The sequence below is a fragment of the Abrus precatorius genome, unplaced genomic scaffold (assembly GCF_003935025.1).
Source record: "Abrus precatorius isolate BTA unplaced genomic scaffold, Abrus_2018 Scaffold6, whole genome shotgun sequence".
Classification (NCBI taxonomy): domain Eukaryota; kingdom Viridiplantae; phylum Streptophyta; class Magnoliopsida; order Fabales; family Fabaceae; genus Abrus; species Abrus precatorius.
This window is the reverse complement of record NW_020874406.1, coordinates 14,511,096-14,792,689: the sequence shown is the minus strand read 5'-3', so window position 1 is coordinate 14,792,689 and position 281,594 is coordinate 14,511,096. Positions and strand designations below refer to the sequence as shown.

The following is a 281,594-nucleotide window of genomic DNA, read 5'->3' as shown; positions in this document are numbered from 1 at the left end:
GAGGAAGATTGGTGAAATCCATACCATAGAAGAGCATTGGAAAGCTTGGCAAACCAGCAACGTGGAGCTTGGCGCAAACTGTAGAGTGATTTGCGAAGCTTGCACACCATGCCTTGGTCTTGTACGAGGAACCCAGGTGGTAGCTTCATGTACACTTCTTCTGCAAGGTCAGCATGCAAGAATACGTTATGTATGTCCATTTGATGAAGGTCCCATTCCTTAGCAGCAGCAACTGCCAACACAGTGAGTGCGGATGGTAACCATTTTAACAACAGGTGCAAAGGTTTCAGTGAAATCCATCCCCTCAACTTGATGGTTTCCGAGCACAATCAAACGAGCCTTGAAGCATTCAATGTTGTCGTTGGAGTTATATTTTATTCGATAGACCCACTTGCAACCGAGGGCCTTCTTTCCAGGAGGTAGAGTGGTGACATCCCATGTTTTATTATTTTGCAGAGCTTTTATTTCATCCGCCATGGCTGTTTGCCAGTGAGAATCTCGGACAACATGTTTAAAATGCAATGGTTCTTGCTCTGTTTTTAGGGCTGCAAGGAAAGCTCGATGTTGTGGAGAGAAATTATCATAGGCAACATAGTTAGCTAATGCGTAGGACATACCTGAGGATTGCAGTGGAGAAGAGGGGTGCGATGGGCTTTTCTCTTTGATTGCATTAGTTACATATTCTCGGAGGCGCACAGAGGGCTGTTTCAGTCGGTGTCCTCTGCCTAAAGGAGTCTCTGGTTGTTCATTATTGGTTTTGGAGATGGAACTATCATCAAGACTAGCTGGAGATGAGAGAGTTTCTGTATCTGGATGGGTCATCAAGGCATCACCTTCATGCAAGGTTATCTTGCCTTGGGTTGGTGAAGGTCCCCCATGTCGAGTGATGTGAGAGGGTCATAAGACACGCACCTAGGCAAAGTATTAGTGATTGGATCATCTTCAAAGAAAGCCTCTTCAGTAGTATGTGTGATAGATGAGACAGAGCTCGATAAAATGGGTGAAGAGATAAAGGAAAATTCACTTTCCATGAACCTAACATCACGGGAGACAAAAAAACCGTCCTTTTCAAAATCATATAGTTTCCATCCTTTCTTTCCAAAAAGGTACCCTACAAAAAATACATTTTCTACTTCTACTCTCAAATTTGTCTCCTTTTGTGAGCTGATTTTGTGCATAACAAAGGGACTCAAAAACCCTTAGGTGATCATAATCAGGTGTCGTTCCATACACCATTTCATATGGTGTTTTGCCTTGAAGAATAACTGATGGTATTAAATTGATCAGATGTCCAGCAGTTAGGATGCATTCCCCCCTAAATCAGATTGGCAAACTTCCTTGAAATCGCAGTGTTTTTGCTACATTAAGGATGTGTTTGTGTTTTCTTTCTACCCTTCCATTTTGTTGAGGTGTCCCAACACATGATGTTTGGTGTATTATACCATGCTTCATGAAGTAGGACGCCATACATAGGAATTTTGCTCCATTGTCACTGCGCACCTTTTTAATAGTTGTGGCAAATTGTCGTTCAACAAGAGCAAAGAAATTAATGAGATTTTGGGAAACTTCTTTCTTTTTATGCAACAAATATATCCACACTGACCGAGAAATATCATCCACTATTGTTAAAAAATATGAAGTTCCACAAGAGGAGGGAGTTCTATAAGGTCCCCACAAATCACATTGTATTAAATAAAATACAAATGTTGCATGATTATTGCTCAAAAGAAATGTTTCTCTTATTTGTTTTGACCTCTCACAATTTATTCTCAGCTTTACAATTATTTCGTATACCAAGCAACATTTGAATTACTTTGTAGGAAGGGTGTCCCATTCGTTTATGCCATAGATCAAGTTGATTTTCCACACTAATTTGACATGTTGTTGATGACCGAGTCCTTCAAAAATAATAAAGCTCATCTTTTCGCTCACCCGCTCTAATCAGCGTCCTCGAAGTGAGGTCCTGCACTGTACAAAGTTTATTAGTAAACAATACCATGCAATTTTCATCATCAGTCAATTGTGATACTGAAATGATATTGCACTGTAATTTCAGAACATATAACACATTATGTAGTTTGAGACCCCCTTCAAGTAGTGTCGTTCCTTCTTTATCAGCAAAGACTTGTTCCCCATTTGGTAGTCCCACTGTACAACCTTTCATACTATGTTGATTCCTCAAATTTTTTGAATTTCCTGTCATGTGATTAGTGGCTCCACTATCAATAATTCATATACCACAATATCCATTACCTATCATTTTTTCTGCTTCATTTCCCTTGTTTCCATTGATCATATGAATTAAGGTTTTCCACTGTTCATCACTGAGCCCTGTGAACGCACTATGTTGTTCTTCTCTTTTATCATTGCATGCTTCAGTTGTGATGCATACCGTATTTGCACGTGATGTTTCAGGTTTCCCATGGCTATGTTGTTTCTGAGTGTTTCTACCACTGATCTTTTCATTCCGAGGTCAATCACCCCACCATTCCGAGTATTCTACAAGTTGAAAACATCCCTTAACGTCATAACCAATCCTACCACAGTGGGAACACACGAGTTACTTTGCCTCAACTCTGCCCTTGTTAAGAGTGGGCAATGGATCGGTGGCTAAGATATTTGATCGTACAGTCCCGCACGCTATTTCATTCAGTCCCATAAGGAATTGATGAACTTTTTCTTCTTCTCTCCTCTTTTCCAACTTTATTCCAATCCCGCATTTGCATCCCTTGCAAGTACATGTCAGAATTTGCTCGTAGTTCGCCAGTTCATCCCACAGGATCTTCAGCTTTCCATAGTATGTGACCATGGTGGTTCCTTGTTGCTTGCACTCTGCCAACTCAGCCTTTAATTGCTGAATTCGTGGTCCATTTACTATGAAAAATCGCTCCTTGATATCGTCCCAGAGATCCTTTGCGTTCTCTACATACGTAATAGTGGATCGCAAGGTTGGCTCAACGGTATTCATAATCCAAGAGACAAGTATGGATTTCACCGTCCACCAATCTTCAATTTCTCCCGCTCCTTCATCTGGTTTTGCAAGAGTCTCATGCAAGAGTCTCATCGAGGAACCCCCATTTTCGTCGAGCCAGCAATGAGATCTTCAAAGCGCGTGCCCATTCTTCGTAGTTTTCACCATGCAGTTGCACTTGCGTGATTATGCTTCTAGGGTTATCATTTGCACCTAAATCATAGGGTGACAGACTCTTCTTGGTACCATTCGTCTGTGGTATCTCATTTCCATCTGCCATCGTTTGCAGTAAATTTTTTTCTCAATCTCAATGTTTTTTAGAGCCAGGAATTACCCGCTCTGATACCATAAAGAAATAGTGTGTATATGCTTGTTTTTCCCAGTTTGCCCTGTTATTTGATAACCATTGCATATATATACATCCATCGACCTGTCTAAAAATAGCAACTACCTAATATAAGGCAATATACAATTACAGCAGCAACTACCTAATATAAACAATTACAACAAATCTGTCCTAACAATTTGCTATTCGTGATGACAGCAAAATTTTATCCTAACAGATCAATCAGATCAATGAGGATGATATGATTGGATATGCATCCTATAGGTAAGTGATTTGCTCAATCTAACAATTTGTTATTCGTGATGATAGCAATAATGTCCTAACAGGTCAATCGGATCAATGAGGATGATATGATTGGATATGCATCCTATAGGTGAGTGATTTGCTCAATAATTGTAACAATGTCTTCACAATTTTTTCTCATGTTCACATATAAAAAAACTCATAGCAGATGTCTTTCATTGTTCTTGCCTTTTCTATTCTTCTTATATTAAGATAAATACTGTTTTTTTCAAATAACATATTTATTAAAATAAATAAATCAAATACGCATCATATATTTAATTAAATTCTCCATATATATAGCCAAAACAACATTCATTTGAAAACCTTTTAATAATCAAACAATAAAAATATATGTGTGCTCAAAATTTTTCACTAATATATTAAAAGATTAACTTTAGTTTTGTAGAGAAAAAAAGAGACTAATAGAGTGAGTGAACTAAAGGTGTTTGAGAGAAAAAAATTATTAGAGTGAATGAAGGAAGTGAAATGGCATAATCAAGCAATTTCACTACACCATGTGTACTCAAATTTGATGAAGACTGTGATTACTAGAATTTAATTACAGAGAATCTACTTCAACTAAAGGAGTATTAAAGTGTTATTAAATATGAAGACAGCAAGTTGAGCATGACATATGTTATAGACATAGGAGAGGAAGAAACAAGTTTCAAAAAGGAAGTAGAAGCTATGTAAAGGGACAAGGAAGAGCCAAAACATTTGTAAACAAAAAGGCTATTATATGCTATCAATGTGAAAAACTAAGATACTACTAGTTTTAATATTCAAGTCTAGAAAAGGAAGAAAGCTATGCTGTGTTTAATAAGGAAGAGGAGATGTTCCTAATAACACATGCTGAAGTTCAAGGTACTAAGGACAAAAGGATATGATTCCTCAATTCCGATTGTTCAAATCACATAATAGGAAATAAAAGATGAATCGTTGAACTAGACAAAAGTTTTTAACATACTATAAGAATGGAAAATAACTCAATAATATTTGTACTAGGAAAAAGGAAGTGTCAGGTTTGAAGTGGAAGGAATAACTCAAACTGTGAGTGATGTTTACTTTGTATCAGATCTAACCAACAATTTGTTAAGCATAGGTCAACTCCAAGAAAAATGTTCGGTCATCATGATAAAAAAAGATACATGTAAAATTTATCATCGTTAGAAAGGAAAAATTGTAGACAACAAGATGACTTTGAACAGGATGTTTGTGATTCATGCTACATTGAAACCACTTTCAAGGAGATGCTTAAAGGTTGAGGAGGAGAACTTGGAGGACTTATAGCATAGAAGGTATGTGCATGTAAATCATAAGTTCATTGTAGTCATTCAGAAGAAATAGATGGTAAAAATGTTATCAAAATTCAAAGAAGTTGTTTGGATTTGCGAAGTGTGTAATATTGGTAAGTAACATCAAGACAAAATACCAAAGAAATGTCACTGGAAAGCATTAGAAAAACTTGAATTGGTGCATGGCTACCTATGTGGTCTAGTCTCTTCAATCTCTCAATGATAAAAGATATTTGTCAGTGTTTGTAGATGACTACTCTCGCAAAACTTGGATTTATCTTTTAGTAGAAAAAAGTGAAACATTAAAATATTCAAATGCTTCAAGAATTTGGTTAAGAAACAAGCTCAAAAAGCAATATGATATTTATGAACATATAGGGAAAAAGAATTGACCTCAAACAAGTTCAATCAGCTTTGTATAAAGAATGGCATCAAAAGGTAATAAACGACTGTTTTTACACCATAACAAAATAGGGTAACAAAATGAAGAAATTGAACGATTATAAATATGGTGCACTGCTTACTCACTCAAAAATTCTGCACTTGCTAACTAAAATTGATAGATCAGTTAATTAAAATACACTAACTGCTGCCCGGATGTCATACCTCAGCCTGTGCTTAAACTGGGCGCATAAATTGTCATCTCCGTCTTCATGCCGAAGGTGGAGCCAGTATTTCATTAACTCATGAAATTTTGCAGCGTATTCTCTCACAGACATATTTCTTTGTTTTAGTTCAAGGAATTCTCTGACTTTTTGTTTCTCTAGATCTCTGGAAAAATAATTTTCTAGGAAGCTTGCCTTGAATGCTTCTCAAGAAATATACCAATCTTCATGTGGCAGAGTCTGACTGGCAAACCACCTTGTGCTCCTCATGACAGCCCATAGCATTAAAAATATTCTCAATGTCGGCTATCTATCTTTGGGCTACCTCTGGGTCAAACTTCCCTTCAAACCTTGAAAGGTTGTATTTGGTGAATGAGGAAAGCCTTTGATATTCTGCTGGTTCAACACCATAGTCTCTAAGACTTGAGTCATGCGTGCCAGGAGCTCCTTTGTTGCACCAACAGGTCTACCTCTACCAGCTATATCTCTAATCTCGAAAGGAACCAAATAACTTATCAGCCTATCATTCATATATACACGAATACACTTAGCTTAAACTAATCACATAATTTACATTCAGCAAATCATACTAACAAACATGCACTTCACTTCTTAGTAAAACAAGGCTCTATGAGTGCACAACACAAGCGAACTAGTCCCATACACCAGTCTGGTTTGGATGAACTGCTTTGATACCAATTTATAACACCTTACTTTTCTTTATATTAAATATATTAAGCTTATCAAGTATTATAAAGAACAACCAAACTTTCCCTTATAACAATTAGTTTCAATTTGTAAAGATAAAACCTTTCGCAACAGTCAATTCATGTATAAGACCAATTAAAGAAAATGAACTCTATAAAATATACTGTAAGTCAATATTTACATATTGAAAGATTCTAGTTACAACTTAATATATTGCATTTACATATCATTATCCAAAATACATCAAAATTTATAATAGTTCATACTCATTTCCGCATACTGAAGACATGAAACTATTTATTTATATCATGCAAACCCTCAATTTTTGCCAAATTTTCAGCGTTTAACTTATTATCCTCTCCAAGATAGACATCACTAGAATCCGTCACGGTTTCTATACTAGAAAATCTCTCAAATGTGTAGCTATTAGGCCTTCCTAGCAAATCATGATCATGGTAAGAAAATACATTATTCATGATCCGAGGAGGCTTTCCATTCCCTGGTATAAATAAAAACTAAGAGATTGATGAATTTGACCACTAGCTGGGAAATCAAAAGGAACTGCATAATTATAGACTACTTCTAAAATATATTCCTGATTGTCCCCAAAATACACTTTAAAATTCAAATGTATTACACGTCTATATTTGCTAAAAACATAATTTAGCCTACTACTAGCATAAACATCCACTACACTAATCCGCATGGGACGTGTCGTCATCTTTACTGCCTGTAAAGTTGTGTAAGGGTGAGTGTCTATTCTATTTTTCAATTACAACATAGATATATCAAAACATTTATCATAGTTATATAATTAAATATTAGTTTATACTACATTACCACACATCGGTCATTCTCATACCAACATATATGTTCACACAATCTCACCACACTTTTATCGTTCCCATTTTTAAACACACACTTTCAGTGCACTGTGATCACAGTCATTCAATGCCTCCAGGAGTTCTTAAGGTCTTACTCAATTATGTAAATAGTTGTTGGTTAACTCATGCAATACAGATACAACGTATGCAATCACGAACCCTTTAGCAAAGGCATAATGAGGAGTTTAGTTGGGAAACGAGTGTGAGGCCATGTAGCGCATTCACACTCAACAATAATATATGCATAATCGCGAATGTCGCTCACTATTCTGCATTTTCCTGAGATTTTCATATCGTCTCCAAACTCTATACCCTCAGTATATCTCTATAACTATTTATACTAATCTATTCATAAAATCATGTTTAATAGCACTTCCAAACTAATTCCATATTGCCCATCGTTTACTCATAATCTCAATAACCACATTATTTAATAAATCATCAATGACTCATTCATCATATTCAAATATTTCTCAATAATAAAGTCATATCACATTCAGTACATTTATCAACTTTCATCAAAACTTGTTTAATCATAATATCATGCTTTCTTATCATATATTTCATATTTATATAGTATAATTAGTCAACCAAAACATCAAACATATTCATACAAACAATCTTTCTTCATTATTACTTTTTACTCAAGCATATATCATTAAAGATACTATATAAACATACTCTCTGAAACTCAACACATAACCTATAACATATAATGATAAAATGGAGCTCCCTTTACCTTATAATGAATATTTAAACATAGATTGGTGATTAAAAATGTCCTAAACTGGCATTTTTACCTAGATAACACAAATTTATTTCTTAAGAACACGATTCAAAGAAAACAAAAGGTAAAAACGCAATTAAACTTAGGAAAACTTTCTTAGGATCACTTAGAACAAACTTATAACCTTTGATTTGGAGAATAATCGATATTTAGAGAGGTTTTATCTAAGAATATGTAGAGAGTATTTAGAGAAAACGAAGTCTGGATGTGAGAGAAAGTGAAGAAATGAAGTTTTCATGCATGAAAATCTTTAAATATTTTCAAAGTCGCGATATTATCGCTACAGCGAGACATCTTCTTGTTACAGCGAAAATATCATACAAAATTACATCTGTTTTATGCATTTTTGCTACAGCAATGGATCCTTGTTACAGCGAGACCCCTCTCGCTACAGCGGGACTTCTCATTGCAGGTGAGACAATCTTATCCACTTCTTTCACTACAGCGAGAAGTTCTTGCTACAGTGAGAAAGCTCTAGAATGTCCCAATTTCATTCCCTTATTCTCGCTATAGCAAGACTTATCTCGCTACAGCGACACACTCTCGCTACAACGAGAACCTTGCAATTCTAACACTTCAAAACTCTCCTAGCATCCCCTCACATGCATATTCATCATAACAATACAATTTTAATTAATATGAAAATAGGGATGTTACAACCCACGTCCATATACCTGAACTGAAGAGAACTAAACTAGATGATAGAAGTCACAAATGTATCTTACTTGAAGTTAGTGACGAATCCAAAGTTTACCATTTGTATGATCTAGTGTTGAATAAAATAACAACCAATAGGGATTTAATATTTGAAGGAGAAAAATGAAATTGGAACCTGAACTCAACAGAAACAAAATAAAATACTCATGATTGGGGTGATGATGGAACTAATATGGAGGATTCTGACGAAGAATTAGATGTAGAAACAAAAGTGAATAATGTTGGAAACTTTGAGCATACACTAGAGCCTAAGGAACAACTTAAAGGAGAAAGAAAAGCACCTAGTTGACTGTAGGACTACGAAAGTGTTGAGGGCCTCTTTGAAGAAGAACAAGAGGCAAATATGGTTTTGTTTATGTCAAATGATGACTACTCAAATTATAATGAAGCTACGAATGATGGAAAAAGGATAGAAACAATGAAACTTGAGATATATGCTATCAAGAAAAACAAGACATGTGAGTTAGTGACTATCAAAATATGCCAAGAAAATTAGAGTGAAATGGATTTACAAAACCAAATTGAATGAAAGAAGGCAAGGTTGACAAATACAGGGTTTGACTTATTACAAAAAAGTATACACAAACTAAAAGGACAGATCACAATGAAGTGTACACTTAAGTAACTCGATGAGACACAGTTGAGATCTTGTTAGCTGCAGCAGCACAATAAGGATGGAATGTGTACTAGCTAGATGTGAAAAGTGTCTTCTTATATGAAGAATTGAAGGAAAAAGTATATATAGACCAACCTAAGTGCTTCATCAAATAAGAAAAAAAAAAGACAACGTAATAGGCTGAACAAAGCCTTGTACGAGTTAAAGTAGACATTAAGAATATGGTTTAGCATAATTGAGAGTTATTTTTAGAGAGAAAGATTTACAAAGAGAAGTCATGACTATACTATATTCATCAAGAGAAGAAAAGATTAATCATGGTAAGTCTGTATGTTGATGACTTGATTTATATTGGGAATGATAAAGAATTGTGTACAAGGTTTAAGAAGTTAATGAAGGAAGAATTTGAGATGATAGACCTTGGCAAAATAGGGTTCTTCCTTGGAGTTGAAATAAGTCAGAGTGCAAATGGAATCCACTTATACCAAAAGAAATATGCAAAAGAAGTTCTAGAAAGATTCAATATGTGGAACTTTAGTGTCAAAAAATCCAATAGTGCCTAGAATTGTGTTATCAAGAGATGGTGGAGAAGATGTTGATACAACCTTGTACAAGCACTTGGTAGGCAATCTAATATACCTAACAGCTACACGTTGAGAGATGATATATGTTGTGTGTTTGATTTCACATTACATGGCTAATCCAAAGGAAAAACACATGCAGGTTACTAAAAGAACATTGAAGTATTTAAAAGGTACACTAGATTTTAGTTTGTTTTATAAAAAAAACACATTACTTGATATTTTTTTAAAATTACTTTAGTTGTTAAGAAATTTGAGCCCAACTTACTTTTAAAAATTAGTTATTAAAAGAGAGACTACCTTAACCTTTATAAAGAGTATTCTAACTTTAGTCTTACCTAATGTGGGACATCTTAACATGATATCAGTTTGAATGTTAGGCAACCTACAAATATCTAGTCTTGTTGTATCACTTGTGTAAATGTTCACTCCTTCAAATTTCACATACTAGATATCTAATCCTAAACGTGACATATGTGTTAGGATATCTCATATTGGCTCCTTATAAGGGTTAGGATTGTCATATTCCTAAAAGCTAGCTTTTGAAAGTAATTTAGGCTCAAATATCTTAACATTATCAAATAAATTCAAATGTCGAAAAAATTGAAAACATACATGTAAATGATCTTTAAGTTTCGTTATGATATTTAAAGGAAGTAAAATTAGCATAACAAGCGTTTTCATTTTCCAATATTTTTGTAAGATTATTTTACTAAATTACTTTTAGTTTTTCATTTAATTTATCATTTTTTAATAATATATATGATACAATTTTAAATATTTTAAATGAAACTCACTACTAACAAATTTATCTTACTTGAGTGTAACACAAGGGAACCATAACAATTCCCTTCAATGGAGCTTCTCAAGCTCTAACTCCACCAACGTATTCGTGCATGTACACATTCGTGAATTTGTTTAGAAGTTGATTCAAAAGCAAACCAACACAGTTGGTGATCATACGAGAAAATTTCGGCAGAAACTGGACGACGATTTGGTTGATTATGAGAGTCCTTTTAACCTAATGTATTCAGTATGTTGCCGAGGTTTTTCCACGTCCCCGAATACTACTAGTACTCGTACACGAGGGAGAGAGAGAAACTTAGGACGATTTGCTTAGAGATTTTTTTTAATAACAAAAATATGCTTTATTTTTATTTTTCAATCAATTGCATGAGGTTCGGTGGAAATAAAAAGTTGCTTTTTACTGTTTATTGTGCAAATCTTTAAAAACGAAGTATAAAATATAACAATTTAATATATAAAAATGCAGTTACGTGTATATAATTAATGAGTCTAATTCTTTGGCAAGTATTATATCAAATTAGTCCTAAATTATGAGCATACATTAATATAATTTTTAAAATTACAAAAAATATCATTTTAATTTCTAAAATTGTAAAAAAATATTTTAAAGTTACATAAAGAAAAAGCAAAATGAACAAATTTTGATAGTTGTAAAAATCAAAATAACATTTTACTTGTAACTTTAGAGTTCGATTGAATGAGATTTGTAAGTCGAGGGGTTTAGTGTAGTAGTCTATTAACTGAAATCTCCTGCACACCAATAATTTTCAGAAATTGACAGCGACTGAATTGGAGAAGACAGTTTATCGTGGAGGACATGGGTCTTGCTATTTGCCAGGCTACCAGGTGAGCACCAATTATCAATCCCAACCTCTTATTTTTCTGCATTTATTTTCTCTTCAAGCACAGCAAGAAATGAAGGAAAGAGAGATGGTGGTCAAAGCCGTGAATGAAATTTAGAAAAGGAATATGCTTCTCGGATTACGGGAACATAACTCATATATCTAATGAACACTAGCGGATAAGCTCAAATAACCAAAAGCTATCATCACTGGCAGTGTTTCAATTATGATTTAAAAATCCTAATCAACAGAAAAATAAATAGATAAATAGATAGATAGATTTAGACCTTGAGACTCCTAAATCGGCCCCAATAGTGCGTGTTAGATTTTAGAATTTGACCTCTAGTCACTACTTTGAACAATCATCATGCAAATACCCTGCTTCTGCATTGTTAAACCTAAAGCACATCATCACTGCTGAGTTTGGCCAGCCCATAATTGATGATGGTACATCGGCATATTATGAATGGGCTGGCTAGCATTATTGTAGAGTCCTGGACCCTTACTAAAAGGACCATTCTCATTGTCCTCAGAGGACTCAGTTGAAGGCCCTTGCGAAGTAGGACTGGTTGGAGTCAAAGGAGCACCAAACGTTAACATTTGGGTCGATGGCGTTGAAGAAGGTCCAGATTTCAGGTTACTTGAGCTTGACTTTTTGCCATCAGCAATAAAGCTACCCACAATCACCTGTTGATTATTTTTAATGAGTCACAAATGTAATCCGTCAGAGTTTGATCAACCCTACATGCAAAAATAGAATCTCCAATACCCAAGAACTTATTTATACACAATGCGCTCTTATAGAACATTTATTATCTATAAGTGCAGAAGGAAAATTCCAATATAGGTCCTTTGTTTTCAATTTGAAATAAATTTTTTACCATTTGAGAACAATACCTGCACTGGGCATGCTGCAGTAAGCGTTCCAGCAACTCCACCACCCAATACTCGTCCATCTGACCCTGCTAGAGACACACTCAGGCCATCCAGTTTGTTACGACCACTATTATTTTCAGATAGTACTATAGAACCTGAAAGTGATATAATCTCAAATTGACCCTGTAATGGAAAAGACACAACATGTGAAGAGAATTAAACCTAAACACCTAAACTTATTATATTTAATTATATAATTAATCAATAGAGTAAAAATAATGACATTCTGACAACTAAATTATGCAACATCAAACATATGCAGAACCAAAGATGCACCTAAACTTGGTTCCTTTTCAGAAAAAGGAAATATTATTACAGACTTTCAAACCCTGTTATTAAATAACTATACCCTTGGCAATTACGAGAGTGCACCAAGGTAGAAAGTACCCTGGAGTAAAAGCAAAGATGAGAAAATGTTGGTTACACACACAGCAGCTCTAACACGAGTAAATCATAAAGTCTGAAAATTGTTTTTGGAAAACAATTAACCAAGACATCAACATAATTAGTGCAAAAAAATCAGTTCTTCTCCTGTGCTGCAAAGTAGATTTTGGATTGATGAAGGTCAACAACATCTACCAGGATAATGAATGACTAAGGAAGGACTATCTAAATATAATGGTAATTCACACAATCACAAGTTCAGGACTGAAAACCTTTTTCCTGAAACATACTTATCCCATCTTCACCATTACCTAATTGTTCCAACTGATACCATGGCCAAATACATTGCATTTTAGATTAAAAAATAAAAACCAATATTTAACAGCACCGAACTCATGTTCAAAGGTTTATAGCTGTTTTCCATGACTATCACCTCCAGTAACCAGATAACCAATCATCGATCTTTTTCAGAACCATGTCAAATACCCTTATCTCTTCTATGTGTGCACACATTTATTTTTCAGATAACCAATCATGTTTGTGTGAAAATTTATTTTGGGTCATAAACTGCATAGCTATATATTTCCCATTTTTTTACACCAAAAGGATTATATTATTTAAGAAGATGCAAACAGAAGAAAGCATAATTCATTTGTAGAGCAAATGGCTCATTTGGTTCCAACAAATCCAATGGTAGCCTACCACCAACTAAAAACAACACATTTCTCTATTTTTCCCTTCTATTTGAGTAAACATAACATGAAAGTAAAAAAAAATTGGTATATTCAATCACTTTTAGTTCTCGTACCAAACAAGTATTGTCAAATTGCACTGCAACTTGTTGGATTGTATTATTCAACCATTTTTTTCCTCTCCTGCAAGTTGTGTGCCATGCTGAATCACTTTTAGAGGTGGATCACTTTGGATAGTCACACCAAGGCCGAAAATCATGGGACCAGTCATGTTGCTGTGTGGTTGATACATGCTGTTTGTTGCATAATTAAATTTTTAACTAACACCTTATGAATCTTCAATTTAAATTTAATTAAATATTTCTGTGATTTAGAGGTTATTTTTCACACACATCTAAGATTACAATTCAAGGATCCTATAACCCCCCACCCCAAGCTTCTGCTTCAATACTCAATTATGACACTTTGCACTAAACTATCACTTTGCTCCTACATGTTCAAAGACAAACTAGAAGCTATCAAGCATGAAATATTCATAAAGTAAGAAGGCCAATCGCAATACTTCATAACTTGGGCGTTTCAATACCCTAAAACTTATCAGTAAAAAGAGATCCATAGTGTTGGAACCAACTGAGACTAGAAAGGGGTCAAGGTTGTAGGAGGAGACAAACTTATGTGACAAGTGAAATTGTGTGATAGGCACCTCAAAGTCTGAAAGATCTTTTCTTCACACAGAATCCCTAAAAAGCTAGGCATGCTACCAAAAGATCCAGTTCTATCCACAACAATAGAAATATAGTTTTTGAAGCAAAGTTTCCAGATCAAATTATATATAAATAAAAAGGGGTACTTGTCTAGAAGAATTTACGGTTTTTACAGCAGTTCATTCACACAGTAAAATCAGGATTGTCTAGAAGAATTTATGCAATAAACCTAACTGAGCATACAACATTCAGTCAATCTTTCTATATACCAATTTTTAAAGTAGATCTTCCTAAACAGTTCCAGTGATTGATTTGAAATTGTATGATCCCACATCTCTCCTTTGCCACACAAAATAGTGCACAACAGAATAATAATTAAAAAATCGCATTGCAAGAAATGAAATTAAAGATATAAGATAGAAATAAAAAGGAAAAAAAGAAAATAAAATCTATTTCCCACTGGCATAGGACAAAGCACATAGGCTTCTTACTTCCTAATTTCAGTAGGAACATTTTTTATCAAGCATTGGAAGATAAAAGAAGCGAATATTTTAATAATCTACTTGATAGAGAGCTTTTAGGAATATGCACATGAGCACATCAACCAAGCATATATTCCATAATATGATTTCCAACTAACAAAATTTTTCTACAGTAGATAAGCGTGATCATTGAAAGGATTGTAAAAGAATGTAAGAAGTACCTCATACGTCACAGTACCCGCAGACATTGCTGGCTGTCGAAGCGTAACATTACGGATAGCACCATTAGCAGAAAGAATGCAAACTGTCCTGGGTCCTTGTTGACAAAAGGCCATAATTTTTGCAGCAATATCCTACAAACAAATCAAGCACGCTGGTAACTGGCGACAACAACTCGTAACAACAACAGTAACCCCACCACGCCACCAAAGAAGGTGAGCACTGAGCAAGCACATACAAAATGTGAATCTAAATTAGCTTTGCAATTAATAAAGTAACAAACATTCAAACTTAAACCCCTAATTAAAAAGGAAAAAGGTGATGCAAGTAATAAATATTCACGTAATTATTAAACATATAACTTATATATGTGACTATAGAAGTAGTGAGTATGGACCATTAGTGCATACCTCGCCGGAATCAACCAAGATGACATGGGGAGTGAAACCAGTTCCGCCGGTTCCTGAGCAATAAAAAAGTCACGTCACGTGACGATGCAATCAAAACAATGACGAAAGAGAGTAAGAGAAAGGGTGAAATAGCGATACCGAGGGCGTCCATCTGCTTCTTCCCAGAGCCCGGAGGGCGTCCCCGGTTCTTCTTGGCGAGTGGTTCGGTGGAGGGGGCGGAAGAAGAAGAGGCTGCGTGGGCCGGAGTTGGGGCCAGGCCCAAGGCGATGTTGCCATCAGGCGAGTATTTTCTGGGCCGCCCTCTCTTCTTCTTCGCCGAGTCGGAGGAAAGCCCGCACGGCTTGAGGGCCTCGCACGTGGCGCTGGTACTGTTGTTGTTGTTGTTGATGATGTTGTTGTTGTTGTCGTCGTCGTTGGTGTTGTTGATGTTGTTGTTGATGTTGAGAGGCTCGGAAGGGTTGTTGCTGTTGAATGGGAATCGGGCGGTGGCGGGGGCCATCATGGAAGGGTAAGAAGTGGGTCCCACCAACATGTTTGGCAGTTGTGGCTGAGGCGGTTCCCGAGAATCCATCGCGGCCACCGGATCACCAAAATGCGGATCACGGAGCGCTAGTGTTAGCTCTTTTAGCTGCTTAATAATGTGTGAGGAAGGTGATGTGATGAACGGAGAAAAAGCGCACCCCAATATTACATTATATATGGAATCAGGGGCAGCGAGGGAACATCGATGCTTTGGGCTTATTAATTTAGGGTTTTACTTTTAGATTTTTTTTTATTCTCCCCCCTAATTTATTATTCTTCATTCCGTTCATGCTTTCAAGAGATATGGATATCGTAGTTCCCTATTTCCCGATCCCTGTCACGTTCATCGTTTCATTTCTACAATGTATCAACTTTTTTTAAATCTTTTTATTTTTAAAATTACTTTTTCATTTTTACCAGCTTTGGCTTATATTTTTATGAGCCTGTAATCAAAAGAGCTATGTGTTTCTTTTTTTCTTTTTTAACCAAATCCTTTCAGATATTAATTCCTTTAAAAGAGAATTATAGAGATTAGATACTTGTAACCAAAAAATCTAATTTGTTTTCTAAAAAAATATTATTAGTTTCTCTTTATCATGACTTTTAATATAATGTTTCTTTTATTGATTTTTTAACCAATTAAAACCATTTGAAAAGGTTTAACCTTCTGTTAATTACTTTTTTTATATTATAAACATACATATTAAGAATACGACGATATTCTTTTAATTATTAAAAGATAGTAAATAATTATAAAATATTGCTCGTAGCCATGGTAACATGAACATGCTGATGCTACCAACTTCATTGAATATGTTAAGGTGATAATTATACCTCGTTTTGTTGTTGAGTGAAAATTAAATATTAATGCAAATTCGTCTTAACCTAAAATATTGAACAATTTAGTAGCATATAAACATAATGGCGGCATCTAAAATAATCATAAACCTTTTCTTTTAAAAAAAAAAGTCCTTAGCTAATTAACATGCAACGCCACCGATCAAGTTTACAATTGTAGGGTATCGAGGTCAACAATAGCTGCCGCATGCTATTTGACCTTTAATATTGCATGATCACCATATTTGAGTGGAATTTGTGTGCATCAATCAATAAAGTAAATGGGTCACAAAAGTTATCATTATATAAATCCAGCAATTTTTTTTAAAAAAAGACGTAATAAATAACATAGTATAATAAAAAATTTATAAAAAAACATAAATATTATTATTGAATGGTGAAAATTAAGTAAGAGGCATTAGTTTTGCCGTTTCAATAATAATAATAATAATATCACTCAAGTTTTTTTAAACACGACGCAGGTAATGTTTTGAAGTCTTAAAAACAAATTTTATGTTTTGGGCTTAATTTAATGTAATTTATTATTTTTATTTTAGGCTAAAGTAATTCATTAAATTTGTAAAATAAGTAATGCTAATATTTTATTTGATATTTTTAATGTCCATCTAAAAATTTGCAATAAAAAATTTACATGTATCAAATTTTTTATAAAAAATCAAAGATTCATTGACAATAGTAAACGTTATATTTTTAATAAAAAACTATTTAGTGTTTTTTATTGTATACATATTAAAAATTATTAATTTTCAATAGATAATTAGTTAGCTCGTTTGCAATTCATATACTATTTTGCCCATTGTTGTCTCGAGCTTGCTTGACGTGTTAATTGTAGAAGAATCGATTGAAATCAATTTAGTAGTGAGACCAAGATGTGTACAACCATCGATTAACCACTCTGGAGAAGACTCCACAACCATTTCTTAAAGCTGAAAGATAACTTAACAGTGAAGTTGTGCTGTGGTAGGAGTTGGGGATGGAGGCTGAGATTTGTTAATGGCGGATGAAGGCGTCAACGTTGAGTTTGTGGAAGATGGTATTGATGTCAATGACAGTGAGAGTGTCAAATGGCAGGCTTTTTTATATAAATAATATTATTTTAAAAACTATTTTTTAAAATAAGGTTAATTAAAAAAAATTTATTTGGGGCTTATTTTTTCTGTGTTACTAGGTGTATCGAAATTTTACAAATGATACTATTTTTTAAAACAGTATCGTACTTATTAGAATGATGCTTATGATGACACATATTAAACAAAAAAATTAGTATTTTTTTTGTTTGACGATATTATTATCGATAACTAATTTTACGATGATTCTGCTATCTACTTATTAGGTGCGATATTATTTCAGACATTGACATGTGACATTTATTTAAAAAAAATTTAAAAAATGTTTAAATTTAAAATTTAAGATTATAAAATTTAAAAAATAAAATTAAAAATTATAAGAATTTAATTTTAATTGTAGTATTAATGAGTAAAAAAAAAGTTGTGATAAATTTAATTGACATATATTTTATAAAAATATAAATTAAATTTATAATTGATTGAGTTATAAAATTAAATATTTTAAAAATAAGATTACAAATTTCAAAATAAAATGAGGAATAATAAATTATAGTATTAATTTTAGTAAAATAACTAGTTAAAATAAGATTAGTTAACATAACATACATAAAAAAAATTATAATTATCTTATACATTAAAATTATAAGATATTTATTTTAATTTTAGTATTAATTATTCTAAAGATAATTTTAGTATAAATAATATTATTTTTAAAAAAATTCTTAAAATAAGATTAATTAAAAATTATTTTTGGTATAGAGTTTTTTTTTTCACATCAACAATAGGTGTATTGGAGTTCTAAGGATGATACTATTTTTTTTTAAAAAAAAAAACAATATCACATAAATGAATAATATACTAAATTAAGTAATAAAAAATAAAAAATATATAATATGCAACTTATTAAAATTGCGATTTAAAATTGTTCATATATATATAACTATATCATAATTTAACTATAAATTTTATTAAATGATTTTAAAACACTTTTTAATAATTTATATAAATGAATTTATGGAAATAAATTAAAATAATGCATGAGATTTGTAATCTATTTTTATAAATTATTTATACACATTTTAAACATTTCTTAAATATATAAAATACTAAAAATTTAAATAAAAATAACTTAATATCAGGGAAAAAAGTATAGTATTTAAAAATAATAGTTAAAAAATAAAATATTTAATTACAAATCATGTTAAATTACATTAACAACTATGATTAAAATATTTAAAATATTTTTTATTTATTAACTAGCGATATTTAAAAAAATGAAGAAAGTCAAAGAGGAGATAAAAGAAAAAATAAAAAATTGAGTGAATTAGAATATAAAATAATGACTATATTTTTAAGAATTAATAATAAGTATTATGTTGATAAAATAAAATAATAATAAATATAAAAATAACAAATTTAAACAATAAAGATAATAAAAAATGAATGAAAATTTTGTTAATTTTATTATTAGAATAAATTACATATATTATTTTAAAAACTAATATTTTCAATCATTATTTACAATATCCATTTTAAAATATATTAAAATTCTCATTTCAAATGATTAATTATATTTTTAAATGAAAATATATTTTTTGCATTTTTTTAAGGACCAAATCCTTTTTAAATAAGGTTCGTGATACTAACAAACGACAAGACACGTTGTTGGCACTCTATTTGAGGGTATCGGTACATATATATAATTTATTTTATAAATTAAAAATAATTTATTTTTTTACATTATAAAAATTTAAATAAAGGCGTCTTTTTTAGAATTTATAAAAAAATATAAATTATTTTTAACTTATAAAATAAATTTTATTTATTTTTATATTAATTTAAAGTTAAATAAATTTAAACAAAAATTTATTATTGTTATTTATTTTACATATAATTATTTTATTAGTTAAGGTTCTTTTCTTTATTTTGATCAAAGGCTAAATTAATAGACAAATAAATTAACAATGATTAATTGGGAATTTGGGATAAAGATAAATGAAATATTCTAATCGAATTAACCTGTAATTTTAAATCAAGAAATATATTATTTCATGTTATTTATATAAATAATAATAATAAAAACAATGGTTCACTAAATACACTCACGGGAGACGCACGTGCCGTCAAAGTGAATAGCTGAACGGGGTTGTGTGTTGGTATGCTGGTGTGCCAAAAACGCTGACAAGTAACGGAGTCGTCTCCTCATTTTGTAGTGCTTGTTCTTCTCTGCACTCCGTCGACGACGTTTAGTTGCTCCTCCTCCTCCGAGCCACAGATCTGCGGCGGAGCCACCTTGTCTGATTGTTCTTCTTCTTCTGGAAGCTCTTCCTCGGGAAATTAGGAAGTCGATACGCCGGATCGGAGATGCCGGTGGCTGCTTCCGCTATATACTTCTTAAACCTCCGCGGGGACGTTCTCATCAATCGCCTCTATCGAGACGATGTTGGGTAACATCTCTTCCTTTTCACTCTCTTGAGCTCATCTCTAACGTTGCCGCTTAGTGTAGATCTTCAGTGATGAAATCAAATGAAAATGGACCGTTACCGTTGTTTGCACTCTGATATGTTCTATGACCTAATTTTCATAATCCGTTGTAGTTAACGAACTCGGACTATGGAAAATTAGTTTTACTTGCTCGTCTATTACGTTTGAGGTTCGTCCTATTGGAAACAATTAGGCGCGTTGCAATCGAAGCCTGTGAGTGGTGACTTCTCGGTTTCAATTTTCAAACAATGTTTGGCCATATGCTGAACGTTCCACTCGTAATGCAGCTAGGACTAGTGATAACGAATTTTTGCTTTTGCAATGCCGTTTCTTAAAACCCTGAATCTTCTTGATTGAGCTTTTAGAAGTTCATTTATTATTTCTCGGGGGGCGATGTTGTGTCTTCTAATTCGTAGCTTTACAGGGGAAATATGGTTGATGCTTTTCGGACGCATATAATGCAAACAAAAGAACTTGGTACCTGTCCTGTGAGGCAGATTGGTGGCTGCTCTTTCTTTTACATGAGGATCAGTAATGTCTACATTGTGATTGTTGTCAGCAGCAATGCTAATGTAGCTTGCGCCTTCAAGTTTGTTGTTGAGGTATTTAACCTCTGCCTGTCACTGCCACTGCCACTTATCTGATGTCTGGCTTTGTTTGTTAAATTATGATTCAGGACGTGGGCTTTGGTTTTTTTCTATGCCATTGTTCCTCAACTCTGTGACAAAGGCTTTGTTGTCTCTGTTGCTTGTGCATGACATTTTGTCTTCCAATTCTTGATATTTGATCACAAATTAACATTTACGTGTGGTTATATAGTTGATCATAGTTGATAATATGTCCTCTTTTCAGGCTGTTGCGCTATTCAAATCATATTTTGGTGGTGCCTTTGATGAGGATGCAATTCGCAATAATTTTGTACTCATTTATGAGCTACTAGATGGTATGTAATTACATGGTGATGAATTAAATTCCTTACATGTTCAATTTTGATGTTGGTCTGTAATGCTTGCTGATGTTGAAATGAAAGTCAATTGATGGTTTTAGCTTCCTATAATTTTAAACATTGTCATTAGTTAGATGGATATTTTCTGGCTAAGTTTATTATCTGCCCAAGGTTTTACCTACACTGAAGAGGAGATGCAAGAGCATTACAGCATTACCTTGTTCATTATGAAATATTTATATGTGATTTGAATTTGCTGGAAATATAAAATACAGCATACATGAGTCTTGGCATCATTTTTGAAACTGGGATTTTAGCTGGGGAAAAAAAAATTAATGATTCTTCTAAACTAATACATTTATTCATGGTGACAAAAACCTTCAGGCTAAGTGGCTAACAAAGAGAAGGATACATTTTCTTTGTTGGAATTTTCATATTGCTTGCAAACTTTATATTGTATGGGTAATAATAGCGGGACCAAAACAGCAGTCATAATTCCATATGTTCTTCAAAATTTTATGGAAACTACCATGGTACAAATAGGTTGTAAACTAGGGCTTTGATTGTGAAATGAAACAGAAGTGGAACTGGAAGGTTTCTCTTGCTTGCATATATGAACCTGTAATAGTGTTCTTGGTTGATAAAGTATTAGGTATTTTGGATTGTGCATTTATGTATTTTGTCAACAGATTGAGAAAATATGTTTTGCTCAATAAAAATTCACGTAATAATAAAAGACCAAGTACTATTCTCATGACAGAAAATATTTATCTTTTGAATGAGTTTCTGATAAATATTTTCACACATTTGCAGAAATCATGGACTTTGGTTATCCTCAAAATCTTTCACCCGAGATCTTGAAGCTTTACATCACTCAGGAAGGAGTGCGTTCCCCATTTTCATCCAAGGTTAGTTTCTACCCATGCTGTTGTTGACACCATGAAGTAAGGACATGGAAATGTACTTGATTGGACCCGATAATGGCTCATATTGACATGAAAAAATTCAGAAAAAATGAATCTTGGAGAAATCGCTTGAAAATGAAAATATCAAATATCATTTTGTGAGGAAAGGGGGAACCCTTCACAGATAGACCTGTCCTGTTTCAAAATGTGACTTTACGAGTTAGTGGCTGTGTGTGCTAAGTGTTGTGTTTGTCTGTCCATTTATTTTTTGCTTTGATTTTGAGTTTACATTTCTTAATATGTTTTGTGTGTGGAATGTTTGGTGGAATCCTTTAATTTATCTTGTTTTGCATGCAATGGTTGGGGTGACAGCCCTCAGATAGACCTGTTCCAAATGCAACTTTACAAGTTACTGGTGCTGTTGGTTGGCGGAGGGAAGGCCTTGTGTACAAAAAGAATGAAGTGAGTTGTATACCATCCTACATCCACTCTTTATTGTCAATGTCATATTATTGCAATTGCAAGTTCACAATATTGACCCATTGGCCATTGCAGGTCTTCCTGGACATTGTGGAGAGTGTGAATCTTCTTATGTCTTCAAAAGGTGGGTCATCAACTTTGATTGCCTCCATGTTGATATTTTCTTAATTGCCTGCTAATTGTTTTATGGATTTAGGTGTTGTTCTGCGCTGTGATGTGACCGGGAAGATTCTTATGAAGTGCTTTCTTTCGGGAATGCCTGATTTGAAGCTGGGTTTGAATGACAAGATTGGCCTTGAGAAAGAGTCACAACTTAAATCTCGTCCTACTAAAAGGTAGTTTTCATTTAGACATGGTTTCCCACATTTTCCTTCAATGTTGTTGTTTGAAACTTGTGTCTATGTTTTGTTGCATTATTAAAGGAAATTATGTGTTTACTTTTGTGTGTGTGCGCTGGATATTTCATCCTCCTGTTTTATTTTCTCTACTATAATGCTAATATTGTTTTCTATTTTCAACAAAATCTATTTTGCAGTGGTAAAACTATTGAGCTTGACGATGTCACATTCCATCAATGTGTAAATTTGACAAGGTTCAACTCAGAGAAGACAGTTAGTTTTGTGCCACCTGATGGTGAATTTGAACTAATGAAGTAAGCTTTTGCCTTTTCATTATATCTGATGATATATCAAAGTTTGTATAACTTGCAGCAAACATATTACTGTAACTTTTGGTGGGACAAGGGACAGTTGGGTAGAAGGGTTTGTGATTCCTTTTCTTTGGTCTTTGAACTTCTTTTTATTAACCATTTCAAAATTACTTTCTGTTATTTTTTTACTAGGCAATTGATAATGTATTTCTTGGTAGATCTCCATCATCAAACTTTGGTCAGGAAAATGGATAATTAGCATCTCAATATTATGATTTAAGCTTCTATGAAAGAGCTTTATTCCTTCTAAGACATCCTAATAGGTCACCAAAATTTGGAAGCTAATTGTGCTTAGAGTCTTATTCCTTACAACTGCCCAATTTTCATAAACGATAAATCCAGTCCTGTTATTTCCAAGACTCTGAGTCAAGGGATTTATCTGAAATCTTTCTTATGAGCATCCATTTCTTCAGTTCATTGGTTTTTCCTTGCCTATCCTATGCATTTAACTTGTACGCTTTCACATAATATTGTCATGGAAATTATTTTTTGTTAGTGTCATTTGCAAAGATAGTTATGCTTCCTTTGTTGTTAGATTACTTTTCTTCCTTTTATAATGTTTGTGGCATCAATGTGATTCTCATCTCCTTATGCACAGCATTTGCTCATTATGAAATTCAAAGCATATTGCTTGGCTCCAAGGAGTCTATTTTACCATATTTTTTTATCACTTGGGTTTATAAAAATTACCAGTGATAGAGGATCTCGTGATATTAAGGGTGCTAGAATGGCATTGGTTTGGTCTAATATTTGCTAACATAATTTCATATCGCTAGATATCGTATCACTGAGGGTGTTAATCTTCCCTTCAAAGTGTTGCCAACTATCAAGGAACTTGGTCGAACAAGGATGGAAGTAAATGTGAAGGTTTGAAAATTTTCATGTTGAAGGTCTAGTGAAAGTTATCTATCCTTCATTTGTTTTGTTTATTTATTTTTTAACATGTTTTCCAGGTAAAAAGTGTCTTTGGTGCAAAGATGTTTGCTCTAGGGGTGGTTGTCAAAATTCCTGTGCCAAAACAAACAGCAAAAACAAGTTTCACAGTCACATCTGGCCGAGCAAAATATAATGCAGCTATTGATTGTTTGGTTTGGAAGTAAGAGCTTTACTTTATTATGATTACTATGATTACTATGTGAAATAAAAATTATTGAAAGTTGTTATCAGAAGCTAACTCAAAAAGCATCTCAAGTATATATAAAACATAGCCGAAGTCGAAACATAAATCTGCATGATTTACTTTTTAATTTTATATTTTGAAATATGTTGTTTTACATTGTTATTGTAAATTAGGATTCCTTTTTTATTTAATTATTATTAGGGTACCGTTGAATATGGTTTTCATTCACTTGCTTCAATTTTAGCCCAAGAGCCTTGTCCTATTATTTTCAAGTGATATTTTAATGAATCAGTTGTTACCCGTTTCCCTTTCATCAGAACCTGGGGGTTTAGTATTTTTACATTCAGTATGAAGCTGTTCTAACTTCCAAACATGTTCTTAATTTGCAGAATAAGAAAATTTCCTGGGCAAACCGAGCCAACCTTAAGTGCAGAAGTTGAACTTATTTCTACAATGACAGAAAAGAAATCTTGGACTAGACCGCCAATTCAGATGGAGTTTCAGGTTTGTTATCACTTCAACAAATTCTGTAAATATGGGTCGAACTTCCTGGTTGCCTGAAGAGTATTTGTGAAAGCATATTCATGAAAATGGTTCAATATGTAATTAATCCAGCTTAGTGTCTATGTTTAATGTAATATGTTGAATAGGGAAATTAGGGACTAGGAGGACCTGTATATTCATTATTGTATTAAGATATATATACCGTTGACTGTCTAGTGCCTTGACACTATTTTCAGCAATTACTTTTCCTTTCTCTCAACAAAAGTTGTTCTTTTTAACTCTTTCCTTTTTGGGTAAACTTTAGTGGATATTGGTCCTCTGCTACGGGCAAAACTTCTAAAGTAATATATCATATTCTCTCTGTTTCTTATATAGTAGCTTGATGTATTAGTCTTATATATTTCTTGATGCAGGTTCCCATGTTCACGGCATCTGGTTTACGAGTCCGTTTTCTCAAGGTAGCCATCCCGTCTTACTAGGCTTTTATTTTTTTTCTCTGAATTTCCTTATAACAAATATCAAATTTTTTCGTTTAAGGTGTGGGAGAAGAGTGGATACAACACTGTTGAGTGGGTTCGTTATATTACAAAAGCAGGATCTTACGAGATAAGGTGTTAGACATATCGGAATTGTTGGTTTCAAGCGTCACGATTAGTGGGTGGAGATTGAAGCTATATCCTAAATAATTTTAAAGCTGCAGTTCTATCTAGTTATCCAATCATAGCAGAGTTTCTTGTTAAGGTTGAGGCGTCCCTCATCATATAGTGTGCTGTCAAAATGATTATACGTGTGAAAAATCTCTTGAATTTTTTTTATTCCGGGGCCAGCTTGTTAATGGAAACTTAAATTGATTCCATCTCCCTTGTACACTTTGTATTTTATTGATAATGTTTGAGTGATGCATTTTGTAATTCTTTGTCATTGTCAAACTTCATGTTGGCGTTCATTTTATACAGAAACTATTTTTTTTTCTGGTCAACATACAGAAACTACTTGAAAAAAAAAGAAAATAAAAAAAAAATAAAAATATATATATATATATGGGAGACTACTGTTTATATGGCTACTCATTAAACAATACAGTCTTAGGTGATGGATTCGTCGCTTCGAGGGAAGAAATCCTCTTAAACAGAAAGATAAGAAAGCAAAGTTATATATAAATACTACGAATTTTTCTTCCGGATTATTTATTTTATGGTTACATTTTACAGTTGTGGGATACACATACAAGAGCTTTGTCCTCCTCCACTCCTTAATATTAATATGTACCGAAACTAAAAACTGAAAATGTTTTTACAAGCATGGTAATTCTAAAATATTTTGAAGTCATGTGGATTTAGTTATCTTTTCATCTAAGATGACGAAATGTTCAAAATAAGAAAATAAAGCTTTTATTTATCATCGATTTAATTTAAAATACTTTGTAAATATATTTAATTTAAAATTAATAACGAATAAAGTTTCACTTTCTCATTTTATGTTTTTTTTTTAATTTTAGAATAATCAAATATATAAATGTAACTGCAGAAAGGTGAATAGCCATCCTGACATTTCATGTTATATATACGACATCATAAATAACAATAAAATAACATTATAAAAATCAGAAAGTAACCATAAAATAATACCTAAAAAGTAATAATGGGAAAATATTATAATGACAAAGAAACGGTCAAAATAAAATAACTGCAAAATATACTGTTTATTTTTGTAATTTTTAATATTCAATACCTTACATTCTTATTTTGTTATTATAGTAAAATAAGAAAGTTATAATATATAATAGAAGGCTTATTTATTTATTTAATACAAATTTAAAATAAAATTCTCAAATTAAAATAACAAATTTTTTTTTTCTGTCAGAGACTTTTTTCTATCATGTCAATGATAGTTTCGTCTTTATTTTGAATGAAACTATCTTTTTTTTTATTTTTAATTAACCAGTCTCGTCTAAAAAGGAAATAAAATCATCATAACCTAACAAGTGTAGGTAATGTCCTCCAATTACAAAATAAGAAAATTCAAAAATTGCACCACCATGTCACTCAATCAAATAATTTAGTCTCACATAACAAAACATACTTATTTGTCTTTTTTTTTTCTCTTTCCATGCAATACAATCCATTTCTTTTTTTTTTTTCTCTTCTCACCACCAATCTTATTTATTATTTCATTATTCTAACTCTCGTAACTTTATGCTTTTCAGATAATACAATCCATTTTTTTTCTCTCCTTCCACTACCAATTTCATTTATTGTTTTATTATTCATGTTCTTGTAACCCTATACGTTTCATACAATGTACTTCATTTCTTTTTTTCTCTCTTTCTACCACTAACCTCATTTATTCTTTCATTATTCTCTTTCTCGTAACTCTGCACGTTCCACACAACATAATCTATTTCTTTTTCTTTTTCTTCCCCCACCAACCTCATTTAATTGGACTTATTTTATCTTTTTTTAATTTTTCTTCTCTATGTGCTTTCTTTTTTCTTAGTTTTACGAGTCTCACTCGCCATGCAAAATTAAAAAACTATGAAACTCTAAAAAAAAATTTTCCTTTGTTCCTATCTTTTTAATAAAAATTTAATTTTATCAAACTCTACAAAATCTAATTCGTAAAAAATCCTGTCTTCTTTTTGTCCCAAAAGTCATAAAATCTTTTGTTTTATGTTAAAAGTCTTTTTTTATTTTGCAAACCCAAAAAGAAGGCCTAATTTTTTTTACTAAAAATCTCTTTTTGCAATGATAAACCCTAAAAAAATCTTAACCTTAAAAAAAACCTAATTTCTCCCCTAAAATTCATCCTTTTTGAAGAACTCCAAAAAAATCTTAATTTTCCCCCCAAAACCCTTTCTCTTTTTTCTTTTAAAAACTATTCTTTTTGAAAAACCGTAATTTTTCTCTAATATCCTTTCTTTTTTTAAAAAAAATCATCCTTTTTGTGAAAATCATAAAAAACCCTAATTTCTTTTTCAAAATCCTTTCTTTTTTCCTCTTAAAAATTCTTTTTAAATATATCTTTTTCGCAAACCTTGATCTTTTTTTTTCTTCCTAAAAAGTCCCTTTTTTGTTTACCTAAAAAAAATTCTTTTGAGAAACCCTAAACTCTAATTTTTTTAAACTCTTAAAAATCATCCTTTTTCACAAATATTTTAAAAATATATAATTTCTTTGTAAATCTTACAAAAAAAAATCCCTAAATTAAGAAAGTGTTATTTACTTGTTACTTTTGTTTGTGATTGTCTTTGCTCTTTTTCATATTTGTTTGATGTGTTATTCTTTTTAATTAACGGACGTCGTATGGTGCTGATATCTTATTTATGCATAAACGACTCTGAACTCAAATTTAATTTTAAATATTATTTCTATTAAAGTTTTTTCAATGTTTTTTTTAATAAACTTTAATGGCAATTCCTTATCATCAGTTTTTTAACTGATTATAACTCTATTTCTATCGAAATAAATGAAAAAGAATAACACATTGAAGAAATAATAAAAAAAAAGGACAATCACAAATAAAAGTAATGAGAAAATAAAATTTTCTTATTTTAGGATTTATTTTTCTGTAAGATTTACAAAGAAATTATATATTTTTTTTTAAGATTTGTGAAAAAGGATGATTTTTAAGGTTTAGAGAGTTGCTAAAAGGATTTTTTTAGGTAAGCAAAAAAGGGATTTAAAAACAAGATTAAATTTTTTAGGGTTTGCGAAAAAGAGATATTTAAAAGGGTTTTTTAAGAGGAAAAAAAAAGAGAAAGGATCTTAAACAAGAAATTAGAATTTTTTATGGTTTCGCAAAAAGGATGATTTTTTTTTAAAAGAAAGGATATTAGGGAAAAATTAGGGTTTTTCAAAAAGAATAGTTTTTAAGAGAAAAAAGATAAAGGATTTTGGGGGAAAAATTAAAGTTTTTTTGGGAATTTTCAAAAAGTATGAATTTTAGGGGAGAAATTAGGTTTTTTTAGGGTCAAATTTTTGCTAGGATTTATTAATGCAAAAGGAGTTATTTGAAAATAAAATAAAATAAAATTAGGCCTTCTTTTTGAGTTTGCAAAAAGAATGACTTTTTTGCATAAATTTTTTTTTATGACTTTTGGGACAAAAAGAAGGCAGGATTTTTTATGCATTAGATTTTTAGGGTTTTGATAAAATTAATTTTTAATTAAAAAGAAAGGAACAAATGGAAAAAAGTTTTTAGAGTTTCACGAGATTAAATTTTTTTGATTTTGTATGACAGATTGAGACTCATAAAAGTAAAAAGAAAAAAAAAAGAATTTAAAAAAAATAAAATAAATCTTTATTTGTTTTATCGGTGCTCTTGTAGTGACTTAAAATTCCTTTATTTAAATTCTTTCCTTCAACCTCTAACATTACTTTCTCTTTTTTGTTTCGTCGTCCCTTAAATTCTCACTCCCTTTTTTGGTCTTTCAAATTATCTCTCTTTTATTTTCTAAACTTTCAATTTTTATATACTCTCTAAAATGTGTCATATTTCTCTCTTTTTGTTTCACTTCTTTAAAAAGTGTCATTTTCTCTAAAGACATAAGCTTCCTATTTATAAGTATTTTTCTAAAACTCTAAATCCTATTTTTTAATAAATGTATTTATTTATTTTAATAAAATTTTTTTTCCCTATAATCTCTTATTTCATATTGACCACCTATTAGATTTTTCTTAATCATTTTTTCTATTTTTCTTAAAATTTATACTAATCACTTTTTTTATTACTGTCCAAAATATCTACCTATTTAAAATTTGAATTTAAAATTTAAAATCCTAACCTCTTAAAATTTAAAATCTCATTTATTTTTTATTTTTTATTTTTATTATTTTTTAAAAACTTTATTTAGTAGAGACCAGAATAAAATTAGATATTCACAAAATATATTATTATCTTAAAACTATTATATAAATGAGAAATTTTTATTTATTATATATTATAATTAATTAATGCAATTAATAATATATGAAAATTGAATAATTATTTAATGGTATTTATTTATTTTTATTGATGTGGAGCGGTATAATATAATAATTGTAGAAAATAGAATAGAAAATGGAGGGATGCAGCGGAAGTGACAACGTTGAAAGGGGATGCTGAATGAGAGTGGATTGGTTGGTTAATGGTTTATATAAATAAGGTCCTCAAATTTCTTTGTTACTGCCTCTTTCTGAGTTTCCGTGCAACACCAGACGCGATCCTTCACCTCCTCAGTGCAGCTGCGACGTCGTTTTCTGTTTCCTTCTTTCTCTCATGGGACTTTTCAGAAGGATAGTTGGATTTCTAGGGTTTTCAAGGGACGATGTCCACGAACACGATTCTAAGGACGACGAACCCGACGGTCAACATCGTACGGCACGGTTTCGCGTCAAAGAAACCGGTCTTCCTCGTAAAGGGTTTAGTGTCCAGGCCCAGGTCGTCGTCGATCGCTCCCAGCTTGGTCCCGTTCTCACTCCTTCTACCTCTGGCGACGGCGAAGTTCAGGTCCTTCCTTTCTCTCCATTTCCCCCCTATCGATTCCATTTCCATGCCATCCACCCTCATCAATTGGCGACATTCAGTTTTTATTTTTTATTTTATTCAAAATAGTTGGGGTTTTATAACCTTTGAATCTAATTGGGGAAACCTAAGGAATCTACCTATCCTTTCATGTTAGCAATAAAATAATTGTAGCATATGTGATTATGGGATACTGGAGTAGTATTTGCTTTGGAGGTGTATTTAGGCTTCTTTTTTCTTAACATTGGTTATCGTAATTACAGAAAAATAGAAAATGGATTGTATCTTGAATTAACGCATGAAAATGATAAAGGAAAAGAAAAAACACGTGCTTACTTTTGTGCGATTGGCACATCAATGCCCTTGTGAATGGTTGGTGAACAGAGGCTAGTAACATATTTTATCCTAGTTTCACCTGAGAAAGAGCTTCTTATGAAGTATTTGAGCCAATACTTCCTGTCTTTAGTCGTTCTATATATATATATATATGTATGTAGTGAAGATGTTATCATTATTGGAATTTGGAAAATAAAATTTTATCAGGAAAATAGTAAGTAGGTAAGACATATTTTAATGTTTCAATGTCCAATATGGATAACCCTTTTTGTCCTTATATTATTACTTTCTTCTGCACTAGTAACTGAACAAGCAAGTCTTTTGTTTCTAGCTGTGCGCTTGGGGGACGCTCTGGTGAGCATTTTGTAAACACATGAATGAAATTGGTGACATTTTACGTAATTTGTGGTGACTTTAACGTGGCAGAATCAGGTTGGATTGAGAACAAGATTGTTTAAAATTTGAATTGGTAATTGTAATCTCTTAGACAGCTTGTTTTGTACCATTCCTTGTTTCAAAAATGGTTTGCTAGTCTGTTCTGTGCACAATTAGTGGGCCTTCTCTTTGTTTGATGATTAAAAATATCCGTTATAGCTTTTCTGGTGTGGATAAGGGTGGCATGATTTCCTAATGCTAGTTCTTTTTTGTACGTTTATGACCTTCAGTATTATGTTTGTACAAGTTAGGAAAATCAAATAATTTGAAGTTAAACCACAACACTCCAATAAATGACAGATGAAAGAGGCAAGGAAAACGTTGTTGTTAACTAGTTATAGCCTTATAGGGCATTCATGACCTTACAATTTTGCCTGTTACATTTTATTTTTGTCTTCATTGCTAACCTTTTGTATTTAAGTGCAGTGGATGACAATAGCCCTGTCTTGATTATGCAATTTGTATGCTTCTTTTTGCACTGTTGCCTCTAATCTGATGTATACATTTATTTTGTTAACTTAGTTAAGTTTGGGAGCTTTATGGTCAGATAAAATTTCCTTTGTCAAGTAATTTACTGTCTGCAAGTAATTGATATTCTGGGTTTATGTTTCTCTTTATCAGGGTCTGGGATGGTATACAAAGCGTCTTATGATAGACGAAGATGGAGATGTAGCAGATGAATTCCTTGATGAGGTTTCTTCAGAGATTCCAGAATCACTTGCTGTAGATCATCATAAAATGCCAGCAAGATTTAAACTGAAATGCGGTACTAGGCCAGTCAAAGTGAAACAGATTCTATCAGATGGGAAAATTCAGCAATATGTGGAACACCAGGGCAGATTGCAGCGGGTATAATTAAATCTGTTTAGGTATTGGTCTGACTATTGATTTGTGGGCCTTATCTGTTTAGTTGTGCAATCGGTGGGAACCTGCTGTCAAAACACTAATATTTTAACTGAGCTTTACTTGATGGTTCCTTTTTACTCTTTGATTGTCTTTCACTAGCCATGAATATGTCTGCGAATTGCTGCATTTGGTGAAAGTGTGTGGGAGTTAAATGTACAATTTAAGGAAGTCTGGGTTTACCCAACAAATTGTGCTACTAAATCTCATGTCTTAAGCTATATATTACAGAGGCTGTGTCAAGTTTTTAGGTCTAGTGGTCGAAAAATTTTTGGTACACAACATTGAATAAGGTGCAAGGTTTTCTGGGTGAAAGGACTATGTGTGAGGAGATCTATGAAGCTCTGAACTTCGACAAGTAGACGCACTTGAAGTGAAGTTCGTCATTAGGTATGGTAGTTTCCTGTAAGTATTGAAATGTGGGACGTGTGATTCTGCTAATGATGATAATTTGTTCTTTACTTCTAGCTTTTGTTCAAACTGTTTGTGATGTTCATTAGATTAATAAAGTGAAATATAGATTTTTAAGAAAATGGATAATCAATAATGATGGCTCGTTGTACCAGAATGTTTTTAAGATTACTGAATCATCAGTTCCTCGGCTTCAAATTGATAATCTTTTTCAAAGGCAAGATTCTCAAATCAGCTTCCACGGGAAGTTAGTCAGAATAATTCCGACATACACTATAGGAAATGGTTTGTCTACTCTACGGTGGCTGGCCTAGTTAGAACCATGGACTTGATGAGTTGAACGTTCTAGTTACTCCAGAAATTATAGGAAATTATCACTCGGTGCATAAAATGTTTGTTGGCTTGTTGAATATGAACGACGTCAATTATTGGCCCAAAAGAGTGTATAAATTTTAATATTTGTTGATTGCAAGAGTTACGAGAACATGGTAAAAAGAAGAATCGATGTCAATTAACCTTACCTGTTTGAGAAGGGGGGGGGGGGGGTTATGTTACATGTATGCTACACGAATACATCTACTTAGTGAAGAATGAGAAAAGTTCCGTCGAGAAGGCATAACATGTGGGGTTGGATAGCAATTAAATTCAATTGTAAAATTGGAACTTGAACAACCTTTGGTTATTGAGAGGTAATTATACTAATATATGGTTTGGTCCGGCTGAATAAATGAATTTCTTCTATGTTCACATTGAGCTGGTGAGATGAATTAGCGTAAGGAGAATATACATTGCGTATTGTAGTGGTATTAAAAGGTGTTGAACCAATTAGACTGATATAAAACATGAGTTTTTGAAAATCTTAGATCAAATCGGATACCTATACGTCCGTTGCGACCCAAAAGTCATGCATTGACCGCAGCTCTTAATCGGCAAGCCCAAGTTTTTAAAATTATGTAAAATTAAAATTTGAAATTCAAAGGCTATATCAATTAAAATAAAAGGCTATTAGCGAGTGCCCAGTCAACTGCTGAGATTGATCAATGGCATTGTCATATTGAGCTAAAAGTAATATTGATGTGGGCCATTGTTGCAGTGGCTAGTCCAATTCCTCGAGCTGCATACGTAAGCAAGTGCTTTGCTGATGTTGTTTATTGTGTGTAGTGCGTGTGTATAGAAAGATAGGTAGAACCGTAGAAGATTATTTTTAAGCTAGTGTGTTTATTCAATAAGTTTGGCATCGGTGAAATAATGATATGAAGGGGCCAATTTTAACTGGGAGCGTTTTGATTGAGGTATGCAATAATTTTAATCGTTTACTCCCATTAATTTCATCCTGTCACCCGTTTAACAGATTAATGGGACGGGACTTTTAGAGTTTGAAAAATGCTTTATTCCTGAATGATAAAGCTGAGCGAACTCTCATATCCAATATAATTCAGAAGATACTGCTTTGCGGCCACAGCCACTTATTGTTATATGAGACTTGCTTTTCATTCCAATATTGGTATGCAGCAAGACACGCGAAACAGTCGAGAGACAAGGACAGCCAAGTTTCTTAACCTCAAATGATGTACGCCTTATACTTACGAAAGAGTAATTTTCTATTGAACGTGACATTTTAAAATGACTGGAAAACAAATGTTGGGCGGGGTCTCAACCATATGTGTGAGCTATGACATAAACAAGGCTGTTGGAGAACACGGGATTATATAAAAAAAAGGGCCGGGATCATTATTTCACGTTGATCGATTTTTTGTACCTCAAGTTCAAGACTGAAAAGGACGTTGGTTTAGTTAATATGCCTAAAAGGGTGCTTATGTTATTCACAAAACAAGATATTAGCCCTGTGAACCTAGCTACAACATTTTACGTGGAGCAAGGCTTATCTACCTAGGATACTCTGTGGAGCTAGTCAGAATCAGCAATTAGCAACCATAGAAATATGAACAACCTCTGCTGAACCATCCTCACATCAATTTCATTTCTAAAATATCTACTTAGGATTTGAGACTGTTATCATGCTGAATTTATCAACCCATCTAGTGTATCATTTGAAAGCCTAGAGTTCGTGGCCGTACTTGGATCTTTTGCTGATTCAAAAGGCAGAAAATTTTCTAAAGAGATTGAATTCTGTGTTTGGTTCTCCTTCAAGCTTCATAAACAAAATATCAGCATGGGATACTAAACCCTACCTTTTCTGGAGATGCGAATTTTCAAAAGCACTCACAATCAATAATCTTATCATAAATAGTTATTCCAAATAGCCTTTATTTCTGATACTGCCTCTGAATTTGGAGAATTATAAACTGGTACTGATGCTGTAGGGGCAAGACCGATTCCTTTTGAGGCATACACTGCTTATTAATAAAGCATTACATGGTACACCCAATAATACCAAAATTATTTAGTTATTTCACTCAAAGGAAAAATAACTCTATACAAGTGAAGAGAATTTACTGTGCCAGCTAGGGCGATATGTGACTATTAAAACCAAGGTCGGTGTCTGTAAAGACTTTTATAGTTAGATTTAGGTGCTGAATTTCTGCTCAGTGGTGCTTGTTGAGGCCTGTATCATTAAGTAACACCAGTGTAAACCAATGTGCATATTAGAATATAGTTCAAATTTGTATGCACATATAAAAGATTTTTTCACATTCAGCCATGATATTTAGTACGAGAAAACTTCTAGGAAGTTAGCAAGGAAAGAAAGGATGCATAACAAACATGGGTGGCCAAATGAAAAGTTTGAAAGCAATCACACAACCGTTTTCATACGTTCAATCAATCATATAATTTTGTACACCTTATGAGTAATACTATATTCTTCTATAACATTTTACGAATCCTAGTATTTTATATAGAATGTATTAAATGCAAAGGTAAATTTATTTAATATTTAAAACTATAAAAAACACCAATGTTTTTTAAATGCTGCTGAAATTCACTCTTGTTCCATTCCTTATTTATTGACTAGAAAATATCGTATTTGGCTATTTGCTAAACATCGTAATAGTTTTTCTATCATATCCACCTTCCACAAGGGAAAAAGGGAAAGGTATATGCCCTGCTGACATGAACATTTGTTAGGATTGTTACACAATCAAGTTGGGACTCAAGTCAAGACTGTTAGCAAAATGAAGAGAATACGGAAAGAAGAGTTTGTACTGACCCCAACTGATGTTACAAAACTGCAAACCGCACATTTCACGGATCTTGCTCCATATTGGTACATGAGTAGCATCCTACAGTTCCCACAGTTGACATGTGCCACCTGATTTGCTGTTACCATGTTCATACATACAAAAGTAGTGACTCAAATCATATTCATAACCATTTAAACTCACTAAAGAAAACCACCTCTCTCTAAAACTTCATATATATGTATACACAACATACAACTTTTAAAGCTCATTAGGCTGTTATTGGTTCAAATTCAATACCTTCCAAAGCTAGATTGACCGTGTGACAACAAGAGCATTGCACACTTGTGGCTCCACGGATGTACATGAGAAAAGTGTGACAGCCTCCACAAACTAACTGAGCCATTTCTGTGCCTGCGCATACAAAATACTGATATTTATTTTCCTCACATTCTATTGACTGAAAAAATGGAATAGGTTGCAAGTTAAACTTCTAAGCCCATGTTTGTTTTAGAGTTGGAAAATCAATTCTCACACCTAATGAAAAACACGTTTTAATGTCAATCTATAACTAAAATTACTTTGGAGGTTCAATAGGTCAAAATTAATTTTAATTAAATCAATTCTATCCAACTTTAAAACAAATGAGAATAACCAACACATAAAGAATTAGCGAGAGAAACTGCATACCTGGTGGTGGCACTGCTGTGACTGCATTGCAAACAGCGCAACACACAGAGGTGGCTCCAACTGGATAAAGCAAAAAATTTCTACACCCAGAACAGACAAGTTGACTCTGTGCACCTGGTTGTCAAGGAAGATTTTGAAGTGAATTATTTGCGTGTATCAAATTAATGACCTTTTCCCCCCTCTTTTTTCTCCTTGACAACTTAGCAACAAAGGTTCAAACATTCATCCTGTCGTTAATATTGGTCCATTTTCAAATGGCAAGCCTGACCAGCAAAATAAATTGGACCAGACATCTCCAATCCACAGTTTCCAAACAAATAAAGGGTTTGAGAAGAATTTCACTGAGCACAACACATCTTCATATCCAATCCACCATTTGGGGAAAAGAAAAATTTCCATTCTTCAACCCCTTTAGGTGAATTGGGCATTTTCCATGTTATATCCGTGACTCTATCTAACTTGGTCTTCAAAACAGTAACTTGTTCCCTCTACTAACTATCAGTAGCAAAATTGGACATTAGATTTTTCCAAACAATGGAATAGAATTAAGAAATCAAGGTTCTGTCATTCCATCACCAAACACTGAAAAGATAACTTAAATAATGAGCAAAGAAAGAACAGAATAAGCACGAAACCATACCATTTGGTGGGGGCGTATAAAGAGGTAGGGGAGGGGGTGTCGGGTAAGGGGCAAGTGGAACTGGCATTATCTCAAAATATTATCTTTATCTACTAAACTCTACGTAGTGAATAAACTCTTTCTCCCATTTTAACAACTCCTGGAAAAGATTGAAAAGATTTAATGGGGTGAAAAAGTGATGCACATGAAACATGATGATGGTATACAAAGGCATGGAGAATGAACTATAATTTGCCATTAATACAAGTTAATATCTAGAAAGAAAGTTGGAGAGAAAAACCTATGAAGACAGCAGTAAATTTGCAAACCAGATAACGTAACAATCAAATAACAAGCTTTCTTCCCTTTAGAAAGCCTTGCATGAAGCAACAGGGAAGAAGGCAGCGAGAAAAAGAAATTTAGTTGAATAATGTATGGGGCAAACACATGCTCTTGACAACTTTTACTGATGAAGTGGAGAGAGAATCAGAGAAAAGTTATGGAGCAATAGCATGTATTAGAGGAGATTTGAAGAAAAATAATTAACTAAGAAAACATCTTATGGACCTATGGTAAGAAAAAACACACAATTGTTTTCACCTTCATTTGTTTCATCTTTTTTTAGTGAAAAGAAACTTTCATAGCTTCACTTTCTACTTTCCCTCTATATTTAGGTGATTCTGTTGGGAGCATATATGAAAAAAATGAGTATGGTTTTGAAAGAATATTAGTCATTTGAAGATTATTCACTAGTTCTTGGTCCACTTTTCATTTCCACCTTCACATTGAGGTCAACCCTGGAATGGGAGTTTAGAGTCTACTTCCCTCTCCATTTCTCTTACAAGCTTCGCCGTTGATGGAAAGGAAAAGGTTGTTGTGGGGTGGTACGTAATAAACCATTAATTATCGGTTAATTTGTAAAACTAAGGTGATGTTATTTAAATATTTTTAGTGAAGTTTATCAGTAAAAAAATTATAATTTTATTTTGATAATTTGTGGCATCGTTGGATATGACTTTATTATTAAAATAAAATTTAAATTTAATTAATAAACAACACGAAAAACATCTAGAAATCATACTTAAAATTTTATTCTAACTTCAGTTGATTAGAAAGTTAATAATCCTGAACCAACGTATTTTTCTTTGGTGATAAACATACGAGGGAGAAGCCGATGCAATCTATCCACATTTTGTTTTTTAGTTAGAGTTACCATTTTAACGATACATGATAAGATTACTTGGTCGCTCAATCTAAGATTGTGATTCTGCTAGTCAATTTGCTTTAGAGTAAATTACATTTTTTTATACTTAAATTATACTTCATTTTTTATTATTTAAAAAATTATATTATTATATGAAAGAATTAATATGTATTATAATTTATTTTAATGTGAATGCATTTTTAAGCTTTTTTTTTGTTATTCTCATTATTATCAACAGCTAACTTTAAATTTATACTATTAACTTTAAAACGTGAAATAAAATTTTTTGTGAAGTTTAAAAATTGACAAAAGAGTTTGGAGGAGAGCTTTATTACTCTTATCCGAGTTTGTTCTTGTTCTTCAAAACAATATTGGTTCAACGGGGCAGAGGAAGAGATTAAGCATGCAATCTTTGAAGATTATATATTAGTAGATAAAAGTTATCCTAGAATAATTGATAGTGAAGGAAGGGAAATTTATGAGGTTCAGAATATGGAAGAACAAAATAAAGTATAGTAATGCATATATACCAGAGGGAAAAATAAAAGTATACTATTGGCATTAAATTGACCAGAAAGCGAGAGAATAAGAAGTCGATAAGTGCATACCACTGGAAAAAGCTTCATGCGTCGTTGTGTCTGGGTCCATAGATCACCATGCATGTATTCGTGCAAGACAGCAAGAAGCAAAGGACCACAGAGCTGAACTTTTGTTGGTTTTTCTCCGATTTCTAACCCTCATCCCATATGGATATTCCTCCCATTGTTGTTGATTTCTTCTAAACTAGTCATCAATTATTCAGACCAAAACTTTGCATAACCATAAGAATGGTAATAAGTAGTGTCTAAATAGAATATAGGGCATTCATATTTACACTTGCATGATTAGATATACGTATTCTTATATACATAGAGAGGATAAAAGGTTACAATAATATCGGTGTGATAACTTCGTGATGATAATAGTAACATTTAGTGTTAAGTGTGTAGATATAATGACAACAGATATAATAATAATAATGAATAGCGATAAGATAAAAAAAAATCATGTAATTATAAATAGATATATCAATTGATATGTGTTATAATTAAATTTATCAGGTTATATATTTTAACTTACATAAGTTTATTGTTAAGTAGATTAACTCATAAATTGACTTGTATTTTTTGTTTACTTACATTTTTTTCTTACTTTAAAGTAATTAAAATATATGTAATATTATTGAAATTTGTTTTTGTTAATTAGCCGGTAAATTGAACTTATTTAACTCACATAGACCTGCAACCAGACAAGCTACATATATTTTTAGACACTTGCAAAATTGCAAGATTTTGTGGGCTAACCCCGTGCATAAAATCCATGTATCTACTTCTAAACATAGTTTAAGGTGAGTATAAAGGAGTTTTTTTTCTCCTATTTTATCCTGTTTGTTCTTAACTCAACTCTCTCACCAATAATCGTATAAATATATATATTTTTATGATTTATCAAGACTAAGTAGAGTAAATGAAGAAGTAGAGACTCACTTTGGAAATTGTAGTGACGAAGCAAAATTATCTGAGTCAATTGATTCTGATTCTTCTGAGCTCCTACCGAGCATGAGTCCTATTAGGAAAAGACCAGTATTCCCTCCCTGTATAGTTCCTGGATACGAGTAGGTACACGGTGAAGTAGCCGCCTACTTCTTAGTTTAGAAAAAATAGGAATATTCAATTTTTCGTGGACTATTGTGAAATTTCATTATGGGAACCTTCTGATCCTTACCCCATATCCATCAACCCTTGCCGAGGAGAGGAAACTAGGAACCTTGAATTTATTTTTCAAGGGGGTGCCGGGATGGTCAACACGTTCTTTGTTTAAGAGTATATGTTTAGAGAACTAGGTATAAAACTGCCCTTTGACCACTTCTAAATGAGAGTATTGAGGGTTTTAAATGTAGCGCCGACACAACTCCATCTGAACGGGTGGGCGGCTATTCAAACTTTTAGAGTACTTTGTAAATTTTATTATATAGAACCTAGTGTATGCTTATTTCTTTATTTCTTTTGTACTCGTCCATCAGACTTAGCAAGATGGATATCTTTAATAAGGCAACCAGAATTGTCACTGTTTAAGCCTTATGCTTCATCTTTTAAGGGTTTCAAGACCGGCTACTTCAAAGTAACCGTCCACCTTGTAGGTAGAATTTTTTTCTTTGATAGTGAAAACAATCCCCTCTTTCCCTTCCACTGGACCCGAGTGCCTCGCCGGTACGACTAGATTCCTGATGACCTGTTATCAGCCAAAGAGATATCGACTTTGGATTATTTGAAATCTCTTCCCCGAGAGCTTCTTGCCCAACACATACTCCTAGTGTTAAAATTTCCTCACCCTCGTCTGGACATGGATGGTATATTTCATCCTTATAATTTAGTTTTTGAATCAAGTTGTATTGATTTGACTTTTTGTTTTTATTGTAGGTTTGATGGCTCAACGCGGTGTTCACATACCAACATATCATCAAACCTTGAAGACCAAGACACCTAAAAACACACCCATTGAGGAGCACCGAAACCCTCAACTCGACCACATGCTAGAGATAACCGAGCCTCGTCCTCCTCCCCGAGACCTTGCCATTACAGAGAGCCAGCCCAAGAGGCACAGAGAAAAGGGCAAGGAGAAAGGTAAAGAAAACGAGGCCGAGAGGGAGAAAAAGAGAAAGCATTCTCATTTGAGTAGACTGAGTGGCTCAGAGGGGGCACGAAGTCAATTCCGAGGTGATATGATGGCTGGGGTTAGCAGTTCTACAAACTCTGCTATTCCCCCAGCTATCTTATCTGGCACCTTCCTCATCTCAGGAGTACATGCTGGACGAGTAGTTGCCCCCGACTTGCTTTCTGATTCAGGAAAGGAAGCAGTCAATAACCTAGACCTCGAGTCCTTATGGCGATGCTACGCAGAGCTTCAAATTCGATCCATGATGATGCTCCGAAGACTAGCTTTGGAGCCCATACTCGAGGTAAAAAGGATGCAGAACGAGGACTCCTCCTCTCAGCAAGCTTTGGCCAACAACGAAGAGATTCGGTTGAATCTTTCTGAGACCAACAAAGTTTTGGAGGCCGAGGTGATTCAGTACAAAGAACACTACCATATAGTGGAGAGTCGGCTCCAGGCTACCGAGCAAGCACTGAGGGCTAAAGAGGAAGAACTGGGGGCTTTAAGGGTAAAATCTTTGGGACTGGAGGAGGCCTTAAGGGCCAAATCTATTGAAATGGAAGAGGCACTGGCTCTTGAAAGGAGAAAGGCTGATGTTGAGATGAAGGCCTTTGCTGACAAGTGTTCGGTCCAAGTGGCTATCGAACACGAGTCGGGCTTTAACAATGCTGTTTGCCAATGCTATGGTTTCTACTAAGTGTCAGCCGACTTCCATTTCGATCTTATCAAAGATTTTTTTGGTGGCAGGTTTTTACCATACAACGACGTGGATGATGATGTGGAACCTGACACCGAAGTCCCTTCCCGAGTCGAAGTTAATAACAATGTTCTTGGTCCTGAGGCCCATGGTCTTGCCGCACCCGGTCCTGATGCCCCCAATCCTGATGCCAGAGAGGAGGGAAATTAGAAATAGGTTTTATTTTCTTTGTATTCATGGGCCGATAACGCCCAAATTTTTTAACCTTTTCAAACATGAATACGGGTTCAATTCTTTTCTTGTTATCTTCTGAGTACTTTTATATGAATAACAACCAAATCAAATAGATATAACATTTTTAATGAAATTTCCTTGACACAATGCTTCTGTTTGTCTCATTATTGGCCGAGTAGGGATATTCAGGAGGGAATTAATTCAACTTTAATTAAGTAAAAGTACTTGGGAGGGAATTGTAATAATGATTCATCCTTGGCCGAGTAGGGGTACTCGGGAGGGAATTAATTAATTCAACCTTAGGCAAGTAAAAGTACTTGAGAGGGAATTGTAATAATGATTCATCCTTGATTGAGTAGGAGTACTCGGGAGAGAATTAATTAATTCAACCTTAGCCAAGTAATAAGGACTTGGGAGGGAATTGTAATAACGATTCATCCTTGGCCGTGTAGGGTACTCGGGAGGGAATTAATTCAATTTAAATCAAGTGTTTGATAGAGAGATTTCATTGACACACAAAAACTGAATAACTAAGAAGAAGTATTTCATTGATAAGGTGCCTTGTTAAAAACCTTCCCAGGAAAACTCATTTTCACTTTCTTTTAAGAGGACAAAACCTGGGCGAGGAAAATAGTGCACCGATTACATGTTACATGTATTTAACTAAAATAATGCTTCAAATGCGTGACGTTCCAAGTTCTCGATGTAAGCTTTCCTTCCAATGTCTCTAACTTGTATGCTCCATTGTCTAATCGTGCCGCTACCCGAAAGGGTCCTTCCCAGTTGACTGCTAATTTCTCCTCTTGTCGGTCTCGGCGTGCTTCTCCAGTTACTTGCCATACTAAGTCATCTACATAAAACTATCTTGGGTTGATTTTGGAATTAAACTTTCTTGCCATCATTCTTTTGCTAGCCTCGGTCATTATTGTCACTTGGCCACGTACTTCATCTAGTAAATCCAAGTTGACGGCTAGAGATTCATCATTGGCCGATTCCTCAAAGTTTTCCCTTCGAAATAATGGTTCTCTAATCTCGATTGATACCATGGCATCAGTACCATAGGTTAGCCGAAATGGAGTCTCCTTTGTGGTGGTTTGTGGTGTACATCGATAAGTCCATAAGATCTCAGATAGTTTCTCTGCCCATTCTCCTTTGGCCGAGCCCAATCTTCTTTTTAATTCATGTAAGTTGACTTTATTGGCAGCCTCGGCCTGACCATTAGTCTGGGGATGTTCAACGGATGTGACCTTATGTTTGATGTGGAACTCTTCCAAAAATTCATTAAACCGGCGATTTGTGAACTGTAATCCATTATCTGTAATTAAGGCATGAGGAAGACCGAATCGTGTAATAGTATTTTTCCACGTGAACTTCTGAACATTATTGACCGTGATGGTGGTGAGTGGTTCGGCATCAATCCACGTGGTGAAGTAATCCACAACGACTATTAGGAATTTACACTGCCTTTTTGCCAAGGGAAAAGGGCCAAGAAGGTCCATTCTCCAAATGGCAAAGGGCCAAGGAGAACTGATGAGATGCAGGGTGTCGGCATGTTGGTGTAAATGAGGACCGTGTTGTTGACAAGAGATGCACTTCTTCACAAATGTTTGGCAATCTTGGGCGAGAGTCGGCCAAAAGTATCCAGCTCTTAGTATTTTTGCCGCCATGGTTCGTCCACCCGAATGGGTACCACAGATACCTTTATGAACCTCCCTCATGACATAGCTGGCTTGATCTTCATCAAGACATTTAAGCATCCGTGTTGAAATTCCTCTTCTATATAATTCTTTGCCGAAAAGAAGATACTTAGTTGCATGCATTCTTATTTTCTTAGCCGAAGCTGGATCCGTTGGTAAGCTGCTGCTGGCGAGGTATTGAATGATCAGGGTCATCCAATTTTGAGGCATATTTTCTATGTCCATGCACTCTTGTTTGACAATGCTAGGTTGAGGGATTTCCTGATGAATCACGCTTTGTAATTGCCCAGGTTTCCTTTGACTAGCAAGTCTAGCAAGCCTGTCGGCTTGTTCGTTCATGATCCTTGGCGTATGTTAAACATGTATCTCATCAAAATTATCCTTTATATTTTTGAATTCTTGATAGTATTGGAGCATTACCGAATCCTTCACCTGATATTCTCCATTGACCTGTTCGGCCACTATCTTTGAATCACTCTAACAAGTGATACGTTTTACTCTAATTTTTTTTTGCCAATCTGAGACCGGCTAGTAGAACTTCATACTCGGCTTGATTGTTGGAGGCTTTGAATCCAAACCGAATAGATTACTCAATAGTTACAATATTTGACCCTTTGAGTATAATTCCTGCTCCACTACCCAGTTGGTTTGATGATCCATCGACATGTAGGCTCCACATATCCAAGCTGGTATGTTTTCGGACAGTGAACTCATTGACAAAATCGGCCAGTACTTGAGCTTTAAGGGGGCGTCGATTTTCAAAATGAATATCGAATTGGGACAACTCGATCGTTCAGGCTACTAACCGACCAGCTAGCTCTGGTTTTCTTAGAATTTTAGCCATTGGGCAATCGGTTCGCACCACCACTCGATGAATTTGGAAGTAATGTCTTAACCACCGAGCTGTGTGGATTAGGGCTAACACTACTTTTTTCATTAGCTGATAGCGGGATTCGAGACCTTGGAATGTCCTGCTGATAAAGTAGATAGGGACCGGTTCAGGCGTTTCTTGTAGTAAGATCGAGCTGATGACTTTTTCTGATACAGCCAAGTAAATAATTATATCTTTTTCGGGTTTCAATTTTGTTAACACAGGCGGTGCTGCTAACATTTTTTTATATTGGATGAAGGTCGCTTCACATTTGTCAATCCAAACAAACTTTTGGGATTTTTTAAGCAAGTCAATGAAGGGCCGAGACCTGTCTGCCATGATAGGTAAAAATCTGGCAAGGACAGCAATACAACCGGCAAGTCTTTGGACCTCCTTGACATTTCGAGGACTAGTCATGTTGATGATAGCTTGACACTTGTCAGGGTTCACCTGGATCCCTTTCTCGAATAACATAAACCCCAAGAACTTGCCACCAGCTACGCCGAATGTACACTTCTCTGGGTTAAACCGTATCTCATGTCGTCTGGCTTCCCCGAACACCTCCTTTAAATGAGCGAGATGTTGTTCGAAGGCAGTAGATTTAACCACCATATCATCTACATACACTTCCATGCATTTCCCTACTTATTTTTCAAAAATTTTATTCATCAACCTCTAATACGTCACCCCCGCATTTTTCAGGCCGAATGGCATTACTCGATAACAAAAATTTGCTGAGTTCGTGATGAATGTCGTCTTCTCTTCATCTGAGGGATACATCCGGATTTGATTATACCCAGAATAAGCATCCAAAAAATTGAGTATCCTGTGGCCGGCTGCACCGCCCACCAGAGTATCAATATTTGGTAGAGGGTATGCGTCCTTTGGGCATGCCTTGTTGAGGTCCATGAAGTCTGTGCACATTCGTCATTTACCATTTACTTTTTTAACCATGACTACATTGGCCAACCAAGTGGAGTATCTGACCTCTCGGATAAAACTGGCCTGTAGTAACTTACCCGTTTCCTTTTCTACTACCTTTGCTATGTCACCGCCAATCTTCCTCTTCTTCTGTGCTATCGGTTTGGCCCCCTTATAAACCAATAGGTGATGACAAAGAAATGCAGGGTCGATGCTGGGTATGTCCGAAGTCGACTAGGAAAATAAATCAGCATTACGTTGTAGTACTTCCTGAAAGTCTTGCCTTTCTTGTACAGACAAATCGACCCCCAAATAAGTAACTTGCTCAGGCTTTGGTCTATGTTGGAAAGGTTGCTTATTTTCGTTGGGCTCAACCCGACACCCCTCATCAATCCTAGGATCCAATTCAACCTCCAAGTCCTTTCTAGACCGAGGGGATACAATATTGACATCTCGTCTATAGTCTTGGAATGGTTTGAGGCGTAGGCTTGCAAAATAACATTCCCTTGCTCTCTTTTGGTCAGCATAAACGGTGACAATTCGACCCCTTTCTGACGGAAATTTCATAGCCAAGTGAGGAGTAGACACTATGGCCTTCAACTTGTTTAGGGATGACCTGCCGAGTAGTATATTATATGAGGCATTCACGTGTACCACTAGATAAGTGACTTTGATACGTTTTCCCTCATGCGCTGACAGCTCAATACATCCCCGAGTCTCTACTCGTTCCCCAGAGAAACCAACCAGTGGTTCGTGATGTTCTCTGAGCTCTTCTTTTGGTATGCCCAACTGCTTAAACGTATTCCAGTACAAGATATCGGCCGAGCTCCCTTGATCAATTAATGTTTCTGGACGGTGCAATTAAGAATGTCTACACTAATGACCATGGGATGATCTTGTACTGGGTCCACTCCTTGAAAGTCATCATCTGTGAAAGTGATAGGCGGAATTTGAATTCTGCTGCCCAATGAAACGTTGTTAACAAAGCGAACCTGTCTGAGATATCTCTTTCTAGTCGAATGGGTGGGTCCTCTGCCAGCAAACCTATCGGCTATGATGTTGATCACCCTCTTTGGATATTTTTCTCGTTCATCATATCTTTTTACAAGAGGCTCTCTTGACCGGCTCCTCTGTCTCTCAGGTTGCTTATCTTCATACCTTCTTGAAGATTGGGAGTATCGGTCCCTACCTCTCTCAATATGACCAGTGGGATTTATTTGTACAAATCCTCAAAGATGTCCTTCCTTGATCAAATCTTCAATTTTATCTTTTAGGGTCGTACACTCTTCTGTCGTATGATCCTTCTTGCGATGGTATCGACAAGATTTGCTCTTATCTGCCCGAGGGGGGTGTTGGCACGTCTGAGCATACTCAAGATTTCTGTTGCTAAGGCTTGATCAAGTACCCTGGACCTGTTAGTGTTGAGTGTGGTGTAAGAGGGGTATTTAAGCCCCCTTGGCGGCCTCTCGGGCTCATTCCTTTTATTTTCTTGCCGGGGTCTGAAAGTTTCTCTTTTGTCAATATTTTTTGAATTGGACCCCTGGTCCATCTAAATTTGATTTCAGTACTCGGCTAATTCCTCCATCTGCATATACTTTGCAGCCCGACTCCTCAATTCATCCAAGTAAGCTGGCGATTTTTTGCAAATGCTGTTAACAAAAGGCCCGAGCTTAAGAGCCGTTATAAGGTGGTGCATAGCCACAGCAGGTTCTAGATTATGGATGGAAAGTGTCACTTTGCTAAATCGTTCCATGAACGCTCGAAGTGATTCTCCTTTTTCTTGACAAATGTTAACAAGCGCCAGAGATGTCAATGGGTGAGGTCGGCTTGTAGTGAACTGCAGATTAAACCGTCTTGTGAAGGTTGTGAATGAGTCAATAGATGAGGGGGAGAGTCGGGTGAACCAAGTGAGAGCTGGTCCTCTTAGTGAAGTGGGAAAAATCCTGCACCATAAGGAATCATTTTCTGTGTATAGGCCGACCTGGGTTGTAAAAACATCCAGATGTTCCCCTGAATTAGTTGTGCCATCATATTTTTCTATTGTTAAGCCTTTCCAGTTGTCAGGTAGTTTAGCATCCAATATATGGTGAGCAAACGGGCTTCGGCTCACTACATTATCTCGGTCATTCTTGGTTTCAGATTGCTGCATTAGTCTCGGTTTCTCTTGTAACGTCGAAGACTCCCCCTGATCCTGGGCGAGAGGTGTAGTTTGGGAAGGGATGTGTGTTCTTTTTTCTTCTCTTAAGTGGGCATTTTCCCTTCTCAAGACCGAGAGCTCCAGGACATCTTTTTCCCTTTCTTTTTTCATCTCCATCATTTCTGTTTTGAGCTGCATTAACACCTCTAAAAGGCCCTCGTCAGTTCCTCCTTCCACCAGAACCTCAGGTGTCGGTTGGTTAGGTGTGATATCTTCTTGCTGCTGCTGTGAAGTTCCTCCCGCTGAATATGTCTGTCCTATTGGCTTCTTGTTAGTACCATATTGATCGAAAAAGTAAGGCAATTGTGCCCCACGGTGGGCACCAAAATGTTCCTATTAGAGAAACACTAATCTTCAAGTCTCTGCTCTGAAACGGTGACGTCCTTCTGACTGTTGCTGACGTGGAGAGGATACCTGCAAAAGACACTCTGATGCTGAAGTTAGAATTCGATTTTGAGCAATAAATATTATATAATAATGACAAGTCAACCATTTACCTGTATTTTCTACATTCTTTTTATAAGCATTGTTATGGGCTAATAGACCTGCTGAGTCAGCCTTGAGTTTTGATCCTTTACTTTAAAGTAAATAATGCCCTGATTATTACTCTTAATTGAGTTAATTATCTTCTAATCCTGACAAAGTATTCAATCAAACTAGGTCAAATAGGTATTTAATTTTTTTTTTTTAAATGTAAGACCGAACAATTCTCTATCTAATATAAATATTTTTTTTAGGGTCAAAAGGTGAAATAATTTGTAAAAAATATATTCTGTACCAAAAAAAATGGTGGGTCTGACACAACTTCAAACCTGAATTTTGGACACCCGAGGGGAAGAGGATGGGCTCAAACTTTAAGCAGATGGGGGCCCACGTAGAGAAAGCTATAAATACACGAAACCCATTAGACTTTCAGTGGACAGTGAGCAGTGACTTTCCTGAAGTAAGCTAAACGGATACGAACCAAACCGAAACCACACTCATCTCTCTGTGCTCTCTTTCACCATACTGTGAGTCTCTCTATTCGTTTTATTTTCATTTTTTTTTATTTTCTTCTGTCTCTGCATATATTCAATTAATTGACCCAAATTATAGGAATAATATATGGGTTGCTCTGCGAGGGAAAAACAAATTCGAGGGAATCGGAAACTTCATTCGGCAAAACCCGATTTCGATTCATCCTGTAATTTGAACAAAAAATGGATGGTACCCTTTAAAAACCATGTTGAGTTGGGTCTCAATCCCAATTCAAACCCTAACGTTGACTCATCGGGTTGGGTTTTGTGTATGGAGGGTCAATTGGAAGAGATTCTGTTGAAAAACATTGAAATTATATACAATAATACTGTGTCAAAGCTTGTTGCTTTGGGCTACAACGAGGATGTTGCCGTCAAAACGATTCTGCGAAATGGGCATTGTTATGGTGGCATGGATGTGTCCACAAACATACTACAGAACTCCTTGGCTTGTCTGAATAGTGGAAATTTTGATAATTGTGGATTCAACCCTGCGTTCTCTGACTTGAAGCAGCTCACAGAATACACTCTGGCGGGTATTGTGTCTCTGTTACAAGAAGTGAGGCCCAATTTGAATAGAGGTGATGCTATGTGGTGTCTCCTCATGAGTAATTTTCATGTGGGAAGGGCCAGCACCATCCAAATTCCGGTTGGCAACGAGTGTCCTTCTTATGCTGCAGTTGAGAATACAGGTATTGGTAACAATGCAGTTGGTGTTAATGCTCCACCTCTACAAAAGTTTCATGGGGAATCCATAGAATTTCCTGTGAATGGTTTCTTCTCTTATGGTCCGGGGATTAATTTTCAGTTACAGAGGGATATTGTATTCCCAAAAAGATTTAATCTTTCTCCTTCCATGAAGTCCTTATTGAAAAGAAATGTTGCAATGTTTGCTGCCAATTTTAGGGCTAACTCAAAACAGTTGCAGCCACAAGCCAAGGCCATTCCTAGCATTAGCACCATTTCGAAATTGGATTCTTCATCAGTTTCTGGGACTCCGGTCCTGGGCAAGCAGTCTGTTGAATTTCACCCTCTGAATAACCAAGAAGACTTGAATTCAGTGCTGAGTAAATTGCTTGATCTAAATATTGGTGAGAATTCAGAGTTTGTGGTAGAAGATCAGAAGGATGAGGTGATAGTCACTCTAGCTCATCAGATTAAGGATCTTGAGAAACAGGTTGAGGAGCAAAAAGATTGGGCTCATCAGAAGGCAATCCAAGCTGCAAGAAAGCTAAGCAGTGATCTGATTGAGGTGAGAAAATTAAAGATGGAAAGAGAGGCAAACCAACGACTGAAGAAAGGGAAAGAGGCACTTGATGACACAACCATGAAGAGACTCTCAGAAATGGAGAATGCCTTAAGGAGGGCTAGCGGTCAAATGGACCAAGCAAATGCAATTGTCAGAAAACTAGAGGCGGAGAATGCTGAAATCAGAGCAGAGTTGGAGGCTTCTAAATTAAGTGCATCAGAGTCAGTTTCAGCCTGCAAGCAGGTTATGCAAAGGGAGAAAAAGTGCTTAAAGAGGCTTCAAGCTTGGGAGAAACAGAAGGCCAAGATACAACAGAATATTTCAGATGAAAAACAGAAGATATTGGAGATAGAAGAAGAATTGGCTCAGATTAAACAGTGTGAAAAAGATGCTGAGGTTTGCTAATATCTTAACGAAAACAACATAACACCTATAATCCTAATAGGCACTTGGAATTGCACACATTCATTATGTTTTTGTCTGTGTTTCTTGGTATGTTTATAAGTCGATGGTGTTTTAGGACAATGTGCATTTTCTGTTATATTTAGTGTGAGACCAATTAAAATTGAAGTGGTTTCACTTAAAAGAATTCTCACGTAGTGGGATAAGGCTATTATTGTTGCCACATGAATGAATTCACATATTCTACTAATAGTCTTGATTAGCTCATTTTATTTACAAAATTGCTCCAATTGTCAGGTATGACATTCGTGTATTTGCATGTATGCATGTCAGCGGGCATGTGAAGAACTTGTGTCTTTCAGGCATAGCATTTCTTGTTTTCTGATTTATCATGGAAGTGAATCATCTAACTATTCATCAATGTTACCTGAATTTTCTCTCAGTTGATTGTTCTCAGGTCAATTAGTATGCTACGATTTTGTCAGCATGGAACTGAATACAACTTTCATACCATTCAATGTTCCCTTAATCTCATGCTATGAAAACTGCTGTTTCTGTTTGGTGCTTTCGTAAATTTCTTTTTGATGTTTCCTATTTCCTGAAATTACATTTTATATATAACTATCTGTTGATCAGAGCATATGCTTGTTATGAATGATCTGCATAATAACATGTGACAGGTCATGGGGAGGGAAGAATTGAAGGCTAAGGAGGAAGCCTTAGCACTAATTGAAGAGGAACGCCGTTCTAAGGAAGCAGCTGATACTAATAATAAAAGAAATCTTAAGGCTTTACGCCTGAAGATTGAGATAGATTTCCAGCGTCGTAAGGATGATCTTCTGAGGCTTGAGCAGGAGATTTCACGTCTTAAAGCATCTGCACATTCTGCTGATTTTCATCATCGAGCTAGGACTATGCCCCCAAATGAGTGTGAGGATGTAGAGCCCCAAAATGAGACAATTGATGAGCTTCTACAAGAATTAGACAATGCAAAGGATTCTTCAGAAAAAGAAGGCAACGGTAATAGAGAATGCATTATATGTGGAAAAGATGAACTTTCCATAATTTTCTTGCCATGTGCACACCAAATTATGTGTGCTAGCTGCAGTGAACAGTATGGGAGAAAGGCCAAAGCTGTCTGTCCATGCTGCCGAGTTCCAATCGAACAGAGAATCCGTGTATTTGGGGCAAGTTCGTAGTCTCGCACTGATATGCTACGAACTCTCACATTTCCTTGCAGTCGTTGGAGTTTCTTTGTCCTCAATCTCTCACAATATGCCGTGGGACGTAAGATAATCAGGAATATGTAAATAAAACATTGTCTTCCTTTAGCTTATCTTTTGAATGTCTGAAATTTTGTTGGTTGCTGCCATTGCTTGAAAATAAGAAATAGGGAAATACTATCTAGTGTTTTGAAGGCACTAATCAAGGATTCAAAAAATAACATGTATTTAAACAATGAGTAAAGTTTTTTGAGTTCTTAATCTATCAAATGTTATATTCAGTATTAAATACTATTGCTTTTTCATTCCTTTACAAGTATGTTTATAGGATTCTTGAGCATCGATCGAAAGTAAACAGCAAAATTATTTGCTTTGATAGATTTTTACGACAATCTTCACAATTTAAGAAAGAGATAGAAAGAGAAACGAGAGAAGTCGGAGGTAAAATGAGTGATCTGATGGAGGGAAATAAAAAACAAAAAAATTTGCAAAATATTGTGAGAATTTGTTACAAATATAGCATTAATCTACTGTTTTTACCTCTACAATATTTTTAAATGTAGAAAATACAGTAAGGTATTTACTACTCTAGTTTTTTTAGTTTACTACCTTGTTTTATTTTTGGTGTACTGTGTCCCTGTAAAATTTGGGTTAAAGTAAAATATGTTATAATCGCAGTTTTAATTGTTGTTAATAAGTCTAAAATAAAATTTAATAATTTTTAATTGACTTAAAACTTCTGAGCTGTTATATTAAAAAAATAGGTTAATAAACCAAGAAAGAGTTAAATTATTTTTAATGTACTCATATTAACAATGATGCTTTATTCTTCGCCAGTTCCTTCTAACACGTGGGTCCCACATGATTAAACATTTGGTCATTATAAAATTAAATATTTGATCTTATAATTAATCAAACTTTACGTTGATTGGGCTAAGATAGGCTCAAAGATTTCATGTTTAAGGTATGCGACTCAATATGTTGTTGGGTGTAGACAACAAAAAATGGCGTTGGGCTATGTAAGTAATGTGCAAGGCTGATCTCATTCTTGACAACCCTTTTGCATACCAAATCGGAAGAAACCGATCCAAACGATTCAACTGAACCAGTTGTTAGGGTTGATGCATGACTAGTAGCGGCACAAAGTGTCTCAATTTAAGTTTCAAATATATATATAACTGAACAACACAGATGGCAATTTGTTTATGGAGCCACGTGTTGAATTCTCAGCTTCAAACGGGTGGAATCATGGAGAAGTTGGAAATGCACGAGAGAACCGCTTACCAATAGAACAACACAAAAGAAAAAGAAAGAAATCAACACAACACACATACGCTCTGATTCCAAAAAGCTATAATATCAAACACAACAGTTCACACGGTTCTTCCCTTTTACTGATAATTTGATACCATATTATGGCCATTATTGGTTGCATTTCCGTTTTCCCGTGAAGGTTCAAACACAAGGAGTCAACAGCACCTTGGGACTGTGCTACATGCAATCACAGTATCATTACAAGTTTGAACAATATCATATTGCAGCTGGCAGCTAAACTCTTTAATGCCATTCAACAATTGCTTACACTGTTTGCTTGCTTAACACCCTCGATCCCTTAGAGTTAGGTCAACTAGAACGAGGCAAAGCAAACTGGAATTTGCAAACAAAAAGATTGTCACCAAGCATAAGCAGTGATTGAACATTTATGTTAATACGTGAATGATTGAGCTTCCCGTTTGTTGAACCTAATCAAGTTCTTCATTGTACTTCTATGTACGTACCTTAGTCGGTGCAAGTAGTCACATTCACGTTATTCAACAACAAAATTAATTTTAGTTTTTTTATATATCGGTTTAATTGTGGTGGTGACGAAAATTCTAGACATTCTTTTGCCGATTTTTAATGGTTTACATGTTTTGTCTCCTTATATTGAACTCCATAAAAATGGACTTAAAATGTAATTATCAAGGTAACATGAAATTATTGACCACAAAAATAATACTAGTATTATTGGAGTTCACTCTTAGCTTTAAGACTTGAGAACGATACTCACTTAAAAGCATTGATACTTTAATGGAATGCACGTGAATGTAGAAATGACACTGCCAGCTTCTACACCAATAACCCGCCTTATAAAGTTCACACTCGCTTCATGGACCAAAATGGGGCTCTCAAATCATACATCTAGACTCCCCATTAACCCACAAAATGACAAAAATATCAGTTCCTTTTCCCGTTTTTAAAAGCGTTTCTTCTGTCATGGATACTTGCTCTTGGGCTGAAACGTGAAGCACCACCTGAGAAGCCCGTTAACTTGTTGCATTCCGATTGTCACAGTCTTTCCACCTGCTTCCACTATAGTCTCAATCTAGTTCTTCACCTTGATTAAGAAATGGTGCCAAAAGTTCATGCTGGCCAGGAAATGGCAATGGTTGAGAATGAGAATTGTAGAATCAATGGGAACTGGAAGAAACGTGTGCAAGTTTTTGGTGAAAGAGTGAGGAGATTTCCTTGCTTGGCTTGGCATACTACGTGGAAAGTGGGACGTGAAGATCCAAGAAGGTTGATCCATGCATTCAAAGTGGGTTTGTCTTTGACTCTTGTTTCTTTGTTGTATTTGTCGGAGCCACTTTTCAAAGGGATTGGACAAAGTGCAATTTGGGCTGTCATGACCGTGGTGGTAGTGCTCGAGTTCACCGCAGGCAATTTAATTTTCTCAACCTCACTCTTTCACTTTGATATGTTTCCTATTTATATCTCTCTACGTGTGTGTGTGAACCCTTAGATGAATTTATTAAAAGAAACATTTGATTAATCATATTTCTGAAAATTTAATTTTTGACAAGCTTTAGAGCATAGTATAGTCTAGGATAAAGCTTGGTTGTTGTTGTTGTATGTGTGTGTGAAATCCTTTCTGCATGCATGGGTTGGATGACCTTACTATTTTTCATTGTTTTGGTTCCAGGGGCAACTTTATGCAAAGGGCTCAACAGAGGATTGGGAACACTGTTAGCAGGATTATTGGCATTTCTTGTTGGTTATGTTGCACATGCATCTGGCCGAGTCTTTCAAGCTATTATCATTGGAGCTGCAGTTTTTCTTGTAGGTGTGTATAGATATATACATGCTTTACAAGTTCAAAAGAAATACGGCAATGAAATTAAGACTTGAAATTAAGCTTTCCTAATCCAATAAAGCCTGTTTTTGTTAATTCTATAACGTTGTTGTTAATTCACTTTGATTTTAGTTTTCAAGTTCATATTACCATAATATACTCAATAAAGAGAACAAATGGTTAGGATACAAAGACCTTTTAACAGTAGTGACAACTAATTAATGACTAAACATTATTACTCTTGAACAAAATTTGTTATTGCAGGAGCTATAGCTACTTATATGAGGTTCATTCCCTATATAAAGAAAAACTATGACTATGGTCTAGTTATATTTCTCTTGACTTTCAACCTGATTACTGTGTCGAGCTACCGGGTTGACAATTTCTTGAAGATTGCACACGACCGCGTATACACCATAGCCATAGGCTGTGCTATTTGCCTTCTGATGAGTCTACTCATATTTCCAAATTGGTCAGGAGAAGACCTTCATATTTGCACGGTTTACAAGCTTGAAGGCCTTGCCAAATCTATAGAAGGTATACAAACTCATATAATGTTAGTTAAGGAATCAAGGCACGTTATGTTTTTGTTTAATACATATGGACGTTAGATCCTTCACAAATATTACTTTCAATCTTATTTATAAAAAATAATTATTAATTCTTTTTTAAATATAAGAAAAAAACGCCTTTTCAGATTTATTAATTATTAACTTTTTATTTTTTATCCATTAAAGTAGATATACTCATTTATTTAATACGTAATATACCAATTTAATCATTTAATGTTATGAATATTTCTAAAATTGAGTATAAACTAATGACATACAATATTTTTTATTAGTCTTAAAAAATTAAGCATTTATTTTTTTTATAGATAGGATCGAAGGTAGGACTTTAATTTTTTTTTCTTACTTTTATTTTTTAATATCATTAATACAACAAAATATCACAGCACATGGATAAATTATTGCGTTTTACTATGTTTATATTGCAATGACCCATTTTCTCTTCTGAAACATTGATTCACTTCATTGTCATATATATATATATATATATACATATATACACACATGTAAATTAACCCAGTGAAGGTAAAATGTTGCAGCTTGTGTGAATGAATACTTCTACGGAGAAATTGAAGGATCTGTAGATATGAAACTGTCAGAGGATCCAATATACAAAGGTTATAAAGCTGTTTTGGATTCAAAATCCACTGATGAAACACTGGTATATAAGCCCAACCCATGTGTCATGTTTTAATGTACATTCCTTAATTTGGAATTTAATAAATCACTGAAAAGAGATATTCGATTTCGAATTGGCCAGGCATTACATGCAAGTTGGGAGCCGAGGCATTCTAGGTACTGTCACAGATTTCCATGGCAACAGTACGTAAAAGTTGGAGCTGTTCTTCGTCAATTTGGGTATACTGTGGTTGCACTGCACGGCTGTTTGAGAACAGAAATTCAGGTAACGCTTCAAAACTCTCATCAATTTGAAGATGAAATCGACCAGAGCTTACTCTTTTTATTAGGTTGGAACTAATACTAATCCCACTTCTGCAGCAATAGTTTAACTTAAAACAGTAATATACGTAAATTGTTAAACGTTATACTTAATTTAAACATGTTATAAAACTAAAGGGTGAGTGAAATTTTTTAGTCCCCATTTCAGGGGATCAAATAAAAATTTATAACATTTAAATATATTAAATAGAATATTATATATTTCGAGGAACCATATTCATATGTGAAAAACAAAATCACAAAGGACCATTATATATATATATATATATATATATATATATATATATATTAAGAAAGATACATTTTTAAAAAGTAAAAATAAGAGACTACATTAAAAAATTTAAATATCTGATATATTAAAAACTTAGATAATAATTTATATTATTTATTCCATGGGAATAGAACTATGTTCATAAGCCATGCGTTTATAACCTTTATTATTCTGACAAATGCATACATAATACTGCACAGTGTGTCGTGGATTATCTATAATATGAAACAGAAATGCAATTAGATAGTTTCTAATCCCACTAATACCAATATGTCCTTTAATTTGAAAATTGATTTCAGACACCAAGATCTGTAAGAGCCATGTTCAAGGACCCCTGCATCAGGCTTGCAGCAGAGGTGTCCAAAGTACTGATAGAACTTTCAAACAGCATAAGGAATCGCCGCCATTGCTCTCCAGAAATACTCTCTGACCATCTTCATGAAGCCCTTCAGGACCTCAACACTGCCATCAAATCTCAACCTCGCCTCTTCTTAGGCCTCAAACACAAGCACAACCAAGCCACCAACATGCTCAAAATAGCTGCACAACAAGTTGGCCAAGAAAGACATGCAAAATCATCCCTTTCAACAGTTAAAACTGACTCTTCAGCATTGCTTGAATGGAAAACCAAAAGGACTTCCACTGAACAGTCAAAAGAAACAGAACGCAAGTCTTTAAGGCCACAGTTGAGCAAAATTGCAATCACTAGTCTTGAGTTCTCTGAGGCTCTTCCTTTTGCTGCTTTTGCATCTTTGCTTGTGGAAACTGTAGCCAAACTGGACCTTGTCATTGAGGAAGTTGAAGAACTTGGGAGATTGGCATGCTTTAAAGAGTTCAGACCTGATGATGAGATTGTTGTGACTTGCGAGGAGCCCCGAGTTGATGTGTTACAGAACCATTTACCTTTCCTTGGAGCAGTGGACTAATTAACAGACAGAGAGAGAGTCCTTAGATAGTGCATTATTTCATGGATATGGATAATCTGTTATTTGACGAATGATGATGATGAATATTAAATATAATTATGTTTTGAACTTTTGATCTACTGTTAGTTGGAATAACTCTTAGGATGATCATATATTTCAGGTTATAAAATGCATAGATACATTCAATGTTAAGACTGTTGATGGACTCAACTATGGGAACATAGATGTCTTTATGCAATACCCCTATTGATTATAGAACATCCTTCGCGGCTTGTTCTCTAATATGCTGCTAGGGCCCCACAATTTTGTGACTTACAGCAAGCAAAATCTATATTTGGATTGCCTTACGATGATGGGTTAGTGTCTCTTTCTGGTGATGAGTCCAGTTTACTATGGAAGAAATATATATTTTTTCAAGTCCTAAATTGCAAGCTTATACTAGAACTGCATAAGGGACAAGGAATACTACCCTTTTGACTTTTATGACTGCTGTCTTTGTCTAATATTTTGTGCATAAATAACCAAGATTATTTAAGTCATTTTCTCATCTTCCACTAGAAAGATTCACCAAGAAATATAAAATACCACTACCAGTGTCTATATTTTAACTTTCGTTGAGGATGATTTTCACTCATTTCGTTTTCAACTCCGCAAGTGGAGCATAATGCTTGAAGGAATTCTTCTTCCACAACCACGTAAAAGCAATTGCTTAATGAGGAAAAATCCATATATATATTTTAGACTGGACCACTGAGTTGCTGGGTAGTAGGTGCTAACTTCTAAGGTTGTATAGTAAATAAAGGATAGTTTTGCATTTATAAGAGTTTTGGAATTTAGTACTTTAAGAAAGAGTTCCTAAAAGTCATACATTGGTGAGCCTTCTTTAAAGAGATTCTTGATAAGATGGAGAAGAACGAGGGGGGAACAATTTGCAAATTTCCCAAGTTTTCTTTTTTTGGTAGCAGCTGAACTTGTGGCCTAATCATTGTGCAGCTTCATATGGCACTCATGAGTATTACTCTGCCTATGATATTCGATTTTGCCATTTCCAAGTTACGTTCTCAAAATATGGATAATGAGTGAATAGAAACCACAACAAACATGGATATCCTATCCATGCTCTCACTCACGTACCATGTCCATGTGAGCTACTTAGTTAAGCATGTTTAAATTCAGAATCTCTGTCCTCTTGTTGTCTTCAGATTATTGTAAAATGTTAAACTAATCAACTATTCTGAAAAAGTGTGTAGGATGAGGTAGAATTCTACATCAATGCATGTGTGGTTGGGATTGTCTACTACTAACGAGGTTTTTTTATTTGGTGAGTTAAGAAAATCTCATTTGACTCTCTCCCTCACCTCCCCCCCCCCCCCCCCCTCCTCCCTTTTTCCCTGAATGGTGAGGCTCTAGTGTAATAGATTAATGGGTAATTACACATTTAGTTAACAAGGGTCAACAAGTAAAAGCATAAGATTTACTTTTAAATTTCAAACTAAGAAGGATCCAAAGTGTAAACAATGAAACAATCAAGTAGATGATATTGATCTAAAGTGATCAACACAATTTCTCATTTTGAGCAGTATCATCTAATTTGTGCAGTTTTTGGATTCTGTACTGGCTATTTGACAGTGCTATTTGATAGTACTTTGTCACAGTGAAAGTTGATTGTGATCTTAAACAACCATGAGACACTAAAGGTTCAAATAATGCAATTGTTACTGTTTTCACCTAAGAGTTAGTTTCACAGCTATATCTATGGAGATACTAGGTAAAAGCAATCTTTACTAGGTATCTAATGACAATCTCCATTTTCCTCTTTTTTACTTTTGGCTTTTTGTTAGCCAGCACTTTAGCCTTGCCTTTTTTCTTTATAAATGTTAAGCAGTGAGGCAGCAGTTTGTTTTCACATGAATACCCCAAAAAAATTTTCATTTGAAAATATGTTGCTAACTCACTAAGTTTCATTTCCCAGACTGTGACAAGACGGTGCTCTTCATTATGCAATTATTGGAAGCCTGCCCACCTTGGAGAATGAACTGGGTGAAAATTCCTGGAAATATTTTTTAAGATGATGCATTTGAGGAAGGACAAAACTTAGACAAAGACAAAGTTTCTTATATCCATGTCTTTTACGTTCTGAAAACAAACTTGTTCTATTTAATATTAAAAATATTCCAAATGTGATCCTTCGATTTAAGAATTTAATGACAAAAATATAAGGAACTTGATCTATGTTTTGTTCAATGTATGACTCTCACGTGTATTTCAACAGTTTGTTAGATGATTCTCGAAGCAATTGCCTGTTGGAGTGTCTTATCAACTCTAAAAGTAAAAATCATTCTTAGCTTTATTTTTAAAGAAAATTCTGCAATGATAAAGGTAAATGGTGGCTCTTGTAACTGAAAGTAGAAACAGGAGTTTAGTTTGTTCACATACATAATCAAGTTGCTAGTTTAATCTTTAACCTACTATACCGCTTTTTTTCTTGTGGAGAGAGAATAAACTAGCATCTTGGAACTGCAATCTTACTTCAACGGAAATTTGACATAAAACAACATGACCAATAGAATTCATGCTTCAATATCCAACACTAGTTCATGGCGCCACAAAGCATTTGATAAAAATAAAGCCTAGTTAAGTAATAAGTATAGTATCTTATATATATATATATATATATATATGAAATAGAGATAGACATGCTTTTGCACATATGTCAGGTAATATCCCAGGAAAGTTCTTGTGAAAATAACTTACGGAAGCTCTGTAAGAGGAACATGGACATGGAAGGTAAGGGGGTACAACAAACATAAACCTCCTCCATTATGTAAGCTCATTCTATAAAGCCACACATACAATGACTGAATTTAAACCAACTCGGTGAAATCCAAAAAAGTGATATCACCCGGGCGTTCTACATAAACAAGCATAAATGATAAACATACTCACTTCAAGTAGAGAAAAGTTTCTGCTTAGTCCATAAGAAGAGGATTGTACTCATTATTTATCACTCCAAGACGTACATTAAAAGGCGTTGTCTTAGAAATCCCTTCTAGCCCCTCACATCACAAATTGTTTTGCTGCAACCATATAGTACTATGCTTCCCTAAACTCCCATCATCATTTGTTTGCTTGGAAATTGGAGCTTGATCCCAACTCAAACATCAGGCATTACTAAAAGGAGGAGAATGTTCTTCCTTTTCAGAATAGTTTTGGGTCACTCATTGAATTAATTTGGTCATAACATTCGTAAGACACATGTTCATTCCCATAATAGTCCATGAAATTTCCTTGTCCTGAGTAAGGTGACATGCAGCCAATTCGACTGAGATCATCAGAAAATTCAATTTCCCCATTAAAATTTGAGTAGGATGAACTAGGTGAAATTTCTGTATGTTCAAATGATTGCCACGGAGTCATTGAACTCAGTAACTCATACTGTGGAAAGAATCCAACCACATCTTGTATTTGAGAGTAGTCCTGCAATTGAACAAGAAAAATGTCAAAAAATCTTCAATATCTACCTATTCAATCTCAAGTTTCCTTCTTCATTCCTACAAACCTTTGAAGAATCAAGAATCATATCAGGGGACACCCAGATGCTTGAAGAATTATTGTCCATTGAAGCTTGCTCAAATCCAGCCACTGGAGCCACATTGCATGGAGAATCAATAGGACTAGAATAACGACTCTCACAGCAAAGTTGACCTGCCTGAGAAGAAATGTCACCAGAGACATTCGAGATTCTCAATGAGGTGTCATTCCCATTGATGGAAATGCTCCCACCTTTGCTTTTACCCTTCTGTTCTCCCAAGGAATCATTGTTGGCCTTCTCATTCTTTTTAATAACTCGGCACAAAGCAAAAGCACCCTACAACATTAACCACAAGGACATAAACTGTAAGGCCAATCCAAAGCTAGTGAAGCAACACATTAACATGAAAGTAACTAAAGCAAAAACTTTGTACCTGGGAACCTTGTCCAAGATCATCACAGAGGCGATACTCATGCATAACCCAATCCGTTCGATCTCCTAAAGGGGCCCTTCCACGATAGAAAACAAGGGTCTTACGGTACCCAGTCACAGTGGATGTGGGTGAACTTGATTGGCATACAACCTTTCTGTCTTTACCGGTGGCCTTCCAATAACCAGCTTTGGTAGCTCTATTAGTCCGTGATCCATTTGGGTACTTGCGATCCCTTGGACAGAAGAAAAACCATTCCAAATCTCTTTTTGGTAGGAAAGATTTCTCTGCATTCCACACCTCACAAGTTAGCCTTCTCAATGTTCCTTACCAGAAACAATAATGTCACTTATAAAATAATCATTGCTTTTTCCAACCTTGACTAAAGAAATCATCCCATTGAACCAGATTTTACAGCGGAATAGTTAATCACCAAAGAATACTAAAAGTAAACGAATGGAACAAAACGCTGCTTTCTACTTTTTATCATTCATAAAGTCTCAGTTCACACTAGCATGAAAATTTATTGATTTTTCTGTTTGTACTGTCACTGTGATACACATGTTATGGTTCAACCATGCAAATGATCATCATGTGAAATTGGAGATTACCCGGCAACTCCCAGGGATCAAATTTGTACAATTCAATCACGGGGATAACTTCAAGCTCAATTTCAAGACCCTCCACTTTTCTTTTTAGGTAATATCCTAATAGTTCTTCATCAGTTGGATGGAAACGAAAACCTGGAGGCAGTGATGCCCCTCCCATTCTAAATTTCTATGTTCCTTACTATATATATATTTTAAAAATAAAGTGACACTGAGAAACAAGGCTATATAGAGTAGACAACTCTTGTCTCTTCCAGTCTCAGATTAACACAACGACAATAAATTCAAAATTTCCTCCAACAAAGCCAAACTCTTGAGTACTTTTGTTATGTACCGAGACTATACCTATTAAAAACCTGAAAGATCCAAAAATAGAAGCTTTTGTCAACAATATATTTTTTATCTAGAGTAAGGTGACACTTCAACAGAGTGTACCCGTTATGTGCCAGAACCATCGTCTTAAAGAAAACTTTGAGGTCTTCAATGAAGCTAATCACCCCCCCACCCCTTAACCCCAATATTTAATCCCTGGAACACAAAAGAATGAAGGAAACGAAGGAATTAGGAATAACTATGTAACTCAACTACCAACTTTTGACTCCAAGAAAAATGGGTAGAGTTCTGAAAACGATTTTCAAAAGTGGAAACTTTTCGAAGTGTAGAAGTTAAAATAAACCAAATTGAATAATGGGCTAGTTGCTATGTTGGGAGAGAGCCAGAAAAAGAAAGAGAAAGTGGTGATGGATGAGTGAGAGATGAAGAAGAGAAAAGAGAGTAGAGTAAAAGAAGAGGCCACTAATGGTGTGGTATATATAGCATTCGGGGAAGAGAACCCACAGTCCAAAATTGTACACACCGAAAGTTTGAGATTACTTGTCCTTAGTGCACCCAAAATTCCAAAGCAAATGGCCCACCACTTCAAAACCTTTCAGTGTTCACACCCAAGAAAGTTCAAATCAACTTCCCGCGGTATTTGATGCCTTTCATGTGCACTTTTCCTCCAAAAATGGTTTCTCCAACATCAAAATATAGAACAGCAAAAAGCTATCCACTTTGATTTTGAGTTTGTGATATACATGTATAAAAAAGATCAAAATATCAATTAAAGATGAAAAAAAAAATTATATACAATATTAATTAATTTTATGATGTTGAAATAATCACTTTTTCTTGTTCTTTTCAGGACGAGAGATACTTCCTCCGCATCTGAGTTGAACGATGGATTAAACAACTCAATGATAATTTGGGTGCCATTAATTTTTTGCCAAAAGCATTCAGTGTACCTCTATTTCATCAAAGTGCATTTCAATTTTCAAACCAACTTGAGTTCGTATTGACCCATGACCCGTCCAAACCTAATACAGATGTTGCAAGTACGAAATTATTCTCCCTTTATTTCAAATCTTCTCTTGCTACCATTTTCCACTCTCCCTCTCCTGTTTTTGTTTCTTGCTGGTATTTGCCAAGATTTGGATGATATTATGTTTGTCGTTGAATTGTATTATTAGATAGAAAAAGACAACTTTTTTGGTAAGAGAACTGTCATTCTTCTCTTTTTCACTTGACAAAGAAACGTGCAATAGATTATCTTACCTTGGTATATTTATTTTGCATAATTGGTATGCTTTGAGATACGATCAATCAGCGAAAAATAGATAAAATAAAAACAGTAGTCGCATTATCTTTAGTCACCTGAAATTATTTTTTGTCAAGCTAAGTGTAAATATCAGTCCTACTTTCAATTTGTTGGCAGTTGGTGCAGTCAAATACAAGACTGTTCCTCTGTATTTATATAAATCAAATGTAATAGGACTAGTTCGTGCATCTAATTTTCCCAATTGAAACTTTTTCAACTACACCAAATATGGATATGAGTAAATACGATATGAAGAATAGTAATGTACTCAAAGTTGAGGAATGTGTGATTGGTAAAGTCATGGAGCCACTTTATTTCCCAAACGGAACTCTATATTTTAGCCAAAGGTACTGTTTTTGTGTAAAAGAAAATTATTGTTTTGTTTTTTTCTAAAGTAATAAATGTTTGGAATTTTCATCTTATCCCCGATGCTCAATTTCTTTTTTTTTTTTCTGTATTTTTACACATTTAAACAATATGTAAAAGTTATTTCCTTTAATTTGGGAGTATTTTAAAGTTACGTATATACAAAAAAATAAGTAATAAAAATAATTTGATAAAGTAATACGTATAATATGAATTATTGAATACTCAAGCAATGAAATTATTTCAGCTAGTTGGTTCCACGAAGTGATCTAAGTGTGGTCAATTCAAGTTTAAAAAATATTTTTCTCTTCAAATCTTTCCAATGTGAAACTTATGCGCCTTGGATCACACGCCCGTGTCGTGTTTTCCAACAAAGCTCTCAAGTTGGGGCTGTCATGATGGCTCCATATACGTTACCAACCCAGCACCAATACTGCAATATTCGTCATTCTTAAAGCATTAGTGTTAATTACTGAGAAATTCCAGTGCTTAGTGCTATGATAGCAAAGTATTTTTCTTGTCCATTGAATATGTAGTACATAATTTATGTGAATTATCACTATCGCCCACTTTTGTTACATTTTTTATTTTATGATGAAAAGGAACATATACTACAAAGCAAGTTTGTTCACACAACAACTGAAAATTTCCCTCAATTGTAAACACTGTGAGAGGAAGGAGAACCATTAATTGAGGAATATGGGATTCCTTGACTCTGCAAGTTAACCCTCAAGTTTATTCCATGTCATCCTGAGTCAGATTGAACACTTTATCTTTTTTTTAATTCAGGTGATTGTGTCATCAAGCGGGTCCATTCTTTTGCAAAAGGAAAATCTCGAAAAGTGTTTAATTAGTTTTTTAACTTTCAGAGGTTCGTTTCTTCTTAAGAATTCACATGGAGATCTTTAAGCAATCAAGCTCTGTCTAAACTCTAGTTAGTGGGACCAACCAAGGATGGTTGGTAAGTAAATACTGGGCAATTAATGGAATATATTGCATATGTATGAGCAAAAGGTGAAATTAAAGCTTGCTTTAACACCTGATTGTGTTAGTTTACTCTTAGCTTTACGAGATATATTTTTACCACCTTCATCATGAATCTAACAACTACTCATTTTTGGAATTTTGGAAAAGATAATGAGTGTTTTGGGTGGTAATGTTCAATTTGAGGAAGGGAAAATGTAAAGAAAGAGCTTTCTTTTATGTAATTAAGATGGGCGAGATTGAGAATATTTGTGTCATTTTCCCCTTAACCATGCAAAGAAATAGCTATCAATCTTTTGAGTCCTAAAATCCAGCGCCCACTCCCTATCACTATTCCTGCAATTGAATGATCAATAGCTAGCTAAAACTGTTTGAAGAAAAAGAAAAGTTTTAAAACTAAATTTCTCATTGAAGTGACAAATCATGTTTAGTCGTCCTTGACTATAACATCGAACATAGGCCAACTGTAATGAAGCACTAGCTTTTTACATTTATTAGCAAAGAAAGAACAAAAGCATTTGCTTTTTCAACTGTATAGTAGAAAGCAGAACGACCCAGCCACCCAGCGGAAAATTACAAATTATTTTCTCATTTTTATTGGGGCATCCTAAGTTCTAAGTATCTTATAAACATTGGTTTATATATTTTCATTTTCCCTCGCTTATGTGGCTGAGAAGTTAAATTAGACAAAGCAGCAATCAGAGAGGGTGTCACTGCCACTTTTCTACAAGTGGAAAAGGAAAATTTAATACAATAATTAACCGTTCCTTTTGCCAAAAGTGAGCCTAGTGTCTATTTAGGTTTGATGTGGTCAGTTTATTAAACCATTGGAATTTTGCGTTCACATTGGGAATAGGAGGAAACAAACTATAAAAACTAAAAGAAAGGTAGTCCATCTAAGGCAAATTGCTTATCTATGTTATAAATAGATTACTATATCACTAAGTTTTTGCCACAAGCGTCATACCCCATTTGCCCCAACTTTAATCCTCACTTTGCAAGATCTTATCCTTATCTTTTAAACTATATCATTGTAATTATTAAAGATATTTTGTAATTATATATATATATATATATATTAACGATATCGAATGGAAAGACCTGGCAACTGCAGTCCTGAGATGGCTAAAGGAAATGAAGAACTTGGGGTTGAGATGACGTTAGTGCGAGGCATAACTAAGTCAACTCTTTGCTAAACTCTAAGTGGCAGTAATTACGTAATCTATAGAGATAGCTTGCCACTTCAATCAAAAGATGTTGTAAAGAAGTTTTGTTTTTAAACATTATGCGCCGATAGTTTTAGTGAAAAAATAAAGTAAGAAAGAGGGAGGAATAATATTGATTGATATTAGTAATAATAAAAACGTGAATTGCTTTACATATGCAGCATATCTCCACATTTCCACAGATTATGTATTCATATTGACATTGCTGAAAATGGTTGTGAAATGAGAATTGGAAAAGCAAAGGTGCTCATGTGCTCTGACTGCTGGCAAAAATAATTGGAGAAGTTAACGAGGGTTTCATGGGGAAGTGGAAAATACAAGGACAATTAACCTTATCCTTGTCGCTGTTTGTCTGCTCCTTTCGGTCTCTCTGTCTCTTGACTCTGCAGTTTACATAAGCCCCCTTTCAACTACACTCCTCTGCCTGTAGCCCTGCGCTCTCCAGAGATTGTAATGAGTCAGCTTTGTGCAAGATGGGTTTTGACTTCAGATAAATATTGGATTTGTAATAATGTAAAGTACCGTTCTTTATTACATTCAATTTTTAAGATTTTAGTAATCAACCGCAATTTTTTTTACTTCTTTTATTGACCCGTCTTAAGTTATTGAAGAGAAACCCGTATTTACTGTCTTGTCTTTTTCTAATTGAATAACAATTTCTTATTCTATAACTACTCTTGTATATCATCCCCATGTAAGAAAAATCAACTATCACCGTCGTGTATTTCGTGCAAAATAAATTTATCTTACATAAATTTTTGCTTCTAAAAACAACCATGATCATTCTTAATGCCCAAAAGTTTCGCGTAAAGCATTTGTCAAGGTAACTCAATTGACAACTGCGGAGGATACGTTAATGGAAGTCATCTCTTTTATCGACAGCATTAGAGGAAGAATCAACCTGAAGACGTTAATTATTGGTTACAGTTATTTATTTAAGCGTCTAAAATATACAAATTCATTGGCGGTGATGGTGAAAGGGGTGAGAGAGAGGTGACAAGTCACTTTCCAACATTAGTGGGTGAGTGTAACAGGAAACTCGGAAGCAAATTAGAGAAAATCAAATAAATACTCTAATGGTCAAAAGGAAGGCTTAAGCAACGCCGCGTCCATAAGCCATGTATGTAATTCATATACTGTTTGTCCAAAAAGCAGAAAAGACCAAAAGAGTAATCTGTTCTACCAACCTTATCAGTGGCACCTCGTTCCTCACACTGTAGATTGTAGTATATCGTAAGCAGCACAGCACTCAGCACGCACTCAAATGCTTTTTGTTCACTAGCTTCTTTTTCTTTATTAGTTTTATTTTTTATTTTTTTATCACAAATTATCTTATGTCATATTCTCTCTCTCTTAATTATTAAAAAATGGTACAGTTTTAATATGCTCGTATAATTTGTCTTCTTTTATTCAGTTTACAAGATTATGAACCTCTACACATTAACATTAGGAAACCTTTAATTTGAAGCGTGAAACACATTAAGGGGTGGGCGACAGGTTTCCGACATAGATTCATGGGACGTCAGCAATCAAGTACAAGAATCTAAGCAATTGTAGGCGAGCAGACAGGTTGTCGGGATGGGATGGGGTTACCTTTTTTTCTCATAAACTGCGGTGGCTATAGGCGATAAGCTTAGGAGCTCTCAGTGCAGAAAAGCGTGAGATTTGGATTAGATTACGTTGATTTGCTTGACACTTAAACCCCGGATCCAATGTAATAATGTGATTATGTTATTATGTGGGCATTGAACCAAACATGTGGGTCAAACTTAAATTATCACTTTTTTGAACAAGCTACCACTGGTAATAATACGCTAAACATTGCCCCCCTCTCTCAACCTTGACGATTTGCTCATTGTCTAAACCTACCTCGATCAATGTCCTAGCTTCAAAATTTTTCTAATATTTTATCTTCTGCTTTTAATCGTAAGTTTGAATCAAGCGACCATAATTGAATTCCTTATTACTTGTATATAAAAAATATTAAAATGAATTAATTCATATTAAAACGACATTAAGATTTTATTTATCTAACATTTTAATATTTTCTGAGATTGATGCTTTAATTTTCTCCATCAGCCGCCATGCAAACCTGGAGATGAGCTTTTGGCATTTCGCGACTTGGAAGCAAACATTATTCAGACAACTCTCTAATCATCCACACTAGGTCTTACTTTATTATTATTTTAAGGTGGAATTCATTACCTTTTTTTCACGTTACTGTTTTAGCATGCCTGTTAGTATTATGTACCACATTTATATGATAACTACTTTGGATATCAAGGAGGAGAGGGGGTTTTCACTCAAATTTTCCTTCTTCTTTTAGGGCTCCTCTTTAAACATGGGCCTCTGGAGACCCAACGCACAAGACAACTGGGCCAAGAAAACAAAAGAGCAGATATAAGCCCAAAAAGAAGTGAGTAAAAAATAAAAAGAGAAATCTAATAGCATAGAGTCGATGAAACAGGGTAGGATTAGCATACCTGAGAATGACTGGAATAGCCTTAACCCCCGCAGTGTACAATCCAATAACAATCCCTTCTTCTTCTTCTTCTTCTTCTTCTTCTTCATCTTCTTCCTTCAAATCTCACAAACCCAAAACCAGAGTCTCAGTGTCAGTGCAGGCCTTCACCTCTGACCCCTTCGTTCTAGAACTCGCGGAAACCCTCGAAGACTCTGTCCCCTCCTCTGCTTCAACCCCACTCCCTCTCCAGAAGCTTCGTAACGCCTCCTCCGAATCCCTTCTCTCAACTCCATGGCCATCGCGCAAAGACGAACCCTTTCGCTTCACCGACCTTTCCTTCATTCGCCAATCCCGAATCCTCCCCGTCTCCCACCCCATTTCCATCCTCACCTCCCAATTCCCGGAAGGAGTCTACGTCGGAACCCTCTCCGACCTCTCTTCCACTCCTCTCATCCAAAGGCTCTCCGAATTGCTCTGCAGCTTCCACGCCGGTGACTTGTTCTGGTCCATCAACGGCATCGCCGCTCCCGATTTGACCGTCGTGTACGTCCCCGAGGGGTGCCACGTGGAAAACCCCGTCCACTTGGGGTACTTTCCGGGTGAAGTTAGTGGCGAGGGTTCCGACACGATGCCGGTTTCCAATCCTAGGGTTCTTGTGGTGGTGGAGAAGGGAGCAGAGGTGGATGTAATTGAGGAATTTTCAAGCCCGCAAGGAAAAGAGAGAGAGTGTTATTGGAGCAACGGTGCTTTGGAAGCAGTAATTGGAGAAGGAGCAAAGCTTAGACACTCTTATATTCAGACCCAATCATTCGCTGCGGCCCATATAAAATGGACCTCCGTTCGCCAGGTCCATTAAGTGTTTCCCCTTCATCCCTTCCCTTTAATGGAAGCAATTCGGATAAGATTGTGATTCTTTGTTGATTGTTTGCAGGAGTCATCTAGTAAGTATGAACTTACTGAGGTAAGCACTGGAGGAAAAGTGGGCAGGCACAATCTTCATATACAACAACTGGGTCCTGACACCATCACTGAATTATCCACTTTACACTTGTGTGTTGGTCATCAAACACAGGATCTCCATAGTAGCCTTGTTTTGGACCATCCACGGGGCTATTCCCGGCAACTGCACAAGTGTATTGTCGCTCACCCTTTGGGACAAGCTGTTTTTGACGGAAACATTAAGGTTAACAGGTAATTGTGTTTTTTATTTTTTAACTATACTTAAATGACAATTACTTCATTTATGCAATAATATAATTTTATTCGGCAAAGATGGCTAGATAATCCCCTTTTAGTCTTGACTCCTGTGGTGCAATATGGGAATGAGCTGTTATGTTTGGTATGCGCATTGTGGAATGCAATCCCCACGAGATAATCTAAGGAGATTAAGGCCATGTTTGGTAGAATTAGTTGAAAGTTTATAGCTTGTACCATATAGTTGATAAGCTAGCTGAAAGTTTATAACTAACTAATTGAATTAGAACTGTTTGGTAAATCTAGTTATACAAATGAAATGTGTTAAATGTCTACAAAAAGTGTTAAGGCTGTTTTGTGTATCTATAAATTGTTTAAAAGGTCAAGGATAAAAAAGAATTACAAGTTAGCTTCCAATAAATTATTGAATGTTACTTGAGGGAGTTTTTCGTAAGCTAACTTTCAAATATTATAAGCTTTCTTTTTTATTTTTACCAAACAACTCTACTAGCTTATTAACCCAAAAAGTGATATAGTAAGATGTTTTCAATAATTTATTGAGCTGAAACAGGTGCATTTGTTTTCAAATATCTTGTATTTTATAAGATAAGGCACTCTGTATGATGATATACTATTTCTGGTGTAGGTATGCTCAGCAGACAGATGCAGGACAGTTAACAAGAAGCCTTCTACTTGAACCCCGAGCAACGGTAAATGTTAAACCAAATCTCCAAATCGTGGCTGATGACGTCAAGTGCTCCCATGGAGCGGCAATAAGTGACCTGGAAGAAAGCCAACTCTTGTATTTCCAAGCACGCGGCATTGACTTAAAGAGTGCTAGAAGACTTCTAATTTTTTCTTTTGGAGGGGAGGTGATAGAAAAGTTTCCTCATTCTTCTATTAGAGACAGAGTACGAAGTCAGATTAAAAATTTGTTGGATCCATCTTCTAATTCATAAGCATTGTAGGTGTGCGCTAAATGTAAAACATTTTAAATTTCCTGGTAAAATTGTGAGTTGAAATCCAAATAAAATTATTTTTCCCAACTCATTGCTTCGACAAGAATGAAGCTGTGTACTATTGTACTGTGTAATTGATAAACATTGCAATTGCTGCGTTCATGCTTCCCCGTGTACGATTGATTTCTAGTAGTATTTTTTGAAAATGTGAAAAATGCATTTGTGTTTGTGTAGTGAAAAATCATTACCTGTTCGCAGGAATTAGAATCCTTATACATTTTGGTTACCTGAAGTCCCTTCTCTGTGTTATTCAGTATCTAATCTACCAGCGTGCCCAAAATGTGGGTGTTGAATCTGATTTATCCAATTTGCAAAGAGGGTCCTGCTACCACGTTTCTTATAACACTGATTGCATTCAGCTAGCTACCCATGCCCTGGCTCTTGTCTTTGCTTACATCCGTAGCTATGAAAATAGACCCACGCATATTCTTGTTTCTGTATTATTAACAATAAATGTGAGTATATGATACGCGCAGAGATTTTCTGTTCATAATTAACAGTAGCAAACATCTATGTATGCCCTTGAATGAAGCCATTATAAGGAGATGTAGGTTGAGTAATTGTTGTGACGAAGTCCCACACCGGACATTAATCAAAGCCATTTACACTCTATAAATCAAACTTGCTCCCACATAGTTGTGTTCGTAAAAAGGAGAGATGGTTGGCATCTCCCCTGACAGGGACGGGAACAGCCTTCGGGCTTTCTTGCTAACACATCCGGTTAAGGCTACCCACCTCGCAGAGGTGGATCTCTAACCCAATTTTTTCGTCTCATCACCATCACAGCCCTGTGCTCTCTTAAAATATATTTGTATATTATACAAATTTATTTAATATTTTTTAAAAGTTTAATTTTTATTTTTTAAGAATTAAAATAAATATTAACATAAATTCATTTGATAAATTATACATAAAATTATTATTTTATGATTTTAAAATAACATATTTAAATTTAACTTATAATAAGTAAATATATACTAATGACTAATTATTTTAATTTAAAATATTTTTTAATTTTAAAAGTTAGTATTAATTTTAAAAATATAATATCGTAAATAATTATATCAATAAAAAAATATTTATTATATTTTATATTTTACGTATAATTTAGTTTATAATTGGAGAATGAATTGTAACTCCATTACTTTATTAAATACTCCAAAAAAAATTTAAAAGCATTAAAAATTTAATTTTAATCTCAAAAAAATTTCAATAATCACATAATTAGAATATAAAATATTAATAAATAAATATAGTTTAAAATTTTAATATTAAAAATATTAAAAAAATATTTTCATAATATTTTATAAATTAATTCATGTCTTTATTTGATTGTAGATTTTTTTCATAATTATAAAAGAAATATTTAAAATATAAAAAAATATTAAAAAGTACAAGAGTTCTGATTCACTGTTAAAACAAATTTATATAAAAAGTAAATATAACATTCAAACTTAATTTATATTTGAAATACAATAATATATTTATTTATTTATTTATTATAATATAAAAATATTAAATATACAAATCCAACAATTACAGTAAGATTTTAATAACAAATTTATATATTATAGTAATATATTATTTTTATTCCTAACATTGTATAACTATCAATGTAAATTTTTTATATATAATTAATTTTAATAAATTTTTCTTAAATATAATTCAAATATAATAATTATGAATCAATTATAATTTAAATTCTTAAGATATGTAAAATATTGTAATTAATTTTAATAATTTTTTATTAAATATAATTTATAGTTAATTTATTATTTTTATTTTTAATATACACCAACATCAATTTTGATAATATATGTGATTTTAAGTATTTTAAAGTTTTGAATAAATTTTTGTTGTTTTATTTTTAATATGTCTAATTATCCACGCTAATCATTCGTATTACCAATATTTTACGTGACTTTGAGTATTTTAAAGTTTAATAAATATAAGTTTTGTTGTAAATGTATATAGTAATAAGTAGGTGTAGTCAATTTTACATAAATTGATTTATATATTTTAATTAAATTTAATTATAAAAAATATTTTGAGTGCTATAAAGATAATTAAAATTTAACAATATTATATTTTATTTATTATTAGTATGTTTAAAATTTCTTTAAAAAATATACTTATAACATAAGATTTTATTATTTTTTATATTTTTTTATAAATATTTTTATTTATAAATTTAAAATATGACATATACGATATATCAACTCTGATATAATTTCAAATAATATAAATTTATACTATTGTAGATTAATTTAGTTAAAGAAATATTGATGAATTTGATATAATTTAATTGATTAAAAATAAAATTTAATACATGATATCACTTAAAAATAATGTAATTTTATGCGTACTCAATAAATTAAAATAAAATATATGAATATAATTTAATAAAAAATTAAAAAATATCAATATTAACAAAATATATATATATATATGTCTAATTAGATAAAAAACTTTTAACGTTGACATAATGATAAAATACAGAAATAAAGTAGAATGATAAAAAGAACTTTTAAAAAGTTCAAAAGTTGTGTATAATAAAAAAAAAACTTATTTGTATGATAATTTATTTGTCTTTTTGTCATAAATATAATTTAATAATTTAATAATATACAATATAAAATTATTATTTAAATCAATACATTTAAATTTAAAAATAAGATACAATTTCATTTTCTATTAACATATCAATTGAGTATTTAGAGAAAAAAAAAAACATATCACTTGATAACTTCATTTGATTTTTATGAAATTTTTTTTTGTAATTTATTAATATTTCTTTCCTTTTTTTAACATTTCACAATAAATTTTATTTTATTTTTAATATTTAATAAATTTAAATAATTTTTATTAAATATCACTTATAGCAAATTTATTATTATCTTTTTTAAAAGTGTATAACTATCCATATAAAATATTTATATAAAATCAATTCTAATAGAATTTCTTTAAATATAATTTAAAGATAATAATTATTAGTTAATAATAATTTTAGTTCATAAGTTATGCAAAATATTATAATTAATTTCAATAAATAATTATTAAATATAATTTATAGTCAATATGTTATTTTCGTTCCTAACTTTACTTACATTTGTTTTGACCATCCATATCATTAACCATATAAATAAATCTAAATATTTTAAATCTTAATAATTATAATTTTTGTTATAAATATATTATAAATAATCTAAAGTTTAATAATCATAAATTTTGTTGTAAATGTATTCAGTAATAAATAGCGGCAATCAATGTCTATATAGATAGATAAATATAGATGCAATGATCGGATTGAGATCTCTAATTCAGAATCATGCTAATCCGCAATGGTAGAAATCCACCCTCAATTACATTTGTTCTGTGACTAGTGACTGCTCTAAGTTCAGTCAGTACATCTGTATCCCCACCAATATACACCCACATTCTCTTGGCTCCAGCCAGAGAAAGAAAAGGAGCAAAAACAAAAAAGAGAATGGAAAGAACCTCTGCTACTCAAAATTTCTATCATTTTTCATCTCTATAAATTGGGACAATATTTGGGAACAGAGATAGACAGATACTGGAACTAAAAGAGAACAGTTTAAAACGGCTTTACATTGTTTTGTCTTCCAAAGAGACTTCCCAAAAATCCATTAGCAGTGTCCATTCTCAAGTTCATTTCAAATTGCATTTGCATCTCCCAATTCTGAATAGAGCACTACCAGTGGCCTCTTGCCATTAACATGTGAGATTCTTCTATTCAAAAGCTTATGTTGTAAGAGACCAGAATGATCATCTAAGATGACCCACGAAAAATGGATCAACTGTGAAATTTTGTCATTGGCTTCGAGGCACCCTTTGGTGAAATAATATGATCACCTGAATAGTAAACATGAGTTAGCAAGGCCTCACAGATACTTCCCTGACGATTTCCAAATTCTTCCTTCAAGTGATATCACCATAACAGTAACATCATCATGGTACTTCCTCCGATCTCCTTGAGGGATATCCAGCAATTCATGTAAATCCATTCCTGCAACATTAGAGTCCAAAATCACCACTCTAAATGCTGGTTGCATAAACATAGTATTTGATAAGTTCAAGGTTTGAGAAACACATTAATTCAAATATTGCACAATTATTTTCATGTTTCTATCGTATTTTTCTGCATTACCTTAATCCCACCCAGGCTTAGGTTATAAAGTGCAAACAGCCACTAGCATCAAACATATCATTTCAGAAACAAGTTTCTCTACAGGAACCAACCAAACCAGTGCATATAGACACTATAATCCTCCAGAGGAGTCCTAAGAGTGAAAATAAAGGCATAAAAGAATAAAAGTGTGAAAATGTGAAGTCAGTTATCTTCTACAGAATTGAAAATTATAAAGTAGCATCTCACAAACAATTAAAGCAGTGATCCAGAAACTTAAGAAGACAAAAACATTGTTTTGTACCATCCCAAATAAAGAATGACACAACACAACGCTTCCATGGCATCACTCGCATATGATTGAAAAAAGGAGGGAAATGATCCCAAAATCAAGACCAAATGTAATGTGGAACAGCAGTTGAAAAGAAAAGAAAAGAAAATGATAAATTATTAAACTGTTTATTACATACCTCCCTGCTCAAGATATAACAAAATATAAAATACAATTCTTTCAGTTTTCTGAAACAGATCCTGCGCAAGTTATTGTGTTAACAACTTAAATATCCATCACTTGCTTCTTCAATCAAAATTCAATTAAAATATATCCTTAAAATCAACAGGAATAGTCACAAATGTGATAACTGAGTTCAGCCACAGAATATAGTTAATGCCACCAAATCAACCAACAAAAAAAGTTTGAATGTCCGACTATTTTGGACAAACATCTTAGGGGAAGAATCAAGCATTTAGTTATTATATAAGAATGGTATCAATCATAAGTAAATAAATAAAATGCCATTCCCTCGAATTATGTCATGAAACAAATAGTACATGTTCAACAAGAACGCAAAGCTATAGGATAGATTCATGTAATGAGAAGACTTGTTTACCAGCCTTTTTGGCTGCACGTAGGAGCAACTCCTCTATTAAATGCTGGGCAGGATCTCCATCTGGAAACTTTTTCATGAAACTCTCAACTTGAGAAACCACTTCTTGATTGCTTAGATATTGATACAACCCATCAGATGAGAGGATCAAGAACCGATCTCTTTGGCATAATCTATGGTGACGTAATGAAGGGCAGCAGGATACATATGGAGCAGTGCCGATATATTCATTACGAAACATTTCTAGTACCACATCATTCCACTTCGGCTGCAGAAACATTTTAAATCATATCATCAATGTAGGCATACATTTCTATATAATATTTAAAAAGTCTATGCAGCCTTGAACAATAGGCACAATAAACAGGCAGAATTCAATTTTCAGAATGCAGATGAGCATGTGCATGTGCAGCAGTGCTTAAAAGTGTAAGTTGACATGAATCGCTTCCTTCCAGACCAGAGTTGAAATTTGGCATACTCTAAAACCAAGGACCTGACCACTCTTCTAATCGCCAATCACAAAAACTTATGGATAACAATAGGCATAACAGCTATGCACTGGCTCTCCAAGTACAAACATGAAAAAGGTAAAACAAAAAAAAATTACTGCAGGCTATTCAAAATAATTAATTCAATGTCTGGAAGGATTTTCTTGTTAACATAAAATCAGTCCTTAAATCATTCTACACAAAGAAAAATCTTAGAAAATCAACATTTCATAAATAAATTGTGCTGTGCCTAAAAATGACAAACAGTGCTTCTAACAATAATGATGGATATCAATGCCATTCATCTTCTCTTGTACAACAATCAGAAGTATATAGCAAGAATAAAGTATTATTACAATAAAGTATTTAAAAAGGCACCTGTTTCAAAAATCCAGCCCCAAATGCTCTAGTAACCTTAAGACGGCCTTTCACTCTATCATTTACGATACATTGGCTATCATCAGGATGTTCATTCTTAATCCTAATAACTTCCTGCAAAACAATAAGCCCCAAATTTCAGACAACTGATACAAACTGATCAGAACACGATTGATGAAAAGGAAACAGAACTAATATTGAAAAGGAAAGAGCAATTAAGCACGAAGGTGAAGATCTAACTTCTTGAACATAACACTCGCATGACTCGTCAATGAGAGCTACGAAATCCAAAACTACTTGCCACTTGACATAAAAGCAGAATGCTGCACTAAATGAAAGTCTGACACGCAGACATTGACCTCCCTGACGGAGATACAGACAGCTGTAGGAAAAATACACAAAGACAAGCAGATCCAAGCATAGATATAGACATATAAAATGAAAGCACACACATAGATAAGTAGCATTATTAAATCCCAGAAAGCTACTAAAGGAATTACAAAAAAATTAAAGAGCAATGAAGCCTAACAATTATTTAATCATGAAATATTGCTCCCATGCTTAAATAGGTAGAAAGCATATCAGCAGAAGAATCAATAAGCATAGACATAAACAAGAAAAGAAGTAGCTGAAGGGGCAAATTATAAACTTGCCTCTTCAATGCTGGTGCTGTGGTCAGTGGACAGCTGCAATGCAACCAACCTCCGAACTCGAGAAGGACCCTCACCCAGAGCCAAGGAATCCTCATCTATGACCTCCACGCTTGATTCTCCATCGCTACTCGAGTTCACCTCCTCTTCCCACTCATAATGCGCCACAATGGCCCGGCTATCTCCCACGTTCATCACATAAACATCCTCATCCCTCATTAACACAACCAACAAACATGACCCCATCAACGCAAGCTCCGGGTTCGTATCAATAAGCTTATCCGCCATATCCAAATACGCCAGTTCAGTCATCTCAAGCGCCCTGGACAATGCCTTCAAAACCAAATCATGATCCACAGGACCCACTCTCCGCTTCCTACCACCATCACCACCGCGACCCTTCTGCTCTGCTCGATTCTCCACCTCAACCTTCTCCTTCTCCTTCTCCTCCGTGCCCATGCCCAAGCTCCAAGGCAACAACTTTCTGCCAGGACCCTCCTTATGCTTCGACAATCCATGCTTCAACTTTGACAAAATCAGCCACTGTCTACTACCTGCAGAACCATCCTTGCTAGCGCTGAGTGCATCATTCACAGAAAACGCAAACCTATCTGATCCCGAGAGATCAAGCCCGTCTTCTGCATCATCCTCCGCAAGAAACTCCCACAACCTTCTACGCCTACTCTCAGTTCCCTCTGCTTGAAATGTCACCTTCTTAGCGGACCCTCCAAGAGAGTTCAACTCTTGTTCTTCAACCTCCCCTTCATTTTTGGGTTCAGCTTCATTATCCGCTGCAGCAGGTGCAGGGTTAGATCCCTGCGCCTCTTCAACTTCCCAAAACAGTCCCTGCAGCTCGCCGTAAACGGCACGGTAAAGATGACCCATAAGAAACTCCGGCGCGTCGGGGCCATTGAAACCGTCGTAAATCCCCACGAACAACCAACCCTGCTCTTCCGATACAACCACATGCACCCGATCCTCCCCCGCCTTCCCCAGCGCCCACTGCACATTACTCTCGCTCTTCTCCTCCGCCTTCCCCTCACTCGCCGGAACCTCCTTACGGCCGACGAAATTCAACACGGGCACCACCCACGGCCGCTTCTTCTCCGAAAGACTCCGCTGGAACGCCTTCCGCAACCCCGCAATACTCTTCTTCCGCTTCTTCTTCACATACATCCCACCCCCGAGAGGAGCAGAAAAAGGCACCCCGGCGCCGGCGCCGTCACCGGAGACGACATCGTCTAGTGGTCCGGAGAGTGCGCCGCTTTCAATTGGACCAGAGAGGAAGAAAGCCCTCCGCTCCCTCTCGGGCTCAGCTCCTCGAGGCACTGGCTGAAGCGGAAGAGCACTAAACGACGAGGTAGCTTTGAAGCCATTTACAATAGTACCCCTAGCAGAAGCGTCTTCGTAAGCGTTATCTAACTGGAGAACGGTTTTGGGAGCAGAACTGTTAGCACTGACGGATGCTCCGGAAATGGCCTTGAATGCGGTTTCGGGAAAATCCGGTCGGTGAGTGGGAGAGAAGCGGAGGGAGTTAGATGGAGAGAGAAAGCGATCGGAATGAGTAGGAGAGAGAAAGCGAGCAGAGGATCTAACGTAGCAGAAAGAGTGACCTAGGGTTTCGTCCAATGGCTCTGCGTCTGCGAATATGAGTTGGTGTTGGTTAGGGGTTTGGTTGGATGGTTTGAAGCAAGAGAACAAGTTGCAGAGTCCATTGCTTCCCATCACATTACTCTCTCTCTCTCTCTCTTTCTCTGTTGAAGAAATGAAGGAGAGAGAGAGAAGGTGAGGTCAGAAGACGAAGGAAAGCAAAAGAAAAGAAACGAGCGAGGAAGAGAGAGAGAGAGAGAGAGAGAGGGAAAATTAATAATAATAATAATAATAATAATAATAATAATAATATATTTTTGCGGTTTTGGGTTTTCAAATAAAAAAATTTGTTGTGTTGTGTGCACTTTGTTGGCACTGTCCGAGTTTGACGGTTGCATGAGCTGGCGTCTTTCCAATAGCTCTGTCTCCATTTTCATATTTTTAAAAAGCTTGCGACACGTACCACTCCACCTCAGCTATACACTTTTATCAACCTTCTCTTTTTATTTATCCATATCTCTGTTCAAATAAGGGACCAACACCCTCAATTTTCAACCATTTTTTGTTTCATTCATTCTTCACAATAAAGTGAGAGTAATAAATATTGCTTTCAATTTTTCTTTTTAGAATTTTCAAAATAAAATATTTATTGTATTCAAGATAAGAATGTACAATAAATAATATTTAAATTATAATTTTTTAACTTTATATATTTAGATTAACAAAATATTTAAAAATTAATCATTTATATTTTAATTACGTCTGTGATAAATTATATGGATGTTAAATATTTAATATGTAATTTTTGCAATTAATAATTATAAATTTTTAATAATCTAAATAAATTTTAGTCATTTTATTTTAAATTATGTTTAATTTTTCTCTCTTATAATTTGTTAAGTTAATAATTTTTTTCTATTTCAAAAATTGTGTAAATTTAGTCTCTCGTTGATTTTATTTTATTTCAAATGCTTTTTTTTAATTCAAAATTTTAGAAGATTTGACCGGTTTGTAATTGAGTTAATACATAAAGTAATTTTCAAATTGTTAGAGTAAAAAAATGAAGATTATACCAGATTTAAAATATTTCGCAAGGTGTATTAAAGATTAAAGAGACGAAATTTTAGATTTTTTATTTTGAATGAAAATTAATAATTTTTTTGTTTACTTTTAAATAAAAAAATCACTTAATCAATTTAGTTTGTAAGTATTTTGAGTAAAAAAAAGGTAGATTTTTTTAGTTTTAGGTAAAAAAAAAATTATATAAAACTGAATTTATACAATTTAAAAACACTTGATTATCTCAAAATAATTGAGAAACTAAAATTGTACATAACTCAAATTAAAGAGACAAAAATATATATTCAAATTATTTTATTTTACTCTCTGATGTAAAATTTATATTTTTAAAAAACTAAGATTAATTTTTAAATGACATTTATTATTTGGTGAATACAGGCTTGAGAAGGGATAATGCAACTTCTTGCAGTCAACTTGACTTTATAGGTTTATATTAATAAATTGTTATGAATTATTTTTTGCTGTTAGTTGGGGCTGTAATAATATTTAAAGTTTTTTTTTTTAAGTGGAACAAAAGTTACAAAACGATATGTGACGTGTAAAAACTTGAGAATAAGATGTAAAATTTCTGTACGAAGGGGCTAAAATAAAGTATTAGTATAAGATTCAAACGAATTATAATGTTAATATCAAGAACAATTTTAACTCTAGTAACGATAAAAAGTAATCTATGAGTGATTTTTATAAAAATTAAATTTATAAATTAAACCTATGATAAAAAATGTTAATATTAATATTTAGAATATCTTTTAAGAAAATAAAAGTGGTATCATTTTTACCTTTTTTTTTTAATATTTCTATTGTAATAAATAAATGCTCGATTTCTTTTTATTTATCATTTTTAAGAAAATATATTTTAAATTAGGTATAATTTTAAAAATTATCATATTAATAATTAACTGATAATACATGAAACCGGTACTTTGAATTGGAGAATCTAACTCAGCTGGTCCCCTTAAATTCTAAAGCACCGTTCAAATTAGTCAACCAAAAAAAAAAAAGTATCGTCAAATTCTTGGTACTCTTTTTTGTTGATGTTATTTTACTTCATTACCTCAAGCTTTTATTAGGAAGATTCAACGAGAAGGAAAAAAGGTGAACATTGAGATTCAATCACATGTAATGTTATGTCATAAGGTCATTAGGAATATTTTTTACCTAATCATTTCTTTATCATATTTTATTTGCTTAAACTGTATACAGATGCATGAAAAAAATATTTTTAGTAAACATTTATTTATTTATTTTAAATTATAAGCCTCAGTTATCTATTCTCAAATTTATAAAAGCTTCGCTTTAATCGTAAATGGAATTAATTAACATTCATTTTATCTCCTTTTAATATTAAATGACAATAAAAATCGATATACAAAAACATTAAAATTGTAATTTTTTAGAAATAGTGTAATTAAAGAAAATTTTGTGTAATTGAGGTAATGGACACTTATGATTTAAAAAACTAAAATAAATAATTTTTTTTTAAACATAATTACGCATATATTTCACGAGGGACAGTAAATTAAATAAAATAATATTTTTTTATCTCTATGAAATCGTTCAATAATTGGTTCGTTAAATATTTGTAAACTTAATAATTTTTTAAAAAAGCTTTTAAACCTTTGATTAATTTCTCAGTTGCTTTTTACCAAAGTATCCTTATTTTTGCAGCGATTTAACTGAACTGCAATTTCTCCAATGAAACATTTTTCTAAAACAAGTACCAAAACTGCAATTTCGCCGATGGAATTTTTGCTAAATTTAGATCAAATTCTGGACCGCACATGTAATTAAGAAATAAAAATGTATTTTTATATATATTTAAAATTAATTTAAAAATAATAATAATGTAAAGTTCTTTACATTCTCACTAAATTATAATTTTTTGTAAAATTATTTATTTTTATAATAATTAATATAAAAACATATATAAATTGTGTTTTGTATAAAAATTTATACGCTAGCCCACCAAAATTCAACTGTTCAAATCAATACATGTGATAGAGCATAAAAATATAAACTAAAAGAAAAAAAAATACTATAATTATACATGAGTAATGTATATCGAAATAGAAAATAATGCCTATTAAAATATAAATCAATGATAGAAGGTAAGAATGTACAAATATACATAACTAGTTCAAGGTATTAAATTTAAAATTAAAAGGAGAAATTAACAACAACATCTATTATTTTTTAATATAATGTACAATTAAAAAAAAACATTCTCAGAGAAAAAAATCTATTTCAATCATTTTATACATAGAAGATTTATTCAAGACATGCATGTATACATAATAAAAAAATTAATCTAATAAAAAAAATGAACTTTTCATCCTAATTTCAAATTTGTATCTTATTATTGTTACTATTAGTTGTTAAGCATCTAAAAAAATATAAAGTGGAATGTGAAAACTTCTCCCTTTCCAAAAAATAAGGTAGCGTTTAGATACCGTTACCGTTCGTATATACTGGAGACAGACACTGAAACAATGAAGGACAGTGGTTTAAGCCTGATAATGGAACAGTCCGTCTGGCCATTGAATGAATATTATGTCAATAGAGAAAGTAGTTATTTCCATTGTGCCCTTAACACGAAGATAGGATAGCAATGCGAATGCTTGAGAGTGCATTAAGTAAGTCAGATACTATCTAATATGAAGCAGGTCAATTGTGTAGGATCGAGCCCGGGCCTTAGAAGCCATCCATTCTCCCAATCCTTATGGTTTGGTTTTTTTTTATCGGAGTTTACAAATCCAATGTTTCTGTATGTGTATTGTATTTGAAAGTAAAAATAGAATACGGTGTATTGTGTATTGTATTGTATTTAAATATAAAAATTATGAGGGTAGTTTATGTAATTTTTAAAAATTATGAGAGGTATTTTTATTTTCAAAAGTTTATTCTCTATGTCTTTAGAACTGTGACACTAGTGTCCATTCTTTCAGGAGGTACACTGGTATCCTTTGAATTTGTGTCCTACATGTCTTTTGTGTCTGTCTCTCCAGTTAGACATTAGTCAAACATAATACACGTGTCTCCGTATCTCTATCTTAGTGTCTTTGTCCCACAACTAAACGCTACTAACGTACTTTGTCTAATTTTGACATTAAGCATTAAGTGAAGTGAATGGTTGTAGTTCAATTTAAGTAAATTTTTTGAAAATTTTTTATAAGATAAAAATATAGATGTGAAAAATAAGTAGATTTTTAAAAAAAATTAATTAAAAATAAATAAGATAATTTATAAAAAAAATAGATAAATATAAATTAATTTAATCTATAAAATATGTTTATTTTATTTTACCACTTAAGTTTAATTTAAATAAATTTCTTAATAAATATTTCTAATAATATATTAAGTAATAATCAACTTAGATTTTTTATATTTTAAAAATTACTCATATTTAACATTTTTTAAATTTAAAATAAACTATTTTTAATTTATAAAAAAATTATTATATATATATATTTTTTTAAAACTTATTAACAAATTTATTGTGTTAAGTATTAAGTTTTTTATTCTTACAAGTACTTATTAAAAAGTTTATTCAAATTAAACTTAATTTAAGCCTTATTTAAATAAACTGACAAACTTTTTGTAAAAGAAAAATTAGTATACAAAAGAAGGAAAATATATTTCATAAATTCAAAATAATTTATCTATTCAAATTTTTTAAAAATTAAATAAAATAAATTTTTAAAATTAAAAAATTATGAAGTTATTTATAATTGAATTTACCAACAAAATTTTATTTATTTTTTATATTGATTTTTTCTTATAAAAAATTTTCAAAACATTTGAACAAACAGTATCTTAAAAAGAAGTATACGTTAGTTTTCTTAAAAAATGTGTTTGATTTATATTATTATTTAATTTTTATTCTTATAAGTACTTATGAAAAAATTTATTTAGGCTTTTACATATTTATAATCAAACTTTACCAGGTCCACATAAAAAAAAAGTTAAAAAATTATTTTCTTTTAATTTCATTATTTCAACTTTTTATATTTAAAGTTAACACAAGTTTATAAATATTTACACAGTTAAAAACATATGCTTTTTTATTTATTAAAATTATAAATTAAATTAATAAATTAAAAATTAAAAAATTAAATGAAACAGACGAAACAGAGGATTATTTTGTTATTAATTTGAAAAAAAAATGTAGGAATTGTTACACTCTGAAATCTATACTAATCTCAGATAAAAATCAGAATCTGTCTCTTTCCCGTGTCTGCAGCTCTGCAAGTCAAAGAGTTTGTTGGTTGGAAGGGACGACAGCGGCTCGCAGCAAAAGTTAAACAAATATTTATTCGTACCATTTAATAAAATTTCTATTGTAATATCGAAATATAATTCAAATTCAAATTAATATTAATATACATTTCAATCATATTCAATAATCATAAATTATTTTTAAAAAACTATATTATTTAATTGAAAGGTAAAAACATAAAGGGCAATTTTAAAAAAAAATTCTGAGAAGCAGAGGTCAAATTTATAATTTTCTAAATCCGAGTTGGTGAGTTTATTACAGAGTCACCGTATGTCAACGTCGCTACAGTATACACACTATGCACAATATATATTTTATTATTTAGTTATAAATAGTCGTCTTATATTATATTATTTATTTACATTTAAATTCGTGTCACTTTTATCATAAGCGCGTGGGTCTAATCGAGCAGCTTCTTTCCATTTGGGTCTCTTGAAAATGGGTGAAGAGTGAAGACGTCAGTGACACGCAAGAAAACTAGTGTCGTGCCAACGATGCCAACTACTCTATGTGAATATATATGTTACAATAGAAAATACTATATATTATATGAATGTAGCACAAATACTATATAATAGTGCGAAATCATAAATTGTAAATATGGGGCCCACAACATATCTCAGTTGGTCAACGACCTTTGACAGAGTTGCTGAAACTTAGGTCCACCGTTTCCGACTTCGACGCCATCTTGTCGGAACTTTACTCAAAGAATAAATATCTAATTTAAATCAATATTGTACATGATTCATATTAAGAGAATGAAAAATATAATTAAGTGAATAAAAGAAAAATATAATTATAATAGACAAAAGAAGAAGAAAAAGAGAAGAGGAAAGTGTTTTGGTACTCGTTTAGTTAAAATTTTAAAAATATAACAGATAATCATTTTTTCTTCTCTCATCTAACATAATAAAAAAATGTTATTTTTTATGCAAGAATGGAGACAAAGATGAGAAGGACATTTCATTAACCCTGGAAAGTGTGTAAAGTATTCTAAATTTGTTTGTTCAAGAAATCACAAATTTTTATATAATTTTAAATATTCTTTAACTGTTCTTTTCGTAACTAAAAATGGAAAGAAACTCTTATAAATTTTAAATGCGAAGGAATCTTTTTAAATTGTTATGTATTTTCGAAATTGCCCTTATACGAACTTTTATATTTTTAATTTATTTTTTCCTTGCACTTTATTTATTGATATTTTCAATTTTTTGTTATATTTTTAAGAATTACTTATATAGCAATACATTTTTATGACGTACAATTTGAATGTGTGTAGAAGAAAATTCAAACATGAGCATATATAGCATGCCACGATCAATGTTGGTTGAATCTACTTATAAACAACATACAAGAACACCTTATGAACACTTCGATTAACACTTCTTTCCCTTTCGCCTATACGTAGGATTTAAACTTCTAAACTTTAGCAAGGACAGATAAATTTTATGACGTGTATTGAAATTATTAGTCTGTCTAGTTCACTTTTGCTTTAGTTTGTTAATGATATTAAAAATTAATTATTTATTAATTAAATATTAATTTTTATGAATATATTCATTTATATAATTAAATGTTTTAGGTGAACTATCTTATTAATTTATTGACTTATTAACTTTGGTTTTATTATTTTTGGTAGGCTGACTTAGTACGTTGGTCTACCTTTAAACGGGGTTGAATTAAAAAATTTAACCTATTTTTCAAAATAAAAAAAGACATGTTAATCATTTTTTTCACAAAATATGATATATTAATTTATTTGGACAATCTTATACTATATTTTTTGTTTTTAATTAATTTTAAAATTATAAAATAAATATTATGTTGAACAATAAACTTTTTAAGTACAAAAATTAAATAAGTCTATATTTTGTAGCGTCTAAAAAAAATCATAAAAAACATCTAAAAGATTAATATTTTTGGTAAAGAATTATATGAAATAATTTTTTGGTGGCAATAAATTTGACACACATGTTCTTTGACTAAATTGCACTTTTACTCTTTGAACTATTGTATTTATTCAATTTTAGTTCTCCATTCTTAATTGCATGCTTTTAGTTTATTTATTTTCTTAATTTAGTAAATCTCACTACTTTGTTGTTCTTTTTTTAAAGTTGGACTTCGTTACTAATAGAGTCTTCTTTTTCCTCTCTAAAATACTTTATTCTTCTTTCTCTTTCTCTCTCGTTGAATCCAATGACAAGTGTTGGATTCATCTTCTAAGCGTTAGTTTATTTTATTGCAAATGCTTTTACCAAAAAGTATGTGTCCTATAATATTTGCATGTACATTACTGTTATGATAGAAAAAGTTTTCAATTCAACACTAATAATATCTTAAACAACCACAAAATATATTCAATTTTTACATTAACATTCCTCAAATTTCACAAATTCAAAGAATGCACATTACCCCTTTCGTGTGAGAGTCCCCTCGAAGGCCTCTTATGTGAAGCACCAAGACTCCAAAAAGACACACTCAATTTTGCAATGTTGCATAAGGGACCATGATGTGTTACCCTCTTCCTTTACTCTCTTTTACATTGTTCACAAATTAAGCTTAAAAGGTCTCATAAGTAAGGCCATTGAGGTGTTGGACTTGATGGGTAAGGATAGTGTTAGGTATCCTTTTGACGATTTGTGTGTAGTTATGTGATTTTTGAGTTTTCAGAATTGGAAAACTAGAACTTGCTTAGGGTTTAGGTAACTTTCAAAATTTACATAATAATTTCCTATTCGAAAACAAACAAAGTCAAATCATTTTTCCTTTAAAATCTTAAACAGGTATATTTTAAGCGATCCATTGTACACTAACGTAATAATGTAGAACAAAGTTTTATTAGTAACACTTGTATTTCCGTAAAAGAACTTCTAACACAAATACACTTAATCACGAAAAAGTAATTTGTATAACATTAAAACAAATAATTCTTAGATAAAGCAACTAAAACGTTTCCATTCATCTTTTCTAACCCCTCCCCCTTTTTATCGTCTGCACTTGCAGAGTAATTAAGAGACTATTCGAAGTTTTGCTATTAATTTTTTCAGGTAGAAAATGTCTATATAATAGTTTTCTTAAAACACTCATAATGTGAAAGACTCCACTTAGATTAGTTCAAGAAATAATATGTGAATATTAGAATTGACGAGGTTTATGCAATAGAACTTAGAAGTTAAAGTTAGGTATAATATCATTTATGTTTGGATATTCATTATAAATATTAACTTTTGCTTTGACAATTAAAAGTGTGTTAGTTGGAAGTTTATTTATTAATAAGAAAATCGTTCAATAAAAACAATTCTTTGACAAGTTAAGTTAACATAAGTGATTACTAAATTTTTTGAATGCTTCTTTAACTAACATATTTTTAAACGCTATTTTTAACTATTAGTTAAAATTGATTTTTTAATTAATTTTTAGTATATTTTTAATTTAAAAAATTCTATTACCTTTTCTCCTTTCATGTTTACCTTTTTAAAAATATTTCTGTCGTGGAATTTTATTAAAATATAAAAAAATTATTTAAAATTATGCTTATAATATAAAATTTACAAAATATAGTAATAAATTTATATTATCTTATTTTATTTAATAAATTATTTTAAAATAAAAATAAGATTAAAAATGTATAATTTATTAAAATATACCATTATCAAATTTAAAATTTTGAAATAAGAATTAATAATATTCTTATCTCTTATTTTATATTTTATCAGCTAGTTCAATAACTAATTTTATCAAATACTTTTAATTTAATTAATTAATTTTTTAACTTTTAGCTATTTTTCATGTGCTGATTTTATCATCACATTCTAATCACAACTTTTAAATAATTTTAAGGTTGAACCATGATAAATATCAAGTATTTTTTTTTATCCTTATCTTTATCTATTTATTTAACTCGAGTTTGTTCTATGAACTTTTAATAAGTTATTTAAATTCAAATTTTACTTAAAATATGCGTTTACAAACATTGTTTAAATGTTTGAGCAATTGGTTTTTGAACCCTGAGATAATTCAACTGCCCCCATTTTAAAAAACATCTTTTGAACATTGACTTTGTAAAACATTTTTAAAGAAATTTTCCAAACTTAAAAAAACACAGTTCAATGTATTTCCTGTGTTTCTTTATTTATCTTTCAAGAGAACTAACGTTAATTAATATTTGATGAACAAAGTCCGTTGCAACTTGCAAGTACGAAATTTGGGCTAGGTGGTGTATGGATTTGAAACAGTGTTACAACCCACAATATGGTCTTAGAGAGCCCAAAAATTGTAAGCGACTCCCATTTGTTTCTTTGGGATAACCCTTGATAAAATTGAAACTATTAATCTCCTTAGTCTTCTTGCATGTTGCCAAGTATGTGTATTAATATTATGATTACTAGTATTATTTTAATTTATTTCATTTAACCATATCAATCTATAGCAGGTAGACTATTTTTGTGGTAGAGTGTAAGCATCTGGGTTCATTAGGTGGGGGTGGTCCTAAACGAATGATTATATGTTGTTTAACTTGGGCTTACAAAAGAAAAGATAGTTGATCTTTATTCATTAACTTTTTGTAATACTAATACTAACAAGTTAAGCTTTGATTTTTTTAAAGTTAGGGTGAGGACTTAAAGGATAATATAAAACAAAGGGCAGAACATAAAGAGGATGAGGCATTCGTTGCCCACCATTCATCCAAGATAAACTTTGGAATAACATAAATGAAAAACTCCTCCTCATTGTTTCACTGATATATTGTCTCTACAACACAACCAACACAGAGAAGAAGAATAGAGTAACACACCTCAAACATCATAATGGCACTCAGGATGTGGGCTTCTTCAACTGCCAATGCACTCAAACTCTCTTCTGCCTTCAGACCTCATCTTTCTCCTCCTTTCTCTTTCTCCAGAGCCTTATCTTCCGGTATTTACACTCACACACACCCCACTTGTATCTATGTGTTTATAATAATATATGTGTGTGAAATATCAACTTCCTTCACATTTCACATATTATTTTTCTAATAAATTTGAATGTATGTACCTGTGTAGCTCACTTCTTTTTGCTTGATTCCCAGTCTTGGATGGACTTAAGTACGCAGATTCACACGAATGGGTTAAGCATGAAGGCTCAGTGGCCACCATTGGTATCACTGATCATGCCCAGGTTGGTTGTTTGGACCTCTTCTCCTTAATTTCAATTTTGTTCCTTTTCTGCTTGCTAAGCCAACCCATTATGTGTAACACATTTGCATATCTTTATGGAAGTGTCTAAGCATATGTTACATGTTTATGTTGAATTTAAATTTAAGAACAAGTTAAATAATGTTAGCACATAAGTGAGGGTGAAGCTGTCCATGTGCAATTGCAGGACCATCTTGGAGAGGTTGTGTATGTTGAACTGCCAGAAAAAGGTGGCAACGTTACCAAGAAGAGTGGCTTCGGATCAGTTGAAAGTGTTAAAGCATCGAGTGATATTAACTCTCCAATCTCGGGGGAGATTATTGAGGTTAACAAAACACTCACAGATAAGCCTGGCCTGGTAATCAATTCTAACCATTATACCAGTATCTTTCTACTTGATCTAAGAAGGATTGTCTTCCAAAATTTAAAAGAAAAGGCCTGCACGACGTTACTTGTTACATATATAAACACATGGCTGCAGTGGCTGAGCTTACACTGAGGGAGTAAAAATAATTAATATAATAAATATGTCATGCACACATAACTTATCTGTAAGTAAGAAATTTATTTATTCATTTTTTATGACTTATAATTTTGTTATTTGATGTTTGAACTTTATCTACTTGATATAATAAATATGTCATGCACACATAACTTATCTGTAAGTAAGAAATTTATTTATTCATTTTTTATGACTTATAATTTTGTTATTTGATGTTTGAACTTTATCTACTTGATATTAAAAATTAGAAAAAAATTATTTTAGACTAAAAAGTTTAGTTTCTTAATTATTGAAGGATGTGCAAAAAATATATATTTAGTGAAATTTTTACTTTTGTGGGGGGAGAGTCATAGCTCCTCCCCTCTTCAATGCTCCTCTCCTGCATGGCTGATTGTTTTGACATTGAATTGAAATATGCTGTAAATTGCCTTGTCTTTTAATCAGCAATTTATACATGGTCATGTCTATTTTTCTACTTTTCTCACTTCAAGGTAAACTCAAGCCCATACGAAGATGGATGGATGATCAAAGTAAAGCCAAGTGATCCATCTGAATTAAATTCGTTGATGGGCCCAAAGGAGTACACAAAATTTTGTGAGGAAGAAGATGCTAAGCATTAAAGTTTGAATTCCCTCATGCAGTTATTCTTCATATGTTCATGATCATAACTTCTCAAGAGTTTCTTAATATGCAATGGAACTGCTTCTTTCCATTTTTCTTCCCCTGCTATTGTGATTGACACTTCAGTGTGTCTACTTCATCGTGTAATTAAGCAGCTATTTTCCCTTGAATTTTTATGCATAATTATTTTCACTTGAGGAGTGCTAGCAGTGGTTGAAAATTGGCAATTCGTTTTCAATTGCAGGAAGTAGCTGTTAAAACTCACAACTTAAAATGTAGTTAACATAAATGCATAATATGAAAGAACATAGCTCATAAATATTTTGCTTTAAGCAAGCTTAAAAAATTTTAACCTCTCTATAATCTACACAAGCTCTGGCCGCATGCTTCTGCTTGAAGCCTTTTACTTAGACTATGAATTGTTGTGTGCTTTGACAGTGTTCCACTAAAAATGTGATACCTGATATGCTTAACTACGCAGCCTGTTAAATTAAATTCAAAATACTGTATGATAAATAAGTAAAAATTTAGCTGCTGAGTTAGCATGGTTTTAATGGATACACAAATTGTAGTAATTCACTTATAAATGCCACTTAACCTTTTGAGATTTATTTTTATTTTAAAGTCTTTATAAGCGATAATTTCTTAATTAATCACGTCATTATTTAACTATTACTAAAAATAAAAGTGTTCAATTAAAAAACAAGGAATTAAAATAATTTATTCTAAATAAATTAAAATAATAATATAAAAAAGTATAAAAATAAAAACATATTTAAGTCAAAAACTAACATAAGAGTAAAAACAGTAAACTCAAGAGTCGTATAATTTTAGGGGAGTGGAGTATATTCATTTCTTGGACTTCACTGCATATTTCTCTATCTTGATGTATCAGTCAAAGTTTTTTATTTTTTTTCTCCTTTGATTCAGTAAATTTATGATTTCTTTCTTCCTTAAATAAGGTTTACGCTTTGAGATGGATTACGATTTGTTGAGCTGACTTTAAGCCTCCAAGAAAAGTGAGGATGCAAAGACTTGAGAGAAATAAGCAAAATCATAGGAATAATTGAGGTAGGTCGGGCAAGAGGCGTTTTTTCTTTTCAAGTTTCATAAATTGGTTTCTTGATAGCAATTTATTTGAATAATAAACCAGTGTGGGCAAACTCTTAGCTAATCAAAATTCAATAAAAAAATGCACTACCATGTACGAACATTTGATTTCTCTCTTTTTAGCCTATAATATAAGCTAATACAAAATATGAAAATTCCTTGCCCAAATGCCCCTATGACTTTTAAGTTTATTCAAATATCATTTACAAGAATATAAAACAAGGTTTGAACATACAAGATTGCCACGTGTTTATGCTCTTGTTTGATCTCATGATTTATGTGGTTTTTATAATTCTTGCAAGGCAATTGTCTGAAGGCCTTGGCACTGGTAGGTAAGTGAGTGGACACTTTGCGTTAATTCTCTCCATCCTGCACCGTTTAAATGTATAAAACCAATCAGACATCAGATATGGGTTAGATGTTGTTTCCTTTTACGTAATTTGTTTTAAAAAATTTGTGTGAATTGAAAAATAAATTATTTAAGAATAAACAAATGATTATTTAAGAAACAATTCTTTATTATTAATCAATAATCATGTAAAACATATTAAATGAGGTAGGTTTCATTCCTCATTTAGTGGGTTCTTCTATTCATAATTTAATTAGTTTTACACAAAATAACTAATGATATTGTTAACATTAGTTATCCCTCTTCAAATTTTCACCACATGGATATGGCTTTACTTGGCTAATTGAAACAGCATTCTACTTACTCCTTCATTTCAATAAAAGTCAATGATTGCAATGTGAAAACAAAAATATTAACCTGTAGTTAAGAAGAAAATGATGCAGGAAAATGGCGATCTCAAATTTGGCCAGGTCGCTTCCTGGACAAAGCCTGCTTCCTAATCCAAACGGAAGGAAAGACCCTGCTCTTGCTTTGTATTTCTGCACCACATTTTAACACATAACATTATGTTACATATTTTCTTCATTAAATTAGACTCACTCATATATACATAGATAAAGAATAAAGTTCTCTTTTCTTATTTAACTTTTCAAAAATTCGTAGAGATAAATTAGTTTTTAATTTATAAAACAGATTATTTATTTTTTATATTAATTTTTTTCTCTTGTAAAAACCTCCCTAGAAACTTACTCAAAATGGGTCTAATTAGTAAAACAAAACTTTCAATATTAACTATATATCACACATACTTCCCATCTGGAAGGATCATAATCCTTTGGGTTGATGTAAGTTTCAGGATCCATGTGAACACCTCTGTTCCAAACTAGAACTTTCCATCCTTTTGGTATAATATAACCTGCAATTTTTAAGTTTTTGTTTTAAATGTTGGGGTGTTGTAATGAACAAAATAAATATCAACTGCAAAGAAGCACTGAAAATTAACATATGGGATTGAATAACTAACCATTGATGTTGACATCGACTTTTGCTTGTCTAAAGTTTGCAAAAGAGATGCTTGTTCTGCGCAGCATCTCATCGATAACCTAACATAGAATATATTACGTCAGAGCATAATTTTTTTTTTTCAAGCAGCACATTTTTTCTTTTGTTAATGATTGATTCTCATAAATATAGATTACGTAACATCTAAAACTTCATATCAACTTAGATCTCTAGTTGTATGTCATATATATTAGACCTTAATGACATTAACTGAATATAAATAATTAATTCATACACAACATACCTTTGAAAGATATTCCATTTGTCTAATTTCCCTATGGTTTAGCCCTTTTTGCGTGGAGGGTCTTTTTTCCATGATCTCTTCTTGTTCTTTCTAAACGGTACATAGTTTTATGAGGAAAGAAAAAAGGAATCAGTAACCATAAACTATGAATATCTACATTGAGAAAAAATGTGTCAAAACATTAAACCTTTGCCTTGTGGAAGACATGCGGGTGTTCCATAAGGTAGATGATGGTCCACAATATTCCATGAGCCGAGCTTTCGTGACCTGCTAACAAGAAAACCAGAAGTAAGTCAATAATGTCTTCATCCTCCAGTCGCCTACCCTCTTCATCTTTGACTTTCATCAATAAATCCATCATATCTTTTTTCAACTCTGTCTTTGTATTTTTGGTCCTTTTTTGGTCCACCAGCTCTTGCAGCATCTTCATCAACTTCTTTCGTGCCTGAATATACAACAAAAAAGATAAAGTAATAATAAAACTCTACATTAAATGACATACAAGAATTGCACTTTGATATTTGGTAATTTTGCTAATCAACGTGTTAAGGGAACTAGTTAAGGAATTGAAAGTGATTTTTTTGAAAAAAATATATCTGACTGCTCTAAAATTACAGAAAGATTTATTAATTATATTTTATGATAAAAATATTTCACATTTGATTACTTGTTACTAACCAAACTTCTTAGTACTGGTTAATATTTACTTATTTGATAACTTCAATATGAGAATTACACGTTCAATTTAATTATTGGCGGTCTTCATGACAGGTGGCATGGTGTGACGTTGAAAATTACAATTCTCTACCCTCCCCTTGGTAGACAATGAAATTAATTAACCTTGTTCATGATTCTGATTAAGGTAATTAAGGTTCTAGTTATGTTAAGTAATTAACCTTGAGTGCTTTGTGGAATGCAAAGCCAGGGAGATTGATAGCCGATGACTTTATTCCCCGGTTCAAGTGGGTGTACAAGTTCTCAACCAAGCCAAGGTCAACATGATAACCATCAGAACCGATGAAGATGGTGGTGATGACCTTAAAAGCGAACTTCCTCAACTCTACGAGGAACTCACATGGGGTGTTCATGCTAGACAACTCTTGCAACAGTTGCACAGCAATACCCTCTATGAGATCAATATACATGGACAATGCCTCGTGGCCAGTTATGGGAGAGGAGGTTAAGCGTCGAAGACGCTTGTGTTCTTCATTTGAGATCCCATGGAACGATCTTTTTCCTGTGAGGGCCATGGTAGAAGCAGGGTATCCAAGCTTGAAGTTCTCATCATCTGTGAAAACCTTACGGCATGTCTCTGGGGTGCAAACTATGATGCTGGGGCTCCCAAACAAGTAGGTTCTGTACATACCTGTCCTGCCATATCTATATACATGCATAGGTACATATGTGTATATAACACCACATCAGAGTCATTTAAAATGTTATCATGTGTTGGGACTTGTGAGTGAGTATTATGTATTGTGGGTGCAAGTAAGTGTATGTGTGCACGAGAGAGAAAAGAGTGAAGAGAAAAGGGACCTGGAAACAAGGTTATAGATGAAGGAATCAGGGTCAGATTTGAAAGCTTTGAGAAAGGAGGGCATGTTCCCCAAGAAAGGCCAACCCATATCACCGGGTGGGAGAGAGTGTTGCATCTTTCTCAGCCTAGAAACATAGTACCATTCATTCACTCTCCTTAGGAACCCAAACACAAATGCATATCCACCCAACAAAGCGACTATTAGAGTTAGCCACAAAGAATCTAGAAACACCATCTTTAATTTCTTCTGTTTATTTACAATCTCTCCCCCCTTTGGTAATCACAACTCCTAGTAATAAATTCCTCTTCTCAACACTTTCTTTCAGGAGTACTTATAGACGTGCGGACTTGTCCCCGTTCCGTACTCTCTTTTGCATGTTGAATATACAATTTTCGAACCACTAAATATTAATGTTATATATATATATATATATATATATATATTATTTTTTTAATATACATATACACCATAAAATACAAAAGTACAACATTAAGAAAACATTGTTGACTAATTAATGCACTATTGATGATCTAGTCATGTGGGTTGTGATGTGTTATTAATATTTGATACTTAAATAATCACGGCTAAGTTAATGTCATATTGGATTGTCAACTGGACTTAATTAGTTTTAAGTGGCTGCTTTTTAGGCAGAGATCTTTGGGGCCACACCATATAATTATTGTTTCATTGGTTTACCAATTCATTGTGTTATAATTCTTGATGCCCATTCGATGAATTAGAGGACACTTAAAACAAGTAACAGTTAAACGAAAGTTTTGACTTCAAATGTTACATACTAAAAGCAGCTTAGAAATTCTACTATGTTCACAGTTAATAGACTTTGACGAATTCTTATCCTAGCCTGATCGATGATCTTCTTACTTTTCCATCTATTTGTTTATGTTTTTCTTATTGAGTAACGTAGTGATCAAATGTGTCTGCAAGGTGGCAACAGGTGGGTTGATATGACATTGTAAATTCACTAAACTCGTCGAAATGATCTTTACATGGTAACCGATTCGAAGTGTTCAGCAAGTTTAGTTTACTTAAATAGGTAACATCTCCACTTTGAGTTCAGATTTGGGGTGACAAAATATTTATTAATTTCTAACGTATTTATTTCGCTTGAAAGTTCTTTTAATGTATAATATGAACAAAATCAATTATCAGATCATCTGTAATAAGTTGAAGAGTATTTTACCTACTACTTAAGAGTTTGGACCTAGTTGTAGTTGGACAACGAAGAACTTGAACACACACAGTTGAATAAGCTTCACATAGTTTCGGGTCTAAACTTATTAAAAGTATAAAAAAGATGTTACAACTTTTAACATAAATCAATATTAATATTTTAAGAAAAAAAAGTTTGTAATCATATGATCATTAATAAGCGTTATTCATGTCAAAATTTATTTGATGGTAGCAACTTCTTTAAATATATTTTTTATTTTGTTTATATATATATATATATATATATATAGTATAAATCTAAAAATTCTTATATCTAATCTAAGTTTTTTATTTAATTTAAATCTAACGAATTATAATTTATTATTTTCCTTAAGTTTAAATAAAAGATTCAATGTAAGAGTTTTTTATTTACATCGATAAAATTATATATATATATATATATATATATATATATATATATAATATTAATTTTCCCTTCAAGTTGCACATGTCATTGATTCGTTAAAAAGTTATTCATAACGCTTTCGCGAAAAGTTGTTGATGAAAAAAAAAAGAGATTAAGAAAGGATCAGGTGAAGGGGTGAACTTAAATTTCTTAATTAAATATGCATGATTATGAATTTGCTGGTTACATATTTGACTAATTGTTCAAAATCAAATTAATTAAATGAGGTATTTAAATATATAACTTGTCCAACTATCAGGAAGCTTGACGGTGTTAGCCGTCGTTCAATGTTTCTGCTTAATTGCACCTTAATTGGTTGATTAATTCATACAAGCAACCGACTAATAAACTGCTAGTTAATAATGATAATAATAATTCTTCATAATCTCGTGGGCAAGATCCGGATCATGCATAAACAAGACAGACCGTAATATGAAAATGCATGATGCCATTCAATTGCATAACTTTTTAATATTATTGTTGGGTTGTTATTTCAATTTGGGTCTTATTAACTTTAATTGTCTTAAGGGTCTAAGATAAGCTGCAAATAATAATAAAATTTTATTAAAAAATTATTTATTATATTTTATAATTTTAATATAATAATTACATACTTTTTTCATAAAAAAATTCTATTTTATTTTCTTAAACACAGCTCTAAAGTTAACGAAATCTTTTTAAATTTACTGTGTTGTCTTCTTACTCAACTTTTAAATCTGTTAGCATGCATTAATTACGCCTTTTGCAGATATTATATATTTTTTAAATTAATTATTTTTTATTTCTTTAATATCTTGAAATATTTTAATTTATTTTAAGTGTGAAAAACATAAAATACTCTTTTTAATTGCGTAATTGTATATCTACCGCACATTATCGTGGATCATAATGTATAATAAAAGGTCAAGTTTAATATGGAACAATTCTACGTTGCCACAATATATATTGATATAAATTGTTTATTAATTTAAATTAATTCATTAAACATTTCGATTGTCATTATATTAATCCTTTAAAAAAATTATTCTTGATACATAATTTTTAAATATTTTATTATTACACATTTTTTGAAAACTAATTTATCATCAATTTCTTTTAAAATATATAAAATATCATGAAAGGTTAAAGTGATAAAAAAACCACTGAGTGCCTGTTTAATGATAAATTTTAAGAAAAATATTAAAAAAAATATTTGATAAATTATTTAAAAAATTAGAGGCTAATTTGTTATTAAAATGTTTAAAAGATTAAAATAAAGACACAAACAAAAACTTTAAGAAATTAATTTAATAATTAAAATACTTAAAAAATTAATTAAGTAAGTGTATAATTTTAGATGACCAAATTTAAAATATTTCCTTTGAAAACTTTAAGATTAAATCTTATAAAAATAAAGCACAAAGTTTAAAACGAAAGATAGTTTTTAATTAAGTATTTAACTAACATATTTGTCAAGAGATTTACATATTCTACGGTTTTAGTATAACATATAGGTTTTTAGATTGGACGGTGGCATGAATTGAAGTGTCGTATAATGTATAAACATTTACTTAATTTGAACTTTGCTTTATCATATGGTTTACGAATTTGTATGTAGAATTCTACAATTTGAATTAGGTGTGCCTATAAGTTGTAGTTTCGTATAGTTGACTCTTAATTCATCGATGCTCCATGCGCTTGCTTTCTGCTTTCATTTCTTCATCGCCCAAGAAAAGTGAAAGCCAAATTGAAGGTTCAGCTTCTATCTTCTCCCTCACGTCAATCATATTAACCAATGCTTTAGTAGCCATATCTTTCAATTTTATATCCAATTTAATTCTCAAATTTAGTCAATTTAACAATGAAATGACTGATTTATTCAGGATTAATAGATTTTAAACTAAATTGTATAAATGAAAATTTTTAGGAACCAAAAAATTATTACTTTCAAGAATGAAATTCTATATTTACTATATTTTTTTATAACAGACATTTTTATAATTAAATTATTAAACAAGCATTTAAATATAGAACGAGAAAGTAGTGTGAATTGTAAACAAATTAAAATTGTAATAATATTTTTTTATTAGTGCAAATTATTATTTGATAATTGTTGGTCTAAACTGAGAGTAGAAAAATATAATATTGCGTTGACCGAAAGAAGAAAAGAAAAATATATATTGCAGGCATAACGTATTACAAGTGTAAATTAGAACCCAATAAATATGCCTCAGAATTTTATGTTAGGGGAACATAAGTATAAGAAGAGAGAATCAAAACATGCCACAACTGTTAAGACATCGTGTCATAGTTCTACATAATTAGGGATGTAAACAGGCCAGATCAGGCTAAACTTTACTCTAAATAGGCCTGGCCTATAACATAATTATTAAGCCTGAGTCTGTCCTGTTACTTATTAAAGGCTTTATTTTAGGCCTGATTTGACCTATTTAAGTGGCATGGCCTGGTTTAAAGCCTATTAACAAAGCCTGTTAAAAAAAATTAATATTAATAAAAATATAAATATTTTATTATTAAATTAGTTTATATATTTTTCTAATTTCTATCTATGTTCTTAATAATTATTAAATAATTATAATAATATTTATATAATTTTATAAATAATTTTTAAAATATTATTTAAGTATTAATTATAAATATTTTATATTAATAAAATTTATATTTATATATTTTTTATTTTTTAAAATTATATAAATAGTAAATATTTTAGTTTTATTTTAAAAACATATTTTGTTTATTTAAAGACATCTTATATTCAACAAATAAAGTTATAGTAAATACATAAAATTGATAAAAAAAAAAATAACATTCACATAGTTTGTTGAATCAATTAAAAGAAAATTATATATTTAAAAAAAATAAATTTAAACTTACTGCAATATATATATATATATATATATATATATATATATAATGACAATAATAATAACTATTAAATTAAAAAAATAATTACAAAAAATAACACTTATAAAATTTATTGAATCAGTTAAAAAAATTATTATATTTTAAAAAGTAAATAAATATCGTCATTATAAAAATTGTAGATGATAAATACTTATATTATAAAATTTATAAATGCAGAAAAATAACATATGAACATAGGAAGAATTATTAAAATTTATATTTAAATTAAAATAACTTATATTTCTAAATTTTTATCTTAATTAAAAATATGTGATAAAACTTAATATAAAAATTTAAACTTAATGTACTATATATATATAAAATGAAAATAATAATAACTATTAAATTAAAAAATAATTACAAAATATTTAATTTTATTTGTCTCATTAATTTGTTATTTTAAATTAACAAATAAATATAAAATTAACTACACTATAATATTAATGTAATATAGAAAATATTACTGATACAATAAATTAAAACACATTTATAAATTACATATAAATTGATAAATTGACTAATAATTTAATTAAAACATGTGTAAGTTATATATATATATATATATATATATATATATATATATATATATATATATATACAGGCCGGCCTGCCAGGCTTAACAGACTTTATAAACAGCTCAGGCCTGATTTGTTTATTTAAACATGCCTTAAAAAATGCCTAAGCCTGATATGTTGATTAAAAAAGTCAGGCCAAAAGTCAGGCCAAGTCAGGCTACAGGCCCCTGTCAGGCGGCCTGACCTGTTTCCATCCCTACACATAGCCTATCAATGATAAACCCACCGACAAAATTTGAATCCAAAACCTTTAACGGTTCTATATTTCTGATTAATGTCCAATTCAAATAAACTTTTTAAAAACTATCAATAAGAATAAAAAAATTAAATTATAAAATAAATCAAGTTTATTTCACAAGTTAAAGTCAACTTATATTTTTCTATTTTTGAATATTCTTGTTTAACTATTTTAAATTTTGAGAAAATAAATTATTTTAAATTTATGAGAGAAACTTTAAACCTGTTTAAGTAAATTTCTAGAAAATTTTTTATATAAAAAAATTAATGTTAAAAAATAAATAAACTTCTTTTATAAATAAAAAATAATTAAAGTTAAATGAGAGAACTTTTAAAAAAATAAAAAAATAAAAGTTGTTTTTAATTTATTAGAAAAAAATTATTATTTATTATACTGATTTTTTTATAGGGACTTTTCTAAAATTTCTCCAAATTGAATCTTATTTATCTTTTATACAGATTTGTTTCTTTTATAATACTTTATAAATTTACTCATACCTAAATCAATACTCATTATCAGTAATTGAAACTTCTCAACCGTACAAAGAAGTATGAACCCAAGCTTTTAGTGTGATTTATAGTAAGATTCTCCAGTTTGAGCTTTCCATCAACAAAAATATAACACAGAAAAAACTATTTATCAGTTATTTTTAGAACACAAAACAAAATATATAGTATAACAAGTCATTACATTGACACAGCGGGAACTCAACCACATGACAAACCAGGAGTGCCGCACATGTTACTAACACTTGACAGAGTCCAGATTACCGTCGTAATTTATCAGATTTTGACATCGGGAGATTCAACATAAGAGATTGAAATCAATTCAGACCTAAACTTGTCATCCCAATCACTGTTTGGTCTTGCAAATCCATCTGCTTTCTTGCTTTCAGGCACAAAATCTGAATCCAGAATCCTGTCTGGTAAAGAGTTAGAGATACCAATAAGCAACTCACGTGCCAGCTCCTCAGATGCCTTCTTGCTTGGTGATTTGCTATCCATATAACTTTCTGCTATTGCCTACAAGTCAAAAGTCAAAATTCGTTCTGAGAGATCATCCAAACAATCAGATATTTTGAACACATGTACATTGTAGGTCATGTTTCATTTCTTCCCACTCAATTACTATCACTATTATCAATCAGTATTCCCCTTTTCAACGTCTGAGAGCATTGCCGGAGAACCCGGTCTTTGATTTCTCTCTCTAACACACACACATACCCATCACCTTAAATAAGTACAAAATGCAACCTACTAGATCAGTATTATAAGAACAGAAACAGTGTTTAGAATGATATTAAGACAGCACCAGAAAAATAAGAAGTTGAAGGTACTGGCAAATGTTGAACAGCATGTGGCCATTCCATATCACCCTTTTCCTTAAAATGTTAATTGTATAAATCCGGTATTCTGAAAATAGTTTTTGGGACATTCCACTTGTAAGGTTAACCCCAACACGTTGAACAGTTAAATAACAAGGATACATGCAGAATTGAATCATTGACACTAATCATGAATGAAATGATGGTGAGAAAGTATAAAGAAGACAAGAAATTTGGGTTGTTTGGGGCCAAGAAGAACCACGATGCTGCATAATTGAATAGCTAAGAGAGAAATTGTTCCAAGATCCATCCAAACCTTGTCATACAACTGGTGAATGACAGTACTAAGCAGGTGAAGATGGGTTCCAGATTCTAGATGGAACTTAATTGCTCAATTTTATCTTATTGGCTAGCTTACACGGAGCATTTTGAGTGGTTTAACAAGACTGATGATCAGAGAGTAAAATTTGAATGCATGAGGCTTATTGGTTTAGCTAAAGTGTGGCAGACAGGTGCTGAAGATAGAATAAGAGATACAAAGAGAGAATTCTTGTATCAGACAAGGAGGGACTTTTAGAGCATGCATTCTAAGTGGTCCTTGACATGGAGAAGTACTTTTAATATCCAACAACTAAGAAACTTGGGTCTCAAGTTGGCGAGTATCTAGGAGGCTGAATGTGACGTGCAGCAATAAGTCTGATTCCTTTCAACACTTTCAGTCAGCATTAAGGTCCTCCTGATTTATTGGGGCCAATTTTAAAGGCAAAGGAACTATAACAGATAATTCAGCCAGAAGGCAGCAAATGAATCGTGTAACACAATCTAAGTCCAGCTTTATTTTCTTCTTCCCAGTTTTGTCTTTGTCTTCAATCCGTAATATTCACTCAATCAAAACCTTTTCCGATTTGTCCTATAAACTACCCTATGATTCATGAACCTGAAACACCAATCCCACAGATACAGTTCCCAGCACCCAATCATTGCGTTACTAATCTGACCAACAAGCCATCCATCTCCCTTCAATCCACCTACTTTCTACACAATTTTCATCCACCCCAGAAAACCCCAATTCTTCTGCCGTCCTACAATTAAATCTCTATCACTGTTACAAAAGCCAATTTTTTTTTTTTTTTCAGTTTACAGCTAAACAAGTGAAAAGCAAAAGAACATGAACACTAATAATAATAATAGTCACTTCTTTAACTTCCATGTTAACCCAATAGCTAGCACCGACTTCTTTTTCTTCTTCAAAGTAGCAACAAGTATCTATCCCTACATCCTGAAAGGTCAAGTCCAAGTGTGACTATCAAACATTAAAAACATGGCTCCATTATTCTAGATCAAAATAATAATACTCCATCACCTATTTTGAATCGTTTCAGATATTTTCCATTGCGTAATTCAATCGACTTTTTCGGCTTATTTCATCAGGATTATTCACTCATAACTACGACGTTCTTCTTGTTGTTATCGTTATTATTAATTTTCTTCAATTTAACTGTCATGGAGTTGATATCTTGAATTGAAGGAACCCTAATGTTTGGTCATAAAAGGGAGCAAACGCTGAAATTGTTTGAGACGAGAAAATCGAAGAAGGGGCCCCAAAACAACAACACGAGTCATTGCCTCCGATATAGAAGCGTGAAACAAAAGATCAGCGCAACACATACGATAATAACGAAAACGCACAACAAAATTTACGGATCCAGAAATGGATAATGATTGTACCTTTTTCCAGCAGTTAGAGCTTCTTCGTCCTTCAACCTCTCCACAACAACCACAACCTCTATTTTTTATTTTTTAAATACTCTTTCCTAATTTCCTTAACCGTTCAGATTTCATTTCATGGTATCTTCTTTTCAATCCAACGGTCAATATGTTTCTACTGTTTGCATTTCTAAAATTACGCATAGTTGGATAGTTCAAATTAGTTGGATAATTTGTGTCGTCAAGTCCAAAAATTTATTTTTTGTTAATAATTCAAAATTATTTCTATAGCATGCTTATCTAATTTCAGAAATTGAAATTAAAGTGATTTTTATTATTAAAAATAAAAAAAATAATTTTCAAACTAAACAAGAACTAACTTATATAATTAATTTCTAATTAAGCTAACATTAATTTAAAACGTTAAACCCAACTAATTTTATGAACAGAACATTTTTCCAATACAAGGGAAAAATATATAAAAAAAGGTGTTGCATGATTATGAGAAAGATTAGATACCTTACAGGCTTGATCCTAGCACCACAAATTGGAAAAATGATTTGGAAACCTAACTTCTAAATTAGGCTAAATTAATAGCGGGTTTTAAATTATTCTTAATTGTATTAAATTTACTTACTTAACAAAATTCATACAAAAATACAATAAGAAACTCTAAATGAGTTAAAAAATTAAAAGATTTAATTACAAACTTTTGAATTATAAAATTTTATTCAAAGTTTTTCAAATAATTAATGAGCTATTGATTAATTTAACTTCTAAATTGTTATCTCCGAAATCTTTTAAAATTGACAAAATATTGAATACATAACTTCATAAAAAGTCGAGAAACCCAAGCATCGCCAACAAATCATATCAAGAATCATATTCATATTAAACTAGTATCAGATATATTAAGGTTTAAATTAGTTATTAATGTTTTTTCATATTAAATGTGATAAAAATAATAATTATATAAATAAATGATTTTTTTTTTATCGAGAAAATAACTTTTTCTGCCAGTAGGCCTGTTTGTCTAGTCCAGAATCCATAAACCATAATGGGTATTTTTTTGGTCCACAAACCATAATGGGTTTAATTTAACATGGGCTTTTAACCCAATTTATAGACATCCGGGCCTATGCATTCGGCCCACTCATTAGCTTCAACTTTTTTTCTTGTAAAATATTTTATAATCTAAACATTTTTTTTTATTGTGAACGCTTCAAATAAGTTATGCCACGGTTTTGTGGATTGACAACAACCTTGATACATTGGAAAAAACAAATTTAGGAAATGTTGAAAGACATTATTTGAATGAAAAAAAAAAAAAACCAAAAGTGCTAAACATAGTTATTGTTTCATTATTTTTTTTCCCAATGTTTAGTAAATAAAAAATATCAATAAGTAATAATATTTTCAAAGACTTAAAATAAGAGTTTTTACGACGTTACCTAACGCAATTTTAAATTAATATTGTATCTAAATTCACGTGTATGACATATTCATAATTCAATACGATGATAATTCTTTTTTTTTAACGTGATAAATATCTGAGTCACCTGTGAATATAAAGATTATGTTGATATTAAGTAACTCTTAAAGACAGTTTGATCGTAGGATGAGGTTTATGATTTGAATTTTATTTTATTATTTATAAGTAACTTTTATATTTGAATTTGATTGTTGATTTATCTTGATTTCATAAGCGACATACCTAATCTATTTCAAATTGGCTTTTAAGTAAAAGGTTTCAATCTGACTAACCCTAGCTCAACCTATGTCTTTTTCATACTCTTTTTTGGATAATTTTTTTTTGAAAAATTCTAACTCTGTATACAATTTGACCCGCACTAATTCGAATTTAGTTGGTCTGAGTCATCTGTAAAAGAAAAAACTCATCAAATCAGACTTTGAGATATTTTAATGTACTACATTGAGACGATATCCTAAAACTTTCGAGTCCAATTATCAACTGAACGAAAAGAATAAAACAACTTAGTTTGATCTGATTCATTTACAAGAAATTAAAACGTTTAAAAGAAAACCCAACATTTTTATCAAATCATTTGACACTAAGCAATCTTGGAGAAGAAATATCCAAACAATCTAATCCACATTAATTCTAACCTGAATAATAGAAAGTAAAACTCATTGATAACACACACAGGGATATCTTTTATTTTGCTCACTAATAATTTATTCCGACATATATAAATATTCATAATGTAACATTCAAATTGTTAGTAATGCTGTCACTCTAATGGAAATCCAAAGTAATCATATTTTTTTCACGCACTCTTTCACAAGTGCTACATCTTCATGAACAGAAAGGTCTAAAAAGAAACAGCTATGTTTAGGTTTGATTGCCAGCAAGATTACCAAATGGCTAAAGATTAAAAAAAGAAAAAAGAGGAGGACAGTGTAATTATCGAGTGCTTTTTTTTATTTGGAGATCTATTTGAGTAACAGCTTATTAGGCTACCTAATTTAGTGGAACATCCTAATTGAGGGCAATGAATATTGAAAAAAAGAGAGAGATTATGAGAAAGCAAATGTGTAGTGCTTTGCTTATTCATTAATTTTGTCCATAAGTCAATGATCTTTTCCATGATTTATCAAGTGTCCTTCCCATTTTTAGGGTTGGGAAGGGAAAGTCCAAATTTACATCCCAATCGTGGTTTTCTTAATCAATCAATAATATATCAAAACAAGAGAGGGAAGGCTTCTTCTAAGGCTACTTCTAAGTGTAAGTTTATCTGTCAAAACAAATGAGGAAGGCACCTTCTAAGGGTAAATTTATCCATCTTTTGTTTGATTGTGCTCTTTAATTATGGCAATCACTGCACTAGCTCCAGCTAGCTTCATCTAGATTGTTCCATAAAAAAAAAGTAGCATGATTGAATGACAAACGATCGAGTCTAATTTGAACCTGATGTTTATTTGGTTATATATAGTTTAATTTAATTTTATAATTTTAAATTAAATTAAGGGTGGAACAACCTTAGACAAATCAAACTAGATAAACTAAAATAAAATTGAATAGATGTTAATAGATACACATACCATAAATCAACTTTTATATCATAAATCTGAGTTATAATTTTTTAATATGAGATTTTTATTGTTATTTCTTTTCCTGTTTATGAAAGGTGATTCAATCATTATTTAACATTATTTTTATAATATTTTTTAAATTTTAAATAATGTTTTATAAATCACCTCACCCATAATATATATCAAAACGACTGGGGAAGGCTCTAAGTGTAAATCAAAAGCCAATAAATATTTAGGGTATTGACAATTTGACACTTCCTGTAGTTGCTATTCCCTCCACCCGTCTACGACACTCACAGTATATGCAATAATCGCTTTTGTTGTGCAGAAGGAAGTTAATTATGTTTTGTGGGATCTTTATTTCATCACAATTGCATGAGATATGAAATACTTGTTGAATATAATTAGCTTAATAAGTAATATTTACAAAAGTATTAAATTATTGAATTCTCTCCTCTCTTATAAAAGACACATTATTATTAATATTAGTCAACTATTATTATTATTTTGGTCTAAAACAGTATTTTTAATTAGAAGTAATTTTAATTGAGTTAGATAAAATTATTACGAGAATTTTTTTTTCTTCAAATATTTAATATAACTACATTAACTGAAATTTAACTTAAAATAATCCCTATAAATTTATCTATACATTTGGTGGTTAATTAATCAGCTATTATTTGCTCAATTATTACTTTTTTTATAATAATAATAATAATAATAATAATTTTTATCATAATAATAATATATGTAATTATTATTATTATACTTAGTTATATATCACCACTATTATTATAACTATTTTTATTTTCATAATTCTTACTCAGCTTGTCATTTTTTTTTCTTGCTCTTCTTGAACTATTATTGTAATGGTCAAATTAGATTGAATAAAAGAATCAAAGAGTAATAATTTGTGATTTAAATTTAAAAAATACAATTTTTAAACTAAAAATTAAAAATTAAATATAAAAAACTTAAGATATCTTATTCAAGTTTAATGAATTATTAGAATAGGGGTTTAATTAAAATATTTTATCTCCTTAAATTAGTATATCATACTCAATACAAATTATTTATCTGAATTTGATTCAGTACTAGTAACAAGTGGATTACATAGACTACATGCGATGATTCAAGAAAATATTTAAAAAAAAAGGATGACTAAAGAATCTGTAGAGCCTTGAAGAAAAACTTTGCTTGTTATAGTTAAATTTCAAGCTTTGAAAGCACTCTTACTCACCCATCTTTCTCTTTCACACAAATTTTAGATCCTAAATGGCTAAACAAAACAAAAGTCTCATGTTTATAATACTTTCTATGTTCTCTATCAAATGGCACTGCAACACACGCAGCTTTTCCATTTCTTCTGGAGGAGGTTGCTTCACCAGAGCCCATTGGTGACACTTTGTCCATGTCCATGTCAATGCTACCAATTAATTAGGACGATTTGTGTCTATAGTTGACCTACCATTTCAGTTACAATTCGGTTGCCAAAATTTAGGGTGCATGTATATTTATGTATCATTGAAGAAAATTTCATCATAAGTTATAATTTTTCAATAAATTTTATTACATAATAATTAAAGTAATACTTTAATTTTGATATATTATCAATGTATACTATCAATTAATTAAAGTAATTATTTTTTAACCATGTAACAATATGAAATTAGATAACACTATAAAAAATTATCAGTGTATGTATTCTAATTTGTGGGAAAGATATTTTATTGTAGAAAGATATATCTGATCGTTACATTCTTGTAGGATTAGGATCAGAGATTCACGTCAGTTCATGAGATGGATTAGCCATACTTTTCCTCTCACACGCATAACAATATTAAGAGTTAGAACTGAAATTAGAACTTAGCAAACATATGATATTAATGTAGTTGAGTTTTGACGAAACTGTTCCTCAGCTACGTTTGGCAGCAACAAAAGATTAAGGAGAACTCGCATCAGAATATGGATATATATGCCATGAAACATGTGACATTTCTTCATATATAATATAGTAGAGTAATGCTAGAAACTTTTTTTAACACACTTTCTGTTGAATAAGATTTGATTAAAAATTATAAAAATTATGTGTCTCATTTTTTAAAAATTAATATTATTCTCTTATATTTTCTTAATTTTCAATAAATTTTAGCGTTGTTGAATGTATCACTGTTTCAATATTACCCGCCTAAACGGTGACTGAGACGATTGTGATAAATAGACGTAGAAACAAAAGTGTGATTATATATTACGGATTTATAGAAGTGACCTAATTGATAAGATAGGTAGTGGGTAATCTCACATCCATATATACTTGTGGCTGGATTTGGGTCTTCCACTACCAGCTAAATTACTTGGTCAAAATTTGCTTAATGTTTCTTTCGTTGATATTAAATGTAATGTAAGGGTGAGTATTATAAACCAAACCTTGATGATCTCTTAAATAAAAGTTTATTTTAGATAATTAATACATTTTATATTTGTTGAAAAATGAGTAAATTTATTTACTTATGAGTTTTATTATTTTCAATTCTTATAATTGAGTTTAAATATATATATATATATATATATATATATTATAATAAAATATGAAAATGTAATAAATAATTTTTTAATAAAATTTTATTGTTATTAATTGCTAAAGTTAAATTCTAAGAGTCGACTTTAACATTTTTATTTTATATTATAAAATTCATCAATAATTAAACAATCCTTCTTTCAATATAAATAATTAAACAAATAGCAAAAGAATCATATTTCATCTTATTTCTTAGTTTATTTTTGACAAATTTTATAGCTGAAAATATTTTTTCAGTTGTAACACCTGAAACAAATAAAATCAATAAAAAAAAAAATTCTATTTTTTTCCATCATTGACTCAACTTAGAAATTATTGATAAATGTCTCAACTCAATGAAAATGATGATCAAAATCAATTTTTAACATTACTTTTAGCCATAAAGTAAAAGGAAAAACAAAAAAAATTATACTATTGGTTGAAGTTGAAAAATGAAAAGTGAAAAAAAAAATCAACCAAAAAAATTAATAGTGACTCACTATTTTGTGGAAGAGACCCTTTATAAATATTATTACTTTTCCTTTTCAAGTGTTGGGAGAAAAAGAAAGGTACTTAAAGTATTGCGGGTGCTGTTATTTCTAGAAAAAAAAAGTTTGGGTTTTAGGTTACTTATATGATGATTGAACTTTTGACAAAGTGAAATCATAAATTTGTTGAAGTAAATTATTTTAGTGAGTCAAAATTATATTTTTAATTACAATATTTTTTTTGTATAATTTTTATAAATATAGGGCCAACCCTTATCTCTTGTACTTGTTCCGCAAAGTATTAATTGATACTTGCATTTATTTCTCGTACTGTTATCACATATTTGATATCAAATTGCTTAGATTCTTCATGAATATGTATTTATAAAGTAGCAAAGTTTTTCATTTTTCTTTTTTGAAAATATGAAACAATTGGGTGCTCCTCAATATCATTAGCAAGGGAGCTTTATTATGTCTCCATAAATCTTCATTCATGTGTATTTATTGTGAAAAATATTGAGATTTTATTTTATTATTTTACATTTATTTTTACCCAATTTCTCGAACTTTGTTATAGATATTATAACAATGATGTTTCATGCAAAATTATAGAAAAGAAATGCATTTTAGAACTTTCTTGGGCTCCTACGTATGTTTTTCAGTTTTTGAGCTATGACTATACTTAATTCATTAATTATGAATATTTTTATTTGGCCCAAATCAGGTTAATAAAAAGATCATTCTTAACCAAAAATATTACTTAGGACACAACACAATAGCTTCTATTTTTCACTTTCCGCTCATAATTTTTTGTAAATCATAAAATTTTAACACATAATGTAATTTGAGTAGTTGAAATCATATGATCTTAGACTATAATAAAAATTCTTCTCCTTTAGATCCTCTCTCGGTCAAAGTTTTAACTATTTGAAGAATTGAACTTTGCTGTGCTTATATAACATGAAGGAGACCTTTTTTTTTTTTTAAGGGTTGTTTGGGATGGAAAGTTTTGGAAGGAGGGGAGAGTAAAATTTAAATTTTAAATAAAATATTTAAAATTAATATTTTTAAAAATAAAATATATAAATTAATATATTAACAAAAACTTAATATATTAATAATATATTTATTATCATTAATAATATATAATTTTTTAATTTAAAATTAAAAAATATGTGCTCTCCTCTCTTTCCTCCAAAAATTTCCTCCTAAACATATTTTTAAAAATTGAAGACATACCATTATGGATTGTGTTGTGGGCATGTTAGGTAGGAATTGGTCACTTTTAATGAAACTTTAATTAATTAATTAAGAATCGTACAATAATTAGTTAATAAAATTATAGAATAATTAAATCGAATTTTTAGGATTGTTGAATGAGAAAATTGCAGTTCATGACTTTCAATCAGTGTTGTTAAATTAGTAAGCTTTTTGATTATTTAATTTTTATTTTCTTGACTGATGTCATGCATGACCAAACTGGATATATATCTTGGTTATGATTTTTTTTTTTAATGTAATTCAGACCATAAAAAGTGCATGCAGAACTCTTAAAGGACCTCTGATACTATATCAAAATCAGCAGAAAAAAAGACGATTTCATTCATTCATTCCAATCTTTTTAAAAAAAGGTAATGTGTTCAAGCTAAACAACATTAACATAGATATAACTAATTCCTAAGACAGAAACTAACATAACTGAAATCTACTATGAATTTATTAGAAAATGCATGACAATAGAGAAATTATAATCTCATAATAATACTGGCTGTATTCACTCGATCAATTGTATTTAGCTGGCAAGATGTCTCACAATATGGGTTCTTCAAACTTTTATTTTTCATTTTCCCTCTAATTACATGGCAAGAGATGTAACCAAAGGCACCCCAACTTGCATTTATTAACATCTAAAACATATTATAGGAAAAGACTTTTTAAAATTAATAAAAAATAATATAAAAATTATTATTATTTTATTTAGTTTATTTTTAAAATTTTTAAGGTGCGAAGTTTATTAAAAGAGAAAAAAAAATCATAAAAAGCGTTTGGTTTTATCTTCTTAAATCTTAAAAGTCACTTTGAAATTGAAATTAAAATTAATATTTTTAAATTAAAATTTTTTTGATGAAGTAAAATTTTTTCACGTTAGTATAAATTTAAAAACTCTTACACTCGATTTGAATCTTTCATTTAGTTTATATCTAACAGATTATAATTTATTATTTTATTGACCGTTAGATGTAAATTAAATAAAAGACTTAGATTGAATGTAAAAGTTTTTAAATTTACGTTAGTGTGAAAAAATTATTCTTTTTTTTTATAGTTTTATACTTTTTTCAGCATAAAAATTATTTTTAAATTAAAAATTTTTAAATGTTGTATTTTTTGACCAAGAAAAAAAAACTTAAAACAAGCTAAGCCAAAAATTATCATAATAGAATGAGAATTTTTTTTAAAAAAATATTTTCTTTTAAATATGGCTAATATTATTTATCATATAGATTAATTTTTTGAAAACATTTTAACAAGAAGTAAAAATACTTTTAAAAGATCAAAACTGAGAATTTTACTTAAAGATTTTTCGGGTTAGGTTTGTTTGGATTTGAAAGTAAAAACCAAGTTGATATTTTACTAGTTTTAAGATGCCCCCTTGATGTAATTTTTTTTGCCTATGCTCTTGTTTTTTCTTCTCTTTGACAAGATGATGGATAACAACGAAGACACATAATTAGTGGACTTACTGCAGGGTATATAGAGCAAGACGAGTGTTGGATAGAGCACTAGACACAAGAACACAGTGAGTAAGACGACTTTCATTTTGACGCTTTGCTGCCAACTCTGTCTCTTCTTCAAGCACCTGATTGTTATCCTGTATTATATTCCACCATCGGCATCAAATCTTAATTTTAGAGTGGGTTACATTTTTGTTCTTTCTTTGTACTTTTGCTGCATGTGAAATTTGAGGCATATAAGGTTTGGTTTGTCTCTTGATGAAGGTTTTGGTGTTGTTCTCCTTTTAATTACTCATGTTCGATCGATCATAGGTTATAAGTAGTAAGTGGCAATAATTTATTACTTTGTTATCTTAATAATATTCAAGAAATATTCGTGCAAATATATATGGTGATCAAAGAACCTCTATATGAAATAGCAAAAAAAAAAAAACTCTATATGAGAGTGATTTTTTTTATGGGAGATAATCATTTATAACGGTCAAAATAAAGATAGCTTAAAATTACATGTTTGTTTAAAAAATCATAATTTTTAACTTAATACATCTAATTTCTAAAATTCTTATAAATTTTTCATTTTATTGTTTGTTTCTATTAAACAGAATTTCAACATTCTATAATAATGGGTTAAAAATAGGAATGTTTTAGTTTTAAAAGTGATCCTAAGACATTCATTAAAATTAATCTATATTAATTTAAAAAAACTCATTAATACTTTTCGTGTATTTTTTTGTTTCTTTATAAAACAAGAAATAAAGTAATAATTATTTGACTTAAACGATTTTCCTTGAATTATTATTTTTATTTAACAAGATATAATTATATTATTTTGTTAACTCGTATATTTCAATAAATACCTCGGTTTACTTTCAAGAATATTTCCCTCGTCTAAAATATTCATGTTTTTAACCTATTATTATAGAGTATTAAAATTCCTTTGAATAAACATGAAATAAATAATACACGACTCAATTTATTAAACTTTAAAAGTTAAAAAAGAATAAAATAAAACAAATCAAAGCAAGCCAAACTAAAAGAAAAAATGAAAAAATAATTTTTAAATATTCATAATAAAATCGAATTATGAATATTTATTTTTCTTATTTTTTATAAAAATTAATAATCCTCCCACTTATAATTCAATCTTCATATCATATTATATATTTTTTTAAGCAATAATTGTTTCGTCTTATTGAATATGCATCACATCATATACCGGTGCATCTTTCTTCATAATACGCGTTACGTGCTAGTTGCTAGATCCTGAAGATAATCACTTGAGGCTATAACTTACAAATTTCTCATGTAGTGGGAGATGACATATTGCACATTACACCAAAACAAGAAGTTACACAGGAAAATATTATGATACACTTACAAAGTGTTTATATTTACCGAGATAATAAAAAAATTATGACAAATAATATAATAAGAAAGGAGATAAAGCAGAAAATAAAGTAAAAAAGAGATGAAAGTGTCCATGAGTATAATTGTTGATTATACATATAATGCGTAACTTTTGACAACTGAATCCCTTCTTTCAGTTTCCAGCGCTACCATAATTGAAGCCCACTCGCATGAATAGAATATTCTTTTGCTTCTTTTCTGATAGTTTTGAGGGTTTTTCTTAAGCTGTAATTGGGTTATAGGGCATATTTAAAGATAAGAAGAGACAAGTTTTTCACCTCATAGCATAAAATAAATAAAGAGGAGTGAACCAGGCATTCTAAAGAATATGATTTGTCTGTGAGACGACTTAATTGAAATGAAATCTCAAGCACAATTTATGTATCCCTGCCCCCACCTCAGTGGGTATAAGAAGGCCTGTGTCCACCAAATTAAGATCCAACCATTGTTGATTATATGTATACATTTAATAATGATATGATTACATCTTCAACTTTGCCGTTCAACCTACAATAGATGTATACATCAAGGGCAAGCATGCGCCGGTGTTTAGTGCACTAAATAATTAATTATTCAAGCCATACACATGTACAAATATGGGAAACATAAGCTTCTGTGATGGACCCTACAAAATCAGAAAGGAGAAGAAAATTAATGTCACACTAAAAGCAGTGTCCTTAAATCAAATATTATTCGTGGTTCAGATCAGTAGCTAATTAAATTGAGGTCATAAGAATGCCATAGTTTACCAATGGTAACAATGATTCTAAAATCTGAACAATTTTATGTGACTATACCGAAGAGACCATTAGCCAGTAAGCATTGATTACTGCTGATATGAAAGAGACAAGAGAAGAGAGATAAGTGAATTCAAAGATTGAAACACCAACAGTAAAATTTTTTATTTCTTCTCTTCTCCCAGTAATACACGCCAGAGAAGGACCCAAGCTGAAAGCCCATGGAGTGGCAACCAATGAATGTGCTGTAGTGTGGCATTCAGCCTGGACTAAAAATGGCATGGGTCATTATCTCTTCATGACACATCATCAATATTGTTCCATGAAATGGATATCTTTAATTTAAATTCGGTCACGAAGTTGATGTTTATTATGAATAATGGGTGGGATCTGACTATTGACATAGAATTTAAATAGAAGAGAGAAAAAAACAAATTGAAACATGCAGCAGATGATAAAAGAAGGATTTTACAATATTAAACTGAAAGAACTATTTATTTTATTTCAGGGATGTTTGTTAGTGTTCGAGTGCGTAAGAAAATCCACAATCACATTCATGGTGTTGCTGTTGATAAGTCAGTTACATAGACGCAATACGAGCGATTCCATTTCACAAGCAAAGTGAATAATAATGCTAGCTAATCATAATGGCCAAAATTCCAAAATTGATTCGAACCCTTCGAACTTGAATCGTCTTAATTAGAAAGCAGATGCTGGGAAATTTATTGGAATTAGAGTCTTTAAATTCTACTAAAATTGACTTATTATAACAGAACTGTATTAACAGAAAAACTCCACTTGCACCACCCCACTCTTCTGACAAAGACACTATGATGCTAGACCAACATCTGGACCTACCCCTTGTCTCAATTGAGTCCATATTGAACTAAATTCTCTCTACATCATCTTACTATATGCAAATTTTATATATTGAAATGAATTTTTCCATCATATAGAAATAAATTCTCTCACACTGATATTAACAAAACCATTTATTTATAGATATTAATAAAAATTCACTTATTTAATAAGTAAATAATATTTATTCCGTACTCTTACACCAAAGTTTGTATGCCACACCAGCCTGCAATTAGCCACTAAGTAACCGAGCCAAGCGCTTGATGACTCATTTCACCTGAGCACATTTCCGAGTCAATAGGAAAAAAATCGTCTCCAAATATATAACATATGGACATTATTAACCAAGACGATGCATGTCTAGTTGCAATCACGAGATATATAGAAGGATATCCAACTTATCTCATGGTATATGTTATCTGTCGATGATTTGTTAATTAATCTTTTAATACTTTAAAAAAATGTTATATGTAAAAGAAAATAAGATATAATTAAAAATCAATATTTTCTGTATTATAAGTAAGAAAATTAATAAAAAAATATTGTAGAAAGAGTTGAAATGATTTTGTACAGTCAACATAAGTGATATAACTTATTGTGATATCTTTTGGCTGTTTTTTTATAGTTATTGGTCCGTTCCCGAGGACTAGAATTGAACACGGAGGTGATTTCTAATCGGTGGAAAGCCAAATGCTAAGGGAAATCGAAGTGGACGGAACAATAAATACAATTATAAGTAAGTTTTTGTCATTACCTCCATGGCTTGCACCCCACACGTTGTGTGATTGTGTGAATGATCTCAGCTCTGTCTTTCTATCATTTTCCTTCTGGGACAAAAGGGGTGGTATTGAAGCGTGTTAGGTCGTGCACTCGTGCTTAACAGTTGTATTCCTTATTGTAACCATAGAGCTTCTGCTTCTTTTACTTTGTAATTTTGACATCTTGCGCATTAAGTGGTTTCTGATTAGGACTTTTTGGAGATCAAGTTACTGGGAAAACAGTGAATCTAATCGGTCACTTGGTGTACATTCGATCAACAATTAATATAACAAAACTAAGATAAAAGGCTCGTGGTGCTTCCTAAGGTAGGATGAATTACACTAATGACTAAATAAATATTGTATATGCGTATGCTCAAAATGGATCCTAGTTACTTTAATATTCTTTCAACAATCACGTGTATCTGGTCCCAAATTCCTTGTCTCACGTATGCATATTAATTATTCACCTTTAAGAAGGTCTCGTGATTATAATATAAAAATAATAAACCCCGTGTATTCCCTGTAAATTGTTTGACTATAACCCTATTACTAAAACTTTCTGATAACTAAGAACTACTAGATCAAGCTGATCAAAATTATAAAGCATGCAGTGTTACCCACACACACACACACACACACACACACACACATATATATATATATATATATATATACATATTTATTGCTCGTTATGCATACTGCATATTGGACATTAGTACAGACATAACCTGTATTTTTTCCTCCAAAACTACGGGAAAATATTTTTTTCATTCCCTTCGAGTTAAAGTTTTGTGAGCCATATCTTATAGCTCGGAATCAATTAATGTAGTTCCTTTTCGGCACTGAAAAGAACTGACACTACGTACTGATATGGCAAAGGATAAATCTTGATTCACTGGGAATATTAAAAAAAGTAACATTCTTCCCTAAAATAGATTTTTCTTTGTTACAAATTTTTAGAGAAAAAGGACAGTGTCTAATTCTAAAATAGAAGGAGTAGTCAAATTTAAAAAGACAGTTGCATTTATTTTACTTCAAAGAAGCAGATAAAAGCTTGAACCTGCATACATATTTTTTTATTTTAGAAAAGAACAAAAACATGCAACCATATCCAATGACTGATTTTAAAACATTATTCACCAACTCTTTTGGTTCTAACTGATTTGCTTTAACGATCAAATGTCAGTGTAACACAGCAAACGTTATTGAACATTTGCTAATGTAGTCGTTGACTAATTTAATAACCAAAACTAGTAATTTAGCAATTGAATTTTTTTAGTTATTAATTAATTTTTAGTTTTAGTTAAAATCTATATGTCATATAAGATTCACTCCTTAAGTATTTTTTCTTAAAAATATCAATTATTTTTATTTTGACTAGCTCCGTCACTATGTACACTAATTACATAATTAAGGTGTACTCTTACAAATTAAACAAGAAAAGCATACACTATACAGGGATTACCTTCGAAAAGAAAGTTAATTATATGTTGTAATATATTATCGTTAGCGTACAATTACAAAGCAAGGGAAATACTAACAGAAATTAAGCAAATAAAACAGCTAGCTAAAATGCTGTCGTAGACGCTTCTGATATTCTGATTTCTGAGTTTCTGCATGCCGTTTATTGTTAATTTGATGCGATAAGTGCTCCACTTCACAATAATTAAGCCATAGTCAGAAGAAATTCTCGTGCCAACAATTTGGCATTATGCATTTCCTTTTCTTCAACTTTATTCTTATTTGCTTTGCTGGATTTCCTGTTTATGTAGCACAAGTTTGTCAAAGCATACAGATATATACATTAAGCTCATAATGTTAGTATTCTAGAGATTATTCAATTTTTTTATGCATATACATTCCTTGATGAGTAATAACAGTTAGCTCTAACTTTAGTTAAAACTTAGGATTTTGTGTTATAACGACTAACTTTTACTTAAAACTGAGGTATTGTTATAACGAGTGTCTTACAAATTTTAATTAATTAAAGAATTTAGTTATATATTTATTAAATATTCTATGTGTTTATTTCAGTTATCCAATATTTTGGGAATTTATTTATTTATTTATTTAAAATTTTAAGATAATATTAATTTTTATCTTTTCATTTTTCATATAACTTTTACTCCCTTTATCTCGTAATATTAGTTTGTATGAAAATAATTATCACTTAAAAAATATATTAGAATTTTTTAATAATATCTTATTCATTAGGATCTTAATTAAATATTGAATTAATTTAATTTCTATTCTATCTCTTGTAATAAAAAATGTTCTAGTTATGAAAATATTTTTGTCATAATAACTTGTTGGACCTTACTATTCAGTTCTTTATGGTATTGGATAATGAATTGGAAATAAAAGTTTTTATTAAAAATTATGTTAAACTGTATTAATATATATATATATATATATATATATATATATATTGACAAAAAAATCACTTTTAACTCCTTGATCAGTATCTTTGAAGCACTAGTTAGTATTTTTCCAACTTATCTAGTTAGTAATTTTCTTACACTGTGTGTTTTACCTTAAAAGACAAAAAATAAAATAAAATTATGAGACAAATATTTTAAACACTTATCATAAATAATATTTGTTAAGTAATTATCAAATTATGCGTTTACAAGAATAATATTTAATAAAAATATGTCTTCATTATTTAGATAGAGAAATTAATTTTGTTATGTAATAATAAATTAAAAATAAAAATTTTAAATTTTTCAGTAAATTATAAAATTAATTAAAATATATTCATATTATACATATTTTTTATATTAAAAATTTTCAACTTTTATAATAATTACTTTTAAATTTATATTTGAGGTAATTTTTAATTAGTCGATAATGTAAAAAAATTGTATCAATAACAATTAAACTTAATAAATTATGTGAATCATTATTGATTTGGTATGATATTCCAAAATTTAAATTTATAATTATGGATATTTTTATATTAACAAACAAGAACTTGAAATTGACTAAATTTATATAACAATGTTTGATGTAAAACAAAGTTACACATTAAACTAGAAAATAAATTGAGAGCAGTCATGACTCGTAAAAGTAGGAATTTAAATTTAGCAAGTTGTTTTTTTTTGTCTTTTAATACATATGATGAAATTACAAGTTTTTTCTATCTTTTTTTTAAACATGTAGGCTTACTTCTCATTAATCGAGAGCCAACTTTATTTTCGGTTGGAACCTTAGGTTGTCCTTCCTTCTAATGAGATGGCAAAAAGGAAATCTATTCATCATAGAGGATTGGTAAGAGACAAAAGGATAAAAAAATATATGAATGATTTCTTGATTTTTAGTGTTTGATTTGTTGAGCTCCAAAATGAGGTAATATTTTGGAATTTAACTTTTTTAGATTGAAAATAATGAGTTTTTAGAAGATAAACTGCAGTGTTGATTAGAAAAATAAAAGTAAAAATATCATCAATTACAATTTATTTTGCACGTATATTTTATTGTGATGTTAACTTTCAATTTTTAATAATTTGTTATTATTATAATTCATTTTCCTACTATAAAGATGTTAATTCTAATATTTTGGAATAAGTAGTAATTAATTTAATTGGCATCTTAGATCTCATAAACATTAAGTCATGGGATTGGTTGTATTCAAAGGTTGGGAGATGCTTTTCATTTTTAAGTTGGTATTCTATTCTTAATTATGGATGTATCAAATAAGTGTGCAACTAGTTGTTCGGTATACAAGGAGAAGTACCCCTTATATACATATTAGGTTTTATAATAATAGTATATGCATTTATTTAATATATTAATAATGTAAATTTTTACATTGTTGTTTAGTTATAAATTACTATATTAATACAAATTATTAATTTTTTATATAATTAATTTAAAATTTATATATATATATATATATATATATTATGTATTCTAATTAATTGATAGTATAAAAATTTATATTAACAATAAAATGAATAATCTCTTTTCCGTTGATTCATATAATTGGTGGTAATCTCTTATTATATTTTATTATTTGATATAAAATATTAGTTTTGAATTTAATTAAAATGTATCTGTGGTATGAATTTTTTATATTATTATTTAAGGTTTAAATATTTATTTTATTTCTATAAAAAAATTTAAATTTAGTTCCTTTAAAATTTTTTGTTAGAATATGATTTATATGTTATTTTTTATTTCTTGTAACTGATTAAATTTAAGAAAAAACTAACATCTTGTAATATATTTCAATGAATCATACTAGTTAGAGGGACTAAAAATAATAATTTTAAAAATATAAGAATTATATTTTAATAAAAATTTATAAATACCAAATTCAAATCGTGCAATTTTTGTTGAGATGAAATATTTAATTAAAAATATTATTAAATTATAAATTATTATATAATTAAAAAAATATTAATTTTTATAATAAGAAATTGTATATTAAAAGAAGAAGTATTAAATATGCTTTGTTTCCCACCCGGGGAAAAAAAAACCTTGGAATTGTAAACCTTCATTGATGTCGAGGAATGAAATAAGCATATATTTACAGAATAATGGAACCATATACTGTAATAATTGAGATAATGTTATTAGAAGCAAATCTTAACACAAAACGTGATTATATTTATTCGAAGGAATAACATTATTCTTCTCCTTATAGCTAGTTTTTACTGTGATTCTCATGAGCCTTCACTGTAAATAAGCAAACTTGTGTGATATTAAAGGAACGATTCTAGATATATTCCTGAAATAATACAAATACCCATAAACTTTTTCTTTTGTGGTGGGGAATTAAACTGTTACTATCACACAGGTTCAAATTGTATCCCATCGTTATATTCTTTGATTATATTATTATTCCTTCTTTCCTTCAAACAAGCTCAGAATTCAATGGATGAAATCACTTCAAAGCACTTGAGGTATCATCTAACCAAAACTTCTTTCTCTATATTACACTAATCTCTAAATTAATGGATACTCATTACTCAATAAACTAAAGGGAGTTAATCAATCTCATTACACATTAAGGAATTACAATATTTCTTGAATATGTGATTAACTCTTCTAAAAACTTAAAATATCAGGTAGAAACATGCATATGAGTAATTTTGTATCCTTAAATATGTTTTCCCCTACTTTTTATCATAAAAAAATGAATATTTCAAGGGTATTATAATTATCATGAAAGTAAGAAATTCATTAAATAAATAAAATAGTATTGTTTATTTCTTCCTATCAATTATTTAAATAAATATATTGTTATAAAAAATTGAAATATTATTAAATCCTTATTTTTAGGATTAATTTTATTTTTAATTTTGTAGTTTAGCCTATATGTAATTTTAGTCTTTCAATTTTTTATAATTAAGTAGTTTTTTATTTTAAAAATTAAACAAAATTCATCTTGTCTATTTTTTATTTAAATATTTTAAATTATGACATGTTATGCAAAAAATTAAGGGTTTATGACGAGTTTGGGATATAAAATAATTTTAAAATTATTAAAAATAATAAATTTAAATGAAAATAATAATTTTTAAGGACTTTATAAGTGAAGGTTTAATTTGAGGAGAAAAAAATATTTGTTATTGAAATTTGATGTTGAGATTAATAAATTTTGAGTAAAATTCACTTAATTTACTTCTTAAATCTTTTGAGTATTTTTTAAGGGTTTCCGAGAAAAAAAATTGACAAATAAATTTACTTAATTTTAAAATCAAGAATACTTAAGTAACTGGAAGATAGTTAAGCTAAAATTATACACAATCAACGTTGAAGATACAACTAAACATAGTCTTATTTTTAATTCTTTGAGATATGCTAAAGATGTACGTTAACAAAATTTTTAATATTTTTTTACGATACAATTTGTCACTTTAAATTGTTAATCTTAGAAAAACGTGTGTGAGTAGCTGAAGCCTAAATTGTAAGATCAGAACGTGTGCGTGCCAATTTGGAATGCATTCATGGACGTGCTGTCAAGACCAAACCAATGAGACATTTGTTTATCCTTTTTCTTATTTCTTTAATAAAAAAAATACATCGTTAAAAAATAAATTAACGAACAAAAATATTATTTTTAATTACACATTATTTGAAGAAAAATAAGAAAAGGAACAAAGCTGCGATGCTCACCTAACTTGCATCTTGATTTGAGAATTAAAAAGAAAAATGTGGGGGTATTAGAATATAATAATGAACCTCTATTAGTGCATTTCCATTTTTCTTTTTCTTTTTGGTGAATTTAAGACCAAAGAAATTGCTTCTATTGACGGGTTTTTATCATTTTTTGGTTCTTATTTATTCATGCAAATATTTTTAAGACTAAAGAAACTGCTTCTATTGACGGGTTCTATTTTAGTTTGGTGTGTATTTATTTTTCGTTAGGTAATTGAATTTCATAAAAATATTTTTAAGACCAAAGAAATTGCCTCTATTGACAGGTTTTCATTTTAGTTTGGTTCTGCTGAGCAATCAAATTCCATATAGACATTATTATCGATATTATATAATGCTGCTCAATGAAATTGTTAAAAGTCTTTACAGTATTTCTCTTTTTAAATTAAGTTTATTAAATAAATGTTGATAATGGAAGTATAACAATAATTATTATACAGAATAAGTATATTCTTTATTCTATCTCAAAAGCTACATATTTAAAAAAATGAAAAAAAAAATCTTAACTGATTCTCTTATTATTGTTTTAATATTAATTTAAAAGATATTAAATACCTTCAATGTTTTTAAGATATTAAAAATATTCTTTTTCATTTAATATTTTTTATTAATTACTAATATATATATATATAACAAAATTTTTAAAAGATGTATGTTTTAAGATTAATTTTAAATTAACTCATCTTTATTGCAATTTCTGTATCTTTTAAATAAAATGATTGAATATTCTTGTATTCTCAACGTATAAATACATTTGTTTGCTGATTCTTTTATTTAGAATCCCTAGAATTATCTGAGGAGTCCACTTCCGATATATGACAATACTTAAAAATATTAAATATGTTATATCAATTACCAAACCTACACGTAAAATGACACTTTTTAGGGTGAGTTTGTTTTTTAATAAACAACTAAGACCATATTTATTTTTAATTTAATTTTAAACATCTATAAATTTAACCTACTAAAATTCAAAAATAAAAATAGGCTACCTAAACTTTGATGTTTGAATAATTTAACCAAAAAATTTAAATGTTGTTGGTGCTGTTTGTTAATAAAATTAAAATTTTAATATTATTATATATTATTAAAATAAAATTTGAATTTTAATTAATAAACAACTTCAACAAGAGAACAATATATATATTTTATGTTAACATTAATTGAAAATATATTTACATTTGTGAATTTATGTTGCAAGTAGTAACTCTATTTGCACATGAAACAATATTTTTGTAAAAGTGCATTTATACACAGTTTTGGATGATTATATCATGTGAATGCCCCACTTCATAGCTTACTCAGATATATCCACACCGTTCACGCCACCCTTCATTCATCTATATATTCAATTCTCTCACTCTCTATCTTCTGTAACTTTGCTTCTTCTCTTCAATCAACAACCTTCCTCTGCTAGCTAGTGTGTCCCCCCCCCCCCCCCCTTCTCTTTTCTGCACCAAAATCAGAACCTTAACAGATTTTATTTTCTTTTGAGGATCAATCATGTCTTGCTTAGAGGTCTTCCAAGAGGTCAGTTGTAAGAGGTTCCATACATACATTATATATTAATTTTTTCTGCATTAATTCTTAAGAACTTGAAAGTACTTGTTCTTGTGTCTTGTTTTTTTCTGTGTCTAGCACCACATATATCGGACCCCTTCTTGTCTTTGTCACAATATAGTAATTTGTTGATCATTGCATGCATTTGAGCATGCACATCGGGGTTATCAACAATGAATGCAACAAATACTAAAAAGCCTGGTATCTGTTTCTGTGCTCAAAATCTGTGCAGGGTGAGTTTAGTAGAGAAGAATCTGCTGAAGAGTTCACTCTTGATGGGAGTGTTGATTTGCATGGCCGTCCCGCAGTCAGAGCCAAATCTGGAAGATGGGTTGCTGGAACCATCATCCTCTGTAAGCTCCAAAAACATAAACTGCAGAGCATTTTTTTAAAATATATTTTATTGCTTATTTATTTTTATTTTTGGAAATTGATAAATAATGGTAATGCACTAAATCATGTGTATTAATAATCCATCCCTTCTCTAGTCATTTAATTTACAATAGCTAGTGTTGCGTCCCCGTAAACAGGTAATATAGAAATCGAGGATAGCAACACTATATGACTATTTACCTATTTATTTTTCCTAAATTAAGAAAATACTTTTGTTGAGGGAGAATCCCTTCGTTAGTTAATTACTTCCAAGAGTGAACAATTGAATCTCCATTACTAGGGTGTACAACATTATAAATACATATTAATTGATCTATCTTGTTCTTTGAACTTGTAGTCCCAAGGTTTATAAATAAACCACATGCAAATAAATATATTTGATACGTATACGAATAGTTTATGAATCATGATAAGGTGATACACACTAGTGGCAACCCTGGTAGGCGTAGAAGTTTCAGGAACCTTGTTGAGAAGAAAATTTGAGAAATGAAGCGGTTGTCCACATATACTATATATTTTAGATAGCTTATCATGGATGAGAAGGAGTAAAGGGAGGTTGCTTTTATGTTGGTGAGTTACTACAAAGCGAACATGGTAGCACCTTGCAAGTTATTCATTTAAAATATCAGTTTTGGATAAGAAGGAAACGACAACTTAAATGCAGGAACGTGTTCCATTTGTTATGCAAAATCCAAACGAAACATTTCATTCAGCTTTGTTGCATGCTTTCTCTGTGTGTGCCTGGCAGCTAGTTGCAGCTAGTTACAGCTAGCCCTTCGCTGGCTACCAACACAGTAACTACTACTTCCATCGTAATATGAATCTTTCCAGAGAAGTGATTCAAGAACAACGTTTGTCACATGTCTTATTTTTGGAGTGTATAAGGTAAAAAGAAGAGAAACCGCCAAGAATATGATGCAACGGTTTTTCTTAACGTGAGTCCAATAACATATAATAAAAGAAGTTACAATATTTAACATTGGGTCTTGTGATATTTTAAATTTTTTTTATTTATGTTAAAGAAATCGTTAGTATAATGAAAAAAAGAAGGGAGAATGAAAAAATAAAAATTAAAAAAACTATGTAGAATATGAATATAATTGTGGATATTAAATTAGGTTTTGTTAAGAATGAGAGGGTAGAGATTCTGAGTGGTTCCTGATAGAGGCTTTTGGCTTTGCCTTCTGATAAACGACATGAGGCCGGGAACTGTGGTAACGTGGAAAAGAGACAAATTAAAGTGAGGAAATTAAGCATGCATTTCAGAGAAATACGTTTCTGACACGTAATCAGTGACTGGAAGTTGCATGACGTGGCCCGCTGCCACGTGTCATTAAACATAGACATAGGTGTAACCAGAACCATTAACCACGGATCGAGTGCAAGAGTAAATTTATGTATTAATTAGTGTGTACTGTATAGAAAAAGAGCATATATCATAATTGATATATAGCTAAGTATGTGTTATACAGTTATACTAGCTAGCTGTTTTGGGTTAGTTTGATAAATGCACGCCACTATAGTTCATTCTGAGTAAGAAAATTGGTATAGGTCACCATCATATACTAATTATTTAGAGTCCTGTTTAGGTTATTTATATAAGTCGTGCGTGCTGAGTGTGTGTGTGGAGGATAAGAAATGTTAACAAGCTAGTGCTATGCTTCCATGCAAGTGTAAAAATGTTCGTGGCCAAATAAAACACTTTTATTTCCTTTTTAGTGTGGTCATCGTGATGAAATATTTTTTATTTACTAGTTAATAGTTTAATAGTTCTCTAATGTTATTGAAACAAATTTTGATGTAGTTTATGTTTTAAATTAAAGGAAATAAAGAACTCGTAGTATTTAGATTACATTTTATACCTATTAAGAATTTTTTTTTTTTGTATTAGATGACTTGACATTTTAGAATTGTAATGTATAAATCTATATACTATACATATTTAATCTTAATGTATAAGAATATTGGAAGTAATAGAAATGACTGTTTACTGTAATTTAATTATTCATTATTCTAAATTTTTAAAAATTAGAATCTTTTCTTTGTTTACAAGAGGTTTAGATTATAAACAAATGTAAACAACTTGTGAGATTTTTTTTTTATCAAAATAATATTTCTTTGTGCTGGAACAGATAATTTCTCGTTTACCATATTGTATTGAGATTGTCGTAGTTAATACGTACTTGATTTAACTTATTTTAAATAAATAATGCCTGATAATGGAACCATGCCGATTAAGATTGTTGTTTGTGTATGGAAATAATAAAAGAAAAAGCTTCTATCATCCCAGTCCTAAAAAAGATGAAAATTGTTTGTTCGATGTTACTTTTCTTATTCTTTCTATCAATTGTCAAATTACTTGATATATAAAGAGAGCAGAGAGAATAATTGGGGGTTCTTTTCAACTAGTAAAGTTTAAAATAATTATTTTAAATAGATTTTATTTTTACTTCAATAAATTTTGATTTTTTGATTAGTTAATTGTCTTAGAAAGATAATATTATATGTTTTAGAGAGCGAATGTGCAGAGTTAATAATAATTGATGTGTTAGGAATAATTTATAGTTACATCTAACTGTTAATAATAATAATAAAATTGTTGTGTATTACATATTTCAAAAATCAACATCTGGATCAGTAAAAAAATTCCATGCAGAACAGCAAAAGTGTCTTTTACCTGCGACCCGACCTAAAAGTTCAAAAAGTAAGTTCAGGAATCATGACGTGAAAATTACAATGCTTTTATAAAAAGTAGTAAAATAATAATTTGATTTTTTAAAAATGATTTCTTTTTACAAACCCAGTCATCCAGTGCTGTCTCGCCAGTGAACCCACTACTGATTCGAGGGTGTGCTTTATATAATAAACTTAAAAAATTAATTAAACAACATAGTTTTTATATTTTTAATAATTAATTTTTGACAAACAATTAATATAAACAAATTTTTCAAAAAAATATTCTTTTTTTCAAAAAATTGTACAGCGATTACAAATTTTTTAACTAATGCTGTTGCATGCATATGTAGGGTATTGGTATATAATACTTTTTTTCTTTCTATTTCATTTATTCTTCTACACCTCATTTTATTCCACCACCTGAGCTAGTAGGTATACACTGATTATTTCTGACACTAATTCATATATTTCGGTGACATACCAGCTTTTAAAAGGAAATTGAAATTGATTAAATGATCTAAGCTGATTTTGCTGCCTTGTAAAAAAATCTTTCGCTTTTGCGATGTGTAATCACACCCATACAACATCAGATACCCACATAGATGCTTATCAGTGAGTAATGCATGTAGATATAAGAAAAATATTTGATAGATACTTTTTAGTGTTTAGATATTCGTAAAGAAATAAAGAATGATAGATGTAAATATGAGCAAAATGATTATTATATACTCTATGAATCTATACATCTAAACCTAATGAATGATAGGGAAAAAAAAAGAAATAAAAATATATTACCTGTGATGTGATATGACATGAGAGAGGCAGAGAACAAAAAAAATGAAATGGAAGAAAGCTTACCTCTAAATGCACAATGATGCATGCTAGTGGATGTAATTCTTAAGGTTTTCAATATTAAGAAAATGGTGCTAATGCTGCTTGTTCTGTAATTTGTTGATTGCATTAACCACCAGTGAACCAGGGTCTGGCAACCCTTGCATTCTTTGGTATTGGAGTGAACTTAGTCCTGTTCCTGACAAGGGTGGTGGGCCAAAATAACGCTGATGCTGCTAACAATGTGAGCAAGTGGACTGGGACTGTTTACATCTTCTCTCTTGTGGGTGCTTTCCTCAGTGATTCTTATTGGGGAAGATATAAAACTTGTGCTGTCTTTCAGGTCATCTTTGTAATAGTAAGTAATGCTTCATTTTTTATCCTCCTAATCTTTCTTTGTAATTTCTAGCTGCTACATTAAGTCCTTGCTAATAATCGACAAATTTTTCTGGCTTGATATAACAGGGTCTAATGTCCTTATCCTTGTCATCATACCTCTTCTTGCTAAAACCTAAAGGGTGTGGGAGTGAATTAGTTAAATGTGGGAATCATTCAAGATTGGAGATGGGGATGTTCTACCTCTCAATCTATCTCATTGCCTTGGGGAATGGGGGTTATCAACCAAACATTGCCACATTTGGGGCTGATCAGTATGATGAGGAGCACTCAAAGGAAGGTCACTTAAAGGTGGCCTTCTTTAGCTACTTCTACCTAGCTTTTAACCTTGGTCAACTCTTCTCAAACACCATTTTAGTCTATTTCGAGGATGAAGGAATGTGGGCTCTTGGTTTTTGGCTATCTGCAGGCTCTGCCTTTGCTGCACTGATCTTGTTTCTTGCAGGCACCCCAAGGTATAGACACTTCAAGCCCAGTGGCAACCCTCTCTCCAGGTTCTGCCAAGTCCTTGTGGCTGCATCAAGGAAATCTGGAATTCAAATGTCATCAAATGGAGAGAACTTATATGACATGGATATAAAGGACTCTTCCACCAATTCCAACAGAAAGATTCTCCACACTCACGGGTTCAAGTAAGTTGTACCTGAGGCCGCATGGAATATGCTTTTCCTGTGTTAATAATGTGATCATTTTACTAAGATCATGGCTTTGGCTACAAATTAAGCACAACACAACAGATTTTCATTATAATTTGATCATTCTTGATATTTGATAAATTTGTCTCTTGTTACTGTATTGCAGGTTCTTGGATAGGGCAGCATTTATATCTTCAAGAGATGTAGAGGACCAGAAAGGTGCTGGTTACAACCCGTGGCAACTCTGTCCTGTAAGTCAAGTTGAAGAGGTGAAGTGCATACTGAGACTTCTTCCAATTTGGCTATGCACCATAATATACTCAGTCGTTTTCACACAAATGGCTTCTCTTTTTGTGGAGCAAGGTGCTGCCATGAAAACCACAGTTTCCCATTTCAGAATACCACCAGCTAGCATGTCTAGCTTTGATATCCTGAGTGTAGCTGTGTTCATTTTCTTTTACCGTCGAGTTCTTGATCCATTTGTCGGAAAGCTTAAGAAGTCAGATTCTAAGGGACTTACAGAACTTCAGAGAATGGGAGTTGGACTTGTTATAGCTGTAATGGCAATGGTTTCGGCTGGAATAGTTGAAATCTATAGGCTTAAGTATGCAAAACAGGGGTGCACCAATTGCAATGACACGAGCACTTTGAGCATCTTCTGGCAAATCCCTCAGTACGCATTTATAGGAGCTTCTGAGGTGTTTATGTATGTAGGCCAGTTAGAGTTCTTCAATGCTCAGACACCAGATGGCTTGAAGAGCTTTGGAAGTGCACTTTGCATGACGTCCATTTCCCTTGGGAACTATGTGAGTAGCTTACTTGTTAGTATGGTTATGAAGATCTCCACCGAGGATCACATGCCAGGCTGGATCCCTGGAAACCTCAATAAAGGTCACCTAGATAGGTTTTTCTTCCTTTTAGCTGCCTTGACATCGATAGATTTGATAGCCTATATTGCATGCGCAAAGTGGTACAAGTGTATACAGCTGGGCGTTAAAAATGAAGAGAATGATGAGCCAGATAACTTCACAGTATAATTTGTGAGGCATATGATTCAAAGGTAATGGCATATTTATAATAAGAGAAAGAAAGGAGCAATCTTGGTTATGTTAACCGTTGGAAGAAATAATTTGCAGATTTGCAGGAGGAGAAGCCCTTCTTACACGAGTCTCTGACTCTTCAACTTCACTCACTGTTTTTACGCTCAAATATGTTCTTAAAGCGCAGCACTGTGTAAAGCAAAACTCTGACGAGACAATGACTGTTTTAGGGTCCCTAGAAACCTCCCTTCTTTTTCATTTTTAAGTTCCATTGTTGAAGATTAAATATGTTATTTGGATTTGTGAGTGTGACGTGGTTCCGACTATATACACGGCTATGCTTCCCTCCCCAAAGCTAACACAAGATTTTATTGTCCTTGATGTCTGGTACTTCTGTCCCAAACAAACTAAGCAATCATGGACAATCCACTTATTAAGGCAAAAATCTCGAAAGATACAGAGAAAGAGAAATTTTTAGTAAAGGCTTTCTAATATTTTTAGATTTTGCTGATAGAGCGGAATCATCCAAACAGAATCCGAACTAGCTGTAGCACACCCAATATCATTACAGCAAAATGTGGACAAGCAAATAATTCTACATAGCGTCACTAACAAAGAACAGCAAAAAGCAGTAACTTACATTGCTGGCATTATATTTGACAAGATAAATTCTGGATAATAACAATTTTAGAAAAAGACGACATAAGTGTGTGATTTAAGAAATTTACAAAAATGCACTTTAGGGTGCCAACAATTACCCAAGCAACAATTCAATATTCGGCAAATTTGTCGCAGTAGTAACCAGAGGAATTAACAAGAATATTTATGGTCCACAGACTCAAATTTTGCATTGTCAAAATGTGGGAATAAGGTGAAATGAAATAACCATTCCTAATCCGAAGTTTAGCCTTGTTAGTCATCAACTCAATTCAATTCCAACAAGCTTCGGTCACCATTTGGAATAAGAGATACCGATTTGGTCTGTTTTCTCCTTGGACAAAACTTGTGTGCTGTTTTATAAGTGCCGTAAATGTTGTTGACTAATTAAAATTAGAATTTTATTTTAATAAAAAATTATATTTAATGCCATCGCATGTTATCGAAGTAAAACTCTAATTTTGATTGGTGAATAGTACCAATAGCACTTTTGAAGCTGCACTTAAGTCTTGTCCTTTCTCCTTTCGAAAAATAGGACTAGGCATAAATTATCCTTTTGTTCCTTTAGTTTTTTTTTTTTTTTTTAATCTTATTTTGATATGTAATGTCACCTCTGGTGCATATAGACCAAAAAATTGGCAAAGGTAGTTCAAACAAATTAAAAGATAAATAAATTAGAAAGGTTATCCCAGTGCATGTGGCTTCCAAGTCTCACCGTTGTGGGATATAAGGGTCAGACGTACACAATCTTACCCTAGATAAAACATCAAGATGACAAGTGTGTTTAACATATATAGTCATAAAAGAACTTCATGGAGGCTATGGCAATTCCTTATCAACAGTCACTATTTGCGTTATCCAAACATTGGTGTTTCACGTGCATAATAGGCATAACTATGATTCAGAGTAAGAATAACTCGTTATAAGTGAGCGGGAAAAAAAACTGTACACTTATGAGGAACAACGACTCTTCAAAGAAGAATTTTATCCATGGACCTCACGAACTTGTATGTGGTGAGTGGATTCCTCACGCCAGATTGGTTGTGCTCCACTTTGTACAATAGTAACATGCTGTCCCTCATGTAAATGACCCTTAGTCTGAAACATGGAAAATTTTCAGCGACATTTAAAAGAAAATAGAAGAGGAATATTTGTGCATGTGATGGAGATATTACTCACCAATAATAACTTGAGGGCTCTAGAGAAGGTCTCCTCTGCATCATTTGAAAATTGCATGTATATGGGCATAACACCATGATAAACTGCCAACCTCTGCTTAATCCTTGCTCTGCAAATAGTGAAATCATTAAATTTGTCTACGAAAAAGAACATCAACTTAAGCACCTATACCAAAAGAAAAAAAGAATTAGAAAGCAGAAAAAGACAAGAAAAACACTGCCTATGTTGGGTGGTGCTCAGAGTTATACGCTTCATTTTTTCTTCTTCCTGTATTCTTTGTATTTTTGGTGTTTGGGGGAAGGGTTGTTTGTATACATAGCCCCTAGCAACCCCTTAGATTAGATGTAAGTAGCATAAATATCATTGTTTTTGGTGAAGGGGGCTCCATCTATGGTAGGATAAAATTTCACTTAGCTGGATTCCTGGAATTGAACCAGATTGATCAAAGGTGCAAGAGAAACATTATAGAATATTAAATTTGAAGACAAGACACGTGTCTAAAGGATTATCCTTATTTAATCATACACAAAAAAAAAAAATACAGCTTGATAACTCTAAATAATCAGATAATTGGAACGGCACTTGAGTTGGCAGGAGAAATGCTAGACTTTACTCATGATAATATTATAAATATGCTCAAGCCCAGAAAATTTGCTAGTTATTTTCAAAACATAAACAAGTACTGTTCCACCAAAAAAAGCACCAAGAACACAACCAAGGTACAGGGGAAATTTATCAACTGAATCTATCTATTTTATATATAATAAAACATACATGCTGGGTACTACTCACTCATTTGTGAATGCAAATATTGTTGAGTACGGCCTGTAATGGCTCAAAAGAATAGCCATGGATCCTGTTCTGGTGAAAACAATAATAGGAGTATTAAGAGTGTTAGACATTGTTGTTGCATGGAAAGCAAACATTTCTCCCATGTTGCTCTGTAAACAAGTAAACACAAATTAATTAGATCTTGGGATATCATCTATCATCAATGAAACATAGCAATAAATCTTGTACCAGTGAAACAAGACAAGACTGACATGTATGTTACAAGGAGACTTATTTAATAAAGCACATACTTTATGGGGATTCAATTGACTTGGATAAGCAGCATCACTTCCAACACTGGATTCATTCCTATGAGCCACCGCCCGCATGACTTTAACAGCTTTCAAAGGGTATCTGAAGCAGTTGCATTCCTCTTAAGACAATTTTATTAAATTTAAAATATTGAAAAAGAAAAACATCAAATGCATAAATTCATCAGAACACAAGACACACAAGGTAAAGCATCCTTATGTTACCAAGTTAATAAGAATGAATGACACACATCTTTAAATGGAAAACAGTTCTGTATGAATCACGATAATCTACAGATACAAAAGGTTGACAAATTAGGATTTTGTAGCCAATTTAGGACAAGAATATCTTTTTCTTATGACAACCCCCCCACACCAAAACATTGCAGTCCAAAAAAGATAAGTCAGCCAATCATAAACCACCAAAATCATTTTATTGATGCACATTATTGATAAAAAAGGACTTGGCCATTTTAAAAAACCCTCAATTCAGGTAAGCAATTCCTCTTTGTTGGACATGCAGAGAGATTGCTAAGCTTTGTTTGGTTGACATTCCTTTCTGTTTGATCTTATTTTTTCGGTTTTGCCTAAGAGGATATATAATCTCCCAGTCTTGTACTTCTTTCACTCTCTTTTCTAATGATACTTCTTTTATCTGAAAAGGCAAAGATCTCTTATGCATTACAAATAGTAAAAAATGAAAAATGACTAAAGTTTGAACAGCTAAAATAAAAAAGAAGTATTGGAACCAAGGTCACCAAGGAACAGCAAACTCACTTTCCATGTGCAGTTTCACCAGAAAGCATGATAGCATCAGCACCTTGCCTTACTGCAATTGCAATGTCTGAGACTTCTGCCCTTGTTGGTGTGGGATGATTAATCATGCTTTCGAGCATATTTGTTGCCACAATTACGGGCTTTTGCATACTGTGACATCTTCTAATGATGTCCTCCTGTTTGATTAAAAAAGCAGAATGAATTAAATGGAACACAGAATTAAACATAGTCCCACTTCCTAAATACCAGTGAAAAGAGAAACATAATCATTCCAGCAATAAGTAATGCAAAAAGTAAGAAACAGCTTATTTTATGTGGACTTGATATGAAAAAACTACTATAAACAGAGAACAGAAACATGAATTTGAAAACAATAGATGTCATAAAATAAGAGTTCGACCATGTAGTTTGGGTAAATTGTTACATGAGTTGATATCAGTGGGACATAATATAATGTTGAAACTTCGTTGCTTACTCACACACGATTGATTGATTGATTTAATTCAATAGCCACATATAAGCATTTCCTTTTATAGGTTAAGTTTTAAATATACAACAATAACAACCAAGCCTTATCCCACTAGGTGTAAGGTTATGTTTTAAATATAACAATATAAAAATGAAAAATTCACCAAAAGAAACAACATTAAATACTTTCAGTTGGTTGCATCATAACATCATACATTTTTCTCAAATCTCAAATGGTGGAACCCACCTTTCATATTGCAACTTGTCTCACAAAAATGTGGTTATTCACTAACAGCTTTGTAGAGTAGGCTATGCAGCTTGCAGTGTAGGTATCAACAATTTTAGGCAGTGTCCTTAAGCAATAATGAGAACTTCTACAGCTTTATTTAAATATCTATGTTGAATTTGAGATTTAAGCCTAACTCAACCCCAAAAGTTAGTTCATAAGCTGAGGATTGGTTTAGTCTTTATAATAGTCAATGGGAGACTTCAACACACCTCCTCACACTTAAGATTTGACATCTAGAGCATGCAAATTGTAGTACTTATTTTTTTTTTTCAATATAGCATTGGATTAGCCGTAGGACCAGATAGGTAGCAGTGGAAAAGCTGCAGGACCATGTAAGTTGCATAGAGAAATCCATAGGATTAGGTTAATTGCACTAAAAAAAATTTGTGGGGTCAATTTTTTTTTTTTCAGTCAAGGGTGGCCTAATATCAAATCTATGATAAACTTTGATACCATGTTGAATTTGGATTTTAAGCCTAACTCAATTCCAAAAGCTAACTTGTAAGGTAAAGATTATTTAGCCTTTATAAGCTCTTATTTAGACATATCTACAGTAGAGTGTGGAAATTGTACAACTATTTTTTTCATCAATAATCTACCTGGGTTCTGCATATCACTTGGTGGATAAGATATCCTTTGACACCCAATGACCTCCTTCATAGACAATTTTTTGGTTTGGAAATTAAAAAGATTAAACACCATCAACACAGACATATATTTATTGTGTTTAACAGGCTCTATATCACCCATTATGAAAGGTAAGATTACAGTTGGGGAAGGCCATAGTTGATAGGTCACTGTACAAACAGCAAGAGAAGGGCTTTCCACAAAATTGATGCTTGTGACTATCAGTATCATCCTACAAGGTAAAATTCATAACAGCTAATGAAGTTGCTCCATACATCACATGTTACTCAAAGCATCATGTTACCTGCAATAGAGGAACTTCCTCTATTGGAAGTTCAGCTCCAAGGTCCCCACGAGCAACCAGGGCCTGCAAAATAAATAAAACTCTCAAAATGAAACCGGATGCTACATACAGATAAAAGATCTTACTTTGATTCGTAATATTGAATAACTTCCAAAGACTTCCACCAAAATAAAGACTAAAAAGGTGTTGGAAAACCCATTAGCTGGTGTATACCAGTTCAGAGTAAACCTAATGGTAAAATCAGTTGAAGTTGAAGTTTTCACCATAGTATAGTATTATATTTTCTTAATTTGGCACTTGTCAAACATTATTTTTTCTGTTATTTACCTCTAAAGAAATCTACTATAAATGTATGAATAGAAAATATGATTGTTGTTGAGTATCTGTAAGTTTAATTGTGGATATTATACTAGAAATCACCCGCATACTTTCCAAAAATTAATCGAATAATCTTCACTATGCCTACTTGGCTGGTATTCTGATATGTAAATCATGAAAAAAAAATATTATCAACCAATAGTGCAGAAACAAACATGCAACACAAAACCACCATTTGTCCATTATTTGTCCTGAAATTATGCAAGCAGTGTATACGCTATCATCAGACAATCACCACCACAACATGATTGCATGAAATGGCAACCTATGTTAAAAAGGGTAGGGATCATAATCCAAGAAGTGCACCATCATATGATGCAGAAGAGATATCATGCGTGCACAATTAAGAGGGGATAAAAATACAGCAGCTTCTAATCAATCTATATTCCTTCATTTGCTCAAGATGCAACTATGTTCCTCTTATACCCCATGCAGAATATGACACATCTTGCTGAGATTTTGAAGAATAAATTTGATAGGCTGATCAACTTACTCCATAAAACATCAAACTCATTACTTGAATTTGTGCCTTATACAAGGAGTAAAGAGAATTTTCAAATCCTCTCTTGTAGAATAAGTGATAAGATTAACTAGAAATATTCCATTTTCAGTTCTTTTTCAGGTACTATTTTTGTAGGAAGCATAAGTAATAGAAGTATAGAAATGCTATTCATAGTAAATATCTATTCCTCCATGTATGAATTCCAGTACTTATATGTTCAATACTACTAACTAGTCCAAAATAAATAAATAAAAATATTTGGCAGAAAAATAAGAGATCACCAACATAATCTGAACAGTACAAAACTAACCCCATCAGAAGCTGAAAGTATTGAATGAAGATTTGGAATGGAATCTGCACTTTCAATTTTTACAATCACGTGTATATCAGCATTATGACCTAGAGCAAAAGGTACACAATAATTTAGTTCTAAAGAGAAGTAATAATACCCCAAGAAAGAAGAAATTTACACACAGATGCACACACCAAGATATACAAGCATAGAAAGGAAATGAGACAGCTTAAAAATTACTTTTGAGGTATTCTTTTAACTCGTGAACTACTCTAGCATCCTTGACAAATGAGAGGGCATAGAAGTCTACTTGATTGTCCACCCCAAACTTGATATCTTCCCAGTCCTTGTCTGCAAATTTAAAACACAAGGCAACCAGGCATAAAATTGTCAGGTGCATTTGCATACTGTGTCTTTCTCTAGCTACAAGTGAATGACTGAAACTTAATGCATGTACAATGTTTTAATGGTGAATAAAACAGAATCATACCAGTTATGGAAGGAAGTGTTGCACTTTTTCCACGGACATTTAAATGACGCCTAGATTTCAGTTCTCCACCATCAATAACTTCACATTTAACCGAGTCTTTTGTCTTTGACTTAACAGCAAGAGACATCATTCCCCCTAAAATAGCAATAAGAAGATATTATAAACCTCTTTATAGTTAAAATCAGGGGTTATGCAAAAATTTAATAACTTCCTCGTTAAAATACTGCTGTCACAAAAATATGTTATTTAAATTGGAGGATTTCTTTAATGGTAGTTCAGGCATGGTTAGCAATCAACTAAGACAATAAATGGGAAAACTTTCACCCAATAAAGCAAGATGGAAATCATGGAACAGTGACAACTGTGTGCACAGATAACAAAGTCAACCATAGTATAGTAAAGCTTTTCCACCAACAACATGACTCCAGAAAACTTATCTTAAAAATGGTCAACTCCATGGCAGTTAGATCACGAATGTAAGCATCAATCCATTTTTCTAAGATTGTAGTGTGTGTGTGTATATATATATATATACAACATACATACCATCAACCAGTAAGACGTCTCCAACCTCGACATCATTGACAAAATCATCATAATTGACGCTAACGGTGTCTTGTGTGCTGACCCCTCTCCTAATGGTCAAATTGAATTCTTGACCCTCTTGAAGTAAAATTGGTTGAGGTACATCCCCACTTCTAACTTCAGGACCCTGCAAAGCAAGTAAGTTGACGCACTTACATCAACAGCACATGAATTACGTAAACAAGAATTGAGAACAGAGGTAGTGAGGGATTGATTGACCTTGGTGTCGAGCATGATGGCTAAGACCTTATCTTGAAATTGAGCGTTGTATTCCTTTACCAAATCAATAGTTTTCTGGTGCGATGCGTGGTCCCCATGCGACATGTTCAAACGTGCCACGTTCATTCCCGTTTCAGCCAGTTTCCATATCATGTCACGTGAGCTTGTAGAAGGACCTATTGTGCATACAATCTTAGTTTTGATGCGCGCGTCTGAATTTGCCTCTCCCTGCTCCGCTCCATAGTTACGGTCAAGGCGAGAGTTCGTGTGGCCCTAGCAAATTCAAGAAGAAAGGAAGGACAAGTTAGAGAATGGAAGGTGAAATTAGTTTGAAGACAGAGAAAAAGAGAGCAAGTTACGACGGTTGGAGAGCCGTTGGGGGAGGTAGTTTGGGTTGCGTGGGCGTGGTTGGTGATCCTCCAAGTTGGAGGTAAGCGTGAAATGCATTTGCTTCGGCGTATGGAGGGAGAGGAATCGGATTTTAAGAAAGACGCAGCGGAAGAAACATGAATTTGAATGGTTGCCATCATCATCGTTGATTCCGTTACACTTACGCGAGAGAGAGAGAGAGAGCAATACAAGCATCCAAAACAAGTCTACCTTCTATTTTGTTTGTTCCAGTTCCAGCCAACCACTGCCATTCGCGTGCTCTCGTGTCGTGTGCGGGAAACACCTTCTCTTCCTATTTCATGTCTTTCCATTTAATGAATTATATAAATATTATAAAGAATTTTTTTAACCTTCAATACTATATATAATAGATTTTTATTAGAAATTATAATATTTAGTAATGTGTAATCAATGTTTTGGACGTTAAAAAATCGTATTATAAAATAATTTTTTGTCTACTAAAATAAATTTTTTTATTTTTTTTCAGAAAAAAGTAGAAAAAAACTGGCGTTTGGGCTCAACGAATAGTGTGGCCCAAACACGAGTTCCTCGTCATCTTCTCTGTCTGGTGTTGGCATGGTGGTTCTGTTTCACCTTTCATTCTAGTTCCAACTTCACCTTCTTCTGCAAATATGAAGCTGTCCCTCAAGTTTCAGGGCGAGGATGAGAATCAAAAGAGCACCCAGTCACAAATTATGAGCGCAAAGGTACCCATTACTATACTTAACAACCCCTTTATTTCGGGAATCACAGCCACCACCGCCACCGAGTTTTCCTTCTCACTCTCCACCAATTATCAATCGGGTCCATCCCTCAGAGTCTCTTACTCCCCAACCTCCTCTCTCCCTTTCTCTCTCTCGCTGAAATCGGGGTTGGGTATTTTGGGTTCTCCACGCCACTCTCCTCTCGTCTTCTCCGCCAATTTCTCTCTCTCCCCTACCCACCCTCCGTTCCCTTCTTTCTTTCTACACTTCAAACCCCAATTCGGTCACTTCTCTCTCAACAAAACAGTCTTCTCTGACCCCAACACCCACCCTCTCTCTGTCTCTCTTCCTCCCCCACCTTCTTCCCCTGAAATCGAAAAGAGGTTTGTGCCTGACGGCGCTTCCTCGGCTTGGCAGGATTTGAAATTGGAGCCTCGTGGTGCCAGAGACAAATCAGACCATGATTGTATGGACAACTGCGACGTTGGGAAGAAGAACGATGCAAAATATGGTGGTGTCGTTGGGGTTAGGGTTATGGCTCGGACGGTGATGCCCGTTACGAAAGGGTTCTTCTTGAATTTTCGGTGGGGTGTAAATTTTCCGGGGAATTTGGGATCGAAAATGCCGTATTTGACGGTGAACAAGATAGGGTTCGAGAGGGTTGAGGAAGCCAAAGAGAATAATAATAACAAACAGAGCAGGGACAGGGACAGTTCTGACACGGATTTGCAGGTGTTGAAGGGTATGTGTTTTTGGATGAGAAGGGACTTGGAGATTGTTGAAAACGAAAATAGGGAGATGAAGAGTGTGTTGGATGAGATGAAAAGGGATGTTTCCAATGGTGTTACTGGAAAGAAATTGAGTGAAAGCTCTGGGGAGTTTCAACGTTGGAGAAGCAGCAACAAGAGTGGAAGACAAGAGGATGAGAAAAAACAACCAAACAAGTCACAAAGCGTGGCGGGTGATGTGGAATCAGAGTTGCAGAAAGCCATAAAGGCCGCTACCTCTTAGCAAGGTTAAGGTCGTTACCACTTTTTTTAACACTTCCTAAGTTTGTCTGCCTTGCCTTGCAATATGTATAAAATCTCAGCTTCTGTTTCTTACTTGATGTCAAGTGTAATCAGATATTTTGTGTTGCTGTTGATGGCAAAAGATGGAAACAACCTTGTTATTTTTGTAGCTATACGTTGTGCAGACTTTAAATTCCATCACTGACCAGGGAAGCTGCATTTTGAGGATGTACAATATCTACGACTAGGTGATGTTCAATTGCAGCATCAGCAGTTATAATATTTGGTTTACATAACGTGATTTACCATAGATCAGAATGATCGTTTTGTTGTCTTTAAATCAATCACAGACCCGCAACCGGAGGTTGCAAGGGGCTTTATTTCTAGAGGTGATTAGTACGAACACCATTCCAGTTGCAGAGAAGAACTAATCTTTCTGTAGTAAACCTGTTGGTTGTGTAAAACTATTTTTCTTAACACAGTTTTTCAATAATTAGTAGTGTGTTATGATAATTTATTTATTCAATAAATGTCTGCTTTACTTCAGACCCAAATTTTCCTTCTCAATTCTTATCAATTTTATCGACTTCTCGCTCGTTATGTTGTCATCCGCATTTATCAATGTTTGATATAATTTGGCATATTAGTACCTAGTTTCAGTAGTTTGGTTTCATTTTTTTTAATTTTAAAAATGTTATTTTACTTTTAAATATTTGTGTAAGAAATAGTAAAGTAACCCTTCCTGTTGGTTGAACAAATGATTCTGGAGTATTAGTCAATAAAAATTGTGTTGCAAAGCGTGTCTTATTAACATTTTTTTTATTTAAATAACATTTTATAGAGGTCCACTACAATTTAAACTTAGCTCTATTAATGTAGTCATGTCACACGAAAATTATTTTTACAAAAAATTAGATATAAAGTGAAATTGTTTTTTCTTTTAATATCAATTTATAGGATTTACTGTATATGACTGTTTTATTATAAATTCATAAATTATTCGAATACCAAAAAGATTACAGAAAACATTTGATGATTATTTTAAATTAATATTCTAAAACTACTTATTAACAAGGATTAAAAAGTTAAAAGTTATATTAATAACATACTCTTTAACACATTATTTGTAATATACTATTTATTATTAATTAAAATTTATTAAAAACTAAAAAAATTATGTAAGTTTCCTCTTTTTTATTTTAAAATAATATTTTTTCTTATATTTTTAAATTTTTAATAAATTATAATAAATAATTAACAGCGTGTTGCTAGCCTTTCTCAAAAATTAAAATACAATCAATTTTGTAACTTATTTTATCTCACTATAGAACGGGCTTGTAATATACCAACTTATAGGCCCAATTATTTATACGCATTAATTTGAAAAGTCCAAGTAGGAGGCGTTCCAACCCGTTCCTGTAGTTATAGGAATGTGCATGAAACCCTATTCTCTATCTATAAATTGTGACAAAGAGCCCAGTGTTACTCATCCAATTCTTTTTAGTTTTGTTGAGAGGGAAAAGCGAAGTGACGATAGCAATTCATTTGCCTGTGAATCCGCTGAAACTAGCGTGATGTATTCCTCAATCCCGACAGGTTCTGATCGCTACCTTCATTCCCTCTCCAATCTTAGCTTTTAATTTGAGGTGATGCAAGTTAGCTAGTTTTAACTATTTTTCTCGTTTGAAATCGAAGCGGTAATGGGCATGTGATGAATCTCATCGTAACAAATGGGTAATTTGCGTCTGAATTAAATTCTTTGATGCTATATCACCTTGGAAACCTGATGCCCTCTATTTTTCTAACATTGTTTCCTCCTTTCGTTTTTTTTTTTTTTTTTTGGGGGGGGGGTTGGGGGGATATATTTCTCTGCATTAAAATCTTTGTTTTGACTATTTCTTTTAGCAAGAGTTACGTTTTTCAAACTTACAAATAGAATATGTTTTTAGCTTGCTTAATTTTGACTCTTGAAAAAGGTTTTCTCGTGATATTAACTTCAGGAACTTTTCTAATGCACTTACAAGTTACTATTATTTGATACAATTTTTTGGTAAATACTATAAATTGATAATATAAAGCATCTAAGACATGCAAAAGAAAAATAAACGAAACACTAGCACTCATGTGAGTTGACGCTTTTTTTTAAAGCTTCTGCAATGGGTGAAAAAATCGAAATTTTTTTTAACAAACATGAAGAAGCACCAATTTTGTTGCCAAATATATAATTATATAGCTCCTTCAATTGTCAGGTGATGGGTGATTAAGTTCATTTTTAATATAGGAATTTATATTCTCAATGACAGCTAATAATGTTAGCTTTGAATAAGTCTATTACAAACCATATGCAATCCATAACAACTAAGCATTGACAAACCTACAGCTCCTCCTAATTTCTCCTTCATTTCCTGTAAGCACATTGATGCTTCCCATCTTAATCATAGATTTTGCAAATGATGTAAAGAAAAGCTTTTCGTTGGAAGCATATGCCCACACCTGCTCCGTAATCTTCCCATCGAAGTCTTGGCTGATCAGAACATTATCAGAACCTAACAAGCCCTTCCCTTCAAGAATGTTTATGTAGTAGTGGTTATCAAACCTCTTCGGGGTTTGAAAATCCAATGGTGCAAATCTGTTGTCCCTTCCCGAAACAGGGCATATGGACCGCAGGATTCTCCTGAAACTTGTGTATCTCTTATAGCGATCATAACCATAGTGATATTCCTGTTTTGCTTCATATATCCTCTGCCTGAAGCTTAAACATCTTGCCCTTCCTATAGTATGGCTACCTGTTTTTGTCAAGTAGGAACTCTAACGTGATTCGGTGCTTCTGTGAACATAATTATACAAATAATATTAATATGCAATTATATATACACCTATAATGATACCTGATAGAGCCACCAAATCTTCTATGTCCAGGCCCTGTTGCTTAAAATTAGCAATGAGAACCTCTAAAGAGGAATTTGGAGCGGGTATGAATAGGTTAGCTCCGCTGAAACTTGACTCAAGAGAATCCTTCCTTCCTAGGAAGACGTCCCATCTTGGTCCTCCTCTCTTCAAAATCAAACAATAGGAATTGTTGTGAAGAAAAATATATTTCCATAATAAGTAACAACATCCGTTTGATCCCCAAGTTAAAAGCATTTTTCCTTTGAAACAATGTCTTCCATGTTAGTTTGATAAACGGATATCTGGAAAAAAAACTATATAGAACATACAAAAATAGCTTATTATCCTTACAAATTTTTTAATTTGTTTTAACGAAGTTTATGATTAAAACTATGTTATAAACTCTTGTATGATAAGAATGTATCAAATAAATATTTAATTGAATTATTTATTCAAATCGTAGACGATCTGTTTGAGCTATTAAATCATCTTTGCCCCTTAAATAATGTAGGGAATTTAATTGAACCAGATGCTTACCAATTCAACTGCATCACGTGCAGCCATGGCAAGGATGTCGGCACATGAAACAGTGACAGGACATTCCTCTTCTAGCAAATACTTAATCTTGTCTATGATCTCAAATCCACGTAAAGAGTTAATATTTGGTCCAGCCAGCTTTTCACTTTTCATACCCTCAACGCTGTCCAAAAGCACCGATGCATCGCACCCCTTATTTTCAACAGCCGACAACACAACACTATTTACATTAAACAAACTAATAATCATGTGTCATAAAAATGCATATATGGTTAGTACCATACCATGACAAAACAATCGTGGAAGTGTAAGCGAAGTAGTGAGGCTGCCAAACGAGGATCTTTCAAAATTTCCACTTCCACGTTTTGTCTCACGATGTCTTCAGTTAAGGGACACTTCTCCTTGTAGTAATCGTGAACAAGAAGCTCATCACCGCCTCTCAGAGTCGGTGTGTTGAACAAAATAGAAATTAAGATCAACAATAGTCTCTTACGCTCCATTGAAGGAAATGATGAAAAATCGTAGTGGGGATGCTGCACCAGTCTTTTGCTCAATGTGTGTCGAGTGAAAGCTCTGATAAAGATGTTTTATTGTATCGTTTGTTAGTGTTATCTCTACATTTTCAAACCAACCTTATGGTGGAGAATTTTCCCAGGTGCTTTCGGTTTCACCTAGAGTTGATGCAACCAACTTGACTTTTTTTCTTTAAATCCTGTTTTGGAGATAACTTGGATTGGTTCATTTCATGACGGAGAACATATACGAGTATACAAACTTGTACATTTATGAACGAATTCCCAAGATTCTGATGTATATTTTTTCATAAACTATACAAATTTTAATTATGATGATATTCTTCTGTTAGGAGAGTTAGTGTTGAGTGTATGTTATTGTTTTCTATGCTCAGCGTTAATAGTTAATACTCAAGGTCGGTACAAGACTCCAAATCTTGAGCACATAAAAGCAAAGCCTGGAATTTTCATGGATTAGGTTGGATTTGATTTTCATCTAATTTATATGTTCGATTATACTGATAAATCTCATCCAAATGATCAAATTTAAATGGCACACAACCTTAATTATTTTCGGCTTTGAGTTTTTTTAGGTGAGGAGTACAATTTGAAGGATAAGATGCATTTATTAAAAATCAATGGTTGATATTTATATAGTGCAATTATTTTATACGTAATGCAATACGCAGCATGCATTAGAGGTTTTCAAGGACATAATTTGAGATTGGGGAACAAAGGATGGCAACAAGAACTAGGGCTTAATGATTAAAATAATACTTTTTTAAAAATTAATTATCAAAATAAAGTAAAAAAAAACTTATTCCTTGTTTGGAGCATATTTTTACCACGTAAAGAGTAGTTTCGTATTTAAACTAGACAAAATTAATTTTTTTATTATTTATTTAATCATTTCATTTAAAAGAGAGACGAAACACACCACAAGTTGACACGTGTTAATAATTTCGTATAAAAGAAGGACGAAACAATAGGATCTCAACACGTGTCAATATCTTGTTAAATTCGTCTCAAATTAAGACGAAACTATTGAACATTGACACGTGACTTGCTTTAATTAAATTTGTCTACGTTTAAGACGAAATATGTTTTACCTGTTGCCCAACCGACTATCACTGCGCTCAAAAATTGTATACATAGTAAACATTGATTTTTACAATTTTTGGGCGCAGTGATAGTCGGTTGGGCAACAAGTAAAACATATTTCGTCTTAAACGTAGACAAATTTAACTAAAGCAAGTCACGTGTCAATGTTCAGTAGTTTCATCTTAATTTGAGACGAATTTAATAAAATATTGACACGTGTTGTGATCCTATTGTTTCGTCCCTCTTTTATACGAAATTATTAACACGTGTCAACTTGTGGTGTGTTTCGTCTCTCTTTTAGATGAAATGATTAAATAAATAATAAAAAAATTAATTTTGTCTAGTTTAAATACGAAATTACTGTTTATGTGGCAAAAATTTGTCCCAAACATAGAATAAGTTATTTTTTTACTTTATTTTGGTAATTATTTTTTAAAAAAAAATTATTTTAATCATTAAGCCCAAGAACTAGACGTATAAAGCATATATGTCAAACGAAGTGGTAATACGAAGAAATTTGCAACAATCAGGCAGAAACCAGCAAGTCATTAATAGTTCGAAGTTCATTGTTCAAATCAATATTTGTTTACATAGAACTTGTCTACTGTTACAGAAAAACGACCCACCCCCAATGTTTATTGTCCAAAGATAAAACAAATGAGACTCATTGATAAGGCCAAAATCTAATAATGGTTATCACTAGAGAGTAAGGATGGCAAAAAAGGGCCCAATAATCTTTCTTTTGTATGACTATATACAGTTTCCTGTTTTAACTATCTCAACTCAATGGCTTTCTATGTAACTTAGATAAAGTGCTTCATATCCCAATTAATCTCAAAGGAGGCTTCGCTCAGCGCTAAGTTGAGAAGAGTACTCCTTGAATTTCATGTCAATCTTTTACCTTTAACAACCTGCGGGAGAAAAAATCCATGTTTACACATGCATGCAAGCTAAATCATAATACCAAAGCAATCTCCAACACCCTGTTAGCAATCGCTAAGAACCGTATATTTTTTCGCTAATGCTAGAAAGCAAACTCATCTGTTACTTTTCCAGTTAACTATATAATCGTTTTGAACAAGTGGGAATATTTTATCTTTTCTTAAACATATAAAAAAAATTGACCATTTTTACTTGTAGGTTATATTTGAGTCGAACAAATTAAGTGGTCAAATTAATGTTTTGAACTGAATTATATCATGGTCAACCAAATCATATATTTGAAATGCACCATGGTGGATTAGTCTTTTTCTATATTATCTATCTAAAAACACATCCTACATAACGTGTCATGAATTGGATTGTTGTAAGGAAAAGATGGCAAAATAGAAAAATATATTTACCAGTATTTAATATGATTATATTTCTCCATCTTCATCCAGGAAGATCTCTGGGTGTACTACTGCACTAGTGACATTTAGAGCTCTTTTTAGCTTCCGATGGTTAAATACTTCAACTTCAACCAAGAAGGTTGAACTAACTGGTCGATGATCTGAGAGCTTAATTTCTGCACGTCCATATTGTAGTTGCTTTATTCCTTTTCCTAGCCACAATATACGATCACACCTGCATAATCTTTACCCAGTTGAACTCTACACCTTACTTTTCCTACTTAATAGTTATATGATATGTACCAACAAATTATTCTAAATTGGTAATCTTGTCTTGCACTTACCAGGCTGGAGATCTCTTCTTTTCCCCTTCTTTTGTGCTCTCACCTACATATCTATCAGTGTTAATTTCATACTTGTAAGTGGGTGGGAAGTTTATCAACCCCTCTCTCCATCCATCAAACACATGCCCAGTACGCAATTCTTTGCTTAGCTACAAAAGTGGGTGAGGAAGTTATTTAGGATAACTTGTATTTAATTAAAAAGAAACAGAAAATAAAATAGTACAGTTGCCTGTCTTGGTTATTGGTAAAGAGCAGAAAGATGAAAATAAACCCCAATTTGACTCTTCCTTGAAATATTAGCGATACTAAATTAGTTCTTAAAAGATAATTTGTTTATCAAATCATATTAATTTAATCTCGATTAACAGTAAATCTTAGACTACTTAATGCCACAGACACTGTTCAACAATTAAATTGTTGTACTTTTTCGAGTATTAAAGTGTTAATGAAAAAAATTATTGACTAAAATGGGGTTTATTGAGAAGTTCACTTCTTCAAGATTGGCCTAATTAATAGTTATTTACCCTTCACGTGATTGCTGAGTAATTTGGATTCCTAAGCCACTATCATATGTAAATAATTTGAATGGAGCACTTTATCAACTATACATTTTAATATATATTTACCAATACGGGCAAAGTCTATCAGAGATTGGCAAGAAACAGGTTTTAACTTTTTACGTGTCAGAGAAAGTGTTGCATGAAAATGTCAGTTCCATACATAGATTACCATAAGAATCCTACTTTGGTCCCAAAATTCAACGTAAAATCTTTTTCTAACAAAGTATTTTTTTAATAAAGATCACCACGTAAAATCTGAAAACTATGCATAATTTGCAGGGTTGAGGTTTCACAAGTCTCACCTGATCATTATTCATCAGTTCATCCCACTTCTTAAGAGCCACCAATTTTCTAACCTCAGCATCTAACATACTGATACGATAATTCAAATCCCCGAACCAGAAAATCTGACTGTTATAGCATGAAACAGCATTCAATGAACACACAATCTTTAAGGAAAAAATTTACATAAAGTTGCAAAGGAAAACTTTCATCATCATATAACAAAAGCTTACTCGTGTGATGGGATATTTTGCGGTTGATCTTTATCAAAGACAGATGAGAAGCAAGTGCGTTTTAGAATTTCATGAACATCAGAGTTTCGCCTATGTTCAGCCCCATCCTTCTGACCAGAAGTTAGATGGGAACAAACAAAGCATAGACGTGACTGAAAGAGAGACATACTAACTGAAACTGAACCCTGCATCAGTGAGAATGTGTTATCACAACCATTCATGCCAAAATGAGCAAGTACTTAATGTTGTAATGTCAGTGATCATAAAATGCATAATAGATTTTGCTAATGCCTAATACATGTGTCACATACTATACTAGTACTTAATGCAGTAATGTTTATGAAGCCTAGTTAACACTTGACATGGAATTCATCATGGCTATAAATGCTTTGAAATATGTAAACCATAATGATGTCACATTCAGTGTGGAACATGTCCTACCTTGTTTCCCATGTAGCCCATAAGACCAACTCCAACAGGGGAAACTTTCAAATAATTAATGTGTCTTCTCATTCTCCTTTGCACCCAAACTGATACATATATCCCCACCATCTGCTTGCTGACAATCCGGACATACCTTGGACGTGATTTCATGTTAGTTACTGATTCATTGTCATCTTGGTTACAAGGTAAGTCAATAAAAGTATCATCATCCTCAGTTGTTAACACATCAGAGACATCAGCTAATGAATCAACTACTTCAGGTATCACTTGCTGTTCTTCCCATAACAAACCTAAATTTCCAGAACTGTGATGTGAACGTTTCAATCCACCGCCATATATCGAAGTATTCTCAGGCCAGTTAAAGCCAATCCTGGCTGAGCTGCTTAGTACTCTCCTTAACTTTGAATTGGAATCTATAATTTGAGGCACTACATCTAATGAACGTTCAGGCCAGTCAAGATCAATGCCATATATTCTCCTCAACTGTATGTTATTCTCAATATCAATTATGTTTTTCACTTCCTGCTGGTCCAGATCATTATTTTCAATTGTTCCTACATACTCTTCATTCATTATATCTATTGGATTTGCAACATCTATAGTGTCTGCTAGAACATCAGCAGCAGAAGAAGTTCTTAACACTGGGGAAGGAGGAGCACTGTAGCTTTTGTGTTTACTATCATCAGGCTCAGAAGATTTGTTTAGAGATCTTCTAATGATTGCCTCCCATTTTGCTATAGGTGTGTTATCCTCTGCTCCTAGTACATTTCCAGCATTCAGTGGAACTACCTCCTGGAAGCTGTGAAAGGCCATAAATATTTTAGTATCAAAAGACCATGCCAACGATGATATATAGAACAGCAGCAATTATAGCAACCACTGAAGGTACTACTAAAACATGGATAGCATATTTCATGCATGTACTAACATAATACAGCCACTAAAAAGGTATTCTGGAAAAAAAAAATGTAAAGCCTCAATAAGATGTTAATTAGTACATACAGCATAATTATAACTAACAAACTTGATTAAAATCATACTAATGAACAATTACATAAATAAGACTTTCCGTTGGACTTCAAAAATATGGATTGCACAACTGAAACTCATTCATAATGATTGTTATACTAATGGGTCTAAAAGCCTAGATCCAATCTCATGAACCACAGGAATATAATTTCAACGCTCCATCAGTAAAATTCCACTTATCCTCGTCGCTGATTCTTTTAGAGATTGACAGTTAACTGGTAGTTGCTCTTAAGAATGTGTGAGAATTCTTTTTATTCTTAAAACCGTCATTATTTGGAAAATAGTAGGCATTTTCACCGACAAAATATGAACTTTGATCATGCACAATTTCGGATCGTTAACCTAATTTTTTATAGCTGTAAGAAGGGCATTGTACGTCATACATAGAAATTGCATCAGTTAATCTCTCTCACAAACTAATGTAATTTTATAAAAATAGCAGACTGGAACTCTTAAGTAAAATAAAAAGAAAAAGGATAAATTCGAGAACAAAATCAACATAAACTAGAGTGAGCAAAAATGAAAATCCATAAAACTCACCACAAGCAAGATAAATACAAGAGTAAATTTGTGTAACTTGTTAGGCCACAATGAAATGTGGTTCAACTGAGTGATAAAATAATTTGTTATTATTTGTCAGAAGTAAACGTGGGACACACAAATGTCATCAAATTACAAAGAAGTGAAGGAACAAGATACAATTGAAAGTTTTTGACAGCAAAATTTGGTGAAAAAAACAGAAAGATTCAAATTCAATAGAAATAATAAACCATCGGCAGCTTCAGAAACTACTCACCCAAGAATGTAAATATCAGCTGGTTCTTCAGTACAAAGCCAGTCATCAATCTCAAGATCCTGATGTGGAAGTCTTCCAGCAACATTCCAAGTGCCAATTGTTACCCTGAACAATAACCAATTTTAAGATGCATTGCATTTCATTGATATCATTAAATTAACAACTCTAATGTCATGCTGCATAGCCAGGTTTACCCCCAGACCTCACTTCCTTCGTGTTTATGTACTGAGCACGCAGAGTTTCGGATTTTCCTCTTCTGTGTCTTATATTGGGGCCCTTATAAGATGCATCTGAATTACAAATATCAAATCACAGATGATGGCGATTTAACACTACTGAACTGATCAGGTGACAAAAAAATCATTTGAGTTCACAAAATTAACCACGATGGTTGACTTGAAAATTTGTTTGGGTTTATATTATTTTTTGTTAGCATAACTCATGGAACCTTTTCAGCTCATAGCTAGTTTGCGTCCAGAACATCAAAAAGTCACATGTAGCATGATTAAGTTTGACTCCAGTTAAAAGCTCAATTTTTCTACCGAATGGTGTGAACAAAGTTATGCAAGCCATGACAAGATGCTACTTTTAGATTCTTGATTTCTTAACAAGCTACTATAATAAATTTCTAACTAATAAAAAAGCCATAGCAGAAGGTCTATAAGAGCAAAGCAAAGGTGAAAAAACTTCTAAGAACCGCAATTAATTGAATTTTATTTTATTTCTTTTGCATTTGTCTACTAAAAAGAACTAGATTGCTGAAAAGGATTGAAGTGTTGCCTGATATCTGACTTGCGAAAATGGATTGAACCCCTTGTGTTCTAAGTGGATTATCTTCACGCACACGCATTCTTGAGCCTTTAAGAGAGCATGCTGGATGAAAATTGAAAGAACGAAAAAGGGAAATTTTGAAAAGAGAAAAAAACTATCAAGCTAAACAGGAGAAAGAATATGGTAAAACTCATACATACCATCATCTTCACTCTCAGTTTCGGTGTCCACTTCATCTTCACTAAAATCATTCACCATAGGCTTGATGTTTAGCCATTTTTTCATCACAATGGAAGGCCAGAATGCCTGCAATAAAATGAAATGAGGAAGTCTGAAAATACAAAGCACCATTCAGATCATGTAGTGTTGAAGTTAAACCTTACCTCAGAGCGTTTTCCTCTCCTTGCCTTCATTGTTTTGAGGTCAAAAGACCACAACAAAACCCGAAAAAACACTTGCGTATTTTGGTGGACTTTGGAAGCACAATTTCTTAAATATGGAATCGGTCACTGACATTTATTTGGCGCTATTTGGTAGTTAATACATAATACATAAATAAGAGACTGTTGTAACAATATAAAAATGGGATAAATTGAATGCAAAAGAGAAAGAGGATCCTTGTTAGAAGCAAGCAGAAAAGGACAGAAAATGTGTGAACATATTAGCAAGTAACACACATCCACAACCACAACTTGCAGAAGGAAAATTATATTGCTGGTCCTCACATCACGTCTCAATTTTCTGATAATAATAAAAAGCACCACACCCTTAGTTGAAATTTCGGGAGAAATCGAAAGACAAGTCCAATATAACCACATGTCATTTTCGGTATAACATTTGTGTAGCGGTCTCTTAAAATATAAATCATGAGAGAGAGACAATAATGTTACTTATTATCTAAACTAACAGAAAACTATCACATTTAATGAAACAACTAGCTAATAACAAATACTAACCCATATGGATTTCTTTTTCTTTTTAAATAAAATATGGAATAACAATAATGTAAAGAATATTATCTGCTAACTACAGATTTACCACTGTCCCAAATGCAGAAGCCAATACACATTAGCAGACACAAAGAGTGATGAAAGAAAGAGAATTAAAAAAGGAAGAGTAGATAAATATAAAGAGTAGAATCACAGGCAAGAAGTTGCAATGACCCCACAAAAGAGAAGGTGTCAGAAACAAGTAACAACCTTATCATTAAACTAAACAGAACTGTGACACTTACAATACAATAAATGGATGCTTAGCTCAAATGGACAACTAAAGTAAACTAAGATTTCATCATGTCAGGAACAGCTGTAGACCCATTGGTCTGGTTAGCCTCTCTCTCTCTTTCTCTCTCTCTCTGCAAATGCTGATTTAGAAACTGACAAGCCCTTTAATAATACAGAGAGAGAGAGAGAGAGAGAGAGAGAGGGTAGAGATGTAGGCCAAAGCAAAAGCACTATATGTGAAGATAAGAGTTCTGAGTTAAAAGCACAGAAATGAATAAGCAACGCGGTGGGGAATAATAGGCATCATACGAGGAAACAAAATATTCCTTTCCTTATTTTAAAATGTCCCTTAGTTTTGATACATATGTTTTATAAAAATTAATTTTATTAAAATATCTTTATTAAATATTTAAATTTAAAGTATTTTATTATTAAAATTACTCTTAAAGTAATATTAAAAATTATTACACAATTAACTATCGAATTTAGTACCACTAATTGAATTAAATATTTAAAGAAAAAAATTAATATCTATAATTTAAAAAAAGTTATTACATAGATGATTAACAAATATTATTCTTAACAAATAAAAATATTTAATATCTATAATTTTAATGGTATATAAAACTTTTTTCGGTAAGAATACTTCTCATGTTTGACTAAGATTAGCTTAATTAACAGAATAGATTAATTAAATAATTTGGCAACTGTGGAATTGAACCACAAAAAGTGGAAGCAACTTTCTTTTTGTTTTGTAGATCTTATTATGATGGCCATGCGGAAATGTGAACACAGAAATTAACCTTTGGAACTTGAAAGAGGGACGCCATCTGGGAACTCCACCCAAATGACAGGGCACCAATACATATATTAAATATATTTCTCATTTTTTTAACATCACAACTTACACTGAATATTTAAATATTATAATTTTCATTAAAAATGTTTATTATATAAAATAAATAAATATTTTTTGTAAGACTTTAGTAATTTTAACTATTTAAAATTACTAAAGCCAATTATTAATTCTTTTTATAAATTTTAAACATCATACCACATTTGTATGATATTGTGCATAAAATTATACTCTTATATCAAAAGAGGGATTACTATTTAAATATATATATATATATATATATATATATATGTATATATGATTTGTTATAAATATAATAAAACATTATAATTTACATAATCATTACCATATTTTTATATATTGACATTTAAAAAGTTTAAATAAAATCTAGTAATATTTACGGGGCTTTAAAATTAATGAAATATCAATTTGTAAAGATTATTCTAACTTAACTTATGCTCTCAAATTCAAGTTATACTAAATATTTAGAAGACAAGTTTTGTCATCCACAATAGTGCATAAACATGATTGTTGATAATTTTGATTTTTAAAAAAATCCATAAAATATGGCAATTCAGTAATTAATTCACGTACAATGATTTATGACATTTATTAACTTCAGTTTTAAAGCTAACAACAAATGACTAATAATAATAAAATTTTATAAAAAAAATTAAGTATTTATTATACTTTAATAATTTTAATATGTAATTTTTTATAAAGAAATATTCATTTACAGATTCTTAAACTCAGCTCTACAAGAACTGTGGCAATAAAAAGTCATAATCTATAACATTTAAAAAACATAAATTCATAATTTTTTTCCAATACTATTAATTATAATTTCTATATTATACTTAAGGTAACATAATTAATAATGATGTGACTTTATTGGAGTCATTGAATGGGAGAATGAAGTGGAAACAGCAAGTGGTATATCAGGATTGGATTAACCACCGTCAGCATTACTTTGGATGACAAATTGACAATTGTTTAAGTTATATAATACGTCCCTTAAAAAGGAATTGAACTTCATTCTCATCACCTATTTTCATATTTATATGTGCAAGACTCACGTTGAGATGCTAATTTTTTAAGAATTTAATTAAAATATATTCACAACTAAAGTGTTGCTTGATTATAAATTATTATATTAGCAAAAACTATTAATTTCTACATTGATTCATAATATTCGCATTAAAATTGAACTTTTATTTTAAACCCACAAATTTTGATGGTATTTTGGTTGGCTTATCCAGCTAAACTCATTTTATCACTTTTAATCTTTATGTTACAGTAAAATAGTAATACAGCAAATTGGACCCAAACGTTTTCTTTAAATGTAATTTAAAGTGTTAGAATTAAAATGAAATTTTATATGTAACGCTATATTTGTTTATCCGCTGAAATGAATTGATCATGCGAGCAGTGAAATAAAGTGGTATTGTTACATCGTACAGTTCATATATCCCAAGTTGTATCTTCAGAAAATTATACCTGTCTATGTCACTGGGCTTACAACTCACAACAGAGAATTTGACTATGAATTAAATTCAATAAAATCAAAGTATGTTAAGAATTGCATAAGGATTGAATAATAAAGATAGATAGCAGCACATGGATGCATGTTAAACATGACATGGCCACTGAATAAGGAGTTGTCACAGCATCTTCAGCTGCTAGCTAGGTTAAGACCTTGACAACCCTAATTGTTCTTCCTGTCTATATTCTTCATGAAAAAATTGTCATCTCAGATTACTATCCGTCCAAAGAACGAATAAAGAAAGTGAAAATTGCAATGGCTGGAAAAATCCAAAGTTTACGGAGATTTTGACTTATATAAAGAATAAAATCGGGATTTGCAACATCTTTTTCCTCTTTTATTCGAATAAAAAGGTGTTATTATTTTTTTTTATGAAAAAAGGTGTTATTTATGTGTAAAAGAATGTCTTATTTCCTTTGTAAAAAGAATCAATAAGTTGAAATATTTACAAATGTGTGTCAAAGTCAATGATCTGATTGGATTTTAACCCCACAATGAAATTACATACATCGAAGAGGAAAAGAGAAAGTCAGAGGAAATAATAATGAAACAGTATAAGAGTTAGAGCCATCGTCAAGGATGTGCTTCTTAACTTTATGAGCATGGGACCTACGAACGACGTTAAGGGCATGCGCATAATTAAATTGATTAGGTTTCATTATTTCAATATCAATTTTAAAAAGTATATATATATACTAGGAAAGATATTCTTATATCGGTTAAGTTTAAAAATTCTTATACTCAATTTAAATCTTTTATTTAATTTAAATTTAATAAATTATAATTTATTACTTCATTAGCTATTAAATTTAAGTTAAATAAAAAAGTTAAATTAAGTGTAAGTTTTTTAATTTACACTAATGTAAAAAAATTCTGTTTTTATATATATATAATTCATATTAACACTAAATATAAATTTAAAAAAAAAATTAACTTTACAAATCAAATAATCTAACAATTGAAAAGTTATATCATTTTATTATTTTTATATATATACTTTTTAATTGTTAGATTACTTAATTTTACGATTAGAATTTGATATAAGTCAAAAAGATATCCTATATATATATAACGTTTTAATTTATTTTAATTTGACACTTTCAACTCAATTCTTATATACTCTTATTCTTTTAATTCTGATTAGTGTTAGATATATAATCTTATGTTAATGAATTAACGCTTAATTAAAAGATATAAATAAAAAATTATAAATTTAAACTCTTAAAATATTTAAAAAAAATAAATGACTGAAATTTAAATTCATTGACCTCGCGTTTTCTTCAAACTTGAATTGAGTGTGCATTCAAGTTTTAATAATTAGTGCTACTCCTTTTAAATTAATGCTAGAATTTGAACACAACCAGTTAAGTATTCCTTTCATCTTAAAACGACACACTAAAATAAAGAAAATTAATTCAAACTTGTGATATGTGATGTTATTGAGCAATGGCATTCATTAAGCAGCGTTGTTGTCAAGTATGCAACTTTTTTTTACGTTCTAATTTTAATTAATCAATTTTAAATTTAGTATTGTAATTTGCAAAAAGCAGTTCATATACTGCTCGAAAACTAAATTCAACTATAAATACGTATATAAATTGATAACCGACCAAGGCAATAAATAACCTATAAAATACTATTTTTTACTCTGGTATTTTTTATAAGAAATAAAATACTAAAATATTAAGATAAAAAAAGTAATTAAATTAATTATATTTTTCATGAATATAAATTTTATTTCAAAAACATCTATAACATTAAATGGTATAATTAGTAATTTGTATATTTAATGATATTAAAATATATATAAAAAAATTAAATAATTAATATACTTTGAATCTATCATTTATTTTTTATAATAAAAACTAAAAAAAATACTGTATTTTATTTCTTATAAAAATACCATAAGGAGTATATTGATAGTGGAAACTGCTGCCATGGCTTGAATATATGTCCAATTAAAAATTTCTGCATGCAAGTTAAATACTTCAGGGATCGAGTTTATCAGAAAATATGCATATGTTAAATATTTAGAAGAACTTTATCATCTATAATTATCTTTTATTAGGAATATTTCCCTCTATGAGACTCACATATTTTAGGCACATTGTCTTCCAAATTTTCATACAACTTACCAAAGTAATATCAGTAGCTACACTCAAACACAAACCCAACATACTGAATAAACCAACTTTAGTCAATAGACATCATTTGACTACTGTGGGATTTTGAATAGTGACACGTAATATTTGTTTAAAAAAAATATGAAGTTTTAATACAACTTTAATTTCTCTCCAAAGTTAATATTCTTTAAACATAACAAGTAAGTATAAAATTTTTACAATTCTTGAATAAATACAATTTCAAGGATTTTATATGAAAGACAAATGTTACATAAATCCACTAAGGGATTTAAACCTTTTATTTAAACAAACATTTACAACTTATTTGATGAATCAGTAAACACAAAATTGGTGTAGTAATCAATTTATCATTGTTTTGGAAAGTAGACTGGCCGGCTCCACTAAAAATATTGGCGAACTCATGAGTTGTTCAAATCATTTAACTCAAAAATTTAGTTAATTTCAAAATTAATGAAAACCTGCCCAAAATTAAAAATAGATAAAATTATATAACCGTTGATAAAAAGCTTGTTTCAGCTTATAATTATAATTTTTATTTTTAAAATTTTATTTTACATGATAAAAATTTGATTAAAGCACTTTGGATATGTAAAAAGAAGTCATGTCGGTTAAAGAAAGTTGATTATATATCTTTTAACCCTTAAAAAAAAGTAGAAATATACTTAAAAAAGGGTTATAGATGAAATCATTAAATAAGGGTATGTTAATGTTTTTGGTAAAAAAAACTTATTCGGCTATTTTTTTGTCAAATAAAAACTCAATATGAAGTTATAGAAATTGGTGTATAAGATTCACTTCTATAATTGTTATTGTTTAATATACAGTGAGAAAATATAATTTATTTCAAAATAATAATTTAGATATTGAGTAAAATTTTTTTATAAATTTCTTAAAACATTAGCAATCTATGTTACTTAAAACTAACTGCTATTTAGTGCAAAAATATAGCATATGAATTATACACAAATATATTTATATCATGATAATTTTATTTTTATTTTTTTTGCTTTAACAAATAATTTCCTACTTAAAAATATATATCTTCCTCCAATATATAAATATCAACTTTACAATATTATAGATAAATGAGTTAAAGTTGATGGATACGTGTGGACTTCTCATTCATTTGTCAATAAAGAACGAAGGGCAATCACAGTTGGTCATGTGGACTGTAGTTGGCACTTTGCATCGGCAATTGAAAATGTCAACTCCTTTTTAAATACTAACAGATCTTACTACCAACCATGCAAAAGAAAAAGTTTCAATACCAACAAAGCTTAGATAAACATCGTACCTTTTATTCTGCTCAAAATCAATTAATTAATTCAGACGAATCAAAAGCTTCCACTTGCAAACGGGTAAGTTTTATTTCTTTTTCTGTACAACTTAATTTATATATAAGGACCAAGTTTTTTAGTTTTTAAAAATTATGTTTTGTGAAAAAAATTTAAATATTAAAAATCAGTTTGGTTTATTTTAAATATTTTTAAAAATATTTAATACTGAACACAAAAAATTAACATTTTCACTTTAATACTTTTGAAAAAATTTTAAAAATTCTCTTGCCAACGTACTTTTCATATTTTTTTTATTATAATTTTTAAAATATTTAATTGTGTATTTAATGTTTTTTAAACTTGTATCTTTAAACACATATTAATAAAATTAATCATTTAATAATTTTAATAATTTGTCATGTAATAAGTTGTGCTAATCGAGGAATCTGATTCGCGCATATATAGTAATTTCCATGGAGGTTTGCAAATGAAAGTCATAATAATTCATGAACAACTCTTAGGTCGGCTTCTTCAACAGATGTGATTATATCCAACCGACAGAGAGAAGTTCCTTCCCTTATAATCTATACAAACGCAAAATTGTAGACTCAATGAATGGTCATTCTCCAACTAAAAAGAGAGAGCACATAGTTTTCAATTCTTTGTTTTAAACTTCTTGGACCACTATAGGCTTATTTCTCAAGGTAAATCCAGAAGCAACTCACAAGTAGCATAGGAAAGCACCTGCTTATGAAAAGAAAATGGGGTACAATTTGAGCCACACCTTTGATGAATTTCACATAAACATAGTTTGTTTTTTTTTAAAGGAAATGTATAGGTTATTCAACAATTAAGTAAAGCAGGCATCGCCACAATTAGTAAACGATTCACTATATAAAGGATCAATGCTCAGGAATCAATTCTAAATCTTTTCATAAACACAACTCAATCTTAAAAATATAACCAACCATTATTAACACTATTAAACTTGATTCATTTATGTTCTTTTCTTTGTTTTTCTGTAATTTTTAAGAAAAAATTGCCTTCCACTTGGTTATGCTATTGTATAAAGTTTTGTTATTTGACCCATTAGAAATTGACACTATATAATACACTGTATATAATTTTTTTTTACTTTTTTTCAATCTTTTTTTGTATTTACACTTATTTTAGAATTATAATTAAAATATAAAAAATTCAAAAGTATTCCATTTTAGTGGCACAAATCAGTTTATTTTGGATGCCAGCTAGCAACCTACATATAAAGAATATTGGGATAGGTTTCAAAGGATAAAAAAACTCCTCTAAAATAAACTGTAAATGATGCCAAAATACAACAAAAGTTATAAAGACTAAAAAAACGGAAGTTTTATTCAGCCAAATCGACCCTACTCATCAAAACCAAATTAAAAAAAAAGGGAAAGTCTATCTTCTCCGTTACACCAATAAAAACTGTGATCATCTGTCCTTACAAGGAAGAATCCATTAACATGATTAAAGAAGCCTGGGAGAAAATTAGTAGACTAACACTAGAAAAATATATATTATTGCTACCACGTGATTCGTAACTCGAGTTACGTAAGTGAGTCTATTAGTTGCAGAATAAATATTATATTATGCATGTCATACAGATATGGCGTATGTTTCATGCAAGAAATAATTAAAAAAGTGTCAACGAACCGCGTTCACATTGTAGATAATATTTATATAAATACGAAAGAGAGCAACAAATAGTTCAGTGCATAAGATTTCTTCTAAACGTACGCGGAAAGAGAAAAAAAAATGTTTAGAATAATAAGAAAATAACGTTCCAGAGCCTTCCCAAACATATTAAATTAATTCATAATATTGAAAAGACTTAGTTGACGGCAGAACCTCTAATACGAATTTGCTTGTCTTGCTGGACCGTCATTTCCGACCTTACATTATTATCACTATAACGAAAGAGACTTATAGTTATTTTTTGTTACCCTCACAAATCACAAGTTGCACCCTAAAGAAAGAAGTGGGAAACATTTTTCGTGAGATAAGGCCTAAGTCTTTCCCATTCTGGGGAGAATCAATGTGCCTTGGAAAATAATTGTTACTGAGAAATAGAGAGAAAGGAGAGAAAAAGTAAAATATGTAATAATAATGTGATAGAAAAAAAAAAGTATTATATAAATATATGGATATCATTATTATTCTTTTTACAAGTTCATTCGATTTGGACTAGATAAATTAAAAGTGCTTGTTGTTGATGTGGAACTTATAAAGAAGATATTTTATATTTTTTTTAAATTAACAGTTATAATTTTTTTAATATCTTAAGAATAAGAAGATATTAAAAGTTGTAATTTATTTAATATCTTAAAAATAAAAGAGTATTAACGTCTTTTTTTAACTAAATCACTAACTTTATTATCTATCTATATAAAATTAACGATAAAATTATATTACATATAAGAGAGGGTATCACTCACTTACCCAAGATGCCGTAAACTTTACCTAAATTAAATTTCGTAATTCAATTTATGGACGGTGGAAAACTGTGGCTTTGTTTACCCCAAATTGAGATGTTGCAAAGCAGAAGATCCACGGTAACCATTTACAGTTAATCAATATTGTCTAGTAAGACGAAATGTAAATTTGAGATAAAATTAATTTTGATGTCATATCAGAAAACCTAAACATGCGGAGTTTGATTTATCCTTCTTGAAAACCAATCATTATAGCAAAATATTGAAAGTCAGTTTCATCAACAATTTAGTGTTATTGTTAATAATAATAACCTAACGTGTGGCGTTTTTTTTAACATCGTCCTAGACAACTTGTTTTTTGTCACAATATGCAAACATAAACAACTATCCATTTACTGATCCTAAAACAAAACACCTACACAGGTGGCATATTTGCAAATAGGCCCAAAATAAAAATGAGAAATTGATATTCATTCTACTACTGAAAAATTGGACTCACATTATTCAACTCACATCAATTTCACCATCCAAAAATAATAAAAATGCCATCATAATCATCTAGAGTACAAATTGTCAAATAAAAAACCTAAATAAATTTCAATTTTTTATAGTTAAAGGACTAGACTGATGTCGATTGATCATTAAAAGACTAAATTAAGCTCAAGTTCTTTAGAAAACTAAATGGATATTAGCAACATTTTAGATATCAAATTAATGTCCACCAAATTTTTTAAGGACCAAATTACAGTATTCCCAACTAGCTAGTGCTGGCCACGGGCCAATTCAAAACAAGGGAGAAAGAAGAAACGGACTTCGAAGCAAGTAGGCAATATGGACATCTAACGACTTCACTACTCCCCCCACATAAGCAAGGCACAGTAAGTTCTGATGTCTCAGCATAACATTACAGACTAAAATGAAGTTGTTGCCATGTCATGGAGTGATCCAGTACAGCGCGAGTTATACACATTCAGCAAAAAGATATCACATTATGGTGCAGCAGCTCTTTTCTTCATTTGTTTGTGAGTTTACTTGCTGGAACCTGTGCGACTCAGATGGGTTGTACGTAAATTCTGAGGTATCAAGCCCATACTGAATAAGAGCAGTGTTAGTGTCAAGAGAGTAAAAACCACATACAACACAATAATAATCCAACAGAACAATAAAAATAATAAAGTGTGTGTTCAAAATGATTCCTACTACAATGATAAGAGATGGTAAAAAGCAGATTAATTGAATAATAAATCTCCACAATAGATTGCTAACTGACAGAGTTGAATTAAACATGTCTTAAGTAAAAATAATGTCCTGCTTTGTGCTTTGTGACATCAGAAAAACATTCGATAAAATTCAGCTTTAGCCATTCCTTTAAGACATGAATTCTACAAAGTGATCTACACTGAAAATTTCATAAACTTTCACATGAAATTCTATAACCATGCTATTTCAATGCTTCAATATTCTTCCCAAATGAAATAATATTGTAATCAGGAAACTCGTCAAAATTAAAATGCTCAACAAATTCACAGACTACACAACTATATATATATATATATATATATATATAGAGAGAGAGAGAGAGAGAGAGAAAGCATCAGATGAGAGATGAGAGCATGAGAGGAGGGGATCTTAATTAAAATGGATGGTGAAGATTAACTCTTCAACTTTCACTAGATATGTTTCCTCATATAAGGTTGGAACAGTAGTAAAAATCTAAACATCCAGTGTAAAGATATGATTGGTTCTCAAAACCCCCCAGGAAGCCAAAAGTCAAAGCCATATATACATGTATGTGTTCATGTACGAAAATGTTTGGCAACCACAAGGCTACAAGGCCTGGATTGCACTAGACACACACAAATACAGAACTATCCAGTGCAATCCAGCACTCTAGTGTGTACAAACACCAGTTAAGACAAAATGACATGAAAAATCCACATAACAACATTAGATAAAGTCAATTGAAGAGACAAGAATTGCACCTTCTCCCTCATCCGTGTGCTCCAAGCATCGTTTCTGCTTGGACGCTGGTCAATTGTCCCAGCAACTGGTAACCCTGTTGCAGGGCCTGCTGGTCTGTTGAGCAATGGCTGCCGGACTTGCTGCCTTGGATTAATGAACTCATCATCACTATCATAATCTGCTGGCTTATTTGAAGCCCTAACAATAAGGGCTAACAGGAAAAGAAGGGCCTGCAATTTCATAGTACACATTCTTTAGACAATATATGATAAGAATTTTACCAAATTTTGTGTTCTACGAACATAATGATAATCACATTACATTGCACATGTATAAAGTTTTCTTTACTATACTTCCCCTCTCTTTCTCATTGTAGCATAAGGTATTTTCAATAAAGTAATGAAGTACATGTCAGAGCTAGAAGTAATATTGTATAATTTGTATTACATCTCAAAAGATAAGGTGAGGCTTCTCACAGGCACATTTTTTGCAAAATTCCTGAATTTCACAATAGATTTTTACTTAATTAGCATATTTTAACTTTCTCTTTTCTTGATATTTTTTCTTTTTTCTCTTTCAGCTTTCTCTTTGTCTCCTAATATCAATTGGTATTAAAACTACATTTTTTGGGGATTAAAGAAACTTAGTCCCCAAGTATATCCCTAACTCCATTTCTCATCAATAAAGAAACATTATAAAAAGGTTGGCCAATGACTACTGGCCCTGATCTTAAAATCCAACTATTCAAGGGAGGAATGGAGCCAGGGAGAGGGGAAATTCTATTGTTGTTGATGATTGATGAATGACTCCAATGAAATTATTAGCAACATGGTGGTAAGAAACTAAGAATCAATTCATTTTCCTTGTCTTTCTGGACTGTAGATGTTTCAATCAATAAAACACCAGTGTATTCTACTCATCAAGAATTCAAGCATAAGCAATCTGCAATTGGACCAACTAAATTGATACTTGACTTAGTTGATTATAGTCCCACCACCTATTTTTTTGAGGTACATGCACATAGAGACACACATATGCAAAACAACACGGCTTTCTTTCAAATGCCAATCATACAACTTCGTGCTTACCTCAAAGATAACAGTTCCAAGGGCAACCCATTTCACAATATTCCAATTCTCTCTCAGGAATCCATATATCATATCAAAATCTCCAGTTTTGTCTGTTGGAATTTCCTGAATGAAATATAATTATAAGATGACAAATACATCTTTAATTTCAGATCACAAAATATCAAAGAAAATTTCACTTACATCTGTCCAGTTTTTGTCAAAGAACATAAAAGCTGCACATCCCAGCTCTACCAAGATCAGTAATACTACCAAAATTGAATACTTTGTTGACTTAAGGAAAGTAATAACAATCCCTTTGATTAGTGCAGACTATTGCTTGTATATATGCACACACAGCTGCACATATACAGAGCGAAATGGAAGAGAAACTTCAACAAATGCTTTCCCTGTACATTAGTGAAAATTTATAAGCCATGAAATATTTTTTACTGTAGCATAAGACATTCTAATAGGATACACAGCTCAAGCAGCATCCATTCCGTGTTGTAGCTCCAATACAACCAAAACAAGAAATAACAAAGAGAACTGCTCCAACACCAATAAATAAGTAAATAAACCTGCCAAACAAGAAATACAGAAAGAGTCAGACAGAACTAAGACAATATAGGTGGGTTTTTGTTTGACTTCATCCAAAAGTAACAGTAAGTGTTGTATACTATGAGTGAAAACTGTGCCATTTTATTATATAAATGTAAAATATCAGTTGTGCATGAACAAAAATTAAAGCATTGGGATCACAAAGCTCCCTCAATATACAATAATAAAAAAAGGACAAAATACTACATGTGGTATTTTATCGGTGATTCTCTTTTTCTCGCACAAATACATAGTCATATGTAAAAAAAACACTACATCCAGAAGAAATATAATTTAATTAAAATTCACATTTGTGTACCATTCTAGAAATTGCACAAAGCAAATTTGTTTTAAGTTTCTGTCCTTAATCAATGGCAAGAACAATGAATGATGCACCAATTACACCAACAAATGAAGCATGCTTAGCCTTCAATTTTACCTTCTGAAGCTCCAATTACTACATAACCACAAGTCTACAATCTATTGACAACTAAGAGCCATTCCAAAAGTTCATCCTGGTGGACTTCACTAAACGTGTTCAAAACTGAACATATGATATGGCAGTCCAACCTTAATGTAGAGGCTGTGCCCCAGAAGTTGATTCCAATTTCAAACCCCTAGTATCTCGGGAATGCAATTTACTCATAAATTTTCTAAATCAAATTATAATAGTTTTTTTAACATAATTATGCATTTCATCCAATACAACACTGATTATTGGTTACAAGTCATTAAAAAAAAGTTACCCCGACCCCCTGAAGAATAAAAGCTTTGTCAGCATGAATATAACCTACAACCAAACTATATAACTGATGGTAAACCAATGCAGTTAAACATAACCATAAACAAAACATTTTGCAAGTCAACAATACACATAAATCAATGGATATCCCCCCAAAAAATGGCAAGAAAAGAGCAGAATGCATACCAAGCATTGGGCAACTTATCAAAAAAGCTGTTGGATAGCGACACAGCCAAAATCATTGGTCGGCCTAGTTGAATCAGAGCATAATCATCACTGACAGGAGAATTTGCTGGAGCGTCATCATCCGAAGCTTGAGTGACTTCAACCAACAGATAGATCCCATAGCCCACGATGGCCAGACCAAACAGAGCCAGTATGAAATTCAAAAGCTTCAAAAGGCACTCCCAACATCCCCTACATGCCATCCCCTACCTATAATGATAGTCTAATCCCTCAACAACAATTCAAAAAGGAGGCCAATACTTTTCTGCAGAAACAAGCATTTCACTAACATTATCAGATCAGTAATAAATAAAACTACCAGAGCAATGATAACACCTGCAGTTCAATTAGAATTTAATTAATATACTAACTTAAACTTGTCCTTCTTTTAGTTTACATTTCCTGCCTCAAAAACACAGAAATTAATAACGACAATAATTTAATGGTTTGATTTAGAGAAGAAAAGCATTTCCAAATCGAAGTAAGGGAAACATTCTCTCATATCGAAGGTTCGTATCTTCAAAACAACAATTCTCGAATAATAAATGCAAATTTATATCCCCAATTATTATTATTTTTTTAAATTAACATTTCGCTTGGAATGCAATTGTTGTAGCTCAGAAAATCGTTATGGAAGCTTCGGCGATTCGCCAAACAAAAAGAAATTAAAAAAAAAAAAAGCTACGAGAACTTACAGAAGGGACCAACGATTTCGACCTGCGATTTGCGAAGGTTCGCTTCCCAAAATTGAAATTGAAACCACTCACAGAGAACAGAAGACACAGAAAAAAGTGCCACTCTGGCATTCCTCTACACTTTCCATAAAATTTTACAGAAGATCCTCACCTTTCAAATTTATTTATTTTAAGGCAAAAATAATTAATAAATACCGTTTAAAAATTATGAACCGTGCGATCTCTTTCAATTGTACAATTGGCCGTTGCATTTACATCTGTGTCCTCTTAGTGCTGTACACTCTGGCACGCTCATTTTTAATCAAAAGATAAAATAATTAAAATCGAACATTTCGTTAAATTAATTAAATCCAAGATAAAATCCCAAGTCCAACCCTCGCATAAATTGTTTTTCTATAAACGCAACATTTTATAGTATCATCTCTTTAATCTTTAATTTTATATGGATTTTGAATTAGCATCTTATTTTTATTTTTAATTTCTAATGATAATTTTTTAATAATCATTATAATATTTATAGTTTTCCACATGGTCAGCCACAAATACAACAATGATTCAATTCATTTGTTAGAGTCAGCGTAATCTTAGTTTTTGAATTCTATTAGCATTGAATGCATGTTTAAAAACTTAATAATATTGTGTTAAATTATGTTTCAACATAAAAGTTATAATTTATAGGGTTAAAATGGATTCGTATTTAGGTGAATTTGATACTGTGTGAATTTGCTACAAATTTAAAAAAGAAAAAGAAAAAGAACTAATCCAAGAATAAAGTACATGCATAATGCATGATGAGATAACGATAGTGCGGCCCAAGCCCAATGGTACCAACCCACAAACAAAACACAGTTATTGACCAAAAACAAAATTGCAAAACCCAATTAAAACAGAACAGTGATACAAACGTAGACACAGTTGACTCTGCTCTCTTCAAACCTTTTTAGAAGTACTAAGCTCTGCTTCTTTCCCTTATTCAAATATGGACTCGGTCTGTCATAAGCAATATGGTTGGGTTTTTGTGTACAATTCAAATTTGAAGCATGGGCTGTTATTGGCCCACATAATAATTTGTTAGTAATAAGTATTTATTGTATGAAAAAAAATATTAGCAACACACTACACCCTCTCTAGCACCGTTTTTATTATTAATAAATTTATTAAAACTAAAAAAGTACTAAATAAAAATATTAATTTAGTAATAAAAAGGAGTGAGTCTCATATAGTTTTTGTAAGTTTCAATAAGTTTTAGCTAACAATAAAAAATGTGTTATAAAGATTGTGTTAGATAATGTCATTACTCTTCATTTTATTTGTCTATCATTGTGGCAAAAATATTCTGTTTATTTGTTCGCAGACAAACAAAAATATGTTGTCCAAATTATTTTCTTTTTTAATAATCAAAATAAAAAGCTCCTTCTTTAGAACAAAACAAAACTCCACCCCAAGTCTAAATTATGCATATATATTCTTACTAGACTCAAAATCGACCTTCTTAAAAGTTTAAGAATTATCGTTGAAACAATAAATTTTGGTTGTCTTTCATATCCATTTATCGAGAAATTAGATGTTTAATACTTTAATTTGAAATTACTAATTCATTAATTTTTGTTTTTTCAAAAAAAAAAAACTGTATTCAATTGTTGTTTGTGTCAAGAATGTTTCTCTTTTTTTAAAAAATCGGAAATTTCAGTAATGAAAAATAGATGGTTATTATTAAAAATGACATTAAAAATAGATCAAAGCTTTAAACAAAATAACATTTTACCCAAAGCGCAATATTTTGCAACAACTTTACGCCTTTCGGCATTGTGTTTCGTTCACATATTCTGTTCAATGCGCGCTTAGTTAGAGTAATTTTACATCAAGCATATTAAAAAATTTATGTCTGGTTTCCAGATTTAATAAAACCAACATGTGTAACATAAACTCAACCAAAAAAATTCCAAGAATGGAGCACCTAACTAGAAATGTTTTTAAGTCCCTTTAAAAATGATTACTTTTAAAGCAAATTAAAGTTAAAAAAGATAAATTGAGGAAGACAGAAGGATGGACCCAAAGTGTTGTATGAACACCTGGCCTGCACAGACTGGGTATTGTTCTAAATTCTGAACAAATTGAATTGGTAAAGAACAAGTTAGCATCCACCAAAGCCTGGACTCATCTTTATTCACAACATTATCCTATCTACCCTTTCCATTATTAGACTATGCCCCACCCCAACACCACCAATAGAACCAAGACACCCCCAATCCTTGTCATATAATATATGGACCCCAAAACTGGTCACTCAAAACCCCCACCACATGCATCAAAACTTTGCATAAGGATTTATTTTCAGCCACAACATTTTTGTATAAAGCTTCAACAAATGCGTGGCCAGTCCTCAGCTTCATTCACCAAATGGCGCCATGCACTGCATTGAAACTGCTGAATGGCTTAACCCCTTTTTTTTAATGTTATTTTTAGCATTTTCTTTTGGCAACTGGCGATGGATAGGAATAGGATCAATGTATTGTCCATTGTATCATCATGGTGTTGTATGACTGACATCATGTCAACCGTCAACGCTTAGCATCATAAGGAGGGACATCATCATGAGTGGTCGGTGTTGAGGTGGGGACCACAAGGCAAGTAAATGATTCCAATGGAGCCTAATCTAGCACTGTAGTTGGAACCTGAGAGAGAAATTTGAGAAACAAAGTAATTACAAGAGTCAACAGGGCGTTGATGTATGATTGGCCCATGCCAGCATGCCATGTTGCCCATCACCATCAGAACCACTATGCTGTGGGAACCACTGGGGTCAGTCATACACGTCAGCGTGGTCTAGAAGTAGAAGAACCCTTGTTGCCAAAAGGGATGTTGGATATGCCTTGTTTGGATAGCTCAGCCAAAACACTGTCCATAGAAGGAGGTTTGAGACCTAAGGGCAAGGGTAGCCATGGTTTGCTTATTGCTTCCTTCACAACCTTGTCTACCACATCCTCTGCCTGCATGCATGGAACACAACCATTTTATATGTGCACAACTCAAACACTAGTTATGTCAATTAAGTGCATGTGTGAATTCACGTTTGAATAACCATGGGTCCACGTCTACTGCAATGCTATTAGTTGTAGTTTCTAATTCAGATTCACAATTACATAGTTTTCAATGTGTTTCCAAACATGCACTAGGATATGACCCCGTTCCCATGTAAAATCACTAGAATAATCATGCGACGCTAAAATATTGATCTAAATATAATTTATGTGCCTAATTAGACACAGTTGATCAAGTAGAAGGAAATTTAAAGGAATGTACTGCATTACCGGATAATGCTCGAAGGAACTTCGTGGCATCCCAAATCTATAATTCACTGCTTTAACATTGTGCAAACCAGTTATAGACTGTAATTTGATGAAAACATATAATTAGCATAACTCAATAAATAATTTATATACACATGATTATATAACAAGTAAAAACGGCATTGAAACGGAAGTTAAGATATTCAATTCATTGATACTTACTTGAGTGTAGGAAAAAGAAGGCGATTGTTCAGGTGGCAACAATGGACAACCCCATGCATCCACATGCACCTGAAACATCAAGTTACCAAATGTCAAACTTCATCCACAATATCTACATTACATGCCACAAAGCAAATTTGCCAATATACAAGAGAAAACTTATAAAAAGATTACCCCAGGATAAGGATTCCAATGCCAACTTTCTGTAGGATGCCACAAGGGATAACCAGGAGGGCCCCAAATCTGTACACCAGCGGTTTGACTGCCAGGTTGTCCCCACCTAGGATATACAGGAGCTGGAGGAAGGGTGTGATTAGAATGATATGGAGGGTAGGCCATAATTGGTCTTTGCAGATAATAGTTTCTTTGCATTGTATCTCTTTGATTATGCCATTTTGGATCTTCTTCCACTGGTGCACTTTGTCTCTTGTGTATTCTATATTTCTGTTCAACATAAAGATGTTACTAAGTCTTACCTATGAGGAGAAATGGATATTATTTTTCTTTACCATCAGAAAGGTATTGAAAAAAGTCATTTTACTTGCAGCTTTGGAATAGAACTGATATCTATAACAAGCAAGCAAAATAAGGACCTGAAGATGGCTTGCCACATTGTGCCTTGTCAAACCGTCCACTTTCATTAGCTCCAATATTCGAGAAGGAATAGCTTGATCAATACCTAGTTGTTCAACTGCCTTTACAAATTTTTTATGCAGCTCAGGCGTCCAGTCTACCTGAAACCAAAACCAAGTACCATGTATGTATTGAGGTCATACATGCAGATCATTTGTACAACCTTAAAAAAAGTTATTATGGAGAAAGAAGGATAAGCAACAAACAAAACAAAATTATGTGATTAACAGAAATATTCACTTAAACTCTCAGACCAGATCGAAATCTTTCAGGTGAAGTAACAGTTCAAGGACAAGATGCAGTTTAAATATTTAAAGAGCCTGATAGCTGTGCCATTTTTCAAGTTTAATAATTATTGTGAATATGTGAGTTATAAGCCACAGATTCAAGCTCCAGAATTTTGCCCTAAACTGAATACAAGGAAAAAAGGTGAATCAGGTGATGATTAGAGCCATGGTGTTTTACCTAGCTACCTCCATTGGAAGTGTTCTTCTAAAATTGACAACCATAGTGCAGTTAATATTTGACAATTTCATTATGAAATTTCCTTTGCTCACATCCTGATAATGGAGTGATATATATTCTTTAACAATTCAAAGCATGCGGATACAACATGTTGGGAACATTGGCAGGATAAAAAAATTTTAGAAATAATTTGTAGTTGTGTGTCAAACTAGTGCCAATGATATCAATTTGATGAACAAGTGTAGGAAAATAGTGCAAGGCAAAAAGCAAGGGAACTATTGTGTAGGTGTTTTGCAACTAGGGGGGAGAGGTTTGAATCATATAGTCACATATATGATAAGAAGAACTAATGGTCATAAAGCAGCTTACTTTCATCTTCTTCCGATTAGCTTTAATCTCACATGAATCATTAAGTACACCCGTTTTATTTGGAGATCTATTACCATCGCTGTTGCTGAGAAACTTTCTATTATGTGGATTCAGTGAAACAGCACTCTTAACCTTGGAACCATTAGCAAAATCCTCTTCCTCCTTAATCAGAGTCTTCTCAGGTTCTCTTGCTTGAGAACTTTCAGAATTCAAATTCTCACATGAAGTTTCGACAGATTTGCATTCCCCATCATGTTCCCCACTTTCTTTCTCTGTTGAGCAATTAGTCTGCTCATGGCAATCTCCATCATCCAGTAACCTTGTCCCCTGTTCTAATTGTGGGGTTGAAGGAGCTGGATATTTATCACTTCCAGCAGAATGCTCTTGGTCATTGTCACTACACCTGGAAACATTCTCTAAATCTATTGAATTCGTACTTTCATTTTGTCCATTGTCTGTTTGGAGCTGCAGCATGGATTCTACTGATTCTTTGACAGGTTTTAGTGATTCAGACTGGAAACTTGCCCCAGTATTAAATGCCTGCTTCAATTCAACAACATTAGAAACTATTTTGTTCATATTTTTAATAATAAATCCCATCATAATGTTGCTATTATTAACAGACCTTGTGAACCACATGCTGCCAAATATTTTTGAGCTTGTCCTCAGAGAGTGGTTTACTAAGGAACTCGACTGCACCAAGCTTAAAAGTGAAAATGGATCAAAGAGTTTAGAGGTATGCATCAACAATCAGTATAGTTCTATGAAAGTAATCTATGTCTAACTTAAATGGGCGAAAGATCACATTCCCAGTAAATATTGAACTAAAAAACAATACGAAAAGTAGTTTCATTAGTGTACTAATTTTAAGGAGAAACTCAAATTTTGGTTTGAAAAATCCAAAAGCATCACAAGTTAACAGAAGATAATACCAAAAAGAGGATGGTAAAATAGAAAATTGGAGTTAGCTCAAGGAATATTATAAATAGCTCAAGGAATATAATTGGCATGAATAAACCAAAATCTTACTGCAATGCACTTCATCATGGTGTTCAGGCACTGGTTGTTCGAAGTCACTACATGAAAAATTTGAAGTATCACTGGTTAGTTCAAATTGAATTTGAAAGAAACAATGATTTCCCTTCTTCTTTTAAGATGAAAATTTGGTTTAACATGTAGACTAGATAACTGACTTGTAAATGCCATTAAAATAGAATCGATCCTCTTTTATCAGAGAGAGGGAGGGGCTTCATAAAAAATACAAGTTAAACAAACAATTAGGATTTGTTCTGTGCTTACTAATGGTAGGCAAGTTCTTCACATTTTCAAGAAATTTGAAACCTCCATGGCTACTGCTTGTACTCACCTACAAAGATGGGAGCATGTGATTACAAATCACATCATCAAGGCTGAATTATTTTAACAAGAGAGATCAATTACAATTTTAAGATATAGAAATTGACAAAGTGAGTCAATAAGTGCGAAGATATAAATTATTAGAGCAAAATGCATGAGGTGATAAAAGTCTCCACTTATTATTAGCATTTCACAAATTGTGAGATTAATGACAACTCTAATGAAAGTATGTTTTTCATCCTAAAGTTTGGAAGCAGCTAACTATAATCAAGAAAACCATCAACTTCTCCATATTCACACCATTTTAAACTAGCATAGTAGACAGCATCTTTTTCGTTTATTTTCTGTTCAAATTTTACAGCTATAAAATAATGATTTATCATATCCTGAAAATTTAAGTTCATTACCTCCACTATGGCAACATGGAAACCTTCAGGACTACTTGAGAATGCTGACAAGGCTTCATTCTCATCATAGAAGGTAGAAACTGTACAGAAATTATGAGGCTTAACAAAATAAAAAGAACAAGAATATACAGGAAACAAGGAATTGGGGAGTGGTAGTAGACAAAAAGAACACTATGGATTTAAATAACAGTGTAACAGTCAAATTATACTCAGCTTGGCTCTTGAGATATAATTTCAATTAAACTTGGATTTGTGGAAAGTTTAGTTTTCCATAATAAATGCCCATCTTCTGCATCCAACTAATTCATATTTGTTTGGAAATTAAAAGTCATCAAATCCAAATGCACCAGAAATAGAATAGATTCAGTACTAAATAAAGTCAGATAGCTGACAATTCTTTTATCCTCAATAGCTTTAGAATTTGGACCACCTCAAATTTTTAGAACACTTGGAGGCATATAGTTTACGAGTAAATGAACATTATAGCAACTTTATAAGCCATCTAAAGAAATACCACATATGGTAACATCAAGTATCGAGAAAGGAAGACAAAAGGGGTTCTACAAATTTTTCTATCCTTCAAAGAAATAAAATCTCAGGCCACAATTTCCCAAAGAACCATATAAGGACTATCTAAAGCAGTGCCACTTTACAAGATGCCATTCTACAAGAAGGGGACCAACTTTACCCACTAATTAAGGAAAGTGGGATTAGCTAGGCAAAAATTTCAGTGTATGAGTAAGTGAGGGATGCCAAAAAGATAAGAGGGGATCCAAAAAGTCTTACCATTATAGTCCATGGCCTCGAGCTTTGCTTTTATCTCGGCAGCAGAATTTCTATCTCCTTCAAGGAGAAGAACCCGGAGTCCCTTTGGGAAATCCTTCCATCCCTGTAAATCATTAGCAGTGCAAACCATAGCTGGTTTGGCATCGTCACTCAGTCCCCCCACTGAAGTAACAGATCAATACTGCTTATCAACATCCAATCCATTCTGCAAGATCCATGAGATCACAAGCTTGAATTTGCTCTAGAGAACATAGAAAAAATGAAAAACAAAGAGAAGCAGAAACTCCATAAAAACTCAATTTTGTTCACATGTTGAAAGCCTTTCAAATGTGGAATGCTAACATGCCATCTAAACTCCGAAGTTAAACCCAAAACAAGTTTCAGTTTAAGAATCAAAAGTTCCAATCATTCATGAATCACAAAACACATTCCTACTCAATTTTCCAACGCATTGCCTCAACAAAAGAAAATCAAAACATGCAAGCTACAAGGATCTCATTTGCAAAAATGAAAACCTTCACAACTTCACAGAACAGTAAAAAGACAATGACACGGGTAAGATCTCCAGAAGAGAACTCTAATTATTACACAGAACAACAAGACGAGAAAGAAACCCGAGCAATTCAAAATCCAAAGTGGCAAACACGACATGCCATGCAGATATTACAATCCGAAAAAGGAAAAGAGAAAACAAAACCAACTGAATTCTCCAAAAATGAACACATGAACTGAAGAGGAACCAGCATGCACAACACGCAAAACTCTGAAAGTTGTTACTTTCCATGGCTTTTCTACTACCTTAGCTAAAAAGAAAATGCCCCACCAATTTTTCTGGCTAAAGTTTTGTTCTTTCTCCTCTTATTTCATTGATGACAAACAAAGAATGAAGAAAGAGGATAAGACGAGGGAAGAGAAGGGAGTAGGGGGGTTTAACTGCGGTCGTTGAAGGGTGTCTGTGACTTCTGAACAGTTGCAATCGGTTCTTAAGAACCACATAATATGCAGAAAAAGGTGTCTCTCATAAAAGGTCAATCAACCTTTCTGCCACTTATTTCAAGTTTCATATTCCAATTCTACCCTCAATTTTTCCTTTTTTTCCCTCCTATCAGAAAAGAAAATAACAAATTAATCACACTTTATTTCTTATAATTCGGTTTAAAATTAAATACCAATTACATTGTCTTCGTCTTCTACGTCAAAAAATTTTGAGACTTCAATTATTATATTTTAACTCGAATAAACTTTTCCGTTTATCTTGAATTTTGAAACTTTACTTCTTGAATTTTGACTTAAAAATACTTTAAAAATGACAATTTACATTTTACCTCTCGTAGTTTAATTTTAGAACGCTTTGTCCTTTTGTGCTATAAGAAAATCGAAAGCAATGTAAAACTAAAAGATTCATATTCATATATTGCCCGAAAGAGATATACTTAACCATTAAAGGCAATAAGAAAATAATGCCTATAAAGTGTAGTTTGAATGGTAACAATACAAAAGAAAAAGGTAAAGTAAAATGTTAGAGTTCATGACATTAGAAATGAAGTACTTTTGAACTACAGTGCAATGAGATAGGATGCAATTAACCTTTTTAATGCGTATCTACAATTAGAAAATTTACGAAAAATACATCAAACGCTATATGGCACCTATGCAAAGGAAAGGGAGGTAAAAGTGATAAATTTTATAGTATGTGGAGACAAAATGTTTTTCAAATTTTAAGTGAACCTATAGGGGTAAAATTGTTGAATTTTATTTATAACCATTATAATAATATAATACTATAGATGATTTTAATATATTTTAGAATATATTACTATTATTAAATATTGTAATTTTTAGTAAACAGTTATTATTTATTAATTTATTTTCAGGTGTAATTTTGCACGTTTTAAAAGGTGATTATATAATACATGATCAAAGTTTTTTGGAGCCAAATCACAAGAAGATAAAATGACAAATTTCATAACATGTATATAAGTGGGTATATTATAGGTCGCAGTCCATCGATTAGTCTACATAACGCATTGCCCATGTGGCCTTGGTTCATGAAAATTACGATATTTTAATTGTGTTAACGTGAATTGGTTCGTAAAATTCATGGATTTAATTAAAATTTAAAACATAATATTCTTGATTATTTTAATTAAAAAAATGGATTGTCAACCCGCAAGTAAAATACTTCAGAGGAAATAAAAGAAAAATGCATGTGAATTGGTTCATTAACCCATATAATTGAATTAAGTTAATATTCTCATCTTAGCCATTTGAAATGAAATTCAAGTACAACACAATACCCAATCCAAATGAAAAAGGTTACCCACATTCTTTCTTTTTTTACAAAATATGACAATGTATTAATCTCTTGCTTAAAGCACTGAAAAGATTACGCATGATAATTAGTTTCCTCAGCATGGCATGTTTAGCCTATGTAATCTCCTCTAATCACACTGACGTAAGGTGTGTTTACCAACTCCCAAGTTGAATAGGAATTTGCCCCACCCCCTAAAAGGTGCAAAAAGAGTATATTTTTGGTTGGGCAAAAGGGTCTCCTCAAAAGACAATAATAATCACTAATTTCTTTTAACTAAATCAATGAAACAATAATTGCAAAAAGAAAACTTGATTTGACTTTTGACCCGCCTTAACAGTGTTTTGCTATCCTATTTCGTCCCTTATGATCTTGATGTTAAATTTCAAATGAGGCACTGCTTAGGGAGTTTCCCTTTCCCCACAGAATACCAGCAGACTTTTCTTCAAGTCTAATAAAGCTAATAACGTCTCAGAGACAAAGAAATTCACTCTCAGCTGCACATTTTTCATAATGTGCAATAAATCTTCAACTTGATTTCGCTAGAACCAGATAAAAGTGTATGCAAGAAAATCATTATTTATATAAATACAAACATATATGCAAGAAAATCATAAACCCATTGATAAAAATATAAACTTTTCTCATCGAATGTTGTATTTTAGAAACTTATTTATGAACGGTTATAGGGAGACTTGAAAGGCATGGCTACGTTACGTACAATAGGGGCGTTTCGGTAATTGAAGATTGCTACTCCAAACTTGAAGAGTTGCTTAAGCATGTCGAGGTAGTTAGTTCGTTAATTATAATGCAAGTTAATTGTAGTAATCACATGCACCGGCTTCCACTTCACTTATAGCAACCCCTCACAAACCAATCATATTTTGACACGCAAGGGGTCTACAGTTATTTTACTGTTCAGAAGAGTAGAACTTGAAAATTAATTCAGAATTAAGAGATTTTAAAAAAAAAAAAAATTTAAACAAACTCGTGTGTGTGTGTATATGAATTGATTGAAGTTAATGTTTGATTATTGTGACTATAAAAATAATTAATGTATTTAAAATTAAATTACAGTGATCGAACGGATGAAAGGACTGATTCAAGAATCAAGTATTCATCCTTACTTAAATTGGAAACAGATAATTAGTAATTCAGTAATGTTCTTTTAATATCGTAGAATGAATTAAATAATAAAAATAGTAACAAAATTATAAATAAATAATTTTAAAAATACAAATTAATATAAGAATCAAATTACATATTTTATAAGATACAAATTTCATAAGAAATAGTATAATTTATATGTAATTTTATACATGAACTTTACTATATTTTTAAAATGATTTAATATAAAAATTCATTTTCAATCGATTTATTGGTATCAATTTATTGTTAATTTTGAATTTTTTTTTGTTGGTTTTTTAGTGATTTTGATAAATTCTTTATTTAAGCGCTTATTTAGTAATTTTTTAATAATATTTTGTTATAAAATTCACAATAAGATTATATTAAAATAATTTATTTTGATAAACTATATAAAAACTTATTGAAATAAGTATAAGAGATAAGTTTTTTTTTTATAAATATTTTAAATTGAGACTCCAAATCTTATTTAAATACTACTTTTAATTTTAACCGATATTTCTATGGTTTAAATTTGTAATTTTTACAATCTTAAAACAAAAAATAATCTTATTATTATAATTTTTCATTATATATATATATATATATATATATATATATAATAACAGTTAAAAAAAAATTACAATCAGATACGTGATCAACTAATCAAAATTGTTTTAACTATAGTTTTGAACTTGAATTTTGATGAGAGTAATAGTAATAAATTATTTATAACATATTTTTTTATTATTGACTAAAATTTATTAAAAATTAGTTAAATTTATCATAAGACATATTAGTAATTGTATATATTTTTTTCTTTCTCTCCTTTCTTCTCTTTCTCTTTTATTTTCATTTATACAACATGAATTTACTCACTTTCTATCATTTATTAGCTACTAATAATTGTGTACTATCACTTTTCATTTTGCTTTGTGATTATAAATTATGATTCATACCATTGCAGATTTTCAAATGCATAACTTTTTTCACACAAAAAAAATATAAAAAAACACTAAAAAAATTAAAAAATGTTATAATTTTAGATAAAAAGAATGTTTGTCCAAAATGTCCAAAGGTTTGAGTTGAATAAATCTCAAAAAATTATATGAAATAGATATATAAATTATATAAATCAGAGTTCTATGCTAAAAGTGATGTCTTTTTAAAGTTTACGAAATTAATGATAACAAAATACAGAATTTTTAAAAATTCCTCATCATATTTGACTTGTATGTGATTCAACTTAATTTAATTTATTTATCACAAAATTTCAACTCACCCTTTACACTATCAATAAATTTGAGTTTTACCCCACTCAAAATGAGTTCCAACCAAAATAATGATGAATACTTTTACTAAGTTAAAATAGGTTAAATTACATATAGATACAAATAATAATTATTCAACTTTTTTTGTTTGACAACAATCTGACTGGAAACAAAAGTTAAGAAGACAGGAGAAAGATAAAAGACGAGGAGTTACTAAGAGGTCGAGAGGAAAGAAATGAAAAACAACAATTTATGAATTTATTTTTTATCATTTTATTATTACTAAAAATATTTATTTAAAAATTATTAAATCATAACTATTTATTTAACATAAAATTAGATTAATAGTTGACAATCAATTACATTTACTTATTAAAAAATATTATTTTATTAAAATCTTTACTTATAAAAGTGAATAAGAAGATATAAGAATCCACTCATTCTTAAATTTTTGCTACCTATAGACTCACTTAGTTTTTCTTCCTATTGGAAGAGATACACCACATTGTATATAAGTTTAACAAGGTTACACTTGGAGATAGACAAGTTCCCTTACTAATAGCATGGATAGAGTTAGTCAATAGACATAATTAAGTGTTCACTTTTTTCTTAATATTCCTAGGTACCCTCCTTTGCTCTTTTTAGTTTTTTTGTAAGGACATATTTTTATGATGCATCTAGATACTTGAGAAATTTTAACAAATTTAATCTTTATTTGTATTATAATTCCTAGGTACCCTCCTTTGCTCTTTCAAATTTTTTTTAACGTAAAACTTTCTAATTATAACTCTTGTTTTTGAACCTTTTAAAGTTGAAAGTGCTAATAATATGCTCTTGATTATTTATCAAAATTTATTAAAAATTAAAAAAGTTTAAAGTAAAAAAGAATGAGACTCATAATTATTATAATTTTTAATAAATTTTAATTAATAATAAAAAATATGTTAGAGAATGTATTATTATAAATTTACCTTATAAAAAGTTTAGATACATGCCAACTATAGTATATATGATGTAATCCTATTACGTAGCAAAGACTTTAAGAAGAATAGACGTTACATATGTGTACATGTCACTGTTGTAATTATTTGTGAAGGGATAGAATGAAACTTTGAACAACATAATTAACAAATTATGGCAAGACTTGTAAAATATGGTGGTACAATTGGAGGAAGGAAAACTCTCCAGTGCCATAGCAAGAATGGAAGATGAAAACAGTAGATAGCAGTAAAGTTAAAATTTGGAGAAAGAAATGATTTATGATTTGAAAAAGGGAGTTATAATATAATATTAACTTTTAATTTTAAATTAAAGAATTATTTGAAAATAATAATTAAAAAGTGTTTTTAAGAATTGATAAACAAATAAATTTTTTATAAGCATAAAACTTTATTGAGGGAGTACTTTTAAAACGGATTTAGATCTTTTTCAGTAAAAACTTAATGTTTAATTTTAATTTTACTTTAATGAAGATCAATTTATTTAAGTAAAAATAATAAAATAACAAATTTTTTTATACAAAATTAGTTTATTCTCTCTTTTTTATATTTAACACTTTCTCTTCAACCTTTATGTTTAATTATATTTCTTTTTTTTATATTCAATTTTACTCTTCTTCTTTCAACTCTCTCTCCTTTCCCATATTTAATTCTTTTTTTTTCTCACTTTTATATTTATTTTTTTCATTTATCCGTACTCAACTCTTTAATTCTGTCTTTTTTTATATTTAATTCTTTTATTCTTTCTCATGAGAATTTATAAAATTTATTTAAGTAAAAAATTATTTAAACAAAAAAATTTATTTAAGAAAATTTTGCTTAATTTTTTTAAACAAATCAATTTTTATTTAAGAAAAAATAGAAGTAGAAGTCCAATTTTTACCAAGCGGGAAGTGATCTGGATCCCTTTTAAAACTTCTAAGCTTTTGCCCTCTTTGTACACACACCAAAAAATATATAATAATAAATACAGTACAATTATAATTTAATAAAATTGTAAATGTATATTAAACATTTAAATATTATTTAAAATTCTGAGAGCAAATGGCTTATAATATCGAAAACTAAGTGTGTGGGATTCCAAAGTGAAATGTCACGTCGAAAGTTCATAAACGATAAGGGTCGACATTGACTCACGTGAACGTTGTTTCGAGTCCTGACTCCTGTGATTGATCACGTGAATTTTATTCATTGCTTAATTTGCGCTCCTGCGAAACGCTACTATTAATTTCTAATTGTCAATTTAAAATCAATATTTTTACTTTAAATATCAATGTATCGCTATATTATTTCTTTAATTTTAATTATTTAAATAGAGTTCAACAATTAATATTTATTATTATAATTTATTGCAAAATCAAATGTAATAACATAATATATATTTCACCGAATACGTGATCATTTAGCGTCAAATTGCTTTCATTTAACTTACAATCTTGAATTTACATTCTTATACTTGAAAGAAATCTTCTTTAAAGAATATGCATGATCTAATTTTTAACTATTTTTCTGATGAATTAAAAAAATATTGTCTGATTTGATTCACTAATTCCCAGAGTTAATTTATAGATTTACTTCATAATTAAAATAATAATAATAATAAATTTTAAAATTATAAATGAATTTATATCATTTTCTTCATTGTTATATAGTAACTAATATTGCTAAGTTAGTAAGCAAATTTTAAATCATTAAACTACTTATATAATAAAAAATTATTCATTAAAAAAACTCACGAGTTTACTATTTTAAAAAAGGGATACATGAGCTTAGTAAAAAATCTTACATAATTAAAAAATTATGAAATTATACTAATCCGTTGAGGAACTATGGGTCACTTTTTATAATCCAACTTACTAAAATTTTATGTTAGGTTGAGTTAATGCCCGAGTCAAATTAAGCTGATTTGAACATCTAGTGCACATGAACATGAGACAAACAGTGGAAATTCCATTTTCTTTGAGCTAGAAATTGATTATAAATTGCATGAGGATATTTCCACCTACCCAAGACAGGATTGGCTTCTTGATACCAATATTAAGCTAGGTGTTCATCATCCAGGTCATACCAATTTAGGCATAGCAATTGTGAGCATTCCAAAGACGTATGAGAAATCCAAAAGAAAACCATGGAGCAATCACTCACTCTTTTCCTTAATCACCAAACCATCGCCCATAGTTTATAAGTGTAAGGGTACATAAAAACAAAGGATCTTCTCTCAATTCCTTTTCTTTTTATCTTGGACATAGTGGAAGACCCACATACATTATCATACCATAGATCTTTGTCTCCTCCCATCTTACCAATTGTCACGTTCAACATTTTCTAAGGCTCAATCATTTTCACCTATTTTGAAGAGCATTCTAGGAGCAAATACAAACACCCACAATTCAAAATAGCTCTTAAATTGAGGAACATGTCCTTGTCTTTCCATGTAGTTGAATAAAAAGAGTCCCACTAATTGGTTGATTTTATTGCCACATGATTACTCTACTTTTTGTTGGGCTCTTATTTCCAATTTTTAATTAAGTTTCACTTTGCTTGAGAACCACATTTGCTATCCGGGTATTTTCAACCTCGTGTTTGATTTTCCTTTTGTTTGTTTCCATTAGGAAATAATCTCACGGATCAAACCCTTCATTATTGATATAATGATGCTCCAAGAGAAACAATCATGGCCACTTCATCCTATGCAACCATAAAATTTTACTTGTTTTGTGTCTCAATTAATAAGTAAATCGGAAAAACGTTTTCCTGTTCCCCAAATAAAAGTAATATATGAGACAAAAAAAAGTTCCTAATCAAGTTTCAAATTACAATTTGTCACGGTTACGTTACAACTTTGTATAGAAATATGGCAAGATCGATGAAATGATGAAAAGGTTTGCAATAAAAGTCAATTACATGACTTGCATGACGTAGAGAAAGTAATTAACCATAACTAAATAATTAGAACAAAAAACTATTAACAAAATAAAAATACATAATTGTTGTTAGGGTAGGAGAAAAGAAACAGATTATATTTATCCTATTCCGAACTCAAATATATATGGTATAGTTTATTTATGTAAAAATTTAATTAAAGATTTATAATTAATGTATGTTACTTTAGATAGATAATAGTATGGAAGATAATTCATGCGTCATAAATCAAATTAACTTATTATTTTGAGCAACACTTTAATTTAAGACTTTTATCTTCACAATAATGTTTATTATTTTTTAAAATAAACAAAAAAGCATATTTTAATGTTTTTGTCTTTATCTTAAATTTTAGACAAACAGAAAGCTAAAAGAAATAGTGTGAAGAAAACTGTGTGCAAAAATACAATAATGTTTATTCTCGGGTTTATGTCGTGTTTCTTAATTAGTGAATTCTAAAATTTTCTTTTCTTAGCTCCTCTATCTTACAAGTACGGCAAGAAGTGTTCGTAACATGTTATTTTGGCAAAATTTATTTAGCATACATTTAGTGTTATGTTACTATCAGAAATTCAAATTCTCAATATATAATAAAATATGCTAGTAAGCGAAGTCTTCCTCGTACTAGTAGAAGATGCATATGGAGGAAAAAATTATTCATATATATAGAATGTGAACGTTGATGATGGGGAGTGTGACATCAAAGGTAAAAAATTAAGGAGAAAATTTATTTAATTGTGTTTGGAAATATATTTTTTAGTTGAAAAGGAGATGACTTTTTGACAAATTTTAGAGTATGCTACGAAAAAAGAGGATGAACAAAAGAAACTTGATTTTTAGTTGAAATTTTGATATTTCAAGAGAATTTGATCGATTTTATAACGAAGGATTATCGATGAAAAATGTAAGGCTTAGTTCATCAAAAGTTGAAGTGTTTTAAATACAAAAACATTTAAGTCTTAGTGACAAATGTGTATATAAAAAATGATGAATTTATGTTAAAGAATTCAAATATATTTGAAGCAGTTATCTGCAGTTATCATTTGTTATTATCAGTTAAAGATCTCACTCAATACATATGGCAAAAATTATAGATAATATGCAAAAGTAATTATAAATACATGTTTTTAGGCACTTGTAATTTAAATTTACTAGTAAGAGACACTTTCATTGTGTTATAATTAAAAGTAAGATTTCATTTCATTATTTAGATGTTGCAACTTTTATACAAATACTAACACTTAAAAATTTCTGCATTGTCAAAGATTTATACTAGTTAGATCAACTATAAAGAAATCAACATTTTTCTATATTGATTGTTATTAAATTTGTATGTTTATATGCTGTAATTTAATTTAATTTAATTTTAATTGTTTCCTTTAATTTTTTATTATTTTACTTTAACATTGTCTTGTACTTTTTTTTTTCCCTAACCTTTTTGTTTTATTTTACCTTTCTTAAGGTGTTAAGAACCTATAAAGAAGATTTAAAACTCAATTGCAAATTAGTGTTGAATTTGTCTACTTGCAAAATCCATGGTAAACAAATTGTTATTGATGTTGTTTAAAATTAAAATTAAAAGTTTACTTCAGTATCTTATGATAACATTAAATATAATATTTTAGTAAAATAAAACTCTAATTTTAATTTCATAAACATTTTAAATAACAGAACTTAGAGTTTTGCATAAAATTAATTGCTCGAATGTTTACCAAAAGTTTAATATAGCGTGTTGGTTTGTCTGGTGCAGGTTTTATGGCATGAGAGGGGAATTGGTTGTTTAAATTATAAAACATATGTATAGTATGTAGATTGTAGAAGAAAGTATGTACCTGAATGTTTGTACTTTTGTGCATTTGTCGAACATCCATGAGCTAGGGAAAGTGCATGTTACATCCATGAGCTGGGTTTTAAAATGTCAAAAAACGCCCACCGTGGGGCTCGAACCCACGACCACAAGGTTAAGAGCCTTGCGCTCTACCAACTGAGCTAGACGGGCAGTTGTTTGTGAGGTCGAAGTTTATAAATTTAATGTAATCTTTGTGATGCATCGGATAATACCGAGTTTAATTTTGAACATAATGGCACCTAACAAGTTGTTGAGCTTAAATTCTTTGCATCGTTAAAGACTTCTTCCATTTTCCATTACGTTTGTAAAGAAGTAAAACAAAAAATTATTACTTCTAATGTTCATTGGCATTCTAAATCCAAAACAAACTATCAGCCTGCATAAAAATAATTAATATGATTTACTTGGAAATACATGTTTTATTACATAAATATATTCAATCTAATACTTCAATAGCCCAATAAAAATACTATAAATATAAAATAAAAAAAGAGCTTGGTATTTATATTTAGTACTAAATATTGTGCATAGTATGAGTCATTTTAAATGTAGGTAAACTACTTAAATATCTTTTAAAAATATTCTTTTAATGTAGGAAAAAATAGTTTACTGATAATAAAAATATAAATATATTAAGCTTTCTATTCTAATTACCAAAAAGAAAAAAACTTTCTATTCAAGAAGATATCAAAAATCAATTTATTTGAAATCATAAACTTTTTATTCAAAGTAATCATCAGTGGATGGAAAAATAACTGTAGAGGTTGTGTTTCTTTGTAAAACTCAACATAATAGATTGGGAGGGGAGGGAGGAGAGTGTTTTATGAAATGAATGATTATGTTCATATAAAACTGGAGGTTCGCCCCGTGCTTTCCTCGGATTAAAAAGCACGAGACCTAAACCATCACCATTTTTTTTTAATTAAAATTACCAATTAATTTCAATGCAGTGTAATTAAACACAAAATAAAATCCTAAAAACATGACTGCAATAGGCGGGAAAACAATTGATAAAGAAGTGAGACATATCAGAACTATTGGATACATAGATTTAATACAGTACAGATTAACTACACTTCTGATCTTTTTAATTTAATCTGTACACAATTTTGGTCTGCCAAATATTTTTTAGCCAATTAACGGGACTAAAAGTGATTGCAACTACAATTACACATAAAAAGTAACAGGCAGAATAGTAGACAGATTACAATATCCCAACTCGACAAATATCACAGGCCCGAATTCATTTACATTCGTAGTCGCCATCCACATGCCTTAACTCCTGTACTTTCATATCGTTTTCTTTGAATGCTTTAATATATTGGATTGGTTTTGACAACAAAATGTTTAATTTTAAATGTAGTTAGAACCTCATAAGTATACAAGTATATTGTTAGCCGTCAATCAAGTCCCACGGAGGTAAGAGCTTCAAAGACGTGATTTTCCTTTCTAAGCAATAAGCATATTTCATGATAAGCTTACATGCATGCAGGCCCCATGGACCTACATTTTTTGGGTGAACAAAAGTTTGATCAAATGCTGGTCACACCTTACACCAATGCCGCACGTACTGCCCCTTGCTGCTGTAAACATAAACACGATAGCTTACCCAGTCTTCTTTGTAAAAACAAGGTAAGCTTGCCTTCAGCTGAGACGAGTTTGGGCCACCTTAATTTACATGGGAACGTAGTCACTGTTTGGAGGAGTCTCCATATAAAAAATGTAGTGGTTCCGTTGGCTCTGCATATTAATGGCACAACCAATCAATTTTACTACATCAGAAGACAAGCATGACTACAAAGCACATGCTAGTAAAACAACCACCGACCTGCTTTCATTGCAGGGTGTTGTTGATGATTCAGGTCCGTGCTTTCATTGACCCTCGTTTTGCTGGCATCTCTTCTTTTCTTCACCTTTGAGGCGCTCAGAGAGCCTTCAACTGTAGAGTGTCGGGCAAGGAAAAAATATAAATAACTAGTAATACTTAAAAGTAATCAGAATGTCAGCTGAAAAGATTGCCTCGCAACAATGCATTAGAAATGTATCAGCATGTTAAATTGCTGGTTATTACTTGATGGAATAGGCTTTCATTATATTATCTAACAAATTTATACTATAAGTGAATTGAATAGTGAGAGTAATTTAGCCAAAATCCCCCAGTGTAATTTAATTTGAATCTTTGGCCAGCATTGACTACTCTAACATGTCAGTACACCCATGTACCTTGCCATTCCCATACCACTTTTGATTCACCCTTCACCAACTTTGGATAGCGATCTACTCGAGAATCTTCTTGAACCAATTCTTCTACCTGTAATCTCAAATAAAATTATAACAAAAATTAATCATTCGTTTAGTTGATTTAAAAACCATTTAAATATTTAACTATAATCACAGGACAATGTGATTTCATCAACAGCATCTCTACAAATAGTTGGGTCCTAGATACAATTCATCAATCAATAGGTGGAATGAGAAAAGAAAGAATAACCCAAATCTGTTGATTTACAAGGGTATTTTATAAATAGTGTGACTTCCTTCCTCACTGAAATCCTCAAAAATGGGAGCATGTCTGTTTTCCAGCATAGGGTTAAACAAAAGACAAATGCAAACCAGTGCCTTAAGGAAGGTCACCGGTTAAAGGGACCAAAGTAGAAGTATTTAATGAAAATGAAAGCATTCATTTGAAAACATAAAAATAATTTTTAATACTTTTTGAAGTAATTAAAAACATTGAATATAGTATACTAAATATTTCTTAATCAATGTTCTTAGATTACATATAAGCAGAACCCCACAAAATATGGATAAATAGAGAATTAGAAAGCATGATCTCAGCACAAATAAAAATCATATGCTGAAACTTCATTCTAAAATCAGCCAATAAACAAGGCAAAGCTGGAGTCAGTTAAGTAATACAGACAAAATGAATTAGTTTCTTGTGCTTTATTGATTGATTAATTATTATTATGACAGAAACAAGATAATCAAGAACAACAAATTCCAAAATAACTTCAAAACTACCTTTGTCCATAATAAAGGGTCCTTCCGCTCTCTTGGCAAAAGCAAGTGATCCCGTAACCTAGAAGCAATAACCCAGGGTTCACATTCCCCATTTTCACTTTTCGATGTCAATGCATTCTCTTCAAGTATTTCACAGACCTAAGACACCGGCAACAAAGAAGTTTTAAACAGAGGTAGGACCAGAAGAAATATGCAATTACTCATTAAGTCAAAAAGAACCTGTGCATAACAGCTGTAATTGTAGTCAACAGGAGACAAAGAAAAGCCAAACTAATTTAATTATATATTTATTTGAAAAAATGACACAATCAGCTTGCTTTGCCATTTGAGCTATTGGTCAACTGCATTGTTCGAAATCCCAGTTTATACAAACTCCACCAAAACAAATTGGGAACACAGATATTTTTTCACTTGTCTAAGCCTACAGAACTGTAATATATATCAAATAGTAAAAGTGGGGTGCATGAACCCTGTGCTCCTTGTGCACAGCATTTTCCTCTAACAGATATCATACTATTTTGTGAACTCTAACAAACATGAGTATTTTATTAGAATATATTTATGTGCTTCCAAACATTCTTAATCAAGCGCATGCTGCCATCAAAACTTAAAATCACACTTGCTAAACTGAAGGGGGAAAAGATCATCAATGAAACATGTAATAATCACTTGGGCATGTGACTGTGTGTGTCTATATCCCACTACACCTTGCTGTAAAGCTCCTCAACTCGTCTTGACATGTGTAGTTTCCGACGGACATTCCAGAACAAAGTTGTGCATCCAACAAGCTGTTTAAATCTCAATACTGTTAATATGTTTACTCATTGATAACAGATATATACACATGAAATCATCCTATAGCAAATGGATACCATGGCACAAATGGGCAGAACAACTAGAATATTCTTTGAGATCCACTGACGAATGCGGCAGGCATATGGCTTGTAATGCTCTGCCAACAAATCTGGACACTTAAACTCCTTCATCCTGTATGAGACATAAGTAACATCCTAAGAAAAAGTCTCTAATAATATGACTGAAAGCCACTACTGCCTTACAGATTAAAAAGCAAGAGATGATATACCCATGAGAGTTTAACCTTGTCTCTAACAATTTAACCATTGTGTCAACTGCCCTTTGTTTTGTATAATTATAAAGTTCATTATCAACTTTGACATTTCCTATTGGCTCAAAATAATTCCACAAATCATCCTCATGAACCTGAGATGGTAATATGAAAGAAAAATTGAAACCAAAAACATTCAAAGAACAACTCCAGGAGTAATAAATAATGCCAAACATACAATAAATACATATAAACTGCAGAATGCAAGGGATAAAAAAGAGAAAACTACCCAAATTGTTCCACTTCCACTGCACAAAAATTGAGCATATTCTTCACAGAGGTGATGTTCCACTCTCTCCACCTGTGGTCAATCAAACCATAAACAAATTGCCTATCAGAAAGATGTAACAAATACAAAGAACAAGGAAAAGATGATAGACATTATTCATTTCCCAGAACCAGTAAACAACAACAAATCAAATTCTAGTGACACACAATCTTTCGAGCTGACTCATTAATGTCCCCATCTTCTACACACAAGTTCCCGTGCCTTTGGTAACCCTGAAGACATTCCAACTTGCCATCATTGCATTCTCCATTACTTGGACAAGGTTCACAAACATCTGTTACAATTCCCAGTCATGAGAAAATAGACAAGAAACAAATAATTTGCAGAAACCTACACGTTGAGACTACAATATTTGATTGATAACACAAGGCAGAGAACAAACAGAAAAAACCTATTAAAGGTAATACGAAACAGATGAATATCTTAGAGGGCTTGCAATTAGAAAGGCATTTGTATCCAACCAAATTAAACAAAAGAACAAAACGAGGTATAACAGTTCAAAATAAAAACAAAAAGAAACACGCATGCATAAAAGCATGGCATAATTTGCTAAGTCAAAAATTCAATTATTCATAGACATATCATAAAATGCAGATGAGGGAAACTAGAGAATCAATTCAATTCAATGCAATGCAACGAAATATGAATGGAAATGAAATTGAGAGAGAGAGAGACCGGGAAAGTAATCGGGAGAGTGGAGGTTGGTGTCGCAGAAGGGTTTGGATGGAGGTTTAACGAGAGAGGTGAAAAGAAGGTTGCAGGACCAAGCAACAAGCGATGCCAGTGCAAGCACGAAGAGGAGTCTGGGGAACTCGTTTTTGGAGGGTAACAAATTCGGAGGAGGTTCTATTTCCATTAACGATTTCACCGAACTCTCTGGGATCAAATTAGACTTACCCTCCCTTCGCCCATTCTTCCTCATGCTTACACAGGACACCATCATTCACAAACCACCACTCTTCTTTCTCTCTTCCATGCTGCTTTTAAGTGGGTTCTCAAATCAATTTTTGGTTTCAATCAAAATTCACTCAAAACTTATTTTAGATAATTTTTTCTTAGTTTTAAGAGAACGTTTTTAAAAAATAAGTAAATATATTTGAAATAGTTTTACAGACTCAGTTCAAATCATTTTTAAAAGCAGACTTAGCTTTATAGCATTCTAATAATTATTTTTGTTAATGATAAATATATTCATAAATAAAATTTAAAATTATCAGATATTATATTAATTAATTTTATGATCTAAAATTTTTTAATTACATGTTATCCATATGGATACTGTTTTTGCTTTAATCAGGTTATTAATTTAATTTAATTTTATTATCCAATACTGTAGTTAGAGTACTAAAATTGAGTGGAAACAATTACTAATAAATTGTTTATTTCAGTAAATTTTTATATTCAAATCCTTAAATAATTGAGAATTTCAAATTTTTATAATTTGTAATCCTTCCTCTTATTATTATTATTGTTAATTAATTAATGCAGGGAAAAATCTCAATATATATTCACGCATATATACATAAATGAAATTAAATGAAAAATAATTATATAATTTTCTCTAATTACATAATGCCAATTTGAGGCGAAGCGTTTAGGAAAGTGAAAGGGTAATTTTTCATCTTAATTGATTTGAGATTTTATTTTATTTCATGTTTTAAAGATCTGTACGATAGTGTTTTTTTAAATCTTTTTTTGCAAATGATTTAAAAATAAAGGATGTATATATATTTTTATCATTATTAAAATAATAAAGAAATATAGGAAAAAATACTTTTTTTACGCCCATTCAAATTTAAGCTCAACATCACATAAATTACGTTGCTAAAAGAAATTAAAAAGCATTTCAATTTACTTTCTTAAACTCACAAACAATAATCAACTGCGCTCTAATAAAATTCAATTTTCGATTAAAAAAATTATTTTATTATTTTTTAACTAATGTAAAATCGTTCCCAAGAAATATTACATTAAAATAAGTTAATTAAATTAAAATGCATAAAATATTATTATGAGATTTAAATTATATGGAGAAAATAACGTGAGGAGAAAGGAAACCTGAGATCAGATTGGATTGGACCGCTAGCTTGCTCTGTATCTGAGACCAACCAGAGTGGCAGATCCGCGCCGATGGTGTGTACATCTCGTCGTTACATAATATAATTGTAAAATATAAATCAAATTAAGCGTTCTATTTCGAGGGAAACAAATCAAAACCAAAACCGTGATAAATTTGAGGTACGATTTTTTCAAGCTCTCTTCTAATTCTGATTCCGATGATCTTAATTTCTTCTTCTCACCCTATCTATATCTAATATTAGGGCAATTATTATATTTTTAACTCTAAACTCTGTATGCTATATGGTAGCTATATGGTTGTCAATCTGTTTTCTCTTTACCCTCACACTAGTTTTTTGCTTCTTCCAGCTTGTAGTACTGTCTTTTTGCATCTCTCACTGTCACGGGAAAAATCATTTATTCAATTAAGTTGCTTAATGGATTCAATTCGTAATTTACCATATTATTATAAAGCTTTGCTGCTATTCTTGTAGCTGTGAACTGTCTAAAATTCTTTAGTCTAAATATGATAAATGATTTGCCTTCTATTATCCAATTATTCAAACTGGGCAGAATGTTGTTTTGTATTGATTCTGGACTTGATTGTAAACTACCATTTTGTGTGCGCTATGGTTTTAGGTCATTTCATCATTTTATGTCAGTTCTTCGAACTTGTCAGATATGCGCAGGGTTGTAAATTGTACATTGAATGAAATGTCATTAGATTGTTAAATGAAGGTTATCTCTTGTATGCCAAATTAGGGCTGAATGTGTGTTTTTCACAAAAATTGGGAATGGTTTTAGTAATGTTGGGTTGTCCCGCAACAAAAGATGTCTTTTGTTCTCTTTTTGATATTATTAGGTTGCTTGCTTGCTTGTTGTCCCACATTGATCTTAAGCTACTAGATTTTCTTTCTTCATTTACCAATGTGTTTGCTAGAGTTACTTCTTCATTTAGTGTTTTCTTCTGATCTAATAGCTTTGTGTGAATTTGCTTCAGTAATTACTCGCGATAACATGAGGTGATCTGGAGATGGCAGACTTACCAGGATATATACGTGCCTGTTTGAACACAGGGAAGCTTGCCTCTTTGGCAATTTTGGTCTCTGGAGGAATCGTCTTGCAGATTTTGGTCCGTATTGCCTTTTTGTTCTTGATTTATTAGTCCATAAATAGATGACAATTTATTGGTAACAATGTCACTGTTTACTTACATCTGTCATCTGTGTTATGTGTCAGGCATGTGCCTTGTATAATAATTGGTGGCCGATGCTAAGTGGTATGAAACATCATTGAAATTTGATTCCAGTGTACTATATGTTTATTTCTTTCTAATGATGGGATTGTTATGTGACGAGAACGGATCCTTGGTTGGTATTACATCATGTATTCTTATTTTTTTTCTCTTGCAGTGATAACGTATGTGCTTCTTCCAATGCCTTTGCTGTTCTTTGTGGGATCTGATGTTTCTATATTTTCTGAATCTGATAATAGGTAAACTGTTATGCTTTAGCCCAAATTAAAAAAGAAGATAATTCAACTTTTAACAGAGTTGTTAAATTATTTTGATCTTCACCAGTAATATCTGAATTTTATCAGAAAAGAAATAAATGAAAAACCTCATCCCTAAAATGGGAGATTGATTTTTCAATTTTTTGTTTTATGATATTATGAATGATGGAGCAGCTGGGTGAATTTAACGAAGTTTTTGACCGGAGCCTCAACTGTGGGAGGCATTGCCATTCCGAGCATATTAAAGCATGCTGGGGTTATCGGTTGGGGAGCCTTTGCAATGGAACTATCTTCCTACTTTGTGTTTGTGTTAGCCGTATTATGTTTCCTTGGGATGAGTGATGAAGATGATTATAGTTTCCTATGAGATGGGACGATAGGGGGGCGTGCTTCGACAGTGTAAAAATGGATTTATTCCTTTTATGTGCTATTGAATTCCTTGCTTTTGCGAGCTTCACCTCAGGATATTCCTTTTCCCGTTAAAAATATTGATTGCCTCTCCTGAATTTGCGTTTAACAATGATTTCTAGACCTCTCCCAATTGTAGAGAAGTTTGCAGCCAAATGTATGGGAACTGAATATACTTGTGTATGTAACATGATTTAATATGTCACTAATTACTTCATCTGGATGTAACATGAATGAGTGTGTCATATACGTTCGTAGAGGCTATACGTGCATTTGAGAATGCCAAACTCTTAGAAATGTTTGAAGAGACATGAATTTGGTGGAAAAAAAATTGAATTCAAATGTGCTGTGATAGCATGTTTGAATTTGTGTTTAAATGTTTAAAGATTTACGTTTCTTTCAACTTTTTTAGTTGTAGTTTACATTAGATTCATATTTGTAAAATATTTAAAGTAAATTCAAATGCATTTAGTATATGTTTGAAAACACGTTAAAAAAGTTATAAACATGTATTTGATGCAGAAGTTATAAATATTAGGATGGAAGTAAAAGTGAATTTATGAATATTTAAACATGAAATCAAACATGGATTTTGATGCTTTGTTGTGTCTTTTTAGTATGTTAAATAAGTTTGAATTTTATTAAAAAAACCCTTGTCTAAGATTTCAACTTTTTTCTTAACACAAATAATTGTATTTAAGCTATTTTGTAACATTGGGGGTAGTTATTTTGTATACCAGGGAGAAAGTACAACTAAAAAATATCATTTCAAAGAAGTTTTTTAACTCCTCAGATAAATAAAAACTTAAAAAGTCAACATACATCTATACTTCAGAACAAGTTTTACTTTTAAATCATTCTTATAAGATGTATTTTAAAACAATTTCTAAATGTAAATAACGTTTCAGTGTTATTTTCTTTTAAAACAATTCCATTAAAAATATAAGGAAATTGAATTCGCATTACTAAAGGTTATCAAGGGTTTGCAGCGCTTACAATTTCAAAATTCCAATTTATAAATTATATCATCTCCATTTTTCTTAAAAAAGAAATGACAATATCATTTTCAATCGTGTCTGTGATTACAACATCAATAGAAGTACAAACTTCATGATATTTGTATTGATGTTTGCATATCATGTAATTGAAATAAGGGGAGGATTAGATAAACAATTTAACTATGTATTTAAGAGCTCATCAACAGAGACATTGCATCATACAAGTTTTATTCAGCAAGCCAATTTTAACAAGTTAAACTCATGAAAATGACTCTCTTGTAAAATTTCTTCAACTCATTTTTATATACTTCGCCATAAAATTTGTTCAGCCACAGCTTGGCCATCGAACAAGTAGTTCATCTGACCATGGCAGTAACTCGATAGTTAAGTTTTGAGGAGAAGGTAATAAAATAGAGGAAAGTCCTGACGAATACGAATGCAACTGATGAGAGGAACATCCTGAGTCCAATATCCTCCGCAAGGGCACCACAACAAGCATCTTAGAAATGCATTAAGGTAAATAACTAACATTTGGAAAACTTATCAAGCAGTTTCTTGACTTTTTTTGGAAGGAAAAATTCTGCAAAACATTGTCAATTTACTGGTTTTGTTTTTAAAATCTTTAGTTGAGTAGAAGTACCATTTAGCAAGCTAAGTATATCATTACCAATAATGAATGGATAATTCTAACTATTGGCCTCGCGACAACTACAAACTAACCATGAATTCTGTTCTCCATTTAAAAGTAGAATCCGTGGTTCACACAGCCAAACTATTATAAAGACAGGGTAACGTAGTACAACATCTTAGGTGTTTTTTAGTGCTGTTATCTGATTTAAGTCGTGGTTTCACCTTCACAACTAGCGCGGACGTCTAACACAAAGAACCTAATCTCCATTGGGAGAGGGATAAAAAATGTCATGACCTCAAAACACGTGTATAACCAAATGAAGCAGATAATACGAATAAACAGAGTAAAATGCAACAGAACAGAAATAGCAAATATAAACCTCAGAACTAACATTAACTTAGCTAACATGTCCACTGTCTCCGCGCGTCAATCAGAAAACAGAAAAGACATATAAATCAGAAAAAGGCCAATTTAGAGTTGAAGTCGAAGTTTCATAGCAAAAAGCAGATAAATATAATCATTTGAGAGTGAGAGTTGGGAAAAGAAAGGAGAGTGTGGAATGAGAAATTGGGGGTCAGAAGACGACGCGAAACTGCGGCGCGTCGGACTGAGTGGCAGTGATGATCTCCCAGCGGCAGGGCTCGAGGTCTTCGGAGACAGAGCAATAGCCGGCGAGGGTGACCTTGTCGTTGGAAGCGGCGACGGAGCCGAACTCGAAAATGGAAACGGAAGCGTTCGTGGGTCGCGGAACCTCCATAGCGCCGTTCATCCCTGGGGCCTCGGTGGGGTTTTTGGCTGTGTCTGTGCCATTCGACTTCGGAATTGACGACGGCTTTGCTTCGGGTTCGGGTTCGGACTTCTTCCCCTTTCGCCACCACAGTAGACCCATGCTTGGTAAAATAGGTAAGGTTTGGTTCTGTTTTACTCTCTGAAGGAATCAATTTTGATGCTAAGCTAGGGATTTTAAGATATCATTATGGAAGCCTAACTCAAATTACTTCATTGCCCTTTCAGTCATTTCATTTTTCTAATTAATTTAAAATGAATCCAATTATTTTGGGTCGAATGAAATTTTAGGATGACAAGATAATATACTAGTCCAAGATACCAACAGTAAATATTGCTCGTATAAATTATAAAGAAAAATGCTAATAATATATTTTTTAATATAATTTCTGGTATTCATTGAAATTTGTTAAATATTATAAAATTATATATATTTCTTTTTTAATTCAATATATTTTACTCGTAATTTTATAAATTTTAAAAAATTAATAATAATAAAAATATTAAAACTGTATTGTTAACCTTTCTCAATACTTATAATTTTATAAAAGAAATATATCAATTTATTCATAAGCATCGGTTAATTTGATTTTTAAAAAACGATAATTTTATTAAAAATTGAACATTTTTGCTTTTGAAACTGTAAAAAAAGTTATTTAATTGATTAAAAATTATTTATTTTAGTCTTTAAAATTATAAATATTTATCAGTCGCTAAAATTATGAAAAAAACTCTTTAAATTATTTAAAATCAATATTTAAATTTATTTTATTAATTATTATTAAATTTATCTAATAACATATTTGATGTGACAAATTGAATGTTAAAGTTACATATTAAACGTACAAATTTTATAATATCGCTTTATCTATCATAAAAAATGAATAAATAGTTAAGAAAATAATAGTTTTATATACAATTTTATTTTTATTGAAATTGAAGTAGAAGAAAAAGAAAACATTCAAGCAAGACATTCTTTATTTTATTTTTTCATAAATCAAAATTATTTCATTAATAACACAGATAATTAAGTAGACACTACATTGACTCTTAATATATTTAACATATTGTCAAACAAATTTAACCGATATTAACAGAAAAAATGATTATCTAAGAATAGAGATTGAAGATAGAAAGAATGAGAACATTTTCTTTTCGTTTGTTTTTGTTTTTAATTTTAAAAAATTGTATTTTAAAACAATTTTAAAAATTTATTTAAAATAAAAAAATAAATTTTGTTTGTTAATTTAATTTTAAAACAAATAAGTTTAGGTAAAACTTATTATGCATTATACTAAAAATAAAAATAAAAAATTATTTTTTAAAAATTTATGATAACAAATATTTTTTGTTTTTTATTGAAAAAAAAAATCTTTAACACTTTTTAAAATTTTATGATAAATATTATAATTTCAAGATTAAATAATCAATTTATAATAGTTTTAGAGACTAAAACTTGGGTTTAATAAGTTGAGTTACTAAATTAAAAAGTACTTAAATTTAAAAAAAATATTTTTTTATTAATTATAAGGATTAAAAAATCGTATTTATAATTTTAAAAATCAAATTGATTGGTATTTATAGTTTTGAGTTTTAAATTAATAGATATATTAATTAAAATGACACGTTACTGAATTTTACAATGACATGACCAATTGACAATTTAATCCATTACTAAGTGATTCTACCCTGGATAAACATGTAAGGATGGTGGCATTCCGAAGATCTAACAAGTAGAAGTAGAAATCTGAATCTCTTATTCTGCCATGAACAAAGAACAACACTCTCTGCTTCTCAACTCATCTTCTCGCTTCTTGACCCCTCAAGGTTCTCTCGCTCTTCCTATCTTCAATTTATATTCATAGTAATATCACGATAATGTTTAGGTTTGGATGTGTAGTTCCAGGAGTGAAGCTATCGTACGGAACGGCTGGCTTCAGGGCTGATGCTTCGCTTCTCCATTCAACGGTCTTCAGAGTGGGAATTCTCGCTGCTCTCAGATCGCTCAAAACTCACTCCGTCATCGGCGTCATGATTACCGCCTCACACAACAAAGTCTCCGACAATGGAGTCAAAATCGCTGATCCTAACGGTGGCATGCTCTCTCAGCAGTGGGAACCCTTCGCCGACGCCCTCGCCAATGCTTCTTCTCCTCAACAACTCATCCTGGTCCGTTACCCTTTTTGTTCAAATCATGTGATTATTTTTTAAACCATTGATGTTGTAAATGCAATGCTCATAAATAATTCCCAATGAATGTGGTTATGTGTTAAGGACAGTTGATAAATGAATTTGTGGAGAAAGAGAGGATTCCAATGGATGGGGTGAGGCATGCCGAAGTACTTTTGGGGAGAGACACGAGGCCAAGTGGAGATGCTTTGCTTGAAGCTGCTAGACAAGTATGAGAGTTGTGAATAATAGTGAGTTTGTATAATCTTTTATGTATTTAGCCAATTTTAATCGCATATAATTGGATGACAATGAAGGGGGTCACTTCAATTGTTGGAGCTGTTGCGACGGACATGGGGATTTTGACAACTCCTCAGCTACATTGGATGGTTCGCGCTAGAAATAAGGGCATGGAAGCCTCAGAGCAGGGTTACTTTGAACAGCTTTCAATCTCTTTCAGGTTAGTCCATTCTGGTCCATATTTTGTTATGGTATATGGACATAGGTTCATGTTGTTTCGTTCTTTTGTTGATATTAAAATCATGACTGAGCCCATCCTTTTAGGATCTTTATGTGATTGGATCAGGTGCTTGATGGATTTGATTCCACCTGAAAGAAGGAAGTTCGATGGGGTGAATGATAAATTGGTTGTGGATGGAGCTAATGGCGTTGGTGGAATCAAACTTAAAGTCTTAGAGAAGGTGTTGAAAGCTTTGGTTATTGAGGTTCGGAATAGCGGCGAAGATGGAGGCATACTGAATGATGGAGTTGGTGCTGATTATGTGCAGAAAGAGAAGGTTGTTTCACATGGCTTTGGTTCTAAAGATGCTGGGATAAGGTTAGTATGCTGATCATATGCTAAATGTCAAGTTGGCACAAGTTTGCTGCTTGAAATTTCTGTACTAATATTAACGAATTTACTGAGTGTTTATCTGCATCCCTGTAGCTCTCCAATAAAACCGCTGAGATTATCTTTTTGTAACCACAAACTGATGGTTATTAACATAATCCTTGAAATAATTTGCTTTTAAAAATGAACAAAAACCACTCAACTTAAAAAGACTAGGTTTCTGGACTGCAAGTCATCTGATTTTTATTTTTTCTGCTGTGGGTGTCTACAATGTGGATGAGTTAGGGAAAGTTGCAGAAAGATCTGGTTGAAAGCTGGATAACATTCTTTTAGCATTTCTATATTGGTGTTATTTATTATGGTCTTTACTGATGGAGCTAGTTCTAGTTTGTAGGTGTGCTAGTTTGGATGGAGATGCTGATAGGCTTGTCTATTTTATTGTACCACCTGAAAGCAGTGGTATGATTGACCTTGTTGATGGGGACAAGATATTATCCCTGTTTGCTTTGTTTATTAAGGAGCAACTGAGCTTTCTTAATGAGAAGGAAGACATGCAAAATTGCCGCCAAGCCCGTCTTGGTGTTGTACAGACTGCTTATGCAAATGGCGCATCTACTAATTACCTTAAACAGCTGGGACTGGAAGTAAATTTTACACCAACTGGAGTGAAATACCTGCATGAAAAAGCTGCTGAATTTGATATTGGCATCTATTTTGAGGCAAACGGCCATGGAACTGTCTTATTTTCAGAACCTTTCATTGAATGGTTAGAGGCCAGAACTAACAAGATTTCTTCAGGATCCACAGGTTTATTCGGTAGTTTGTGACTATTTTCACTTCAGTTATAAGATTTCAACTGCAGCACAACCAGTATTGTTCTGATTGTTTGTTGAAGGTTCAGAAGGGGAAAAGGCTGCTTTGAGATTATTGGCAGTTAGTAAGTTGATCAACCAAGCAGTTGGAGATGCTTTGAGTGGATTGCTTTTGGTGGAAGTCATATTACAACACATGGGATGGTCAATACAAAGATGGAATGAACTTTATCATGATTTACCTAGCAGGCAGCTCAAGGTCAATTGTTAATATGATTTTGTCTTTCCTGGTACTAGAATTTTTGCAATGTAGTCAGAAGACAAAAATGTGCTCCAGATATTTTCCTATTTAAAATATTTTATTTGTATAATATTGTGGACCAAATGTTAATCATAATTTAAATTATGTTAATAAACTGTTCAATTCAAATGTAGCTAGCTTGAGCATCTTTGTTTTAACATGGATTAAGTTCAATTCTGCCTTCATTTCATTTTCTGTCTCATCTGCTAACATTTGCAATCGTTGACTATGATTTTAACCCAAATTTCACATTTCACCTTGGTTGTGAAGTTATTATTCAATATAAATATTTCTCTTTCCTCCCTTCTGTTTTACAAGTGACTATCACTTGTGTCAATTTATTTATTTATACTTAATACTTATTGCAATTCTGAAATGAATGCTTGCTTTGGTTTTTCTCAACTGTCAGGTTAAAGTTGCTGACAGAACTGCTGTGATTACAACAAATGCAGAAACTGTTGTTGTGAGCCCTCCTGGTCTACAAGAAGCCATCAATGATAAAACTGGTATCTTCTTTGCCCTTTCCCTTTGTTGCCATGATATGTTTGCTTGTTACCAACGTGTTTTACCAACTTTCACATTGATGACGATAAGTTTCTAGGATTGGTGAAAAGAAAGATGTAGAAACATTAGTATGGCGCCACTCCTGACATTAAGGCTAGGCCAGTTGCGCTTCTCTCCCACCGATTAAATGGGGAGGCTAGTGACATTTCTCCATGCTAATTTGCAAGATTTGTTTGAGGTTTGATTTCATATATGCATATAGGTTGCATTGTTTTAGTCATGGCATCAGCATTATTTTTAGTTTCAGCGTTCGTTGCTTGCTTTTATCTGTGAAACCAACAACGAACTATTATTTCATTTTACCCAAAAAAGGAAGAATGTGTGGGTCAGGTAGGAGGCATGGAGGCCAAAATAAAAATACAGAAAACGAATTCTACTATAGACATTTCTTGAAAAACTGATGCCTCATTGTTAATGCATTATATTAATGATGTTAGGAAGTCCAAGTGGCTTGGCAAATTTGCCTGAGGCCAATATTAGTCAGTTTCATCCATCCACTAATGCCTTTTGGTGAGAAGATTAAAATGCAAAATTTCAGTTTACTAGTGTTGCAGCTTGATACTCTTCTCTTCTGTGTTTGCAGCTAAGTACCCTCAAGGTCGATGTTTTGTGCGACCATCTGGCACCGAGGATGTTGTTCGTGTATATGCCGAGGCATCCGCACAGGAAGCAGCAAATACACTAGCCAACTCCGTGGCTAAACTTGTGGATGAATTCTTAGGGTGAAACAACTCCTGACGAACCTTTTACCTTCACCTTCTGTGTTTTGCTCTTAATTTCAAGTTGACAGGATTAATCACAATTGAATGAACTTGGCTTTGAAAGTTATCTAACCATTGAGATTTTTCAATAAAATTTCTCCTGCGTTTTATTTTTAAGACGGTGGGTCTGTGTTCTACTCCTATTCAAATTTACCTTTGTATATTAACATCTTAACATTGCGGTAACAATTACCTCAAGCAGGATGGATCCACAAACCAAACCATCATATATCCAATAAAACCATATGCTTATTAAATAAAGAAAATTATGGGAACTTGCGTATGGTACCGTACCCCGTGTTAATAATTTTATAGCACAATTATTAGCGTGCGTTTGGTTTAGCTTCAAAAAAATAAATTGTTTTAATAATTTATTATGTCTATAATCAATTATTTTGATAATTAGTAATATAAAATTTTGTATCTGGATGTTAGATAAAAAGTGATTTTAAAATACTTTTTGCCTTTGAATTGAATAAAATTTTAGGTTGAAATTGCAAAAAGAGATATGAAGTTATATGTATAAATCTTAAAAATTTTGTTTATCTTAAATAAGTTTTTTTAAAATAATTTAAGCCTATAAGTTAATTTTTAAAAATTTTCAAATAAAAATAAATAATGTTTTTTTTATTTCTGGTCAACAAAAATAATTCTATCTAAATGAGAAACCGCCCGTCGTGTCTGGGCCATGCTTCTTCACCGTTCATCAATCTTTCTGCGGTTGATGCGTGCCTCTACTTCGATCTTGAAGTCTTCATTTTCCATCGTCTCTTCCACTCTCAAGTATCAGTATCACTGTCGCACCAATCATTCCAAACCCTCGAAACCTGGATTGCCCTTTCGGAGAAAACCCGAATGCGACGACTCTCTGCTCCTTCACTATCTTACCAATGGGTGGCATCACGAAGCCCGAAAGCTCCTTCAAAATTCTTCAGAAGGAAACCTCCATGCCCGCATTGTTCGCTGGACCTCGTTGCTCACCCACTTCTCCCGACAGGGTTACGTAGCCGAAGCTCAAACACTGTTCGACATAATGCCCCACAGAAATATCGTCACTTGCAACGCAATGTTGTCGGGGTACCTTCGCTCCGGCATGTTTCATGAGGCTTCCCGGTTCTTCGAGTCCATGCCGGAGAGGAACGTCGTTTCTTGGACCGCTATGCTTAGTGGATATCCGGAGGCGGGGAGGATTGATGATGCTCGGAAGTTGTTTGATGTAATGCCGGAGAAGAATGTCGTTTCGTGGAACTCGATGGTGGCAGCGCTGATTAGGAATGGGGATTTGGAGGAAGCGAGGATGGTTTTTGAACAGATTCCTTGTAAAGATGTGGTTTCTTGGAATGCTATGATTGCGGGTTATGCTGAAAATGGTAGAATGGATGAAGCAAGAGCCTTGTTTTACAAGATGGAATTTAGGAATGTGGTTACTTGGACTAGCATGATATCTGGTTATTGCCATGCAGGCGATGTGGATGGGGCTTATTGTTTGTTTCGGGTTATGCCGGAGAACAATGTTGTTTCTTGGACTGCTATGATTGGGGGGTTTGCCTGGAATGGCTTCTGTGAAGAGGCATTGTTGCTTTTTCTTCAGATGAGAACGCTTTCAGATGCAAAACCCAATTTGGAGACCTTTATTTCTCTTGTTTATGCATGTGCTGGTTTGGGTTTTCCTTGCCTTGGCAAGCAGTTACATGCACAGCTGATGGTTAACAGCTGGGAGCTTGATGATTATGATGGTAGGTTGCGTAGAAGTCTTGTTAGGATGTACTCTGTGTTCGGTCTTATGGACTCTGCACACAATGTGTTTGATGGTAATGTGAGTAACTGCGATGAAAAATCTTTCAATTCTATGATCAATGGTTATGTTCAGGCAGGTCGGTTAGAAAAGGCTCAAGAGTTGTTTGACATGGTGCCTGTCCCAAATAAAATTGCATGGACTTGCATGATTGCTGGCTATCTTAGTGCTGGGCAAGTTCTGAAGGCGCAAAATCTGTTTAATAACATGCCTGATAGGGATTCCATTGCATGGACTTCAATGATTTATGGGTATGTCCAAAATGAGCTGATTGCTGAAGCCATCAGCTTATTTGCTGAAATGATAGCTCATGGTGTTTCTCCTATGAATTCTACATATAGTGTTCTTTTTGGAGCCATGGGTTCGGTTGCATATCTTGATCAGGGGCGACAGTTACATGGTTTGCAGTTAAAGACAGTGCATGAAAATGATTTGATTCTTGAAAACTCTCTAATTTCAATGTATGCAAAATGTGGGGAGATAGACGATGCATATAGGATGTTTTTTAACATGACTTACCGGGACAAAGTTTCTTGGAACTCCATGCTCATGGGCCTTTCAGATCATGGGAGGGCCAATGAAGCTTTAAAGCTATACGAAACTATGCTTAAATTTGGAGTTCATCCTGATGGCGTTACTTTCCTGGGTGCCCTAACAGCATGTGCTCATGCAGGTCTTGTTGATAAAGGGTGGGAGTTATTTACTGCCATGGTTAATGTTTATGCAATTCAACCTGGTCTAGAGCATTATATTAGTATTATCAATCTTCTGGGTCGAGCAGGGAAGGTGAAGGATGCAGAGGAGTTTGTTTTGAGGCTACCTGTTGAACCAAATCGTGCCATTTGGGGGGCACTGATTGGAGTTTGTGGGTTGAGTAAAACCGATGCAGATGTTGCTAGGCGTGCAGCTAAACGACTGCTCGAGTTGGATCCCTTAAATGCACCAGGCCATGTGGCCCTTTGTAACATATATGCCGCAAATGATAGACACACTGAGGAGACAAGCTTAAGAAAAGAGATGAGGATGAAGGGTGTGAGGAAAACACCCGGATGTAGTTGGATATTAGTGAAGGGTAGAGTTCATGTTTTTTATTCAGGAGATAGATTAGAACCACAAGTAGAAGAAATGTTGCTACAAATTTGAGGACGAAAATGAGGTTAAGGCCCCTGAATACAGTTTGACATTGGTGAAGGGGACAGTTCACAATTTCTTACTTGGAAATGAGAAGTACAGCATAATGCACCTGCTTCACAGTTCCACTTCCATTATTATAAAAAATCAGAGAAGTAAAATATTTGGTGTCTTACCCTCTTAAACAAAGATGCTGATCCTGCAACTAAATCACGGGAGAAAACATCCTTAACATTGCGCTAAGACTTTCTCATTAATATTATCAGCAAATAAAATGTTAACCTTATCTTTGAAGACTGAATTTAAACACCTATAAAAAATATTTTTTATTTAAAAAATAATCACCATATTTTTATAACTTTAATATAATAACTATATTTTTAAATTAAAAATTTAGTATTTGTAAATGTTTGAATTCAACTCTAGGAACTGAAATTAATAAAACTTTATAAGCAAAACAGCACTGAAAATTTTTCAACTAAAGTAGACCGTTGCACGGGGTAAACTTTAGATGGCTACCAAATGCTTGTGATAGGACAACTTATTAATCATATACATGACTTACGTGTATTATCGCTTCATCTCACCTACTAATTTTTTCATCAATTATAACTCCCTCTTCCCTCTAAGAAACTACTTGTTTTGAAAGTGTTAAATCACCATGTCCCATTCATTTTATGATTCATGTTACATATGATCACCACTTTGTATTTTGCCATTATTTAGGGGCCAATAGTTTATTAATTGACAAGCAAGTATCTCATGTATTTTACAAGATATCTAGGAGAATAAAAGTTTATTTTTCTTTCTATTCCCTGCTGAAGTTGGAAAAAAAAAATTTCTTTCGAAAGTGGGGTTTTACATGGCCCTTTCCTCCTGAACAATTTGGTAATTTAGAAAGCTGAAGTTGTTTAAAACTAAATTTAAATGAACTCATAAAGAATTCTTTATAAAAGAAGAAAAAAAATATAAAAAATAAATATTTTTTTCATAAGTTAAAATTAATTTATTTTTTCAAGTTTTAGAAAAGTTAGATGAGAATAACTTCTAAAAATAAAAAAGTATAAGTTAATTTTAACTTACGGAAGAAATTTAATTTATATTAATATTTAATTTTTTACTTTTATGAATACTTATAAAAAAGTTTATCCAAACTGAAATTAAGCTTATGATTATTTGACAAACAATATTATGAAAAGATTGAAAAATCTAAATTGTACTCCAGTTTTTTCTATATATTGCAAATAGAATATAACCATTTGCCATCAGTTCCAAAGCAACCTTGATCCTGAACTGGTATTATAACATCGTTCCCACAACAAAATTATGCAGGCAAACCGGTGAATTTAATATGAAATCTTCCTTACTTGCTCGTTTTTATTCAGAAATTCTGTCAGTTGAACTAGTAATTCAAACTTAATGTGCACCCGCCTTGTCAAGTTCTTCTAGAGCAGCCCACAATTTTGGATCAGCATAATCCTTAATCAGAAAAGCAGGCTTTGCTTCCATCAGTATATGTTCTGGATTTCGTGTAGCTAAACCAATAACAGGCATCCCAGCTGCAACTCCAGCTTTGATCCCAGAAACAGAATCCTATGAAGAAAAACAAAATATAACAAAAACCGTGTCAAGAGAAAATCCAGAACAAGTTATTCTTCATGAAGGTATAAAAAAAATGCAGACCTCAAATACAAATGTGTGATCTTTTGATGCCTTCAGAACTTCAAGAGCTTTCAAGTACGGGTCTGGATGAGGCTTGGCATGTTCACAATCGTCGCCAATAATAACAGCATCAAAGAAATCTGAGAGACCAAATTTTGAGATCATGAGTTCTGCATTTGGTCTTGGAGCATTGGTCACTGCAGCTCGCTTTAGACCATGATTTTCAACCCATTTCCTCACTTTATCGAGGCCATTCAAAGGCTTCAGCTGTTCTGCCGCCAATCTGGATAGCCCATCAGCGAATTATGTTATGAAGCTTTGAATGAACTGAGAGAGAGAAAGAGAAAGCAGAGTTTACCTTCGGAACATGGCTTCCTTATCATCTACAAATTTTAAACCTCGTTCCAGATCATTAGGAAAGATAGCCAAGGCAGTATCAACACTGTGCTTGCCAGTAAAATTCTCAATAAAAAATTCCTCTGTTATTGGAGCACCTCCATTAAAACCAATCTGACAAGTAACAACTACCCAAGTTTTTGTTAGTTTTCTAATAGCTATTGATCATATGCTTAGCCAAGGTGATTTGTAAATACAAATAAAAGGAATATTGCACCAAAAGTTATAATTATTTTCCAAATATTTTGCCTTGAAACTCTTCTACTAAGAAAAGAAGCACTACCTCTTGTAGCATATCACGTAAAGCATAGTAATGGAGAGGATCAGAATCACAAAGGGTTCCATCTACATCAAAGAGCACTGCTTCAAGTGGAGCAAGTTTGGTAAGAGAACTAATGCTGCATGCACATGAAGGTAACGAGTGACGTATCCAACAAATGATAAAACAGGATTTGCCTGTATACTAAATTATCAATACATCACCCAAAAAAAATCATTTTTTTAATTTCAAGATTATCAAAGGTAAATACTCAAACAGGATATCTAATTGTGGGGTGGAAAATCCAACCTCAAAATTTTGTTTTAAAACAAAAAGGGTTGGGGACTTGGGGTACTTACTGATCAATCCATCAAATATTTTTATTTGTATGAAAGAGGCATAACCTAAGCTCTAATGAATGATGGGTGGTAGCAACATACAAGATGAGACAAATTGAAGAAAACAGTGGTGGAAGAACCTTTGGACCGAATTCTGAGAAGACATGGTGATGGTGAATGTTTTATTGAGGCTGACGTGGCGAGTTTGCGGAGAAGGACAAAATTTGAGCTGCCACGGAACCTCGTTAGGGAATCTGAATCTCAAGAACAAGTTGGTCATTGTCAATGAAACTGAAGAGTGTGGTATACACAGAAAGAAAAGAGAAGAGATGAGAAAGAGAGAGAGAGTTACTAACCACGTTATGTTGCCAGAATATGCCAAACAGAATTCTGCGTGGGTTGTTTTGTTTCAAACTGGTAACATCCAATACTAACACTGTAGTTCGTGAAGTGGGACTCTACCCAAATGTCAGGACAAGAAGTTTGAAAAGTTATGTTGGCTTTAAAATATAGGTTAAAAAAATTAAATTATAACTATATATTTTAATATACTTGAGAACAATTTTTTAATTATATTATTTCTAAATTATTATAATTATTATGATAATAATACATTAGAATTTGTAAATAAATATATTACTTGACACTTTCTTTAATTTGGTTTCTATATAGAAAAATTATTACAATTTTTTTTTTTGCTTACAAAAATTGTTACAATTTAATTCCTGAGAGTAAATATTATTATATTAATCTTTACTGTTATAAAAGAGACTAATTTGTAAATAAATAATAATTATAAAAACTAAATTTGTATTATTATAAATAATATAAAAACAAATTATAAACTTGTTTAGAAAAATAAATGACGCATTAAATAAAATTTAAAAAAATTAAAAATTAAAAATTTATATCTTCCAATAAACTTATGTTTAGCGTAGTTTTATATCTTAAAAATAAAAAAAAAAATCTTACAAAAAAATTTATTTTAAATATTTTATAAAAATAAATATACAGTAAAAATTATTTAAAAAATGTGACATTAATACTTTATTTATTTATTTGAAGGAAAGATAAAAATAAAAAATGTTGATTCAACTCTTAAAGATAAGTATAAGTAATTAATTATAATAAAATTTTATTAAAATGAAAAGTATTTATTTATATTTTTATAATTTTAATATAATGCATGCATTATTTTTTAATAGAAAATATCTTTATTTTAAATGTTTAAGTTCAATATAAAGAACTGAAATTATCACAATTCCATAAAATAAAATAAACTTTTTTATTGGTGTGTAATCCAACGTGCTTTGAATATAAAATTAATAAAACTCAACTCTAAAAAATTAAATTAATAATTTTATATTTTATATTTTTATCTTTTATCGAATATCAAATAAACGAATAAAGTATCAATATTAATATTTTTATTATTATATTTACCAAATATGATTATGATGACATTTATCATAAGATATTTTACAATTTTATACAGCATCAAAAAAAATTTCTCATTTTTTAAATAAATTAAATTGGTGAAAATAATATATTAAAGCCATTAAGGGAAAGTTATTTTTTTAAATTAAAATGTTGATAGATGAATTAAGTTTAATAATATTAAATAAAGTTAAAATTGACATGTAATACTTAAAAAAATCAATCTTAATAAAAAGAATAATCAAGGTCTACAAACTTTAATTGAAGATGTCTCGTTAAAAAAAGAAAAAACAGGGAGGATAATCTATACGATTGAAAATAGGTTTAAAGCACAATCGAAGTTTATGCGGATCACCATTCACCATCAGGCCTAACTACCTCAATATCATTCACGGGAGACGGATCATGTAGGACCAAACACACAATACAGTTTTGAGTTTGAGATCGGAAGAATTGCGAGTGAATTAGAAGAAAATTTCGATAGATAACTATAAAAATTTAGATTACTTGCAGGTGGCAGCATTTAGTTTCTTTTCTAATGACTTTTATGAAGTAAAAACAACAATACAATTACGTATTGTAATTTCTGTTGCTTGACCGTTTTCATTGCCAATAATGACATTATTACATAATGCAAATAGAATATAGTACAACTTTTTACTCTTAGCACCAAAGCAACATTGATTAATGTCGCCCCCTACAACAAAATTATGCGGGCGAACCAGTGAATTCAATAATATGAATCCTGCTACTGTTTTAATCAAGAAGTTCTCTAAGTAGCATATTAATAATCCAAACTTAACGAGGACCAGCCTTGTCAAGTTCTTCCAAAGCAGCCCACAATTTTGGATCAGCATAATCCTTAATCAGAAAAGTAGGCTTTGCTTCCATCAATAAATTTTCTGGATTTCGTGTAGCTAAACCAATAACAGGCATCCCAGCTGCAACTCCAGCTTTGATCCCAGAAACAGAATCCTATGACAAAAGAACAAAACAAGCTGTGTCAAAAGCAGATCCAGAGGAAACTATTCTTTAAGAAAGCATAAAAAAAATGCTGACCTCAAATACAAATGTATGATCCTTCGATGCCTTCAGAGCTTCAAGAGCTTTCAAGTACGGGTCTGGATGAGGCTTGGCATGTTCACATTCACCACCAATAATAACAGCATCAAAGAAATCTGAGAGACCAAGTTTTGAGATCATGAGTTCTGCATTTGCTCTTGGAGCATTGGTAACTGCAGCTCGCTTCAACCCATGAGTTTCAATCCATTTCCTCACTTTATCAAGCCCATTCAAAGCTTCCAGTTGGTCAGCTGCCAATCTGGATAGTCCATTGGGGAATTATGAAGCATCAAATGAACCCACAAAATAAAAGTAAGTAACCATGGTTTACCTTCGGAACATGGCTTCCTTATCATCCACAAATTTTAAACCTCGTTGCAGATCACCAGGAAAGAGAGCCGAGGCAATATCATCATTGTGCTTGCCAGCAACAGTCTCAATAAAAAACTCCTCTGTTATAGGAGCACCTCCATTAAAGCCAATCTGACAACCACCAAAGTTTCCATTTTAATAGCTATTGATCATCTGCTTTGTCATGGTGATTTATAAATACGATAAAAGGGATATTGCAACAAAATATATATATAAATATATATATATATATATATATAATTTATTTTTTAATATTTTGCCTTAAAACTTTCAGTAGAAAAGGCACACTACCTCTTGGAGCATTTCACGGAAAGCATAGTAGTGGAGCGGATCAGAATCACAAAGTGTTCCATCTATATCAAAGAGCACTGCTTCAAGTGGAGCAAGTTTGGTGAGAGAACTCTTGCTGCTGGCACAACACCAAGGTAATGAGTGACAAGTATACCAAATGATAAATTTGGATATGCCTATAGACTAATATCACGAAACATGTCAGGAACCAAGCGACCAGCTATCCCGAAAACATAAGCTGTTGGGTAAGGCACATAAAGAGTTTAAACATCTAACATGTCCCCGCAAGAGTCGTTTTGACTCAAAACATAGATAATACGCAGCAGAATTGCCTTCCCTTATGCGAAGAATTTGGGTAACAAGGATCGAACTCCAGACTAAGACGTGATTACAGAGGCTTTAATTTAATACCGTATTGATGAACCAGCTGTCTCAAAATCGTTAACTGTTCGATGAAAGCACAAGATGGTTTTTATGTCTAACAATGCAAACCACCATATCTCATCTAAAAGTATGCCAGCCCCTCTGTGGCTAATCAGTTAAACCACAAACCAGTAATGTGAGAATTACGAGAAAGAATTTGACATATCACACACGATGCATTCACTAGGTTAGGCATTCAGAGTTAATTCACATAGCTGTAACAGCAAAGGCATGTAAACCAACGCAAAGATAAGCTAGTAACTTATTATTGGATATTTCTTTGAGAATAGAAGTTAGATACAATATCATAGACACTGTCAGTATTGTTGTCCAATTAAAATCAACATTTTATTTTAGTAACTTCTGCTTTCATCTCGGTAATTAAAATTGGTAGCGATTGCATAAATGACATGTAAATTTTGAGTGGAGACCAACACCAATCTGCATCCAAGTTACGTCCCTTCTTCAAAAAGTTAAGCTCAGTCGGACACTTGATCATAGCTTGGAAACTAACCTACAAAAGTGTGTGGCATTTCTAGCTTCCACCTTTGATTCCAAGACACTGAATCTTTACAACACACAAGACTACATGGAGATTTGCTACTCTGCTTCATGCCAAGGCAACGTAACTGATCTCGTAATTACATCGACCCCACTTAGCAACACACTTTCGGCTGGTTAGAATAATAAGTTGTGTGAATTCCAAAACTACTACTTACACACAGCATGAAGCAGGACGTACTTTGTCATAAATGGCACGGTTGTTAGTTCACCGTTGATCCTTAACTGAATACATTTTCAATAATATATTATGAATTATCTAAAGAGACTGATAGAATCGGGTTTTTTAAAAATATATTATGAATTAGCTAATAGTAGTTGGCACTTTGCACGTATAAGATAAATCCAACATTCATGTTTTTTCCTAGTAGTTAAAAAGTATAAACAATAAAAAGAAAATTAATATTCAAGATGAGAGAAAAGGTAAATACTCAATCAGAATATCTAATTTTTGGATATAAAATCCAACCTCTGAATCCTCCTCACCGCTCTGTTTTATACGATCATGATCTCAACCATCAAATAATTTTATATGTAAGAAAGGATTGATCCATGTGCAATACTATCGCAACAGAACAGAATAGTAGAATAAATAAAAATTACTTGTGACCGAGTAATGGGTGATTCAATACCAAGCGAGGTTTCCGAAACATATGCGGTAGACATGGATGCAGAAAATGGGAAATTTTGCAATCGCACGTTCATGATATAACACACGATATTGTTGAAAATCTGAAATTGGAAGACGAAGATATGGCAATAAAATCAGCAAATGGTGGAAGCAAAAACGTTACCTTTGGACGCAATTATCAGAAGAAACCGTCATGGTTGCTGAAGGGTGTGGATTGGAATACAGAGAAAGAATAAGAAACAAAAGAACAATGTGATTGTGCGGGTGTGTGTGAGAGAGAGAGAGAGAGAGTTACTTGTTCAATTGTTCATGGATTCGAATCTGCCAAAACGAATCAAAGTATATGGCGGATATGCCATGTGCTTCCCCACCTTAACGAATAACAATTATAAATATTTGTTAAAAACTGAATGAATTCATGCCTCTACCATTGGAATTAAGAATTCAAATAAATAAATATCTAAAACTAATATTAAAAAATGACTATAAAATTAAAATCCAAATGGATAAAAATTATAAGACTAAATTATTGCTTAAACTTATTGTTTTATTATCTTAATGGGGGTTTATGCAAGATTAAAGGTCTTCTAATTTATTTCAGTAAGCAAAGAACGGGTTTGTTTCTTAAAGCTTCAAACCCAATAGGGTCCAAAGGTGAATGGCTGCGCTTTTTTCTCGCTGAAACATGGGAACCAGAATATTCCCTCGTCAAATACTATTTTAATATTATAATCTTTAGACTAACAATATGCAATATAAAATAAAAGAATTCACTAGCTCATTTTGTCTATATCCTTGAACTTTCCACTCCGCTTCCATTAATCAGTTCCAAATTTATCATTAACTCTAATTGTTGACTGTTGTCATGCTATGTATATATATATAATCAACAAAGTCCAATATAATTAGTGTATATATAGGAAGGTTATGCCATGTTAGGCCCAACCCAATTGAGCTTCTCGTATGTTGAGCTAGTCCGGAAAAAGAGAATGATGGGCTTGAGAATTAAAAATATCTATTTTTCAAAACAGAAACCAGAAGCAAATATTTTTTTCTGAGAAAAAGAGCAAAAACTTTTTTAATGAAATATGTCCAAATATAGTACATATTTATATTCCTAAACGTTTCTTTTTTTCTCTCATTGCTTATACAACTCTTTTTTATTTAATCACACCATCTCTTTGTTTTTAGAAACACAAATCCCGAAGGAAGAGTAAAATCAAATTCACTGACAAAAAAAAAAAACAAAATGTATTAAATTTTTAAAGATCAAATGCCTGAAGGAAGATTAGTATTAAAAGCAATCACCATTCAGTGGGTAAAGCCAGAGAAGATGTTACCTCAAATTATATAAGAACTTGAACTATGCATAGGGACAATTATTGGACCAATTCAAGTAAAAAATTTAGAGATTAATATTCTCATTGATTAACATCTCAAATTGATCACGACTGCCACGCATGGTCCAAAGCCTTGAGTGGTTTCCATGTCATAGTTGATGTGGTTGAAGGAATTTCTCATACCAATCTTTGTTGGTACTATACATGCATCTTTTTGAAATTTTTCAATATATGGAGTGAGTCAATATTACCTACAATAAGAATTAATTCAATATTAAAAAAATATTTTTCTAGAGAAAAATACTTAAATATATTAATTATTGATTAAGGTACACGTATATAGTAGGCAATGGTTAATTTTTTTTTTCTATATAAAACTTTGCCGTCGCATTTGTAAGGTAATTCCTTGCACCACATTGTAAAAACTTAGCCGCTCAACCAGCAGGAACTGGTTGCCATGAATTTAAAAGAAGATGGCTTCTATATAAAAGGATATAAAGGCCCACAATGTATGAGTATGACATTACCATTCAAGTAGAGATAGATGCTTTGACCAAAAAAATAAAAGTGGAGATAGAAGCTTAAATATTTGTATATTATAAGAAGTTTTTTTTCTTACCCTGAGAAAACAGTTTTTTTTTATTTTATTTTCTGTAAACTATAGATAAAACATAGTAGAAATCTATAATAATTATTATTATCCCAGTGTAAGAAAAAACATATAATGAGAAGAATTAATTAGTTTCTCCTTCAAATAACCTTGCAAATTAGGTGTTGGATGGAAACACATGGAAAGGATCATCAGCAATGTCATTTTCTTTTCCTTCAACGAGAGTCTGCTCACTGTGATCCCAACTCCCAAGTAATGTACCTTGAAACAAATTATCTAAAGTTGATTGATATTTCTTATGCACTTTCTACATAGTTCCATATCCTCTCATTATGTAATGGCTTCATGTCCTAGTGGGAACACTAGAAGATGCCTACATGCAGGTTTATATCAAAGTGCTGAAGGACCTAACTTTTCTCCTATTACGCAATATTCTCACATTCAGAACAATTGAATCTTTGGTTTTAACCCACCTGTTAGGTGTTCAAAGGTCAATTAACTCTCACAGTCAAACATCTCTAGCTTTGGCTAATGCTATTAGTTTGAATAGCATAGAATTGCTTAAGCATTTTCCTCTCAAATTTTAAAATAAGGCACTCGAAGAATCATCATTTTGTTAGTTTATTCGCTTGTGTGAATCGAGTCTATACCAGGATTTCACCACTTATGTGGAAATATCGTTTCTATTTTGGCAACTAAAATATCAAAGGCGGAAAGTATTGCAGTTTTGAAAGGTCATAAAGTGGTTTTCAACATCATATAGACGAGAATATTTCTTGTAGTCTAAGCGGGTAGCTGAGAAACAATGGTACATCTCACGTTCATATTTCAGAATGTAAATTTTTTTCTTTATCTTTTTTGAATGTCAAAGTTGGTAAATTGACCAAATTCTCTATAAATAGTAGAAATGTGGTTCGTTTCATGCACCACCAAAGTGTCCTTAATCTCCACTTGATCATTTGATTTTTCTCCTTGTTTCCTTCCTATATGGCGCTTTATCTTCTGTTTCGTCTTGTTGTTACTACCTTGATTTTCATGCAAACTCTGGCAGACACTTCATGCACCGATTGTTTCATTCATTCTCGGGCAGCATATTATCCAAATTCTGAAGAACACGGGACAGATGGCAAGAAACTAAACTAATAAGAAAAAGATATTTATAAACATGCATGCTATCTCATTCTCATATGTTCTTGTTGATTTCATTGTAGTTGGTGCGTGTGGGTTTGGTTCCTTTGGTGCTACGTTCAATGGCGGGGATGTATCAGCTGCATCTGATCTTTATCGAAACGGGGTTGGTTGTGGCGCCTGTTACCAGGTGAGTACCCAACTGCTAACTAATCTATCTTGCAAGCATTAATACGTTACTTTTGAAGAGAATAATGCCATAAAAATTAAACTTATGAGTGTGCCAAGCTATACATTGTAGCTCTAGGCAGTAAAAAAACTAATTCAAGATCCCTCTTATAGTCCCACATCGAACAATATCATATTATTTTTCTCTTTAAAAATTAGATTTGAGCCCGTACGAGGTGTTCATGAAAAGGAGAGACGGTTGGCATCTCCCCTGACAGGGACGGGAAGAGCCTTCGGGCTTTCTCTTTTACACATCCGGTTAAGGATGTCCACCTCTAGCAGGCGGATATCTAACCCAGTTTTTTCGGGTTTTGGTAGTGATTTTATAGAATTCACATTCTTTGAGGTGTGGATCACTATCACTAACCCATACCCAAATAATTTGGTGTACAAAAAGTTGTTTTTTATTATATGATTTACATTATAGTTTGGCCATAATGAACAGGTGAGGTGTAGCAACAGTGCGTATTGCTCAGACAAGGGTGTTAACGTAGTTATAACTGACCAAGGCTCAAGTGATCACACTGATTTTATTCTTAGCAAACATGCCTTTGGCCGGATGGCTCAAACCACTGATGCAGCTTCTTCTCTATTAGCACTTGGCGTAGTTGATATTGAATATAGACGGTGAGATACATTTTCTCAACATTTGTAACCTATGCCTACCTGTTAAGATCTTTCCTTAACACACAGCTTCAATATTTAGCTTTTCTAATATCACGTAAAACTGCATGTATTTTATAAATTTATAACTTAACTAAGGCTTTTGTCTTTCTATCTCTCTTCAGTGTTGCATGCAGCTATCCGTATAAAAACATAACATTCAAGATAGATGACAGCAGCAACAACCCCCATTACTTGGCTTTTGTCATTTTGTATCAACAAGGAAGGAGAGACATAACTGCTGTGCAGCTCTGTGAGGTACTATCTGCTAATTCCTTGCCTTCTGATGATTGAGTTGCAATTTTATTAAATCTTTGAACCCAATTAACTCCATTTTTTAATCAAATAAATTTAGTAAGAAGCATGTAGTTAAAACTTGAGTATTAAATATATCTTATTCATCAGTAATGAAACAATCATATTTTTAATTAAATAACAATTGCTTATTTAATTGAAATCATTGGACAAAGATCCTTAATTACTCAACTCTTCATCAATAATTGGAAACTGCTCCAATGTCAAATGAATGGTTGAATTATTCATTAGGTTCAATTTCTTTAAGAATTTTTTAAATAATTTTTCAGATATAAAAATTTTGTAATTGAGTCTCTAACCTTATAAATTATTTATAAAGAATTCTGTCAAAGTTAGACAAAATATTCTTTATCTGGATTACAAACTTTAGAAGAGTAGCGATATATTTAAAAAACAATTAAAAATCTTCTCATACAAATCCAAAACAAATTATTTAAGTTCAGTGATTTAATTCAAATTTAAAAATATGGAAATTTGTTTAAAAATTTTGGATTTACCATTTAGCTTAACTCAATTGAATTATAGCACAATTTTAGTTAGGTGAAAAGCATGGAACATAACAAAGTTGGTAGTACATCAGCAATGACCGTAATCTCTATACTGTGTGCAGACTCAAAACTTTGTCTGCAAGTTACTGGATCGTAGCCATGGAGCAGTCTGGACTACTACCTCTCCACCAAGTGGACCTTTGTCTGTAAGGATGCTATTTAGTGATGAAGACGAGGGAGAAGAAACGTGGGTTGTTCCTGTCAATAACATACCTGAAGACTGGAAGGCTGGGGAAACATACGACTCAGGGGTACAAGTGAACCTATAGAGAAACACCAAAACTAATTCATTAGCAATAACATGCCATGACCATGTCATATGATGTTTTGTTTCCCTAATAAGTAGTGATGGCATACTATGGGCAACACATGCTTTGCATATCACCCAATTCCGTTGTATTGAAGTAATTATTTGATTTTTAAATCTCCAAAAATAAAATCACAACGTTTGACAGTTCACTAATTTTTCCATCCAGCATTCATTTGATACCCAGACACTAGACTTACCATATCATTTGTAGACCAGACAGAAACGTGGTCATTGATGTTGGTTTTTTATGGCACAAAAAATTTTTAAAAAATGTGCAAAATTGTGAAAATAATGAATGAGAAAAACTCAACTTTATTGAATAGCAATAGCACATTTATAATAACTTAAAAAAACATAAAGTAATTATATAACCGAAAAATTATAACAAATTTGAATAAAAAATTAAATTTTTCTTAAAATATAAAAACTACTATTTAATATAATATTGATTTAATAAATTGAAACAACAAAAAAACAATCTAACGCAATTTATTGTTAACAATTGCAGAAATACATCTCAATATCATTTTTGAGAGACAAAATAGGGTATCAAAACCTTGAGAATTAACCTCTGTAAAGAGAGTTTGTGAAAAATTATTGGGAGACAACTTTTATTATAAAAGTTAAATTTATACCGAAATTCCTTTGGATTTCCATTCTTCTCTTTCGAACAAGCTCAAATGATTCTGGAAGAAATATCTAATATGCGTATAATTTGATCGGATATTAGATCATTTAATTCAAATGACTTATTCGATAGCTTGTGAATGTGTATTGCATGATTGCATCCTCAGATGCATTTATGGATATCTCTAGCAAGCTTTAAACAATCATGTTGGACAAAGTGAATTTGTCAATGTTCATATTTTAAATATAATAAAATAATAATTAATAGCCAGCTAAACAACCAACCAACTGTATCAATATCAGTTCTTCCAATTGTTTTCTCTAATTTTTCTCATAGAATGCTATTAAAAGTCTAAAACACAAATGAACCTTTACAGATTTGAGACACGTAACATTCAAAAGAACGAATAGCATGAAGCAGAAAGATACAAAACTTTATGATAAGGCACATTCAGCAGGCACATCCATCCGACTGAGGTTGAGAATCATGGCCCCCAGAAGATCTTAGGTTCACGTCAACCATATCTTCTTGTTTTGTGGAAGATAGTGTTTCCATTCCAGGTAATGCACCAGCAATTTTTCGAAAGAGGGCCTAAATATAGGTTTGCCATAACAATAGAGTCAAAAACCATTCAATGATTAAAATCACGCAAGCAAATGAAGGTAATCCAGTAACTGAAACAGTTGGCCTTCTGAAAGCCATCTCAACTGCAACAAGTAGATCTTCAACATAGAGTAAGCTAAATTTTGGAAAAGTTTAAGTTAACTAGTAGAAACAACCAACTGTTATCACTTATCGTAATCGGCAACATCTCATTAGGAAATTACACCTATCACAGTAGTTTATATGGATGTGATCTACCATCCCACATTTGATTCATTTCCAATATCTCTCCCAAGTCCGTGCAAGAGCTACATCGTTAATAATATTTTATCCAACTATTCTTCCTAGGTTAATCAGAAAGAAAAAGTACATGCAACGCAAGGCTCAATGAGAATAGCATTGCTCTTAATCACTTCAGGCTGATGATAAACAAGCAAGTTATTGTATAGTTATAGAAAAAGAAGGCTGAGACTTGCCTTTATATTAAATCCAGCTTTGGCACTAGCTTCAATAAACATGACGTTTAATTCATGAGATGTAGCTTCCGCTTCCTCTGTAGAGACTTGCCTATAGACTCGTGAAAAGAATATTGCTTGTAAATAAAAGGCAACCCCAGAAATGAACAGCTGAATGGAAATTTAAAAGAACACTTCTACAAGATATCAAAACAACATGGTAAAGCGCATATGGAACATCTAATGGGCCAAACAACTCAAGCAACAAAATCCTAGGAGCAAATCTAGCTCTCACTTTCATAGGACAATCAAATGATATAGGGCTCTTCTGATTCCTAACTCCTAAGGCTTCAACTTGTATAGAATAGTAACAAAGTACCAGCGTGTTTTTTAAAATGTAAGCAGTATTCTTAGAGAACTGGTTAAGGATTAGGAGAATGAAGCATTTTTTAAGTTCACTATATGAGGAAACAACATTTATATTATAACTTGTGTTCCGCTATTTAAAAAGAAAAACAAATTTTAACAAGCTTTCCAGGCAATTTAAGCAATCACACTGAAAGGACAGAATGTCATTTTGGATAAAATATGTTAATAGTAGTTTTTACTGTCCCTTTTCCATATTTCCCCTGGTCAATCTTTCTCGTATGCATACATATCTGATCATAAATATATTGAAGAAAGGAAAAGACTAAAAATGCCATAAAAGTGATGAAGTAATAATTAATCAAAATCAAAGAGATATTACTCAATAGAAAACAAAAAAAACCATGCTATGAAACAGGCCAGAATAAGCCATCTGATGAAGTCATTCTACCATCATTACCTCTTATCCACAAGGTCAGTTTTGTTCCCGACAAGAACAATAATAACATCACTGCCTCGCTCACTGCGCACCTCTTCAATCCACTTTGGCGTGTTTAGGAAAGTTTGACGACCTATTTCATAAGAAAATTTGAATAAATAGAATGCAACCTTCAAGGTCTTCTGGAAAATGCCCAAAAAACTATGCACAGATGATTGAAATCATCCAGAGAGATCCAAGAAGGTGATTGCAGATAATAGGCTGCAGCTGTTGAAGAAAGTTAATTCTAGTTCTAGAGAAAGCTCTAGTTCTTCACAATGTTTCAGTTAATTGACACAGGTAAGTCTCCAGACGCTTAGGAACATGTTTTGTTCCTGATGTTCACTCTGCCATATTGTACACTCAGAAAAAGAAATCAGGCGGGGAGGTATTCTGCTTCCCAGGATGTGGAAAATGAAAATTTTGCTTCTATCCAAAGCAATATACTCCCCTGAGAAACTCTACTCAACTATTATAAACACAAAAGCAGCAGAAAGAAAGGAATATGTGAAAGGAAACATCCTAAATGGCATACTTGCAATATCATAAACAATGACAGCAACAGACGAGTCTCTAATGTAGCTTGGAATAAGACTTCTAAACCTTTCCTGTCCAGCTGTATCCCTGTTGCCACATGTCACACACATGAAGAAAAAATAAGGGTTTCGTGTGGGGAAAAAGATTAAAAAAATATTAAACGATGAAGGAATCATGTAATACTAATATATGTAGCCTAAAAAAGCAATTAAACACATCAAAATCAAACTTTATGGGCCTCACTCTGATTAATCAATTTGCAGAAATCTTTTACCCTTGAAGTATGGAATAAATCTAAACAACATATAAATAGTGATGCTAAAATTCTTTAGAATACTTTGAACTTCCTGAGAGAGTCCTCTCAGCCCCTAAGAATTTATGTTGAAATCTTATGACAATTCAAACTCCTAATAAAATATAAATCCTAAATTATAGGGATAAGAGATAAGCATATTATCCATAATAACTACAATTATAATAAGCACCAAATTTGCAGGTTTGTAGATACTTGAGTACTAGTAGCATCATGTTTAGCATTAAAATCACAGCTTCAAAATATCGTTTAACCAATGCTATTGGTCCAAGAAGAACAGGTTTTGGTTCTCCTTAAGCAAGGTCTTAGGTTTAAACCTTGTGTATTGAGGGGGGGAAAAAAAAAAGGTACCAAGAAGAAGGCTTTGCCCCCTTAAGTGAGTCTTCCGAACCTGACTCAAATTAGTTGGTGTCCAAAGCGACCATTGGATACTTGGGGTCTAAGACCAAAAAAATTCAAAAACTCAATTTTATGCTAAATCAAAGTACAAATGAACACATGAATGCGGAATAATTAAGAATATTCAAATTAAAGAACTTCAACATTAGCATTCATAAAATATAACATTTAAATGCACTCAAAGACCAGACAAATCTTTGAAATATACAAAAACAAAAATGAATCAAATGGAAGATAAACATAAACTAAACTATGACACATTTATAGATTAGTGTATGCAACTATGCTCCCTCACTTGCAAAGGAAGTTTTTTAAGAGGGGAGGGCATCAAGGATACCCAATATCATCCCGTATCTTCTCAATAGGCAATTGTTACATCCTTCAGATATTGCCAAAATGGAATAAATTTTGTTCACCAAAAAATTTGCAAGATATCAAAATTTAGTATTCCAAAATTAGATTGTTATGGAAATAGCATTGACACTCCTTTTCCCTCTCTCATTTAAAATAAATAAACAACCAAACAATGGGAGGGAAGCAACTCCACCCCTCCTTTCCCTTCTATTTTCTTCCCTAATACCATTATTTCCTTTCCTGATGGAGTTTCCAACATGCAAAATCTTACCACAACTGCAGCCGAACAGTTCGATCTTCAAGATACATGGTTTTTGATAGAAAATCAATACCAATTGTAGCCTGTTTGAAAAAATAATAATAATAAGTTTAAGTACAAGCAAAAGGTCAAATGTATAATCCACTTTAAAAATGCTCATGGTACAAAAAAAACTCTAGTACATTATGCGTATAGAATAACCTAGTTGAATGATAACCTTATTGAGAAGACGTGCATATACACAAATAACGAAACAATAAATGAAAATGCCTTAAGTAACTAAGATTCAAATATGCTCAGCAAGTTTAATCTGTATATTATATTATAATAAAGTTGAAAAACTGGATCACACTGAAACACATAATGTTTAAATATTTTAATTGCTAATTATGATCACTATATTGAAAAACCCATTATTCCACAGGAAAAACGTGATCTGTTAAACCTACTTTAATAACCAAAAAGACGTGATATGATTCAGATCATCAATATAATGGTCGGCATTTGTTGTCAATTTTTTAACAAATTTTCTGATGAAAACAAACACATTGAAACATAAAACTGCCTGAGAAAGTGGATCTGACGATGAGAAGAACCTGATAAGTGTTGTCAAATTTATCATACATGAAGCGCGTGATGATGCTGGTTTTGCCCACAGACTGATCACCCAAGAACACCAGCTTGTACTTTGCAAGAGCTGACACTGGCGCCATTTTCACTGATGCCTAACACACCCCGACTCAACAAAACGCCGCTTCTCATTCAGATTTCCTCCTTTCGCTCAATCATGCATAATTTGTTTTTGTTAGTATAATTTAACCAAAATTTACTTTTTTTGGGGAGGACTACTAAAAAAATTTCTATTTCATTTTTATATAGCCATTTTTAGACTACGTGGATTTCAATCTTAGTGAGTTGTGTTTTTGTTCTTTCTTTACCTTGGAATATAAACAAATAAATGTAGTAATGGATTCAATTAGGCTGAGCTGTCACTCAGACAATATGATCGCCTAGTTTGTAATAAAAATCGCTCCTGTTCAACTTTTTTTCCCACACGGTAAATAGTGTAAAGGATATTATCAAGATTAAAAGGTGAATTAGCAAAGGACTAGTATAGATCTTCGGTCCCTCCCTCTCTTAAGTTTTCTTTCTTTTCTGTTTGAAAACTCTAAACTACGTAACCTTTCAGCGTGAGTTAATTAGGCATGGTATTGTAAAGGAAGATAGGATGATGAAAAGAACGATATCACGTAATGGTTAGAGATCCGTTTCTTGTCTTCTACGTGGCATGTTGTCACTAATTTCAACAATTGAACTTCGTTTCCAGACAAGAAAGATCCTGATGTCCATGTTGCATCATAGTATAGTTCCAAACACCCTTTCAAGCAAGCCAAGCCAAAGTTATCAAGACTTTTACTAAATAATTTCTCTATGGTTAAAAATGTGTCGCTGTGTTGGTCGCATCAATCCATGCCACCCTTCACACCGGAATCACCCGAAGAGAAGTTGAGCATAAGCCGTTACTTAAGACGGTGGGGTGTTGGCATATACTTAGCCGGTTTGGTCAATTTGTCATCGGGCACTGCCCTTGTTCCGAGAATTGTCAAGATTAAAGCCAAACAAGAACGAAGAACAGATTTAAAATCACAAAGAATAGTATAAAGTCATCATCAACATTATTATTATTATCATTATTATTATTATTTGCGGACATATGGTTGGAAAGTGTTGGCAGAATAATCGTGGCAGCGAATGTTTCCAATAAAGGCAATCCACATGTACAAGAAAAAAATTACTTTTTGGGGGAAAGAGAAAGTGCTACGAAGGAGATGACACCCAAATCCTACTGGATAAAAGCACCAATGACAATGAACTCAATGAACGAGAAAGATTTTAAACTTATCACACGTTTTATAGTGTACAATGAACACAATTCAATGTTAACTTGGGCAACTTTACTACATTAGTACATTATCGCAATCATAACCAACTAGCAACAGAATTTTTCTAGACAGAACTATCAACCCCTACGCCGCACCGCTTATATATTCTTTGATCTTTCATATAATTCTGTAAGAGACTGTAGAGAAACTGCATAAAACTAGAAGCACAACACAAAAGGTGCACGAGTACAAGATAAAGCATATTCAACAAGCACATCCACTAGACTGAGGTTGAGATTGAGCATTGCCAGTTGAAGACTTTAAGTTTACATCAACCATGTCTTCTTGTTTTGCAGAAGATAGTGTTTCCATTCCAGGTAATGCTGCAGCAATTTTTCGAAATAGGGCCTGTACAAATTTTCAATGGCGAAATACATGGTAAATGACAAGCAAGAGTAGTATTAGAATTAATCACGAATCTCAGAAGTTATTTCCACAAAAGAGAAGAAAAAGATGGTGCAGAAGAATCTGGGTTGAGAGAAAATTGATAAACACAAGCAATTTGAAGGTAACTAGGTAAAAGAACACCAGTGGCCGGAAAATAACTGAAATTGACAAGTAGATCATCGATGTTCCGAGGCCCAAATACAGATTCCAATCATCATAATTTTGTCTGATTCATTGCATTTTGGTTGGAAACAGAACTTACTGAAGATGCGTATGGAAAGATAAAAAGTGAGAAGTCAAGTTACCTTTATATTAAACCCAGCTTTAGCGCTAGTTTCAATAAACATGACATTGAGCTCATGTGCTTTAGCTTCCCCTTCCTCTATAGAGACTTGTCTGCAGACTCAGCAAAAAAGATGGTTGATAAAACAAAAAAAATGAATTTTCGCATGTACCAACTAGCAAATCTTCCCAACTATATATAAAGCACATACTATTCCCATAAAACATCTTCAGGTGGCATTTGATGCTGAAAATCTTTCATTCACAATTAAATTACTCTCCCGAGACTTCTAATAAGATTCCTCAGAGAATTTATGAAATATGTTTGATTATTATTCAACTTTCATGCAAATAATATATTTACATGGAATATAAGGCAAAGATGGAGATTGTTTATACATCAAGTCACTGTAAGAATTCCTACAAACTACTATACATAGGATAGACCTAATTGTAAGCTTTCCTACATCTCATTCCCACATTATGTGATCATGCCTCATTAGAAATGTAATGACTATTCATCATACTTTTCCTACTCCGAACCAACAATTTATTTCTTCCATATGACTTATGGGTACAGTGGTAAATAGTTGATCCATATATCAAACAAGTAATGGGAAGATATAGAAAAAGGGGGATTGGGGGAATAGAAAAGAACCAAAACAAAAAATAAGCCATTTAACCAATCTGATAATATCCTAAAATCATTCTTCTCTTCATTACTCATTACCTCTTTTCAACAAGATCAGTTTTGTTCCCAACAAGGACAATAATGACATCACTGCCTCTCTCTGTTCGCACCTCTTCAATCCACTTTGCTGTGTTTAGGAAAGTCTGCCGGCCTATACATTTAGAACATCAAATTTATCAAAATGCATTCTTCACATATCTCTTAACAAATATTTAAGCCAATACATCATTCAAATCATGTACAGAGAGATCATGAATGGAATTTGGATGCCATGGTTTGCTATAAAAGGTTATGCACTAAGACTCAGATTGATTCTGCAACTTCGCAATGGTCAAAACAAAAGAATGATATCCTGCTACAACATCACACGGTATTTAAAATAATGTCAAGTTCATAGGTTTACTATCAAAATTTTTCAATGAAAAAGCTAAATCAGAAGCTTTGATCAGATTAACTATTATTCAGAGGCAAAAGTTGTGTAAGATGGCACAAAATAGAGGGCAATAATAATAATAATAATAATAACAATAAATGTAAAGAAAACAAATCCCAAATGACATACTTGCCACATCATATACAATAACAGCTACAGATGAGTCCCTAATGTAGCTTGGAATAAGACTTCTAAATCTTTCCTGTCCAGCCGTATCCCTGTCAGGAAACAAATCAAATGATGAACAGTTTAAAAAGATAAACAAAACCCCAAAAATAAAAAATCATAGAAAGGGGGACCACAACATTTAGTAACTAAAATATTTTTTTTGGTAAATATAAATTTAGCAAAATCATAAAAACAAGGATGGATAAAACTTACAACAAGAAAGAAAAATAAGAAAAGAACCATCATAATGAGAAGGATGGAAGATATGAAAGGTAAACCTCAGCACATGATGCCAAGAGCTGAAATCATATTGATTGTGTGAACTAAAGAAACAAGGAAAAATATTAAGATTTCACATGCATACGAATTCAGTAATCTGGAGAGAAGTAAACTCATTGAAACATATTTTACACCTTTTATTACATAATTTTAAGAGAGAGAGAGAAGAAACTGAAGGCTGGATACCTAGTCTCTCCCCATATACCCACAAATTTAAAACACGCATCCTTAAGCTCCTATTTGGAATGAGACAGGCGAGAAAAAGAAACCCCACATCCATGAGAAATACAATTATTTTATGTTATAAGACAGTGGTCCCATTTCTCCCATTTCTTACCACAACTGCAGTCGAACAGTCCGATCTTCAAGATACATAGTTTTTGATAGAAAATCAATACCAATTGTAGCCTGCAGAGAAAACAAAAATCAAAATCAATTTGCATTCAACAAAAGTATATAAGAAGATCAAGTTAAGGAAATGAAATTTAACTCACTTATAAACACATCATGAAAACACGAGTAGTAGGCATACACGGTATGAAAATGAAAAACATAATTCTCAAGACAACTTCAAGCACAGCACAAGAAGTCGGTAACATAGTTATAATTGATAAAATTAAGAGATCAATGAAAGATATAAAACACAATTTGACCGTTAATTCATTTTGTTATTCGTTATTGCGTTCCATTCAGCTCTGGTTCTTGGCAGCGAGTCAATAAATTGGTTGCGTATTCTCAATTGGTTTGAACAATTTCTTAGTATAAGTTAGTGTTTATCTAAAACAATCCAAACTCTAAAAGGTAAAGGGGAACATGAGAAAGGTCACGGCGCATAAACTGAATCTAACATAAGATTTATAATCAAATCTAGAGCATAGAATAGTTTGCTTGACAGAATAAAATAAAAATCATAGTAATTAGTCGGCCTAACAGTTTGTTGAACAGAGTACAAGGAATAGCAAATCGCATTCAAAAGCAGGGTTACATCTGAATCCAAACAAGCTAATATTAATTTGTTTAATATACATATTAACAACGAATCAAATCAAACGCCGAAAACTGAAAGTTTATGAAGTGGTTTTAGCTTCTGACTTTGCAGTGATTTTGGAAAAGGGATTGGATCTGATGTACCTGATAGGTGTTGTCGAATTTATCATACATGAAGCGAGTGATGATGCTGGTTTTGCCGACGGATTGGTCACCCAAGAAGACCAGCTTGTACTTGGCTAAAGCTGAAACCGGCGCCATTTTCAAATCGCGAAAAGAGGAATCAGAAGAAGCCGAGAAAAACCCCAAACTTGGTCGGGGTTGATCTCGGATTCTCAGCGAGAGGAACAAGAAGACGGAGAGATTTAGCAATTGCGCGGAATCTGCTATTTATTTAATTGGACTCGCATGGACTGAACCCAGACAAATCAAATCAACAATCTCTCGACAACACTTATTTCAATAATAATAAACCAAATTTTTACAAATTGATCGTCCTTCTCAAATAAAATAATAAAAAAAAAATAGCATTTAATAACCTTTGTTGATTACACAAATAAGTTACAAATTTTTTAAATAATATTACATGTTTTAATTAGAAAACTTTACGAAAGTTTGCCCACAAATTTACCCTTTTTAAGATTATACTATCCGTGGACGTCGAATTAATTTAGCTAAAAAAATTGTATCAAATGGAAAAAAAAAAAAAAAGTAAAACAAAAGTCTATTTAATGCATACTTTTCTTACGGGGAATTGAATAAATAGGAATTAAAAGTCAAAGTGAAAAAAAAACTAATATGTTAAAAATTTAAAAATCTTTACTTTTTCATACAAATTAAAAGTTAAGAATATCATAATCTTAATTTAAAATATTTAAATTTTAACACATCATATCAATAAAATAAATAAATAAATATATATATATATATATTAATTTTTACAATATATTTTTATCTCTTTCTTTTATTTTAAAAATTTTATTTAATTTTATTTAATGTAATAATAGTTAACCATTAATATTAAAAATGTATAGTATTTTTTTATTTATGAAATATATTTAAATTTCATTTGGTATATTTTTAAATATTTAAAAAAATTAATTCAAAAATACAAATACATTGTACAAGAAAAATTTATACTAAAATCTTATTTAGTCAATAAAAAGAAAGACAAAAATCATGTTATATCACTTAATTAAATGCATATTAATAAAATGAATTTTATGTAAGTATTTAAAAATTAAAAGATAATTATAATTATTTTTTAATTACTTGAATAAAATTATTATTTGACTGAGTAACAATTGATTTAATACTGTTTAAATAAAATTTTAAGTTTAAGTAATTTTATAATAATTAATTACTTTTAATTATAATTTTTTTAGTGTATATATTTTTACTGTTGAGGCAATAAATTGACAAGTATATAAAGTGTAACATAAAACGCGAGAATATTTATAATTTATTTAAAAATTGTGTAAAAATGTTAATAATAAATTTTCTGGTACAATTTTTTTAATACACAATTATTATTGATTTAAAAATTTATAAATTAAAAAAATACGGAAGAACTAAATTTACGTGAAAAATGTGAAATTTATAATTTTTATTTTTGAATAAATTTTAATTAATAATGTAAAATTCATTAATATATATATATATACATGTTTTACTGATTTTTTTTATATCTAAATATCACTATTCAAAATAAAAAAAATTATATACTTTAATAAATACAAAGTGCCCTAAAAAATTAACTAAAAATACAATTTACCTTTACTATAAATAATATTTTGTGACTTGTTATTTTTAAAATTAAGATATTTTAAAACATACTCAAATAAATTAAAAGTCGTTAAATAGTCATTAATATTTTAATTCGTCTCTCCTTTTCTTTGTTTAACATTTGAAATCTGCAAACTATTTCCATGACATGGGTTTTTTTTATAATTTTTTATTAAATATTATATTTTCAAATAAAATTTTTAATTGTGGTATTTTTTGTCTTATCATTCTTAATTTATAACTTTGCAAGTGTCAACTTTTTTTTAAGTAGTTTTATATATTAGAAAAATGAAATTGGAAAAACCATAACACATGTTAATATCATAAACAATTTTGCTCAATAATAAACAAAATTAGTATTTTTTTAATATTCAATTTAAATTTAGACATTTTACTATTGTCACCTGTTAAGATGTAAACTATGTTTATTCTTGATATTGATAAAAAAAATAATTTGATATTATAAAACTTACTCTATTTTAATTTTTAATTTTTTAATTTTTTTATTTCTTACATTTTGTCTATAAATTTGGAGTAAGAAGAAAAAAGAAAAAGGCTTAATAAAAAAATTAAATTATAAAAAATTTAAAATATTAGACAAAATTACTTTTTTTTCCTTATTTTTAAGTTTAAATTAACTTTTGTTCTTTAATTTTTTTATTTTTGTTCTGTAATTTTTTTTTCACGTTATTCTTTTTTGTTAACTCTGTTAGATGGCCTAGTAAAAATATTTTAAATAGGGCTGAGATGACTTTAACATCGTTAACTTAATTCTATGTAAAAAAAATTATTTAAAAAATTATTTTAAAATGATGACGTGACATTGAATGTAACTTATTTTTCTCTTTTTCTTTTTTATTTCTCAACTCACTAGCTTTATCTGACCCTTTCAAGAGTCCCTTCCCCTCCCACAGCCCCTTATCCCTTCCTCCCAACTCATCAACCTTGTCTTTCTCTTTTGTAGCTCTTCTTTCCCTTTCTCCTCATTCTCTTTCCCTCCCTTTTCTCCTCTTGCGGCATCCCTCTCCCCTTCGAGTAGCCTTTTCCCCTCCCATTCCTCCTTCTATAGCCCTTTATCCCTTCCTCCCAACTCACTAACCCAGTTTTTCTTTCTTGTAGCCCTTCTTTTTCCTTTTTCTCAGCCCCTTTCCTTCCTTTTTCTCCTTCCACGGCTTCCCTCTCCTCTTCCAATAGTCCCTTTTCCCCTTCTCACAAACCCCCCTCCCTGCATCTCCACTACCCCTTCCCCCAACCAATCAGCTTTATCTCTCTCTCCCATAGTTCGTCTTTCTCTTTTACACAACTTCCTCTTTCCCTTTTTTGCAGCCCCCTCTCCTTCTATTTTCCCAACCCACCAGTCTCCTTCTCTTGCAGTCCCTTTTTCCTAACCTATCAAAACCTTAAAGTATACCTTATGTCATCAACTAGGAACATAAGTATCCTTAGGAAATTCTAGATGTCATGGAATAAGTATGTCACAAGGAAAAGACTTACTAATTAAGAAAAGGATTATTATGTTGATAATTTATGTTATACATATTGTTTAGACAAAGAATTAGTTGAATAGCTAAATTTATTGGTTGCGTCCAACCTTCACTTGATACCTTAGCAATAAGAAGATATATAACATATTTTGTATAATTGAATTTTGCTGAACTTAGATCATGTGATTGTATTTGGCATACTTTTTAATTTGCAAGAAAAGAAAAAAAAAAGGGGGCTACACGAGAAAGAGACAAGGTTGATGAGTTAAAAGAAAGAGATGAGGAAGGGGAAGGGAGCCACGGGAGGAGGAAGGGGAAGGGAGGGGACTGAGGGAAAGGCGAAAGAGGAGCTACAGAAGGAAAAGACAGAATTGGTGGGTTGTGAGGAAGGGGTGGGGGGCTATGGGAAGAAGAATGAGAGGGGAAGGAAAAAGAAAAAGAAAAGTTACACTTAACGCCACATCATCATTTTTTAAATAAAAAAAAACCTAAATAAGATTAAGTTAACAATGTTAAAGTCATTTCAGCACCACTTAAGATATCTTTGTTAGGCCATCTAATAGAGTTATTAGAAATTATTAACATAAAGAAAAAAAGTTTAAAGACAAAAATAAACTCAAAAAAAAGTTAGAGGATGAAAATGAATTTTACTCTAAAGTTAATAGATAAAAAGAATAATTTTATCAAAATATTAATTTAAAAGAATTTTTGAGGATTTATAAAACATATTTCTTTCATCTAAATTTTTTTAAATAAAAATTACAATTAACTAAGTCTTTCCTTCTCCTTCCACTTTCAAAAAACTAACTTCAAATAAAGTTTTAGAATATAAAAAAATAGGTAACATTTAAATTTACAATAAAAAAAAAATATCTACATTATAATAAGATATGTCATTTATCTTGAAAAGAAAATAAGAATATTAAAGGGCACAACAAGAATTTTTGTAAATTTATGATAGGGATTAGAGCATAGTTTTGTCTTTGACTTTAAATGTTCTAATTTTAATTTTTTCACTAACTTTGTAATTTAAGTATAATGTCATCTTAATTTTATTATGAATCTTAATGTTAACTATTTTTATAATTTAAAAGATAAAAAAAAGAATATCAAAGTAAAGTGAGTTGTATAATATTAAATTAATTTCGTTTATTAAAAATAAAACTGAATCGAATATTAACACGTGGCAATAACAATCTTCAATAGTCTAAATTCAAGTTTAAAGTTTCATTTTTTTTAGTATTCAAAATTTTTTTAAAAAGAAAGTTTTGCCCTTATAAATATAAGTGAAAATAGGTTAGACTTTTTGATAAAAGCGTATAACTTAACCTATTTAAGTAATAAATTAAATATTTAATTAGTTAATAAACTAAATCTAAATTTGTTTAAAATAATTATTAAATTTAATAGATTAACTTATTTAAAATTGACTAATTCTATAATAATATAAACACTTTTCATATATAAACTATAATATGTTAATAATACTATATTAAATAAATAAAACTATAAAATTTATAATATCATATACATGTATTATGGTATTTTTAGACATAAGTCTATTTAAATAAAGGATTGGATAGCTCATAAATTTTTTTAATACGAAGTAGATTACAAAAAAATTTAATAGGAATTTACAAGTGATAATATCTTAAATTTTAAGTTTTAAAATTATTAAATATACGGTGACTACTTTGTGTAAAATTTAATCTAAGGTGCAAAATTAAGGGTGATATGATGAAATACATCTAAAAAGAAAAATTATTTGAAGATGTTAATATTTTAATAAATATTTAAAATAAAAAAAATAAGAAAGCCACCCATTGATATTTAGCTTGTATCTCCTTTTCTTTACATGACATCGTAACGTACAAACGCAAGTGTTCACCCTGCCATGCTGGATTGCTTATCTGAGGTTTTAAGCTGCACAATTTGCTGAGCACTAACGTTACAGGAGCATTCAATACACGTAATAGGTATTTTTCTGTTTTTTTCTCTGATTTTAAATATTTTATAAAAAAATTACTTTTTTGTTGTTGAAAATATATATTTTATTATACTAATTAAATATTATTAATATCTGGCTTGTTCTTTTATCTTTTATCAAACAAATGCTACTCATTAAAAAAATTAATATTCATTAATAATATAAAATCATAACAAAAACTACAAAATTAAATATATAAAAAATGAAACGAGTGGTGCCTATAATGCTGCACGTGTAGCCGACCAGAAGCCAGTTGTCATTACACTGCAACGTGGCATTGCTACTAGACTAAGGTGAGGCTTACGTCGCAGACACATTAGACCAGTTTGCAAGTTGCTTAACACCTATATATTCAATACATAAGAGGTCATATTTTTGCAGAGAAGTAGAGAAGAAAGATGTCGGGAACGCAGGTGGATCCGCATGACAAAATGAGGGCTCGCGACGTTAACAAAGTGGCACGAGGTGAACAAGCTCCAAGACCTGCTCATCAATATGGAACCGTTTCACCACCTCCTCCCTCTTCAACCCATAATATTCATACCGAGAACAACAATAAGGTAACCTATACAAACTTTTAAGTATTGGTTATTAATTTATTATATTAAAGATCACAGTAACAGTACACTTTGTAACACTGCTTCGTAAAAATATTTTTATTCTTTAATTAATTAGAACATTCATTAACATTTTTCCTCTCGTTTTATATAAAACTTGTTTAACTTTTTTATTTGTATTCTTTTTGTTTTAAAATATTGTTAATATATATTATAAATTTATATCAATGATATAATAATTAATAGATAGTTTTATTGATATAAAAAATAACATATGCATGTTAATATTACCCGTTATATTATGTCTATATTGATAGTTTGAACATGTTAGAAAAAAATTATAATTATATAATTGTTTTAGTGACGGATATAATATATTTCATGTAAGTACATTAAACCTATCGTCTTTCTACGGCATTTATTACATAAAGTTCATAGACATTGCGTTTCTAATTAGGAAAATGAACTTACAACAAGTTTTTACTCCAAATACTTCCCTGTTTGCAAGTGTTTCTTTCTTGATTGTAATCATTTTGAAAAAAAAAATATAGTTTTGTTATATTTTAAGGTGTTTGATGAATTCGAAGGAAAATGAAAAAACAAATAAATAAAACTTAAGCTTTGCTAAAATGATGAAACATTGAAAATAGTGGTTGTTCAAACTAAGGTGAGTAACTGGCCTCTTTAATTATGCACAAACAGGAGGAAAAGCCGGGGACGGGTGAATACGGCGCTGAATTAGCGCACACTGATTACAAAACACGACATTGCTATGCAAAATATGTGGAGTATCACAGGTAAGTGAAGGTGCTTTAGTCTTTCTGAAGAATCAGAATTCGGAAGAATTGATTTTTAATTGAGTACCTGGTGTGGTGTAATCAGATGCATTCAGCAGAAGGGCGAAACGGCACCCGAATGCGAGAAACTTGGCACGTATTTTAGGTCTTTCTGTCCAGCCGAATGGGTGAGTATGAGTACTACGCAACACATCGCAAGTCAAAACCTCTTTCTCAAATTATTCATTAACAGTTCAATAGTGTTGAACACCTATTTTTTGCGGATTGCGGAATGGGACAAAGAGAGAGAAGAGGGGAACTTCCCCCCAGAAGCATAAGCAGGAAAACTTTTTTCTAGGAAAGAGATTATGTATTGAGTGTAACTTATTTAATTCATTACGTTTTCTTCTCCCATTATCCACAGCTCCAATAACCATAATCATAATCACTTTTATCATAGCGTAATACAGCATTAAGTCTAAAACTAAAAACAAAAAAGTATAAGCGAGTAAAATTAAATTGAAGACCAAATTATATTTAAACTTTTATCATTTGCTGACGTCGCCACTATCTATGCAGTCAAACTCTTGCCAAATAATTTTTTTTTGTTAAGTCAAGAAATAACTGTTATTTTTAGAAAGAGCAGCATAGTAGAAAAAGTTAAGAACTTGATTTCCATGAAACGATATATATGTAGAAAAAGAGTAAGACGTAAATTTAAAAAAATAAAAACAAGGTGGAAACTTATTCATAATGAACTTCATTGGACGTAGTTTGTGTCAAAATTTTTTAAATAATTGTAATTCTTATACTGAAATATTTTGATTATCAACTAAGTAAAAAAAGTAATGTTATTATATATATATATATATATATATACACACACACACACATTAACCTTATAGTTTGGTCCTCATTTATGTTTTTCACTGTTTATTATAAGATTACAAATTATTATTTTTATAATCTTCATACATATTTAATGCAAGGAGTGTGAATAAATTAACTTACATGGTCTAATAATTTGATTGGTTTATTGAAAATGATTAATTACCATTATATATTCCAAATAAACATAACTACACATATGCGTGTGTGTTTATATATATAAAATAAATCATTTTTATAAGAAAATTAAATAAGATTATTTATAAAAAATGACTAAGTACCATAATATATTCCAAATTAACATAACTATACACATGCGCATATATAATAAATATTTGTTTATAACAAAATTAAATATAATTTAAAATTAATGCAATTCAATACGTACTTGTCAACAAAAATTAATGAAGTATCCAACATTATAAAAAAAAATGCACACTTGGTTAATTCAGCTAAAAACGTCAAGTGTAGCACGTGCACGTTTTAATTATTTTAATATATTAATTGTATAATTTTAGTAATTTAAACGTATTAGAATTAATAAAATAAATATCAATTTTTTGTTATTTTACATTTATTTTCTGCTGCAGTTTTATATTTTATTTATATATTTATTAATTTTGTTTTAAATTTTAGAAATATAATTATGAATTCCATTATTAATATTTAATTAAAAAATACATTATGCAGTAAATATATTATATTTTTATTAAATATTTATTATTTTTATGGTATTATTTTTGTTAAATATTTTTCTTAATAAGTGTCCTATTAGCACTTGTCAAATAATTTTTTTTATCAAAGTAATAGAGCTTTTAAATAATCATAGATTTTATTTAATTTAACAATTTAATTGAATAAACTAATGTAATTGTATGTATATTTATATATATTTATTGTTGAAAAATCTTAAAAATCTAAAAATAATTAGGCCGAAAACTGCATGTGTTAGAGAGTACCGCACGACATGATTATGCAGAATAATAATAGATAATAGCAAATTAATTAAATTAATTATAATAATTAAAGTTTAGAAGTATCCAATTATTCGTAGCACGTAACAAGTGTTGAGAGCGTGAAAAGGTCACGTGAGAAGTGAGTGCGTATATTCCACGTGATCCTCGAATACGTCTGTACAGTCGCGCGCATAAGCTCATTCCCCCCGGTTTCCACTATGTCTATGTGTCTCACTTTCATCTCATGTTTCACTGTCTCTCTCTCTGCCCCTTAACCTCTATTTCTCGTCCATTCTTCTCACCCAACCCTAACCCTAATCATACAAATTTCATACATAACCCCTGTCCATCTTCACCGACCAACGCACTCTCTTAAAACCCCAACTCCACCACTCAGGAGATCGCACTACGCCTCTCGATTCCGAAAACCCTAGCGATGGACTCACAACAGAGCAATCTATTCGACACCGCTTCGCAACCCGACACGGGCAACGACGCCTACACCTTCCTCGAATTTAACACGCAGGGGGAAGATTTCGACTACCCCGAGTTCCGCGACCCTATTAGGTCACCCGTGGCATGGCCAACGCCCTCCGATTCGTTGGCTGACCCGTCCGAGCGCGGTGGTGGCGGCGGTGCCGGTTCCGATCACCAGTCCGACGCCTCGCCCGTTTCGGCGGCTCCCGGTAGCGCCACGAAAGGTCGGTCAGGGTCCAGTAGCGGAAACAGCCAGATGGTGGATGCTCTTGCGGCTGGGATGAGCGGGTTGAATTTTGAGGACACTGTTGATGATGATAATTACGAGTATGGTAAAGGAGATTTCACTGAACATGCTTGCCGTTATTGCGGGGTTTCTAATCCCGCATGTGTTGTGAGGTGCAATGTGCCCTCTTGTCGTAAATGGTTTTGTAATTCGCGGGGGAACACTTCGGGATCGCATATTGTGAATCACCTGGTGAGTTGTTATCTTTGCATTTGGCGTTCCTTTTCGTGGTTCTTTGATTTTGGATTTTCTTATCGTCTTGTTTGGGTTAGTGATGGCCTTGGGTGTTTAGAAATTCAGGAGTAAGGTACGCAGCGGTGAAGTGCGAGAATGAAAGATTTTAAAATTTAGAGGTCGGAGACATGTTGCTGTTTTTATGTTTTCATTCAAATTAGGGGGAAAATTGGAAGAATTGTAGATATTTGTGGACTTTTTGAATTCAGATTGCTTAGAAAAATATGCTTGATATCTAGAAGTGATAAAATCTGCGGAAGTATTGCGTGATTTTTTATTTTATTTCATATTTTAATCAATGTTAATAGAAAGAGTGAAGTCACAGGCTTGAGAGCTCTTAGCTATATAGGTCAAAACCTGAGTATGACAAATGTACCCCTCCCAAATATAGAAGGGTAGTGCTTTCTTGTTCTTAAGCAATAACTAATGCATGGATTAGATATAGTGTTTCTATATATTTTAGATACTTATTTAACTTAGGGTTATTTAAGGGGGCGCCTATCACATTTTGATCAAACTTTACTACTGATTTTTTAAGGAGGGGGAATATCAAATTTAGTGATTGATGTCTCAACATAGTAAATTTAGATGAATGAATCAACTTAATAGTTATTATAAGCACATGTCAGAAGATAACTTAAAGTTTTTTTTCCCTTTCCCTTGACTTCGTGAATTGTGTTAAAGTTCCTGATATGGATGTTCATTTGCAACTATAGTAAGATAATGTTCAAAGTTTCATACATAGTTTATTTGTTTTGATTATGATAATTTCTTCGTATCGACTATTGTGCCTGGATTTTAGCAAAATTTTTTATTGTGTTACACAGTTTTCCTGAGCGTATCTATCACATTGAGATATATTCTCCGTACTTTGAACTTATTATTATTATTATTATTAAATCATGTATTATCATAATATATGCTAATAAATTGTTATAAAGTTTGTACTCATAAAACAAGAGACTATACTTAATGGAACAATGTTAACATTGCTTGTAATACAGTAATACTTAATGTGTTATTCATGAATACACAATTCAAACTTAGTCATGAATGAAGCACAGGTCAATGTCACATTCAGTAGGAGATGTAGTTGGACAGCTGGCATTGTAGCATTTGCTAGTTTTCCACCCACAAAGGTCCTATTTGACGTTCCTAGTAGATTTTCTAGTCTGACACTTAGTGCACAACTCAACAGCAGACAGCCAATTAACCACTTAGATATCCAATTAGCCAATTAACCTTTTTAGTATCTCAGACTATGATTCATAGCAATTTTGCAGTTTTTTCTGTGATTTGTATCACCATGCAATTGTATTTGATGTATTATCGTGAGTGCAATTTTAACAACTGTGCTCTTGAATCTTTTATCAAGTTTTCCTTTTGTATATATCCATATGACTATATGGTGTTTACATTGGTAGAAAATTTCATTTTGCAAAAATGAAAAAATCAACTATTTAAAGATAACAAAAATAATCCGTGGTTTTTCTTGTGTGCCACATGCCTTCATATGTTTCTTGACTTTTTCTTTATGAATCCGAAAAAAATTATACTCACGTTTATCTTCTCACTGCTTATAGTTTATTTTAGTCTGTCTCAACAGCTAAAAATAAGCTTATGAATAATACTTAGAGGGGGGGGTTTGATTAATTGGTTCCCACTGTGGACAGGCAGAAAAATAAACCAAAAAAATCTGTTTCTCTTTTATCTGTGATGTCTATCCCCTTTGGCTCTTTTAATTTTCCTCCCCCAGTCTATATTATCTTTTGTTGTTCCAGTCTGCTTTTCTTTTCTTAAGTCTGAGATTTCAAGAACTAATAATTTTTATATATTGTCACTGACTGTCAAGAAATTATTTTTTTTGTTAGACTTGTTTATGAATTTTGGATTTAAATGTTATCATTGTTCTTCTCAATCATGTGTTTATTTGACTGCTAAGTCATTAAATTTTCACTGTTGCATGTAATGACTAGAGTATGTATTGTTCTTTGATGAGCAAATGTTGCTTATGTTTGGTTATTTTTTTCTATGTAGGTTCGGGCTAAACACAAAGAAGTCTGCCTACATAAAGATAGTCCTTTGGGAGAAACAATTCTTGAATGCTACAATTGTGGGTGTCGTAATGTGTTTCTCCTTGGCTTTATTTCAGCAAAGACAGAAAGTGTAGTTGTTCTTCTTTGCCGTGAACCTTGCTTGAGTGTCAATGCCTTGAAGGACATGAATTGGGACCTTAGTCAATGGTGCCCCCTGATTGATGATAGGTGTTTCTTGCAGTGGCTTGTTAAGGTTTCTCTTTTTCCTTTTTGTGAATTAATTTAAGGTAATGTGTTTGGCCCATCTTTGTTACAGCTGTGTCTTCTGCTGCAGATCCCATCTGAACAGGAACAACTAAGGGCTCGCCAAATAAGTGCACAGCAAATAAATAAGGTTGAAGAGTTGTGGAAGACAAATCCGGATGCTTCTTTTGAGGACCTTGAGAAGCCTGGGGTAGATGATGAACCTCAGTCTGTGGCTTTGAAATATGAAGATGCATATCAGGTGTGCTCAGGATGGTTTGTTAATAAATTTCTTTTGTAATATTTGGTTGTTGCTACAATTTTTATAGTTTACACTTGGGTCTTATATATTATGTTTCTTGTCTGTCTCATTGTCTTAGTATCAAAATGTATTTGCACCTCTCATAAAGCTTGAAGCTGATTACGATAAGGTAATATTTTTTCTTTACTCTGCTGTAATACATTTTACCATTAGCTACTTTTTTTTTTCCTGCTGCATGTACTTTTGGATCTACAACTAAAAAAACCTCCGATTGCTTTCTCCTTTCGCCCCATATTTTACAATGTTTTCTGTATCTTATGTGCTATTTGATGCAGATGATGAAAGAATCACAAAGCAAGGACAATGTCACAATTCGATGGGATATTGGTCTTAATAAGAAGCGTGTTGCCTACTTTGTCTTTCCAAAGGTCCTATATCTATTGCTTACTAGCCGATTGTGACTGCTATAGCTCTACATAGTATTCATCATCTTTTCTTATGTTCTTCATCTTTTGTATTGAATTTTTTCTTTATTATTTTTATGCTTTCTATTTGAAGATAAGCAATGTTGTCTTGTATTTTAGGAAGATAATGAGTTGCGGCTTGTACCTGGTGATGAATTACGACTGCGTTATTCTGGTGATGCTGCACATCCTGCGTGGCAGTCAGTGGGTCATGTGGTATGCATTGGTGTTATTTTATCTCAAGTCTCATATAATATATTCTGTGAATCTTCTTTTAGGTCCGTGTAATATCAGTAAAACTGTGAATCTACTTTATTGAAATAAAATACTAAAAGAAGAAACAGATAAATCAATATAATGAAGAAATTTATTTTCAAATAATGAAACTTGTGCTTATCATGTCTACTCAATATCCTCTTTTATCTCATACATAGGTCCAATCATTTTTCAACCACTGCCCATTATCTCCTTTTTTAGAAGTAAAATAAGCACTATATAATGTATTTTGTTGTTGTTTTATTGGTTACTTGTTAAGTGTATGCGTACAACTTATATGGAATAACGTGTATGATTTTATATGCTGTTAGCTTTCTATCTTTAAAATATTCCGTAGTTGTGTAAGATGCTTTATATTCCATTTTCAGATTAAGTTAACTGCACAAGAGGAGGTTGCATTGGAGCTTCGTGCTAGTCAGGTGGATTTATCATTATTTCGTGATGCTTGTATCGTGCCTTCCAAGATATTTGTCTGTCCCTTGTATTGTGCCATCCAAGATATTTACCTGTCCCTTGTGGTTATTGCCCTTGTTGTGCGCAGGGGGTTCCAGTTGATGTTAACCATGGTTTCAGTGTTGATTTTGTCTGGAAAAGTACAAGCTTTGATAGAATGCAGGGAGCTATGAAAACCTTTGCTGTTGATGAGACAAGTGTTAGTGGGTAAGTTGGTCCTAGATTAGGTCTAATGCCATTAGTTGGTTGTCTTGTTTCCCTCCTTCCTATTATGTTATGTTTCTTCTTCGTTGGTTTTTCCACAGAAATTGAAGATTGCTGTGCCCAAGATTGTAATTTTATCAAACATGCTCACATTGACAGGGACTTGGCTGTAGTTCTATAAGTTCCTTTAATTTTGAGTGTGTTTATGAATGGGCGAGTAAAGGGACTGTAAATAGTATATTTATCTTTTATGACATGTGATTGGGTGCTTTTTGGTTGTTTGATGATTTTGGTTGCCAATTGAGGTTGAAATTATACTGCAGTATAGATATAATAAGGGAAGATTTCTACAATTGAAATAGCATTGTGCCAGGGTTATGTTTGTTTTATTTAATTATGAGATCTCAAAATAGAGGTTATGATTGTTTTGTTGGAATTGTGCTCGCATTTTATTTAATTGTTACTGGTTGATGTGCAGGTATATTTATCATCACTTATTGGGTCATGAAGTTGAGGTTCAGATGGTGCGTAATGCACTGCCTCGTCGCTTTGGTGCACCTGGTCTTCCAGAGCTGAATGCATCTCAAGTATGTTGTTATTTCTTCTGACATATCTTACTCTTGTTTTTCTTTTTTCTTACAAATATGTTTGATATTGGACTGTCTTCCTGCTGAGGTCCATGGCAGTTGACAGATTATCTGCTGCTTTAGGGCATGTTTTGGGAGTTGAGCAGGTGTGAGGAGGGGATTGTAGTAAATGATACTATTCTTGTCCTCCTTGGATGTTTGAAATTGATGAGACAGCAGGGCTTTAAATAAAAGATATTATCCATGTCAATTTTTTGTTAATTAATAAACTATTATATTGATGTTATATTTTATCAATGTTTTGTGACCATAATATTTAGGTGATATATGTAATTACTATTAAGGGCATAATAGTCAACTTAATCTCTCTCCTCCAGAATCCCTATTTGGCAGAATTTTTAAAAGAAAGCTCTTGTAAATTTTGGATGATTAGAAGAAATATTCGATTTTCCCTTAACAATTTGTTAGAACGAGGTGAAAACCTTTTCATCCTCCAAGCTTCCCTACCCCTCCATTATCCAACATGGCTCCATCCAAACAAGCCCTTGAGTGGGGGAGTTTGCTACTTCCATTTTTAGAATTATACTGTTTTGCATTACCATATAACCTCACCTTATCATTTTGAAGGTTTTTGCTGTCAAGAGTGTTCTTCAGAGGCCTATTAGTTTGATTCAAGGACCACCTGGAACTGGTAAGACTGTAACTTCTGCAGCACTCGTATATCACATGGCCAAACAAGGTCAGGGACAGGTATGTTATTAAAATGTTTTCTAGATAACATTTGCTTTTCTTATGTGCTTCTGTTTATTCACTTCTCCCTCTCCACTTGCAACTTATTTTTCAGGTATTGGTTTGTGCACCCAGTAATGTAGCTGTAGACCAGCTGGCTGAAAAGATAAGTGCTACTGGATTAAAGGTATAGTTTCTGTTTATTCTGTTGCAGAGTTATACATGCAAAGAGTGAACCTACTTTGTAATTCAAATATTTCATTCTAGGTTGTGAGGCTTTGCGCAAAGTCAAGGGAAGCTGTGAGTTCACCTGTTGAACATTTGACTCTCCACTATCAGGTGAGTGTTGCATTTCTTTCTATTAACATTCCTTTCATATTGTGGCCATTTGCATATTTCTGTTCTCACATGATACAAATGAACGATGATCATTACAGCATGGTACATGTGAATATAATGTTGTCTCTTGCAGGTTCGACATCTTGACACATCTGACAAGAGTGAACTTCACAAATTGCAACAGCTTAAGGATGAACAAGGTCTGGACCTCTTTTTATCGCTCTAAACTGCTAAAATAAACCTGTCTAAGATTGGGTAATGAAATTGGTTTTGTATCTGATAATCTAGCTTGTGTGTAGTACTATCTGCATGTACTTCTAATGTTTGCTTTTCTAATATCTGGGGCTGAAAGCTGTCATAAATTTATTTGCAATTGTTACAATTATCTTGTTCTATCATATGCCAGGTGAACTTTCTAGCAGTGATGAAAAAAAGTATAAAGCGCTTAAACGAGCAACAGAGAGGGAGATTTCTCAGAGTGCTGATGTGATCTGCTGTACATGTGTTGGTGCTGGAGATCCTCGTCTTGCTAATTTTAGGTTCCGTCAGGTTGAAATACCTGTACTTGCAATGTGTAATTTCTATATTCTTGATCAATTCTTACACTTCATTTTTTTTTTCAGGTACTCATTGATGAGTCCACTCAAGCAACTGAACCTGAATGCCTTATACCTTTGGTTCTTGGAGCAAAGCAGGTATTTATCAAATACGCATGTGCTGCTGTGTATTCTTGATTGTTGAGGTTTTTAACAAGTTTCTGTTTAGGTTGTTCTTGTTGGTGATCATTGTCAGCTTGGTCCTGTTATTATGTGCAAGAAAGCAGCTCGTGCAGGGTTAGCACAGTCACTTTTTGAACGTCTTGTTCTACTTGGTGTCAAACCAATTAGGTTGCAGGTAGTGGTCCTCTTAGTTTTCAAGTGAGAATTAATGACAATAACTGTTGTGATATACCTACTCTAGAATACTTCATTAGCCTTATCAGGGCTTACAATGTCTCAGTTCTTTTTGTTTAGGTTATTATTCTCATTTTGGTTATTATACTGTAAGTGTTTGTTTTATATTTCAAACATCAGGTTCAGTACCGTATGCATCCATGCCTTTCGGAATTTCCCTCAAACAGTTTTTATGAAGGCACTCTGCAAAATGGAGTCACTGTTAATGAGAGACAATCTTCAGGAATTGATTTTCCATGGCCTGTACCAAACCGTCCCATGTTTTTTTATGTTCAGGTATTGTAAATACATGTATATGAATGTTTTCTTTTGTTGCAGAAATATTTCTATTATCATCCATGGATATTGTCTTAAATTTTTGGTTTCATTATTATTATTATTATTATTATTATTTTGGGCCCTTGTCATGAATGTTGTCTCTTTTGCTTTATCCATAACTTTCTTTAAATTATTTACCTTGCCATTTTCTAGATGGGACAAGAAGAGATAAGTGCTAGTGGAACATCTTATTTAAATAGGACTGAGGCTGCAAATGTTGAAAAGATTGTCACTACTTTCTTAAAAAGTGGTGTGGTTCCTAGTCAGGTATATTTTGAAGTGTACACTAAATGGTTTGGTTTATACTAATGGTGTTAATATTCATATTAGTATTGAATTTTTATTTTTGAATGTTAAACAGATTGGTGTAATAACACCTTATGAGGGACAAAGAGCTTATATTGTGAACTATATGTCAAGAAATGGTGCTCTCAGGCAGCAGCTTTACAAGGAAATTGAGGTTTGATACAGTTTCCTTGATTCATAATATATGCAGTCTGTGTCATTGGTACATTTGCTACATGAATTTCATTCTTTTCAGGTTGCTAGTGTTGATTCCTTTCAAGGAAGGGAGAAAGACTACATCATTCTCTCTTGTGTTAGAAGTAATGAACATCAGGTTCGTGAACTCATCCTTTGTGCTAGCACTCATTTGTGAACTTTGCATACTTCAAATGGCTTCATTTTGAGCCGTATTAAAAAATTGATGGATATATTATTGACTTGACTTCTATTCTCTTTTGTAGGGCATTGGATTCCTGAATGATCCTAGGAGGCTGAATGTTGCTTTGACACGAGCAAGATATGGTATTGTTATTTTGGGAAACCCTAAAGTTCTGAGCAAGCAGCCTCTATGGAATAGCTTATTGACTCACTACAAGGTAGTGCTTGTGTTTTAAAATTATAGTGCAATGGTATTGATTTCCTGAAAAATGTACTGGCCTTGCAAGAGCTCAAAAGTTAATTCAAAATGTTTGTGCTAATTTTAGAATTCTAATGTTTTTTAATTTCCCTTTTACGATTCATTTTAAAATTCTCCCGTATAATTAGGGTTTTTTTTTAATGCAACATAATTAAAGTGATCCATACCACTCTCCTTTTCCTGTAGTGTTTGTTAGTTTTTTAAATAAGCTGTTTTTCTTCCCCATTTTCTAAACAGGAGCATGAGTGCTTAGTTGAAGGGCCTTTAAATAACTTGAAGCAAAGTATGGTTCAGTTCCAGAAACCCAAGAAGGTAGGTTTTAAAGGATTGGATAATGTTGATTTATGAGATACACTAGCATCAGGGTGCTGTCAATGCATTAAGTTGGGTTGCTTTTCTGGTTAAGCATTTGTTTATTGAAAATCTTACATTTTGATGTGGTGATTGGTTTTATATTGCAGATTTACAATGAACGAAGGCTGTTTTATGGGGGTGGACCTGGAATTGCGGCTAATGATAATTTTGGTTCTGTTGGCTCTGGAGCTGGCACCAGTTCAGATCGAAGGAGCAGCCGGGGAAGGGGTATGCTATTTATAATTTATTGTATAAGGCTCTTTTTGTTTTTGCTGAGTACACTTTCAGATTATCCTTGTTGTCTTGGTATGTCCTTATTTTCCATTGAAATACCTGTAATTTAGCAACTTTCAGAGCTTTAGCTGTCTGTTTCAAGTTCTTATCATTTCATACACCTTCTGGCTTCTGGAGTTCATATTTTGATTACTTAGATTGTATGATGATAATATTTTTGGTCAACTATAGGATCTTATATACCTCCTGGTCCCCCAAATGGAACTCATAAGCCCGGAGTGCATCCTGCTGGATATCCTGTGCCAAGGGTTCCCCTGCCCCACTTTCATGGTGGTCCCCAATCTCAACCATATGCCATTCCATCTCGTGGGGCTGTTCATGGACCCGTTGGGGCAGTTCCTCATGTTCCTTCTCCTGGGAGTCGTGGTTTTGGGGCTGGGAGAGGCAATTCTGGTGCTCCAATTGGCAATCATCTTCCCCACCAACAAGGCACTCAACAGCCTATTGGGAATATTGGATCTACATTTAACTTCCATGCTCTAGAGAATCCTAACAGCCAGCCATCTGTTGGCGGTCCATTATCTCAACCTGGCTTTGCCAATAATGTATATACGTTTTTCTGTCCATCTTCATATGTTTCTATCTGTGTCCTGGTCTTTTTTTTTTTTGGTTTGGTTAAGTTCTGACCATATTTTTCTTATGCCTATCAGATGCCAGTCCAAGGCGCTGGTCAGTCATTTCGAGATCAATTTTCTGTGCCTGGAATGTCTCAGGTGGTTACTGTTACCTCAGAGAAGCATGATATTGTTTCAACGTAAAATTTGCTCATTTTTGTTCATTTTGTTTAAAATTACTCTCAGGACTTCTTGGGGGATGACTTCAAAAGCCAGGGATCTCATGTTCCTTACAATGTCACTGATTTTTCTACACAGGTTTGAGAAATGCTGTTAATTTTCTACATACTATTTTTGATATTTAAATTAACCTTTATCAATTGCCAAAACAGGGTGCAGGACTTTCTTGTTTCTAATTTCTTTAATCGTCGCAGTTAGTTCATGTCTTTTTTAATTTTAGTTACTGACACTTTGACCACCTTAAGGCTTCTCAAAGTGGATATGCTGTTGATTATGCTACACAAGGAGCACAAGGTGGATTCCCAGGGAACTTTCTTAACCAGAATTCTCAAGCTGGATATTCACGTTTTGGCTCTGGAAACGACTTTATGTCCCAGGTTGCTCAAGTTACTAGAAATGAGCTTCCCTGTTCCCCGACCCCAATTTGGGTTGCCTAATCCTTCCTGTTCTGATTTTCCTTTTAATTCCCAGGACTACATGGGCCATGGATCACAAGGTCTTTTCACTCAGGTTGGATTCAACGATCCCTTGCAAGATGAGGCAACACAGAGCCATTTCAGTGTGGGAAATGCCAACCCTCTTCAGTCCCAGGTTACCTGTAGTTCCAGCATTTTTTAATAATAACAATATCTACAAAAAATTGAATGGATTTGATTGTTTTATCTCTTGATTTACTGATGAACTTTGCTTTCTATTGTGATTGATTTATGCAACTCATTGTTTTTCGTCTAGTAAATTCTCTGGATACTGTGCAGATGAATTCTCTCTACTCCCAGCCTTTTGCCCACTACAACACTCAGCCGCTTAACATGCAGGCTTCGCAACAGCAGCCTCAGGGTCAGAACTCCCAAAATCAGAAAATTCACTACAACGGTTGAGGAACTTTAGGAACTTAATGTGGCTTTGATGGGTTATAGTCTTCGCAATCAGCAACTGGGTTTGTGCCTGTCTTTTGTGCTGAAATACGTTTGCATGAGACATCCGAAGGATTGGCTTCTTGGGATATACCGGAAGTTGGTATAATATGATTTGAGTTGGTGGAATTGTGGGGATTTAAAAAGATACAAGCAGGCGCATCCCGGGCTGAAAATTGATAAGATAACCCCCATTACCTTTCTGAGTTTTGTATTGTTTGGGATTAAGGTGAAATTATTCGAGAAAGCATTACATGGAATGGATTTGTCGAAAGGGTTTCGATCTTGAAGCAGAAGGGGCGGTTTAAAATGTCGGTGAAATACTGAATATAGTAACTCATACGGTCAATCATCACCATGGAAGCTTTTGTACAGAAGGCAGGAATGCGGTGAACCCTTTCAGCTCTTCCTGACGTGTAATTTAAACTCGATATGAACACTGATGATATGTCGGAAAGTTATACTATGCAACTGTTGCCACTCAGAATTGTGTGGCATATAAAGGTGTGATAATTGTTTTCCATGTAAATTAGGTTTCTTACAAGTGCAACATCTGTGAGTGCTTTGAGTAGTATTAGTAATTACCCAAGATTTTTCAATGACTAACCACTAACCAGCGTTGGGAGTTTTGAATCTAAAGATGTGTAGCGCCATTTAAATTATTCGACAAATTGTAGTTTTTGGCTCAATTTTATTTGTGTAATAGTTTTGGTAGTCCAAGAATTTTTTAGCCAATTAAGTTTTTTTATTTTAATGCTTTTGCAAATTTGGTCTTTTATTAAGTTTTCACCTAAAATACTTATTTTTATTATTAAAATTTTTACAAATTAAAATGTCTTTACCTCATAATTAATCAATCAAGATATTAGTTTAGCCCAAAATAATTAAAATTAAAATTCTCTCTTTTAAACCAAATTGGCATTTTATAAAATATTTTTAAAATTATACAAGTTTATTTTATTTTTCTAAATGTTTAAAGTAATCTCATGTTTCAATTTAACTATAACTTTCTTAGAAAAATATAAAATTTTTGAAGGTTTTTAATTAAAAAAAAATGAGGGGATTAAATTTATATAAATTAAAAATAGGATTTAATTAGTTTAAAAAATTACAAATCAGAATATCCATAATTCAAATTAGAGAATTTAAAATCCAGCGAAGTCAAAATTATATTGCCTCTTTCATGTTAAGCCGTTATTTTTTAGTTTGTTGACAGTGTCAAATTTAGGATGAGTCGCGTCTGAGATTTATTCCGATAAGAACGTTGATTGAAAAACACTAGCCAAGGAAAACGATTTGTCAATTGGCATTCCGTTGTAAACAAAGACAGTAAACACTGACCAAGGAAAACGGTTTGTGAATTAGCGTTGGAAAAGGCAAAAGAGAATCTCTTGTAAGTGAAGATAGTAAACAAACGTAGAATCAGCGGAGTTACTAATTTTCTTTTTCACATTATCGTGTCAACCTATTTAAGATATTAACTGCAAAAATCTTACAAGGTTGGGGATACGTGCCCAGCTCCGTTGATCGGCACGAGAGAGAAAACGGCAAAGGACCCAATCAACTTTAGATCAGAAGCGGAGAGGCCCAGCGCCGGCAACTCCACTATCCCAAAACCCTGATCTGCCAGCACCGCTAAGCAATCCCCGGTCCATGGTCTAACCTCTGTGGCGGCCCAAACCCTAGTGTGGTCCCCACACACACTTTTCAACGTTTGGGCCAGCGCCCCCATCTGCTCCGGGTCGAATAACACATCTGACATGAGAACAAGGTCAAACTCACCCGGTGACTCGTCCCTACCCCATACCAGCTTTCTTACCTTTACCACGTTTCCCAGGCCGTTTGCTTCCACGTTTCTTACCAAAGCCTTAATTAAAGGTTCGACGTCTGTGAGAAGGACGTGGTTTGCCCCGAGCATTGCCGCCGTCAACCCTGGGAGACCTGCTCCGGCGCCTAATTCCAATACTTTCTTACCCCTTAGGTCCATCTCACGCTGAGCTGTCATCCATTCCGACAATATTATTGCTGATTCCCACACCCATGAACCCGTTAGGACTCTGCCCGTTTCTGCATCGCACACTTCTTCCATCTCCTCAATTACTATGCTCTTCCTTCCCACACTCATTTCTCTTCTTACACCCATCTATTCTTTCCTCTTCCACAAAACCCACCCGTACCCTCTCTCTCTCTCTCTCTCTCTCTCTCTCTCTCTCTCTCTCTATGCAATGATACTTGACACATGTGAGGGTTTTTTTGTCATTTCATCATGATTCGTGTACTAACATCGTATATATATGTGTGTGTGTGTGTTAATTTAGGTATGACATGGTAGGGAACGAACGTGTTCAACTGTCATATAATATTTGGCTGAAACACAAAACTTCATAAAATACCTATTTTGCTTTTCTATCCCATTATTGCATCCTCGTCTACTCATTCCCCCCCTTTGCCTAGTGGCTCTCTCTTTCTCCCCTCACCTTCAATCTCTCCGTTCCCCACTAACTTTATTGTGTATTTATGAACAAGATTTTACGTGTAATTTATATTTATTATCGTGAAATTCGATGGAGAAGTGAAAAAGCAATTAACCACGACCAGCTTTTTCAAATGTTCTGACAAAGGAAGGCAAAATGGACATGGAAAGGGTTGTGGAGGACGTAAATAAAAGTGGAAGAGACTCGTTTATCAGCGAGGGAAAATAATGTGAAGGAGGGTGGAGGAGATGAATAAGGAGAATGGTGACATGGGAGTTAAGGAAGGGCAAGCCAACAATGACGGGATAGTCACCCAATAATACACGCCACAGTAATATATTATAATTAGTAAGCTTAACATTTAACACAATTCTTTACAAATAAATTACTTATTTGAAAAGTTAATAAAGTGTCAAAATATTTTTTAGTCAAATGGTGACCACAATGAGGTTATTTTTTCCTTTGTGATGGTTGAATCCTTTCAGAATGTTTTACTTGTCTGTCTTTTGCCGACCTCTTGTCCTGAAATGAACACCTCTTGTCCCTTGTCGTTGTAATAGTGGAACTTTATGAAAGGAATATCGAGACACATGCCCTAGTCTTCCATTTACATCTATTACCAAAAATTGTCACCTGTTTACATATCTATCAGACCTCGGGGTCACAATTAAATAAAATATGAATACAGCATTAATGGCTTAATTGCAACAATTGTTGCTCATATGCTAAAATTTCAATTTAAGCATTTAATAATTTTCAAACTTTTATTATAGTAGAAGGTTTTCATTATATTAAAAATAGAAAAAACTATTAGTGTAATGTTTAAGAAGTAGAAATGATTTTATACAATGAATTCAAATCTAGAATAGTAATACTTTTGTTTTATTAAAAAATATAACTTTCTGTTTGAGTCTAACATATTTTTAAATACCAAGAGTTTTGTATATATAGACAACATATATTGTGTTAGAAAAATACAAAATAAAGAAATAAGCTAAGGTAATTAACTCTATATTTTATATGTAAAAAAAAAAACATATAAGCTTTTATATTCGTATTCAGCTTTACTAAACTTTTGTCATCTATCTATATTATACTGAATCATTGACCTAATAAATTATACACGTGTCAGCCCAAATGGAGGAAATCCACAGTGCAATCAGATGTGGTCCCCGCTCAAGAAAAATAGTGGAGGAATAAAATAAAGTTTTTAATTTTGACGTATTATTAATGTTAGAAAATATATTATCAATTAATAAAATATACTATAAATATAAATTTAAAGTTAATTGCTGTAAGCATTAATATATTTATTTATATGATAATCGATAATTAGATAATATGTATTTTATTTAAATTTTAAAATAAATATAGTTTGTAATCTTAAACGACACACAAATACCAATCCATCGTTGATTAAATATGATTGTAGTCTTATTCAGTTAATAAGACACGCAACGCGTAAATCTGATGATCTGTTTCCACATTGAACAAGAAAGAATAACGAATATATTTAGTATTTAGTACTCAATTTCATTCCACCACTTCTACTCTCTTATGAACACGTTTGGCCATGAATGCGTAAGATCTGAAAATTATAACTCAACGTTAAAATAAATTTATATTTTAATAAACTTGACATGAATCTAAGTACAACGTAAATATCGTAGACATATGAGGTCTTTGATGCATTCAAATGAATATTTCTTTTGTGTAAATTTACTTTTATTTAATTTATGAGACTATTATAAGATTTTGATTTCCTGAAATGAAAAGGTACAAGCAAAGTGTTTTCGCATCATGTTTATAAAATTTTACGTTAATTAATATTATTTTTTTAGGAATTAAATAACATTATAGTTTATATAATATTTAAAAACAAGTATATTTCAAATTGCAAACGTGACAAAATCTTAGGATATTAATTAAAATAATTTTTAAATAAAAATAAAGTATTGAAATATTAAAATTTAAAGGTTTTGAAGTCAAATTGGTATTGTAATTTTTCAAATTTATTTTTTGTTTTATGTTGATCCTTTGTCGTTTTGTTAAGTTTCAATTCAATATTATTTATCAATTATAACGGTAAAAGACCACCACAATTAATAGAAATACAATAAATTATGATGATAAAAAATTATTGTAATTGATAAACAAGACAAATTAAGATCAAATAAATAGATAGAAGATTAAAATAAAATAGTTAAAATATTTAATTAAAATTATCAGTTGAATTACATGTAATGAATATGTTAAATAATATCAGTTATTATCTATATTTTAACTTTAAGATCAATATTTTTAGTATGACAAAAAATAACACCTCGTATGCAAACATAACTCAAGCAATACATACTGATTATTCAACAGTTTGACATGCCCGTTACCACTCAGCAGTGTCTTAGATAATTAAAATAATTTTTCCTTTTAATGCAGTATTTTTTCTTTTTTCAAATAATTCCTCCTTAAATGAAAAAAATCCGTATATAAATAAATAAATAAAAGATAACTTTTTAATGAAAGAAAAATAAACAAAATATTTTATTTTCACAGAGAAGAGATATGAAAAATTGAGTCCAACATTGTCTAATTATTAATCCTTAATTTAATATTAAATAATTTAAAAAAGTTATTAAATATGATTAAAAATATATAAAAATCAAATTAATTTACACATTTTTATTAGAATAGTACACATACAATTTAAAATTAAATTTTCAATCGATTTGAATACAATTTCTTTCAATAAAAGATACACAGAACAACTTGTGTACAGTATTTTTATTATAATAATTGTTTTTGACTTTTCTTTTTATTAATAACTTGCAGTAACTCTTTATTATCTATGAGTTAACATATATAGTTTAAACTCTGTTGAAAAAGTGAACGCAAAAGAAAAAAAAAGCATAGGAAGTTTCCTCATCAATAATTTGTCACTGACGTGACGAGTGGTTTTTCATTTGATGAACTTTTTTGGCCATAAACGAGAGTTTGGTGACACTTTAAAATAGGTTGTTCCAATACAATTACACATCGGAGATAAATTTTGCCAATCAAGGTAAAACAACTATTACATCTGTGGATGATATTTTTATACAAAACAATAATTTTTTATAAATATAAAATTTATATAAAATAATATAAAAAATAAATAACAATTAAAAACAAAAATATAATTTACACATATTTTTAATTAATTTTAACCTTAAAATATATACGCAACTTTCCTTCAAATAATAAACCCATAAAAAATAATACAAAGGTTAATTAAAATTTACGATAAGGCATATGAATTTGGGTGGTAGTTTTATATTTTAAAAGAAATTTGAGTGGTAATATAAAAGGGTAATTTTGAAATAATGGAGAAGAAGGAGGGGAAATGCAGAAGGAGGTCCAATCATTCAGAAAAGCTCGCGTGGATCTCTCAATCAGAGGTCAGAATCCAGCTACACAAACGTAGTTTGGACTCGTACAGACTTTCTCCCTACATACTCAACACTTCACTTCAATTCCCAGGTTTAGTTGAAAATTTTAGCGTTCCATTAATAACGAAAAACTCGAAAGTAAAAGGAGAAAAAGCTAAAGAGAAAGAAAACGATGCACACCGTCTTCTGACTTAGACCAACTACTATTACCCCCCAAAGATTCACTGCAATCTTCACTCTCCTACTCTTTTTCTTCCTCGCTACTCTTTACGGTTAGTTCACTCTTTTTTTCACTCTATCGCTACCAGTTTTTCCCCTATTACCTCTTCCACGATTTTCGTGTTTTCATTCGTGACTCTCATAGCTCTACTTTTTATCCTTATATTTTACATCGCTCTTGTTTAATTATCAATAGGTTTTATGCTTCGTTTTTTGTTTTGCTTGATTCGGATCGCATTGCATGAATTATTGTTTGAGGACCTGTAGTTTTTCGCATTTTCTGAACGGATTCGTGATCGAGTTCCGATAGTGTGATCACTGCACTTGAATTTCGCTGCGGTGGGGTTACATTGATTCAAAGCGGTGTAGGGGACTGTAACTAACTAAGTACGCATAATTCTTTGGAGCTGTGGGGATTGGGGAATAAAGGATAGTGTGCAGTGCAAGTTAAGAAAATATTATGGCACTGGTGAAGTAGTTATGTGTCCAAAAATGAGACGCAAGGTTGCTAGAACATTCATACTTGTGTAACGGAAAGCTTTAGAACATGCTGCTGATGTTGTTATCTTTTATATTCTGTAAGAAACTAAATGCAATATCCGAGTTTAACCATGTGCAGAGCCTTTTATAAAACATCTTTGCCAAATAATACCAAGTGCTTCAGTACGAAAGTTTTACGAATTCAAAAATAACCAATCAGGATAGGTGTTTGTGAATGAAAGGTAAATAAAATATTATTAAATAATTAACAGCCAATCCAGTTTAAGAATTGTGCAATACAGTATATAAATTTTGTGTAGTGTAACGTTTTAATTGTATTAATGCTGATCACTGACAGTGTTGGTCATACTTGGAAACATTTTTATTTCAGGAATAATGCAATCCGAAGTAATTCATTGCACATATCCATGTTGTAACGAAGATAATATTATGCTAGATTTCATGAAAGAAATAATGTTAGTGATAGGGTTAAAGATACATGGCAGCAAGTGACATTATTAGGTCAAGATATATGAATCCTATGTTTTAGTTTTTAGTTGACAATATTCTGTTGTTGGGACCAAAACCTTCCAGCAAATGATGCCCAGCTTAGATAAGGTGTTCTGTTCAAGAATTTACAATGACTAAATAAGATGGTTAATTTAGATTTTTGTCACTCAACATTATGATGTAGTTGTTTATGTACTACTGTATTGCCTTTTCTTTCTTGTTTAAAATTTAGATTTATTATAATATATAATAGACAAAGTTGTGGATAACTTGCAGAAGAGGGGTTTTTTAACACATTAATATGATTGATCCGTTCATACATTTGCAGGGCTTGATTAGAGATATCCTTCATCCTTTTTTTGGAAAATTTCCTCAGTGAAATTCCTAAAGTATGATATGATTGCCTTTGTGAACATTAAGAATTTAACTTCCAAGTTTATCTAGCATTCTAGCTTCTACATCCCACTTAAGTTGCATCATGATACATTGTTTCTGTATGTAGATAGAGCTTAATGAGTAATCCCTAGTTTAAGCTCTAATATATCTAAAAAGATGAAAACTAAAGGACCCTAACTTTCTTGTTTTCTTATTTATTGATATTTCCTTTGTATTTTGTTGCAGAGTATATGTGTAAACGTGGCTTCCTCAAGGACCAATCCCTATGGAGGTAGCTTTCAGAAATAAATACCTCCATACTTTCCACTGAGCTGATTGAAATTATACATTCATTCTGATTTCTGCTGATATATACTTGCAATAGGTGGTGATGCACTTTGTGGTGATGCATTGGCATTGGTACCTCTGGTGCTGCATTCTATTGGGGTATTTTCATATATCTTGTACTCCTCTTAGTTCAGGAGATCATTTGAATAGGAGTACTATCTTAGAAGATTGGTTGGGTTATTCTGGATCATTTGTAAGAGATGATTCTCAACTCCATGATTCTGCATTAGTTGAAGCATCAACTTCGTCATTCTCATTGAATGAGTCAGTCTCTTGTGAGGACTTTGAAGGTGTAGGGTCTTTTAATACCACATGCTTGCTGAGCTCAACTCATTATTTGAAATCTGATATTTACATATATGGTGTTGGAAACCTAGAGATACTCTCTGATGTTTCACTTTCATGTCCGGTGGAAGGGTGCATGATAACTGTCAATGTGTCTGGTAACATTAAACTTGGTCAAAATGCATCTATTGTTGCTGGTTCTGTGGTTTTGTCTGCTGCCAATCTGACTATGGAATACAATTCTTCTATAAACTCAACATCTCTGGGTGGGTCACCACCTTCCCAAACTAGTGGCACACCAGTTGGCGATGATGGAGCTGGTGGAGGGCATGGTGGGCGTGGTGCATCTTGTTTAAAAAATAACAAGACAAACTGGGGTGGTGACGTTTATGCTTGGTCTACGTTGTCTGAACCGTGGAGTTATGGGAGCAAGGGTGGTGGAAAATCAACTGAAAAACAACATGGAGGGAATGGTGGGGGGCGTGTTAAGCTTCTTGTGAAGGACACTTTATATGTAAATGGGTCTGTTAATGCAGAAGGAGGAGATGGAGGGTCTGATGGGGGAGGTGGCTCTGGCGGAAGTATACTGGTACATGCCAAAAAGCTGTGAGTGTGACCTTGTCAGTTTGTGAACATATGCCTTTTTTTTCATATCATGGCTTCTAAGTGATTGTTAAGGGTGTCTATGGCTATTAATTAAAGAGTAAAAACTTTCTTTTGCATATTAAGTCACTTTTACTAATAGTGGCATCATTATAATTAGCAGTTTTCTTACATATTAAAGTGTAGATGATAAGAAAATAGCAGATGTTCGTAATTATTTTATTACTGGCAGAGAATTGTGGCTTTTGTTAACAATGGCATGTTGTCTTTCCTTTTACATGTATCTGCTTTGGTATTTGGGCTATTGTCATTTACAATTGCAGATGGTAGTATTCTTTTTTCTTCTGAAGAATGCTGAGGGTTTTGGAAATGTCTTGTCTATGTTGAATGTTTTTGAGTTGTTTCTAGTTTTTAGAAGTGTCTTCTCTATATTGAAGGTCTCTTAGGAAATTAATACGTCAACCTAGTGAATTATGCCTGTAACTTTTTTTACTTAATTTTTTGATTGAGTGTAGGAAGGGATATGGTACTATCAGTGCTGCTGGTGGGATGGGATGGGGTGGAGGTGGTGGAGGAAGAATATCACTTGATTGTTACAGCATACAAGAAGATTTAAACATTACTGTTCATGGTTTGTTCTCGTACACTCGCGCATCTGTACATGGAAGTTAAACCAATTATGACTCCTGCTTGATCTTTTGTTCTACTGTAAGAGTGTTAAGCTTAATCTATGTGAGTCAAAATACCAAAGATTAGAACATCTTTTGAACAAAGGTTGTAATTTTCAATATGAGCATGGGCAATTTTTTTTTATATATATAAAAAAAAATAGCATATGATAGGATGTGGTACCATCTTTTTTAAAGGAAAACAAAATGGTATAATGCTAACTTACCTACATGCTAAAGTATGTGATATATGACTCGTTGAAAAAAATAAGTCAAGAAACCTGGCCTGTTTTGACTCCTTTCACTTGTTTAAAAGGATAGTATCCAGAACCAATTCAACAATGAAATCTCTCAAGTTTCAACATCTCAGGTTTTCCATTGAATTTTGTAGTTTTTCAGGAAGGTTGTTCTCCTGATTTAGATTCTGGAATCTGTTGATTATTATTCATGATTATATTCCATTTTTATTTGATTGGCTTCCAATTGTCACAATTTCTTGTGTCAAGCCTGCTGGTGCTTCATCTTTTGCAAATTGCAAGCTTAACTTTTTCAGGTTTTTTTAAGTGATGAATATTCCGGTGTCATTTCTTCATTGCCATATGAAGCAGGGGGGATAATATGGAATTATGGATGAATATCATCAATTAAAATGGGTGAAGGGAAAATCACTTGGGTAGATTACCAAATCTTTTTACTGTTTTTGTGTTGTTAATTTGAAAAAGTGGGTTTTTTATCCTTGTGAAAAGGAGGAGGATGCTAACCTCTGCCCTAAAGGAAGGAGGTTAACATTTTCCATTACACACATTCAGACACATTCTGAATCTTATGGTGGTGTTGAGAACTTGAGACCATGCATTTGATAATTTTAGATATGTTCTTTTGATAAAAAATTTTTGGTTGACATTTTTGTAGTTGTATATCTTCAATATTTTCAAATCACCTAACATGGAAGGGTGCCTTTTCTAATCTGGATAGCAAGAAGGAAACTTATGTGCAATACATACATTTGTTGTGACAGGAGGGTTCAGTATTGGCTGTCCTGGGAATTCAGGAGCGGCTGGCACATATTTCAATGCAAACTTGCTAAGTTTGAAAGTCAGCAACGACAATGTCACAACAGAAACAGAGACTCCTTTGCTTGACTTCTCAACCAGCCCTTTATGGTCAAATGTTTATGTGGAAAATAATGCAAAAGTTTTGGTTCCACTTGTTTGGTCCAGAGTTCAGGTAGCAAATTATACAAATCATGTACTATACCAACAAACGCATACATGATCATGGAGTCACCGGTTTATAACTTTTTTTTTATATGAATTTTACATGTGTTTCAGAAAATTCTTTATATGATAGAGAACTACTTTCGTAATAGTTTTGATCAGTTGAAGCATTTTATAGTTCAAACAATTATAGACCCATTATTTATTTTTGAAAGTCTGCTTTTTTTGTTATTGCCAATTGCTGGAAATAAAAGCAATTATTTTTTTAGTCCTTTTTATCCTTCATATTCCTTGGAAATAGCAGACTGATGTACATAGGATGTATCATTCATGTACTTAGGAAGTAACATTTGTATTATCTTGTAATCATATAATGTATAAATATCCATCTTGCTGAGAGTTGTTTACTAAAACAATTCAGAAAATTCCTCTAAAATTTTCTAATCTTTTCTGAAATAATCTCCCAAGTTTGACACAGCATGCTACACTGGTTCATTGACGTAGTTTATTATACTGTTTTGTTGCCTTTAACAATTGTTGTGTTGATATCCCTGTTTCATAATGTCAAACTTGTGTCTCATTTCTTATTCAATTACTCCCAACTGATGTAGAAAGGATATATGATTTAGCTTGAATGCTCATGTTTATGTTTTGGTCTCTATTTATATGTGCACATAATTTTATATTTCTATACCATATATTTATAGACAGTTAAACACACATTGTGCATGCACATACACCTGTAGGATGTTTATATATAAATATTTTTTGCTTACACCATATAATGTAAGTTTTTGGACCATGTCAATCTTATATTTTGATATTATACCCCCCTCCCTCTGGTTTGAAGTATAGGGAGTTGATGATTCATTCTGTCTTAATGCATTATATTTGACTACAAAGTATTCTGAAGTTGCATATTTTCCTCAACATCTTATTGTGAAGGTAGTGTAGGTGTAGGTGTAGGTGTAAGCCACTTGATAATGGCTGGACCCCACTTAAATTTTCTGAATGGTACATATGTTCACATCATCATATTCATGTGCAACATCATCATTCTTGCAACTTGTTAATGCATGCTCTATGCAGTGTGTTTCTCATACTGTCGTTTATGCATATATATCAGATGTTTTAGAGGATGGTTTAGATTGCGAATAGTGTCTCCTTTAAAGAGTTCTCATGTTGTTATCCTGTCAATTAATTTGGATTCTCTGTAGTAATTAAAATATTTATAGAGATTCCAACATATTTGGTGGGCTTACATTAGTAGTTTCACAAATTTTGACCATGAATCTTCTAAATGATTGTTGCTGAAGCATTCAATAGGTAACTGTTGTACAAAAGATGAAAATTGAAAAGGGTGTAGTGCTATACCTCTAGGTGTTTGTTCAGATGTTAGTGGAGAAGGGTAACTTGATGGATATTCTACAAGGAAGCTTGCCGTATTGCTAACTAAGTTGTTATAATAGAATGTATGTTTACCTTGTAGATGTAAAACAATTGAAAAAAGGTGGTTGTCTAAGAACCACCTTGCAGAGATGGTTTTTGCACCTTGTCCAGCATAATTCAAGTCTGATCTAAATCTGGAAGTCTTCTGCTTCCATGGGGATCTTTAAGGCGCTCTATAAACCATTGGATATGTCAGGGTTATGGCTTTTAAGATTATATGTCAAAATCTGTCAATGCTACTAGAGATTCATGGCATCTTTCCCTTATGTTGTGGATATTTCACTTGCTCCCTCACTACCCAAACATTGTTATTGGGACTTGAATGAGCCATTAGTTTTTCTTATAGGCTGAAGCTTATTTCTTGTAATGTTACATTGTGTTTTGTCTTCAAAAGTTTCGTTGATATATTTTATATCATTGTAACTCTTAACTATTGAAGCCTAATATTTGATATTGGTTTGAATGCTCTAATTATGAAGGTAAGAGGCCAAATTAGTGTATATAGTGGGGGAAGCTTAGTCTTTGGCTTGTCTGATTATCCAATTTCTGAGTTTGAGCTTGTCGCAGAAGAGCTTTTATTGAGTGACTCTATCATAAAGGTACTGGATTGTGATTCAAAGTGTTTTTCTGTCATAATTTTAGTTCCATTCTCAATCCATATAGTTGTTACATACTTTGAACTACTATTTGTTTGAGTTATAGTTTCAGCTCATTATTTAACTATTTTGCCTTTAATATATGAAGGTTTTTGGTGCATTTAGAGTTTCAGTTAAAATGTTACTTATGTGGAACTCAATAATGCAAATTGATGGTGGTGAAAGTACTGTTGTGACTGCTTCCGTACTTGAAGTGAGAAATCTGGCCGTTCTAAGGGTATAGTAATCTTTATTCTTTATTCAAAGTTACATGTATAATTGGTTGTAGAACCATATTTTGTTCTTGGTAGGTTGGAGCTTTCATTGTGATTTCTTGCCTTTGCAGCAAAATTCTGTCATTATATCAAATACCAATTTGGCTTTATATGGCCAAGGACTGCTACAGTTGACTGGTGATGGGGATGCAATCAAAGGCCAACGACTATCCCTGTCTCTCTTCTATAATGTGACTGTAAGCAATTTTCTATGCAAAAAGTTTTGTAGCTTTTAAGTTTTTTGAAGTGGTTAGAGATTTAAATGATTTTTTAGGGCTCTCCCTTATACAAGGGATGACAGTATCAAAAAGTTAGTTGAAGCAAAATATTCTTTTGGTCATTAGGTTGGCTGTGAGTAGAAGCAAATATCTACTTAATGCAGTTAAATGATTTTGAATACTGGTATATTCATGCAATGCATGATTTCTATTGCTGTTCTCTTTTTGTGGCTTTACTCTTCCATGGATATTGGTGTTGGTTATACCTCAATTCCTTCACACAAAGACAAGTTTTTGTGTTATATCACTATTTCTCAAATTCATTATTTCCCTCCTTTGAAGTTGCAGTTGTGTGCAGCCTTTCAAGTAACATCCCTCCCTCTTGTGACAGGTTGGCTCAGGTTCTTTACTTCAAGCTCCTTTAGATGATGATGCAAGTAGAGGCACGTAAGTATGACTACTTTCCTCCCACATTGCTTGACTCAAACAATTTCCATCTGGTCCACGAACTCCTCTCTGAAACTCTAAACTTAATTCCTTTTATTGTCTTGTTTTTTAATAATGTTTGTAGGGTGACTAAACAACTTTGTGACACACAGAGATGCCCAATAGATTTGATAACTCCACCTGACGATTGCCATGTCAATTATACACTCTCCTTCTCACTTCAAGTAAGATTTGTTGAGTACTAGGAAAGGATGTATTTTTAGATGCATTTCATCTTAAAAAGTGAAATTCTTGCCCTAATTTTTTGCTATTCATTTTTTGGCATTCTTGGAAGTTGGAAATACAGTGGAACCTATTTTACCTCCCACCTTTGTTGCATTTAATGTAATTATATAATTTCTGAAAAATGAATTCTTTCAGGTATACATTAACTACTTGACGCAATATTGGTTTTAATCATGTTATAGTGGTACATTTATATTTTTTTTGGGTACATATATGTGTATGTTGACTGTGGTATGATATACGACACTGAATAACATCTTTCTATAATTGCCACTATCATTTCTAATTCAATCAGCTTTTTTAGTTGGGCATCATTTTGTGATTGGTTCTACATAAGAACAACAAAATGTTGCTGTTCAAGTTGAACATTGTGGTGGCTTCTTCTGAATTTTTGCAGATCTGTCGCGTTGAGGATCTTCTTGTAAATGGCATTATGAAGGGAAGCATACTTCACATTCACAGGGCAAGAACTGTGATTGTTAATGCTGATGGTATGATTACTGCATCTGAATTAGGTAATTAAATTGTTCTACAAACCTTTTTTTTTTAAATTATTTCTATTATTATTATTATTATTATTATTATTTCTACTCTACCAAGTTTTACTTGCTAGTAAAAATTCTAATTCCCCAAAAAAGATAGTATAGTTTTGAGATTTTGATTAGATAGGGACCTTTTTCAGGTTGCACTGAAGGTATTGGTAAGGGAAACTTTTTGAATGGAGCTGGTGGTGGTGCTGGACATGGTGGAAAAGGAGGGTCTGGATATTTCAAGGGGAGAGAGAGTATTGGTGGTAATGAATATGGAAATGCTGTTCTTCCATGTGAATTGGGTAGTGGAAGTGAGGGCCCTAATGAGTCATATGGGCATGTTGTTGGAGGCGGGATGATTGGTAATTCATTTTAGACGCCTTTCATTTTACATGTTTCATTGAAAGGTTACTGCCAAGTTTACTTCTGATTATTAACAAGGATGCAGATGGCCACAGATGCTACATCTGTGCCTCTAGTCTTTATACTAAAGGATTTTTTTATAATATTCTCTGATCACAGTAACTTTTGTTTAATTTTTTCTAGTGATAGGATCCATTCAGTGGCCACTTTTGAGGCTTGATGTTTATGGATCCTTGAGGGCTGATGGTGAAAGCTTTAGCAAATCAATAATAAGCAGTGATGGTTCTTTGGTTGGGGGTCTTGGTGGAGGTTCTGGTGGAACAGTCCTTCTTTTCCTTCAAGAACTCAGGCTCTTGGAGAATTCATGCTTATCTGTTGTTGGGGGCAATGGTGGTCCTGTTGGTGGTGGCGGTGGAGGTGGAGGTCGAATTCATTTCCATTGGTCAAAGATTGGGATGGGTGAAGAATATGTTCCTGTTGCAGGTATTAGTGGCACCATGAACAATAGGTATGCATAATCTGCTAATGGCTTTAGAAGTGGAGCATGATAAAATATTACTGCTTTTCTTCGGCCAAAACTCTATTTCCATCATTGAAGGACTGATGTGGTGACCCATAATCTTTGGAGTTTGGAGGACCAAGTTGGGGCTTACTCTTTTAAGCAACTTGAAAAACATGGTTGTTGTAAATAATTTAATCCCTATTATGGTAAAATGGTAATGGACATTTTCCTTATATAAACTTTGCTGAGAAACATCATCTATTTCTTCATGATTTTATACAGTGGAGGTGCTGGGAACAATGATGGTCATCAAGGACAGGAGGGCACCATAACTGGGAAAGCATGCCCTAAAGGCCTTTTTGGAATTTTCTGTGAGGTTTGTTCCATTAGTTTTCTTTTCTTCTTTTTTTTTGGATTTGCTTAATGTTGGATATATACCTATCACTTCTGTGAAAAGTTAAATGTTAGATACCAGAAAAATATATATTGAACAGAGATGAGATCCACTGTATTACAGAAGATTTCTGGCCTGTATCATGGGGATAACAATGACTTGGATATGGAAAATGAAAGTACAAAACTGGTAAGAAAAATAGACTGGGCAATTAGAGTCTTCCTGAAGGTCTTAGCCAATTCCAGCCTATCCCTTGTCATCATCTTTCAGCCTTAAACCCACCACAGCTGAATTACTCCCACATTACCCTCCCTACTGCCACCTTGGCTGTTTGGTAACATAGTGGATAATCTTCCATTTTCCCTCTTGGTCATGATCCCCTGGATTGTGACTCCTTTTCCTCCTCATGTACACTTCAGCTTTTTTAGGGATCTTATCATTAAACAAGAAATGTGCAGAGAGACTGCTGAGCTACATTTATGAATTATTTTCTCATGCCAATTGTTTTTAGTCTCTTTCATAGTAGTCAATCTCGAATAGCGGCACGGAGCGGCCAACCTGAAAAACGCTATAGCGGATAGCGGGATGGCCGCTATTTTAAAGTTCTAAGTATTACACCTAATATAAAAATAATATCCAAAACAGAGAGCAATAAGAAATAGAGACGGAGATAAAAAGCAGATAAGGAAATAAGAAAACAGAGAATTGATCACTCACTAGAAAATGTGCAAGTTCGTCATATGTTTTATCAGAGATGAAGAAGATGACCGGAAATGTTTGGATCATATTGGAAGCTTCGCCGGAGTTGAAGAAGACAACCAAAGATAAAGACATAAAAAATGTAAAAAGGGGTGAAAGCCCAAGATTACTCCCATTTAAAGATGTCCAACGTTAAGAAAGTGAGGGCAAAGTCGGGTTTTGGCCAGGGATGAAATAGCGGCCGCTATGGCTGCGATTCTCCCGCGATTTGGCCGCTATTCGCGGTGCGATGTCTACTCCATTGAAACGTGATGCTACAAGCTTCCCATAGCGGTGACCTGCCGCTCCGCTCCACTCCTCTGCGATAGCGGCCGCTATTGACTACTATGGTCTCTTTTAGGAAGATATCTTATTCTCAGCTCCTTTAATCTTCTCTTTCTCTTTAATACAATGCTTTTTTGATTTAACAGAAAAAGTGCAATGTAAAAGCTATTCTAATGACTTCATTTAACAACTGATAATTGTAAGTTATGTGGTTCATCGTCATGATTTATGAGGACAGTTACAATAATTGACATGTCTGCCATAGGCATCTCTGCTTTTGTTGGTTTTAGTTTGTAATATCAAACATTAGTGCATTTAAGTCTTCTGTCTTTTGATAATTCTTTTTTTGTCTGAATAGAAAAATAAGTATTATTAAAAAGAAGAGAAAAAAGTACCATAGGGTAAGGATAAGATAATTTGAAGGAATGAGGCTCCTATTAAATGAGAAATCCTCCAAAGTGCACAAATGAGGTTATATTCACCCTTGATTTAAAGTATGTTAAGCTCATAAGACACTTTAATATAAATCAATGGAGGATGCACCCTTACTCATGTACTTCAGAATTTTAGAGGAGCTTTTTCTATTTTCAAGTGCATAAAAAATAAAACAAAACTAAGTAAACAACGGAAGAAGGAATGCAGAAAGGCACTTCAATCTCTCTGCAAATCTCATAATTCTTGCACATTAACTGGATATTTTCTGTCTCATAATTTATTAAACTGTGCAAGTGAATTTTCAGGAATGTCCTGTTGGTACTTACAAAGATATTGATGGTTCTGATGCACATCTTTGCATTCCTTGTCCTCTTGATCTTCTTCCAAATCGTGCCAATTTCATATATAAACGAGGTATTTTTGATGGAATAACATGGCCTTACCTGCCTAACTTTACAGTCATTTAAATTTGTAGGATGGTTTTTTTCATTACAGGGGGAGTTACAGAACGGTCTTGTCCATATAAATGTATATCAGACAAATATCGAATGCCCAATTGTTTTACACCTTTAGAGGAGCTCATTAATACATTTGGGGGTCCCTGGCTATTTTCAGTGATGTTGTCATTTATTTTGTTGCTTTTGGCTCTGCTACTAAGTACTTTGAGAATCAAGTTGATTGGTTCTGGTTCATATCATAATTCAAGTTCAATTGAACGCCATAATCGTCACCGTTTTCCATATCTTCTGTCCCTTTCTGAGGTACTATTCTGATAATGAAATTTACACTGTTTAATTAGTTCTTTCTGCAGCTTTAATTGAGCCTTAACATGTTCTCTCTGAAACTATTTGATGCATTACATCTTTGTTGTTTTAACACTAGGTGCGTGGAGCTAGAGCTGAAGAGACTCAAAGTCATGTACACAGAATGTACTTTATGGGTCCTAATACTTTTAGAGAACCCTGGCATCTTCCTTACTCTCCTCCCCATGCTATAATTGAAATTGTGTAAGAGAAACTACATATTCAGACGTGCATGTTCTGGATCCTGATGTCATATTGCTTTATATGTGGGACTACGCTGATAAATACTGGAAATGCATTTTTGGTTGAAATCATTGATCCTTGGTGTTACTGAAATCATACCTACTTGTTAACTGTATCCATTTAGATTGAACATATCATCTTGTAGTTTTGATATTACTATCAAATACTTTTTCTCTGTTAATAGTTTCTATTGTAAAAAGAAGTCTCGGTAAATAAAGATTCTACATCAAACATCTGTGTATAAGGAAAAGATAAAGAATCCCAGCTAGTATTCTAACATAGCGTCATATTATTATATGTTATAATTGTTTAATATAAAAAACTATTTAGAGATGTAATATAAGACCATTTATATGTCTTCCCCTAATAGCATAAGATTTTAGGAACACGTCATTAATCTACTATCCCAAAAGCTTAAGCTATTAGGTGGAAAACATGAATGACTTTATATTACTCAACAATAATTGTGATTTTGATTAAGATTTGATCTTAACTGCAATGCAGGTATGAGGATGCTTTTAATAGATTTATTGATGAAATCAACTCGGTCTCTGCATATGATTGGTGGGAGGGATCAGTGCACAGTATACTTTCAGTTGTCGCATATCCTTGTGCTTGGTCCTGGAAGCATTGGCGGCGGAGAGTCAAAATTAGTCGCCTTCAGGAATATGTCAAGTCTGAATATGACCACTCATGTCTTCGCTCCTGTCGATCACGGGCTTTGTACAAAGGGATGAAGGTTTGACTTGCAAAGCATTTAACATTATGGAGTAATTTCCATATCAAAGTTAGAATTTTCTTAGGTGTATGATGTATCGATTATTCAATAGTAATAAATAAGCAGACTGAAGGTTCTTCTAGAGTATGCAAGCGTAAGGGTGATTTGCGGTCAATTAGGGCTCCCTACCTAATTAAGAGGCACTTCTAAAGAACAATCCAAGCTAAATAATAGCTGAATACTTGGTCTTCTCAAAAGAGCATTAAAAAAATTTAGAAACTTACTAAAACACTCCTAAGTTGATATTAAAACATCCAAATGTCATATTTTTGCTTGGCAACTGTAGATTGAATTGTGATAGTAGAAATTTGTGCGATTGTGTTGTATTCATCCTTAATTCTAAAATGTTTCAACTTCTAAATTAACATTCCTTTCTCCCTAGATGTAAGGATTAGGTTTTGATTAATAGTATATAAATACCAGGAAGCTTTTTTTGGCTATTTCTTTAGTGTTCCTAGAAGCAATCAGAACTTTTACAATCAGTACTCCCCAGATGTTTATCATATTGCATTCCTTTATTTGCATACAAATGCAAAACAGTGTGACATAAATTGATTATAACCTAGGGAGAATCACACCACAAAAGGTAGCCATTGTATTTGGAGAGATCAAGGCTTTATAAACCCCACAATAGAATGTCATATTACAAATCAGAGACTCTAGTCTCATATGCAATTGGATCCTAACATCTCGCTATGCTACGCAGCCCCAATGCTTACATGGGCTGACTGTGCACTAGCCCCTCTGACTAGTCCTGGGCAAATCTTGCAATATCGGTGTCAACACCCATGCTGCTTGTTTACAGTCAGGAAACATGGTTGAAGACTAATACCAATTGATATACTAGTTCAGTTCTGCCCAGAAAGACTTTCTTGTAGAACTAGAACACAAAAATATGATCTCCACTAGTTCAGTGCAGTTTGAGAGGCACTGGTTTTCTCCCAACTTCTCAGTAGTTCTCTCCCTACCTTCTACATATTGGTCCAATACATTATATATGCTCCCCTCACTCCAAGTAAATCATTGGGCCCACTATTAATAGACCCATTTTGCATAATCCATCTAGTATAGACCCCTTTTTATATGGGTCTATTTACATTATTGCTATCATAAATGTTGGTATTAATTTTGTATATACCTATGCAAGTATAACATATATACATTGCAATTCTTCTGTTTTTCTGTCTCGTATTAGAATCTAAGACCTTTCAATAAAGGCTTCCATGATGTTCAATGGTGAACACTATCATCCTTTTTAATGTCTTTAATTTAAGAAACAAATGATGCAGGTTGGGGCTACTCCAGATTTAATGGTAGCATACATTGATTTTTTCCTTGGTGGTGATGAGAAGCGATTAGACATTGTATCAATTATACAGAAGAGATTTCCCATGTGCATAATTTTTGGCGGGGATGGGAGCTACATGGCACCTTATAATCTTCACAGTGACACACTGTTGACCAACCTCCTTGGTCAGGTATCTTGATTGTTAATGTTGTTAAGATTTAGTCAGTTATGTTTTCTCTATACATGGCTGACATACTAATCCTAAACTTTATATCTGCAGCATGTCCCAGCAACCGTTTGGAATCGCTTGGTAGCTGGACTGAATGCTCAGTTACGTACAGTAAGGCATGGATCAATTCGTAAGGCACTAGTTCCTGTTGTTGATTGGATAAATAGCCATGCAAACCCCCAACTTGAGTTCCATGGAGTTAAAATTGAGCTTGGATGGTTCCAAGCAACAGCTTCTGGTTACTATCAGCTGGGTATCGTGGTAGCCGTTGGGGATTATTCCCTTCTTGATTTGCACCAGTCTGATACTTGGGTTGGTGCTGATGAAGTTATGAGGTAATTTATAATCCTGATTCCTGACTGAATGCAGTTTACATACAGACCACGCCTCTATTTTCTTCCGATTTATCCTCTTAACATGGCAGGGAGTGGGAATGATTTTTGTTTTGTCCTATGATAGTTGACAGTGCCTATTGTAACCAAATAATATCAAAATGAATGTTGGTAAATGGATTTTACATGGGAAATATTGTTGGAAAGAAGAATTTGATGTGTACTCAAAGAAAGAACTTGGGAAAATAGTTTTAGAGAATGTTTGATGTTCTCATTTTGAGTAAATCCCTAACTTAGTCTTCAAGAGATTGTATAGGTCAAACATTTTAGTCTCTGAAATTTAAAAAATCCTGTTAGTTCTTCAATTTGCCAAAAATATTCATTTTCTAGTCCTTTTCCACTTTATCTGTCACTGTTGTTTTGCACTAAAAAGGACTAAATTGAATGATGTTTTGCAGAGTTAGGGACTAATTGGGATTGTCTTAAAGAACTAAAATGCTCTATCTATACAATCTTGAGGTGGTTTACTCTTTCATTATCTGTTTCCACTAATAATAACTAACGTGTCACCTTTTTTCACTCTGTTATTTTTTTTACATTTCTTATACAAGTGTTTAAAAACAGGAAATGAAGTAAAAAAAGGTGACATTTTAGTAACTATTAGTTAGTGAACAGAAAACATATTCTTAAACCAAAAGGTAACAGTTCAAATCATTTAAGCCCGATATGGTTTATGACCATTGCAACTATCTCTTTAACGATAGTAATGAAGATTCATAATACTTGGTTTTAGAAATTTGATCTGATTAGATTAGATGAATTAGGAAAAAATGCAAAATGGTTTTTCTTGGGTCTTGTCACAGTAGTTTAGAAATTTAGGTTGTATTTTTCTTTGATATGATTACAAATAGCTGTTTAGAGATGATTCTTTCTTCCTATGCGCAAGTTTATCATAATGAGATCCAGCATAATGTATGGTGTGCTTATGCATTGTCACTATTTAGAAGTTAGTATATTCCCTTATCAAGGGGCATGCTGGGGATGCAAAATCCCATTAATAATTCTGCTTTAAGCTTTCAAGATGTGTGGTTCCTTGATGTTGTTCGTTTTAATGCCTTCTAGATGAAGATTAGTACAGGGAGTTTGTTTTTAAATCCCATTTTGTGTATTAGGCTTAGAGGGGTTCTGTTTTTTTATAATGATGACAGGAAAAATGTTGCACATGGAAGAAAGAATCTTAAGCAGCTGCAGCATAGTTGGCCATACACGAGCAATTCGTTATCTCTTAAAAGGATAACTGGAGGAATTAATGGTGGCCTAATAAATGATGCTACCTTAAGATCATTGGACTTTAAAAGGGACTTTCTATTCCCACTTTCTCTGCTATTGTGCAACACTAGACCTGTTGGTCGTCAGGTAATTAAATTATTTTAGGTGCTTCACTTTTCCACAGCTATAAATTGAACATTGTCTAATGTATGACATCTTTGTTTCAGGACACTGTACAGTTGCTGATTACTTTGATGCTTTTAGCTGATCTTTCTGTCACTCTCCTCATGTTGCTTCAGTTCTACTGGATTTCTCTTGCAGCTTTTCTTTCTGTTTTGCTAATCCTTCCTCTTTCTCTGCTTTCTCCATTTCCCGCTGGTCTGAATGCATTATTCAGTAAAGAACCTAGAAGAGCTTCACTTTCTCGAGTGTATGCACTGTGGAATGCTACTTCTCTATCTAATATTGTAAGTTCTATTTATATTGTGATACCATTTAGTGTAACTGTTCATTGCTTATGTAAAGCAACAGTAAGCATGCTTTGTTTGCAATTATAGTATATTCTGAGCTTATGGACCTTAATAAGGTTCTGCATCTTAAGTATTAAAACCTTCAATCTTTGTGCCTATTAATGATGCCCCCTCGCAAAAACTGATTAGTAGAGGCCCCACAACATAGTCTTGCAGGTTGATGGAAGAATGTTACAGAATTGGAGGCATATTGAATTCTTAACCTTTTAAGATAAATATATTTGTGCAATCATTTGAAATATATTTCATTCTTTTAATGTAACATTTGTTTCTGTATGTGCCTGTGTGCAGGCAGTGGCATTTATTTGTTGTCTCCTTCATTATGCATTATCCTACTTTCATCACCCTGACGAGGCAAGTGCACGGAATATTAAGAGGTAAGTATGTCAACTTTTTTATGCTACCCGTTTTTCTCAAACAATAATGGCATGTATTACAGACTGACTGCAGTTTTTTTTTAAATTTACTTCTGTATATCAACTCTCTGGATTTATAACATCATCTTATCTATGTTTATAGTATCAAGCTTTCTGATTTACTTCATATTTGAACATGATATCCAGTTGAATTCCGCTTAATCATTGAACTGCCTCTCTGCATTGAGGTTTTGGTAAGATTTGTCCTAGGACGGAAAATATCATGTCTAATTTAACCGTTCTTTAAATATCTACAAACTGGAATGTTTTTGTGATAAATGAATATCAGGAGTTGGTTTTGATGATTTGTCGTTCCTTATTAGAAATTTTAGTTGCGTATTTGCTTCTTGCTTTTAGAACTTATTATTTTCTTTGGGTTAACAACTTGGTGTTCGTTGTTTTCAAGTTTTGGTACATCACATTCTTTTGCAGGGAAGATGATAAATGCTGGCTTTTGCCTGTCATCCTTTTTCTATTCAAGGCGTTACAGGCCCGTTTTGTCAATTGGCACATAGCGAATATAGAAATCCAAGATTTTTCTCTATTTTGTCCGGATCCAGATGCTTTTTGGGCTCATGAATCTGGTTTGTGACAGTAAAAGGACAGAAACATTAGAATGTGAAACTGGATGTAAAGTTTTTGATAAATCCAACAGTTTAGAAGGAGGCTTCATTTCGGCGGTGGTCGTGAGGCTTCTTGCAGTCTTGCCATGTGAATATATTCAGAGATGTGTACAGGAGAATGAAGTACAGTTCTGCACTTTTTACGTCTTTGTAAAAAATTTCAAGGTTCAAGGGATAAACACAAGAAAGACGCCTCTTTCAAGTAGGTTTTTTTTCTTTTAATTTTTTTTTTTGGGGGGTGGAGGGGGCGGGGGATCTATGCATTTCACGGTGCATTTAATTTTTTTCTAAAGCATTTTTTGCCACTAAATGCATGGGAAGTATTTATTATAGCTATTTCTTTAAAAGAAACATTGAACATGCAATCTTTTCTCTTTTTAAGCTTATAAATGAAAATAATCTCCATATTTGAGTTTTTTTTTTTTTTTTTTTTTTTTGCTTTTGGCCCTTTTGAATTTTTTTTAGGTTCTAAATTATTTTAATTTCAATTTTTTTTGTTTTAGTGTGATTCATTGATAAGTTTTCACGTATCAATTTTCTATTGGAATACATTAAACAACAGAGTCATACCTAAAAAATCATGAAAATATACAAACTATATTTTTTTAAAGGATCAAAAGAAAAAAAATTGCTTAAATATAAGGACCAATTTCATATTTAAGCCCTTTTTTTAATACCTCTATCTTTTCTTATTTTAATTAAAGGTAAATTATAAGAAATTTGTCTAGATCTTCAATTATTCTCTCTTTGGTGAAAAAAAAAATAGTAAATTAAAAATTGTACTGATACACCAAAATAAAATGGTATGTGTTGAAGTTTTCCTTGTTAAGAAAACATTTGGGTTGGGGATGAGATCGGTATTATAAAACTTATACCAGTTATTCATTCGATTTAAGTATTTAGCTAATGAATTATTGGTTAAACCTTACTTACCTGAGTATCCCTAATGGGATAAACTTCCAATAATTGTGATTTTGAAGTATAAAATTAACAAAACTGTATAAAATTTTTAATTTGCCAATTCAAGAATGGCGATTGAGTTTTCAAGTTTTGGTTTGAGTTACTAATTTTAGTTCAAGTTAAGTCAGTTTAAGATGGTTTGATTGCATGATCAATCAAATTACTAACTTGAATCATATGACCGATTTTCAATTTAACCGGTTTCAATTCACTAATTCGAACCAAGTTTAATAACATTGAATGAGATTTGACTGCTATACTCCTTTTTTTTTTTGGGTCTTGTGCTATCCTCTTTCAGCCAAAGCACAATAATCAATGTGGCTGAATCAATTTTTTTATAACCTTAATATAGAATCTTGATGCAAATTTTTTACAGAAAAATTATTAAAAAAAATAAACAAATAGACTCATTACCTAATTATTTATCTAAATAAACCTTTTTACTGTAATATATTTTTGACAGTCAGAATTTAGTTCTCGGATAACCAAATTCTGACTTGAGTGTTTTTTTATTTTTTTTGTTTTATGTTTTTTATATAATAAAATAAATACTATTATTTAAATTATATTTATATATATTTATATTTTATTAAAATAAATACTTATGATATGTTATTCTAATAAATATTTATAAATATTTTGTTAATTATCTATAATAAAATAAAATTTATTATTTGAATTATGTTTATATTTTTATATTATTTGAAAATGAATAAAAATAAAAATAATATTTATTTTATTGTTTATTAAAATTTATTTTACATATTTAAGATAATAAATAATAATTTTAGAAAAAAATAATAATTATATTTTTAAAAATTATTAAAATAATTAAATAATAAGTAAATTATTTTAGATAATTTTTAAAAATTAATCAAAATATTTAAATAATAAGTATATTATTTTAGATAGTAATGTTAATGCTTCAATTATTTATATTTAAAGAATAATAATTATATTTTTAAAAATTAAATAAATATATTAAATACTATTCTATTCTATTTATTTATTTAAATATGTTATTTTGAGTTAATATTTTTAAATATTAGTATGATAAAATGATATTTTGAATAAAAAATTTATTTTAATTAAATTAGTTTTTTTAAAAATTACATTATTTAATATTATAATTTTTAATAAATTTTATTTTAGAATAAAAAAATTATTTTTAAAAAGTAAATAAAATATTAAGTTAATTATTTATACTTGAGATAAATATTTTAAAATTAACGTTTTCATATTATTAAGTCAACATTGATGAAGACAAAGTGCATTAATAAAGATGATAACAAATTCATAACATTAATAATTAACTATCTCCGTAATGGTGGTCAGTTTTACAACGAGGGCGAAGTTTGTGACGTAGTGGGTTTCATCATTGTGATTGTTGCTCCAGCATGAACTTGTGGAGGATTTAGATTATTATGAAGGTCTAATTGTTGGAATGCATTTGATGAATTACCAGGTTCATTAGCAAAATCCGGTTAATAAAGAGATTGCATGCAAGTTTGTGCTGAAGATGGAGTTGTAAAATCAACTCCAAATAAGTTTGTAAAAAAAAAATACTCCGATGTTGTTGCAAACGAATGTCTAGTGTTAATTATGTTTGCTTTTGGCTTAATGTTAGGAGGAATTGATGCAGTCTCGTGGTACAACTTCCATATCGTCTTACTTCCAAATGTGTTGGTAGTCCTTAATTGTTGGTCGCTCCTCCTTGGATCTTGTAGTAGTGGTGACAAAGGTAGGAAATAAATGGAATTGGCAATGTACTATTTCATGTATTCTTGTGTGTGACATAATGGGCCTTGCATGGGATGACCCGTTATTGTCAACTCCATTGAACATGTCTTGTAACCTAATTTTCATCTTGTCTTCCTAGCATTAGATTCTTTTCTCATTCAAGCCATCCAATATACTTCCAAACAAGCTTTCTCTCCTCCTAATCAAATATGCCTTCTGACATTCATATAGACCAAGAGATAGTGACTTCTCAGTCACATCCGACATTTGATTCTCTTTTCATTCAAGTCATCTCATATATTTTCAAACAAGCTTTCTCTCCTCCCACTCAAAGATGCCTTCTGACATTCACGTAGACTAAGAAATAATGACTTCTTAAGAATCCAAGGCTACTCTCTCGTACCAAAGTTTATCTATAAATCCACGGCCACATGTTTTTATTCAAACTTGCATCCATCTTTATTCTTCGTTTTTCTCTATCTTTGCTCTCATTACTAAAAGTGTTGTTATGGAAGCAAAACAAACACAGGTCCGCCTTCGTTGAAAGAAGGGTAAATTTTACACATTACCATTATTTACTGAATATGTAAATTAATATTCTATATATAATATTACTAATTTGTTAATAACTACAGGAAACTAAAAACATAATTTTATCTTTCTGTCATTCAATGCTAGAATCTAGTCCTCTAATTGTTTCTATACTTGAACAACTTGGTTTTGCTGAGGTAGCAAAGCTAAGGCATCTTAAGGTGGATCACACATTAATAACAACTTTGGTCGAGAGGTGGAGACTTGAAACTCACACATTCCATTTTTTAACAGCGGAGTGCACCATAACCCTAAAAGATGTTGCACTTTAACTCGGGCTAAGAGTTGATCGTTTACCAGTCATTACTCTAACAATGTTTGACTGGGAGGAAATATGTGACACATATCTCGGTATCATGCCAGTCAAGGGAGAGTCACTTATTGACTCTATGCTAAAACTAAAGTGGCTGAGAGATAACATGTTGCAATTACCAGAAGAATCATCTGAAGAAAAAATTCACGCCCATTGTAGGGCTTATATACTATGTTTAATTAGAGGTGTTTTGATGTCTGACAAAACATGCAACAAATACATCATATGTATTTAGCTTTATTAACTAATCTTAGAAGAACAAGACGATATAGTTGGGGTTTTACTTGTTTAGCTATGTTGTATAGGAAAATGTGCAGAGCCACGAAAGTTGGTAGAAAAATAATGGATGGTTGCTCATCACTGTTAATGTCTTGGGCATGGTATCGTATATCATATATTATGCCAATTTATAGTAATCTACCAATATACCTTCTCGTGTGCAGATGGAGCGGGGTAGAGTACTAAACTTTTGAAAAAAACCTCACAATGATGTTGTGGGGTACAAATCAATGTTTGATCACATTCAAGCTAATTAGGTAACTCTTCATAACAAAAATTTGAATTCATATTTATTTTCTTATCTTTTACACATCATCTTAAGTAACAAAGTTAAATTTATTTGTAGTTTTTATGGGCGCCATATCAAGACTTGCAAATATCAATACCCATGGAAGCATATAGAGATATTCAACTGTGGATTTCATGTACCTCCATCCTTTGTTTTGCAATTGTTGAATGACACCAAACAGAAAGAGTCAAATTATAATTTTATCTCTTTCAAGAAGTCTCTTTTCCACTGAATAATTTGAATGACCTCCACAAAATTGACATGAGAGGAAGACAAGATGAAAATTGAGTTACAAGACATGCTCAATTGATCGAGATATGGAACAACAGACGTAAGCTGACAATAACAGGTCATCTAATGCAAGGCCTATTGTGTCACACACAAGAATACATGGAATAGTACATTACCAATTCCATCTATTTCCTATCTGTGCCACCACTACTACAAGATCCAAGGAGAAGCGACCAACAACTAAGGACTATCAACACATTTGAAATTGGTATGACTTCCACACCATTGTACCACAAGACTGCATCAATTTCTCCAAATATTATGCTAAAAGCAAACATAATTAACACAAGACATTCGTTTGCAATAACATCAGAGGATTTTTTTACAAACTTATTTGAAGTTAATTTTACAACTCTATCTTCAGCACAAACTTATGTGTAATCTTTTTACCAATTAGATTTTGCTAATGAACCTGATAATTTATCAAATGCATTCTAACAACTAGACTTTCATGATGATCCAAATCCTCCACAAGTTCATCCTGAAATCCTGGAGTAACAACCACAACGACGAAACCCATCACATCACAAGCGTTGCCCTCGTTGGGGAACTAGTCACTATTACAAGGATAGTTAATTATTAATGTTGTTATGAATTTGTTATCATCTTTATTAATGCATTTTGTCTTCATCAACGTTACCTTAGTAATATGGAAACGTTAATTTCAAAATATTTGTCTTAAGTATAAATAATTAACTTATAAATTAATATTTTATTTACTTTTAAAAATAATTTTTTTATTCTAAAATAAAATTTATTAAGAATTATAATAGTAAAGTTTTAGGATTTAGGGTATTAAAAATTATAATATTAAATAACGTAATTTTTAAAAAAACTAATTTAATTAAAATAAAATTTTTATTCAAAATATCATTTTATCATACTAATATTTAAAAATATTAACTCAAAATAAGATATTTAAATAAATAAATAAATAGAATAATATTTAATATATTTATTTAATTTTTAAAAATATAATTATTATTTTTTAAGTATAAATAATTGAACCATTAACATTACTATCTAAAATAATATACTTATTGTTTAAATATTTTAATTAATTTTTAAAAATTATCTAAAATAATTTACTTATTATTTAATTATTTTAATTAGTTTTTAAAAATATAATTATTATTGTTTTCTAAAAATATTATTTATTATCTTAAATATGTAAAATAAATATTATTATTATTTTTATTCATTTTCAAATAATATAAAAATATAAACATAATTTAAATAATAAAACTTATTTTATTATATATAATTAACAAAATATTTTTAAATATTTATTTTAACAAAATATAAATATGTAAATATAATTTAAATAATAATATTTATTTTATTATATAAAAACATAAAACAAAATTTTAAAGCGAAAAAAAAACTCAAGTCCGAATTTTGTTTCCCAGGAACCAAATTCTGGCTAGCAAAAATTTATTACAGTGAAAAAGTCTATTTGGATAAATAATTAAGTGATAGGTCTATTTGTGTGTTTTTATATTTTTTAATAATTTTTCTGTAAAAAATTCTACTCAGAGATTAGCAGATTTTTTTCATTAACTTTTTTACTGTTCATATCACTTCAATTTATTACTTCAAGAATTTATTTTTTAAAATAATTTGTAAATGATTTTCAGATTATGATTTTTAAAAGATACAAATTTCTAAAAATTCAGTTCTAAAAGTGATTCATAAATAGCTTTCGTTATTTAATTTTCAAAAAGTATCAAATAATTTATCTAATGTGCACTTAACGAGTGCTTATAACATACAATAAAAGTTTATATATAGTAATATTTTATTAAAAATCATGTGATATTACTGAATTTAATGCAATGACAACATTGAATGCTACAATTTTAAATAAAAACTAATTACTTATTAAATTTCTTATGTATTTTGAACTCATTAAAAAAATTGTTTATAGAATACCGCACCTAACCTCCTAACAATTTCTTATTTATTAAACATATATAATAGGGGGAAGTCGAAAAAGAGAGCTGAAGTACTTACTTCCTTTGCTCAGAAAATAATGGCTTATGCACATTGAAATTAGTGACGGCCAGAAATTAACAAAATATAATAGGGGGCCAGCTGCCCAGGGATTGGGTGCTAAAGGAAAGAAGAGGGGAAACCATCATTTGCTGAACTTGGATTAGTACAGTTGGTCGAAAGCAATGAAGAAAAAGAGAGAAGAAAATACTTAACAAAAGATTTTAGAGTACACGAGGATGTCAGCTACCTCTCAAACTGTCGTTTTCTGGAGTTATGCACAATCACGAGCAGTTGAAGAGATCAAAGTACTCCTCCCCAATGTCGCAAGTAGTATGGGGCCAGATTTTGAATCAATACATAAGCCAGCGATTGCCACGTAACACGTGCAAGTCAAGGATACTATCACAACTTTGAGTGTCGTCTCCAAGGACACCCGCCGTCAAAAGCTTGCTCTAACACATCTTCCATTCGTTTTGCAAGCAGTATCTGTTTAGGAAAATCGAAAAGAAAACTGTGATCTTGTGTTTCATTTCAGTGAAATGTTATCAAGGGCCTGATTTTAAGCACCATAAGAACGTAAAACACAAAAGTATGCAGACATATAGTTCGCGGAGTTTTTGAAAATGTACTTACTAAATGACTGGACAAGTTAAATAGTGACAATTTTTCATGCCAAATTCGTGTCTACCTTAGTGCTAACTATGCTCGGTTCAGAACTATATAGAATGGAACAAAAGTGCGTGAATACAAGGAAACATAATTACCTCCAAATTGGCCAGTACAGATGATGGTACTTCAACCAAGTCCTTCAGGTTTCTTTCAGGCAGGATGACTCTCTTGATACCATATCGATGTGCAGCTAATATCTGTGAAACATCGATAAAAAAAATCCGATCATGCCACAATTTTATAGCCGTAAACATTTTTTTTTTCTGGTCCCTGGGGAATGTTCAAATATATCAATGCTTTTAAGCCAGTAAATAGCTGTGCAGTAGCATTACATTTTATAGAGTAATCCGATTAGAAATGACAATCAAAGTTTCTTTTTTCCCCTGTACTTTTTCTTGTTGCATAAAAAATTATAAAAACTCCCCTTCGTGTCCATCTGATATGCATCTCATCCTGTCAATCAAGGAAGTTCGCAACAAGTACAAAATCCATTCTTACTGCATGCCTCCTATCCCAAACAATGCATACACATACATAATTATTAACTCTTTCCTCAAAAAGAAATTTCTTTTGAACTTAAAACAGGTGAATTAGTCATACATATTTAATAACCGCCAGATACATTTATACTAGCTCATTCCATTTCCACGAGGAATTGCATTATTAATGGTTTTGTAGCTTGACTAATAAATGTAGAATAAATTACACATAGGCAACTACCCTTGTGGCATTATCATTGACATCTCTTAGAAGGTTTACACTGGTCATGAAACAAGAAACTTACCTTATCCTTGATACCACCAACAGGTAGTACAAGACCCCTCAGTGTCATCTCTCCAGTCATAGCTGTATCTGATCTCACTCTTTTCTGAATGAAAAGGGATACCAATGCCGTGACCAAAGTCACACCAGCAGAAGGCCCATCTTTAGGTACAGCACCTGCAGGAAAATGTATATGTACATCACGGCCCTCCAACAGATTAATGCCCTCTGCAGCAGCTAGCCTAAGTTCAGCCGCTCTTGTCCTTACCTATGAAAGCCATATGTGGTGTTTAGCACATGTTTAAATTCTAGGGTTTTATTAGGTATAGAGGGAGGAGGAAATAGAGAATAAATACTTTGAAACTGATATTAACTTGAAATGATACAATGTGTCGTATGTGTTACAAAAAGATGTAAGCACTAACCTTTATTTATTATACTAATACTATATCATATTTCATGGAAATATGGAAACTAATCCTGCGAGATTATCTAAGATGTAATGAAGATATTATTGCGTATTTTTCAGATATTCTAACTACACATTCCTGTTTTCTAAGGAATTTCCTTGGCAGACATAAGAGAGATTGGAAACTGATTATATATAATAAATTTGTTTGATTTCTTTTCCATGTAAGAAGGATATCTTATCCTTGTCTTCTACGTACCCCTTTCCTTTTTATAAACTTATTTTTATAAAAAAAAGCAGTATGATTATATTGCAATGCTTTAGCAATTGAAGCAATGAGAATAACATACCAAAAGAGTAGAAGACCAACAAAAAAAACAATAAGGAAAGCAGGATAATGGCAAACAAGCACTTAGGCACTTCCATATTCACAAATGCATGCGCACAAGTGGCTAGTAGCTTGTTACAAGTAGCATGAAACTTTTCTTTAGACAGAAGTAACATGAAACATATTTTGAAGGGAAATTAAAGGAAAAACCCTAATCAAGATAACGTGGGTTAAAACTCAATTAGATGAGGTTGGTTACCCATGTTAATGCAATCTGAGCTGATTCTTTGATTACATCACCCAGTTGTCCGGTAAGATGCAATTCACCCTTCCCCACCATTGCTGTAGCCTCGACAAACTGAACTTCTCCACCAATACTAGTCCAAACCAGCCCAACAGATACCCCAGGAGTTGCAACACGCTCAGCTGCTTCTCTTCCATCAAATTTTGGAGGCTGCAGTTTATAACATCAACAAATCAGGCATTCCTCCTCTTTAATTATATTATCAAATCTAATTTCCACTGAAGGTTTGCTTCTATAAGATTTCTTTCAAGAGGACTTCATATACAAGGTACTCATTCATGTTACGTCTAAGCTATACTGTAAAAGTGCATTTTAAGATAGCACTCACTGCATTCACAGGTGCCAAGGGATTTATATACATAAATATAGAGACTAGCACACAGAAAAATAATTGCCTGGGGTACAATCCAGTGTTATATGGCTAGCTTTAAAAGCAGTAGATTCCAATTGCTGAGGTGACAGGCAACAATTTTTATATAATTTATTCCATCAAATTTTTTTTTCTTTAAGGGTGTAAGGAGAGGGAAGTATTTGAAACTCCAACCACAAACAAACACAAATTTTCACAGCAATTACCCCAAGCACTTTTTCAAGCATAGCTTCATCAACAACCAATGGAGAGGTGATCTTGAATGTGTTTGAAATGTCACGATTGTTGATATCCATAGGTATCACTTCCATTTCAACTTCAGCACCATCAGCAAGTCTGTTTTCCAAAAGTGGGGTAGCAAGTCCCTGTACCCCCTTGTTTAGTGGAACTACCTGTTCTTGCTCTGCTACCCTTACTGCAGCAGCACGAGCCAGGGAAGCTAGATTCCTTTCCAAATTGCGTACCCCAGCTTCCCTAGTATATCTCTGAATAACAAGTTGCACCATCCCCTACATCAAAATAGTTTCCAATTAGAATCCTACGCAAAAAAATTTCTTTCTAAGATAACAAATTTAACAATCAGTATCAAGAGTATTTCTGTGCACCCATACAGTATGTTTTACATGTTTTCTTTAGTCTTATTGTGATGGACAGTGTAGAAGAGCCGGCATAGGGATTAATAAGGAGGGACTTCTAATGCTCATTAACAATTTTTTAACCAAAGTGGAAAACATAGAAAACATCAAACTTCTAATACCATGCAGGCTGGGAAAAGAGAGATGTCAGAAAGGATAGTTATGGTATGGATTTTTTGGCCCAGACATGTACATCTGGGCAATTTTACTAGTTTGTTGCATGTTTCCTACGTTCCTTTTCTTTTGACAGACGGGTAACGGAATATTATCTGTTTGGTAATATAAACTAAATGGATAGTTTGGAACTCCTTTAAGTGAAAAACATTCAGTACCTCTGGAATCTGAAGAAACTCAGAACTCAACCCATGCTGGTCCAAAACTCTGGGGATCAAATGCCGCAAGGCTATTTTGAGCTTTTCTTCGGGTGTATATCCAGGAAGCTCAATGACCTCCATCCTGTCAAGGAGAGGTGGAGGAATAGGTTGTGCTCTATTTGCTGTAGCCACAAAAATTACCTTGGATAGATCAAATGGAACATTCAAATAGCTAGCTAACTTAAGGAACAACTTTGGATTATTGCTTATTTATTGCAATAGAAGAAAAAACAGAAACAACAATAAAAATGAACTAGTTCTGCTGAAATAATAGATATATCAGGATATACAGAATAATATTATTTCCTTATATTATTTATTGATTTTAGCATTGATTCATCCTTGAAGTGAAGTTCAGTTAAGAAGAAAGAAGAATAAGGGACATCATCATGAAGAGAATAGGATACTGATCATTGAATGTCTTGTTTTGTTCTGGATCAAGAACTTCTAGCAATGCAGAAGCTGGATCTCCACGAACATCGGACCCTGTCTTGTCAATTTCATCAAGCAGCATGACAGGATTGCAAACAGCTACTCTCTATAAATCAAGTGCAATAGCATCTATGAATCTAAACCAGACCACAGAAGAAAGCAAAGCAACTAAAAAGTGTTATGAATTATTATTATTGGTCATCTTATTGGATGCCCTAGTGAACATCAAGTATATGTTACTGTGTGTAGAAAAGAAAAAAATGTATACTTGCTCTTCTAAAATGCTTATTATAATTTACAAAGTAATATATATGAATGAGATGACTTCTCCATCAGTATATTCATTTTTCTTGCATAATATATCATACCTAAAAGTATCAAACTTTCATGTAAGAACACATAATTAGCAAATGGGTATTAAGTATTCTACACCCTCTCGCCCCTTTAAGAAAAACAAAAAAGAAATCATGTCCCTTCTATTCTAACTATTAATTTTCCTCAAGTAGAAATCCCAATATTATGGCTCCAATCATACATATCAAATACTTATATGTGCATTTATGCAGTGCAACCCTCCTTTACTGTGTCCAATATGGCAAAATCCAAATTTAAAAATTAAGGAACCCAGAATTTAGTTTGCCCATGTGCTACTGTAGTGTGCACAAATTTAGAACCTAGAATTACTGAACAAAAATTATGGAACCTAGAATCTAGAATTTGTATCCTAACTCAATCACTATTCTCGTTATTATTGTACTGTCTGTCCATAATTCTGAATCTAGAGTCTGTCTCCATGCTTCTCAATATTCACTTGGCTCTACACTGGGACAATACCAAGTGGAAAAAGGCACATAACCAGATCATAAAACCTGCAACAATTACACCTTCCTACAAGCATTTGAAAATTTCATAAAAATCGGATAGTATTACAGGTAGTGTTCAATATTTAAGTTGGATTTTGAACCTTCAGTCCATCTATAAGTCTCCCAGGCATGCTTCCTATGTATGTTCTCCTATGACCTCTAATATCAGCCTCATCCTTGACTCCACCAAGGGAAATGCGTACAAGTTTTCTTCCCAAAGCAGCAGCAATAGAAGATGCCAATGATGTCTTCCCAACACCCGGTGGTCCAACAAAGCACAACACTGGACCCCTTGCATCTGGCTTAAGCTGCAATGCATACACATAAATCAGATACACATTAAGATGCATGCTACTATATATTTACCAGGAGGCATGGTAACAGGATGTTGAAAACCTTCCGAACAGCCAGGTATTCAATTATCCGTTGCTTGACCTTCACTAAACCATAATGATCAATATCCAGACGCTCCTGTGCAGCTCTTAAGTCCAGTTCATGCTCTTTGCCAGCCTTCTGCCATGGCAAATCAGCAAGAAGATCCAGGTAAGCCCGTGAACTGCTATACCCAGGTTGCTGAGGCTGCATTTTTTTTAATCTCCTGGGAGAATTACAGTAAAATTAAAATAAACTGATTATCTCCACTAAGTTGTAAAATAACTTGTATTACAATAATATCATAGTTTCCAATGTCATTCTTGTTGAAATTTATGGCAAGAAATTCCATCTCAGAATGTTTCCAAAAAAAGCACCTTAACTCTCTGTGAGCATGCTTCCAGATATTCTGTGGCATTCCTGCACTTTGCATCTTTCTTTCCAGGGCAGCCAGGTCATCCTCATCATCATCATCATCACCAAGTTCCTCTTTTATAGCCCTCATCTAAAATGTATTTTGCAGGCAAAAGAAAACAAAAACAGTCCAATTAGAAAAAAGTCCAAACAAGACAATGCATATAAACAGAAATAAAATGCTCCACTGCATCTGAACAGGCCAAGAGTCGATAACCTTCTAAATCTTATGCGAAATATATCACCATTTACATGCTACTTCCATTAGCAAAAATTGAAGACACTCTTTAATTAGTATTTTTCCTCTCTAGGAATAAACTACTCTAATTTCATATTACCCAAATGTGTGCTATTATTGTACCATTTAAGTCTAACAACACCTGATGGGTTAAGACCAACAAAATTTCAATGCTGTGCTTGTAAACCCTTAGTCCATTAACCTTTAAAAGGTACAGTAATAAACTTTTGCAACTAATACATATTGATTATGTCAAACATACCTACATCCAAACAATGAGATAAGTAAAGTCACTATGGTTTTGCACCAGACACTGTTTCAAATAGCTAGCTGATAGCCAGTATAACTATAACCTAATTTCTAATACAAAACCCTACATATAAATTGGAGGTCCCAAAATATTAGAAGAGTCATTGCTAGAGCTATGCTAAGGGAACTGCTAAGAGGAATTTTCCATCTGAAATCTGTCATTGAAAATTTTTGGCTTGGAACATGTAATGTAATTTTAGTAAGGTATAAATCTTTATCAATATTTCCTCTATACCCTTATATCCACATTTGAAGTATATATCAAAAGGATGGTGCAAGAAAGCTAACCTGCTGTCGAAGAAGAAATTCTTTTTGAGATTTTGACAATTGTCCTTCAACTTTTTGGGTAATTTTCTCAGCTACACGTATTGACTGTGGCCGTGGACAAAAGTGGAATCAGATAAATAATGGGAAACCAAACCCACATGAAGCATTATTAACTCTATTACTTACTTGCAAGTGCCTATCAACCAATTCTGTTGCTTTTGAAAGCCTTACTTTAGGGTCAACTGAATCCAACATGGACAACTGTTCTTGAAAACTTATCTCAAAGCTAGCAACAAATATATCAGCCAACTTGTGAACTGGAACAGTCTCCAAAAGAACTTTTGTCCTTCCACCAGTTTTTTGTTTCTAGATACATCATATAAGAATAAAATGAGCTACTAATCCTCATACAGTATAGAAATTGTTACATGCTATTAAAATATATTAAGGAAATAATATATTCAATCATGGGCTCTACTTTATATTCTTCAATCATCTGTATATGCATATCAGGGATTCTAAAGATCAATGCTCAACAACATTTCCATCTGTGTTATTGTTAGTTGAAGAGGCATTGGTGTTATTTTTTCACAAGCTTTTTACCTGCTCCAGAACAGAAATAAGCTCCATGGCAGTTGCTTTAAATTGGCGAGATAACATTATAAAATCTGGCTTTTGCTCCACCTGTTCCATATCTAGATTAGAAAATGGAAGTAACTCAGCATCTTCAAAGATAAGAATTAAATATCTATAGTGATAATATCAAGCAACTGCTCTAAGTTTTTTTTTTTTTTCCTTTTTTTAATATTAATAAAACGTGTCATTTGTTAAAATGAAAAC

General features: G+C 32.1%; 33 protein-coding genes and 5 non-coding genes across 70 annotated transcripts in view; 18 read left to right on the top strand and 20 right to left on the bottom strand.

Moving 5' to 3' along the window:
• Positions 1-11,555: 11,555 nt before the first annotated feature.
• Positions 11,556-15,971, bottom strand: LOC113869004 (AT-hook motif nuclear-localized protein 13-like). The gene is made up of 5 exons (XM_027505081.1): positions 15,410-15,971; positions 15,272-15,324; positions 14,864-14,995; positions 12,342-12,503; positions 11,556-12,131 (listed from the first exon to the last, which is right to left on the bottom strand). The coding sequence occupies exons 1-5, from the start codon at positions 15,840-15,842 to the stop codon at positions 11,856-11,858; spliced, it is 1,056 nt and encodes a 351-aa protein (XP_027360882.1). The 5' UTR covers positions 15,843-15,971; the 3' UTR covers positions 11,556-11,855.
• A 3,905-nt stretch (positions 15,972-19,876) lies between these two features.
• LOC113868827 (AP-2 complex subunit mu) lies at positions 19,877-25,841 on the top strand. Its single transcript, XM_027504753.1, has 13 exons — positions 19,877-20,165; positions 20,627-20,804; positions 21,055-21,145; positions 21,962-22,056; positions 22,426-22,515; positions 22,609-22,657; positions 22,730-22,868; positions 23,069-23,185; positions 24,019-24,109; positions 24,196-24,338; positions 24,752-24,866; positions 25,280-25,324; positions 25,404-25,841. Exons 1-13 carry the CDS (start codon positions 20,083-20,085, stop codon positions 25,482-25,484), a joined length of 1,317 nt encoding a protein of 438 aa, XP_027360554.1. The 5' UTR covers positions 19,877-20,082; the 3' UTR covers positions 25,485-25,841.
• A 4,064-nt stretch (positions 25,842-29,905) lies between these two features.
• LOC113869419 lies at positions 29,906-32,568 on the top strand. Of its 2 annotated transcripts, XM_027505738.1 has the most exons (3): positions 29,962-30,353; positions 31,761-31,847; positions 31,881-32,482. In XM_027505738.1, exons 1-3 carry the CDS (start codon positions 30,123-30,125, stop codon positions 31,992-31,994), a joined length of 432 nt encoding a protein of 143 aa, XP_027361539.1. In that variant the 5' UTR covers positions 29,962-30,122; the 3' UTR covers positions 31,995-32,482. The 2 variants fall into 2 exon arrangements, with proteins under 2 accessions (XP_027361538.1, XP_027361539.1); XM_027505737.1 differs by having other exon boundaries at positions 29,906-30,353; positions 31,761-32,568.
• Positions 32,569-34,516: 1,948 nt separating this feature from the next.
• On the bottom strand, positions 34,517-38,817 carry LOC113869253 (protein LOL1-like). 4 transcript variants are annotated; one of them, XM_027505496.1, is made up of 6 exons: positions 38,715-38,817; positions 36,924-37,062; positions 36,284-36,397; positions 35,894-36,007; positions 35,623-35,732; positions 34,517-35,019 (listed from the first exon to the last, which is right to left on the bottom strand). In XM_027505496.1, the coding sequence occupies exons 2-6, from the start codon at positions 36,988-36,990 to the stop codon at positions 34,981-34,983; spliced, it is 444 nt and encodes a 147-aa protein (XP_027361297.1). In that variant the 5' UTR covers positions 36,991-37,062; positions 38,715-38,817; the 3' UTR covers positions 34,517-34,980. The 4 variants fall into 4 exon arrangements, with proteins under 4 accessions (XP_027361297.1, XP_027361296.1, XP_027361298.1 ...); XM_027505495.1 differs by lacking the exon at positions 38,715-38,817 and adding an exon at positions 37,204-37,364; XM_027505497.1 differs by lacking the exon at positions 38,715-38,817 and adding an exon at positions 37,232-37,263.
• Positions 38,818-48,332: 9,515 nt separating this feature from the next.
• On the top strand, positions 48,333-51,592 carry LOC113869310 (MND1-interacting protein 1-like). Its single transcript, XM_027505575.1, has 3 exons — positions 48,333-48,427; positions 48,513-50,078; positions 50,765-51,592. The coding sequence occupies exons 2-3, from the start codon at positions 48,522-48,524 to the stop codon at positions 51,281-51,283; spliced, it is 2,076 nt and encodes a 691-aa protein (XP_027361376.1). The 5' UTR covers positions 48,333-48,427; positions 48,513-48,521; the 3' UTR covers positions 51,284-51,592.
• A 1,877-nt stretch (positions 51,593-53,469) lies between these two features.
• Positions 53,470-57,565, top strand: LOC113868830 (aluminum-activated malate transporter 12). Of its 3 annotated transcripts, none has more exons than XM_027504756.1 (6): positions 53,470-54,006; positions 54,270-54,410; positions 54,684-54,956; positions 55,528-55,649; positions 55,749-55,892; positions 56,519-57,565. In XM_027504756.1, exons 1-6 carry the CDS (start codon positions 53,697-53,699, stop codon positions 57,143-57,145), a joined length of 1,617 nt encoding a protein of 538 aa, XP_027360557.1. In that variant the 5' UTR covers positions 53,470-53,696; the 3' UTR covers positions 57,146-57,565. The 3 variants fall into 3 exon arrangements, with proteins under 3 accessions (XP_027360557.1, XP_027360558.1, XP_027360560.1); XM_027504757.1 differs by having other exon boundaries at positions 53,480-54,006; positions 54,897-54,956; positions 56,519-57,481; XM_027504759.1 differs by lacking the exon at positions 54,684-54,956 and having other exon boundaries at positions 53,480-54,006; positions 56,519-57,481.
• A 2,297-nt stretch (positions 57,566-59,862) lies between these two features.
• LOC113869371 (NAC domain-containing protein 71-like) lies at positions 59,863-62,198 on the bottom strand. 2 transcript variants are annotated; one of them, XM_027505667.1, is made up of 4 exons: positions 61,719-62,198; positions 61,111-61,394; positions 60,705-61,013; positions 59,863-60,622 (listed from the first exon to the last, which is right to left on the bottom strand). In XM_027505667.1, the coding sequence occupies exons 1-4, from the start codon at positions 61,873-61,875 to the stop codon at positions 60,344-60,346; spliced, it is 1,029 nt and encodes a 342-aa protein (XP_027361468.1). In that variant the 5' UTR covers positions 61,876-62,198; the 3' UTR covers positions 59,863-60,343. The 2 variants fall into 2 exon arrangements, with proteins under 2 accessions (XP_027361468.1, XP_027361470.1); XM_027505669.1 differs by having other exon boundaries at positions 60,061-60,622; positions 60,705-60,944.
• Positions 62,199-68,356: 6,158 nt separating this feature from the next.
• Positions 68,357-70,800, top strand: LOC113869078 (protein ABCI7, chloroplastic). The gene is made up of 3 exons (XM_027505220.1): positions 68,357-69,238; positions 69,323-69,582; positions 70,232-70,800. Exons 1-3 carry the CDS (start codon positions 68,417-68,419, stop codon positions 70,542-70,544), a joined length of 1,395 nt encoding a protein of 464 aa, XP_027361021.1. The 5' UTR covers positions 68,357-68,416; the 3' UTR covers positions 70,545-70,800.
• Positions 70,801-71,242: 442 nt separating this feature from the next.
• On the top strand, positions 71,243-71,372 carry LOC113870564. The gene has a single exon (XR_003505585.1). It is a non-coding gene; the product is annotated as a U6atac minor spliceosomal RNA (small nuclear RNA).
• Positions 71,373-73,896: 2,524 nt separating this feature from the next.
• On the bottom strand, positions 73,897-78,931 carry LOC113869020 (protein phosphatase 2C 29-like). The gene is made up of 4 exons (XM_027505108.1): positions 77,158-78,931; positions 76,505-76,618; positions 75,642-75,906; positions 73,897-74,631 (listed from the first exon to the last, which is right to left on the bottom strand). Exons 1-4 carry the CDS (start codon positions 78,877-78,879, stop codon positions 74,507-74,509), a joined length of 2,226 nt encoding a protein of 741 aa, XP_027360909.1. The 5' UTR covers positions 78,880-78,931; the 3' UTR covers positions 73,897-74,506.
• A 9,831-nt stretch (positions 78,932-88,762) lies between these two features.
• LOC113868740 (glycine cleavage system H protein, mitochondrial) lies at positions 88,763-91,581 on the top strand. Of its 3 annotated transcripts, none has more exons than XM_027504589.1 (4): positions 88,763-89,017; positions 89,172-89,260; positions 89,465-89,635; positions 90,271-90,724. In XM_027504589.1, the coding sequence occupies exons 1-4, from the start codon at positions 88,909-88,911 to the stop codon at positions 90,397-90,399; spliced, it is 498 nt and encodes a 165-aa protein (XP_027360390.1). In that variant the 5' UTR covers positions 88,763-88,908; the 3' UTR covers positions 90,400-90,724. The 3 variants fall into 3 exon arrangements, 2 of the variants coding, with proteins under 2 accessions (XP_027360390.1, XP_027360389.1); XR_003505413.1 differs by having other exon boundaries at positions 88,780-89,017; positions 89,465-89,828; positions 90,271-90,566; XM_027504588.1 differs by having other exon boundaries at positions 88,780-89,017; positions 89,465-91,581.
• Positions 91,582-91,626: 45 nt separating this feature from the next.
• On the bottom strand, positions 91,627-94,995 carry LOC113869803 (beta-amyrin 11-oxidase-like). Its single transcript, XM_027506283.1, has 8 exons — positions 94,702-94,995; positions 94,062-94,545; positions 93,353-93,610; positions 93,166-93,255; positions 92,884-92,962; positions 92,669-92,775; positions 92,277-92,398; positions 91,627-91,879 (listed from the first exon to the last, which is right to left on the bottom strand). Exons 1-8 carry the CDS (start codon positions 94,935-94,937, stop codon positions 91,786-91,788), a joined length of 1,470 nt encoding a protein of 489 aa, XP_027362084.1. The 5' UTR covers positions 94,938-94,995; the 3' UTR covers positions 91,627-91,785.
• Positions 94,996-100,730: 5,735 nt separating this feature from the next.
• LOC113869361 lies at positions 100,731-103,117 on the bottom strand. Its single transcript, XM_027505652.1, has 3 exons — positions 103,109-103,117; positions 102,576-102,659; positions 100,731-101,078 (listed from the first exon to the last, which is right to left on the bottom strand). The coding sequence occupies exons 2-3, from the start codon at positions 102,588-102,590 to the stop codon at positions 100,839-100,841; spliced, it is 255 nt and encodes an 84-aa protein (XP_027361453.1). The 5' UTR covers positions 102,591-102,659; positions 103,109-103,117; the 3' UTR covers positions 100,731-100,838.
• A 20,232-nt stretch (positions 103,118-123,349) lies between these two features.
• Positions 123,350-130,239, top strand: LOC113869882 (protein NRT1/ PTR FAMILY 7.3-like). Of its 2 annotated transcripts, none has more exons than XM_027506387.1 (5): positions 123,350-123,376; positions 123,639-123,759; positions 127,447-127,664; positions 127,772-128,334; positions 128,504-130,239. In XM_027506387.1, exons 1-5 carry the CDS (start codon positions 123,350-123,352, stop codon positions 129,372-129,374), a joined length of 1,800 nt encoding a protein of 599 aa, XP_027362188.1. In that variant the 3' UTR covers positions 129,375-130,239. The 2 variants fall into 2 exon arrangements, with proteins under 2 accessions (XP_027362188.1, XP_027362189.1); XM_027506388.1 differs by having other exon boundaries at positions 123,350-123,390; positions 123,653-123,759; positions 128,504-129,374.
• Positions 130,240-130,677: 438 nt separating this feature from the next.
• Positions 130,678-139,682, bottom strand: LOC113869884 (pyruvate kinase isozyme G, chloroplastic). Of its 4 annotated transcripts, none has more exons than XM_027506389.1 (12): positions 137,586-139,682; positions 137,227-137,499; positions 136,969-137,134; positions 136,423-136,557; positions 136,173-136,283; positions 135,951-136,039; positions 134,761-134,823; positions 133,073-133,248; positions 132,296-132,398; positions 132,006-132,154; positions 131,214-131,322; positions 130,678-131,132 (listed from the first exon to the last, which is right to left on the bottom strand). In XM_027506389.1, exons 1-12 carry the CDS (start codon positions 137,757-137,759, stop codon positions 131,019-131,021), a joined length of 1,662 nt encoding a protein of 553 aa, XP_027362190.1. In that variant the 5' UTR covers positions 137,760-139,682; the 3' UTR covers positions 130,678-131,018. The 4 variants fall into 4 exon arrangements, 1 of the variants encoding a protein (XP_027362190.1); XR_003505495.1 differs by having other exon boundaries at positions 130,685-131,132; positions 131,214-131,635; positions 137,586-137,914; XR_003505497.1 differs by having other exon boundaries at positions 130,688-131,132; positions 131,988-132,074; positions 137,586-138,354.
• Positions 138,146-139,852, top strand: LOC113869885. Its single transcript, XM_027506390.1, has 2 exons — positions 138,146-139,335; positions 139,445-139,852. Exon 1 carries the CDS (start codon positions 138,249-138,251, stop codon positions 139,329-139,331), a length of 1,083 nt encoding a protein of 360 aa, XP_027362191.1. The 5' UTR covers positions 138,146-138,248; the 3' UTR covers positions 139,332-139,335; positions 139,445-139,852.
• Positions 139,853-140,852: 1,000 nt separating this feature from the next.
• Positions 140,853-140,937, top strand: LOC113870566. Its single transcript, XR_003505587.1, has one exon. It is a non-coding gene; the product is annotated as a small nucleolar RNA snoR14 (small nucleolar RNA).
• A 92-nt stretch (positions 140,938-141,029) lies between these two features.
• LOC113870563 lies at positions 141,030-141,125 on the top strand. Its single transcript, XR_003505584.1, has one exon. It is a non-coding gene; the product is annotated as a small nucleolar RNA Z101 (small nucleolar RNA).
• Positions 141,126-141,688: 563 nt separating this feature from the next.
• On the bottom strand, positions 141,689-143,256 carry LOC113870239 (peroxidase 20). The gene is made up of 4 exons (XM_027506832.1): positions 143,041-143,256; positions 142,757-142,948; positions 142,219-142,384; positions 141,689-142,116 (listed from the first exon to the last, which is right to left on the bottom strand). Exons 1-4 carry the CDS (start codon positions 143,254-143,256, stop codon positions 141,689-141,691), a joined length of 1,002 nt encoding a protein of 333 aa, XP_027362633.1.
• Positions 143,257-144,890: 1,634 nt separating this feature from the next.
• LOC113868467 (type I inositol polyphosphate 5-phosphatase 2-like) lies at positions 144,891-151,025 on the bottom strand. 3 transcript variants are annotated; one of them, XM_027504070.1, is made up of 11 exons: positions 150,543-151,025; positions 150,360-150,465; positions 150,169-150,261; positions 149,591-149,678; positions 149,389-149,493; positions 147,561-148,362; positions 147,120-147,304; positions 146,907-147,015; positions 146,045-146,193; positions 145,713-145,935; positions 144,917-145,280 (listed from the first exon to the last, which is right to left on the bottom strand). In XM_027504070.1, the coding sequence occupies exons 1-10, from the start codon at positions 150,570-150,572 to the stop codon at positions 145,728-145,730; spliced, it is 1,875 nt and encodes a 624-aa protein (XP_027359871.1). In that variant the 5' UTR covers positions 150,573-151,025; the 3' UTR covers positions 144,917-145,280; positions 145,713-145,727. The 3 variants fall into 3 exon arrangements, with proteins under 3 accessions (XP_027359872.1, XP_027359871.1, XP_027359873.1); XM_027504071.1 differs by having other exon boundaries at positions 144,891-145,280; positions 150,360-150,548; XM_027504072.1 differs by lacking the exon at positions 150,543-151,025 and having other exon boundaries at positions 150,169-150,257; positions 150,360-150,464.
• A 9,330-nt stretch (positions 151,026-160,355) lies between these two features.
• On the bottom strand, positions 160,356-165,080 carry LOC113869392 (tobamovirus multiplication protein 2A-like). Of its 2 annotated transcripts, none has more exons than XM_027505697.1 (7): positions 164,953-165,080; positions 164,219-164,522; positions 163,172-163,271; positions 162,895-162,975; positions 162,712-162,816; positions 161,644-161,853; positions 160,356-160,753 (listed from the first exon to the last, which is right to left on the bottom strand). In XM_027505697.1, exons 2-7 carry the CDS (start codon positions 164,458-164,460, stop codon positions 160,646-160,648), a joined length of 846 nt encoding a protein of 281 aa, XP_027361498.1. In that variant the 5' UTR covers positions 164,461-164,522; positions 164,953-165,080; the 3' UTR covers positions 160,356-160,645. The 2 variants fall into 2 exon arrangements, with proteins under 2 accessions (XP_027361498.1, XP_027361499.1); XM_027505698.1 differs by having other exon boundaries at positions 160,390-160,753; positions 164,975-165,052.
• Positions 165,081-166,972: 1,892 nt separating this feature from the next.
• LOC113868852 (two-component response regulator-like APRR2) lies at positions 166,973-173,474 on the bottom strand. Of its 4 annotated transcripts, none has more exons than XM_027504804.1 (12): positions 173,279-173,474; positions 172,481-172,685; positions 171,695-171,774; positions 171,231-171,297; positions 170,961-171,007; positions 170,557-170,634; positions 169,932-170,471; positions 169,058-169,198; positions 168,639-168,908; positions 168,465-168,533; positions 168,264-168,341; positions 166,976-167,942 (listed from the first exon to the last, which is right to left on the bottom strand). In XM_027504804.1, exons 2-12 carry the CDS (start codon positions 172,608-172,610, stop codon positions 167,769-167,771), a joined length of 1,674 nt encoding a protein of 557 aa, XP_027360605.1. In that variant the 5' UTR covers positions 172,611-172,685; positions 173,279-173,474; the 3' UTR covers positions 166,976-167,768. The 4 variants fall into 4 exon arrangements, with proteins under 4 accessions (XP_027360608.1, XP_027360605.1, XP_027360606.1 ...); XM_027504803.1 differs by having other exon boundaries at positions 166,977-167,942; positions 172,481-172,721; positions 173,279-173,454; XM_027504807.1 differs by having other exon boundaries at positions 166,973-168,341; positions 172,481-172,642; positions 173,304-173,430.
• Positions 173,475-183,033: 9,559 nt separating this feature from the next.
• TRNAK-CUU lies at positions 183,034-183,106 on the bottom strand. Its single transcript has one exon. It is a non-coding gene; the product is annotated as a tRNA-Lys (tRNA).
• A 981-nt stretch (positions 183,107-184,087) lies between these two features.
• LOC113869566 lies at positions 184,088-188,399 on the bottom strand. 3 transcript variants are annotated; one of them, XM_027505952.1, is made up of 10 exons: positions 188,071-188,354; positions 187,542-187,669; positions 187,336-187,407; positions 187,080-187,201; positions 186,853-186,967; positions 186,688-186,768; positions 185,981-186,118; positions 185,180-185,267; positions 184,785-184,895; positions 184,088-184,696 (listed from the first exon to the last, which is right to left on the bottom strand). In XM_027505952.1, the coding sequence occupies exons 1-10, from the start codon at positions 188,336-188,338 to the stop codon at positions 184,647-184,649; spliced, it is 1,173 nt and encodes a 390-aa protein (XP_027361753.1). In that variant the 5' UTR covers positions 188,339-188,354; the 3' UTR covers positions 184,088-184,646. The 3 variants fall into 3 exon arrangements, 2 of the variants coding, with proteins under 2 accessions (XP_027361753.1, XP_027361752.1); XR_003505485.1 differs by having other exon boundaries at positions 184,197-184,696; positions 185,196-185,267; positions 187,065-187,201; positions 188,071-188,399; XM_027505951.1 differs by having other exon boundaries at positions 184,197-184,696; positions 187,065-187,201; positions 188,071-188,399.
• A 1,040-nt stretch (positions 188,400-189,439) lies between these two features.
• On the top strand, positions 189,440-191,753 carry LOC113869357 (vacuolar protein sorting-associated protein 55 homolog). Of its 2 annotated transcripts, none has more exons than XM_027505649.1 (5): positions 189,440-189,633; positions 190,454-190,585; positions 190,693-190,732; positions 190,866-190,947; positions 191,140-191,753. In XM_027505649.1, the coding sequence occupies exons 2-5, from the start codon at positions 190,487-190,489 to the stop codon at positions 191,330-191,332; spliced, it is 414 nt and encodes a 137-aa protein (XP_027361450.1). In that variant the 5' UTR covers positions 189,440-189,633; positions 190,454-190,486; the 3' UTR covers positions 191,333-191,753. The 2 variants fall into 2 exon arrangements, with proteins under 2 accessions (XP_027361450.1, XP_027361449.1); XM_027505648.1 differs by having other exon boundaries at positions 189,461-189,633; positions 190,433-190,585; positions 191,140-191,629.
• A 1,622-nt stretch (positions 191,754-193,375) lies between these two features.
• Positions 193,376-193,932, bottom strand: LOC113868904. The gene has a single exon (XM_027504891.1). It carries the CDS (start codon positions 193,889-193,891, stop codon positions 193,577-193,579), a length of 315 nt encoding a protein of 104 aa, XP_027360692.1. The 5' UTR covers positions 193,892-193,932; the 3' UTR covers positions 193,376-193,576.
• LOC113868902 (phosphoacetylglucosamine mutase) lies at positions 193,542-199,380 on the top strand. 3 transcript variants are annotated; one of them, XM_027504888.1, is made up of 10 exons: positions 193,542-193,905; positions 195,495-195,615; positions 195,689-195,957; positions 196,068-196,187; positions 196,275-196,417; positions 196,544-196,795; positions 197,202-197,614; positions 197,703-197,878; positions 198,330-198,426; positions 199,068-199,380. In XM_027504888.1, exons 2-10 carry the CDS (start codon positions 195,555-195,557, stop codon positions 199,208-199,210), a joined length of 1,674 nt encoding a protein of 557 aa, XP_027360689.1. In that variant the 5' UTR covers positions 193,542-193,905; positions 195,495-195,554; the 3' UTR covers positions 199,211-199,380. The 3 variants fall into 3 exon arrangements, with proteins under 3 accessions (XP_027360689.1, XP_027360691.1, XP_027360690.1); XM_027504890.1 differs by lacking the exon at positions 193,542-193,905 and having other exon boundaries at positions 195,487-195,615; positions 195,695-195,957; positions 197,709-197,878; XM_027504889.1 differs by lacking the exon at positions 193,542-193,905 and having other exon boundaries at positions 195,487-195,615; positions 195,695-195,957.
• A 579-nt stretch (positions 199,381-199,959) lies between these two features.
• On the top strand, positions 199,960-202,183 carry LOC113870238 (pentatricopeptide repeat-containing protein At1g32415, mitochondrial). The gene has a single exon (XM_027506831.1). The coding sequence runs from the start codon at positions 199,970-199,972 to the stop codon at positions 202,181-202,183; it is 2,214 nt and encodes a 737-aa protein (XP_027362632.1). The 5' UTR covers positions 199,960-199,969.
• Positions 202,184-203,321: 1,138 nt separating this feature from the next.
• On the bottom strand, positions 203,322-205,304 carry LOC113868560 (haloacid dehalogenase-like hydrolase domain-containing protein Sgpp). The gene is made up of 6 exons (XM_027504242.1): positions 205,183-205,304; positions 204,967-205,080; positions 204,513-204,627; positions 204,192-204,343; positions 203,855-204,116; positions 203,322-203,764 (listed from the first exon to the last, which is right to left on the bottom strand). The coding sequence occupies exons 2-6, from the start codon at positions 204,990-204,992 to the stop codon at positions 203,588-203,590; spliced, it is 732 nt and encodes a 243-aa protein (XP_027360043.1). The 5' UTR covers positions 204,993-205,080; positions 205,183-205,304; the 3' UTR covers positions 203,322-203,587.
• Positions 205,305-206,742: 1,438 nt separating this feature from the next.
• LOC113868559 (haloacid dehalogenase-like hydrolase domain-containing protein Sgpp) lies at positions 206,743-209,972 on the bottom strand. 4 transcript variants are annotated; one of them, XM_027504241.1, is made up of 6 exons: positions 209,899-209,962; positions 209,605-209,704; positions 207,989-208,103; positions 207,657-207,808; positions 207,323-207,584; positions 206,743-207,238 (listed from the first exon to the last, which is right to left on the bottom strand). In XM_027504241.1, the coding sequence occupies exons 3-6, from the start codon at positions 207,998-208,000 to the stop codon at positions 207,062-207,064; spliced, it is 603 nt and encodes a 200-aa protein (XP_027360042.1). In that variant the 5' UTR covers positions 208,001-208,103; positions 209,605-209,704; positions 209,899-209,962; the 3' UTR covers positions 206,743-207,061. The 4 variants fall into 4 exon arrangements, with proteins under 4 accessions (XP_027360042.1, XP_027360041.1, XP_027360039.1 ...); XM_027504240.1 differs by lacking the exon at positions 209,605-209,704 and adding an exon at positions 209,767-209,803 and having other exon boundaries at positions 206,774-207,238; positions 209,899-209,972; XM_027504238.1 differs by lacking the exon at positions 209,605-209,704 and having other exon boundaries at positions 206,774-207,238; positions 207,989-208,106; positions 209,767-209,945.
• A 2,568-nt stretch (positions 209,973-212,540) lies between these two features.
• Positions 212,541-214,709, top strand: LOC113869896 (expansin-like B1). Its single transcript, XM_027506413.1, has 5 exons — positions 212,541-212,679; positions 212,765-212,871; positions 213,355-213,536; positions 213,698-213,830; positions 214,498-214,709. The coding sequence occupies exons 1-5, from the start codon at positions 212,541-212,543 to the stop codon at positions 214,702-214,704; spliced, it is 768 nt and encodes a 255-aa protein (XP_027362214.1). The 3' UTR covers positions 214,705-214,709.
• Positions 213,086-213,215, top strand: LOC113870565. Its single transcript, XR_003505586.1, has one exon. It is a non-coding gene; the product is annotated as a U6atac minor spliceosomal RNA (small nuclear RNA).
• A 1,114-nt stretch (positions 214,710-215,823) lies between the features above and the next one.
• Positions 215,824-219,903, bottom strand: LOC113869137 (ras-related protein RABH1b-like). The gene is made up of 6 exons (XM_027505299.1): positions 219,734-219,903; positions 219,150-219,220; positions 217,811-217,899; positions 217,258-217,369; positions 216,453-216,543; positions 215,824-215,964 (listed from the first exon to the last, which is right to left on the bottom strand). Exons 1-6 carry the CDS (start codon positions 219,848-219,850, stop codon positions 215,824-215,826), a joined length of 621 nt encoding a protein of 206 aa, XP_027361100.1. The 5' UTR covers positions 219,851-219,903.
• A 1,100-nt stretch (positions 219,904-221,003) lies between these two features.
• Positions 221,004-224,747, bottom strand: LOC113868644 (ras-related protein RABH1b). The gene is made up of 6 exons (XM_027504424.1): positions 224,452-224,747; positions 223,658-223,728; positions 223,003-223,091; positions 222,480-222,591; positions 221,773-221,863; positions 221,004-221,428 (listed from the first exon to the last, which is right to left on the bottom strand). Exons 1-6 carry the CDS (start codon positions 224,566-224,568, stop codon positions 221,285-221,287), a joined length of 624 nt encoding a protein of 207 aa, XP_027360225.1. The 5' UTR covers positions 224,569-224,747; the 3' UTR covers positions 221,004-221,284.
• Positions 224,748-232,965: 8,218 nt separating this feature from the next.
• Positions 232,966-244,565, top strand: LOC113869947 (regulator of nonsense transcripts 1 homolog). 2 transcript variants are annotated; one of them, XM_027506501.1, is made up of 29 exons: positions 232,966-233,695; positions 235,775-236,026; positions 236,108-236,278; positions 236,397-236,447; positions 236,614-236,706; positions 236,863-236,958; positions 237,387-237,437; positions 237,560-237,678; positions 238,154-238,262; positions 238,890-239,012; positions 239,107-239,178; positions 239,259-239,330; positions 239,464-239,530; positions 239,737-239,879; positions 239,954-240,025; positions 240,096-240,224; positions 240,404-240,559; positions 240,755-240,868; positions 240,963-241,061; positions 241,143-241,220; positions 241,348-241,482; positions 241,761-241,835; positions 241,985-242,105; positions 242,343-242,716; positions 242,822-242,884; positions 242,972-243,043; positions 243,211-243,342; positions 243,437-243,556; positions 243,721-244,565. In XM_027506501.1, exons 1-29 carry the CDS (start codon positions 233,177-233,179, stop codon positions 243,841-243,843), a joined length of 3,801 nt encoding a protein of 1,266 aa, XP_027362302.1. In that variant the 5' UTR covers positions 232,966-233,176; the 3' UTR covers positions 243,844-244,565. The 2 variants fall into 2 exon arrangements, with proteins under 2 accessions (XP_027362302.1, XP_027362303.1); XM_027506502.1 differs by having other exon boundaries at positions 242,846-242,884; positions 243,721-244,534.
• Positions 244,566-245,205: 640 nt separating this feature from the next.
• Positions 245,206-246,038, bottom strand: LOC113869876 (protein N-lysine methyltransferase METTL21A-like). The gene is made up of 2 exons (XM_027506380.1): positions 245,362-246,038; positions 245,206-245,313 (listed from the first exon to the last, which is right to left on the bottom strand). The coding sequence occupies exon 1, from the start codon at positions 246,020-246,022 to the stop codon at positions 245,372-245,374; it is 651 nt and encodes a 216-aa protein (XP_027362181.1). The 5' UTR covers positions 246,023-246,038; the 3' UTR covers positions 245,206-245,313; positions 245,362-245,371.
• Positions 246,039-249,732: 3,694 nt separating this feature from the next.
• LOC113868583 lies at positions 249,733-267,718 on the top strand. The gene is made up of 24 exons (XM_027504280.1): positions 249,733-250,050; positions 251,603-251,654; positions 251,748-252,601; positions 253,114-253,229; positions 254,285-254,493; positions 256,412-256,531; positions 256,677-256,805; positions 256,914-257,039; positions 257,452-257,507; positions 257,632-257,731; positions 258,190-258,307; positions 258,475-258,684; positions 258,869-259,193; positions 259,470-259,563; positions 261,345-261,453; positions 261,535-261,800; positions 261,922-262,046; positions 262,590-262,824; positions 264,153-264,341; positions 264,432-264,679; positions 265,891-266,128; positions 266,209-266,448; positions 266,803-266,888; positions 267,360-267,718. Exons 2-24 carry the CDS (start codon positions 251,649-251,651, stop codon positions 267,517-267,519), a joined length of 4,359 nt encoding a protein of 1,452 aa, XP_027360081.1. The 5' UTR covers positions 249,733-250,050; positions 251,603-251,648; the 3' UTR covers positions 267,520-267,718.
• Positions 267,719-273,876: 6,158 nt separating this feature from the next.
• The window catches only part of LOC113869932 (lon protease homolog 2, peroxisomal-like), a 14,415-nt gene continuing 6,697 nt past the window's right edge, over positions 273,877-281,594 (bottom strand). Inside the window, exons 5-18 of one of the 5 annotated variants that reach the window (XM_027506479.1) lie at positions 281,358-281,449; positions 281,233-281,256; positions 280,941-281,120; positions 280,776-280,859; positions 279,904-280,031; positions 279,551-279,752; positions 279,256-279,462; positions 278,267-278,397; positions 277,818-278,031; positions 277,057-277,359; positions 276,436-276,630; positions 275,462-275,707; positions 274,773-274,874; positions 274,015-274,494 (exon numbers count right to left, since the gene is read on the bottom strand). In XM_027506479.1, the coding sequence (XP_027362280.1) occupies positions 274,411-274,494; positions 274,773-274,874; positions 275,462-275,707; positions 276,436-276,630; positions 277,057-277,359; positions 277,818-278,031; positions 278,267-278,397; positions 279,256-279,462; positions 279,551-279,752; positions 279,904-280,031; positions 280,776-280,859; positions 280,941-281,120; positions 281,233-281,256; positions 281,358-281,449 (2,192 nt within the window). In that variant the 3' untranslated portion in view covers positions 274,015-274,410. Of the gene's footprint in view, positions 274,520-274,641; positions 274,875-275,009; positions 275,186-275,461; positions 275,708-276,435; positions 276,631-277,056; positions 277,360-277,817; positions 278,032-278,266; positions 278,398-279,255; positions 279,463-279,550; positions 279,753-279,903; positions 280,032-280,775; positions 280,860-280,940; positions 281,121-281,232; positions 281,257-281,357; positions 281,450-281,594 lie in introns of all 5 variants that reach the window. The other 4 variants (XR_003505504.1, XR_003505503.1, XR_003505502.1 and 1 more) reach the window with 4 other exon arrangements.

Excerpts from the sequence above, each read along its gene's own strand:
- LOC113869004 (XM_027505081.1), bottom strand. The coding sequence starts at position 15,842 with ATGGATTCTCGGGAACCGCCTCAGCCACAACTGCCAAACATGTTGGTG. Across the intron at positions 12,504-14,863 it reads CGGGTACTGTGACGTATGAG|GGTCAATTTGAGATTATATC; the intron begins GTACTTCTTACA and ends TTTCCATTACAG. Across the intron at positions 12,132-12,341 it reads CTGCAGCATGCCCAGTGCAG|GTGATTGTGGGTAGCTTTAT; the intron begins GTATTGTTCTCA and ends AATAATCAACAG.
- LOC113868827 (XM_027504753.1), top strand. The coding sequence starts at position 20,083 with ATGCCGGTGGCTGCTTCCGCTATATACTTCTTAAACCTCCGCGGGGAC. Across the intron at positions 20,805-21,054 it reads CCTTCAAGTTTGTTGTTGAG|GCTGTTGCGCTATTCAAATC; the intron begins GTATTTAACCTC and ends TCCTCTTTTCAG. Across the intron at positions 22,658-22,729 it reads TCTTCTTATGTCTTCAAAAG|GTGTTGTTCTGCGCTGTGAT; the intron begins GTGGGTCATCAA and ends TTATGGATTTAG.
- LOC113869419 (XM_027505737.1), top strand. The coding sequence starts at position 30,123 with ATGGGACTTTTCAGAAGGATAGTTGGATTTCTAGGGTTTTCAAGGGAC. Across the intron at positions 30,354-31,760 it reads CTGGCGACGGCGAAGTTCAG|GGTCTGGGATGGTATACAAA; the intron begins GTCCTTCCTTTC and ends TCTCTTTATCAG.
- LOC113869253 (XM_027505496.1), bottom strand. The coding sequence starts at position 36,990 with ATGCCAGTTCCACTTGCCCCTTACCCGACACCCCCTCCCCTACCTCTT. Across the intron at positions 36,398-36,923 it reads TTATACGCCCCCACCAAATG|GTGCACAGAGTCAACTTGTC; the intron begins GTATGGTTTCGT and ends CTTGACAACCAG. Across the intron at positions 35,733-35,893 it reads GGTCAATCTAGCTTTGGAAG|CAAATCAGGTGGCACATGTC; the intron begins GTATTGAATTTG and ends ACATGGTAACAG.
- LOC113869310 (XM_027505575.1), top strand. The coding sequence starts at position 48,522 with ATGGGTTGCTCTGCGAGGGAAAAACAAATTCGAGGGAATCGGAAACTT. Across the intron at positions 50,079-50,764 it reads AGTGTGAAAAAGATGCTGAG|GTCATGGGGAGGGAAGAATT; the intron begins GTTTGCTAATAT and ends AACATGTGACAG.
- LOC113868830 (XM_027504756.1), top strand. The coding sequence starts at position 53,697 with ATGGTGCCAAAAGTTCATGCTGGCCAGGAAATGGCAATGGTTGAGAAT. Across the intron at positions 54,007-54,269 it reads AGTGCTCGAGTTCACCGCAG|GGGCAACTTTATGCAAAGGG; the intron begins GCAATTTAATTT and ends TTTTGGTTCCAG. Across the intron at positions 54,411-54,683 it reads AGCTGCAGTTTTTCTTGTAG|GAGCTATAGCTACTTATATG; the intron begins GTGTGTATAGAT and ends TTGTTATTGCAG.
- LOC113869371 (XM_027505667.1), bottom strand. The coding sequence starts at position 61,875 with ATGGGAGGGGCATCACTGCCTCCAGGTTTTCGTTTCCATCCAACTGAT. Across the intron at positions 61,014-61,110 it reads ATCTTGGACAAGGTTCCCAG|GGTGCTTTTGCTTTGTGCCG; the intron begins GTACAAAGTTTT and ends TTAATGTTGTAG. Across the intron at positions 60,623-60,704 it reads TGATTCTTGATTCTTCAAAG|GACTACTCTCAAATACAAGA; the intron begins GTTTGTAGGAAT and ends GTTCAATTGCAG.
- LOC113869078 (XM_027505220.1), top strand. The coding sequence starts at position 68,417 with ATGACTGGAATAGCCTTAACCCCCGCAGTGTACAATCCAATAACAATC. Across the intron at positions 69,239-69,322 it reads AATGGACCTCCGTTCGCCAG|GAGTCATCTAGTAAGTATGA; the intron begins GTCCATTAAGTG and ends GATTGTTTGCAG. Across the intron at positions 69,583-70,231 it reads GGAAACATTAAGGTTAACAG|GTATGCTCAGCAGACAGATG; the intron begins GTAATTGTGTTT and ends TTTCTGGTGTAG.
- LOC113869020 (XM_027505108.1), bottom strand. The coding sequence starts at position 78,879 with ATGGGAAGCAATGGACTCTGCAACTTGTTCTCTTGCTTCAAACCATCC. Across the intron at positions 76,619-77,157 it reads ACAGCACCAGCATTGAAGAG|GAAGTTATTAGGATTAAGAA; the intron begins GCAAGTTTATAA and ends ATTGTTTTGCAG. Across the intron at positions 75,907-76,504 it reads GGGCTGGATTTTTGAAACAG|CCGAAGTGGAATGATGTGGT; the intron begins GTGCCTTTTTAA and ends ATGTTTCTGCAG.
- LOC113868740 (XM_027504588.1), top strand. The coding sequence starts at position 88,909 with ATGGCACTCAGGATGTGGGCTTCTTCAACTGCCAATGCACTCAAACTC. Across the intron at positions 89,018-89,171 it reads CTCCAGAGCCTTATCTTCCG|TCTTGGATGGACTTAAGTAC; the intron begins GTATTTACACTC and ends CTTGATTCCCAG. Across the intron at positions 89,261-89,464 it reads GTATCACTGATCATGCCCAG|GACCATCTTGGAGAGGTTGT; the intron begins GTTGGTTGTTTG and ends GTGCAATTGCAG.
- LOC113869803 (XM_027506283.1), bottom strand. The coding sequence starts at position 94,937 with ATGGTGTTTCTAGATTCTTTGTGGCTAACTCTAATAGTCGCTTTGTTG. Across the intron at positions 94,546-94,701 it reads ATCTATAACCTTGTTTCCAG|ATATGGCAGGACAGGTATGT; the intron begins GTCCCTTTTCTC and ends GCATGTATATAG. Across the intron at positions 93,611-94,061 it reads CATTCCACAAAGCACTCAAG|GCACGAAAGAAGTTGATGAA; the intron begins GTTAATTACTTA and ends TTGTATATTCAG.
- LOC113869882 (XM_027506387.1), top strand. The coding sequence starts at position 123,350 with ATGTCTTGCTTAGAGGTCTTCCAAGAG. Across the intron at positions 123,377-123,638 it reads GCTTAGAGGTCTTCCAAGAG|GGTGAGTTTAGTAGAGAAGA; the intron begins GTCAGTTGTAAG and ends AAATCTGTGCAG. Across the intron at positions 123,760-127,446 it reads TGCTGGAACCATCATCCTCT|TGAACCAGGGTCTGGCAACC; the intron begins GTAAGCTCCAAA and ends ATTAACCACCAG.
- LOC113869884 (XM_027506389.1), bottom strand. The coding sequence starts at position 137,759 with ATGATGATGGCAACCATTCAAATTCATGTTTCTTCCGCTGCGTCTTTC. Across the intron at positions 136,284-136,422 it reads AACACTTCCTTCCATAACTG|ACAAGGACTGGGAAGATATC; the intron begins GTATGATTCTGT and ends TTAAATTTGCAG. Across the intron at positions 131,133-131,213 it reads GAGCCCTCAAGTTATTATTG|ACTAAGGGTCATTTACATGA; the intron begins GTGAGTAATATC and ends TCCATGTTTCAG.
- LOC113869885 (XM_027506390.1), top strand. The coding sequence starts at position 138,249 with ATGAAGCTGTCCCTCAAGTTTCAGGGCGAGGATGAGAATCAAAAGAGC.
- LOC113870239 (XM_027506832.1), bottom strand. The coding sequence starts at position 143,256 with ATGGAGCGTAAGAGACTATTGTTGATCTTAATTTCTATTTTGTTCAAC. Across the intron at positions 142,949-143,040 it reads TCCACGATTGTTTTGTCATG|GGGTGCGATGCATCGGTGCT; the intron begins GTATGGTACTAA and ends GTTGAAAATAAG. Across the intron at positions 142,117-142,218 it reads AGATTTGGTGGCTCTATCAG|GTAGCCATACTATAGGAAGG; the intron begins GTATCATTATAG and ends TGACAAAAACAG.
- LOC113868467 (XM_027504071.1), bottom strand. The coding sequence starts at position 150,510 with ATGGTGCTTTGTATTTTCAGACTTCCTCATTTCATTTTATTGCAGGCA. Across the intron at positions 147,305-147,560 it reads TGGGCTACATGGGAAACAAG|GGTTCAGTTTCAGTTAGTAT; the intron begins GTAGGACATGTT and ends TCACTGATGCAG. Across the intron at positions 147,016-147,119 it reads CAAAATATCCCATCACACGA|TCAGATTTTCTGGTTCGGGG; the intron begins GTAAGCTTTTGT and ends ATGCTATAACAG.
- LOC113869392 (XM_027505697.1), bottom strand. The coding sequence starts at position 164,460 with ATGGCATGTAGGGGATGTTGGGAGTGCCTTTTGAAGCTTTTGAATTTC. Across the intron at positions 163,272-164,218 it reads GATAAGTTGCCCAATGCTTG|GTTTATTTACTTATTTATTG; the intron begins GTATGCATTCTG and ends CTTGTTTGGCAG. Across the intron at positions 162,976-163,171 it reads ATGGATGCTGCTTGAGCTGT|TATTCAATTTTGGTAGTATT; the intron begins GTATCCTATTAG and ends AAGTCAACAAAG.
- LOC113868852 (XM_027504804.1), bottom strand. The coding sequence starts at position 172,610 with ATGGTTTGCACTGCTAATGATTTACAGGGATGGAAGGATTTCCCAAAG. Across the intron at positions 171,775-172,480 it reads CGAGGCCATGGACTATAATG|TTTCTACCTTCTATGATGAG; the intron begins GTAAGACTTTTT and ends ATTTCTGTACAG. Across the intron at positions 170,472-170,556 it reads GGCAGCATGTGGTTCACAAG|GCATTTAATACTGGGGCAAG; the intron begins GTCTGTTAATAA and ends GAATTGAAGCAG.
- LOC113869566 (XM_027505951.1), bottom strand. The coding sequence starts at position 188,338 with ATGATGGTGTCCTGTGTAAGCATGAGGAAGAATGGGCGAAGGGAGGGT. Across the intron at positions 187,670-188,070 it reads CTCTCCCGATTACTTTCCCG|ATGTTTGTGAACCTTGTCCA; the intron begins GTCTCTCTCTCT and ends GAATTGTAACAG. Across the intron at positions 186,968-187,064 it reads ACAAGGTTAAACTCTCATGG|GATGAAGGAGTTTAAGTGTC; the intron begins GTATATCATCTC and ends TGTCTCATACAG.
- LOC113869357 (XM_027505649.1), top strand. The coding sequence starts at position 190,487 with ATGGCAGACTTACCAGGATATATACGTGCCTGTTTGAACACAGGGAAG. Across the intron at positions 190,733-190,865 it reads TTGGTGGCCGATGCTAAGTG|TGATAACGTATGTGCTTCTT; the intron begins GTATGAAACATC and ends TTTCTCTTGCAG. Across the intron at positions 190,948-191,139 it reads TTTTCTGAATCTGATAATAG|CTGGGTGAATTTAACGAAGT; the intron begins GTAAACTGTTAT and ends ATGATGGAGCAG.
- LOC113868904 (XM_027504891.1), bottom strand. The coding sequence starts at position 193,891 with ATGGGTCTACTGTGGTGGCGAAAGGGGAAGAAGTCCGAACCCGAACCC.
- LOC113868902 (XM_027504888.1), top strand. The coding sequence starts at position 195,555 with ATGAACAAAGAACAACACTCTCTGCTTCTCAACTCATCTTCTCGCTTC. Across the intron at positions 196,188-196,274 it reads TGCTTGAAGCTGCTAGACAA|GGGGTCACTTCAATTGTTGG; the intron begins GTATGAGAGTTG and ends ATGACAATGAAG. Across the intron at positions 196,418-196,543 it reads CAGCTTTCAATCTCTTTCAG|GTGCTTGATGGATTTGATTC; the intron begins GTTAGTCCATTC and ends TGATTGGATCAG.
- LOC113870238 (XM_027506831.1), top strand. The coding sequence starts at position 199,970 with ATGCGTGCCTCTACTTCGATCTTGAAGTCTTCATTTTCCATCGTCTCT.
- LOC113868560 (XM_027504242.1), bottom strand. The coding sequence starts at position 204,992 with ATGTCTTCTCAGAATTCGGTCCAAAG. Across the intron at positions 204,117-204,191 it reads AAGGAAGCCATGTTCCGAAG|ATTGGCGGCAGAACAGCTGA; the intron begins GTAAACTCTGCT and ends TGGGCTATCCAG. Across the intron at positions 203,765-203,854 it reads ATCACACATTTGTATTTGAG|GATTCTGTTTCTGGGATCAA; the intron begins GTCTGCATTTTT and ends TTTTCTTCATAG.
- LOC113868559 (XM_027504238.1), bottom strand. The coding sequence starts at position 209,798 with ATGACGGTTTCTTCTGATAATTGCGTCCAAAG. Across the intron at positions 208,107-209,766 it reads TCTGATAATTGCGTCCAAAG|CAGCAAGAGTTCTCTCACCA; the intron begins GTAACGTTTTTG and ends GTGTTGTGCCAG. Across the intron at positions 207,585-207,656 it reads AAGGAAGCCATGTTCCGAAG|ATTGGCAGCTGACCAACTGG; the intron begins GTAAACCATGGT and ends TGGACTATCCAG.
- LOC113869896 (XM_027506413.1), top strand. The coding sequence starts at position 212,541 with ATGGCGCTTTATCTTCTGTTTCGTCTTGTTGTTACTACCTTGATTTTC. Across the intron at positions 212,680-212,764 it reads TGAAGAACACGGGACAGATG|TTGGTGCGTGTGGGTTTGGT; the intron begins GCAAGAAACTAA and ends ATTTCATTGTAG. Across the intron at positions 212,872-213,354 it reads GTTGTGGCGCCTGTTACCAG|GTGAGGTGTAGCAACAGTGC; the intron begins GTGAGTACCCAA and ends CATAATGAACAG.
- LOC113869137 (XM_027505299.1), bottom strand. The coding sequence starts at position 219,850 with ATGGCGCCAGTGTCAGCTCTTGCAAAGTACAAGCTGGTGTTCTTGGGT. Across the intron at positions 217,900-219,149 it reads ACTGTTCGGCTGCAGTTGTG|GGATACAGCTGGACAGGAAA; the intron begins GTAAGATTTTGC and ends ATGTGGCAACAG. Across the intron at positions 217,370-217,810 it reads CATTGTTTATGATATTGCAA|GTCGTCAAACTTTCCTAAAC; the intron begins GTATGCCATTTA and ends CTTATGAAATAG.
- LOC113868644 (XM_027504424.1), bottom strand. The coding sequence starts at position 224,568 with ATGGCGCCGGTTTCAGCTTTAGCCAAGTACAAGCTGGTCTTCTTGGGT. Across the intron at positions 223,092-223,657 it reads ACTGTTCGACTGCAGTTGTG|GGATACGGCTGGACAGGAAA; the intron begins GTAAGAAATGGG and ends GTTTCCTGACAG. Across the intron at positions 222,592-223,002 it reads TATTGTATATGATGTGGCAA|GCCGGCAGACTTTCCTAAAC; the intron begins GTATGTCATTTG and ends CTAAATGTATAG.
- LOC113869947 (XM_027506501.1), top strand. The coding sequence starts at position 233,177 with ATGGACTCACAACAGAGCAATCTATTCGACACCGCTTCGCAACCCGAC. Across the intron at positions 239,331-239,463 it reads ATTTGACTCTCCACTATCAG|GTTCGACATCTTGACACATC; the intron begins GTGAGTGTTGCA and ends TGTCTCTTGCAG. Across the intron at positions 243,044-243,210 it reads TCACTGATTTTTCTACACAG|GCTTCTCAAAGTGGATATGC; the intron begins GTTTGAGAAATG and ends GACCACCTTAAG.
- LOC113869876 (XM_027506380.1), bottom strand. The coding sequence starts at position 246,022 with ATGGGTGTAAGAAGAGAAATGAGTGTGGGAAGGAAGAGCATAGTAATT.
- LOC113868583 (XM_027504280.1), top strand. Across the intron at positions 266,449-266,802 it reads CTACTTCTCTATCTAATATT|GCAGTGGCATTTATTTGTTG; the intron begins GTAAGTTCTATT and ends GCCTGTGTGCAG. Across the intron at positions 266,889-267,359 it reads AGTGCACGGAATATTAAGAG|GGAAGATGATAAATGCTGGC; the intron begins GTAAGTATGTCA and ends ATTCTTTTGCAG.